Source organism: Zootoca vivipara, chromosome 13 (assembly GCF_965207765.1).
Source record: "Zootoca vivipara chromosome 13, rZooViv2.hap1.1, whole genome shotgun sequence".
Classification (NCBI taxonomy): Eukaryota; Metazoa; Chordata; class Lepidosauria; order Squamata; family Lacertidae; genus Zootoca; species Zootoca vivipara.
This window is the reverse complement of record NC_142596.1, coordinates 808,739-1,097,096: the sequence shown is the minus strand read 5'-3', so window position 1 is coordinate 1,097,096 and position 288,358 is coordinate 808,739. Positions and strand designations below refer to the sequence as shown.

The window sequence follows — 288,358 nt, the reverse complement described above, 5'->3', positions numbered from 1 at the left end:
CCTAGAATGTGTTCTGCTTCAATTTGACTCATTTTACAAAGGTGCTTATTCCTGGAGTGAACATGCAGTTCTACTCAAGAGTAAGCAACTAAGCGAAATAAAGCCATGGAACGCTTATTTGCCTTCTATCTATGCATTCTGAAACTCCAACAATGTTTTCTGCTTCAATTTGACTCATTTTACAAAGGTGCTTTTTACTGGAGTGAACATGCAGTTCTACTCAATAGTAAGCAACTAAGCGAAATAAAGCCATGGAACGCTTATTTTCCTTCTAACTATGCATTCTGACACTCCTAGAATGTGTTCTGCTTCAATTTGACTCATTTTACAAAGGTGCTTATTCCTGGAGTGAACATGCAGTTCTACTCAAGAGTAAGCAACTAAGCGAAATAAAGCCATGGAACGCTTATTTGCCTTCTATCTATGCATTCTGACACTCCTAGAATGTGTTCTGCTTCAATTTGACTCATTTTACAAAGGTGCTTTTTACTGGAGTGAACATGCAGTTCTACTCAAGAGTAAGCAACTAAGCGAAATAAAGCCATGGAACGCTTATTTGCCTTCTATCTATGCATTGTGACACTCCTAGAATGTGTTCTGCTTCAATTTGACTCATTTTACAAAGGTGCTTATTCCTGGAGTGAACATGAAGTTCTACTCAAGAGTAAGCAACTAAGCGAAATAAAGCCATGGAACGCTTATTTGCCTTCTATCTATGCATTCTGACACTCCTAGAATGTGTTCTGCTTCAATTTGACTCATTTTACAAAGGTGCTTTTTACTGGAGTGAACATGCAGTTCTACTCAAGAGTAAGCAACTAAGCGAAATAAAGCCATGGAACGCTTATTTGCCTTCTATCTATGCATTCTGACACTGCTAGAATGTGTTCTGCTTCAATTTGACTCATTTTACAAAGGTGCTTTTTACTGGAGTGAACATGCAGTTCTACTCAAGAGTAAGCAACTAAGCGAAATAAAGCCATGGAACGCTTATTTGCCTTCTATCTATGCATTCTGACACTGCTAGAATGTGTTCTGCTTCAATTTGACTCATTTTACAAAGGTGCTTTTTACTGGAGTGAACATGCAGTTCTACTCAAGAGTAAGCAACTAAGCGAAATAAAGCCATGGAAGGCTTATTTGCCTTCTATCTATGCATTCTGACACTCCTAGAATGTGTTCTGCTTCAATTTGACTCATTTTACAAAGGTGCTTATTCCTGGAGTGAACATGCGGTTCTACTCAAGAGTAAGCAACTAAGCGAAATAAAGCCATAGAACGCTTATTTGCCTTCTATCTATGCATTCTGACACTCCAACAATGTTTTCTGCTTCAATTTGACTCATTTTACAAAGGTGCTTTTTACTGGAGTGAACATGCAGTTCTACTCAAGAGTAAGCAACTAAGCGAAATAAAGCCATGGAACGCTTATTTTCCTTCTAACTATGCATTCTGACACTCCTAGAATGTGTTCTGCTTCAATTTGACTCATTTTACAAAGGTGCTTATTCCTGGAGTGAACATGCAGTTCTACTCAAGAGTAAGCAACTAAGCGAAATAAAGCCATGGAACGCTTATTTGCCTTCTATCTATGCATTCTGACACTCCTAGAATGTGTTCTGCTTCAATTTGACTCATTTTACAAAGGTGCTTTTTACTGGAGTGAACATGCAGTTCTACTCAAGAGTAAGCAACTAAGCGAAATAAAGCCATGGAACGCTTATTTGCCTTCTATCTATGCATTCTGACACTCCTAGAATGTGTTCTGCTTCAATTTGACTCATTTTACAAAGGTGCTTTTTACTGGAGTGAACATGCAGTTCTACTCAAGAGTAAGCAACTAAGCGAAATAAAGCCATGGAACGCTTATTTGCCTTCTATCTATGCATTCTGACACTCCAACAATGTTTTCTGCTTCAATTTGACTCATTTTACAAAGGTGCTTATTCCTGGAGTGAACATGCAGTTCTACTCAAGAGTAAGCAACTAAGCGAAATAAAGCCATGGAACGCTTATTTGCCTTCTATCTATGCATTCTGACACTCCTAGAATGTGTTCTGCTTCAATTTGACTCATTTTACAAAGGTGCTTTTTACTGGAGTGAACATGCAGTTCTACTCAAGAGTAAGCAACTAAGCGAAATAAAGCCATGGAACGCTTATTTGCCTTCTATCTATGCATTCTGACACTCCTAGAATGTGTTCTGCTTCAATTTGACTCATTTTACAAAGGTGCTTATTCCTGGAGTGAACATGCAGTTCTACTCAAGAGTAAGCAACTAAGCGAAATAAAGCCATGGAACGCTTATTTGCCTTCTATCTATGCATTATGAAACTCCAACAATGTTTTCTGCTTCAATTTGACTCATTTTACAAAGGTGCTTTTTACTGGAGTGAACATGCAGTTCTACTCAATAGTAAGCAACTAAGCGAAATAAAGCCATGGAACGCTTATTTTCCTTCTAACTATGCATTCTGACACTCCTAGAATGTGTTCTGCTTCAATTTGACTCATTTTACAAAGGTGCTTATTCCTGGAGTGAACATGCAGTTCTACTCAAGAGTAAGCAACTAAGCGAAATAAAGCCATGGAACGCTTATTTGCCTTCTATCTATGCATTCTGACACTCCTAGAATGTGTTCTGCTTCAATTTGACTCATTTTACAAAGGTGCTTTTTACTGGAGTGAACATGCAGTTCTACTCAAGAGTAAGCAACTAAGCGAAATAAAGCCATGGAACGCTTATTTGCCTTCTATCTATGCATTGTGACACTCCTAGAATGTGTTCTGCTTCAATTTGACTCATTTTACAAAGGTGCTTATTCCTGGAGTGAACATGAAGTTCTACTCAAGAGTAAGCAACTAAGCGAAATAAAGCCATGGAACGCTTATTTGCCTTCTATCTATGCATTCTGACACTCCTAGAATGTGTTCTGCTTCAATTTGACTCATTTTACAAAGGTGCTTTTTACTGGAGTGAACATGCAGTTCTACTCAAGAGTAAGCAACTAAGCGAAATAAAGCCATGGAACGCTTATTTGCCTTCTATCTATGCATTCTGACACTGCTAGAATGTGTTCTGCTTCAATTTGACTCATTTTACAAAGGTGCTTTTTACTGGAGTGAACATGCAGTTCTACTCAAGAGTAAGCAACTAAGCGAAATAAAGCCATGGAACGCTTATTTGCCTTCTATCTATGCATTCTGACACTGCTAGAATGTGTTCTGCTTCAATTTGACTCATTTTACAAAGGTGCTTTTTACTGGAGTGAACATGCAGTTCTACTCAAGAGTAAGCAACTAAGCGAAATAAAGCCATGGAAGGCTTATTTGCCTTCTATCTATGCATTCTGACACTCCTAGAATGTGTTCTGCTTCAATTTGACTCATTTTACAAAGGTGCTTATTCCTGGAGTGAACATGCGGTTCTACTCAAGAGTAAGCAACTAAGCGAAATAAAGCCATAGAACGCTTATTTGCCTTCTATCTATGCATTCTGACACTCCAACAATGTTTTCTGCTTCAATTTGACTCATTTTACAAAGGTGCTTTTTACTGGAGTGAACATGCAGTTCTACTCAAGAGTAAGCAACTAAGCGAAATAAAGCCATGGAACGCTTATTTGCCTTCTATCTATGCATTCTGACACTCCTAGAATGTGTTCTGCTTCAATTTGACTCATTTTACAAAGGTGCTTATTCCTGGAGTGAACATGAAGTTCTACTCAAGAGTAAGCAACTAAGCGAAATAAAGCCATGGAACGCTTATTTGCCTTCTATCTATGCATTCTGACACTCCAACAATGTTTTCTGCTTCAATTTGACTCATTTTACAAAGGTGCTTATTCCTGGAGTAAACATGCAGTTCTACTCAAGAGTAAGCAACTAAGCGAAATAAAGCCATGGAACGCTTATTTGCCTTCTACCTATGCATTCTGACACTCCTAGAATGTGTTCTGCATCAATTTGACTCATTTTACAAAGGTGCTTTTTACTGGAGTGAACATGCAGTTCTACTCAAGAGTAAGCAACTAAGCGAAATAAAGCCATGGAACGCTTATTTGCCTTCTATCTATGCATTCTGACACTGCTAGAATGTGTTCTGCTTCAATTTGACTCATTTTACAAAGGTGCTTTTTACTGGAGTGAACATGCAGTTCTACTCAAGAGTAAGCAACTAAGCGAAATAAAGCCATGGAACGCTTATTTGCCTTCTATCTATGCATTCTGACACTCCTAGAATGTGTTCTGCTTCAATTTGACTCATTTTACAAAGGTGCTTATTCCTGGAGTGAACATGCAGTTCTACTCAAGAGTAAGCAACTAAGCGAAATAAAGCCATGGAACGCTTATTTGCCTTCTATCTATGCATTCTGACACTCCAACAATGTTTTCTGCTTCAATTTGACTCATTTTACAAAGGTGCTTTTTACTGGAGTGAACATGCAGTTCTACTCAAGAGTAAGCAACTAAGCGAAATAAAGCCATGGAACGCTTATTTTCCTTCTAACTATGCATTCTGACACTCCTAGAATGTGTTCTGCTTCAATTTGACTCATTTTACAAAGGTGCTTATTCCTGGAGTGAACATGCAGTTCTACTCAAGAGTAAGCAACTAAGCGAAATAAAGCCATGGAACGCTTATTTGCCTTCTATCTATGCATTCTGACACTCCAACAATGTTTTCTGCTTCAATTTGACTCATTTTACAAAGGTGCTTTTTACTGGAGTGAACATGCAGTTCTACTCAAGAGTAAGCAACTAAGCGAAATAAAGCCATGGAACGCTTATTTGCCTTCTATCTATGCATTCTGACACTCCTAGAATGTGTTCTGCTTCAATTTGACTCATTTTACAAAGGTGCTTATTCCTGGAGTGAACATGAAGTTCTACTCAAGAGTAAGCAACTAAGCGAAATAAAGCCATGGAACGCTTATTTGCCTTCTACCTATGCATTATGACACTCCTAGAATGTGTTCTGCATCAATTTGACTCATTTTACAAAGGTGCTTTTTACTGGAGTGAACATGCAGTTCTACTCAAGAGTAAGCAACTAAGCGAAATAAAGCCATGGAACGCTTATTTGCCTTCTATCTATGCATTTTGACACTGCTAGAATGTGTTCTGCTTCAATTTGACTCATTTTACAAAGGTGCTTTTTACTGGAGTGAACATGCAGTTCTACTCAAGAGTAAGCAACTAAGCGAAATAAAGCCATGGAACGCTTATTTGCCTTCTATCTATGCATTCTGACACTGCTAGAATGTTTTCTGCTTCAATTTGACTCATTTTACAAAGGTGCTTTTTACTGGAGTGAACATGCAGTTCTACTCAAGAGTAAGCAACTAAGCGAAATAAAGCCATGGAACGCTTATTTGCCTTCTATCTATGCATTCTGACACTCCTAGAATGTGTTCTGCTTCAATTTGACTCATTTTACAAAGGTGCTTATTCCTGGAGTGAACATGAAGTTCTACTCAAGAGTAAGCAACTAAGCGAAATAAAGCCATGGAACGCTTATTTGCCTTCTACCTATGCATTATGACACTCCTAGAATGTGTTCTGCATCAATTTGACTCATTTTACAAAGGTGCTTTTTACTGGAGTGAACATGCAGTTCTACTCAAGAGTAAGCAACTAAGCGAAATAAAGCCATGGAACGCTTATTTGCCTTCTATCTATGCATTCTGACACTCCAACAATGTTTTCTGCTTCAATTTGACTCATTTTACAAAGGTGCTTATTCCTGGAGTAAACATGCAGTTCTACTCAAGAGTAAGCAACTAAGCGAAATAAAGCCATGGAACGCTTATTTGCCTTCTACCTATGCATTCTGACACTCCTAGAATGTGTTCTGCATCAATTTGACTCATTTTACAAAGGTGCTTTTTACTGGAGTGAACATGCAGTTCTACTCAAGAGTAAGCAACTAAGCGAAATAAAGCCATGGAACGCTTATTTGCCTTCTATCTATGCATTCTGACACTGCTAGAATGTGTTCTGCTTCAATTTGACTCATTTTACAAAGGTGCTTTTTACTGGAGTGAACATGCAGTTCTACTCAAGAGTAAGCAACTAAGCGAAATAAAGCCATGGAACGCTTATTTGCCTTCTATCTATGCATTCTGACACTCCTAGAATGTGTTCTGCTTCAATTTGACTCATTTTACAAAGGTGCTTATTCCTGGAGTGAACATGCAGTTCTACTCAAGAGTAAGCAACTAAGCGAAATAAAGCCATGGAACGCTTATTTGCCTTCTATCTATGCATTCTGACACTCCAACAATGTTTTCTGCTTCAATTTGACTCATTTTACAAAGGTGCTTTTTACTGGAGTGAACATGCAGTTCTACTCAAGAGTAAGCAACTAAGCGAAATAAAGCCATGGAACGCTTATTTTCCTTCTAACTATGCATTCTGACACTCCTAGAATGTGTTCTGCTTCAATTTGACTCATTTTACAAAGGTGCTTATTCCTGGAGTGAACATGCAGTTCTACTCAAGAGTAAGCAACTAAGCGAAATAAAGCCATGGAACGCTTATTTGCCTTCTATCTATGCATTCTGACACTCCAACAATGTTTTCTGCTTCAATTTGACTCATTTTACAAAGGTGCTTTTTACTGGAGTGAACATGCAGTTCTACTCAAGAGTAAGCAACTAAGCGAAATAAAGCCATGGAACGCTTATTTGCCTTCTATCTATGCATTCTGACACTCCTAGAATGTGTTCTGCTTCAATTTGACTCATTTTACAAAGGTGCTTATTCCTGGAGTGAACATGAAGTTCTACTCAAGAGTAAGCAACTAAGCGAAATAAAGCCATGGAACGCTTATTTGCCTTCTACCTATGCATTATGACACTCCTAGAATGTGTTCTGCATCAATTTGACTCATTTTACAAAGGTGCTTTTTACTGGAGTGAACATGCAGTTCTACTCAAGAGTAAGCAACTAAGCGAAATAAAGCCATGGAACGCTTATTTGCCTTCTATCTATGCATTTTGACACTGCTAGAATGTGTTCTGCTTCAATTTGACTCATTTTACAAAGGTGCTTTTTACTGGAGTGAACATGCAGTTCTACTCAAGAGTAAGCAACTAAGCGAAATAAAGCCATGGAACGCTTATTTGCCTTCTATCTATGCATTCTGACACTGCTAGAATGTGTTCTGCTTCAATTTGACTCATTTTACAAAGGTGCTTTTTACTGGAGTGAACATGCAGTTCTACTCAAGAGTAAGCAACTAAGCGAAATAAAGCCATGGAACGCTTATTTGCCTTCTATCTATGCATTCTGACACTCCTAGAATGTGTTCTGCTTCAATTTGATTCATTTTACAAAGGTGCTTATTCCTGGAGTGAACATGAAGTTCTACTCAAGAGTAAGCAACTAAGCGAAATAAAGCCATGGAACGCTTATTTGCCTTCTATCTATGCATTCTGACACTCCAACAATGTTTTCTGCTTCAATTTGACTCATTTTACAAAGGTGCTTATTCCTGGAGTAAACATGCAGTTCTACTCAAGAGTAAGCAACTAAGCGAAATAAAGCCATGGAAAGCTTATTTGCCTTCTAACTATGCATTCTGACACTCCTAGAATGTGTTCTGCATCAATTTGACTCATTTTACAAAGGTGCTTTTTACTGGAGTGAACATGCAGTTCTACTCAAGAGTAAGCAACTAAGCGAAATAAAGCCATGGAACGCTTATTTGCCTTCTATCTATGCATTCTGACACTGCTAGAATGTGTTCTGCTTCAATTTGACTCATTTTACAAAAGTGCTTTTTACTGGAGTGAACATGCAGTTCTACTCAAGAGTAAGCAACTAAGCGAAATAAAGCCATGGAACGCTTATTTGCCTTCTATCTATGCATTCTGACACTCCTAGAATGTGTTCTGCTTCAATTTGACTCATTTTACAAAGGTGCTTATTCCTGGAGTGAACATGAAGTTCTACTCAAGAGTAAGCAACTAAGCGAAATAAAGCCATGGAACGCTTATTTGCCTTCTACCTATGCATTCTGACACTCCTAGAATGTGTTCTGCATCAATTTGACTCATTTTACAAAGGTGCTTTTTACTGGAGTGAACATGCAGTTCTACTCAAGAGTAAGCAACTAAGCGAAATAAAGCCATGGAACGCTTATTTGCCTTCTATCTATGCATTCTGACACTGCTAGAATGTGTTCTGCTTCAATTTGACTCATTTTACAAAGGTGCTTTTTACTGGAGTGAACATGCAGTTCTACTCAAGAGTAAGCAACTAAGCGAAATAAAGCCATGGAACGCTTATTTGCCTTCTATCTATGCATTCTGACACTGCTAGAATGTGTTCTGCTTCAATTTGACTCATTTTACAAAGGTGCTTTTTACTGGAGTGAACATGCAGTTCTACTCAAGAGTAAGCAACTAAGCGAAATAAAGCCATGGAACGCTTATTTGCCTTCTATCTATGCATTCTGACACTCCTAGAATGTGTTCTGCTTCAATTTGACTCATTTTACAAAGGTGCTTTTTACTGGAGTGAACATGCAGTTCTACTCAAGAGTAAGCAACTAAGCGAAATAAAGCCATGGAACGCTTATTTGCCTTCTATCTATGCATTCTGACACTCCAACAATGTTTTCTGCTTCAATTTGACTCATTTTACAAAGGTGCTTTTTACTGGAGTGAACATGCAGTTCTACTCAATAGTAAGCAACTAAGCGAAATAAAGCCATGGAACGCTTATTTTCCTTCTAACTATGCATTCTGACACTCCTAGAATGTGTTCTGCTTCAATTTGACTCATTTTACAAAGGTGCTTATTCCTGGAGTGAACATGCAGTTCTACTCAAGAGTAAGCAACTAAGCGAAATAAAGCCATGGAACGCTTATTTGCCTTCTATCTATGCATTCTGACACTCCTAGAATGTGTTCTGCTTCAATTTGACTCATTTTACAAAGGTGCTTTTTACTGGAGTGAACATGCAGTTCTACTCAAGAGTAAGCAACTAAGCGAAATAAAGCCATGGAACGCTTATTTGCCTTCTATCTATGCATTCTGACACTCCTAGAATGTGTTCTGCTTCAATTTGACTCATTTTACAAAGGTGCTTTTTACTGGAGTGAACATGCAGTTCTACTCAAGAGTAAGCAACTAAGCGAAATAAAGCCATGGAACGCTTATTTGCCTTCTATCTATGCATTCTGACACTCCAACAATGTTTTCTGCTTCAATTTGACTCATTTTACAAAGGTGCTTATTCCTGGAGTGAACATGCAGTTCTACTCAAGAGTAAGCAACTAAGCGAAATAAAGCCATGGAACGCTTATTTGCCTTCTATCTATGCATTCTGACACTCCTAGAATGTGTTCTGCTTCAATTTGACTCAATTTACAAAGGTGCTTTTTACTGGAGTGAACATGCAGTTCTACTCAAGAGTAAGCAACTAAGCGAAATAAAGCCATGGAACGCTTATTTGCCTTCTATCTATGCATTCTGACACACCTAGAATGTGTTCTGCTTCAATTTGACTCATTTTACAAAGGTGCTTATTCCTGGAGTGAACATGAAGTTCTACTCAAGAGTAAGCAACTAAGCGAAATAAAGCCATGGAACGCTTATTTGCCTTCTATCTATGCATTCTGACACTCCAACAATGTTTTCTGCTTCAATTTGACTCATTTTACAAAGGTGCTTTTTACTGGAGTGAACATGCAGTTCTACTCAAGAGTAAGCAACTAAGCGAAATAAAGCCATGGAACGCTTATTTGCCTTCTATCTATGCATTTTGACACTGCTAGAATGTGTTCTGCTTCAATTTGACTCATTTTACAAAGGTGCTTTTTACTGGAGTGAACATGCAGTTCTACTCAAGAGTAAGCAACTAAGCGAAATAAAGCCATGGAACGCTTATTTGCCTTCTATCTATGCATTCTGACACTGCTAGAATGTGTTCTGCTTCAATTTGACTCATTTTACAAAGGTGCTTTTTACTGGAGTGAACATGCAGTTCTACTCAAGAGTAAGCAACTAAGCGAAATAAAGCCATGGAACGCTTATTTGCCTTCTATCTATGCATTCTGACACTCCTAGAATGTGTTCTGCTTCAATTTGATTCATTTTACAAAGGTGCTTATTCCTGGAGTGAACATGAAGTTCTACTCAAGAGTAAGCAACTAAGCGAAATAAAGCCATGGAACGCTTATTTGCCTTCTATCTATGCATTCTGACACTCCAACAATGTTTTCTGCTTCAATTTGACTCATTTTACAAAGGTGCTTATTCCTGGAGTAAACATGCAGTTCTACTCAAGAGTAAGCAACTAAGCGAAATAAAGCCATGGAAAGCTTATTTGCCTTCTAACTATGCATTCTGACACTCCTAGAATGTGTTCTGCATCAATTTGACTCATTTTACAAAGGTGCTTTTTACTGGAGTGAACATGCAGTTCTACTCAAGAGTAAGCAACTAAGCGAAATAAAGCCATGGAACGCTTATTTGCCTTCTATCTATGCATTCTGACACTGCTAGAATGTGTTCTGCTTCAATTTGACTCATTTTACAAAAGTGCTTTTTACTGGAGTGAACATGCAGTTCTACTCAAGAGTAAGCAACTAAGCGAAATAAAGCCATGGAACGCTTATTTGCCTTCTATCTATGCATTCTGACACTCCTAGAATGTGTTCTGCTTCAATTTGACTCATTTTACAAAGGTGCTTATTCCTGGAGTGAACATGAAGTTCTACTCAAGAGTAAGCAACTAAGCGAAATAAAGCCATGGAACGCTTATTTGCCTTCTACCTATGCATTCTGACACTCCTAGAATGTGTTCTGCATCAATTTGACTCATTTTACAAAGGTGCTTTTTACTGGAGTGAACATGCAGTTCTACTCAAGAGTAAGCAACTAAGCGAAATAAAGCCATGGAACGCTTATTTGCCTTCTATCTATGCATTCTGACACTGCTAGAATGTGTTCTGCTTCAATTTGACTCATTTTACAAAGGTGCTTTTTACTGGAGTGAACATGCAGTTCTACTCAAGAGTAAGCAACTAAGCGAAATAAAGCCATGGAACGCTTATTTGCCTTCTATCTATGCATTCTGACACTGCTAGAATGTGTTCTGCTTCAATTTGACTCATTTTACAAAGGTGCTTTTTACTGGAGTGAACATGCAGTTCTACTCAAGAGTAAGCAACTAAGCGAAATAAAGCCATGGAACGCTTATTTGCCTTCTATCTATGCATTCTGACACTCCTAGAATGTGTTCTGCTTCAATTTGACTCATTTTACAAAGGTGCTTTTTACTGGAGTGAACATGCAGTTCTACTCAAGAGTAAGCAACTAAGCGAAATAAAGCCATGGAACGCTTATTTGCCTTCTATCTATGCATTCTGACACTCCAACAATGTTTTCTGCTTCAATTTGACTCATTTTACAAAGGTGCTTTTTACTGGAGTGAACATGCAGTTCTACTCAATAGTAAGCAACTAAGCGAAATAAAGCCATGGAACGCTTATTTTCCTTCTAACTATGCATTCTGACACTCCTAGAATGTGTTCTGCTTCAATTTGACTCATTTTACAAAGGTGCTTATTCCTGGAGTGAACATGCAGTTCTACTCAAGAGTAAGCAACTAAGCGAAATAAAGCCATGGAACGCTTATTTGCCTTCTATCTATGCATTCTGACACTCCTAGAATGTGTTCTGCTTCAATTTGACTCATTTTACAAAGGTGCTTTTTACTGGAGTGAACATGCAGTTCTACTCAAGAGTAAGCAACTAAGCGAAATAAAGCCATGGAACGCTTATTTGCCTTCTATCTATGCATTCTGACACTCCTAGAATGTGTTCTGCTTCAATTTGACTCATTTTACAAAGGTGCTTTTTACTGGAGTGAACATGCAGTTCTACTCAAGAGTAAGCAACTAAGCGAAATAAAGCCATGGAACGCTTATTTGCCTTCTATCTATGCATTCTGACACTCCAACAATGTTTTCTGCTTCAATTTGACTCATTTTACAAAGGTGCTTATTCCTGGAGTGAACATGCAGTTCTACTCAAGAGTAAGCAACTAAGCGAAATAAAGCCATGGAACGCTTATTTGCCTTCTATCTATGCATTCTGACACTCCTAGAATGTGTTCTGCTTCAATTTGACTCAATTTACAAAGGTGCTTTTTACTGGAGTGAACATGCAGTTCTACTCAAGAGTAAGCAACTAAGCGAAATAAAGCCATGGAACGCTTATTTGCCTTCTATCTATGCATTCTGACACACCTAGAATGTGTTCTGCTTCAATTTGACTCATTTTACAAAGGTGCTTATTCCTGGAGTGAACATGAAGTTCTACTCAAGAGTAAGCAACTAAGCGAAATAAAGCCATGGAACGCTTATTTGCCTTCTATCTATGCATTCTGACACTCCAACAATGTTTTCTGCTTCAATTTGACTCATTTTACAAAGGTGCTTTTTACTGGAGTGAACATGCAGTTCTACTCAAGAGTAAGCAACTAAGCGAAATAAAGCCATGGAACGCTTATTTGCCTTCTATCTATGCATTCTGACACTCCTAGAATGTGTTCTGCTTCAATTTGACTCATTTTACAAAGGTGCTTATTCCTGGAGTGAACATGCAGTTCTACTCAAGAGTAAGCAACTAAGCGAAATAAAGCCATGGAACGCTTATTTGCCTTCTAACTATGCATTCTGACACTCCTAGAATGTGTTCTGCTTCAATTTGACTCATTTTACAAAGGTGCTTATTCCTGGAGTGAACATGAAGTTCTACTCAAGAGTAAGCAACTAAGCGAAATAAAGCCATGGAACGCTTATTTGCCTTCTATCTATGCATTCTGACACTCCTAGAATGTGTTCTGCTTCAATTTGACTCATTTTACAAAGGTGCTTTTTACTGGAGTGAACATGCAGTTCTACTCAAGAGTAAGTAACTAAGCGAAATAAAGCCATGGAACGCTTATTTGCCTTCTAACTATGCATTCTGACACTCCTAGAATGTGTTCTGCATCAATTTGACTCATTTTACAAAGGTGCTTTTTACTGGAGTGAACATGCAGTTCTACTCAAGAGTAAGCAACTAAGCGAAATAAAGCCATGGAACGCTTATTTGCCTTCTATCTATGCATTCTGACACTCCTAGAATGTGTTCTGCTTCAATTTGACTCATTTTACAAAGGTGCTTTTTACTGGAGTGAACATGCAGTTCTACTCAAGAGTAGGCAACTAAGCGAAATAAAGCCATGGAACGCTTATTTGCCTTCTATCTATGCATTCTGACACTCCTAGAATGTGTTCTGCTTCAATTTGACTCATTTTACAAAGGTGCTTATTCCTGGAGTGAACATGCAGTTCTACTCAAGAGTAAGCAACTAAGCGAAATAAAGCCATGGAACGCTTATTTGCCTTCTATCTATGCATTCTGAAACTCCAACAATGTTTTCTGCTTCAATTTGACTCATTTTACAAAGGTGCTTTTTACTGGAGTGAACATGCAGTTCTACTCAATAGTAAGCAACTAAGCGAAATAAAGCCATGGAACGCTTATTTTCCTTCTAACTATGCATTCTGACACTCCTAGAATGTGTTCTGCTTCAATTTGACTCATTTTACAAAGGTGCTTATTCCTGGAGTGAACATGCAGTTCTACTCAAGAGTAAGCAACTAAGCGAAGTAAAGCCATGGAACGCTTATTTGCCTTCTATCTATGCATTCTGACACTCCTAGAATGTGTTCTGCTTCAATTTGACTCATTTTACAAAGGTGCTTTTTACTGGAGTGAACATGCAGTTCTACTCAAGAGTAAGCAACTAAGCGAAATAAAGCCATGGAACGCTTATTTGCCTTCTATCTATGCATTGTGACACTCCTAGAATGTGTTCTGCTTCAATTTGACTCATTTTACAAAGGTGCTTATTCCTGGAGTGAACATGAAGTTCTACTCAAGAGTAAGCAACTAAGCGAAATAAAGCCATGGAACGCTTATTTGCCTTCTATCTATGCATTCTGACACTCCTAGAATGTGTTCTGCTTCAATTTGACTCATTTTACAAAGGTGCTTTTTACTGGAGTGAACATGCAGTTCTACTCAAGAGTAAGCAACTAAGCGAAATAAAGCCATGGAACGCTTATTTGCCTTCTATCTATGCATTCTGACACTCCTAGAATGTGTTCTGCTTCAATTTGACTCATTTTACAAAGGTGCTTATTCCTGGAGTGAACATGAAGTTCTACTCAAGAGTAAGCAACTAAGCGAAATAAAGCCATGGAACGCTTATTTGCCTTCTACCTATGCATTATGACACTCCTAGAATGTGTTCTGCATCAATTTGACTCATTTTACAAAGGTGCTTTTTACTGGAGTGAACATGCAGTTCTACTCAAGAGTAAGCAACTAAGCGAAATAAAGCCATGGAACGCTTATTTGCCTTCTATCTATGCATTTTGACACTGCTAGAATGTGTTCTGCTTCAATTTGACTCATTTTACAAAGGTGCTTTTTACTGGAGTGAACATGCAGTTCTACTCAAGAGTAAGCAACTAAGCGAAATAAAGCCATGGAACGCTTATTTGCCTTCTATCTATGCATTCTGACACTGCTAGAATGTGTTCTGCTTCAATTTGACTCATTTTACAAAGGTGCTTTTTACTGGAGTGAACATGCAGTTCTACTCAAGAGTAAGCAACTAAGCGAAATAAAGCCATGGAACGCTTATTTGCCTTCTATCTATGCATTCTGACACTCCTAGAATGTGTTCTGCTTCAATTTGACTCATTTTACAAAGGTGCTTATTCCTGGAGTGAACATGAAGTTCTACTCAAGAGTAAGCAACTAAGCGAAATAAAGCCATGGAACGCTTATTTGCCTTCTATCTATGCATTCTGACACTCCAACAATGTTTTCTGCTTCAATTTGACTCATTTTACAAAGGTGCTTATTCCTGGAGTGAACATGCAGTTCTACTCAAGAGTAAGCAACTAAGCGAAATAAAGCCATGGAACGCTTATTTGCCTTCTATCTATGCATTCTGACACTCCTAGAATGTGTTCTGCTTCAATTTGATTCATTTTACAAAGGTGCTTATTCCTGGAGTGAACATGAAGTTCTACTCAAGAGTAAGCAACTAAGCGAAATAAAGCCATGGAACGCTTATTTGCCTTCTATCTATGCATTCTGACACTCCAACAATGTTTTCTGCTTCAATTTGACTCATTTTACAAAGGTGCTTATTCCTGGAGTAAACATGCAGTTCTACTCAAGAGTAAGCAACTAAGCGAAATAAAGCCATGGAAAGCTTATTTGCCTTCTAACTATGCATTCTGACACTCCTAGAATGTGTTCTGCATCAATTTGACTCATTTTACAAAGGTGCTTTTTACTGGAGTGAACATGCAGTTCTACTCAAGAGTAAGCAACTAAGCGAAATAAAGCCATGGAACGCTTATTTGCCTTCTATCTATGCATTCTGACACTGCTAGAATGTGTTCTGCTTCAATTTGACTCATTTTACAAAAGTGCTTTTTACTGGAGTGAACATGCAGTTCTACTCAAGAGTAAGCAACTAAGCGAAATAAAGCCATGGAACGCTTATTTGCCTTCTATCTATGCATTCTGACACTCCTAGAATGTGTTCTGCTTCAATTTGACTCATTTTACAAAGGTGCTTATTCCTGGAGTGAACATGCAGTTCTACTCAATAGTAAGCAACTAAGCGAAATAAAGCCATGGAACGCTTATTTTCCTTCTAACTATGCATTCTGACACTCATAGAATGTGTTCTGCTTCAATTTGACTCATTTTACAAAGGTGCTTATTCCTGGAGTGAACATGCAGTTCTACTCAAGAGTAAGCAACTAAGCGAAATAAAGCCATGGAACGCTTATTTGCCTTCTATCTATGCATTCTGACACTCCTAGAATGTGTTCTGCTTCAATTTGACTCATTTTACAAAGGTGCTTATTCCTGGAGTGAACATGCAGTTCTACTCAAGAGTAAGCAACTAAGCGAAATAAAGCCATGGAACGCTTATTTGCCTTCTATCTATGCATTCTGACACTCCTAGAATGTGTTCTGCTTCAATTTGACTCATTTTACAAAGGTGCTTATTCCTGGAGTGAACATGAAGTTCTACTCAAGAGTAAGCAACTAAGCGAAATAAAGCCATGGAACGCTTATTTGCCTTCTACCTATGCATTCTGACACTCCTAGAATGTGTTCTGCATCAATTTGACTCATTTTACAAAGGTGCTTTTTACTGGAGTGAACATGCAGTTCTACTCAAGAGTAAGCAACTAAGCGAAATAAAGCCATGGAACGCTTATTTGCCTTCTATCTATGCATTCTGACACTGCTAGAATGTGTTCTGCTTCAATTTGACTCATTTTACAAAGGTGCTTTTTACTGGAGTGAACATGCAGTTCTACTCAAGAGTAAGCAACTAAGCGAAATAAAGCCATGGAACGCTTATTTGCCTTCTATCTATGCATTCTGACACTCCTAGAATGTGTTCTGCTTCAATTTGACTCATTTTACAAAGGTGCTTTTTACTGGAGTGAACATGCAGTTCTACTCAAGAGTAAGCAACTAAGCGAAATAAAGCCATGGAACGCTTATTTGCCTTCTATCTATGCATTCTGACACTCCAACAATGTTTTCTGCTTCAATTTGACTCATTTTACAAAGGTGCTTTTTACTGGAGTGAACATGCAGTTCTACTCAATAGTAAGCAACTAAGCGAAATAAAGCCATGGAACGCTTATTTTCCTTCTAACTATGCATTCTGACACTCCTAGAATGTGTTCTGCTTCAATTTGACTCATTTTACAAAGGTGCTTATTCCTGGAGTGAACATGCAGTTCTACTCAAGAGTAAGCAACTAAGCGAAATAAAGCCATGGAACGCTTATTTGCCTTCTATCTATGCATTCTGACACTCCTAGAATGTGTTCTGCTTCAATTTGACTCATTTTACAAAGGTGCTTTTTACTGGAGTGAACATGCAGTTCTACTCAAGAGTAAGCAACTAAGCGAAATAAAGCCATGGAACGCTTATTTGCCTTCTATCTATGCATTCTGACACTCCTAGAATGTGTTCTGCTTCAATTTGACTCATTTTACAAAGGTGCTTTTTACTGGAGTGAACATGCAGTTCTACTCAAGAGTAAGCAACTAAGCGAAATAAAGCCATGGAACGCTTATTTGCCTTCTATCTATGCATTCTGACACTCCAACAATGTTTTCTGCTTCAATTTGACTCATTTTACAAAGGTGCTTATTCCTGGAGTGAACATGCAGTTCTACTCAAGAGTAAGCAACTAAGCGAAATAAAGCCATGGAACGCTTATTTGCCTTCTATCTATGCATTCTGACACTCCTAGAATGTGTTCTGCTTCAATTTGACTCATTTTACAAAGGTGCTTTTTACTGGAGTGAACATGCAGTTCTACTCAAGAGTAAGCAACTAAGCGAAATAAAGCCATGGAACGCTTATTTGCCTTCTATCTATGCATTCTGACACACCTAGAATGTGTTCTGCTTCAATTTGACTCATTTTACAAAGGTGCTTATTCCTGGAGTGAACATGAAGTTCTACTCAAGAGTAAGCAACTAAGCGAAATAAAGCCATGGAACGCTTATTTGCCTTCTATCTATGCATTCTGACACTCCAACAATGTTTTCTGCTTCAATTTGACTCATTTTACAAAGGTGCTTTTTACTGGAGTGAACATGCAGTTCTACTCAAGAGTAAGCAACTAAGCGAAATAAAGCCATGGAACGCTTATTTGCCTTCTATCTATGCATTCTGACACTCCTAGAATGTGTTCTGCTTCAATTTGACTCATTTTACAAAGGTGCTTATTCCTGGAGTGAACATGCAGTTCTACTCAAGAGTAAGCAACTAAGCGAAATAAAGCCATGGAACGCTTATTTGCCTTCTAACTATGCATTCTGACACTCCTAGAATGTGTTCTGCTTCAATTTGACTCATTTTACAAAGGTGCTTATTCCTGGAGTGAACATGAAGTTCTACTCAAGAGTAAGCAACTAAGCGAAATAAAGCCATGGAACGCTTATTTGCCTTCTATCTATGCATTCTGACACTCCTAGAATGTGTTCTGCTTCAATTTGACTCATTTTACAAAGGTGCTTTTTACTGGAGTGAACATGCAGTTCTACTCAAGAGTAAGCAACTAAGCGAAATAAAGCCATGGAACGCTTATTTGCCTTCTAACTATGCATTCTGACACTCCTAGAATGTGTTCTGCATCAATTTGACTCATTTTACAAAGGTGCTTTTTACTGGAGTGAACATGCAGTTCTACTCAAGAGTAAGCAACTAAGCGAAATAAAGCCATGGAACGCTTATTTGCCTTCTATCTATGCATTGTGACACTCCTAGAATGTGTTCTGCTTCAATTTGACTCATTTTACAAAGGTGCTTTTTACTGGAGTGAACATGCAGTTCTACTCAAGAGTAAGCAACTAAGCGAAATAAAGCCATGGAACGCTTATTTGCCTTCTATCTATGCATTGTGACACTCCTAGAATGTGTTCTGCTTCAATTTGACTCATTTTACAAAGGTGCTTATTTCTGGAGTGAACATGAAGTTCTACTCAAGAGTAAGCAACTAAGCGAAATAAAGCCATGGAACGCTTATTTGCCTTCTATCTATGCATTCTGACACTCCTAGAATGTGTTCTGCTTCAATTTGACTCATTTTACTAAGGTGCTTTTTACTGGAGTGAACATGCAGTTCTACTCAAGAGTAAGCAACTAAGCGAAATAAAGCCATGGAACGCTTATTTGCCTTCTATCTATGCATTCTGACACTCCTAGAATGTGTTCTGCTTCAATTTGACTCATTTTACAAAGGTGCTTATTCCTGGAGTGAACATGAAGTTCTACTCAAGAGTAAGCAACTAAGCGAAATAAAGCCATGGAACGCTTATTTGCCTTCTATCTATGCATTCTGACACTCCTAGAATGTGTTCTGCTTCAATTTGACTCATTTTACAAAGGTGCTTATTCCTGGAGTGAACATGCAGTTCTACTCAATAGTAAGCAACTAAGCGAAATAAAGCCATGGAACGCTTATTTTCCTTCTAACTATGCATTCTGACACTCATAGAATGTGTTCTACTTCAATTTGACTCATTTTACAAAGGTGCTTTTTACTGGAGTGAACATGCAGTTCTACTCAAGAGTAAGCAACTAAGCGAAATAAAGCCATGGAACGCTTATTTGCCTTCTATCTATGCATTCTGACACTCCTAGAATGTGTTCTGCTTCAATTTGACTCATTTTACAAAGGTGCTTATTCCTGGAGTGAACATGAAGTTCTACTCAAGAGTAAGCAACTAAGCGAAATAAAGCCATGGAACGCTTATTTGCCTTCTATCTATGCATTCTGACACTCCAACAATGTTTTCTGCTTCAATTTGACTCATTTTACAAAGGTGCTTTTTACTGGAGTGAGCTTGCAGTTCTACTCAAGAGTAAGCAACTAAGCGAAATAAAGCCATGGAACGCTTATTTGCCTTCTATCTATGCATTCTGACACTCCTAGAATGTGTTCTGCTTCAATTTGACTCATTTTACAAAGGTGCTTTTTACTGGAGTGAACATGCAGTTCTACTCAAGAGTAAGCAACTAAGCGAAATAAAGCCATGGAACGCTTATTTGCCTTCTATCTATGCATTCTGACACTCCTAGAATGTGTTCTGCTTCAATTTGACTCATTTTACAAAGGTGCTTATTCCTGGAGTGAACATGCAGTTCTACTCAAGAGTAAGCAACTAAGCGAAATAAAGCCATGGAACGCTTATTTGCCTTCTATCTATGCATTCTGACACTCCTAGAATGTGTTCTGCTTCAATTTGACTCATTTTACAAAGGTGCTTTTTACTGGAGTGAACATGCAGTTCTACTCAAGAGTAAGCAACTAAGCGAAATAAAGCCATGGAACGCTTATTTTCCTTCTAACTATGCATTCTGACACTCCTAGAATGTGTTCTGCTTCAATTTGACTCATTTTACAAAGGTGCTTTTTACTGGAGTGAACATGCAGTTCTACTCAAGAGTAAGCAACTAAGCGAAATAAAGCCATGGAACGCTTATTTGCCTTCTATCTATGCATTCTGACACTCCAACAATGTTTTCTGCTTCAATTTGACTCATTTTACAAAGGTGCTTTTTACTATGCATTTTTACTGGAGTGAACATGCAGTTCTACTCAAGAGTAAGCAACTAAGCGAAATAAAGCCATGGAACGCTTATTTTCCTTCTAACTATGCATTCTGACACTCCTAGAATGTGTTCTGCTTCAATTTGACTCATTTTACAAAGGTGCTTATTCCTGGAGTGAACATGAAGTTCTACTCAAGAGTAAGCAACTAAATAAAGCCATGGAACGCTTATTTGCCTTCTATCTATGCATTCCGACACTCCAACAATGTGTTCTGCTTCAATTTGACTCATTTTACAAAGGTGCTTATTACTGAACATGTAGTTCTACTCAAGAGTAAGCAACTAAGCGAAATAAAGCCATGGAACGCTTATTTCCCTTCTATCTATGCATTCTGACACACCTAGAATGTGTTCTGCTTCAATTTGACTCATTTTACAAAGGTGCTTATTCCTGGAGTGAACATGCAGTTCTACTCAAGAGTAAGCAACTAAGCGAAATAAAGCCATGGAACGCTTATTTGCCTTCTATCTATGCATTCTGACACTCCTAGAATGTGTTCTGCTTCAATTTGACTCATTTTACAAAGGTGCTTATTCCTGGAGTGAATATGCTGTTCTACTCAAGAGTAAGCAACTAAGCGAAATAAAGCCATGGAACGCTTATTTGCCTTCTATCGATGCATTCTGACACTCCAACAATGTGTTCTGCTTCAATTTGACTCATTTTACAAAGGTGCTTATTCCTGGAGTGAACATGCAGTTCTACTCAAGAGTAAGCAACTAAGCGAAATAAAGCCATGGAACGCTTATTTGCCTTATATCTATGCATTCTGACACTCCTAGAATGTGTTCTGCTTCAATTTGACTCATTTTACAAAGGTGCTTATTCCTGGAGTGAATATGCAGTTCTACTCAAGAGTAAGCAACTAAGCGAAATAAAGCCATGGAACGCTTATTTGCCTTCTATCTATGCATTCTGACACTCCAACAATGTGTTCTGCTTCAATTTGACTCATTTTACAAAGGTGCTTATTCCTGGAGTGAACATGCAGTTCTACTCAAGAGTAAATAACTAAGCGAAATAAAGCCATGGAACGCTTATTTGCCTTCTATCTATGCATTCTGACACTCCAACAATGTTTTCTGCTTCAATTTGACTCATTTTACAAAGGTGCTTATTCCTGGAGTAAACATGCAGTTCTACTCAAGAGTAAGCAACTAAGCGAAATAAAGCCATGGAACGCTTATTTGCCTTCTATCAATGCATTCTGACACTCCAACAATGTGTTCTGCTTCAATTTGACTCATTTTACAAAGGTGCTTATTACTGAACATGCAGTTCTACTCAAGAGTAAGCAAGTAAGCGAAATAAAGCCATGGAACGCTTATTTGCCTTCTATCTATGCATTCTGACACTCCTAGAATGTGTTCTGCTTCAATTTGACTCATTTTACAAAGGTGCTTATTCCTGGAGTGAATATGCAGTTCTACTCAAGAGTAAGCAACTAAGCGAAATAAAGCCATGGAACGCTTATTTGCCTTCTATCTATGCATTCTGACACTCCAACAATGTGTTCTGCTTCAATTTGACTCATTTTACAAAGGTGCTTATTCCTGGAGTGAACATGCAGTTCTACTCAAGAGTAAGCAACTAAGCGAAATAAAGCCATGGAACGCTTATTTGCCTTCTATCTATGCATTCTGACACTCCAACAATGTGTTCTGCTTCAATTTGACTCATTTTACAAAGGTGCTTATTCCTGGAGGGAACATGAAGTTCTACTCAAGAGTAAGCAACTAAGCGAAATAAAGCCATGGAACGCTTATTTGCCTTCTATCTATGCATTCTGACACTCCAACAATGTTTTCTATTTCAATTTGACTCATTTTACAAAGGTGCTTTTTACTGGAGTGAACATGCAGTTCTACTCAAGAGTAAGCAACTAAGCGAAATAAAGCCATGGAACGCTTATTTGCCTTCTATCTATGCATTCTGACACTCCTAGAATGTGTTCTGCTTCAATTTGACTCATTTTACAAAGGTGCTTATTCCTGGAGTGAACATGAAGTTCTACTCAAGAGTAAGCAACTAAGCGAAATAAAGCCATGGAACGCTTATTTGCCTTCTATCTATGCATTCTGACACTCCAACAATGTTTTCTGCTTCAATTTGACTCATTTTACAAAGGTGCTTTTTACTGGAGTGAACATGCAGTTCTACTCAAGAGTAAGCAACTAAGCGAAATAAAGCCATGGAACGCTTATTTGCCTTCTATCTATGCATTCTGACACTCCTAGAATCTGTTCTGCTTCAATTTGACTCATTTTACAAAGGTGCTTTTTACTGGAGTGAACATGCAGTTCTACTCAAGAGTAAGCAACTAAGCGAAATAAAGCCATAGAACGCTTATTTGCCTTCTATCTATGCATTCTGACACTCCTAGAATGTGTTCTGCTTCAATTTGACTCATTTTATAAAGGTGCTTTTTACTGGAGTGAACATGCAGTTCTACTCAAGAGTAAGCAACTAAGCGAAATAAAGCCATGGAACGCTTATTTGCCTTCTAACTATGCATTCTGACACTCCTAGAATGTGTTCTGCTTCAATTTGACTCATTTTACAAAGGTGCTTATTCCTGGAGTGAACATGAAGTTCTACTCAAGAGTAAGCAACTAAGCGAAATAAAGCCATGGAACGCTTATTTGCCTTCTATCTATGCATTCTGACACTCCAACAATGTTTTCTGCTTCAATTTGACTCATTTTACAAAGGTGCTTATTCCTGGAGTGAACATGCAGTTCTACTCAAGAGTAAGCACCTAAGCGAAATAAAGCCATGGAACGCTTATTTTCCTTCTATCTATGCATTCTGACAATCCTAGAATGTGTTCTGCTTCAATTTGACTCATTTTACAAAGGTGCTTTTTACTGGAGTGAACATGCAGTTCTACTCAAGAGTAAGCAACTAAGCGAAATAAAGCCATGGAACGCTTATTTGCCTTCTATCTATGCATTCTGACACTCCTAGAATGTGTTCTGCTTCAATTTGACTCATTTTACAAAGGTGCTTATTCCTGGAGTGAACATGCAGTTCTACTCAAGAGTAAGCAACTAAGCGAAATAAAGCCATGGAAGGCTTATTTGCCTTCTATCTATGCATTCTGACACTCCAACAATGTGTTCTGCTTCAATTTGACTCATTTTACAAAGGTGCTTATTCCTGGAATGAACATGCAGTTCTACTCAAGAGTAAGCAACTAAGCGAAATAAAGTCATGGAAGGCTTATTTGCCTTCTATCTATGCATTCTGACACTCCAACAATGTTTTATGCTTCAATTTGACTCATTTTACAAAGGTGCTTATTCCTGGAGTGAACATGCAGTTCTACTCAAGAGTAAGCAACTAAGCGAAATAAAGCCATGGAACGCTTATTTGCCTTCTATCTATGCATTCTGACACTCCTAGAATGTGTTCTGCTTCAATTTGACTCATTTTACAAAGGTGCTTATTCCTGGAGTGAATATGCAGTTCTACTCAAGAGTAAGCAACTAAGCGAAATAAAGCCATGGAACGCTTATTTGCCTTCTATCTATGCATTCTGACACTCCAACAATGTTTTCTGCTTCAATTTGACTCATTTTACAAAGGTGCTTATTCCTGGAGTAAACATGCAGTTCTACTCAAGAGTAAGCAACTAAGCGAAATAAAGCCATGGAACGCTTATTTGCCTTCTATCTATGCATTCTGACACACCTAGAATGTGTTCTGCTTCAATTTGACTCATTTTACAAAGGTGCTTATTCCTGGAGTGAACATGCAGTTCTACTCAAGAGTAAGCAACTAAGCGAAATAAAGCCATGGAACGCTTATTTGCCTTCTATCTATGCATTCTGACACTCCTAGAATGTGTTCTGCTTCAATTTGACTCATTTTACAAAGGTGCTTATTCCTGGAGTGAATATGCAGTTCTACTCAAGAGTAAGCAACTAAGCGAAATAAAGCCATGGAACGCTTATTTGCCTTCTATCTATGCATTCTGACACTCCAACAATGTGTTCTGCTTCAATTTGACTCATTTTACAAAGGTGCTTATTCCTGGAGTGAACATGCAGTTCTACTCAAGAGTAAGCAACTAAGCGAAATAAAGCCATGGAACGCTTATTTGCCTTCTATCTATGCATTCTGACAATCCTAGAATGTGTTCTGCTTCAATTTGACTCATTTTACAAAGGTGCTTTTTACTGGAGTGAACATGCAGTTCTACTCAAGAGTAAGCAACTAAGCGAAATAAAGCCATGGAACGCTTATTTGCCTTCTATCTATGCATTCTGACACTCCTAGAATGTGTTCTGCTTCAATTTGACTCATTTTACAAAGGTGCTTATTCCTGGAGTGAACATGCAGTTCTACTCAAGAGTAAGCAACTAAGCGAAATAAAGCCATGGAAGGCTTATTTGCCTTCTATCTATGCATTCTGACACTCCAACAATGTGTTCTGCTTCAATTTGACTCATTTTACAAAGGTGCTTATTCCTGGAATGAACATGCAGTTCTACTCAAGAGTAAGCAACTAAGCGAAATAAAGTCATGGAAGGCTTATTTGCCTTCTATCTATGCATTCTGACACTCCAACAATGTTTTATGCTTCAATTTGACTCATTTTACAAAGGTGCTTATTCCTGGAGTGAACATGCAGTTCTACTCAAGAGTAAGCAACTAAGCGAAATAAAGCCATGGAACGCTTATTTGCCTTCTATCTATGCATTCTGACACTCCTAGAATGTGTTCTGCTTCAATTTGACTCATTTTACAAAGGTGCTTATTCCTGGAGTGAATATGCAGTTCTACTCAAGAGTAAGCAACTAAGCGAAATAAAGCCATGGAACGCTTATTTGCCTTCTATCTATGCATTCTGACACTCCAACAATGTTTTCTGCTTCAATTTGACTCATTTTACAAAGGTGCTTATTCCTGGAGTAAACATGCAGTTCTACTCAAGAGTAAGCAACTAAGCGAAATAAAGCCATGGAACGCTTATTTGCCTTCTATCTATGCATTCTGACACACCTAGAATGTGTTCTGCTTCAATTTGACTCATTTTACAAAGGTGCTTATTCCTGGAGTGAACATGCAGTTCTACTCAAGAGTAAGCAACTAAGCGAAATAAAGCCATGGAACGCTTATTTGCCTTCTATCTATGCATTCTGACACTCCTAGAATGTGTTCTGCTTCAATTTGACTCATTTTACAAAGGTGCTTTTTACTGGAGTGAACATGCAGTTCTACTCAAGAGTAAGCAACTAAGCGAAATAAAGCCATGGAACGCTTATTTGCCTTCTATCTATGCATTCTGACACTCCTAGAATGTGTTCTGCTTCAATTTGACTCATTTTACAAAGGTGCTTATTCCTGGAGTGAACATGCAGTTCTACTCAAGAGTAAGCAACTAAGCGAAATAAAGCCATGGAACGCTTATTTGCCTTCTATCTATGCATTCTGACACTCCTAGAATGTGTTCTACTTCAATTTGACTCATTTTACAAAGGTGCTTTTTACTGGAGTGAACATGCAGTTCTACTCAAGAGTAAGCAACTAAGCGAAATAAAGCCATGGAACGCTTATTTGCCTTCTATCTATGCATTCTGACACTGCTAGAATGTGTTCTGCTTCAATTTGACTCATTTTACAAAGGTGCTTTTTACTGGAGTGAACATGAAGTTCTACTCAAGAGTAAGCAACTAAGCGAAATAAAGCCATGGAACGCTTATTTGCCTTCTATCTATGCATTCTGACACTCCAACAATGTTTTCTGCTTCAATTTGACTCATTTTACAAAGGTGCTTTTTACTGGAGTGAGCTTGCAGTTCTACTCAAGAGTAAGCAACTAAGCGAAATAAAGCCATGGAACGCTTATTTGCCTTCTATCTATGCATTCTGACACTCCTAGAATGTGTTCTGCTTCAATTTGACTCATTTTACAAAGGTGCTTTTTACTGGAGTGAACATGCAGTTCTACTCAAGAGTAAGCAACTAAGCGAAATAAAGCCATGGAACGCTTATTTGCCTTCTATCTATGCATTCTGACACTCCTAGAATGTGTTCTGCTTCAATTTGACTCATTTTACAAAGGTGCTTATTCCTGGAGTGAACATGCAGTTCTACTCAAGAGTAAGCAACTAAGCGAAATAAAGCCATGGAACGCTTATTTGCCTTCTATCTATGCATTCTGACACTCCTAGAATGTGTTCTGCTTCAATTTGACTCATTTTACAAAGGTGCTTTTTACTGGAGTGAACATGCAGTTCTACTCAAGAGTAAGCAACTAAGCGAAATAAAGCCATGGAACGCTTATTTTCCTTCTAACTATGCATTCTGACACTCCTAGAATGTGTTCTGCTTCAATTTGACTCATTTTACAAAGGTGCTTTTTACTGGAGTGAACATGCAGTTCTACTCAAGAGTAAGCAACTAAGCGAAATAAAGCCATGGAACGCTTATTTGCCTTCTATCTATGCATTCTGACACTCCAACAATGTTTTCTGCTTCAATTTGACTCATTTTACAAAGGTGCTTTTTACTATGCATTTTTACTGGAGTGAACATGCAGTTCTACTCAAGAGTAAGCAACTAAGCGAAATAAAGCCATGGAACGCTTATTTTCCTTCTAACTATGCATTCTGACACTCCTAGAATGTGTTCTGCTTCAATTTGACTCATTTTACAAAGGTGCTTATTCCTGGAGTGAACATGAAGTTCTACTCAAGAGTAAGCAACTAAATAAAGCCATGGAACGCTTATTTGCCTTCTATCTATGCATTCCGACACTCCAACAATGTGTTCTGCTTCAATTTGACTCATTTTACAAAGGTGCTTATTACTGAACATGTAGTTCTACTCAAGAGTAAGCAACTAAGCGAAATAAAGCCATGGAACGCTTATTTCCCTTCTATCTATGCATTCTGACACACCTAGAATGTGTTCTGCTTCAATTTGACTCATTTTACAAAGGTGCTTATTCCTGGAGTGAACATGCAGTTCTACTCAAGAGTAAGCAACTAAGCGAAATAAAGCCATGGAACGCTTATTTGCCTTCTATCTATGCATTCTGACACTCCTAGAATGTGTTCTGCTTCAATTTGACTCATTTTACAAAGGTGCTTATTCCTGGAGTGAATATGCTGTTCTACTCAAGAGTAAGCAACTAAGCGAAATAAAGCCATGGAACGCTTATTTGCCTTCTATCGATGCATTCTGACACTCCAACAATGTGTTCTGCTTCAATTTGACTCATTTTACAAAGGTGCTTATTCCTGGAGTGAACATGCAGTTCTACTCAAGAGTAAGCAACTAAGCGAAATAAAGCCATGGAACGCTTATTTGCCTTATATCTATGCATTCTGACACTCCTAGAATGTGTTCTGCTTCAATTTGACTCATTTTACAAAGGTGCTTATTCCTGGAGTGAATATGCAGTTCTACTCAAGAGTAAGCAACTAAGCGAAATAAAGCCATGGAACGCTTATTTGCCTTCTATCTATGCATTCTGACACTCCTAGAATGTGTTCTGCTTCAATTTGACTCATTTTACAAAGTTGCTTATTCCTGGAGTGAATATGCAGTTCTACTCAAGAGTAAGCAACTAAGCGAAATAAAGCCATGGAAGGCTTATTTGCCTTCTATCTATGCATTCTGACACTCCAACAATGTGTTCTGCTTCAATTTGACTCATTTTACAAAGGTGCTTATTCCTGGAGTGAACATGCAGTTCTACTCAAGAGTAAATAACTAAGCGAAATAAAGCCATGGAACGCTTATTTGCCTTCTATCTATGCATTCTGACACTCCAACAATGTTTTCTGCTTCAATTTGACTCATTTTACAAAGGTGCTTATTCCTGGAGTAAACATGCAGTTCTACTCAAGAGTAAGCAACTAAGCGAAATAAAGCCATGGAACGCTTATTTGCCTTCTATCAATGCATTCTGACACTCCAACAATGTGTTCTGCTTCAATTTGACTCATTTTACAAAGGTGCTTATTACTGAACATGCAGTTCTACTCAAGAGTAAGCAAGTAAGCGAAATAAAGCCATGGAACGCTTATTTGCCTTCTATCTATGCATTCTGACACTCCTAGAATGTGTTCTGCTTCAATTTGACTCATTTTACAAAGGTGCTTATTCCTGGAGTGAATATGCAGTTCTACTCAAGAGTAAGCAACTAAGCGAAATAAAGCCATGGAACGCTTATTTGCCTTCTATCTATGCATTCTGACACTCCAACAATGTGTTCTGCTTCAATTTGACTCATTTTACAAAGGTGCTTATTCCTGGAGTGAACATGCAGTTCTACTCAAGAGTAAGCAACTAAGCGAAATAAAGCCATGGAACGCTTATTTGCCTTCTATCTATGCATTCTGACACTCCAACAATGTGTTCTGCTTCAATTTGACTCATTTTACAAAGGTGCTTATTCCTGGAGGGAACATGAAGTTCTACTCAAGAGTAAGCAACTAAGCGAAATAAAGCCATGGAACGCTTATTTGCCTTCTATCTATGCATTCTGACACTCCAACAATGTTTTCTATTTCAATTTGACTCATTTTACAAAGGTGCTTTTTACTGGAGTGAACATGCAGTTCTACTCAAGAGTAAGCAACTAAGCGAAATAAAGCCATGGAACGCTTATTTGCCTTCTATCTATGCATTCTGACACTCCTAGAATGTGTTCTGCTTCAATTTGACTCATTTTACAAAGGTGCTTATTCCTGGAGTGAACATGCAGTTCTACTCAAGAGTAAGCAACTAAGCGAAATAAAGCCATGGAACGCTTATTTTCCTTCTAACTATGCATTCTGACACTCCTAGAATGTGTTCTGCTTCAATTTGACTCATTTTACAAAGGTGCTTTTTACTGGAGTGAACATGCAGTTCTACTCAAGAGTAAGCAACTAAGCGAAATAAAGCCATGGAACGCTTATTTGCCTTCTATCTATGCATTCTGACACTCCAACAATGTTTTCTGCTTCAATTTGACTCATTTTACAAAGGTGCTTTTTACTATGCATTTTTACTGGAGTGAACATGCAGTTCTACTCAAGAGTAAGCAACTAAGCGAAATAAAGCCATGGAACGCTTATTTTCCTTCTAACTATGCATTCTGACACTCCTAGAATGTGTTCTGCTTCAATTTGACTCATTTTACAAAGGTGCTTATTCCTGGAGTGAACATGAAGTTCTACTCAAGAGTAAGCAACTAAGCGAAATAAAGCCATGGAACGCTTATTTGCCTTCTATCTATGCATTCTGACACTCCTAGAATGTGTTCTGCTTCAATTTGACTCATTTTACAAAGGTGCTTATTCCTGGAGTGAATATGCTGTTCTACTCAAGAGTAAGCAACTAAGCGAAATAAAGCCATGGAACGCTTATTTGCCTTCTATCTATGCATTCTGACACTCCTAGAATGTGTTCTGCTTCAATTTGACTCATTTTACAAAGGTGCTTATTCCTGGAGTGAACATGCAGTTCTACTTAAGAGTAAGCAACTAAGCGAAATAAAGCCATGGAACGCTTATTTGCCTTCTATCTATGCATTCTGACACTCCTAGAATGTGTTCTGCTTCAATTTGACTCATTTTACAAAGGTGCTTATTACTGAACATGTAGTTCTACTCAAGAGTAAGCAACTAAGCGAAATAAAGCCATGGAACGCTTATTTCCCTTCTATCTATGCATTCTGACACACCTAGAATGTGTTCTGCTTCAATTTGACTCATTTTACAAAGGTGCTTATTACTGAACATGTAGTTCTACTCAAGAGTAAGCAACTAAGCGAAATAAAGCCATGGAACGCTTATTTCCCTTCTATCTATGCATTCTGACACACCTAGAATGTGTTCTGCTTCAATTTGACTCATTTTACAAAGGTGCTTATTCCTGGAGTGAAAATGCAGTTCTACTCAAGAGTAAGCAACTAAGCGAAATAAAGCCATGGAACGCTTATTTGCCTTCTATCTATGCATTCTGACACTCCTAGAATGTGTTCTGCTTCAATTTGACTCATTTTACAAAGGTGCTTATTCCTGGAGTGAATATGCTGTTCTACTCAAGAGTAAGCAACTAAGCGAAATAAAGCCATGGAACGCTTATTTGCCTTCTATCGATGCATTCTGACACTCCAACAATGTGTTCTGCTTCAATTTGACTCATTTTACAAAGGTGCTTATTCCTGGAGTGAACATGCAGTTCTACTCAAGAGTAAGCAACTAAGCGAAATAAAGCCATGGAACGCTTATTTGCCTTATATCTATGCATTCTGACACTCCTAGAATGTGTTCTGCTTCAATTTGACTCATTTTACAAAGGTGCTTATTCCTGGAGTGAATATGCAGTTCTACTCAAGAGTAAGCAACTAAGCGAAATAAAGCCATGGAACGCTTATTTGCCTTCTATCTATGCATTCTGACACTCCTAGAATGTGTTCTGCTTCAATTTGACTCATTTTACAAAGTTGCTTATTCCTGGAGTGAATATGCAGTTCTACTCAAGAGTAAGCAACTAAGCGAAATAAAGCCATGGAAGGCTTATTTGCCTTCTATCTATGCATTCTGACACTCCAACAATGTGTTCTGCTTCAATTTGACTCATTTTACAAAGGTGCTTATTCCTGGAGTGAACATGCAGTTCTACTCAAGAGTAAATAACTAAGCGAAATAAAGCCATGGACCGCTTATTTGCCTTCTATCTATGCATTCTGACACTCCAACAATGTTTTCTGCTTCAATTTGACTCATTTTACAAAGGTGCTTATTCCTGGAGTAAACATGCAGTTCTACTCAAGAGTAAGCAACTAAGCGAAATAAAGCCATGGAACGCTTATTTGCCTTCTATCAATGCATTCTGACACTCCAACAATGTGTTCTGCTTCAATTTGACTCATTTTACAAAGGTGCTTATTACTGAACATGCAGTTCTACTCAAGAGTAAGCAAGTAAGCGAAATAAAGCCATGGAACGCTTATTTGCCTTCTATCTATGCATTCTGACACTCCTAGAATGTGTTCTGCTTCAATTTGACTCATTTTACAAAGGTGCTTATTCCTGGAGTGAATATGCAGTTCTACTCAAGAGTAAGCAACTAAGCGAAATAAAGCCATGGAACGCTTATTTGCCTTCTATCTATGCATTCTGACACTCCAACAATGTGTTCTGCTTCAATTTGACTCATTTTACAAAGGTGCTTATTCCTGGAGTGAACATGCAGTTCTACTCAAGAGTAAGCAACTAAGCGAAATAAAGCCATGGAACGCTTATTTGCCTTCTATCTATGCATTCTGACACTCCAACAATGTGTTCTGCTTCAATTTGACTCATTTTACAAAGGTGCTTATTCCTGGAGGGAACATGAAGTTCTACTCAAGAGTAAGCAACTAAGCGAAATAAAGCCATGGAACGCTTATTTGCCTTCTATCTATGCATTCTGACACTCCAACAATGTTTTCTATTTCAATTTGACTCATTTTACAAAGGTGCTTTTTACTGGAGTGAACATGCAGTTCTACTCAAGAGTAAGCAACTAAGCGAAATAAAGCCATGGAACGCTTATTTGCCTTCTATCTATGCATTCTGACACTCCTAGAATGTGTTCTGCTTCAATTTGACTCATTTTACAAAGGTGCTTATTCCTGGAGTGAACATGAAGTTCTACTCAAGAGTAAGCAACTAAGCGAAATAAAGCCATGGAACGCTTATTTGCCTTCTATCTATGCATTCTGACACTCCAACAATGTTTTCTGCTTCAATTTGACTCATTTTACAAAGGTGCTTTTTACTGGAGTGAACATGCAGTTCTACTCAAGAGTAAGCAACTAAGCGAAATAAAGCCATGGAACGCTTATTTGCCTTCTATCTATGCATTCTGACACTCCTAGAATCTGTTCTGCTTCAATTTGACTCATTTTACAAAGGTGCTTTTTACTGGAGTGAACATGCAGTTCTACTCAAGAGTAAGCAACTAAGCGAAATAAAGCCATAGAACGCTTATTTGCCTTCTATCTATGCATTCTGACACTCCTAGAATGTGTTCTGCTTCAATTTGACTCATTTTATAAAGGTGCTTTTTACTGGAGTGAACATGCAGTTCTACTCAAGAGTAAGCAACTAAGCGAAATAAAGCCATGGAACGCTTATTTGCCTTCTAACTATGCATTCTGACACTCCTAGAATGTGTTCTGCTTCAATTTGACTCATTTTACAAAGGTGCTTATTCCTGGAGTGAACATGAAGTTCTACTCAAGAGTAAGCAACTAAGCGAAATAAAGCCATGGAACGCTTATTTGCCTTCTATCTATGCATTCTGACACTCCAACAATGTTTTCTGCTTCAATTTGACTCATTTTACAAAGGTGCTTATTCCTGGAGTGAACATGCAGTTCTACTCAAGAGTAAGCACCTAAGCGAAATAAAGCCATGGAACGCTTATTTTCCTTCTATCTATGCATTCTGACAATCCTAGAATGTGTTCTGCTTCAATTTGACTCATTTTACAAAGGTGCTTTTTACTGGAGTGAACATGCAGTTCTACTCAAGAGTAAGCAACTAAGCGAAATAAAGCCATGGAACGCTTATTTGCCTTCTATCTATGCATTCTGACACTCCTAGAATGTGTTCTGCTTCAATTTGACTCATTTTACAAAGGTGCTTATTCCTGGAGTGAACATGCAGTTCTACTCAAGAGTAAGCAACTAAGCGAAATAAAGCCATGGAAGGCTTATTTGCCTTCTATCTATGCATTCTGACACTCCAACAATGTGTTCTGCTTCAATTTGACTCATTTTACAAAGGTGCTTATTCCTGGAATGAACATGCAGTTCTACTCAAGAGTAAGCAACTAAGCGAAATAAAGTCATGGAAGGCTTATTTGCCTTCTATCTATGCATTCTGACACTCCAACAATGTTTTATGCTTCAATTTGACTCATTTTACAAAGGTGCTTATTCCTGGAGTGAACATGCAGTTCTACTCAAGAGTAAGCAACTAAGCGAAATAAAGCCATGGAACGCTTATTTGCCTTCTATCTATGCATTCTGACACTCCTAGAATGTGTTCTGCTTCAATTTGACTCATTTTACAAAGGTGCTTATTCCTGGAGTGAATATGCAGTTCTACTCAAGAGTAAGCAACTAAGCGAAATAAAGCCATGGAACGCTTATTTGCCTTCTATCTATGCATTCTGACACTCCAACAATGTTTTCTGCTTCAATTTGACTCATTTTACAAAGGTGCTTATTCCTGGAGTAAACATGCAGTTCTACTCAAGAGTAAGCAACTAAGCGAAATAAAGCCATGGAACGCTTATTTCCCTTCTATCTATGCATTCTGACACACCTAGAATGTGTTCTGCTTCAATTTGACTCATTTTACAAAGGTGCTTATTCCTGGAGTGAACATGCAGTTCTACTCAAGAGTAAGCAACTAAGCGAAATAAAGCCATGGAACGCTTATTTGCCTTCTATCTATGCATTCTGACACTCCTAGAATGTGTTCTGCTTCAATTTGACTCATTTTACAAAGGTGCTTATTCCTGGAGTGAATATGCAGTTCTACTCAAGAGTAAGCAACTAAGCGAAATAAAGCCATGGAACGCTTATTTGCCTTCTATCTATGCATTCTGACACTCCAACAATGTGTTCTGCTTCAATTTGACTCATTTTACAAAGGTGCTTATTCCTGGAGTGAACATGCAGTTCTACTCAAGAGTAAGCAACTAAGCGAAATAAAGCCATGGAACGCTTATTTCCCTTCTATCTATGCATTCTGACAATCCTAGAATGTGTTCTGCTTCAATTTGACTCATTTTACAAAGGTGCTTTTTACTGGAGTGAACATGCAGTTCTACTCAAGAGTAAGCAACTAAGCGAAATAAAGCCATGGAACGCTTATTTGCCTTCTATCTATGCATTCTGACACTCCTAGAATGTGTTCTGCTTCAATTTGACTCATTTTACAAAGGTGCTTATTCCTGGAGTGAACATGCAGTTCTACTCAAGAGTAAGCAACTAAGCGAAATAAAGCCATGGAAGGCTTATTTGCCTTCTATCTATGCATTCTGACACTCCAACAATGTGTTCTGCTTCAATTTGACTCATTTTACAAAGGTGCTTATTCCTGGAATGAACATGCAGTTCTACTCAAGAGTAAGCAACTAAGCGAAATAAAGTCATGGAAGGCTTATTTGCCTTCTATCTATGCATTCTGACACTCCAACAATGTTTTATGCTTCAATTTGACTCATTTTACAAAGGTGCTTATTCCTGGAGTGAACATGCAGTTCTACTCAAGAGTAAGCAACTAAGCGAAATAAAGCCATGGAACGCTTATTTGCCTTCTATCTATGCATTCTGACACTCCTAGAATGTGTTCTGCTTCAATTTGACTCATTTTACAAAGGTGCTTATTCCTGGAGTGAATATGCAGTTCTACTCAAGAGTAAGCAACTAAGCGAAATAAAGCCATGGAACGCTTATTTGCCTTCTATCTATGCATTCTGACACTCCAACAATGTTTTCTGCTTCAATTTGACTCATTTTACAAAGGTGCTTATTCCTGGAGTAAACATGCAGTTCTACTCAAGAGTAAGCAACTAAGCGAAATAAAGCCATGGAACGCTTATTTGCCTTCTATCTATGCATTCTGACACACCTAGAATGTGTTCTGCTTCAATTTGACTCATTTTACAAAGGTGCTTATTCCTGGAGTGAACATGCAGTTCTACTCAAGAGTAAGCAACTAAGCGAAATAAAGCCATGGAACGCTTATTTGCCTTCTATCTATGCATTCTGACACTCCTAGAATGTGTTCTGCTTCAATTTGACTCATTTTACAAAGGTGCTTTTTACTGGAGTGAACATGCAGTTCTACTCAAGAGTAAGCAACTAAGCGAAATAAAGCCATGGAACGCTTATTTGCCTTCTATCTATGCATTCTGACACTCCTAGAATGTGTTCTGCTTCAATTTGACTCATTTTACAAAGGTGCTTATTCCTGGAGTGAACATGCAGTTCTACTCAAGAGTAAGCAACTAAGCGAAATAAAGCCATGGAACGCTTATTTGCCTTCTATCTATGCATTCTGACACTCCTAGAATGTGTTCTGCTTCAATTTGACTCATTTTACAAAGGTGCTTATTCCTGGAGGGAACATGAAGTTCTACTCAAGAGTAAGCAACTAAGCGAAATAAAGCCATGGAACGCTTATTTGCCTTCTATCTATGCATTCTGACACTCCAACAATGTTTTCTACTTCAATTTGACTCATTTTACAAAGGTGCTTTTTACTGGAGTGAACATGCAGTTCTACTCAAGAGTAAGCAACTAAGCGAAATAAAGCCATGGAACGCTTATTTGCCTTCTATCTATGCATTCTGACACTCCTAGAATGTGTTCTGCTTCAATTTGACTCATTTTACAAAGGTGCTTTTTACTGGAGTGAACATGCAGTTCTACTCAAGAGTAAGCAACTAAGCGAAATAAAGCCATGGAACGCTTATTTGCCTTCTATCTATGCATTGTGACACTCCTAGAATGTGTTCTGCTTCAATTTGACTCATTTTACAAAGGTGCTTATTCCTGGAGTGAACATGAAGTTCTACTCAAGAGTAAGCAACTAAGCGAAATAAAGCCATGGAACGCTTATTTGCCTTCTATCTATGCATTCTGACACTCCTAGAATGTGTTCTGCTTCAATTTGACTCATTTTACAAAGGTGCTTATTCCTGGAGTGAACATGCAGTTCTACTCAAGAGTAAGCAACTAAGCGAAATAAAGCCATGGAACGCTTATTTGCCTTCTATCTATGCATTCTGACACTCCTAGAATGTGTTCTGCTTCAATTTGACTCATTTTACAAAGGTGCTTATTCCTGGAGGGAACATGAAGTTCTACTCAAGAGTAAGCAACTAAGCGAAATAAAGCCATGGAACGCTTATTTGCCTTCTATCTATGCATTCTGACACTCCAACAATGTTTTCTACTTCAATTTGACTCATTTTACAAAGGTGCTTTTTACTGGAGTGAACATGCAGTTCTACTCAAGAGTAAGCAACTAAGCGAAATAAAGCCATGGAACGCTTATTTGCCTTCTAACTATGCATTCTGACACTCCTAGAATGTGTTCTGCTTCAATTTGACTCATTTTACAAAGGTGCTTATTCCTGGAGTGAACATGAAGTTCTACTCAAGAGTAAGCAACTAAGCGAAATAAAGCCATGGAACGCTTATTTGCCTTCTATCTATGCATTCTGACACTCCAACAATGTTTTCTGCTTCAATTTGACTCATTTTACAAAGGTGCTTTTTACTGGAGTGAGCTTGCAGTTCTACTCAAGAGTAAGCAACTAAGCGAAATAAAGCCATGGAACGCTTATTTGCCTTCTATCTATGCATTCTGACACTCCTAGAATGTGTTCTGCTTCAATTTGACTCATTTTACAAAGGTGCTTTTTACTGGAGTGAACATGCAGTTCTACTCAAGAGTAAGCAACTAAGCGAAATAAAGCCATGGAACGCTTATTTGCCTTCTATCTATGCATTCTGACACTCCTAGAATGTGTTCTGCTTCAATTTGACTCATTTTACAAAGGTGCTTATTCCTGGAGTGAACATGAAGTTCTACTCAAGAGTAAGCAACTAAGCGAAATAAAGCCATGGAACGCTTATTTGCCTTCTATCTATGCATTCTGACACTCCTAGAATGTGTTCTGCTTCAATTTGACTCATTTTACAAAGGTGCTTATTCCTGGAGTGAACATGCAGTTCTACTCAATAGTAAGCAACTAAGCGAAATAAAGCCATGGAACGCTTATTTTCCTTCTAACTATGCATTCTGACACTCCTAGAATGTGTTCTGCTTCAATTTGACTCATTTTACAAAGGTGCTTATTCCTGGAGTGAACATGCAGTTCTACTCAAGAGTAAGCAACTAAGCGAAATAAAGCCATGGAACGCTTATTTGCCTTCTATCTATGCATTCTGACACTCCTAGAATGTGTTCTGCTTCAATTTGACTCATTTTACAAAGGTGCTTTTTACTGGAGTGAACATGCAGTTCTACTCAAGAGTAAGCAACTAAGCGAAATAAAGCCATGGAACGCTTATTTTCCTTCTAACTATGCATTCTGACACTCCTAGAATGTGTTCTGCTTCAATTTGACTCATTTTACAAAGGTGCTTTTTACTGGAGTGAACATGCAGTTCTACTCAAGAGTAAGCAACTAAGCGAAATAAAGCCATGGAACGCTTATTTGCCTTCTATCTATGCATTCTGACACTCCAACAATGTTTTCTGCTTCAATTTGACTCATTTTACAAAGGTGCTTTTTACTATGCATTTTTACTGGAGTGAACATGCAGTTCTACTCAAGAGTAAGCAACTAAGCGAAATAAAGCCATGGAACGCTTATTTTCCTTCTAACTATGCATTCTGACACTCCTAGAATGTGTTCTGCTTCAATTTGACTCATTTTACAAAGGTGCTTATTCCTGGAGTGAACATGAAGTTCTACTCAAGAGTAAGCAACTAAGCGAAATAAAGCCATGGAACGCTTATTTGCCTTCTATCTATGCATTCCGACACTCCAACAATGTGTTCTGCTTCAATTTGACTCATTTTACAAAGGTGCTTATTACTGAACATGTAGTTCTACTCAAGAGTAAGCAACTAAGCGAAATAAAGCCATGGAACGCTTATTTCCCTTCTATCTATGCATTCTGACACACCTAGAATGTGTTCTGCTTCAATTTGACTCATTTTACAAAGGTGCTTATTCCTGGAGTGAACATGCAGTTCTACTCAAGAGTAAGCAACTAAGCGAAATAAAGCCATGGAACGCTTATTTGCCTTCTATCTATGCATTCTGACACTCCTAGAATGTGTTCTGCTTCAATTTGACTCATTTTACAAAGGTGCTTATTCCTGGAGTGAATATGCAGTTCTACTCAAGAGTAAGCAACTAAGCGAAATAAAGCCATGGAACGCTTATTTGCCTTCTATCGATGCATTCTGACACTCCAACAATGTGTTCTGCTTCAATTTGACTCATTTTACAAAGGTGCTTATTCCTGGAGTGAACATGCAGTTCTACTCAAGAGTAAGCAACTAAGCGAAATAAAGCCATGGAACGCTTATTTGCCTTATATCTATGCATTCTGACACTCCTAGAATGTGTTCTGCTTCAATTTGACTCATTTTACAAAGGTGCTTATTCCTGGAGTGAATATGCAGTTCTACTCAAGAGTAAGCAACTAAGCGAAATAAAGCCATGGAAGGCTTATTTGCCTTCTATCTATGCATTCTGACACTCCAACAATGTGTTCTGCTTCAATTTGACTCATTTTACAAAGGTGCTTATTCCTGGAGTGAACATGCAGTTCTACTCAAGAGTAAGCAACTAAGCGAAATAAAGCCATGGAACGCTTATTTGCCTTCTATCTATGCATTCTGACACTCCAACAATGTTTTCTGCTTCAATTTGACTCATTTTACAAAGGTGCTTATTCCTGGAGTAAACATGCAGTTCTACTCAAGAGTAAGCAACTAAGCGAAATAAAGCCATGGAACGCTTATTTGCCTTCTATCAATGCATTCTGACACTCCAACAATGTGTTCTGCTTCAATTTGACTCATTTTACAAAGGTGCTTATTACTGAACATGCAGTTCTACTCAAGAGTAAGCAAGTAAGCGAAATAAAGCCATGGAACGCTTATTTGCCTTCTATCTATGCATTCTGACACACCTAGAATGTGTTCTGCTTCAATTTGACTCATTTTACAAAGGTGCTTATTCCTGGAGTGAACATGCAGTTCTACTCAAGAGTAAGCAACTAAGCGAAATAAAGCCATGGAACGCTTATTTGCCTTCTATCTATGCATTCTGACACTCCTAGAATGTGTTCTGCTTCAATTTGACTCATTTTACAAAGGTGCTTATTCCTGGAGTGAATATGCAGTTCTACTCAAGAGTAAGCAACTAAGCGAAATAAAGCCGTGGAACGCTTATTTGCCTTCTATCTATGCATTCTGACACTCCAACAATGTGTTCTGCTTCAATTTGACTCATTTTACAAAGGTGCTTATTCCTGGAGTGAACATGCAGTTCTACTCAAGAGTAAGCAACTAAGCGAAATAAAGCCATGGAACGCTTATTTGCCTTCTATCTATGCATTCTGACACTCCTAGAATGTGTTCTGCTTCAATTTGACTCATTTTACAAAGGTGCTTATTCCTGGAGTGAACATGCAGTTCTACTCAAGAGTAAGCAACTAAGCGAAATAAAGCCATGGAACGCTTATTTGCCTTCTATCTATGCATTCTGACACTCCTAGAATGTGTTCTGCTTCAATTTGACTCATTTTACAAAGTTGCTTATTCCTGGAGTGAATATGCAGTTCTACTCAAGAGTAAGCAACTAAGCGAAATAAAGCCATGGAAGGCTTATTTGCCTTCTATCTATGCATTCTGACACTCCAACAATGTGTTCTGCTTCAATTTGACTCATTTTACAAAGGTGCTTATTCCTGGAGTGAACATGCAGTTCTACTCAAGAGTAAGCAACTAAGCGAAATAAAGCCATGGAACGCTTATTTGCCTTCTATCTATGCATTCTGACACTCCAACAATGTTTTCTGCTTCAATTTGACTCATTTTACAAAGGTGCTTATTCCTGGAGTAAACATGCAGTTCTACTCAAGAGTAAGCAACTAAGCGAAATAAAGCCATGGAACGCTTATTTGCCTTCTATCAATGCATTCTGACACTCCAACAATGTGTTCTGCTTCAATTTGACTCATTTTACAAAGGTGCTTATTACTGAACATGCAGTTCTACTCAAGAGTAAGCAAGTAAGCGAAATAAAGCCATGGAACGCTTATTTGCCTTCTATCTATGCATTCTGACACACCTAGAATGTGTTCTGCTTCAATTTGACTCATTTTACAAAGGTGCTTATTCCTGGAGTGAACATGCAGTTCTACTCAAGAGTAAGCAACTAAGCGAAATAAAGCCATGGAACGCTTATTTGCCTTCTATCTATGCATTCTGACACTCCTAGAATGTGTTCTGCTTCAATTTGACTCATTTTACAAAGGTGCTTATTCCTGGAGTGAATATGCAGTTCTACTCAAGAGTAAGCAACTAAGCGAAATAAAGCCGTGGAACGCTTATTTGCCTTCTATCTATGCATTCTGACACTCCAACAATGTGTTCTGCTTCAATTTGACTCATTTTACAAAGGTGCTTATTCCTGGAGTGAACATGCAGTTCTACTCAAGAGTAAGCAGCTAAGTGAAATAAAGCCATAGAACGCTTATTTGCCTTCTTCCTATGCATTCTGACACTCCAACAATGTGTTCTGCTTCAATTTGACTCATTTTACAAAGGTGCTTATTCCTGGAGTGAATATGCAGTTCTACTCAAGAGTAAGCAACTAAGCGAAATAAAGCCATGGAACGCTTATTTGCCTTCTATCTATGCATTCTGACACTCCAACAATGTGTTCTGCTTCAATTTGACTCATTTTACAAAGGTGATTATTCCTGGAGTAAACATGCAGTTCTCCTCAAGAGTAAGCAACTAAGCGAAATAAAGCCATGGAACGCTTATTTGCCTTCTATCTATGCATTCTGACACTCCTAGAATGTGTTCTGCTTCAATTTGACTCATTTTACAAAGTTGCTTATTCCTGGAGTGAATATGCAGTTCTACTCAAGAGTAAGCAACTAAGCGAAATAAAGCCATGGAAGGCTTATTTGCCTTCTATCTATGCATTCTGACACTCCAACAATGTGTTCTGCTTCAATTTGACTCATTTTACAAAGGTGCTTATTCCTGGAGTGAACATGCAGTTCTACTCAAGAGTAAGCAACTAAGCGAAATAAAGCCATGGAACGCTTATTTGCCTTCTATCTATGCATTCTGACACTCCAACAATGTTTTCTGCTTCAATTTGACTCATTTTACAAAGGTGCTTATTCCTGGAGTAAACATGCAGTTCTACTCAAGAGTAAGCAACTAAGCGAAATAAAGCCATGGAACGCTTATTTGCCTTCTATCAATGCATTCTGACACTCCAACAATGTGTTCTGCTTCAATTTGACTCATTTTACAAAGGTGCTTATTACTGAACATGCAGTTCTACTCAAGAGTAAGCAAGTAAGCGAAATAAAGCCATGGAACGCTTATTTGCCTTCTATCTATGCATTCTGACACACCTAGAATGTGTTCTGCTTCAATTTGACTCATTTTACAAAGGTGCTTATTCCTGGAGTGAACATGCAGTTCTACTCAAGAGTAAGCAACTAAGCGAAATAAAGCCATGGAACGCTTATTTGCCTTCTATCTATGCATTCTGACACTCCAAGAATGTGTTCTGCTTCAATTTGACTCATTTTACAAAGGTGCTTATTCCTGGAGTGAATATGCAGTTCTACTCAAGAGTAAGCAACTAAGCGAAATAAAGCCGTGGAACGCTTATTTGCCTTCTATCTATGCATTCTGACACTCCAACAATGTGTTCTGCTTCAATTTGACTCATTTTACAAAGGTGCTTATTCCTGGAGTGAACATGCAGTTCTACTCAAGAGTAAGCAACTAAGCGAAATAAAGCCATGGAACGCTTATTTGCCTTCTATCTATGCATTCTGACTCTCCAACAATGTTTTCTGCTTCAATTTGACTCATTTTACAAAGGTGCTGATTCCTGGAGTGAACATGCAGTTCTACTCAAGAGTAAGCAGCTAAGTGAAATAAAGCCATAGAACGCTTATTTGCCTTCTTCCTATGCATTCTGACACTCCAACAATGTGTTCTGCTTCAATTTGACTCATTTTACAAAGGTGCTTATTCCTGGAGTGAATATGCAGTTCTACTCAAGAGTAAGCAACTAAGCGAAATAAAGCCATGGAACGCTTATTTGCCTTCTATCTATGCATTCTGACACTCCAACAATGTGTTCTGCTTCAATTTGACTCATTTTACAAAGGTGATTATTCCTGGAGTAAACATGCAGTTCTCCTCAAGAGTAAGCAACTAAGCGAAATAAAGCCATGGAACGCTTATTTGCCTTCTATCTATGCATTCTGACACTCCAACAATGTGTTCTGCTTCAATTTGACTCATTTTACAAAGGTGCTTATTCCTGGAGTGAACATGCAGTTCTACTCAAGAGTAAGCAACTAAGCGAAATAAAGCCATGGAACGCTTATTTGCCTTCTATCTATGCATTCTGACACTCCAACAATGTTTTCTGCTTCAATTTGACTCATTTTACAAAGGTGCTTATTCCTGGAGTAAACATGCAGTTCTACTCAAGAGTAAGCAACTAAGCGAAATAAAGCCATGGAACGCTTATTTGCCTTCTATCAATGCATTCTGACACTCCAACAATGTGTTCTGCTTCAATTTGACTCATTTTACAAAGGTGCTTATTCCTGGAGTGAACATGCAGTTCTACTCAAGAGTAAGCACCTAAGCGAAATAAAGCCATGGAACGCTTATCTGCCTTCTATCTATGCATTCTGACACTCCAACAATGTGTTCTGCTTCAATTTGACTCATTTTACAAAGGTGCTTATTCCTGGAGGGAACATGAAGTTCTACTCAAGAGTAAGCAACTAAGCGAAATAAAGCCATGGAACGCTTATTTGCCTTCTATCTATGCATTCTGACACTCCTAGAATGTGTTCTGCTTCAATTTGACTCATTTTACAAAGGTGCTTATTCCTGGAGTGAACATGCAGTTCTACTCAAGAGTAAGCAACTAAGCGAAATAAAGCCATGGAACGCTTATTTGCCTTCTATCTATGCATTCTGACACTCCAACAATGTTTTCTGCTTCAATTTGACTCATTTTACAAAGGTGCTTATTCCTGGAGTAAACATGCAGTTCTACTCAAGAGTAAGCAACTAAGCGAAATAAAGCCATGGAACGCTTATTTGCCTTCTATCAATGCATTCTGACACTCCAACAATGTGTTCTGCTTCAATTTGACTCATTTTACAAAGGTGCTTATTCCTGGAGTGAACATGCAGTTCTACTCAAGAGTAAGCACCTAAGCGAAATAAAGCCATGGAACGCTTATTTGCCTTCTATCTATGCATTCTGACACTCCAACAATGTGTTCTGCTTCAATTTGACTCATTTTACAAAGGTGCTTATTCCTGGAGTGAACATGCAGTTCTACTCAAGAGTAAGCAACTAAGCGAAATAAAGCCATGGAACGCTTATTTGCCTTCTATCTATGCATTCTGACACTCCAACAATGTTTTCTGCTTCAATTTGACTCATTTTACAAAGGTGCTGATTCCTGGAGTGAACATGCAGTTCTACTCAACAGTAAGCAACTAAGCGAAATAAAGCCATGGAACGCTTATTTGCCTTCTATCTATGCATTCTGACACTCCAACAATGTGTTCTGCTTCAATTTGACTCATTTTACAAAGGTGCTTATTCCTGGAGTGAACATGCAGTTCTACTCAAGAGTAAGCAACTAAGCGAAATAAAGCCATGGAACGCTTATTTGCCTTCTATCTATGCATTCTGACACTCCAACAATGTTTTCTGCTTCAATTTGACTCATTTTACAAAGGTGCTGATTCCTGGAGTGAACATGCAGTTCTACTCAAGAGTAAGCAACTAAGCGAAATAAAGCCATGGAACGCTTATTTGCCTTCTATCTATGCATTCTGACACTCCAACAATGTGTTCTGCTTCAATTTGACTCATTTTACAAAGGTGCTTATTACTGGAGTGAACATGCAGTTCTACTCAAGAGTAAGCAACTAAGCGAAATAAAGCCATGGAACGCTTATTTGCCTTCTATCTATGCATTCTGACACTCCTAGAATGTGTTCTGCTTCAATTTGACTCATTTTACAAAGGTGCTTATTCCTGGAGTGAATATGCAGTTCTACTCAAGAGTAAGCAACTAAGCGAAATAAAGCCATGGAACGCTTGCCTTCTATCTATGCATTCTGACACTCCTAGAATGTGTTCTGCTTCAATTTGACTCATTTTACAAAGGTGCTTATTCCTGGAGTGAATATGCAGTTCTACTCAAGAGTAAGCAACTAAGCGAAATAAAGCCATGGAACGCTTGCCTTCTATCTATGCATTCTGACACTCCTAGAATGTGTTCTGCTTCAATTTGACTCATTTTACAAAGGTGCTTATTCCTGGAGTGAATATGCAGTTCTACTCAAGAGTAAGCAACTAAGCGAAATAAAGCCATGGAACGCTTATTTGCCTTCTATCTATGCATTCTGACACTCCAACAATGTGTTCTGCTTCAATTTGACTCATTTTACAAAGGTGCTTATTCCTGGAGTAAACATGCAGTTCTACTCAAGAGTAAGCAACTAAGCGAAATAAAGCCATGGAACGCTTATTTGCCTTCTATCAATGCATTCTGACACTCCAACAATGTGTTCTGCTTCAATTTGACTCATTTTACAAAGGTGCTTATTACTGAACATGCAGTTCTACTCAAGAGTAAGCAAGTAAGCGAAATAAAGCCATGGAACGCTTATTTGCCTTCTATCTATGCATTCTGACACACCTAGAATGTGTTCTGCTTCAATTTGACTCATTTTACAAAGGTGCTTATTCCTGGAGTGAACATGCAGTTCTACTCAAGAGTAAGCAACTAAGCGAAATAAAGCCATGGAACGCTTATTTGCCTTCTATCTATGCATTCTGACACTCCAACAATGTGTTCTGCTTCAATTTGACTCATTTTACAAAGGTGCTTATTCCTGGAGTGAATATGCAGTTCTACTCAAGAGTAAGCAACTAAGCGAAATAAAGCCATGGAACGCTTATTTGCCTTCTATCTATGCATTCTGACACTCCAACAATGTGTTCTGCTTCAATTTGACTCATTTTACAAAGGTGCTTATTCCTGGAGTGAACATGCAGTTCTACTCAAGAGTAAGCAACTAAGCGAAATAAAGCCATGGAACGCTTATTTGCCTTCTATCTATGCATTCTGACACTCCTAGAATGTTTTCTGCTTCAATTTGACTCATTTTACAAAGGTGCTTATTCCTGGAGTGAATATGCAGTTCTACTCAAGAGTAAGCAACTAAGCGAAATAAAGCCATGGAACGCTTATTTGCCTTCTATCTATGCATTCTGACACTCCTAGAATGTGTTCTGCTTCAATTTGACTCATTTTACAAAGGTGCTTATTCCTGGAGTGAATATGCAGTTCTACTCAAGAGTAAGCAACTAAGCGAAATAAAGCCATGGAACGCTTATTTGCCTTCTATCTATGCATTCTGACACTCCTAGAATGTGTTCTGCTTCAATTTGACTCATTTTACAAAGGTGCTTATTCCTGGAGTGAACATGCAGTTCTACTCAAGAGTAAGCAACTAAGCGAAATAAAGCCATGGAACGCTTATTTGCCTTCTATCTATGCATTCTGACACACCTAGAATGTGTTCTGCTTCAATTTGACTCATTTTACAAAGGTGCTTATTCCTGGAGGGAACATGAAGTTCTACTCAAGAGTAAGCAACTAAGCGAAATAAAGCCATGGAACGCTTATTTGCCTTCTATCTATGCATTCTGACACTCCAACAATGTTTTCTACTTCAATTTGACTCATTTTACAAAGGTGCTTTTTACTGGAGTGAACATGCAGTTCTACTCAAGAGTAAGCAACTAAGCGAAATAAAGCCATGGAACGCTTATTTGCCTTCTATCTATGCATTCTGACACTCCAACAATGTGTTCTGCTTCAATTTGACTCATTTTACAAAGGTGCTTTTTACTGGAGTGAACATGCAGTTCTACTCAAGAGTAAGCAAGTAAGCGAAATAAAGCCATGGAACGCTTATTTGCCTTCTATCTATGCATTCTGACACTCCTAGAATGTGTTCTGCTTCAATTTGACTCATTTTACAAAGGTGCTTATTCCTGGAGTGAACATGAAGTTCTACTCAAGAGTAAGCAACTAAGCGAAATAAAGCCATGGAACGCTTATTTGCCTTCTATCTATGCATTCTGACACTCCTAGAATGTGTTCTGCTTCAATTTGACTCATTTTACAAAGGTGCTTATTCCTGGAGTGAACATGCAGTTCTACTCAAGAGTAAGCAACTAAGCGAAATAAAGCCATGGAACGCTTATTTGCCTTCTATCTATGCATTCTGAAACTCCAACAATGTTTTCTGCTTCAATTTGACTCATTTTATAAAGGTGCTTTTTACTGGAGTGAACATGCAGTTCTACTCAAGAGTAAGCAACTAAGCGAAATAAAGCCATGGAACGCTTATTTCCCTTCTATCTATGCATTCTGACACACCTAGAATGTGTTCTGCTTCAATTTGACTCATTTTACAAAGGTGCTTATTCCTGGAGTGAACATGCAGTTCTACTCAAGAGTAAGCAACTAAGCGAAATAAAGCCATGGAACGCTTATTTGCCTTCTATCTATGCATTCTGACACTCCAACAATGTTTTCTGCTTCAATTTGACTCATTTTACAAAGGTGCTTATTCCTGGAGTGAACATGCAGTTCTACTCAAGAGTAAGCAACTAAGCGAAATAAAGCCATGGAACGCTTATTTGCCTTCTATCTATGCATTCTGACACTCCAACAATGTTTTCTGCTTCAATTTGACTCATTTTACAAAGGTGCTTTTTACTGGAGTGAACATGCAGTTCTACTCAAGAGTAAGCAACTAAGCGAAATAAAGCCATGGGCCGCTTATTTTCCTTCTATCTATGCATTCTGACAATCCTAGAATGTGTTCTGCTTCAATTTGACTCATTTTACAAAGGTGCTTTTTACTGGAGTGAACATGCAGTTCTACTCAAGAGTAAGCAACTAAGCGAAATAAAGCCATGGAACGCTTATTTGCCTTCTATCTATGCATTCTGACACTCCTAGAATGTGTTCTGCTTCAATTTGACTCATTTTACAAAGGTGCTTATTCCTGGAGTGAACATGCAGTTCTACTCAAGAGTAAGCAACTAAGCGAAATAAAGCCATGGAAGGCTTATTTGCCTTCTATCTATGCATTCTGACACTCCAACAATGTGTTCTGCTTCAATTTGACTCATTTTACAAAGGTGCTTATTCCTGGAATGAACATGCAGTTCTACTCAAGAGTAAGCAACTAAGCGAAATAAAGTCATGGAAGGCTTATTTGCCTTCTATCTATGCATTCTGACACTCCAACAATGTTTTCTGCTTCAATTTGACTCATTTTACAAAGGTGCTTATTCCTGGAGTAAACATGCAGTTCTACTCAAGAGTAAGCAACTAAGCGAAATAAAGCCATGGAACGCTTATTTGCCTTCTATCAATGCATTCTGACACTCCAACAATGTGTTCTGCTTCAATTTGACTCATTTTACAAAGGTGCTTATTACTGAACATGTAGTTCTACTCAAGAGTAAGCAACTAAGCGAAATAAAGCCATGGAACGCTTATTTCCCTTCTATCTATGCATTCTGACACACCTAGAATGTGTTCTGCTTCAATTTGACTCATTTTACAAAGGTGCTTATTCCTGGAGTGAACATGCAGTTCTACTCAAGAGTAAGCAACTAAGCGAAATAAAGCCATGGAACGCTTATTTGCCTTCTATCTATGCATTCTGACACTCCAACAATGTTTTCTGCTTCAATTTGACTCATTTTACAAAGGTGCTTATTCCTGGAGTGAACATGCAGTTCTACTCAAGAGTAAGCAACTAAGCGAAATAAAGCCATGGAACGCTTATTTGCCTTCTATCTATGCATTCTGACACTCCAACAATGTTTTCTGCTTCAATTTGACTCATTTTACAAAGGTGCTTTTTACTGGAGTGAACATGCAGTTCTACTCAAGAGTAAGCAACTAAGCGAAATAAAGCCATGGGCCGCTTATTTTCCTTCTATCTATGCATTCTGACAATCCTAGAATGTGTTCTGCTTCAATTTGACTCATTTTACAAAGGTGCTTTTTACTGGAGTGAACATGCAGTTCTACTCAAGAGTAAGCAACTAAGCGAAATAAAGCCATGGAACGCTTATTTGCCTTCTATCTATGCATTCTGACACTCCTAGAATGTGTTCTGCTTCAATTTGACTCATTTTACAAAGGTGCTTATTCCTGGAGTGAACATGCAGTTCTACTCAAGAGTAAGCAACTAAGCGAAATAAAGCCATGGAAGGCTTATTTGCCTTCTATCTATGCATTCTGACACTCCAACAATGTGTTCTGCTTCAATTTGACTCATTTTACAAAGGTGCTTATTCCTGGAATGAACATGCAGTTCTACTCAAGAGTAAGCAACTAAGCGAAATAAAGTCATGGAAGGCTTATTTGCCTTCTATCTATGCATTCTGACACTCCAACAATGTTTTCTGCTTCAATTTGACTCATTTTACAAAGGTGCTTATTCCTGGAGTAAACATGCAGTTCTACTCAAGAGTAAGCAACTAAGCGAAATAAAGCCATGGAACGCTTATTTGCCTTCTATCAATGCATTCTGACACTCCAACAATGTGTTCTGCTTCAATTTGACTCATTTTACAAAGGTGCTTATTACTGAACATGTAGTTCTACTCAAGAGTAAGCAACTAAGCGAAATAAAGCCATGGAACGCTTATTTCCCTTCTATCTATGCATTCTGACACACCTAGAATGTGTTCTGCTTCAATTTGACTCATTTTACAAAGGTGCTTATTCCTGGAGTGAACATGCAGTTCTACTCAAGAGTAAGCAACTAAGCGAAATAAAGCCATGGAACGCTTATTTGCCTTCTATCTATGCATTCTGACACTCCTAGAATGTGTTCTGCTTCAATTTGACTCATTTTACAAAGGTGCTTATTCCTGGAGTGAATATGCAGTTCTACTCAAGAGTAAGCAACTAAGCGAAATAAAGCCATGGAACGCTTATTTGCCTTCTATCTATGCATTCTGACACTCCAACAATGTGTTCTGCTTCAATTTGACTCATTTTACAAAGGTGCTTATTCCTGGAGTGAACATGCAGTTCTACTCAAGAGTAAGCAACTAAGCGAAATAAAGCCATGGAACGCTTATTTGCCTTATATCTATGCATTCTGACACTCCTAGAATGTGTTCTGCTTCAATTTGACTCATTTTACAAAGGTGCTTATTCCTGGAGTGAATATGCAGTTCTACTCAAGAGTAAGCAACTAAGCGAAATAAAGCCATGGAACGCTTATTTGCCTTCTATCTATGCATTCTGACACTCCTAGAATGTGTTCTGCTTCAATTTGACTCATTTTACAAAGGTGCTTATTCCTGGAGTGAATATGCAGTTCTACTCAAGAGTAAGCAACTAAGCGAAATAAAGCCATGGAAGGCTTATTTGCCTTCTATCTATGCATTCTGACACTCCAACAATGTGTTCTGCTTCAATTTGACTCATTTTACAAAGGTGCTTATTCCTGGAGTGAACATGCAGTTCTACTCAAGAGTAAGCAACTAAGCGAAATAAAGCCATGGAACGCTTATTTGCCTTCTATCTATGCATTCTGACACTCCAACAATGTTTTCTGCTTCAATTTGACTCATTTTACAAAGGTGCTTATTCCTGGAGTAAACATGCAGTTCTACTCAAGAGTAAGCAACTAAGCGAAATAAAGCCATGGAACGCTTATTTGCCTTCTATCAATGCATTCTGACACTCCAACAATGTGTTCTGCTTCAATTTGACTCATTTTACAAAGGTGCTTATTACTGAACATGCAGTTCTACTCAAGAGTAAGCAAGTAAGCGAAATAAAGCCATGGAACGCTTATTTGCCTTCTATCTATGCATTCTGACACACCTAGAATGTGTTCTGCTTCAATTTGACTCATTTTACAAAGGTGCTTATTCCTGGAGTGAACATGCATTTCTACTCAAGAGTAAGCAACTAAGCGAAATAAAGCCATGGAACGCTTATTTGCCTTCTATCTATGCATTCTGACACTCCTAGAATGTGTTCTGCTTCAATTTGACTCATTTTACAAAGGTGCTTATTCCTGGAGTGAATATGCAGTTCTACTCAAGAGTAAGCAACTAAGCGAAATAAAGCCATGGAACGCTTATTTGCCTTCTATCTATGCATTCTGACACTCCAACAATGTGTTCTGCTTCAATTTGACTCATTTTACAAAGGTGCTTATTACTGAACATGCAGTTCTACTCAAGAGTAAGCAACTAAGCGAAATAAAGCCATGGAACGCTTATTTGCCTTCTATCTATGCATTCTGACACTCCAACAATGTGTTCTGCTTCAATTTGACTCATTTTACAAAGGTGCTTATTCCTGGAGTGAACATGCAGTTCTACTCAAGAGTAAGCAACTAAGCGAAATAAAGCCATGGAACGCTTATTTGCCTTCTATCTATGCATTCTGACACTCCAACAATGTTTTCTGCTTCAATTTGACTCATTTTACAAAGGTGATTATTCCTGGAGTAAACATGCAGTTCTCCTCAAGAGTAAGCAACTAAGCGAAATAAAGCCATGGAACGCTTATTTGCCTTCTATCTATGCATTCTGACACTCCAACAATGTGTTCTGCTTCAATTTGACTCATTTTACAAAGGTGCTTATTCCTGGAGTGAACATGCAGTTCTACTCAAGAGTAAGCAACTAAGCGAAATAAAGCCATGGAACGCTTATTTGCCTTCTATCTATGCATTCTGACACTCCAACAATGTTTTCTGCTTCAATTTGACTCATTTTACAAAGGTGCTTATTCCTGGAGTAAACATGCAGTTCTACTCAAGAGTAAGCAACTAAGCGAAATAAAGCCATGGAACGCTTATTTGCCTTCTATCAATGCATTCTGACACTCCAACAATGTGTTCTGCTTCAATTTGACTCATTTTACAAAGGTGCTTATTCCTGGAGTGAACATGCAGTTCTACTCAAGAGTAAGCACCTAAGCGAAATAAAGCCATGGAACGCTTATTTGCCTTCTATCTATGCATTCTGACACTCCTAGAATGTGTTCTGCTTCAATTTGACTCATTTTACAAAGGTGCTTATTCCTGGAGTGAACATGCAGTTCTACTCAAGAGTAAGCAACTAAGCGAAATAAAGCCATGGAACGCTTATTTGCCTTCTATCTATGCATTCTGACACTCCAACAATGTTTTCTGCTTCAATTTGACTCATTTTACAAAGGTGCTGATTCCTGGAGTGAACATGCAGTTCTACTCAACAGTAAGCAACTAAGCGAAATAAAGCCATGGAACGCTTATTTGCCTTCTATCTATGCATTCTGACACTCCAACAATGTGTTCTGCTTCAATTTGACTCATTTTACAAAGGTGCTTATTCCTGGAGTGAACATGCAGTTCTACTCAAGAGTAAGCAACTAAGCGAAATAAAGCCATGGAACGCTTATTTGCCTTCTATCTATGCATTCTGACACTCCAACAATGTTTTCTGCTTCAATTTGACTCATTTTACAAAGGTGCTGATTCCTGGAGTGAACATGCAGTTCTACTCAAGAGTAAGCAACTAAGCGAAATAAAGCCATGGAACGCTTATTTGCCTTCTATCTATGCATTCTGACACTCCAACAATGTGTTCTGCTTCAATTTGACTCATTTTACAAAGGTGCTTATTACTGGAGTGAACATGCAGTTCTACTCAAGAGTAAGCAACTAAGCGAAATAAAGCCATGGAACGCTTATTTGCCTTCTATCTATGCATTCTGACACTCCTAGAATGTGTTCTGCTTCAATTTGACTCATTTTACAAAGGTGCTTATTCCTGGAGTGAATATGCAGTTCTACTCAAGAGTAAGCAACTAAGCGAAATAAAGCCATGGAACGCTTGCCTTCTATCTATGCATTCTGACACTCCTAGAATGTGTTCTGCTTCAATTTGACTCATTTTACAAAGGTGCTTATTCCTGGAGTGAATATGCAGTTCTACTCAAGAGTAAGCAACTAAGCGAAATAAAGCCATGGAACGCTTGCCTTCTATCTATGCATTCTGACACTCCTAGAATGTGTTCTGCTTCAATTTGACTCATTTTACAAAGGTGCTTATTCCTGGAGTGAATATGCAGTTCTACTCAAGACTAAGCAACTAAGCGAAATAAAGCCATGGAACGCTTATTTGCCTTCTATCTATGCATTCTGACACTCCAACAATGTGTTCTGCTTCAATTTGACTCATTTTACAAAGGTGCTTATTCCTGGAGTAAACATGCAGTTCTACTCAAGAGTAAGCAACTAAGCGAAATAAAGCCATGGAACGCTTATTTGCCTTCTATCAATGCATTCTGACACTCCAACAATGTGTTCTGCTTCAATTTGACTCATTTTACAAAGGTGCTTATTACTGAACATGCAGTTCTACTCAAGAGTAAGCAAGTAAGCGAAATAAAGCCATGGAACGCTTATTTGCCTTCTATCTATGCATTCTGACACACCTAGAATGTGTTCTGCTTCAATTTGACTCATTTTACAAAGGTGCTTATTCCTGGAGTGAACATGCAGTTCTACTCAAGAGTAAGCAACTAAGCGAAATAAAGCCATGGAACGCTTATTTGCCTTCTATCTATGCATTCTGACACTCCAACAATGTGTTCTGCTTCAATTTGACTCATTTTACAAAGGTGCTTATTCCTGGAGTGAATATGCAGTTCTACTCAAGAGTAAGCAACTAAGCGAAATAAAGCCATGGAACGCTTATTTGCCTTCTATCTATGCATTCTGACACTCCAACAATGTGTTCTGCTTCAATTTGACTCATTTTACAAAGGTGCTTATTCCTGGAGTAAACATGCAGTTCTACTCAAGAGTAAGCAACTAAGCGAAATAAAGCCATGGAACGCTTATTTGCCTTCTATCAATGCATTCTGACACTCCAACAATGTGTTCTGCTTCAATTTGACTCATTTTACAAAGGTGCTTATTACTGAACATGCAGTTCTACTCAAGAGTAAGCAACTAAGCGAAATAAAGCCATGGAACGCTTATTTGCCTTCTATCTATGCATTCTGACACTCCTAGAATGTGTTCTGCTTCAATTTGACTCATTTTACAAAGGTGCTTATTCCTGGAGTGAATATGCAGTTCTACTCAAGAGTAAGCAACTAAGCGAAATAAAGCCATGGAACGCTTATTTGCCTTCTATCTATGCATTCTGACACTCCAACAATGTGTTCTGCTTCAATTTGACTCATTTTACAAAGGTGCTTATTCCTGGAGTGAACATGCAGTTCTACTCAAGAGTAAGCAACTAAGCGAAATAAAGCCATGGAACGCTTATTTGCCTTCTATCTATGCATTCTGACACTCCAACAATGTTTTCTGCTTCAATTTGACTCATTTTACAAAGGTGCTTATTCCTGGAGTAAACATGCAGTTCTACTCAAGAGTAAGCAACTAAGCGACATAAAGCCATGGAACGCTTATTTGCCTTCTATCAATGCATTCTGACACTCCAACAATGTGTTCTGCTTCAATTTGACTCATTTTACAAAGGTGCTTATTACTGAACATGCAGTTCTACTCAAGAGTAAGCAAGTAAGCGAAATAAAGCCATGGAACGCTTATTTGCCTTCTATCTATGCATTCTGACACACCTAGAATGTGTTCTGCTTCAATTTGACTCATTTTACAAAGGTGCTTATTCCTGGAGTGAACATGCAGTTCTACTCAAGAGTAAGCAACTAAGCGAAATAAAGCCATGGAACGCTTATTTGCCTTCTATCTATGCATTCTGACACTCCTAGAATGTGTTCTGCTTCAATTTGACTCATTTTACAAAGGTGCTTATTCCTGGAGTGAATATGCAGTTCTACTCAAGAGTAAGCAAGTAAGCGAAATAAAGCCATGGAACGCTTATTTGCCTTCTATCTATGCATTCTGACACACCTAGAATGTGTTCTGCTTCAATTTGACTCATTTTACAAAGGTGCTTATTCCTGGAGTGAACATGCAGTTCTACTCAAGAGTAAGCAACTAAGCGAAATAAAGCCATGGAACGCTTATTTGCCTTCTATCTATGCATTCTGACACTCCTAGAATGTGTTCTGCTTCAATTTGACTCATTTTACAAAGGTGCTTATTCCTGGAGTGAATATGCAGTTCTACTCAAGAGTAAGCAACTAAGCGAAATAAAGCCATGGAACGCTTATTTGCCTTCTATCTATGCATTCTGACACTCCAACAATGTGTTCTGCTTCAATTTGACTCATTTTACAAAGGTGCTTATTCCTGGAGTGAACATGCAGTTCTACTCAAGAGTAAGCAACTAAGCGAAATAAAGCCATGGAACGCTTATTTGCCTTCTATCTATGCATTCTGACACTACAACAATGTGTTCTGCTTCAATTTGACTCATTTTACAAAGGTGCTTATTCCTGGAGTAAACATGCAGTTCTACTCAAGAGTAAGCAACTAAGCGAAATAAAGCCATGGAACGCTTATTTGCCTTCTATCTATGCATTCTGACACTCCAACAATGTGTTCTGCTTCAATTTGACTCATTTTACAAAGGTGCTTATTCCTGGAGTGAACATGCAGTTCTACTCAACAGTAAGCAACTAAGCGAAATAAAGCCATGGAAGGCTTATTTGCCTTCTATCTATGCATTCTGACACTCCAACAATGTGTTCTGCTTCAATTTGACTCATTTTACAAAGGTGCTTATTCCTGGAGTGAACATGCAGTTCTACTCAAGAGTAAGCAACTAAGCGAAATAAAGCCATGGAAGGCTTATTTGCCTTCTATCTATGCATTCTGACACTCCAACAATGTTTTCTGCTTCAATTTGACTCATTTTACAAAGGTGCTTATTCCTGGAGTAAACATGCAGTTCTACTCAAGAGTAAGCAACTAAGCGAAATAAAGCCATGGAACGCTTATTTGCCTTCTATCAATGCATTCTGACACTCCAACAATGTGTTCTGCTTCAATTTGACTCATTTTACAAAGGTGCTTATTACTGAACATGCAGTTCTACTCAAGAGTAAGCAACTAAGCGAAATAAAGCCATGGAACGCTTATTTGCCTTCTATCTATGCATTCTGACACTCCAACAATGTGTTCTGCTTCAATTTGACTTATTTTACAAAGGTGCTTATTCCTGGAGTGAACATGCAGTTCTACTCAAGAGTAAGCAACTAAGCGAAATAAAGCCATGGAACGCTTATTTGCCTTATATCTATGCATTCTGACACTCCTAGAATGTGTTCTGCTTCAATTTGACTCATTTTACAAAGGTGCTTATTCCTGGAGTGAATATGCAGTTCTACTCAAGAGTAAGCAACTAAGCGAAATAAAGCCATGGAACGCTTATTTGCCTTCTATCTATGCATTCTGACACTCCTAGAATGTGTTCTGCTTCAATTTGACTCATTTTACAAAGGTGCTTATTCCTGGAGTGAATATGCAGTTCTACTCAAGAGTAAGCAACTAAGCGAAATAAAGCCATGGAAGGCTTATTTGCCTTCTATCTATGCATTCTGACACTCCAACAATGTGTTCTGCTTCAATTTGACTCATTTTACAAAGGTGCTTATTCCTGGAGTGAACATGCAGTTCTACTCAACAGTAAGCAACTAAGCGAAATAAAGCCATGGAAGGCTTATTTGCCTTCTATCTATGCATTCTGACACTCCAACAATGTGTTCTGCTTCAATTTGACTCATTTTACAAAGGTGCTTATTCCTGGAGTGAACATGCAGTTCTACTCAAGAGTAAGCAACTAAGCGAAATAAAGCCATGGAACGCTTATTTGCCTTCTATCTATGCATTCTGACACTCCAACAATGTTTAATGCTTCAATTTGACTCATTTTACAAAGGTGCTTATTCCTGGAGTAAACATGCAGTTCTACTCAAGAGTAAGCAACTAAGCGACATAAAGCCATGGAACGCTTATTTGCCTTCTATCAATGCATTCTGACACTCCAACAATGTGTTCTGCTTCAATTTGACTCATTTTACAAAGGTGCTTATTCCTGGAGTGAATATGCAGTTCTACTCAAGAGTAAGCAACTAAGCGAAATAAAGCCATGGAACGCTTATTTGCCTTCTATCTATGCATTCTGACACTCCTAGAATGTGTTCTGCTTCAATTTGACTCATTTTACAAAGGTGCTTATTCCTGGAGTGAATATGCAGTTCTACTCAAGAGTAAGCAACTAAGGGAAATAAAGCCATGGAACGCTTATTTGCCTTCTATCTATGCATTCTGACACTCCTAGAATGTGTTCTGCTTCAATTTGACTCATTTTACAAAGGTGCTTATTCCTGGAGTGAATATGCAGTTCTACTCAAGAGTAAGCAACTAAGCGAAATAAAGCCATGGAAGGCTTATTTGCCTTCTATCTATGCATTCTGACACTCCAACAATGTGTTCTGCTTCAATTTGACTCATTTTACAAAGGTGCTTATTCCTGGAGTGAACATGCAGTTCTACTCAAGAGTAAGCAACTAAGCGAAATAAAGCCATGGAACGCTTATTTGCCTTCTATCTATGCATTCTGACACTCCAACAATGTTTTCTGCTTCAATTTGACTCATTTTACAAAGGTGCTTATTCCTGGAGTGAACATGCAGTTCTACTCAAGAGTAAGCAACTAAGCGAAATAAAGCCATGGAACGCTTATTTGCCTTCTATCTATGCATTCTGACACTCCAACAATGTTTTCTGCTTCAATTTGACTCATTTTACAAAGGTGATTATTCCTGGAGTAAACATGCAGTTCTCCTCAAGAGTAAGCAACTAAGCGAAATAAAGCCATGGAACGCTTATTTGCCTTCTATCTATGCATTCTGACACTCCAACAATGTGTTCTGCTTCAATTTGACTCATTTTACAAAGGTGCTTATTCCTGGAGTGAACATGCAGTTCTACTCAAGAGTAAGCAACTAAGCGAAATAAAGCCATGGAACGCTTATTTGCCTTCTATCTATGCATTCTGACACTCCAACAATGTTTTCTGCTTCAATTTGACTCATTTTACAAAGGTGCTTATTCCTGGAGTAAACATGCAGTTCTACTCAAGAGTAAGCAACTAAGCGAAATAAAGCCATGGAACGCTTATTTGCCTTCTATCAATGCATTCTGACACTCCAACAATGTGTTCTGCTTCAATTTGACTCATTTTACAAAGGTGCTTATTCCTGGAGTGAACATGCAGTTCTACTCAAGAGTAAGCACCTAAGCGAAATAAAGCCATGGAACGCTTATTTGCCTTCTATCTATGCATTCTGACACTCCTAGAATGTGTTCTGCTTCAATTTGACTCATTTTACAAAGGTGCTTATTCCTGGAGTGAACATGCAGTTCTACTCAAGAGTAAGCAACTAAGCGAAATAAAGCCATGGAACGCTTATTTGCCTTCTATCTATGCATTCTGACACTCCAACAATGTTTTCTGCTTCAATTTGACTCATTTTACAAAGGTGCTGATTCCTGGAGTGAACATGCAGTTCTACTCAACAGTAAGCAACTAAGCGAAATAAAGCCATGGAACGCTTATTTGCCTTCTATCTATGCATTCTGACACTCCAACAATGTGTTCTGCTTCAATTTGACTCATTTTACAAAGGTGCTTATTCCTGGAGTGAACATGCAGTTCTACTCAAGAGTAAGCAACTAAGCGAAATAAAGCCATGGAACGCTTATTTGCCTTCTATCTATGCATTCTGACACTCCAACAATGTTTTCTGCTTCAATTTGACTCATTTTACAAAGGTGCTGATTCCTGGAGTGAACATGCAGTTCTACTCAAGAGTAAGCAACTAAGCGAAATAAAGCCATGGAACGCTTATTTGCCTTCTATCTATGCATTCTGACACTCCAACAATGTGTTCTGCTTCAATTTGACTCATTTTACAAAGGTGCTTATTACTGGAGTGAACATGCAGTTCTACTCAAGAGTAAGCAACTAAGCGAAATAAAGCCATGGAACGCTTATTTGCCTTCTATCTATGCATTCTGACACTCCAACAATGTGTTCTGCTTCAATTTGACTCATTTTACAAAGGTGCTTATTCCTGGAGTGAATATGCAGTTCTACTCAAGAGTAAGCAACTAAGCGAAATAAAGCCATGGAACGCTTGCCTTCTATCTATGCATTCTGACACTCCTAGAATGTGTTCTGCTTCAATTTGACTCATTTTACAAAGGTGCTTATTCCTGGAGTGAATATGCAGTTCTACTCAAGAGTAAGCAACTAAGCGAAATAAAGCCATGGAACGCTTGCCTTCTATCTATGCATTCTGACACTCTTAGAATGTGTTCTACTTCAATTTGACTCATTTTACAAAGGTGCTTATTCCTGGAGTGAATATGCAGTTCTACTCAAGACTAAGCAACTAAGCGAAATAAAGCCATGGAACGCTTATTTGCCTTCTATCTATGCATTCTGACACTCCAACAATGTGTTCTGCTTCAATTTGACTCATTTTACAAAGGTGCTTATTCCTGGAGTAAACATGCAGTTCTACTCAAGAGTAAGCAACTAAGCGAAATAAAGCCATGGAACGCTTATTTGCCTTCTATCAATGCATTCTGACACTCCAACAATGTGTTCTGCTTCAATTTGACTCATTTTACAAAGGTGCTTATTACTGAACATGCAGTTCTACTCAAGAGTAAGCAAGTAAGCGAAATAAAGCCATGGAACGCTTATTTGCCTTCTATCTATGCATTCTGACACACCTAGAATGTGTTCTGCTTCAATTTGACTCATTTTACAAAGGTGCTTATTCCTGGAGTGAACATGCAGTTCTACTCAAGAGTAAGCAACTAAGCGAAATAAAGCCATGGAACGCTTATTTGCCTTCTATCTATGCATTCTGACACTCCAACAATGTGTTCTGCTTCAATTTGACTCATTTTACAAAGGTGCTTATTCCTGGAGTGAATATGCAGTTCTACTCAAGAGTAAGCAACTAAGCGAAATAAAGCCATGGAACGCTTATTTGCCTTCTATCTATGCATTCTGACACTCCAACAATGTGTTCTGCTTCAATTTGACTCATTTTACAAAGGTGCTTATTCCTGGAGTAAACATGCAGTTCTACTCAAGAGTAAGCAACTAAGCGAAATAAAGCCATGGAACGCTTATTTGCCTTCTATCAATGCATTCTGACACTCCAACAATGTGTTCTGCTTCAATTTGACTCATTTTACAAAGGTGCTTATTACTGAACATGCAGTTCTACTCAAGAGTAAGCAACTAAGCGAAATAAAGCCATGGAACGCTTATTTGCCTTCTATCTATGCATTCTGACACTCCTAGAATGTGTTCTGCTTCAATTTGACTCATTTTACAAAGGTGCTTATTCCTGGAGTGAATATGCAGTTCTACTCAAGAGTAAGCAACTAAGCGAAATAAAGCCATGGAACGCTTATTTGCCTTCTATCTATGCATTCTGACACTCCAACAATGTGTTCTGCTTCAATTTGACTCATTTTACAAAGGTGCTTATTCCTGGAGTGAACATGCAGTTCTACTCAAGAGTAAGCAACTAAGCGAAATAAAGCCATGGAACGCTTATTTGCCTTCTATCTATGCATTCTGACACTCCAACAATGTTTTCTGCTTCAATTTGACTCATTTTACAAAGGTGCTTATTCCTGGAGTAAACATGCAGTTCTACTCAAGAGTAAGCAACTAAGCGACATAAAGCCATGGAACGCTTATTTGCCTTCTATCAATGCATTCTGACACTCCAACAATGTGTTCTGCTTCAATTTGACTCATTTTACAAAGGTGCTTATTACTGAACATGCAGTTCTACTCAAGAGTAAGCAAGTAAGCGAAATAAAGCCATGGAACGCTTATTTGCCTTCTATCTATGCATTCTGACACACCTAGAATGTGTTCTGCTTCAATTTGACTCATTTTACAAAGGTGCTTATTCCTGGAGTGAACATGCAGTTCTACTCAAGAGTAAGCAACTAAGCGAAATAAAGCCATGGAACGCTTATTTGCCTTCTATCTATGCATTCTGACACTCCTAGAATGTGTTCTGCTTCAATTTGACTCATTTTACAAAGGTGCTTATTCCTGGAGTGAATATGCAGTTCTACTCAAGAGTAAGCAAGTAAGCGAAATAAAGCCATGGAACGCTTATTTGCCTTCTATCTATGCATTCTGACACACCTAGAATGTGTTCTGCTTCAATTTGACTCATTTTACAAAGGTGCTTATTCCTGGAGTGAACATGCAGTTCTACTCAAGAGTAAGCAACTAAGCGAAATAAAGCCATGGAACGCTTATTTGCCTTCTATCTATGCATTCTGACACTCCTAGAATGTGTTCTGCTTCAATTTGACTCATTTTACAAAGGTGCTTATTCCTGGAGTGAATATGCAGTTCTACTCAAGAGTAAGCAACTAAGCGAAATAAAGCCATGGAACGCTTATTTGCCTTCTATCTATGCATTCTGACACTCCAACAATGTGTTCTGCTTCAATTTGACTCATTTTACAAAGGTGCTTATTCCTGGAGTGAACATGCAGTTCTACTCAAGAGTAAGCAACTAAGCGAAATAAAGCCATGGAACGCTTATTTGCCTTCTATCTATGCATTCTGACACTACAACAATGTGTTCTGCTTCAATTTGACTCATTTTACAAAGGTGCTTATTCCTGGAGTAAACATGCAGTTCTACTCAAGAGTAAGCAACTAAGCGAAATAAAGCCATGGAACGCTTATTTGCCTTCTATCTATGCATTCTGACACTCCAACAATGTGTTCTGCTTCAATTTGACTCATTTTACAAAGGTGCTTATTCCTGGAGTGAACATGCAGTTCTACTCAACAGTAAGCAACTAAGCGAAATAAAGCCATGGAAGGCTTATTTGCCTTCTATCTATGCATTCTGACACTCCAACAATGTGTTCTGCTTCAATTTGACTCATTTTACAAAGGTGCTTATTCCTGGAGTGAACATGCAGTTCTACTCAAGAGTAAGCAACTAAGCGAAATAAAGCCATGGAAGGCTTATTTGCCTTCTATCTATGCATTCTGACACTCCAACAATGTTTTCTGCTTCAATTTGACTCATTTTACAAAGGTGCTTATTCCTGGAGTAAACATGCAGTTCTACTCAAGAGTAAGCAACTAAGCGAAATAAAGCCATGGAACGCTTATTTGCCTTCTATCAATGCATTCTGACACTCCAACAATGTGTTCTGCTTCAATTTGACTCATTTTACAAAGGTGCTTATTACTGAACATGCAGTTCTACTCAAGAGTAAGCAACTAAGCGAAATAAAGCCATGGAACGCTTATTTGCCTTCTATCTATGCATTCTGACACTCCAACAATGTGTTCTGCTTCAATTTGACTTATTTTACAAAGGTGCTTATTCCTGGAGTGAACATGCAGTTCTACTCAAGAGTAAGCAACTAAGCGAAATAAAGCCATGGAACGCTTATTTGCCTTATATCTATGCATTCTGACACTCCTAGAATGTGTTCTGCTTCAATTTGACTCATTTTACAAAGGTGCTTATTCCTGGAGTGAATATGCAGTTCTACTCAAGAGTAAGCAACTAAGCGAAATAAAGCCATGGAACGCTTATTTGCCTTCTATCTATGCATTCTGACACTCCTAGAATGTGTTCTGCTTCAATTTGACTCATTTTACAAAGGTGCTTATTCCTGGAGTGAATATGCAGTTCTACTCAAGAGTAAGCAACTAAGCGAAATAAAGCCATGGAAGGCTTATTTGCCTTCTATCTATGCATTCTGACACTCCAACAATGTGTTCTGCTTCAATTTGACTCATTTTACAAAGGTGCTTATTCCTGGAGTGAACATGCAGTTCTACTCAACAGTAAGCAACTAAGCGAAATAAAGCCATGGAAGGCTTATTTGCCTTCTATCTATGCATTCTGACACTCCAACAATGTGTTCTGCTTCAATTTGACTCATTTTACAAAGGTGCTTATTCCTGGAGTGAACATGCAGTTCTACTCAAGAGTAAGCAACTAAGCGAAATAAAGCCATGGAACGCTTATTTGCCTTCTATCTATGCATTCTGACACTCCAACAATGTTTAATGCTTCAATTTGACTCATTTTACAAAGGTGCTTATTCCTGGAGTAAACATGCAGTTCTACTCAAGAGTAAGCAACTAAGCGACATAAAGCCATGGAACGCTTATTTGCCTTCTATCAATGCATTCTGACACTCCAACAATGTGTTCTGCTTCAATTTGACTCATTTTACAAAGGTGCTTATTACTGAACATGCAGTTCTACTCAAGAGTAAGCAAGTAAGCGAAATAAAGCCATGGAACGCTTATTTGCCTTCTATCTATGCATTCTGACACACCTAGAATGTGTTCTGCTTCAATTTGACTCATTTTACAAAGGTGCTTATTCCTGGAGTGAACATGCAGTTCTACTCAAGAGTAAGCAACTAAGGGAAATAAAGCCATGGAACGCTTATTTGCCTTCTATCTATGCATTCTGACACTCCTAGAATGTGTTCTGCTTCAATTTGACTCATTTTACAAAGGTGCTTATTCCTGGAGTGAATATGCAGTTCTACTCAAGAGTAAGCAACTAAGCGAAATAAAGCCATGGAACGCTTATTTGCCTTCTATCTATGCATTCTGACACTCCAACAATGTGTTCTGCTTCAATTTGACTCATTTTACAAAGGTGCTTATTCCTGGAGTGAACATGCAGTTCTACTCAAGAGTAAGCAACTAAGCGAAATAAAGCCATGGAACGCTTATTTGCCTTCTATCTATGCATTCTGACACTCCTAGAATGTGTTCTGCTTCAATTTGACTCATTTTACAAAGGTGCTTATTCCTGGAGTGAATATGCAGTTCTACTCAAGAGTAAGCAACTAAGCGAAATAAAGCCATGGAACGCTTATTTGCCTTCTATCTATGCATTCTGACACTCCAACAATGTGTTCTGCTTCAATTTGACTCATTTTACAAAGGTGCTTATTCCTGGAGTGAACATGCAGTTCTACTCAAGAGTAAGCAACTAAGCGAAATAAAGCCATGGAACGCTTATTTGCCTTCTATCTATGCATTCTGACACTCCAACAATGTGTTCTGCTTCAATTTGACTCATTTTACAAAGGTGCTTATTCCTGGAGTAAACATGCAGTTCTACTCAAGAGTAAGCAACTAAGCGAAATAAAGCCATGGAACGCTTATTTGCCTTCTATCTATGCATTCTGACACTCCAACAATGTGTTCTGCTTCAATTTGACTCATTTTACAAAGGTGCTTATTCCTGGAGTGAACATGCAGTTCTACTCAACAGTAAGCAACTAAGCGAAATAAAGCCATGGAAGGCTTATTTGCCTTCTATCTATGCATTCTGACACTCCAACAATGTGTTCTGCTTCAATTTGACTCATTTTACAAAGGTGCTTATTCCTGGAGTGAACATGCAGTTCTACTCAAGAGTAAGCAACTAAGCGAAATAAAGCCATGGAAGGCTTATTTGCCTTCTATCTATGCATTCTGACACTCCAACAATGTTTTCTGCTTCAATTTGACTCATTTTACAAAGGTGCTTATTCCTGGAGTAAACATGCAGTTCTACTCAAGAGTAAGCAACTAAGCGAAATAAAGCCATGGAACGCTTATTTGCCTTCTATCAATGCATTCTGACACTCCAACAATGTGTTCTGCTTCAATTTGACTCATTTTACAAAGGTGCTTATTACTGAACATGCAGTTCTACTCAAGAGTAAGCAACTAAGCGAAATAAAGCCATGGAACGCTTATTTGCCTTCTATCTATGCATTCTGACACTCCAACAATGTGTTCTGCTTCAATTTGACTTATTTTACAAAGGTGCTTATTCCTGGAGTGAACATGCAGTTCTACTCAAGAGTAAGCAACTAAGCGAAATAAAGCCATGGAACGCTTATTTGCCTTATATCTATGCATTCTGACACTCCTAGAATGTGTTCTGCTTCAATTTGACTCATTTTACAAAGGTGCTTATTCCTGGAGTGAATATGCAGTTCTACTCAAGAGTAAGCAACTAAGCGAAATAAAGCCATGGAACGCTTATTTGCCTTCTATCTATGCATTCTGACACTCCTAGAATGTGTTCTGCTTCAATTTGACTCATTTTACAAAGGTGCTTATTCCTGGAGTGAATATGCAGTTCTACTCAAGAGTAAGCAACTAAGCGAAATAAAGCCATGGAAGGCTTATTTGCCTTCTATCTATGCATTCTGACACTCCAACAATGTGTTCTGCTTCAATTTGACTCATTTTACAAAGGTGCTTATTCCTGGAGTGAACATGCAGTTCTACTCAACAGTAAGCAACTAAGCGAAATAAAGCCATGGAAGGCTTATTTGCCTTCTATCTATGCATTCTGACACTCCTAGAATGTGTTCTGCTTCAATTTGACTCATTTTACAAAGGTGCTTATTCCTGGAGTGAACATGCAGTTCTACTCAAGAGTAAGCAACTAAGCAAAATAAAGCCATGGAACGCTTATTTGCCTTCTATCTATGCATTCTGACACTCCAACAATGTTTTCTGCTTCAAGTTGACTCATTTTACAAAGGTGCTTATTCCTGGAGTAAACATGCAGTTCTACTCAAGAGTAAGCAACTAAGCGAAATAAAGCCATGGAACGCTTATTTGCCTTCTACCTATGCATTCTGACACTCCTAGAATGTGTTCTGCATCAATTTGACTCATTTTACAAAGGTGCTTTTTACTGGAGTGAACATGCAGTTCTACTCAAGAGTAAGCAACTAAGCGAAATAAAGCCATGGAACGCTTATTTGCCTTCTATCTATGCATTCTGACACTCCTAGAATGTGTTCTGCTTCAATTTGACTCATTTTACAAAGGTGCTTATTCCTGGAGTAAACATGCAGTTCTACTCAAGAGTAAGCAACTAAGCGAAATAAAGCCATGGAACGCTTATTTGCCTTCTATCAATGCATTCTGACACTCCAACAATGTGTTCTGCTTCAATTTGACTCATTTTACAAAGGTGCTTATTACTGAACATGCAGTTCTACTCAAGAGTAAGCAACTAAGCGAAATAAAGCCATGGAACGCTTATTTCCCTTCTATCTATGCATTCTGACACACCTAGAATGTGTTCTGCTTCAATTTGACTCATTTTACAAAGGTGCTTATTCCTGGAGTGAACATGCAGTTCTACTCAAGAGTAAGCAACTAAGCGAAATAAAGCCATGGAACGCTTATTTGCCTTCTATCTATGCATTCTGACACTCCTAGAATGTGTTCTGCTTCAATTTGACTCATTTTACAAAGGTGCTTATTCCTGGAGTGAATATGCAGTTCTACTCAAGAGTAAGCAACTAAGCGAAATAAAGCCATGGAACGCTTATTTGCCTTCTATCTATGCATTCTGACACTCCAACAATGTGTTCTGCTTCAATTTGACTTATTTTACAAAGGTGCTTATTCCTGGAGTGAACATGCAGTTCTACTCAAGAGTAAGCAACTAAGCGAAATAAAGCCATGGAACGCTTATTTGCCTTATATCTATGCATTCTGACACTCCTAGAATGTGTTCTGCTTCAATTTGACTCATTTTACAAAGGTGCTTATTCCTGGAGTGAATATGCAGTTCTACTCAAGAGTAAGCAACTAAGCGAAATAAAGCCATGGAACGCTTATTTGCCTTCTATCTATGCATTCTGACACTCCTAGAATGTGTTCTGCTTCAATTTGACTCATTTTACAAAGGTGCTTATTCCTGGAGTGAATATGCAGTTCTACTCAAGAGTAAGCAACTAAGCGAAATAAAGCCATGGAAGGCTTATTTGCCTTCTATCTATGCATTCTGACACTCCAACAATGTGTTCTGCTTCAATTTGACTCATTTTACAAAGGTGCTTATTCCTGGAGTGAACATGCAGTTCTACTCAAGAGTAAGCAACTAAGCGAAATAAAGCCATGGAACGCTTATTTGCCTTCTATCTATGCATTCTGACACTCCAACAATGTTTTCTGCTTCAATTTGACTCATTTTACAAAGGTGCTTATTCCTGGAGTAAACATGCAGTTCTACTCAAGAGTAAGCAACTAAGCGAAATAAAGCCATGGAACGCTTATTTGCCTTCTATCTATGCATTCTGACACTGCTAGAATGTGTTCTGCTTCAATTTGACTCATTTTACAAAGGTGCTTTTTACTGGAGTGAACATGCAGTTCTACTCAAGAGTAAGCAACTAAGCGAAATAAAGCCATGGAACGCTTATTTGCCTTCTATCTATGCATTCTGACACTCCTAGAATGTGTTCTGCTTCAATTTGACTCATTTTACAAAGGTGCTTTTTACTGGAGTGAACATGCAGTTCTACTCAAGAGTAAGCAACTAAGCGAAATAAAGCCATGGAACGCTTATTTGCCTTCTATCTATGCATTCTGACACTCCTAGAATGTGTTCTGCTTCAATTTGACTCATTTTACAAAGGTGCTTATTCCTGGAGTGAACATGAAGTTCTACTCAAGAGTAAGCAACTAAGCGAAATAAAGCCATGGAACGCTTATTTGCCTTCTATCTATGCATTCTGACACTCCTAGAATGTGTTCTGCTTCAATTTGACTCATTTTACAAAGGTGCTTATTCCTGGAGTGAACATGCAGTTCTACTCAATAGTAAGCAACTAAGCGAAATAAAGCCATGGAACGCTTATTTTCCTTCTAACTATGCATTCTGACACTCCTAGAATGTGTTCTGCTTCAATTTGACTCATTTTACAAAGGTGCTTATTCCTGGAGTGAACATGCAGTTCTACTCAAGAGTAAGCAACTAAGCGAAATAAAGCCATGGAACGCTTATTTGCCTTCTATCTATGCATTCTGACACTCCTAGAATGTGTTCTGCTTCAATTTGACTCATTTTACAAAGGTGCTTTTTACTGGAGTGAACATGCAGTTCTACTCAAGAGTAAGCAACTAAGCGAAATAAAGCCATGGAACGCTTATTTTCCTTCTAACTATGCATTCTGACACTCCTAGAATGTGTTCTGCTTCAATTTGACTCATTTTACAAAGGTGCTTTTTACTGGAGTGAACATGCAGTTCTACTCAAGAGTAAGCAACTAAGCGAAATAAAGCCATGGAACGCTTATTTGCCTTCTATCTATGCATTCTGACACTCCAACAATGTTTTCTGCTTCAATTTGACTCATTTTACAAAGGTGCTTTTTACTATGCATTTTTACTGGAGTGAACATGCAGTTCTACTCAAGAGTAAGCAACTAAGCGAAATAAAGCCATGGAACGCTTATTTTCCTTCTAACTATGCATTCTGACACTCCTAGAATGTGTTCTGCTTCAATTTGACTCATTTTACAAAGGTGCTTATTCCTGGAGTGAACATGAAGTTCTACTCAAGAGTAAGCAACTAAGCGAAATAAAGCCATGGAACGCTTATTTGCCTTCTATCTATGCATTCCGACACTCCAACAATGTGTTCTGCTTCAATTTGACTCATTTTACAAAGGTGCTTATTACTGAACATGTAGTTCTACTCAAGAGTAAGCAACTAAGCGAAATAAAGCCATGGAACGCTTATTTGCCTTCTATCTATGCATTCTGACACACCTAGAATGTGTTCTGCTTCAATTTGACTCATTTTACAAAGGTGCTTATTCCTGGAGTGAACATGCAGTTCTACTCAAGAGTAAGCAACTAAGCGAAATAAAGCCATGGAACGCTTATTTGCCTTCTATCTATGCATTCTGACACTCCTAGAATGTGTTCTGCTTCAATTTGACTCATTTTACAAAGGTGCTTATTCCTGGAGTGAATATGCAGTTCTACTCAAGAGTAAGCAACTAAGCGAAATAAAGCCATGGAACGCTTATTTGCCTTCTATCTATGCATTCTGACACTCCTAGAATGTGTTCTGCTTCAATTTGACTCATTTTACAAAGGTGCTTATTCCTGGAGTGAATATGCAGTTCTACTCAAGAGTAAGCAACTAAGCGAAATAAAGCCATGGAACGCTTATTTGCCTTCTATCTATGCATTCTGACACTCCAACAATGTGTTCTGCTTCAATTTGACTCATTTTACAAAGGTGCTTATTCCTGGAGTGAACATGCAGTTCTACTCAAGAGTAAGCAACTAAGCGAAATAAAGCCATGGAACGCTTATTTGCCTTCTATCTATGCATTCTGACACTCCAACAATGTGTTCTGCTTCAATTTGACTCATTTTACAAAGGTGCTTATTCCTGGAGTAAACATGCAGTTCTACTCAAGAGTAAGCAACTAAGCGAAATAAAGCCATGGAACGCTTATTTGCCTTCTATCTATGCATTCTGACACTCCAACAATGTGTTCTGCTTCAATTTGACTCATTTTACAAAGGTGCTTATTCCTGGAGTGAACATGCAGTTCTACTCAACAGTAAGCAACTAAGCGAAATAAAGCCATGGAAGGCTTATTTGCCTTCTATCTATGCATTCTGACACTCCAACAATGTGTTCTGCTTCAATTTGACTCATTTTACAAAGGTGCTTATTCCTGGAGTGAACATGCAGTTCTACTCAAGAGTAAGCAACTAAGCGAAATAAAGCCATGGAAGGCTTATTTGCCTTCTATCTATGCATTCTGACACTCCAACAATGTTTTCTGCTTCAATTTGACTCATTTTACAAAGGTGCTTATTCCTGGAGTAAACATGCAGTTCTACTCAAGAGTAAGCAACTAAGCGAAATAAAGCCATGGAACGCTTATTTGCCTTCTATCAATGCATTCTGACACTCCAACAATGTGTTCTGCTTCAATTTGACTCATTTTACAAAGGTGCTTATTACTGAACATGCAGTTCTACTCAAGAGTAAGCAACTAAGCGAAATAAAGCCATGGAACGCTTATTTGCCTTCTATCTATGCATTCTGACACTCCAACAATGTGTTCTGCTTCAATTTGACTTATTTTACAAAGGTGCTTATTCCTGGAGTGAACATGCAGTTCTACTCAAGAGTAAGCAACTAAGCGAAATAAAGCCATGGAACGCTTATTTGCCTTATATCTATGCATTCTGACACTCCTAGAATGTGTTCTGCTTCAATTTGACTCATTTTACAAAGGTGCTTATTCCTGGAGTGAATATGCAGTTCTACTCAAGAGTAAGCAACTAAGCGAAATAAAGCCATGGAACGCTTATTTGCCTTCTATCTATGCATTCTGACACTCCTAGAATGTGTTCTGCTTCAATTTGACTCATTTTACAAAGGTGCTTATTCCTGGAGTGAATATGCAGTTCTACTCAAGAGTAAGCAACTAAGCGAAATAAAGCCATGGAAGGCTTATTTGCCTTCTATCTATGCATTCTGACACTCCAACAATGTGTTCTGCTTCAATTTGACTCATTTTACAAAGGTGCTTATTCCTGGAGTGAACATGCAGTTCTACTCAACAGTAAGCAACTAAGCGAAATAAAGCCATGGAAGGCTTATTTGCCTTCTATCTATGCATTCTGACACTCCAACAATGTGTTCTGCTTCAATTTGACTCATTTTACAAAGGTGCTTATTCCTGGAGTGAACATGCAGTTCTACTCAAGAGTAAGCAACTAAGCGAAATAAAGCCATGGAACGCTTATTTGCCTTCTATCTATGCATTCTGACACTCCAACAATGTTTTCTGCTTCAATTTGACTCATTTTACAAAGGTGCTTATTCCTGGAGTAAACATGCAGTTCTACTCAAGAGTAAGCAACTAAGCGAAATAAAGCCATGGAACGCTTATTTGCCTTCTACCTATGCATTCTGACACTCCTAGAATGTGTTCTGCATCAATTTGACTCATTTTACAAAGGTGCTTTTTACTGGAGTGAACATGCAGTTCTACTCAAGAGTAAGCAACTAAGCGAAATAAAGCCATGGAACGCTTATTTGCCTTCTATCTATGCATTCTGACACTCCTAGAATGTGTTCTGCTTCAATTTGACTCATTTTACAAAGGTGCTTATTCCTGGAGTAAACATGCAGTTCTACTCAAGAGTAAGCAACTAAGCGAAATAAAGCCATGGAACGCTTATTTGCCTTCTATCAATGCATTCTGACACTCCAACAATGTGTTCTGCTTCAATTTGACTCATTTTACAAAGGTGCTTATTACTGAACATGCAGTTCTACTCAAGAGTAAGCAACTAAGCGAAATAAAGCCATGGAACGCTTATTTCCCTTCTATCTATGCATTCTGACACACCTAGAATGTGTTCTGCTTCAATTTGACTCATTTTACAAAGGTGCTTATTCCTGGAGTGAACATGCAGTTCTACTCAAGAGTAAGCAACTAAGCGAAATAAAGCCATGGAACGCTTATTTGCCTTCTATCTATGCATTCTGACACTCCTAGAATGTGTTCTGCTTCAATTTGACTCATTTTACAAAGGTGCTTATTCCTGGAGTGAATATGCAGTTCTACTCAAGAGTAAGCAACTAAGCGAAATAAAGCCATGGAACGCTTATTTGCCTTCTATCTATGCATTCTGACACTCCAACAATGTGTTCTGCTTCAATTTGACTTATTTTACAAAGGTGCTTATTCCTGGAGTGAACATGCAGTTCTACTCAAGAGTAAGCAACTAAGCGAAATAAAGCCATGGAACGCTTATTTGCCTTATATCTATGCATTCTGACACTCCTAGAATGTGTTCTGCTTCAATTTGACTCATTTTACAAAGGTGCTTATTCCTGGAGTGAATATGCAGTTCTACTCAAGAGTAAGCAACTAAGCGAAATAAAGCCATGGAACGCTTATTTGCCTTCTATCTATGCATTCTGACACTCCTAGAATGTGTTCTGCTTCAATTTGACTCATTTTACAAAGGTGCTTATTCCTGGAGTGAATATGCAGTTCTACTCAAGAGTAAGCAACTAAGCGAAATAAAGCCATGGAAGGCTTATTTGCCTTCTATCTATGCATTCTGACACTCCAACAATGTGTTCTGCTTCAATTTGACTCATTTTACAAAGGTGCTTATTCCTGGAGTGAACATGCAGTTCTACTCAAGAGTAAGCAACTAAGCGAAATAAAGCCATGGAACGCTTATTTGCCTTCTATCTATGCATTCTGACACTCCAACAATGTTTTCTGCTTCAATTTGACTCATTTTACAAAGGTGCTTATTCCTGGAGTAAACATGCAGTTCTACTCAAGAGTAAGCAACTAAGCGAAATAAAGCCATGGAACGCTTATTTGCCTTCTATCTATGCATTCTGACACTGCTAGAATGTGTTCTGCTTCAATTTGACTCATTTTACAAAGGTGCTTTTTACTGGAGTGAACATGCAGTTCTACTCAAGAGTAAGCAACTAAGCGAAATAAAGCCATGGAACGCTTATTTGCCTTCTATCTATGCATTCTGACACTCCTAGAATGTGTTCTGCTTCAATTTGACTCATTTTACAAAGGTGCTTTTTACTGGAGTGAACATGCAGTTCTACTCAAGAGTAAGCAACTAAGCGAAATAAAGCCATGGAACGCTTATTTGCCTTCTATCTATGCATTCTGACACTCCTAGAATGTGTTCTGCTTCAATTTGACTCATTTTACAAAGGTGCTTATTCCTGGAGTGAACATGCAGTTCTACTCAAGAGTAAGCAACTAAGCGAAATAAAGCCATGGAACGCTTATTTGCCTTCTATCTATGCATTCTGACACTCCAACAATGTTTTCTGCTTCAATCTGACTCATTTTACAAAGGTGCTTATTCCTGGAGTAAACATGCAGTTCTACTCAAGAGTAAGCAACTAAGCGAAATAAAGCCATGGATCGCTTATTTGCCTTCTATCAATGCATTCTGACACTCCAACAATGTGTTCTGCTTCAATTTGACTCATTTTACAAAGGTGCTTATTACTGAACATGCAGTTCTACTCAAGAGTAAGCAACTAAGCGAAATAAAGCCATGGAACGCTTATTTCCCTTCTATCTATGCATTCTGACACACCTAGAATGTGTTCTGCTTCAATTTGACTCATTTTACAAAGGTGCTTATTCCTGGAGTGAACATGCAGTTCTACTCAAGAGTAAGCAACTAAGCGAAATAAAGCCATGGAACGCTTATTTGCCTTCTATCTATGCATTCTGACACTCCTAGAATGTGTTCTGCTTCAATTTGACTCATTTTACAAAGGTGCTTATTCCTGGAGTGAATATGCAGTTCTACTCAAGAGTAAGCAACTAAGCGAAATAAAGCCATGGAACGCTTATTTGCCTTCTATCTATGCATTCTGACACTCCAACAATGTGTTCTGCTTCAATTTGACTCATTTTACAAAGGTGCTTATTCCTGGAGTGAACATGCAGTTCTACTCAAGAGTAAGCAACTAAGCGAAATAAAGCCATGGAACGCTTATTTGCCTTATATCTATGCATTCTGACACTCCTAGAATGTGTTCTGCTTCAATTTGACTCATTTTACAAAGGTGCTTATTCCTGGAGTGAATATGCAGTTCTACTCAAGAGTAAGCAACTAAGCGAAATAAAGCCATGGAACGCTTATTTGCCTTCTATCTATGCATTCTGACACTCCTAGAATGTGTTCTGCATCAATTTGACTCATTTTACAAAGGTGCTTTTTACTGGAGTGAACATGCAGTTCTACTCAAGAGTAAGCAACTAAGCGAAATAAAGCCATGGAACGCTTATTTGCCTTCTATCTATGCATTCTGACACTGCTAGAATGTGTTCTGCTTCAATTTGACTCATTTTACAAAGGTGCTTTTTACTGGAGTGAACATGCAGTTCTACTCAAGAGTAAGCAACTAAGCGAAATAAAGCCATGGAACGCTTATTTGCCTTCTATCTATGCATTCTGACATCCTAGAATGTGTTCTGCTTCAATTTGACTCATTTTACAAAGGTGCTTTTTACTGGAGTGAACATGCAGTTCTACTCAAGAGTAAGCAACTAAGCGAAATAAAGCCATGGAACGCTTATTTGCCTTCTATCTATGCATTCTGACACTCCTAGAATGTGTTCTGCTTCAATTTGACTCATTTTACAAAGGTGCTTATTCCTGGAGTGAACATGCAGTTCTACTCAAGAGTAAGCAACTAAGCGAAATAAAGCCATGGAACGCTTATTTGCCTTCTATCTATGCATTCTGACACTCCAACAATGTTTTCTGCTTCAATCTGACTCATTTTACAAAGGTGCTTATTCCTGGAGTAAACATGCAGTTCTACTCAAGAGTAAGCAACTAAGCGAAATAAAGCCATGGAACGCTTATTTGCCTTCTATCAATGCATTCTGACACTCCAACAATGTGTTCTGCTTCAATTTGACTCATTTTACAAAGGTGCTTATTACTGAACATGCAGTTCTACTCAAGAGTAAGCAACTAAGCGAAATAAAGCCATGGAACGCTTATTTCCCTTCTATCTATGCATTCTGACACACCTAGAATGTGTTCTGCTTCAATTTGACTCATTTTACAAAGGTGCTTATTCCTGGAGTGAACATGCAGTTCTACTCAAGAGTAAGCAACTAAGCGAAATAAAGCCATGGAACGCTTATTTGCCTTCTATCTATGCATTCTGACACTCCTAGAATGTGTTCTGCTTCAATTTGACTCATTTTACAAAGGTGCTTATTCCTGGAGTGAACATGCAGTTCTACTCAAGAGTAAGCAACTAAGCGAAATAAAGCCATGGAACGCTTATTTGCCTTCTATCTATGCATTCTGACACACCTAGAATGTGTTCTGCTTCAATTTGACTCATTTTACAAAGGTGCTTATTCCTGGAGGGAACATGAAGTTCTACTCAAGAGTAAGCAACTAAGCGAAATAAAGCCATGGAACGCTTATTTGCCTTCTATCTATGCATTCTGACACTCCAACAATGTTTTCTACTTCAATTTGACTCATTTTACAAAGGTGCTTTTTACTGGAGTGAACATGCAGTTCTACTCAAGAGTAAGCAACTAAGCGAAATAAAGCCATGGAACGCTTATTTGCCTTCTATCTATGCATTCTGACACTCCAACAATGTGTTCTGCTTCAATTTGACTCATTTTACAAAGGTGCTTTTTACTGGAGTGAACATGCAGTTCTACTCAAGAGTAAGCAAGTAAGCGAAATAAAGCCATGGAACGCTTATTTGCCTTCTATCTATGCATTCTGATACTCCTAGAATGTGTTCTGCTTCAATTTGACTCATTTTACAAAGGTGCTTATTCCTGGAGTGAACATGAAGTTCTACTCAAGAGTAAGCAACTAAGCGAAATAAAGCCATGGAACGCTTATTTGCCTTCTATCTATGCATTCTGACACTCCTAGAATGTGTTCTGCTTCAATTTGACTCATTTTACAAAGGTGCTTATTCCTGGAGTGAACATGCAGTTCTACTCAAGAGTAAGCAACTAAGCGAAATAAAGCCATGGAACGCTTATTTGCCTTCTATCTATGCATTCTGAAACTCCAACAATGTTTTCTGCTTCAATTTGACTCATTTTATAAAGGTGCTTTTTACTGGAGTGAACATGCAGTTCTACTCAAGAGTAAGCAACTAAGCGAAATAAAGCCATGGAACGCTTATTTGCCTTCTAACTATGCATTCTGACACTCCTAGAATGTGTTCTGCTTCAATTTGACTCATTTTACAAAGGTGCTTATTCCTGGAGTGAACATGAAGTTCTACTCAAGAGTAAGCAACTAAGCGAAATAAAGCCATGGAACGCTTATTTGCCTTCTATCTATGCATTCCGACACTCCAACAATGTTTTCTGCTTCAATTTGACTCATTTTACAAAGGTGCTTATTCCTGGAGTGAACATGCAGTTCTACTCAAGAGTAAGCAACTAAGCGAAATAAAGCCATGGAACGCTTATTTGCCTTCTATCTATGCATTCTGACACTCCAACAATGTTTTCTGCTTCAATTTGACTCATTTTACAAAGGTGCTTTTTACTGGAGTGAACATGCAGTTCTACTCAAGAGTAAGCAACTAAGCGAAATAAAGCCATGGGCCGCTTATTTTCCTTCTATCTATGCATTCTGACAATCCTAGAATGTGTTCTGCTTCAATTTGACTCATTTTACAAAGGTGCTTTTTACTGGAGTGAACATGCAGTTCTACTCAAGAGTAAGCAACTAAGCGAAATAAAGCCATGGAACGCTTATTTGCCTTCTATCTATGCATTCTGACACTCCTAGAATGTGTTCTGCTTCAATTTGACTCATTTTACAAAGGTGCTTATTCCTGGAGTGAACATGCAGTTCTACTCAAGAGTAAGCAACTAAGCGAAATAAAGCCATGGAAGGCTTATTTGCCTTCTATCTATGCATTCTGACACTCCAACAATGTGTTCTGCTTCAATTTGACTCATTTTACAAAGGTGCTTATTCCTGGAATGAACATGCAGTTCTACTCAAGAGTAAGCAACTAAGCGAAATAAAGTCATGGAAGGCTTATTTGCCTTCTATCTATGCATTCTGACACTCCAACAATGTTTTCTGCTTCAATTTGACTCATTTTACAAAGGTGCTTATTCCTGGAGTAAACATGCAGTTCTACTCAAGAGTAAGCAACTAAGCGAAATAAAGCCATGGAACGCTTATTTGCCTTCTATCAATGCATTCTGACACTCCAACAATGTGTTCTGCTTCAATTTGACTCATTTTACAAAGGTGCTTATTACTGAACATGTAGTTCTACTCAAGAGTAAGCAACTAAGCGAAATAAAGCCATGGAACGCTTATTTCCCTTCTATCTATGCATTCTGACACACCTAGAATGTGTTCTGCTTCAATTTGACTCATTTTACAAAGGTGCTTATTCCTGGAGTGAACATGCAGTTCTACTCAAGAGTAAGCAACTAAGCGAAATAAAGCCATGGAACGCTTATTTGCCTTCTATCTATGCATTCTGACACTCCAACAATGTTTTCTGCTTCAATTTGACTCATTTTACAAACGTGCTTATTCCTGGAGTGAACATGCAGTTCTACTCAAGAGTAAGCAACTAAGCGAAATAAAGCCATGGAACGCTTATTTGCCTTCTATCTATGCATTCTGACACTCCAACAATGTTTTCTGCTTCAATTTGACTCATTTTACAAAGGTGCTTTTTACTGGAGTGAACATGCAGTTCTACTCAAGAGTAAGCAACTAAGCGAAATAAAGCCATGGGCCGCTTATTTTCCTTCTATCTATGCATTCTGACAATCCTAGAATGTGTTCTGCTTCAATTTGACTCATTTTACAAAGGTGCTTTTTACTGGAGTGAACATGCAGTTCTACTCAAGAGTAAGCAACTAAGCGAAATAAAGCCATGGAACGCTTATTTGCCTTCTATCTATGCATTCTGACACTCCTAGAATGTGTTCTGCTTCAATTTGACTCATTTTACAAAGGTGCTTATTCCTGGAGTGAACATGCAGTTCTACTCAAGAGTAAGCAACTAAGCGAAATAAAGCCATGGAAGGCTTATTTGCCTTCTATCTATGCATTCTGACACTCCAACAATGTGTTCTGCTTCAATTTGACTCATTTTACAAAGGTGCTTATTCCTGGAATGAACATGCAGTTCTACTCAAGAGTAAGCAACTAAGCGAAATAAAGTCATGGAAGGCTTATTTGCCTTCTATCTATGCATTCTGACACTCCAACAATGTTTTCTGCTTCAATTTGACTCATTTTACAAAGGTGCTTATTCCTGGAGTAAACATGCAGTTCTACTCAAGAGTAAGCAACTAAGCGAAATAAAGCCATGGAACGCTTATTTGCCTTCTATCAATGCATTCTGACACTCCAACAATGTGTTCTGCTTCAATTTGACTCATTTTACAAAGGTGCTTATTACTGAACATGTAGTTCTACTCAAGAGTAAGCAACTAAGCGAAATAAAGCCATGGAACGCTTATTTCCCTTCTATCTATGCATTCTGACACACCTAGAATGTGTTCTGCTTCAATTTGACTCATTTTACAAAGGTGCTTATTCCTGGAGTGAACATGCAGTTCTACTCAAGAGTAAGCAACTAAGCGAAATAAAGCCATGGAACGCTTATTTGCCTTCTATCTATGCATTCTGACACTCCTAGAATGTGTTCTGCTTCAATTTGACTCATTTTATAAAGGTGCTTTTTACTGGAGTGAACATGCAGTTCTACTCAAGAGTAAGCAACTAAGCGAAATAAAGCCATGGAACGCTTATTTGCCTTCTAACTATGCATTCTGACACTCCTAGAATGTGTTCTGCTTCAATTTGACTCATTTTACAAAGGTGCTTATTCCTGGAGTGAACATGAAGTTCTACTCAAGAGTAAGCAACTAAGCGAAATAAAGCCATGGAACGCTTATTTGCCTTCTATCTATGCATTCCGACACTCCAACAATGTTTTCTGCTTCAATTTGACTCATTTTACAAAGGTGCTTATTCCTGGAGTGAACATGCAGTTCTACTCAAGAGTAAGCAACTAAGCGAAATAAAGCCATGGAACGCTTATTTGCCTTCTATCTATGCATTCTGACACTCCAACAATGTTTTCTGCTTCAATTTGACTCATTTTACAAAGGTGCTTTTTACTGGAGTGAACATGCAGTTCTACTCAAGAGTAAGCAACTAAGCGAAATAAAGCCATGGGCCGCTTATTTTCCTTCTATCTATGCATTCTGACAATCCTAGAATGTGTTCTGCTTCAATTTGACTCATTTTACAAAGGTGCTTTTTACTGGAGTGAACATGCAGTTCTACTCAAGAGTAAGCAACTAAGCGAAATAAAGCCATGGAACGCTTATTTGCCTTCTATCTATGCATTCTGACACTCCTAGAATGTGTTCTGCTTCAATTTGACTCATTTTACAAAGGTGCTTATTCCTGGAGTGAACATGCAGTTCTACTCAAGAGTAAGCAACTAAGCGAAATAAAGCCATGGAAGGCTTATTTGCCTTCTATCTATGCATTCTGACACTCCAACAATGTGTTCTGCTTCAATTTGACTCATTTTACAAAGGTGCTTATTCCTGGAATGAACATGCAGTTCTACTCAAGAGTAAGCAACTAAGCGAAATAAAGTCATGGAAGGCTTATTTGCCTTCTATCTATGCATTCTGACACTCCAACAATGTTTTCTGCTTCAATTTGACTCATTTTACAAAGGTGCTTATTCCTGGAGTAAACATGCAGTTCTACTCAAGAGTAAGCAACTAAGCGAAATAAAGCCATGGAACGCTTATTTGCCTTCTATCAATGCATTCTGACACTCCAACAATGTGTTCTGCTTCAATTTGACTCATTTTACAAAGGTGCTTATTACTGAACATGTAGTTCTACTCAAGAGTAAGCAACTAAGCGAAATAAAGCCATGGAACGCTTATTTCCCTTCTATCTATGCATTCTGACACACCTAGAATGTGTTCTGCTTCAATTTGACTCATTTTACAAAGGTGCTTATTCCTGGAGTGAACATGCAGTTCTACTCAAGAGTAAGCAACTAAGCGAAATAAAGCCATGGAACGCTTATTTGCCTTCTATCTATGCATTCTGACACTCCAACAATGTTTTCTGCTTCAATTTGACTCATTTTACAAACGTGCTTATTCCTGGAGTGAACATGCAGTTCTACTCAAGAGTAAGCAACTAAGCGAAATAAAGCCATGGAACGCTTATTTGCCTTCTATCTATGCATTCTGACACTCCAACAATGTTTTCTGCTTCAATTTGACTCATTTTACAAAGGTGCTTTTTACTGGAGTGAACATGCAGTTCTACTCAAGAGTAAGCAACTAAGCGAAATAAAGCCATGGGCCGCTTATTTTCCTTCTATCTATGCATTCTGACAATCCTAGAATGTGTTCTGCTTCAATTTGACTCATTTTACAAAGGTGCTTTTTACTGGAGTGAACATGCAGTTCTACTCAAGAGTAAGCAACTAAGCGAAATAAAGCCATGGAACGCTTATTTGCCTTCTATCTATGCATTCTGACACTCCTAGAATGTGTTCTGCTTCAATTTGACTCATTTTACAAAGGTGCTTATTCCTGGAGTGAACATGCAGTTCTACTCAAGAGTAAGCAACTAAGCGAAATAAAGCCATGGAAGGCTTATTTGCCTTCTATCTATGCATTCTGACACTCCAACAATGTGTTCTGCTTCAATTTGACTCATTTTACAAAGGTGCTTATTCCTGGAATGAACATGCAGTTCTACTCAAGAGTAAGCAACTAAGCGAAATAAAGTCATGGAAGGCTTATTTGCCTTCTATCTATGCATTCTGACACTCCAACAATGTTTTCTGCTTCAATTTGACTCATTTTACAAAGGTGCTTATTCCTGGAGTAAACATGCAGTTCTACTCAAGAGTAAGCAACTAAGCGAAATAAAGCCATGGAACGCTTATTTGCCTTCTATCAATGCATTCTGACACTCCAACAATGTGTTCTGCTTCAATTTGACTCATTTTACAAAGGTGCTTATTACTGAACATGTAGTTCTACTCAAGAGTAAGCAACTAAGCGAAATAAAGCCATGGAACGCTTATTTCCCTTCTATCTATGCATTCTGACACACCTAGAATGTGTTCTGCTTCAATTTGACTCATTTTACAAAGGTGCTTATTCCTGGAGTGAACATGCAGTTCTACTCAAGAGTAAGCAACTAAGCGAAATAAAGCCATGGAACGCTTATTTGCCTTCTATCTATGCATTCTGACACTCCTAGAATGTGTTCTGCTTCAATTTGACTCATTTTACAAAGGTGCTTATTCCTGGAGTGAATATGCAGTTCTACTCAAGAGTAAGCAACTAAGCGAAATAAAGCCATGGAACGCTTATTTGCCTTCTATCTATGCATTCTGACACTCCAACAATGTGTTCTGCTTCAATTTGACTCATTTTACAAAGGTGCTTATTCCTGGAGTGAACATGCAGTTCTACTCAAGAGTAAGCAACTAAGCGAAATAAAGCCATGGAACGCTTATTTGCCTTATATCTATGCATTCTGACACTCCTAGAATGTGTTCTGCTTCAATTTGACTCATTTTACAAAGGTGCTTATTCCTGGAGTGAATATGCAGTTCTACTCAAGAGTAAGCAACTAAGCGAAATAAAGCCATGGAACGCTTATTTGCCTTCTATCTATGCATTCTGACACTCCTAGAATGTGTTCTGCTTCAATTTGACTCATTTTACAAAGGTGCTTATTCCTGGAGTGAATATGCAGTTCTACTCAAGAGTAAGCAACTAAGCGAAATAAAGCCATGGAAGGCTTATTTGCCTTCTATCTATGCATTCTGACACTCCAACAATGTGTTCTGCTTCAATTTGACTCATTTTACAAAGGTGCTTATTCCTGGAGTGAACATGCAGTTCTACTCAAGAGTAAGCAACTAAGCGAAATAAAGCCATGGAACGCTTATTTGCCTTCTATCTATGCATTCTGACACTCCAACAATGTGTTCTGCTTCAATTTGACTCATTTTACAAAGGTGCTTATTCCTGGAGTAAACATGCAGTTCTACTCAAGAGTAAGCAACTAAGCGAAATAAAGCCATGGAACGCTTATTTGCCTTCTATCAATGCATTCTGACACTCCAACAATGTGTTCTGCTTCAATTTGACTCATTTTACAAAGGTGCTTATTACTGAACATGCAGTTCTACTCAAGAGTAAGCAAGTAAGCGAAATAAAGCCATGGAACGCTTATTTGCCTTCTATCTATGCATTCTGACACACCTAGAATGTGTTCTGCTTCAATTTGACTCATTTTACAAAGGTGCTTATTCCTGGAGTGAACATGCAGTTCTACTCAAGAGTAAGCAACTAAGCGAAATAAAGCCATGGAACGCTTATTTGCCTTCTATCTATGCATTCTGACACTCCTAGAATGTGTTCTGCTTCAATTTGACTCATTTTACAAAGGTGCTTATTCCTGGAGTGAATATGCAGTTCTACTCAAGAGTAAGCAACTAAGCGAAATAAAGCCATGGAACGCTTATTTGCCTTCTATCTATGCATTCTGACACTCCAACAATGTGTTCTGCTTCAATTTGACTCATTTTACAAAGGTGCTTATTACTGAACATGCAGTTCTACTCAAGAGTAAGCAACTAAGCGAAATAAAGCCATGGAACGCTTATTTGCCTTCTATCTATGCATTCTGACACTCCAACAATGTGTTCTGCTTCAATTTGACTCATTTTACAAAGGTGCTTATTCCTGGAGTGAACATGCAGTTCTACTCAAGAGTAAGCAACTAAGCGAAATAAAGCAATGGAACGCTTATTTGCCTTCTATCTATGCATTCTGACACTCCAACAATGTTTTCTGCTTCAATTTGACTCATTTTACAAAGGTGATTATTCCTGGAGTAAACATGCAGTTCTCCTCAAGAGTAAGCAACTAAGCGAAATAAAGCCATGGAACGCTTATTTGCCTTCTATCTATGCATTCTGACACTCCAACAATGTGTTCTGCTTCAATTTGACTCATTTTACAAAGGTGCTTATTCCTGGAGTGAACATGCAGTTCTACTCAAGAGTAAGCAACTAAGCGAAATAAAGCCATGGGCCGCTTATTTTCCTTCTATCTATGCATTCTGACAATCCTAGAATGTGTTCTGCTTCAATTTGACTCATTTTACAAAGGTGCTTTTTACTGGAGTGAACATGCAGTTCTACTCAAGAGTAAGCAACTAAGCGAAATAAAGCCATGGAACGCTTATTTGCCTTCTATCTATGCATTCTGACACTCCTAGAATGTGTTCTGCTTCAATTTGACTCATTTTACAAAGGTGCTTATTCCTGGAGTGAACATGCAGTTCTACTCAAGAGTAAGCAACTAAGCGAAATAAAGCCATGGAAGGCTTATTTGCCTTCTATCTATGCATTCTGACACTCCAACAATGTGTTCTGCTTCAATTTGACTCATTTTACAAAGGTGCTTATTCCTGGAATGAACATGCAGTTCTACTCAAGAGTAAGCAACTAAGCGAAATAAAGTCATGGAAGGCTTATTTGCCTTCTATCTATGCATTCTGACACTCCAACAATGTTTTCTGCTTCAATTTGACTCATTTTACAAAGGTGCTTATTCCTGGAGTAAACATGCAGTTCTACTCAAGAGTAAGCAACTAAGCGAAATAAAGCCATGGAACGCTTATTTGCCTTCTATCAATGCATTCTGACACTCCAACAATGTGTTCTGCTTCAATTTGACTCATTTTACAAAGGTGCTTATTACTGAACATGTAGTTCTACTCAAGAGTAAGCAACTAAGCGAAATAAAGCCATGGAACGCTTATTTCCCTTCTATCTATGCATTCTGACACACCTAGAATGTGTTCTGCTTCAATTTGACTCATTTTACAAAGGTGCTTATTCCTGGAGTGAACATGCAGTTCTACTCAAGAGTAAGCAACTAAGCGAAATAAAGCCATGGAACGCTTATTTGCCTTCTATCTATGCATTCTGACACTCCTAGAATGTGTTCTGCTTCAATTTGACTCATTTTACAAAGGTGCTTATTCCTGGAGTGAATATGCAGTTCTACTCAAGAGTAAGCAACTAAGCGAAATAAAGCCATGGAACGCTTATTTGCCTTCTATCTATGCATTCTGACACTCCAACAATGTGTTCTGCTTCAATTTGACTCATTTTACAAAGGTGCTTATTCCTGGAGTGAACATGCAGTTCTACTCAAGAGTAAGCAACTAAGCGAAATAAAGCCATGGTACGCTTATTTGCCTTATATCTATGCATTCTGACACTCCTAGAATGTGTTCTGCTTCAATTTGACTCATTTTACAAAGGTGCTTATTCCTGGAGTGAATATGCAGTTCTACTCAAGAGTAAGCAACTAAGCGAAATAAAGCCATGGAACGCTTATTTGCCTTCTATCTATGCATTCTGACACTCCTAGAATGTGTTCTGCTTCAATTTGACTCATTTTACAAAGGTGCTTATTCCTGGAGTGAATATGCAGTTCTACTCAAGAGTAAGCAACTAAGCGAAATAAAGCCATGGAAGGCTTATTTGCCTTCTATCTATGCATTCTGACACTCCAACAATGTGTTCTGCTTCAATTTGACTCATTTTACAAAGGTGCTTATTCCTGGAGTGAACATGCAGTTCTACTCAAGAGTAAGCAACTAAGCGAAATAAAGCCATGGAACGCTTATTTGCCTTCTATCTATGCATTCTGACACTCCAACAATGTTTTCTGCTTCAATTTGACTCATTTTACAAAGGTGCTTATTCCTGGAGTAAACATGCAGTTCTACTCAAGAGTAAGCAACTAAGCGAAATAAAGCCATGGAACGCTTATTTGCCTTCTATCAATGCATTCTGACACTCCAACAATGTTTTCTGCTTCAATTTGACTCATTTTACAAAGGTGCTTATTACTGAACATGCAGTTCTACTCAAGAGTAAGCAAGTAAGCGAAATAAAGCCATGGAACGCTTATTTGCCTTCTATCTATGCATTCTGACACACCTAGAATGTGTTCTGCTTCAATTTGACTCATTTTACAAAGGTGCTTATTCCTGGAGTGAACATGCAGTTCTACTCAAGAGTAAGCAACTAAGCGAAATAAAGCCATGGAACGCTTATTTGCCTTCTATCTATGCATTCTGACACTCCTAGAATGTGTTCTGCTTCAATTTGACTCATTTTACAAAGGTGCTTATTCCTGGAGTGAATATGCAGTTCTACTCAAGAGTAAGCAACTAAGCGAAATAAAGCCATGGAACGCTTATTTGCCTTCTATCTATGCATTCTGACACTCCAACAATGTGTTCTGCTTCAATTTGACTCATTTTACAAAGGTGCTTATTACTGAACATGCAGTTCTACTCAAGAGTAAGCAACTAAGCGAAATAAAGCCATGGAACGCTTATTTGCCTTCTATCTATGCATTCTGACACTCCAACAATGTGTTCTGCTTCAATTTGACTCATTTTACAAAGGTGCTTATTCCTGGAGTGAACATGCAGTTCTACTCAAGAGTAAGCAACTAAGCGAAATAAAGCCATGGAACGCTTATTTGCCTTCTATCTATGCATTCTGACACTCCAACAATGTTTTCTGCTTCAATTTGACTCATTTTACAAAGGTGATTATTCCTGGAGTAAACATGCAGTTCTCCTCAAGAGTAAGCAACTAAGCGAAATAAAGCCATGGAACGCTTATTTGCCTTCTATCTATGCATTCTGACACTCCAACAATGTGTTCTGCTTCAATTTGACTCATTTTACAAAGGTGCTTATTCCTGGAGTGAACATGCAGTTCTACTCAAGAGTAAGCAACTAAGCGAAATAAAGCCATGGAACGCTTATTTGCCTTCTATCTATGCATTCTGACACTCCAACAATGTTTTCTGCTTCAATTTGACTCATTTTACAAAGGTGCTTATTCCTGGAGTAAACATGCAGTTCTACTCAAGAGTAAGCAACTAAGCGAAATAAAGCCATGGAACGCTTATTTGCCTTCTATCAATGCATTCTGACACTCCAACAATGTGTTCTGCTTCAATTTGACTCATTTTACAAAGGTGCTTATTCCTGGAGTGAACATGCAGTTCTACTCAAGAGTAAGCACCTAAGCGAAATAAAGCCATGGAACGCTTATTTGCCTTCTATCTATGCATTCTGACACTCCAACAATGTGTTCTGCTTCAATTTGACTCATTTTACAAAGGTGCTTATTCCTGGAGTGAACATGCAGTTCTACTCAAGAGTAAGCAACTAAGCGAAATAAAGCCATGGAACGCTTATTTGCCTTCTATCTATGCATTCTGACACTCCAACAATGTTTTCTGCTTCAATTTGACTCATTTTACAAAGGTGCTGATTCCTGGAGTGAACATGCAGTTCTACTCAACAGTAAGCAACTAAGCGAAATAAAGCCATGGAACGCTTATTTGCCTTCTATCTATGCATTCTGACACTCCAACAATGTGTTCTGCTTCAATTTGACTCATTTTACAAAGGTGCTTATTCCTGGAGTGAACATGCAGTTCTACTCAAGAGTAAGCAACTAAGCGAAATAAAGCCATGGAACGCTTATTTGCCTTCTATCTATGCATTCTGACACTCCAACAATGTTTTCTGCTTCAATTTGACTCATTTTACAAAGGTGCTGATTCCTGGAGTGAACATGCAGTTCTACTCAAGAGTAAGCAACTAAGCGAAATAAAGCCATGGAACGCTTATTTGCCTTCTATCTATGCATTCTGACACTCCAACAATGTGTTCTGCTTCAATTTGACTCATTTTACAAAGGTGCTTATTACTGGAGTGAACATGCAGTTCTACTCAAGAGTAAGCAACTAAGCGAAATAAAGCCATGGAACGCTTATTTGCCTTCTATCTATGCATTCTGACACTCCTAGAATGTGTTCTGCTTCAATTTGACTCATTTTACAAAGGTGCTTATTCCTGGAGTGAATATGCAGTTCTACTCAAGAGTAAGCAACTAAGCGAAATAAAGCCATGGAACGCTTGCCTTCTATCTATGCATTCTGACACTCCTAGAATGTGTTCTGCTTCAATTTGACTCATTTTACAAAGGTGCTTATTCCTGGAGTGAATATGCAGTTCTACTCAAGAGTAAGCAACTAAGCGAAATAAAGCCATGGAACGCTTGCCTTCTATCTATGCATTCTGACACTCCTAGAATGTGTTCTGCTTCAATTTGACTCATTTTACAAAGGTGCTTATTCCTGGAGTGAATATGCAGTTCTACTCAAGAGTAAGCAACTAAGCGAAATAAAGCCATGGAACGCTTATTTGCCTTCTATCTATGCATTCTGACACTCCAACAATGTGTTCTGCTTCAATTTGACTCATTTTACAAACGTGCTTATTCCTGGAGTAAACATGCAGTTCTACTCAAGAGTAAGCAACTAAGCGAAATAAAGCCATGGAACGCTTATTTGCCTTCTATCAATGCATTCTGACACTCCAACAATGTGTTCTGCTTCAATTTGACTCATTTTACAAAGGTGCTTATTACTGAACATGCAGTTCTACTCAAGAGTAAGCAAGTAAGCGAAATAAAGCCATGGAACGCTTATTTGCCTTCTATCTATGCATTCTGACACACCTAGAATGTGTTCTGCTTCAATTTGACTCATTTTACAAAGGTGCTTATTCCTGGAGTGAACATGCAGTTCTACTCAAGAGTAAGCAACTAAGCGAAATAAAGCCATGGAACGCTTATTTGCCTTCTATCTATGCATTCTGACACTCCAACAATGTGTTCTGCTTCAATTTGACTCATTTTACAAAGGTGCTTATTCCTGGAGTGAATATGCAGTTCTACTCAAGAGTAAGCAACTAAGCGAAATAAAGCCATGGAACGCTTATTTGCCTTCTATCTATGCATTCTGACACTCCAACAATGTGTTCTGCTTCAATTTGACTCATTTTACAAAGGTGCTTATTCCTGGAGTGAACATGCAGTTCTACTCAAGAGTAAGCAACTAAGCGAAATAAAGCCATGGAACGCTTATTTGCCTTCTATCTATGCATTCTGACACTCCTAGAATGTTTTCTGCTTCAATTTGACTCATTTTACAAAGGTGCTTATTCCTGGAGTGAATATGCAGTTCTACTCAAGAGTAAGCAACTAAGCGAAATAAAGCCATGGAACGCTTATTTGCCTTCTATCTATGCATTCTGACACTCCTAGAATGTGTTCTGCTTCAATTTGACTCATTTTACAAAGGTGCTTATTCCTGGAGTGAATATGCAGTTCTACTCAAGAGTAAGCAACTAAGCGAAATAAAGCCATGGAACGCTTATTTGCCTTCTATCTATGCATTCTGACACTCCAACAATGTGTTCTGCTTCAATTTGACTCATTTTACAAAGGTGCTTATTCCTGGAGTGAACATGCAGTTCTACTCAAGAGTAAGCAACTAAGCGAAATAAAGCCATGGAACGCTTATTTGCCTTCTATCTATGCATTCTGACACTCCAACAATGTTTTCTGCTTCAATTTGACTCATTTTACAAAGGTGCTTATTCCTGGAGTAAACATGCAGTTCTACTCAAGAGTAAGCAACTAAGCGACATAAAGCCATGGAACGCTTATTTGCCTTCTATCAATGCATTCTGACACTCCAACAATGTGTTCTGCTTCAATTTGACTCATTTTACAAAGGTGCTTATTACTGAACATGCAGTTCTACTCAAGAGTAAGCAAGTAAGCGAAATAAAGCCATGGAACGCTTATTTGCCTTCTATCTATGCATTCTGACACACCTAGAATGTGTTCTGCTTCAATTTGACTCATTTTACAAAGGTGCTTATTCCTGGAGTGAACATGCAGTTCTACTCAAGAGTAAGCAACTAAGCGAAATAAAGCCATGGAACGCTTATTTGCCTTCTATCTATGCATTCTGACACTCCTAGAATGTGTTCTGCTTCAATTTGACTCATTTTACAAAGGTGCTTATTCCTGGAGTGAATATGCAGTTCTACTCAAGAGTAAGCAAGTAAGCGAAATAAAGCCATGGAACGCTTATTTGCCTTCTATCTATGCATTCTGACACACCTAGAATGTGTTCTGCTTCAATTTGACTCATTTTACAAAGGTGCTTATTCCTGGAGTGAACATGCAGTTCTACTCAAGAGTAAGCAACTAAGCGAAATAAAGCCATGGAACGCTTATTTGCCTTCTATCTATGCATTCTGACACTCCTAGAATGTGTTCTGCTTCAATTTGACTCATTTTACAAAGGTGCTTATTCCTGGAGTGAATATGCAGTTCTACTCAAGAGTAAGCAACTAAGCGAAATAAAGCCATGGAACGCTTATTTGCCTTCTATCTATGCATTCTGACACTCCAACAATGTGTTCTGCTTCAATTTGACTCATTTTACAAAGGTGCTTATTCCTGGAGTGAACATGCAGTTCTACTCAAGAGTAAGCAACTAAGCGAAATAAAGCCATGGAACGCTTATTTGCCTTCTATCTATGCATTCTGACACTACAACAATGTGTTCTGCTTCAATTTGACTCATTTTACAAAGGTGCTTATTCCTGGAGTAAACATGCAGTTCTACTCAAGAGTAAGCAACTAAGCGAAATAAAGCCATGGAACGCTTATTTGCCTTCTATCTATGCATTCTGACACTCCAACAATGTGTTCTGCTTCAATTTGACTCATTTTACAAAGGTGCTTATTCCTGGAGTGAACATGCAGTTCTACTCAACAGTAAGCAACTAAGCGAAATAAAGCCATGGAAGGCTTATTTGCCTTCTATCTATGCATTCTGACACTCCAACAATGTTTTCTGCTTCAATTTGACTCATTTTACAAAGGTGCTTATTCCTGGAGTAAACATGCAGTTCTACTCAAGAGTAAGCAACTAAGCGAAATAAAGCCATGGAACGCTTATTTGCCTTCTATCAATGCATTCTGACACTCCAACAATGTGTTCTGCTTCAATTTGACTCATTTTACAAAGGTGCTTATTACTGAACATGCAGTTCTACTCAAGAGTAAGCAACTAAGCGAAATAAAGCCATGGAACGCTTATTTGCCTTCTATCTATGCATTCTGACACTCCAACAATGTGTTCTGCTTCAATTTGACTTATTTTACAAAGGTGCTTATTCCTGGAGTGAACATGCAGTTCTACTCAAGAGTAAGCAACTAAGCGAAATAAAGCCATGGAACGCTTATTTGCCTTATATCTATGCATTCTGACACTCCTAGAATGTGTTCTGCTTCAATTTGACTCATTTTACAAAGGTGCTTATTCCTGGAGTGAATATGCAGTTCTACTCAAGAGTAAGCAACTAAGCGAAATAAAGCCATGGAACGCTTATTTGCCTTCTATCTATGCATTCTGACACTCCTAGAATGTGTTCTGCTTCAATTTGACTCATTTTACAAAGGTGCTTATTCCTGGAGTGAATATGCAGTTCTACTCAAGAGTAAGCAACTAAGCGAAATAAAGCCATGGAAGGCTTATTTGCCTTCTATCTATGCATTCTGACACTCCAACAATGTGTTCTGCTTCAATTTGACTCATTTTACAAAGGTGCTTATTCCTGGAGTGAACATGCAGTTCTACTCAACAGTAAGCAACTAAGCGAAATAAAGCCATGGAAGGCTTATTTGCCTTCTATCTATGCATTCTGACACTCCAACAATGTGTTCTGCTTCAATTTGACTCATTTTACAAAGGTGCTTATTCCTGGAGTGAACATGCAGTTCTACTCAAGAGTAAGCAACTAAGCGAAATAAAGCCATGGAACGCTTATTTGCCTTCTATCTATGCATTCTGACACTCCAACAATGTTTAATGCTTCAATTTGACTCATTTTACAAAGGTGCTTATTCCTGGAGTAAACATGCAGTTCTACTCAAGAGTAAGCAACTAAGCGACATAAAGCCATGGAACGCTTATTTGCCTTCTATCAATGCATTCTGACACTCCAACAATGTGTTCTGCTTCAATTTGACTCATTTTACAAAGGTGCTTATTACTGAACATGCAGTTCTACTCAAGAGTAAGCAAGTAAGCGAAATAAAGCCATGGAACGCTTATTTGCCTTCTATCTATGCATTCTGACACACCTAGAATGTGTTCTGCTTCAATTTGACTCATTTTACAAAGGTGCTTATTCCTGGAGTGAACATGCAGTTCTACTCAAGAGTAAGCAACTAAGCGAAATAAAGCCATGGAACGCTTATTTGCCTTCTATCTATGCATTCTGACACTCCTAGAATGTGTTCTGCTTCAATTTGACTCATTTTACAAAGGTGCTTATTCCTGGAGTGAATATGCAGTTCTACTCAAGAGTAAGCAACTAAGCGAAATAAAGCCATGGAACGCTTATTTGCCTTCTATCTATGCATTCTGACACTCCAACAATGTGTTCTGCTTCAATTTGACTCATTTTACAAAGGTGCTTATTCCTGGAGTGAACATGCAGTTCTACTCAAGAGTAAGCAACTAAGCGAAATAAAGCCATGGAACGCTTATTTGCCTTCTATCTATGCATTCTGACACTCCTAGAATGTGTTCTGCTTCAATTTGACTCATTTTACAAAGGTGCTTATTCCTGGAGTGAATATGCAGTTCTACTCAAGAGTAAGCAACTAAGCGAAATAAAGCCATGGAACGCTTATTTGCCTTCTATCTATGCATTCTGACACTCCAACAATGTGTTCTGCTTCAATTTGACTCATTTTACAAAGGTGCTTATTCCTGGAGTGAACATGCAGTTCTACTCAAGAGTAAGCAACTAAGCGAAATAAAGCCATGGAACGCTTATTTGCCTTCTATCTATGCATTCTGACACTCCAACAATGTGTTCTGCTTCAATTTGACTCATTTTACAAAGGTGCTTATTCCTGGAGTAAACATGCAGTTCTACTCAAGAGTAAGCAACTAAGCGAAATAAAGCCATGGAACGCTTATTTGCCTTCTATCTATGCATTCTGACACTCCAACAATGTGTTCTGCTTCAATTTGACTCATTTTACAAAGGTGCTTATTCCTGGAGTGAACATGCAGTTCTACTCAACAGTAAGCAACTAAGCGAAATAAAGCCATGGAAGGCTTATTTGCCTTCTATCTATGCATTCTGACACTCCAACAATGTGTTCTGCTTCAATTTGACTCATTTTACAAAGGTGCTTATTCCTGGAGTGAACATGCAGTTCTACTCAAGAGTAAGCAACTAAGCGAAATAAAGCCATGGAAGGCTTATTTGCCTTCTATCTATGCATTCTGACACTCCAACAATGTTTTCTGCTTCAATTTGACTCATTTTACAAAGGTGCTTATTCCTGGAGTAAACATGCAGTTCTACTCAAGAGTAAGCAACTAAGCGAAATAAAGCCATGGAACGCTTATTTGCCTTCTATCAATGCATTCTGACACTCCAACAATGTGTTCTGCTTCAATTTGACTCATTTTACAAAGGTGCTTATTACTGAACATGCAGTTCTACTCAAGAGTAAGCAACTAAGCGAAATAAAGCCATGGAACGCTTATTTGCCTTCTATCTATGCATTCTGACACTCCAACAATGTGTTCTGCTTCAATTTGACTTATTTTACAAAGGTGCTTATTCCTGGAGTGAACATGCAGTTCTACTCAAGAGTAAGCAACTAAGCGAAATAAAGCCATGGAACGCTTATTTGCCTTATATCTATGCATTCTGACACTCCTAGAATGTGTTCTGCTTCAATTTGACTCATTTTACAAAGGTGCTTATTCCTGGAGTGAATATGCAGTTCTACTCAAGAGTAAGCAACTAAGCGAAATAAAGCCATGGAACGCTTATTTGCCTTCTATCTATGCATTCTGACACTCCTAGAATGTGTTCTGCTTCAATTTGACTCATTTTACAAAGGTGCTTATTCCTGGAGTGAATATGCAGTTCTACTCAAGAGTAAGCAACTAAGCGAAATAAAGCCATGGAAGGCTTATTTGCCTTCTATCTATGCATTCTGACACTCCAACAATGTGTTCTGCTTCAATTTGACTCATTTTACAAAGGTGCTTATTCCTGGAGTGAACATGCAGTTCTACTCAACAGTAAGCAACTAAGCGAAATAAAGCCATGGAAGGCTTATTTGCCTTCTATCTATGCATTCTGACACTCCAACAATGTGTTCTGCTTCAATTTGACTCATTTTACAAAGGTGCTTATTCCTGGAGTGAACATGCAGTTCTACTCAAGAGTAAGCAACTAAGCGAAATAAAGCCATGGAACGCTTATTTGCCTTCTATCTATGCATTCTGACACTCCAACAATGTTTTCTGCTTCAATTTGACTCATTTTACAAAGGTGCTTATTCCTGGAGTAAACATGCAGTTCTACTCAAGAGTAAGCAACTAAGCGAAATAAAGCCATGGAACGCTTATTTGCCTTCTACCTATGCATTCTGACACTCCTAGAATGTGTTCTGCATCAATTTGACTCATTTTACAAAGGTGCTTTTTACTGGAGTGAACATGCAGTTCTACTCAAGAGTAAGCAACTAAGCGAAATAAAGCCATGGAACGCTTATTTGCCTTCTATCTATGCATTCTGACACTCCTAGAATGTGTTCTGCTTCAATTTGACTCATTTTACAAAGGTGCTTATTCCTGGAGTAAACATGCAGTTCTACTCAAGAGTAAGCAACTAAGCGAAATAAAGCCATGGAACGCTTATTTGCCTTCTATCAATGCATTCTGACACTCCAACAATGTGTTCTGCTTCAATTTGACTCATTTTACAAAGGTGCTTATTACTGAACATGCAGTTCTACTCAAGAGTAAGCAACTAAGCGAAATAAAGCCATGGAACGCTTATTTCCCTTCTATCTATGCATTCTGACACACCTAGAATGTGTTCTGCTTCAATTTGACTCATTTTACAAAGGTGCTTATTCCTGGAGTGAACATGCAGTTCTACTCAAGAGTAAGCAACTAAGCGAAATAAAGCCATGGAACGCTTATTTGCCTTCTATCTATGCATTCTGACACTCCTAGAATGTGTTCTGCTTCAATTTGACTCATTTTACAAAGGTGCTTATTCCTGGAGTGAATATGCAGTTCTACTCAAGAGTAAGCAACTAAGCGAAATAAAGCCATGGAACGCTTATTTGCCTTCTATCTATGCATTCTGACACTCCAACAATGTGTTCTGCTTCAATTTGACTTATTTTACAAAGGTGCTTATTCCTGGAGTGAACATGCAGTTCTACTCAAGAGTAAGCAACTAAGCGAAATAAAGCCATGGAACGCTTATTTGCCTTATATCTATGCATTCTGACACTCCTAGAATGTGTTCTGCTTCAATTTGACTCATTTTACAAAGGTGCTTATTCCTGGAGTGAATATGCAGTTCTACTCAAGAGTAAGCAACTAAGCGAAATAAAGCCATGGAACGCTTATTTGCCTTCTATCTATGCATTCTGACACTCCTAGAATGTGTTCTGCTTCAATTTGACTCATTTTACAAAGGTGCTTATTCCTGGAGTGAATATGCAGTTCTACTCAAGAGTAAGCAACTAAGCGAAATAAAGCCATGGAAGTCTTATTTGCCTTCTATCTATGCATTCTGACACTCCAACAATGTGTTCTGCTTCAATTTGACTCATTTTACAAAGGTGCTTATTCCTGGAGTGAACATGCAGTTCTACTCAAGAGTAAGCAACTAAGCGAAATAAAGCCATGGAACGCTTATTTGCCTTCTATCTATGCATTCTGACACTCCAACAATGTTTTCTGCTTCAATTTGACTCATTTTACAAAGGTGCTTATTCCTGGAGTAAACATGCAGTTCTACTCAAGAGTAAGCAACTAAGCGAAATAAAGCCATGGAACGCTTATTTGCCTTCTATCTATGCATTCTGACACTGCTAGAATGTGTTCTGCTTCAATTTGACTCATTTTACAAAGGTGCTTTTTACTGGAGTGAACATGCAGTTCTACTCAAGAGTAAGCAACTAAGCGAAATAAAGCCATGGAACGCTTATTTGCCTTCTATCTATGCATTCTGACACTCCTAGAATGTGTTCTGCTTCAATTTGACTCATTTTACAAAGGTGCTTTTTACTGGAGTGAACATGCAGTTCTACTCAAGAGTAAGCAACTAAGCGAAATAAAGCCATGGAACGCTTATTTGCCTTCTATCTATGCATTCTGACACTCCTAGAATGTGTTCTGCTTCAATTTGACTCATTTTACAAAGGTGCTTATTCCTGGAGTGAACATGAAGTTCTACTCAAGAGTAAGCAACTAAGCGAAATAAAGCCATGGAACGCTTATTTGCCTTCTATCTATGCATTCTGACACTCCTAGAATGTGTTCTGCTTCAATTTGACTCATTTTACAAAGGTGCTTATTCCTGGAGTGAACATGCAGTTCTACTCAATAGTAAGCAACTAAGCGAAATAAAGCCATGGAACGCTTATTTTCCTTCTAACTATGCATTCTGACACTCCTAGAATGTGTTCTGCTTCAATTTGACTCATTTTACAAAGGTGCTTATTCCTGGAGTGAACATGCAGTTCTACTCAAGAGTAAGCAACTAAGCGAAATAAAGCCATGGAACGCTTATTTGCCTTCTATCTATGCATTCTGACACTCCTAGAATGTGTTCTGCTTCAATTTGACTCATTTTACAAAGGTGCTTTTTACTGGAGTGAACATGCAGTTCTACTCAAGAGTAAGCAACTAAGCGAAATAAAGCCATGGAACGCTTATTTGCCTTCTATCTATGCATTCTGACACTCCTAGAATGTGTTCTGCTTCAATTTGACTCATTTTACAAAGGTGCTTATTCCTGGAGTGAACATGCAGTTCTACTCAAGAGTAAGCAACTAAGCGAAATAAAGCCATGGAACGCTTATTTTCCTTCTAACTATGCATTCTGACACTCCTAGAATGTGTTCTGCTTCAATTTGACTCATTTTACAAAGGTGCTTATTCCTGGAGTGAACATGCAGTTCTACTCAAGAGTAAGCAACTAAGCGAAATAAAGCCATGGAACGCTTATTTGCCTTCTATCTATGCATTCTGACACTCCTAGAATGTGTTCTGCTTCAATTTGACTCATTTTACAAAGGTGCTTTTTACTGGAGTGAACATGCAGTTCTACTCAAGAGTAAGCAACTAAGCGAAATAAAGCCATGGAACGCTTATTTTCCTTCTAACTATGCATTCTGACAGTCCTAGAATGTGTTCTGCTTCAATTTGACTCATTTTACAAAGGTGCTTTTTACTGGAGTGAACATGCAGTTCTACTCAAGAGTAAGCAACTAAGCGAAATAAAGCCATGGAACGCTTATTTGCCTTCTATCTATGCATTCTGACACTCCAACAATGTTTTCTGCTTCAATTTGACTCATTTTACAAAGGTGCTTTTTACTATGCATTTTTACTGGAGTGAACATGCAGTTCTACTCAAGAGTAAGCAACTAAGCGAAATAAAGCCATGGAACGCTTATTTTCCTTCTAACTATGCATTCTGACACTCCTAGAATGTGTTCTGCTTCAATTTGACTCATTTTACAAAGGTGCTTATTCCTGGAGTGAACATGAAGTTCTACTCAAGAGTAAGCAACTAAGCGAAATAAAGCCATGGAACGCTTATTTGCCTTCTATCTATGCATTCCGACACTCCAACAATGTGTTCTGCTTCAATTTGACTCATTTTACAAAGGTGCTTATTACTGAACATGTAGTTCTACTCAAGAGTAAGCAACTAAGCGAAATAAAGCCATGGAACGCTTATTTGCCTTCTATCTATGCATTCTGACACACCTAGAATGTGTTCTGCTTCAATTTGACTCATTTTACAAAGGTGCTTATTCCTGGAGTGAACATGCAGTTCTACTCAAGAGTAAGCAACTAAGCGAAATAAAGCCATGGAACGCTTATTTGCCTTCTATCTATGCATTCTGACACTCCTAGAATGTGTTCTGCTTCAATTTGACTCATTTTACAAAGGTGCTTATTCCTGGAGTGAATATGCAGTTCTACTCAAGAGTAAGCAACTAAGCGAAATAAAGCCATGGAACGCTTATTTGCCTTCTATCTATGCATTCTGACACTCCTAGAATGTGTTCTGCTTCAATTTGACTCATTTTACAAAGGTGCTTATTCCTGGAGTGAATATGCAGTTCTACTCAAGAGTAAGCAACTAAGCGAAATAAAGCCATGGAACGCTTATTTGCCTTCTATCTATGCATTCTGACACTCCTAGAATGTGTTCTGCTTCAATTTGACTCATTTTACAAAGGTGCTTATTCCTGGAGTGAACATGCAGTTCTACTCAAGAGTAAGCAACTAAGCGAAATAAAGCCATGGAACGCTTATTTGCCTTCTATCTATGCATTCTGACACTCCAACAATGTGTTCTGCTTCAATTTGACTCATTTTACAAAGGTGCTTATTCCTGGAGTAAACATGCAGTTCTACTCAAGAGTAAGCAACTAAGCGAAATAAAGCCATGGAACGCTTATTTGCCTTCTATCTATGCATTCTGACACTCCAACAATGTGTTCTGCTTCAATTTGACTCATTTTACAAAGGTGCTTATTCCTGGAGTGAACATGCAGTTCTACTCAACAGTAAGCAACTAAGCGAAATAAAGCCATGGAAGGCTTATTTGCCTTCTATCTATGCATTCTGACACTCCAACAATGTGTTCTGCTTCAATTTGACTCATTTTACAAAGGTGCTTATTCCTGGAGTGAACATGCAGTTCTACTCAAGAGTAAGCAACTAAGCGAAATAAAGCCATGGAAGGCTTATTTGCCTTCTATCTATGCATTCTGACACTCCTAGAATGTGTTCTGCTTCAATTTGACTCATTTTACAAAGGTGCTTATTCCTGGAGTAAACATGCAGTTCTACTCAAGAGTAAGCAACTAAGCGAAATAAAGCCATGGAACGCTTATTTGCCTTCTATCAATGCATTCTGACACTCCAACAATGTGTTCTGCTTCAATTTGACTCATTTTACAAAGGTGCTTATTACTGAACATGCAGTTCTACTCAAGAGTAAGCAACTAAGCGAAATAAAGCCATGGAACGCTTATTTGCCTTCTATCTATGCATTCTGACACTCCAACAATGTGTTCTGCTTCAATTTGACTTATTTTACAAAGGTGCTTATTCCTGGAGTGAACATGCAGTTCTACTCAAGAGTAAGCAACTAAGCGAAATAAAGCCATGGAACGCTTATTTGCCTTATATCTATGCATTCTGACACTCCTAGAATGTGTTCTGCTTCAATTTGACTCATTTTACAAAGGTGCTTATTCCTGGAGTGAATATGCAGTTCTACTCAAGAGTAAGCAACTAAGCGAAATAAAGCCATGGAACGCTTATTTGCCTTCTATCTATGCATTCTGACACTGCTAGAATGTGTTCTGCTTCAATTTGACTCATTTTACAAAGGTGCTTATTCCTGGAGTGAATATGCAGTTCTACTCAAGAGTAAGCAACTAAGCGAAATAAAGCCATGGAACGCTTATTTGCCTTCTATCTATGCATTCTGACACTCCAACAATGTGTTCTGCTTCAATTTGACTCATTTTACAAAGGTGCTTATTACTGGAGTGAACATGCAGTTCTACTCAACAGTAAGCAACTAAGCGAAATAAAGCCATGGAAGGCTTATTTGCCTTCTATCTATGCATTCTGACACTCCAACAATGTGTTCTGCTTCAATTTGACTCATTTTACAAAGGTGCTTATTCCTGGAGTGAACATGCAGTTCTACTCAAGAGTAAGCAACTAAGCGAAATAAAGCCATGGAACGCTTATTTGCCTTCTATCTATGCATTCTGACACTCCAACAATGTTTTCTGCTTCAATTTGACTCATTTTACAAAGGTGCTTATTCCTGGAGTAAACATGCAGTTCTACTCAAGAGTAAGCAACTAAGCGAAATAAAGCCATGGAACGCTTATTTGCCTTCTACCTATGCATTCTGACACTCCTAGAATGTGTTCTGCATCAATTTGACTCATTTTACAAAGGTGCTTTTTACTGGAGTGAACATGCAGTTCTACTCAAGAGTAAGCAACTAAGCGAAATAAAGCCATGGAACGCTTATTTGCCTTCTATCTATGCATTCTGACACTCCTAGAATGTGTTCTGCTTCAATTTGACTCATTTTACAAAGGTGCTTATTCCTGGAGTAAACATGCAGTTCTACTCAAGAGTAAGCAACTAAGCGAAATAAAGCCATGGAACGCTTATTTGCCTTCTATCAATGCATTCTGACACTCCAACAATGTGTTCTGCTTCAATTTGACTCATTTTACAAAGGTGCTTATTACTGAACATGCAGTTCTACTCAAGAGTAAGCAACTAAGCGAAATAAAGCCATGGAACGCTTATTTCCCTTCTATCTATGCATTCTGACACACCTAGAATGTGTTCTGCTTCAATTTGACTCATTTTACAAAGGTGCTTATTCCTGGAGTGAACATGCAGTTCTACTCAAGAGTAAGCAACTAAGCGAAATAAAGCCATGGAACGCTTATTTGCCTTCTATCTATGCATTCTGACACTCCTAGAATGTGTTCTGCTTCAATTTGACTCATTTTACAAAGGTGCTTATTCCTGGAGTGAATATGCAGTTCTACTCAAGAGTAAGCAACTAAGCGAAATAAAGCCATGGAACGCTTATTTGCCTTCTATCTATGCATTCTGACACTCCAACAATGTGTTCTGCTTCAATTTGACTTATTTTACAAAGGTGCTTATTCCTGGAGTGAACATGCAGTTCTACTCAAGAGTAAGCAACTAAGCGAAATAAAGCCATGGAACGCTTATTTGCCTTATATCTATGCATTCTGACACTCCTAGAATGTGTTCTGCTTCAATTTGACTCATTTTACAAAGGTGCTTATTCCTGGAGTGAATATGCAGTTCTACTCAAGAGTAAGCAACTAAGCGAAATAAAGCCATGGAACGCTTATTTGCCTTCTATCTATGCATTCTGACACTCCTAGAATGTGTTCTGCTTCAATTTGACTCATTTTACAAAGGTGCTTATTCCTGGAGTGAATATGCAGTTCTACTCAAGAGTAAGCAACTAAGCGAAATAAAGCCATGGAAGGCTTATTTGCCTTCTATCTATGCATTCTGACACTCCAACAATGTGTTCTGCTTCAATTTGACTCATTTTACAAAGGTGCTTATTCCTGGAGTGAACATGCAGTTCTACTCAAGAGTAAGCAACTAAGCGAAATAAAGCCATGGAACGCTTATTTGCCTTCTATCTATGCATTCTGACACTCCAACAATGTTTTCTGCTTCAATTTGACTCAGTTTACAAAGGTGCTTATTCCTGGAGTAAACATGCAGTTCTACTCAAGAGTAAGCAACTAAGCGAAATAAAGCCATGGAACGCTTATTTGCCTTCTATCTATGCATTCTGACACTGCTAGAATGTGTTCTGCTTCAATTTGACTCATTTTACAAAGGTGCTTTTTACTGGAGTGAACATGCAGTTCTACTCAAGAGTAAGCAACTAAGCGAAATAAAGCCATGGAACGCTTATTTGCCTTCTATCTATGCATTCTGACACTCCAACAATGTGTTCTGCTTCAATTTGACTCATTTTACAAAGGTGCTTATTCCTGGAGTGAACATGCAGTTCTACTCAACAGTAAGCAACTAAGCGAAATAAAGCCATGGAAGGCTTATTTGCCTTCTATCTATGCATTCTGACACTGCTAGAATGTGTTCTGCTTCAATTTGACTCATTTTACAAAGGTGCTTTTTACTGGAGTGAACATGCAGTTCTACTCAAGAGTAAGCAACTAAGCGAAATAAAGCCATGGAACGCTTATTTGCCTTCTATCTATGCATTCTGACACTCCTAGAATGTGTTCTGCTTCAATTTGACTCATTTTACAAAGGTGCTTTTTACTGGAGTGAACATGCAGTTCTACTCAAGAGTAAGCAACTAAGCGAAATAAAGCCATGGAACGCTTATTTGCCTTCTATCTATGCATTCTGACACTCCTAGAATGTGTTCTGCTTCAATTTGACTCATTTTACAAAGGTGCTTATTCCTAGAGTGAACATGCAGTTCTACTCAAGAGTAAGCAACTAAGCGAAATAAAGCCATGGAACGCTTATTTGCCTTCTATCTATGCATTCTGACACTCCAACAATGTTTTCTGCTTCAATCTGACTCATTTTACAAAGGTGCTTATTCCTGGAGTAAACATGCAGTTCTACTCAAGAGTAAGCAACTAAGCGAAATAAAGCCATGGAACGCTTATTTGCCTTCTATCAATGCATTCTGACACTCCAACAATGTGTTCTGCTTCAATTTGACTCATTTTACAAAGGTGCTTATTACTGAACATGCAGTTCTACTCAAGAGTAAGCAACTAAGCGAAATAAAGCCATGGAACGCTTATTTCCCTTCTATCTATGCATTCTGACACACCTAGAATGTGTTCTGCTTCAATTTGACTCATTTTACAAAGGTGCTTATTCCTGGAGTGAACATGCAGTTCTACTCAAGAGTAAGCAACTAAGCGAAATAAAGCCATGGAACGCTTATTTGCCTTCTATCTATGCATTCTGACACTCCTAGAATGTGTTCTGCTTCAATTTGACTCATTTTACAAAGGTGCTTATTCCTGGAGTGAATATGCAGTTCTACTCAAGAGTAAGCAACTAAGCGAAATAAAGCCATGGAACGCTTATTTGCCTTCTATCTATGCATTCTGACACTCCAACAATGTGTTCTGCTTCAATTTGACTCATTTTACAAAGGTGCTTATTCCTGGAGTGAACATGCAGTTCTACTCAAGAGTAAGCAACTAAGCGAAATAAAGCCATGGAACGCTTATTTGCCTTATATCTATGCATTCTGACACTCCTAGAATGTGTTCTGCTTCAATTTGACTCATTTTACAAAGGTGCTTATTCCTGGAGTGAATATGCAGTTCTACTCAAGAGTAAGCAACTAAGCGAAATAAAGCCATGGAACGCTTATTTGCCTTCTATCTATGCATTCTGACACTCCTAGAATGTGTTCTGCTTCAATTTGACTCATTTTACAAAGGTGCTTATTCCTGGAGTGAATATGCAGTTCTACTCAAGAGTAAGCAACTAAGCGAAATAAAGCCATGGAAGGCTTATTTGCCTTCTATCTATGCATTCTGACACTCCAACAATGTGTTCTGCTTCAATTTGACTCATTTTACAAAGGTGCTTATTCCTGGAGTGAACATGCAGTTCTACTCAAGAGTAAGCAACTAAGCGAAATAAAGCCATGGAACGCTTATTTGCCTTCTATCTATGCATTCTGACACTCCAACAATGTTTTCTGCTTCAATTTGACTCATTTTACAAAGGTGCTTATTCCTGGAGTAAACATGCAGTTCTACTCAAGAGTAAGCAACTAAGCGAAATAAAGCCATGGAACGCTTATTTGCCTTCTATCAATGCATTCTGACACTCCAACAATGTGTTCTGCTTCAATTTGACTCATTTTACAAAGGTGCTTATTACTGAACATGCAGTTCTACTCAAGAGTAAGCAAGTAAGCGAAATAAAGCCATGGAACGCTTATTTGCCTTCTATCTATGCATTCTGACACACCTAGAATGTGTTCTGCTTCAATTTGACTCATTTTACAAAGGTGCTTATTCCTGGAGTGAACATGCAGTTCTACTCAAGAGTAAGCAACTAAGCGAAATAAAGCCATGGAACGCTTATTTGCCTTCTATCTATGCATTCTGACACTCCTAGAATGTGTTCTGCTTCAATTTGACTCATTTTACAAAGGTGCTTATTCCTGGAGTGAACATGCAGTTCTACTCAAGAGTAAGCAACTAAGCGAAATAAAGCCATGGAACGCTTATTTGCCTTCTATCTATGCATTCTGACACTCCAACAATGTTTTCTGCTTCAATTTGACTCATTTTACAAAGGTGCTGATTCCTGGAGTGAACATGCAGTTCTACTCAAGAGTAAGCAACTAAGCAAAATAAAGCCATGGAACGCTTATTTGCCTTCTATCTATGCATTCTGACACTCCAACAATGTTTTCTGCTTCAATTTGACTCATTTTACAAAGGTGCTTATTCCTGGAGTAAACATGCAGTTCTACTCAAGAGTAAGCAACTAAGCGAAATAAAGCCATGGAACGCTTATTTGCCTTCTATCTATGCATTCTGACACTCCAACAATGTGTTCTGCTTCAATTTGACTCATTTTACAAAGGTGCTTATTCCTGGAGTGAATATGCAGTTCTACTCAAGAGTAAGCAACTAAGCGAAATAAAGCCATGGAACGCTTATTTGCCTTCTATCTATGCATTCTGACACTCCAACAATGTTTTCTGCTTCAATTTGACTCATTTTACAAAGGTGCTGATTCCTGGAGTGAACATGCAGTTCTACTCAAGAGTAAGCAACTAAGCGAAATAAAGCCATGGAACGCTTATTTGCCTTCTATCTATGCATTCTGACACTCCAACAATGTTTTCTGCTTCAATTTGACTCATTTTACAAAGGTGCTTATTCCTGGAGTAAACATGCAGTTCTACTCAAGAGTAAGCAACTAAGCGAAATAAAGCCATGGAACGCTTATTTGCCTTCTATCTATGCATTCTGACACTCCAACAATGTGTTCTGCTTCAATTTGACTCATTTTACAAAGGTGCTTATTCCTGGAGTGAATATGCAGTTCTACTCAAGAGTAAGCAACTAAGCGAAATAAAGCCATGGAAGGCTTATTTGCCTTCTATCTATGCATTCTGACACTCCAACAATGTGTTCTGCTTCAATTTGACTCATTTTACAAAGGTGCTTATTCCTGGAGTGAACATGCAGTTCTACTCAAGAGTAAGCAACTAAGCGAAATAAAGCCATGGAACGCTTATTTGCCTTCTATCTATGCATTCTGACACTCCAACAATGTTTTCTGCTTCAATTTGACTCATTTTACAAAGGTGCTTATTCCTGGAGTAAACATGCAGTTCTACTCAAGAGTAAGCAACTAAGCGAAATAAAGCCATGGAACGCTTATTTGCCTTCTATCAATGCATTCTGACACTCCAACAATGTGTTCTGCTTCAATTTGACTCATTTTACAAAGGTGCTTATTACTGAACATGCAGTTCTACTCAAGAGTAAGCAAGTAAGCGAAATAAAGCCATGGAACGCTTATTTGCCTTCTATCTATGCATTCTGACACACCTAGAATGTGTTCTGCTTCAATTTGACTCATTTTACAAAGGTGCTTATTCCTGGAGTGAACATGCAGTTCTACTCAAGAGTAAGCAACTAAGCGAAATAAAGCCATGGAACGCTTATTTGCCTTCTATCTATGCATTCTGACACTCCTAGAATGTGTTCTGCTTCAATTTGACTCATTTTACAAAGGTGCTTATTCCTGGAGTGAATATGCAGTTCTACTCAAGAGTAAGCAACTAAGCGAAATAAAGCCATGGAACGCTTATTTGCCTTCTATCTATGCATTCTGACACTCCAACAATGTGTTCTGCTTCAATTTGACTCATTTTACAAAGGTGCTTTTTACTGGAGTGAACATGCAGTTCTACTCAAGAGTAAGCAACTAAGCGAAATAAAGCCATGGAACGCTTATTTGCCTTCTATCTATGCATTCTGACACTCCTAGAATGTGTTCTGCTTCAATTTGACTCATTTTACAAAGGTGCTTTTTACTGGAGTGAACATGCAGTTCTACTCAAGAGTAAGCAACTAAGCGAAATAAAGCCATGGAACGCTTATTTGCCTTCTATCTATGCATTCTGACACTCCAACAATGTTTTCTGCTTCAATTTGACTCATTTTACAAAGGTGCTGATTCCTGGAGTGAACATGCAGTTCTACTCAAGAGTAAGCAGCTAAGCGAAATAAAGCCATAGAACGCTTATTTGCCTTCTTCCTATGCATTCTGACACTCCAACAATGTGTTCTGCTTCAATTTGACTCATTTTACAAAGGTGCTTATTCCTGGAGTGAATATGCAGTTCTACTCAAGAGTAAGCAACTAAGCGAAATAAAGCCATGGAACGCTTATTTGCCTTCTATCTATGCATTCTGACACTCCAACAATGTTTTCTGCTTCAATTTGACTCATTTTACAAAGGTGCTTATTCCTGGAGTGAACATGCAGTTCTACTCAAGAGTAAGCAACTAAGCGAAATAAAGCCATGGAACGCTTATTTGCCTTCTATCTATGCATTCTGACACTCCAACAATGTTTTCTGCTTCAATTTGACTCATTTTACAAAGGTGCTTATTCCTGGAGTGAACATGCAGTTCTACTCAAGAGTAAGCAACTAAGCGAAATAAAGCCATGGAACGCTTATTTGCCTTCTATCTATGCATTCTGACACTCCAACAATGTTTTCTGCTTCAATTTGACTCATTTTACAAAGGTGCTGATTCCTGGAGTGAACATGCAGTTCTACTCAAGAGTAAGCAACTAAGCGAAATAAAGCCATGGAACGCTTATTTGCCTTCTATCTATGCATTCTGACACTCCAACAATGTTTTCTGCTTCAATTTGACTCATTTTACAAAGGTGCTTATTCCTGGAGTAAACATGCAGTTCTACTCAAGAGTAAGCAACTAAGCGAAATAAAGCCATGGAACGCTTATTTGCCTTCTATCTATGCATTCTGACACTCCAACAATGTGTTCTGCTTCAATTTGACTCATTTTACAAAGGTGCTTATTCCTGGAGTGAACATGCAGTTCTACTCAAGAGTAAGCAACTAAGCGAAATAAAGCCATGGAACGCTTATTTGCCTTCTATCTATGCATTCTGACACTCCAACAATGTGTTCTGCTTCAATTTGACTCATTTTACAAAGGTGCTTATTCCTGGAGTGAACATGCAGTTGTACTCAAGAGTAAGCAACTAAGCGAAATAAAGCCATGGAACGCTTATTTGCCTTCTATCTATGCATTCTGACACTCCAACAATGTTTTCTGCTTCAATTTGACTCATTTTACAAAGGTGCTTATTCCTGGAGTGAACATGCAGTTCTACTCAAGAGTAAGCACCTAAGCGAAATAAAGCCATGGAACGCTTATTTGCCTTCTATCTATGCATTCTGACACTCCAACAATGTGTTCTGCTTCAATTTGACTCATTTTACAAAGGTGCTTATTCCTGGAGTGAATATGCAGTTCTACTCAAGAGTAGAAAAGTACTTTTAAAAAAGAAAATATGTAAACCTTCAATGCTACTCCCAGTGCATTGTCTGAAATTTGGATATGCTGGTGGCTAGAGTATCCAATAGTCAGTCAACATATTGAAAACAGTACTGGCGGTTTGCATATTTTCCAGCTGGCTATATTCCTTCTGGGAATGGGTGGCGCTGTGAGTTAAACCACAGAGCCTAGGGCTTGCTGATCAGAAGGTCAGCGGTTCGAATCCCCGCAACAGGGTGAGCTTCTGTTGCTCGGTCCCAGCTCCTGCCCACCTAGCAGTTTGAAAGCACGTCAAAGTGCAAGTAGATAAATAGGTACCACTCCAGAGGGAAGGTAAACGGCGTTTCCGTGTGCTGCTCTGGTATGCCAGAACCGGCTTTGTCATGGTGGCCACATGACCTGAAGCTGCATGCCGGCTCCCTCGGCCAATAACGCGAGATGAGCGCCGCAACCCCAGAGTCGGTCATGACTGGACCTAATGGTCAGGGGTTCCTTTACCTTATATTCCTTCTAAAGGTAAAGGTAAAGGGGCCCCTGACCATCAGGTCTAGTCGTGTCCGACTGGGGTTGCGGCGCTCATCTCGCTCTATAGGCCGAGGGAGCCAGCGTTTGTCCGCAGACAGCTTCTGGGTCATGTGGCCAGCATGACAAAGCCGCTTCTGGCAAACCAGAGCAGCGCACGGAAATGCCATTTACCTTCCTGCCGGAGCGGTACCTATTTATCTACTTGCACTTTGATGTGTTTCAAACTGCTAGGTGGGCAGGAGCTGGGACCAAGCAACAGGAACTCACCCTGTTGCAGGGATTTGAACCGCCGACCTTCTGATCAGCAAGCCCTAGACCCCACAAATAACCCAGAGATGCATTTTAAATAACAGGACACATTCTCCTCATGCAAAAAATGTTGATGCCTGGACCGTCCGCAGGCCAGATTTAGAGGCGATTGGGCCGCATCCGGCCCCCAGGCCTTAGTTTGGAGACCCCTGCCCTAGACTCTGTGGTTTAACCCACAGAGCCACCTGGGTCCCATATTCCTTCTAGCAGAGACCTATTTGCATTTTCACATCTCTTCTGCCCTTAAGGATTTTAATGCCAAAGTTAGAGCTCAACTGCTCTATGGAATTCCAATCTGGATGTCAGAGTTTACCCAGTCAGTGGAGCAAGTGCAGACAGCCTTTCTATTCAAGATTTTTGCTGTCCCACACTGTGTACCTTGTGCAGCCTTATGTCTTGAGGGAGGCTAACATAAGGTAGAGACAGTTGCCTGGACGAGTTTTCTCTTATGCTGGCTAAACATTTGCTTTTCAGCAGTCGAAGACACTTTACTTAGCGAAGTTCTGTCAGACTCCTTCCCTTCCCCAGGACTACAACTGTTTCGTACAAAGATACGGCAACTTGGGCTTCCAGAGGATCTCCTAGGTGCCGTGGCTTTCCCAATCGGCAAAGCCATGTTAAAAACTAGGTTATGGGACATAGAGTGTCAGGAACTAATTTCAGCTGCAGAAAAAACATGTTCCCCTTTCCCTTTTCGACTCTTTTGGGCACAGGAATTTAACCCCAATTATTTACAATTTTTGTTTAACCCACAAGGAAGAAGGGCTTTTTCGCTGGCTAGGTTCAATTCTAATCCCTCTAACCTCCCCTGGGGTAGGTTCATGGGGATGGCAGAAGGAGATAGGATCTGCCCATGTGATGCCCACCTGGTGGAAACTCTAGCTCACATGGTCCTCAAATGTAAAATGTATGATGATCTCCACCAACAATTCCTAGACCAACTACAGTATGTATCCCAATATGGAAACCGTAGACAGAGGTTATACGCTTCCTATTACAGGGGAGAGATCAGGAGCTCACCAAGACAGTAGCGAAATTCCTCTATTTGATCTTTTGCTGCCAAAGTACATTACAGGACTGTGCCCTTGCTGGAGACCCACAGAGGTGAAATAGATTGTTGCCCCCTCTTCCCTTTGGCAAGTGACTGTACTGATGAAATGGCGATGAGATCGTACTGGCCTATTTACTTTGGTGATGCCAATAAAGGTTTTGATGCTGATACTGAATTTGCATTTTTCCTTTAGCAACTTACGCAGGGCCAAAGGAATTATTTGCATAGTGTTCCACTGTGATGCCTAACCTTGTAATGTCATAATTCAACCAAAAGCAACAGGTCTAAATATATCAAAATTTGAGCTGGCAGCACAGAGGATCTGGACTTCCTTCCTGGCTGCCCCTCTTCATGCTTGTTTGCTTCTACATCCTGTTTCCAAGCATAGCTCTGAATTCATGAGGGACAGGTGTTTCTTCTTCTTCTTTTAAAACCTACCACCCATAGCTGCCAAGTTTTCCCTTTTCTCGCGAGGAAGCCTATTCAGCAGAAGGGAAAATCCCTTAAAAAAAGGGATAACTTGGCAGCTATGCTACCACCACATGACAACCAAAAGCTGGGTTTCACAATATTTTAATGAGAGCTCATGGGCTGTACAATGAGCATTACCTTTTTCTGAACTATTAGGTTGGACTACTTAACTTCTTTCTAAATCTTGTGCATTTCAGGAAGCAGTCAAGACAGAAGCTGCACCTGTCTGTGCATTTCGTTGAGGTTCAGTTCCACAAAGAAAAGGCTGTCAAAGCCAAGTTGAATGTGACAGTTGTGTTATGGCCCTGAGCACTACTTACTGTAATTTTCACTCCATAAGACGCACCTGACCATAAGACACACCTAGTTTTTAGAGGAGGAAAACAAGGAAAAAAATATTTTGCTTTCTTGAATTGTCCTAGGCATAGCAGCCTTTACCCCCCCATTAAATATTTGAGGAAGTCGCACCCCCCCCATGTTGATGGGCATTGTCATTCATATAGTGTGCATGCACTATGTCTTGAGATCAATTGCAGCGGTTCTCAACCTGTGGGTCCCCAGATGTTGTTGGACTACAACTCCCATCATCCCTCAACTCCCATCATCCCTGAGCTCTGGCCTTGCTAGCTAGGGGCGATGGGAGTTGTAGTTCAACAACATCTGGGGACCCACAGGTTGAGAAAGTCTGATACAGTATGTGAGGTGGGGCTTACCTGCCCCCCCAATATTTTATTCAAGTTGGAAGAGGGAGGGAGGGAGGGAGGGAGGGAGGGAAGGGGTGAGAGAAAGAAAGAAAGAGAGACAAGGAAGTAAGGGGTGAAAGAGAGAAAGAGAGAGGGAAAGAAGGAGGGAGGGAGGGAAGGAGGGAAGGAAGGGGTGAAAGAGAGAGGGGGGGAAGAGGGAGGGAGGGAGGGAGGGAGGGAGGGGAAAGAGAGGGAGGGAGGGAAGCTGGGAGGTGGGGCGGAAGGGGCTCCCTTCTGTCTCTCCTCTCATCTCACTGTCAAGCAAGTGGAGCGAGAGCCACTTCTGGTCCCACCGCCATTGCCTCTCGCTGGGGCAGGCACATGAGCAGCACAGCGCCTTCCCCAACCGCGGCTCCTCTGCCGGCTCTTGCCAGCGCCAGAGGCGGCAGAGGGACGAGTGCCCTGAAAGGAGCCCTTTTCGGGCTGCTGGTCCTGCCGCCGCCTCTTGCTGGGCTTGCGGAGGAAGAACGAGTACTACTCGTTCCTCTGCTGCCGCCGCCAGGAGCCATGGCTCCGGCAGCAGAGGCATCCCTCACTTCCCATGAGGCACCCCAAAGCAATTTGCAAAACACTAAAACACATATAGAACGATGGCATATATAAAAACAGTTGAAAAAATTGCATATATAAAACCAGTGTTTTTTGCTGGGGGGGATGCAGGGGTACGCTTACCCCTAAACATTTTGTGAAGTTTGACCTCATGGAGGGGCAGTATTTCAATATGAGTAGGAAAATGAGAGTACCCCTAAACTTTTTTTTATTAAAAGAAAAGCACTGTCTAAAACAACACCTATGTATAAGGTCAACTCCAATCCTGTACAGGTAGCAACTGAGATAAAACCCTTGCTGAAAGAGGAAGGTTTTTGGTGCACTCTATAGAGAAGGTGTCTGTCCGGTGTGTGGTGGGAGGGAACTGCAAAGGGTGGGGGCCACCACACTCAGTTGCAGCATCATGTAGAACAGATTTCCTGGTACTATAGGATCTGCAAGATGCTTTCTCCAGCGGAGTGCAGAGATCGGTTGGGTATGCAGGGGATGAGGCACTCTCAATCCAGATGTCGCACCTGGTTTGGCCCTTTGCAGAAATGACAGCTAATGGGGGAAGGGAGGGGGAAGTAGATTGAGGGGAAATGTGCTGAAGGGAGGGTCAAGGCCCCCATTTCCTCATCATCGCTCACCTAATCAGATTAGTAGCCCCATGTTTCAAGGAGAGGGAAAGAAAAGTTGCAGGTGATCCCCTTTTGCCCCAGTCCACCTTTCACTTTTAAGAGGCTTCATGGCACTGTGGCATTTGCTTATTTAGATTATTTCTATCACTCTCTTCATCCAACTAAGGAGGTTACAAGCAATCAGTTAAAATACGGCAGTCCCAGCCAACAGGCTTACAATCTAGAAGGCAAAACACAAAAGGAAAAAGGACCCAGGAGGGAAGAAGAAAACCAATCCCCAAAGTCAAATAAGTATAATTCTTATAATAACTGGCTGAAATGGAAACAGTTCAGAGGTAGAAGCTGCCTGTCAGAGCTGGCCTTTCAGCAGAGCTGATGGCATGAGCCCTGCTTCCCATCTCTCCCACTGAAGCAGTTTGGGGCCCTTGCCTCTGGGGGGCCGGGCACAGACAGGGTCAGTCTGCAGTGCTGGGCCCACACTGCCTCATCTCATGAGAAAAGGAGCCAATAAGGAAAGAGTTGATGTTTTCCCTATTTTTAGCAGACTTGCAAATGAAGGAACACCATGCAAAAGTGTAATGGACTTTATTCAAATCCAGATGCATTGCCTGTTTCCATTTGGAAGGGGGTAGTAGGATGATCAGGAGAACAGAAAAGCTAATATATGGTACCTTTTCAAGCTATCTGGGTGTTTTGGCTACAATGGAGACAGAACTGAGCAGTGGTTGGGCTTTATATTTCCAGAGATGGGGAAATCAACCCCTGTATGCTCCATCACGCCAGCAGGCCTTGGGGTAACTTGAAACCTGCACAGCACTAAACTGAGCCTCATTGGAGCATCTGCTACAGCCTCCAACATTCCCATCATGAGCCTGGCCAAATACGAACACTTTGCTTAGTGGCCTGCCAGTTCCACGTGCCCTGCGGAAAACCTCCCTGTCTTTGCCATCCAGCCTGAGAAGGAGTTCTGGAGAACACAGAAGGATGCATGCTATTTTGTGCACACTTTTAACAGCTGTGCAGAACGAGGGGAAGTCAGCAAACTAAGTTTTTTCCTCCTGTGCCTGCTGAAAATGAGTTGAAATGCTTTCTCACACAGGAACGTTTTGCCAGTTTTCTAGACGTAGGAGGTGCATTTCAGGGGTGGGTACAAAAAAAATGGCCCCTGGCAGTATGATGTTCCTCTTAGTGGCCACTAGTTGGCAGTGTCTAAACACCTCTCCAAGTGTTACTATATCAGGGTTGGCAAAACAACAGGCTGTGAGCCATGCCTGCACACTCGTGCACACTGGCGGAGGAAGAGGAGTGGGGGGGGGAAGCGCACCGCCCCCGGCAGCACAATCCTGGCAGTGTGCCAGCCCCGCCCCTGCCTGCTCTCCAGCCCCAGCCCCAGCCCGGTACCGGAGCATGAAGCTCTGCCACTGTTCGTACACACACACACACACACACACACACCAAATAAACCCACAACATTATATTTAAAAAAACAAAATGTTGACTCTTCCTGCTTTGACTCTATGATGTCAAAGGGTTTTTGTGACAACCCTGCAGAACCCCATCTAGTGTACTTTTTAAAAAATAGAATGAAAAATTGGTCTTGCCCATGTTGGCATGTGGCCCCTAGAGGGTTGACCATGGCACAATGTGGCCCTTGGCCTGAAAAATGTTATCCACCCTAATATTGCTTGTTTGTTCTTTGTTTGCTTATTAAATTTACATCCCAGCCTTCTGCCCAATGGAGCCCTGGGCTGGCAATGATGAGTAACATCTTAGAAACAATTCCAGTATGGATCTGGACTAGGAAAGGCTTGCTGGAAGAGAAAGATCTTCGGTAGATGCTTAAAGGCAACAGAGATGGCCAACAGAGATGGCACCTGCCTAATATTCACAGGGAGGAGATTCCCAAGGGGAGGAGCCACCACACAAAAGGCCCAATTCTGACATTGCATAGATGGACCTCCTGAGCAGACGGCATCTGCAGGAGACGCTCACTTGCAGTGCTCCTTGATCAATTGGATATGCAATATAAGGGATGAGAAGCTACTTCCAGTTCCAAGTGGAACTAGGTTAGCAAGATGAGCTGCTGGACCTCTGCTAACAGTGAAGTGCAATGGTTAGAGTGTTGGACTGTGACCTGGGAGACCAGAGTTTGATTCCCCACTCAGCAGTGAAGCTCACTAGGTGACTCAGGCCTACCTCACAGGGTTGTTGTGGAAATTAAATAAGGAGTAGGAGAGCTGTATGTGTCACCTGGAGCTCCTTGGATAAAAAGGTGGGATAAAAATGCAACTAAATACAATAGCTAGAGGTTCAGGCTCTGTCAGACAATTTGAAAGTCACATGAGTTGCGCCCAAGAAAAGTTGCATGTCATCCCTGCTATTGAGGAAACATGATCCTCTGTTTATATTTTAACTCTTTGGAAGAGAAAGCTGTAAGCAAATAAGATCTCTAGAAGGCTATAATACAGACCACACAACTCTTCCTTTCCTTCCTTTCCTCCCCTCCCTCTTTCAGCTATTTCCATCTCTGGGTAAATAATAGGCACCAGCAATTTGCTTGAGGGATGGAACCCAGCCTGGAAATTGAGAACCAGCCCTCCGAGATGCTCAAGGACCTGGTACTGAGATGGTTTCTGCAGACGCAAGTTCCTCTTATGTTACAGGACGGCAGCTTGCCAGAATGGTTCCATGGATTCATTACAAGGAAGTAAGGAGAAAAGCATTGAAATGAATGTTTTAGTTAATTGCCACTGCCTTCTGAACGAGATGATTTGGGATTGATGGGAGGCTACTGGTTTTGTACCTTTCTCCTTTTATTAAGAAAAGAAAATGTGCTTAACAGTAGAGTCCGTGATGGGGTTGCTGTGGGTTAGTGAATAGATCCTCGGAATAGGATTTATGAGACCACTTTCCTTGAGGACTTTTAAAAAATGCAGACTGATGTGAAAATGTTGAGAACTGAATTTACAATTGGAAAAATGAGAAATGGTGAATCTTTCATGTCTACCCTCTACTTCTGTACCAAATCAGGCTGTGGCATTATAAAAGAAGCCGTCTCTTTGTACAGGCAAACTGAAGAGCAGCTGAAAGAAAAAAGCTTTGGCAGTTTTCTCATCCGACTAAATGAGAGATCGTTTGGATACATCCTCTCCTACAGGTAAGCTTTTGGGTTTCAGGCATCCCCAAACTTCGGCCCTCCAGATGTTTTGTACTACAATTCCCGTCATGCCTGACCACTGGTCCTGTTAGCTAGGGATCATGGGAGTTGTAGGCCAAAACATCTGGAGGGCCGCAGTTTGGGGATGCCTGGTTAGATTGTCTCTTTAGGCTGGAAAATGCCACCATTTTCAAATTGTCTTATACTGGGTTTTTGTTTGTTTGTTTCCAGCAGAACATCTTGTAGTGGACAGAAAGAATCGCTGCTCTCGCTCTCTGCCATTCTCCTCCAATAGGCAGTCCACTTTCTGTGGCCACCCAGTCCCCATGGGGTGGTTTGAGTGGATGTCCACCCCAAGGGTGCTGCCTCTGTACAAATTTGGTGTTCTTCTGAAAGCCCTGGGACCCTTCAAGGCTCCTGAAAGCTTTCTCTCTTGTGTGTAGATGGTCCTAGGTAGACCACTTAGAGAGCAGCGTGTGTCACCTGAGCACTGGAAAGAGAAGGCAACCGGGAACGAATTCCAGAGATGCATGTAATTTGAGGCCACTGACTGTAATCAGGAGGAAATGCAATACATCTCTCTCAGTTGTCCCTCCTAAGACTCAATTGAATCAAGTTCTACGCAGAATAGACCTGCTGAAATGAGTAGAACGAAGTTAGGAATGTCCATTAACTTCAGTGGATTTACTGTGAGTTGATTTTGGATCAAATTCTGCAGGTTTTTATCTATGGGTGGTGAGATCCATTGGTGATATTGTTTGGCTCTGATGACACTGAAATGATTAGTTTGGCCATAGGTTCTTAACTGGGGTGGGGATGGATCCTGGTCTACCATCCTTAAGAGATTGTTTGGTAAGTATATGGGATATGGCAGCTTCCCTCCAGCAACTTGCCCTGTGGAACTCCATGCCAGTAGACATTTAGCAGGAACTATTTCTGCCTTCTTTCAGCCACCTTCTGAAAAACTGTATGCTGACTGGTGTGGCTAGCAGCCATTGACAGCCTTATTCTCCATGGATTTGCCTAATCTTTTTACAGCCTTCTGAGTTGGTAGACATTACTTTGTGGGAAAGTGCCTTCTCCTCTCAGGGTGCCATTTGTTATTTCCGCAGCATGGCCAAGACATGGCCAAGACCCTTGAAGCTTTGGTGCTGCCAATTTTGTTACAGAGCAGGGATGGCCTCCAGGTGATGTTGGACTCCAGCTCCCAGCAGCCTTAGCCACCGGGGGGGCGTCTTTCCCATTTGGGTGAGGGGCGCCCTGCGCCCCAGCGCCCGTCCAGCAGGGGGAATCCGCAAACAGCTGCTCCCTCCGCCTGCTGCTCCTGTTCGGGGAGGCGAACAAGGTGGCTACAGGCGCCCAGCCTGGCCTTGCTCTGCTGCCACCTCTCCTCCATCCTGCTCTGCTTGCGGGGGAGGCAGGGAGTCTCCTCGGAGGCAGGAGTGGAGCAAGGGGGGCACTGGGGGGCACTGGGCAGCAGGGTCAGAAGGCCAGGGCTGGGCCAGTGGCAGAGAAAGGGGAGAAGCGCTCCTCTCGCAGGCAACCACCTTGTCAGCTCAGTTGCGTCCCTCCTGCCCGCCTGCCTCTCTCTCTCTCTCTCTCTCTCTCTCTCTCTCTCTCTCTCTCTCTCTCTCTCTCTCTCTCTCTCTCTCTCTCTCTCTCTCTCTCTCCCCATCTCCAGCCGCCTCTTACTGTCCTGACTCAATTCATCAAATGATGTGACATAAAAGTTCCCCCCTGCCTCCAATGAAGGAATGAGGCAGGCCCACCTCTCTTTCCCCTACTGGTGCTTTAAATCACAGCTGACTTCGGCTCAGCATCTCCAAGCCCTTTCTTTCTCCTACTGTTGCTTTTAAAGCCTTTCCCTCAAACTCATGGAGTGCTAAGGGGTTTTTCCCCCATGTCTGTTGTTCTTTGCTTTCCCCATGAGCTCTAACTCCCAGTAGGCAAGCTGGCTTCAGAAGGAGGAAGGAGGAGGAGGAGACCTCAGGATCCACATATTGGACATGCCTGCCCTAGAATTATAGTATTGTAGGGTTGGAAGGGACCCTGAGGATCATCTAGTCCAACCCTCTGCATTGCAGGAATATGCAGCTGTCCCGTCCTTTTTAGATTTGCTCTCAGCCCTCGTTTGCCCTCCTACACACACACGGTTGCCTCGGGTGCTAGTCCTACTCAGAGGAGACTCACTGAAATGAATTAAAAATCCAAACTTTAATTTCAAAGGGTCTGCTCTAAGTAGGATTTAGTTGGATGTAGCCTGTTGTTATGACCAAAGTATCTTACCCAAAAATATCTGCACAAACCAGTTTACCTGAGTGCATTATACTTGCTTGATCATATGGGACTAAATTGCTTCATGTTGTAAGGACCTTTTATTAAATCTTAGTATTTAAGGGTCATCTAGTCCAACCCACTGCAATGCCTGGAACCTGGCATTGGGCTGCAAGAATGTACTGTAAACTATCACATTCTCAAAATGGCTGATAGCCAAGTTCCACTACTTTTCACAGGCTGGAAGTAGTGGCTCCCTCAGATTGGAGCCATTATGGAATTAGGCTTGAAAATAGCACAGTTTGTGTTGTGGATATGCTACTTCCATAGTTTACTTGACATGGTTCAGACTGACCAATGCATTGTTTTCAGTGACAGTCTGTGGCAGCTGAAGCTGTGAAATGTGCTAGGGGCAAGCATTTTTGTTGTTGTGAATTCTACTGATGTTAACAACGTTATCTGACCAATAGCATGCAAAATCTCTTAACTGGTATTTGAAGCATACAGTATGTGTTAATTTTTTAAGAGCTGGCTTGAAGTAGTGGATTTCAAATTTTAATCATTTTAAAATACATTTGCACGTTGTTTTAAGGTCTCCCTTATTAAAGCAAAGGATTAAGGTGTTAGGAGAACCTTAGAATTTGAGGGAAAACTATAGCATACAATGTACTGTATCAAACTATTTTACATGAATAACGCAGGTATTCTGAACAGGGCAAGGCTGGATGGCGCAGGGCACCGGGCCGCCAGGGGGCCGCCGCACTGCTGTGCCTGTGGCAGCCGCGCTGCGCGCAGTGCCCGCCAAACAGCTGTGCTGCGAAACTGGGCGGGGGGGGCGCCGGAGGGATCTTTGCACCACGGCGCCAGGGCACCAGATATGCTTAAGACGGCCCTGATTCTGAATTTAAAAAGAAATCAACATTGTTAAAAACAAGATGTTACATAATAGGATAATTTGTCTTAAGGTAAAGGTAAAGGGACCCCTGACCATTAGGTCCAGTTGTGACCAACTCTGGGGTTGCGGCGCTCATCTCACATTATTGGCTGAGGGAACCGGCGTACAGCTTCCAGGTCATGTGGCCAGCATGATAAAGCCGCTTCTGGCAAACCAGAGCAGCACACGGAAATGCCGTTTACCTTCCCACTTGGAGCGGTACCTATTTATCTACTTGCACTTTGACGTGCTTTCAAACTGCTAGGTTAGCAGGAGCTGGGACCGAGCAACGGGAGCTCACCCCGTCACCAGGATTCAAACCACTGACCTTCTGATCGGCAAGCCCTAGGCACCACCCGCTTAAATCTGCCCAAATCAATGTGGTGATGTCGTATATATAAGTGCATTGTTAATAAACGAGCAACTAAAAAAGTTTGCTTATGTTTCCTGTTCCCAGGCAGAGATAATGTGTAAGCGTGGTGTCAACTCTGGGAAAGGTCAACAACTCTGGGAAGGGGGGGGGGGGGGCGTGCCGGATATGCTTAAGACGGCCCTGCTTAGCCAGCAGGACCATGGGCCAAGAATGATGGATTCCCCATTCCTATTGTGGAGCCTGGCTCCCCTTCAAAGCATCACTTTCTGTGGCAAAAGAGCAACCCCAATCCTTAGAGATTCTCATGCCAATTCAGATGTGTCAATGTGTCGAAGGCCCTTGCTGAGTCTCTGCCCGGTGGCTTCTGTCACGGTGGCTCATTTGTTGTCAGATGAAAAGCATTTATTGCACACCCAAAGCCTTATGACAGGATCTGTCCATGAAGAGGTAGTATTCAGAAGGTCAGTATTCAGGCTTCTGGTACTGCTCTGCTTAAAAGAATTAAATATATGATGAGAAGCAGAGAGCATAGGCAACAAGATAACGTCTGCCATGAGAAATGGAGTCTTTTTCTAATGTGGGACTGGAACAATAAGGTAAACCCTCATCTTCTACTCAGAAGCTTGTGATGTTAATTTATTATGTTTGATTTTGGTATGGAAATTTGTTCCTATATGTTTATCGCTAGATATCCTTTCTACTTTTACTTTATTTGGCATCTGTTATTATACTTGTAAACAAATAAAAGAAATGACAGAATGAAATTTATCTTATGGGAGCTAGTGGCTCTTAGGAACATTTTCTAGGATGCTTTGGAGTTTTTAACAGGCCAAATGAAGCCTATGGGTCATGGGGTTCCCTATTCTGTACCTTTCTGTTTTCCGTGCCCCACTGACTACTGCAGTGCTGCACATGTGGAATGCCTTGACCATTGTTCAGAAGCAGCAACTGGCCTGATTTGCAAATGTGTGCAGTTCTGGTGGGTGTGTCATGTGTTAGCAGAGGGACAGTACCTTTGGTCGGGAACATGCCCTGCTCCTTCTGAGGTACTTTGTCCACCTTTGGTCCTCACCCTGCACTCAGCTCTCACCTATGGCTCCTAGAAACTGTCAGCATGCAACAGTGGCCACAATCCCAGGAATGGCTTTGACTGGCCAGTTAAACCAGGTGTGGGTAGCTGATGGGACTCAAACCCTCGGGGAGTTGTGTCTTCCCCTGCATGTGAAGACAGGCTTTGGCAGATGGAGTGGGTGAGTCCAAGGGTGTGCCCAACGTTCAAGAAGGCAGTTTCTGCCCATGCTATAAAGGGATGTGAGGGGCAGGTGGGGCTTGTCCACCTAGGGAGCCCATCTAGGAGAAGGAAAATTCTGATCCTAAACCTCTGCTGCCGTGTGGAATATCTTCAGGAGAAGAAAAGGCTAAGGAGTAAACCCTACACAAATTCGGAGTGGAGTCCCTAAGGCGGTTTGGATGGCACTTTGTGTGCCTCCTTCCGGCAACTCCTGCAGTCCAGCTGGTGCCAAACGTCTTGCTCTGCTTTCCTTTGGGCCACATCAGTGAGGCCGAGAGACTCCCTGCACACAGCCCAGGTTTGCATCCTGGAGAGGTCCCTTGGGTGCTGCTAGTGTGGTTGGGCTTTGCCCCCAAATGCCAACAGTTCTGGTGGCAGTAACTAAAAAAGACTATTGGAGAGATGTGGGCAATGCAAAGCAGAGCAACCAAAATGATGGGGGTCTAGAGCAACTCCCGTATGAGGAAAGGTCACAATCATTTGTGGCTTTTTAGTTTAGGAAGAAAAAGTAAAGCAGGTTGGGGACACGATAGTGGTTTATAAAAGCATGTATGTTGTGGAGAAATGGATGGGAGAGACGTTTTTCACTCTTTCTCATTAATACTAGAACCTGGGATCGTCCACCAAAGCTAAATGGTGAGAGATTCTGGACAGATGGAAGTAAGCACTTCTGAACAGAGAAAATAGTTAAACTCTGGAATTCACTGCCAAAAGACATAGTGATGGCTGCCAACTTGGCTGCACAGTAATCCAGACAAAGTTAGGAAACCCGAACAACGAAGGATCAACTGGGGCTGCCTCCAAATCATATGCTTAAAGCACCTTTAGAGGCATGGAGCATCCTGGGAACTGTAGTTTGTTATCGGTGCTGGAAACTGCAGCTCTGTGAGATCAGCACCCTTAATAAACTATAAACTATAGTTCCCAGGCTTCTCCAAGTGGTATAATAATGCTTTACATGTATGGTGTATTGAGTTGTGGACCATACGATGTCAAACAGGAAAGGTAACATTTCTGAATCTCTCAAACATTTCTATTGTTTTGGGGCAAACCAGTCAGATGCGCAGGATATAAATAATAAAATGATTATTATTATTATTAAAATAAAATAATATATATATATATATATTAATGTATGGTGTGTGACTGAGGTTAAGTGCTTTGCTAATTCAGGTTGAAATTTAAACGAGGACCTTGGAAGCATCCCTGGTCAAGCCCTGTTTGCAGGCTGGGCATGAAGCTGAGCCCCCCCCCCCCAGTCACAGCCGAGGACATGAATCATGTTCTCTGAAGCGGACTTAGTAGCTGTCTGAGGGTACAGGACCTGTCACTAATGATGCGCCCAGATCTTCTGCTCCCCTTGCCCGCACTCCTAGACCAGTGGAAATTCTTCTCTGCCTAGTCCTAAAAGGGGCACTTCTTTTGACTGCAGGGGAAAAGATCGATGCCGCCATTTTGTCATCAGTTGTCAACAGAATGGATGTTATGTCATATCAGGGGACACCCAGACCCACCCAAGCCTTGCGGAGCTCATAAGCTACTATCAGACTTCCAAGATAGAGCCTTTCGGAGAAAATCTGACTACAGCCTGTTCAAATGTGAGTCAAGCATTAGAGACTTTGTTTCTAAAATATAAAGAAGAACCAGTATGGAATAATGTTCTCCCAGTGAGAGAGGGAGGGCAGGATCCATGCTGGCGCCTAAGCTTAACTGGGGGAAAAATTGTGATAGGGCTGGAAAGTGGAAACATAGCTGGATGGTACTGTGCTACAGTTAGAAAATTGGAGGGTCAGCAGGGGACAAAGAAAGGAGAGTGGTGGACAGGTGGCGAAAGAGTGGGAATAGGGTGAGGAGTAACAATGGGTTGTTTTCTGATTGATTAAGATGGTCCGAAACTGGAACGTTTTATGGAGCTGCTTGATACATCTGGGAGATCCGGAGTCCAGGGGAAAGGGGGTAGAATTAGACAAATGTGGTTAAAGATATGGTAGAATATCTTTATTTGAATATATGGATAATTTGGGGGGTATAAAATGTGAGGCTAAAGGAAGAATAAGAGATGGATGGAAAATAGTTAGATTTGGATTAATTAATTAATGATAGGTTGGGGGTATTCGATGTTTTGTTTGTTTGTTTGTTTGTTTGTTTTGAGTAGATTAGAATTGGTTGGTAAATAATGGAAAAATTGTGCCAGAATTATTTAAGATGATAAAAGAAAATTGCTTAATTTAGATTTAATAAATGGACCCAGTGGGGGGGGGGGGGAATCGAGGAAGTCCATAATGTTAATGTAATGAATTGATATGTTTTTTTCTTTCTTTTCTTTTTTCTTTTTTGATTATGTTTTATTTTTGCTTTTTTGTTCTTTCTGTGTTAAAATGTCTGAAACCTAATAAATATTATTTGAAAACAAATCCTCTTGCAAGATTTGCAAAACTACTGTTATCCCCCTTTTTATTTCTTTTCCACACCCTGATAGCAAGAGGAAAGAAGCATCTATGATGAAATCTCTGTGCATCAGCCAAGAGCTTCCCAGCAAAGCTCTGCAAGCACCACTTCGGAGCTGACCAGAGAAGTGTCTGGCAGCTCACCAGCCACCGGGCCAGCAAAAGAAGGCAGCAGCCCCCAGCCAGTGACACCCAGGAGAAAGCTTCAGGAGCAGCAGAAGTCTTTGTCAAGGGAGAACTGGAATCTGAGCCCAGAGGTAGATTTTTCTTGAGGAAAAAGCTCTGAGTGGCTACTGTTAGAAAGATGCTGCTAGGGTTTTGTGGCAGTGGTTTTCAGTAGTTTAAATGGCTTTAAATAGACCAATTACTAAAAAGAGGCAAACCCTCTCTCCACTTAGAAGTTGGAAGAGGAAGGTATTCGGTAGGTACCGAAAAGGTAAGGGAGACAGTGCCTAATATTCAAGGGGAGGGAATTCCAAAGAGGTGCGACCACACAAATGGCCTGGTTCCTATGTTGTGCAGAATGGACCTTCTGGTAAGATGGTATCTGAAGGTCACCATCACCTGAAGAGCCCGGTGAGCAACTAGGTATAGAAGGGGTGAGACCATCTTTCAGGTATCCTGATCCCAAGCATAGCTGCCAAGTACCCCGTTTTCCCCGGGAAACCCCCGTTTTTACTTACCTTTTCCCAGTGGTCCCCCGTATCACTTCGTCTCCCGTTTTTCTCCGTTATTTTCTCCTGCCAGCGGCCATTTTTTTTCCTTTCCGATTTGCCCTTCTATGGGCACCAAAAATGGCCGCCGCTGGCTTCAGCAACTTCCGGTGTCGGCGGCGGCCATTTTTTGTGCCCATAGTTGGCCAGAACAACACCGGAAGTTGCGTCAACGCACTTCCTGACATGCGTAGAAGTGACTTTCGAAGCCGGCGGCAGCCATTTTTGGTGCCCATAGAAGGGCAAAGCGACACCGGAAGTTACATCGACGCAACTTCCGGTGTCACACGGCTGCCGGTCCCGGATTCTGCAGTCCGGGACTTGGAAGGTAAGATCCCAAGCTTCACACACCAAAACCAGGAACCTAGCCAGCAGCCAGTGGAATTCTTTATGTAGGTTCACCTTTAAATGTGAACTGAATCCAACTTCTTCCTCCACCCCTAATGCCTACGAAGCAGGATGGCTGTGTTCTCCCTCTACTGTGGGGGTGGAGATGCCTCCAAATGCTAGTTGCTGGAAATCAGAAGTGGAGAGCAGTGCTCAGGTCCTGCCTGGGGGCTTCCCATAGGCATTCAGTTGGCCACTGTGGGAACAAGATGCTGGAATGGATGAGCCAATGGCCTGACCCAATCGAGCTCTTTTTGATGTTCTTTGAAAGATCACTAGTGTCCTCTCTCATCTTGAAATCCTTGTTTAAGAACTAGATATTAATCTCAGCCATTTCTTCTTGCTTTCCTGCCCCTTTCCATCTCACCAGGACCCCGAAGCAGCCCCACCGGTGCCAGACAAGAGCTACTTGCTAACAACAGATTCCTTTGAGGAAGACTTTGGAACCGAAGGAAGCCTTGCTTATTCAGCAGTGAAGAAACACCTGTTAGACAACAGGAGCCTGGAGGTGCCAAAAGACATGTGCAAAGTGTTGGTGGACAATTTGCCAAAGCCTGAAGAACCCGGCCAAGTTAGTACCTCTCCCTACAAGAAAAAAACAAGTACCGTGTTTGCATTGACTAAGCAATCTGATAGACTATATGGCAAAAAAGCCACAGAAAACTCCCATCCAGAAACTACTTACTCCATAATTAGCCGAGACCAAGAGAAGAGCTGTTTGGCATTCCCTGCCCCCACCAGTGGTCCACCCAAGAAAGCAATACTAAACCCTCCTGCTTCAGCTCCTCCCAAGCTGTCTCCTAAGTTACCTAATAAGGGGGGATCGCAGTCTCCATTTGCAGCCTATGCCAGCTCTCTTGTGTTTGAGAAAGAGCCTCAAGAGCCAAACCACCCCAAGAGTTTGCCAGATTTGCCAAGGGGAAACATGTATGGGCAGATCATTAAGATGAAACACCCTCAATCCACAGCGCCCCTCCATGGTGATGATCTTGAGGCAAGCAATACTTATGAGCAGATTCCTTTTAGATGGTCAAAGGACCCCGATTCAGAAAAGCTTCCCCAGTCTTCACTGATACAGCCCAAAGAGACTTGCAATCAAATCTCTACAAAGACTGGGCGATCCTCTAAGGCACAGGTCTATACTGTGAATCCATGCAAAAAGAGCCCCGATCCCTTCTCCAAAGCCTTTTCCTCAAAAAGGAATGTCTCCACTGCAGAGAACACCTACGAACAGATTCACTTCAGTCCTGGAAAAGAAGCAGAAGCCAAGGCAAGTCAAAAGGTAAACTCTGCTCAGCTTGCGTGAAATAGCTCAGCTCATCCAAACCCAGCCCCAGTCCACATCAGACCCGGTTGCACTTGGACCCCTTTGATGTCACCCGGGATGGAGCAGGGCCCAATCCTTCCCCCAGATCCCCACTCCAGCAATAAGACTCCAGATCTCTCCCACCTGCCCAGCTTTTGGATTTGCCATTTTGGGGTGAGGGATAAATCAAGATGTGCCCTCTTCCCTTATCTGTTTTTGGTGCTCCAGTGGTGGCAGCAGAGTGTTGGAATGGAAGTTTTTCCTGCTCTCCACCCCCACCCCGTGACCTCCTGGCTTAGCTGTCAAGTTCTCCCTTTTTTAAAGGGAAATTCCCTTATGCTGAATAGGCTTCCTCGCAAGAAAAGGGAAAACTTGACAGCTATGCTTTCTGGTGCCCAGCACACAGCTTAAGCTGCAAATTAGGCACCTGGCTGGGAAACGCAGTTAGCAAGGTCAGAAACGCTGGGAAATTCATACATCCCAGTGCTCCTGGTGTCTGGGTCACAGCATAGCACAGGGGTCAGCAACCTTTTTCAGCCATGGGCCAGTCCACTGTCCCTCAGACCATGTGGTGGGCTGGACTATATTTTTTGGTGGCGGAGGGGGGGGATGAACGAATTCCTATGCCCCACAAAAAAACCAGACGTGCATTTTTAATAAAAACACACATTCTACTCATGTAAAAACACCAGGCAGGCCCCACAAATAACCCATAGATGCATTTTAAACAAAAGCACACATTGTACTCACGTAAAAACACGCTGATTCCCGGACCGTCCGCGGGCCGGATTGAGAAGGCGATTGGGCTGGATCTGGCCCACGGGCCTTAGGTTGCCTACCCCTGGCATAGCATCGTGCAAGGCAAAAGGGAGTGGGGAAAAAGATTTTGTTAGCTCAGTTGGTTATTTTGCGGTGCTGATATCACCAAAATTGCTGGTTTGATCTCCTTATGAGTCAGCTGCATATTTTTGCAATGCAGGGACTTTGACTACATGATCCTTGGGGTCCCTTCCAACTCCACAATTCCATGATTACTGTATAGGATTCCGTCCCTCCCATGATGCCCCTGCTGGAACAGCAGTGAATGTGCTGAAGTGGAGGTGGGAAGTGAGGAAATAGCACCTGATTTCTTCCCCAGCTCAGATTAAAATCCAAGCAGAAGATGAACTTTCCGGAGTGCAAAGCTTGCCTTTTCAGATACCCTCATGCAGAACTGCTCGGTAGATTATCTAAAAATCTTTCTCTGCCTTTCTTTTGAAATAAACCTTCATGTAATTCATTTCCCTACCAGAGTGATAAGCCCAGAAGATTCCTGTTTGCAGAAAAGAAGACTAAATTCTGAACACTGTGCTTGAACTGTTGCTCTGAGCCACAACCTGTACTAAAGATCATTAAATGAGAACCAGAAGCAGCTTGGCTTCCTAACAGTCTTCTTCCACTGTGTTACGAAATGTCTTGAGAGGTGTGACACCAAATTGGGAGGGGTGGCTAATACTCCAGAGGACAGGATAACACTTCAAAATGACCTTAACAGATTAGACAACTGGGCCAAAGCAAACAAGATGAATTCTAACAAGGAGAAATGTAAAGTATTACACTTGGGCAAAAAAAATGAAAGGCACAAATACAGGATGGGTGACACCTGGCTTGAGAGCAGTACATGTGAAAAGGATATAGGAGTCTTGGTAGACCACAAACTTGAAATGAGTCAACAGTGTGATGCAGCAGCTAAAAAAGGCCAATGCAATTCTGGGCTGCATCAATAGGAGTATAGCATCTAGATCAAGGGAAGTAATAGTATCACTGTATTCCGCTCTGGTCAGACCTCACCTGGAGTACTGCGTCCAGTTCTTGGGCCCCACAGTTCAAGAAGGATACTGACAAGCTGGAACGTGTCCAGAAGAGGGCAACCAAAATGGTCAAAGGCGTGGAAACGATGCCTTATGAGGAACGGCTTAGGGAGCTGGGTATGTTTAGCCTGGAGAAGAGAAGGTTAAGGGGTGATATGATAGTCATGTTCAAATATATAAAAGGATGTCATATAGAGGAGGGAGAAAGGTTGTTTTCTGCTGCTCCAGAGAAGCAGACACGGAGCGATGGATTAAAACTTCAAGAAAGAAGATTCCACCTAAACATTAGGAAGAACTTCCTGACAGTAAGAGTTGTTCGACAGTGGAATTTGCTGTCAAGGAGTGTGGTGGAGTCTCCTTCTTTGGAGGTCTTTAAGCGGAGGCTTGACAGCCATATGTCAGGAATGCTTTGATGGTGTTTCCTGCTTGGCAGGGGGTTGGACTGGATGGCCCTTGTGGTCTCTTCCAACTCTATGATTCTATGATTCTATGAAACGTTTCAAAATCACCATTGTAAAGCCCATCACAAGCCCCCCTTTCTCTTCCTTTCAGTGTCCCTCATTTGCTTAGTTTCACCCTAGAGAGGTTTTTATGCCAAGGGCCAAGTTCCCTCGTGCGCAACCTTCCAGGGGCCACACAGACATGCTAAATGAGTAAAAGCATAAATTCTAAAACTAAAGAAGAACGGTTGGGGGTGATTTAACACAGTCCTATTTTGGGTGGTGTATTTTGCTTATGAAAGAACATGTATATAGAAAAGTAACAGGGTAGGAATCATTGTTGGAAGAGTCTTACCAGGAGACAACTCCTATAATGACTTTTTAAGTGATGAAAAGAGCTCTGAAATTGATGGTCTCGCCAACAACGAAGGTCCTCCAAGGGGCCAGAATAAATCTGGAGATGGCAGCCTGCAGTGTGTCCTTGACTGTCTTCTGTCTTGCCCCACTCACCCTGAGACCTCCTCCCATCTGACATTAAATGGAGATTAATTATCAGCAGAAAAAAGGGGAAAAAACTCCACTCAGGAAGTCACTTATGTTTTTCATAATGTCCTGATTCATTTCCGTAGCTGCTAGATGAGCCAGGAGGACTTTGGAGAGTCTGTGCCTTGTTTCACTGTGAAAATCCCCAGCATCTTCATATAAGGCTGCAATGGTGGTGCTTCTCAAGCAGCTTTTCTACCTAGATGGACTCAAAGCAGCTCACCAGACAAATGTGTGTAAAAGAGTTCTTATAGAAAAGGCTTTAGGACAGCCTTTGTCAACTTGGTGCCCAGTTAGTGCTTTTGGACTACAACTCCCATCAGCCTCAGCCAGCACTGTGACACAGCACCCAACTGCCCCGCTTTGATCAGGAGACCTCACATTCACAGACTGGGGATATCACAGGACTATGGGGATTTTAGGAGGGACGTGGGTGGCGCTGTGGTGTAAACCACTGAGCCTCTTGGGCTTGCTGATCAGAAGGTTGGCGGTTCAAATCCCCGCGACGGGGTGAGCTCCTGTTGTTCAGTCCCAGCTCCTGTCAACCTAGCAGTTCGAAAGCACGCCCAAAAGTGCAAGTAGATAAATAGGGGAAGGTAAACGGCATTTCCATGTGCTGCTCTGGTTTCGCCAGAAGCGTCTTGGTCATGCTGGCCACATGACCCAGAAAAACTGTCTGCGGACAAATGCCGGCTCCCTCGACCTGTAAAGCGAGATGAGCACACAACCCCCAAGTCATCCGCGACTGGACTTAACTGTCAGGGGTCCTTTACCTTTTTTATGGGGATTTTCAGTACACCTTTTGGTCCATATAGCTGTCTCCCCTAGGAATGGGGAATCAGTGTTTCTCCCTTTGCAATTGGACCACAACTCCCATCATCCCTTCCTGTTGGCCATGTTGGCTGGGGCTGATGGGACTGAAGTCAATCAGCATCGGGAGGGCATCCTGCTGGGAATGGCTGCTGTAGTAGCACTAGGAGACAGACAGACAGACAGACAGACAGACAGACAGACAGACAGACAGACAGACAGACAGAAAGTGAAATCTCTCTAGCCACTTTCATCACTGGGATGCAATGGGAGTGATGGGATTTGGAGTCCAACGGCATCTAGAATCACCCTAAGCACCCACGGTAATTGGGGGGGGGTGTCCCAATACTCAAACACATTACTTTGCTGCTACTTTTTGTTTTGGGGTTGACACACTACCCTCTAACTGAATCTATATTAAAATCCTGGATAACTGAACAAAACATTTCCTTTTGGGTGCTTCTGTTCTGTGTTCCAGTCACCCAATTCCGCCTTCCCGTGTTCCTCCTCCCCAGTTTCTCATCCTGGCCCTCTGACCAGAGAGGCTTCCAGAATTGTCTTTATTTCTCCCCTGGTTTGGGAGTTCTGAATTACCTGGTCTTCTTTCCAAAGCAGAATGGATGCATTGATCCTCCTCCATCCCTTTTGGACAAGTTAAGTTTCTCTTCTGAATTCAGAGTGAGCTTCAGTCCTTTTTAAAAATCCTACCCCGTCCACATCACCAATGCACATGCAGACAATGATTTTTTAAAAACCCACAGAAGCATATCTATATAGACACACAAGCAATTGTAGTGAGATTTGTACACCTGATTTGGTGTGGTGATTTGTATAATCCACAGCAGCTAGTATTCAGATGCATATGACTTTGACGGTGGAGGCCGAGCAGAACCATTGTGGAGAGCTTTTTGTGCAGTGTTTTAGAAAGACATGCATCAGTAACACAAAGGGTGGGAACAATGCAAAGGAACCTAATAAAATGCTGCTTAACACACATGGCAATGTGGTGCAGTGGTTAGAGTGTTGGACTAAGACCAGGGTTCAAATCTCCACTCAGCCACAAAACTCATTGGGTGACCTTGGGCCAGTCACTACCTCTCTGCCTAACCTACCTCACAAGGTTGTTGTGGGGAATACTGTAAATGAGGAGGAAAAGAACCATGTACACTACCTTGAGCTCCTTGGATAAAAAATGTGGGATATAAATGCAAGGAATGAATATTAAAGCTCCTATTCCAGAACTCATTTCAGAAATTATTCTAGTTATATCAGGCCAAAAATGCACCAAGAAGAATAAAATCAGGAGTGGTTTAATCATGGACGACTTGGATACAGAAGCCACAAATATGTATTAGAGCCCTTCTATAAGACTGTTAGAGAACAGTTATTGTACATGTGTGATTGTCATCAAGCCCCAGTTTTCAGCCAAGACTGGGCATGAAAAGAAAAGGAAAGAAGCTGGTTTTGTAGAGAGGGTATGGGAGCCAAGAGTCAGGGGTTGCTGTCATGCATTTGAGGAGGAAGATTGCATAGCTGGCTTCCTTTAAAAAGCAGGAGATGTCCTTATTCTTGGTGATGTACTTCCTCTTTACTTTTTCATGAGTATATTCTTGGCTTCATCTTGTGTGTGTGGTTGTTGCTGTTTTGCAATATGTCAGAATTATTGAATGGAATATGAAACTAAATAAGACCTTCCTTGGATGCCAGCAACACGATTCAAAAAGAGTCCATTTGAAGAAGAAATGTTTGCTAATGTATGACACTTTTTTTTAAAAAAAAGATAAATGTTTCAAGTTTCATTCAGAATGTGAGCATCCATACAATACTGGTTGCTTAAGCACCTCAAGCCAGGCCAGTGGCTCCCTGGGCATGGACACCCATCTTCCATGATCACGGATCCATCTGTGTCAGGTAACAGCCACGCAACAGTGGAGACATCTCCTGTAAGGCCTGTTCTTATGTTTATCCATTACCTTCTGGGAGTCTCTGCTCTTTGCTCGGAGGGACAACAATATCAAATCTTTACAAATATAAAAATCACAGGGAGACACACTGAGCAGCATCTGGTCTGGTCAAAACAATGTGGCCATCCCACAACTTTTCATCTGCCTGCCACATCACTGGCCAACGGTGAAGGTGGGGGGAGCCAAATGTCTCCACAGGTTCATTCCAGAGAAACAGCTTCTTCTCTTCGTTACTGTGATACTTGTGATTTGTTCACTCCTCTGTTACAGAATTCAGAGGAGGAGGCGGACATGTAGGCCTGCAAACACACACAGTGCTTGAGATTTGGAGAGGCAGGATAGGCGTCAAATTATTCCCAGCAGCTCAGCCCAACATTTTCAGATTCGTATATGGAAGGTGCTGCAGAGACATAAACGAGATTCAGGGTAACAGCAGAGCAGAAGCATCGCTTTGGAAGAGCTGACAAAGGTGAGATACATATGCAGTAAATAAATGAAGTCCAGACAAAACTCAGGTGTGTGTGTAGTGGATTAAATATTTTGTCACAAATATCTGAAGGGGGGCTCACATCTCGGAGCCCCCCTTCAAATACTCGCAACACCCCTGGGCAAACAGCGCCTTGAATTGTACATGAAAGCAAACCGGAGACTGGTAAAGATCATAGAACCATAGAATTCTGTTGTTGTTGTTTGAATTTATATACCACCCTCTACCCGGAGGTCTCAGGGTGGTTCACAGAATTCTAGAGTTGGAAGGGATCCCGAGGATCACCTTGCCCAATCCCAGCTGTGCCAGGTGGGAATTGAACCTGCAACCTTGGCGTTATCAGAGGAGCTGGTGTCAGTCAGTAACTTGGCTGCCACTTTCTGCACTGGCTAAAATAGCTTCCAAGGGCAACCACATAGCCATGCAATGCAGTAATCAAGCCAGGTTGACACCAGGGGCCCAGATAACCCCGGGCAAGGCACTGTCGGTCTCTGTTGAAGTTATTGCTGCACCACCTGTACCAATCCATACAGATCTGTTTTTTAAAAAAATAAAAAGAGTTTTAGCTTCCACAATGATTTATAAAACAATTTCCTGTGGAAAATGTAACCAGTCTTGTAGAACAGAACACTTAAGCCATGGCCAGCTCTGAGTGCTAATGGGTCCATTAAAATACAAGCAGCCTCAAAATGATAACATTTTTTTAAACCTACAGGGATCAAATTTTCTGAACCAGCCACTGCCTCAGTCATTTACAACTTATTCCTACTTCTGGACTCTGTCCAGCACAGACCATTTCCTCTGTCCTGGCTAGCTATTAGAGCAGAGGGATGGGTTGTCGTTGGAGTTTTTTAAAAATTTCCTCTTCCGCACTTAGAGGGAAGGGCTGCAGCTCCATGGGTAGAGCATCTGCTTTGCATGCAGAAGGTCCCAGGTTCAATCCCTGGAATCTCCAGGTAAGACTTTAAACGTCTCCCATCTGAAACCTTGGAGAACTGCTGCCTGTCTGGGTAGGTCATATGGAGCTACTGGTAGATGGACCAATTTTTTCATTGGTGCTTTATATTTCCTGTGGCCTGTTCTCCACTGTGGGTAGGGCCAAAATCTGAATTTCCTGCATTGAGGTGGGTTGGGAGTGAACTACATGACTTACCAGATCCCTCCAGCACTTCTATGCATATCTGCTTTTGCAAAACAAAACAAAGACAAAAAAGATTTCAAAGAGTGAAATCCTTTCTAAAATATGCACATAAGAGCTTGGAAGAGAGAGGCAATCATGATCTGGTAAGTTCCCTGTGCAGTATAAACAAAGGCAGCCCAGATGTACTGAGATGAAGCTGACTAATATTACAAGGAGTAATGAAAGTAACAATATACAGAAGCAGCAGGACAGTAACTCAAAGATACTGGGTTCCTCTGGCGCCAACTCTTCCTCTTTTATGGAGTAATTTAAAACCCTCTGGGATTGCCGTCATTCTCAGAGATAGCGTGCACTTAGTGGGGAGGGATTATAAAGGCCAGTCCAATATTTTGGATGCAAAAGACCAAGATATCCACAAAATACAGTTAAAGCACATTTAACACGGCTCCCCCACCACGGAGAGAGATTCTTGGGAAGTGTAGTTCACCCCTCACTGGGTTACAATTCCCAGCATCCTTAACAAGCTACAGTTCCCAGGATTCTTTGGGAGAGAGCATGTGCTTTAAAAGCATGTTTAGAACGATTTGATCAACTCTGCCTAGTCAAGCTATCTGTCCAGATTGCGACCCAGAGCCCCTGTGCTGGCTCAACAATAAATCCACGGCACCAGAAGGCCTACATTTCACAAGCAGCTGGGGGGGGGGTGAGTTGGTCAGCAGGTGCTTGGACAGCGCCTCTTTAAAGTACAGAAGGAGGGGTTAGCAGGAGGCTCACATGACTGAATCCATGTACCCCAAATGTCCCTGCACACAGAAATCTAGCATGTTGGAGAGGAGGCCAATCTAGAACTCTTCACCCTGACATTTAGAGGAATTATCTGCTGTTTCCAAAGTTCAATGGTGAGTGTGGATCCTTATGTCGTCAAACCAACATTCTTGCATGCAATGCAATGGTTTCATCTGTTTTTATAATTGTACACTATACTATTGTAACCCATCCGAGGACCTCTAGATAGATAATGACAGGTAGACAAGAGAGAAGGCAACAATGAATTTAACACAACTAAGTTAAGAGGGCTTTCTCCTCCACCCCAATCCTCATCCCATCTCCTTCCATGATTATTTGTTTAATTTGCATTTAAATAGTGTCTTCTGGACTATTAAACAATGAAGTTCATTGTTTAAAATAAAGGCCAGCCATTTAATTTAATTTAATAGACATGAATGATGCAAAGCAGGCGAAAGGGGAAGAATGAGATGGTCAAGTTTGGTGATCAGGGTCACTGCATGAGACAGTTCTGGAAAAGGGCGATTATTCCCAACTAGATGGGTGAAGGAATCCTCACAGGCTCAAATTGGGGTCAATAATCCTAAGGCTGATCAGCCAATAGTTTGATTCAACATAAGGTGCCTTCCTATAATTGGTAGGCCTGTATTTCAATCCCAAAGCACCCTGGAACTGTAGCTTAGTGGAAAGTTGAGTAAATTCCAGAAAGAATCCTTGCAGCCCCCAGAAAGAAAGAAAAATAAATAAATAAATAAAGTTGTGGTTCTTTGGGTGAATTTAGTAAAAATTTATCATGTAGATGTGATACAACTTTCTTGATTAGTAATGAGCCTAGTTGTTACCACTTAAAAGCAAGTCAAATCAAATATACAAGGGAGCTTTCTTCTTTAAAAAAAACACTTATGAAGAAAAGAGTGTCATAATTCAATTGGTGGTTCTGTTTAATCATACAGTTAGAATATTTTACATGAACATATTTCTGTTTTTAGTGTATATTCAATGTATGTTACGTAACTCCTAAAATAAGTACCTATTCTGGTCATGCTGACTATTTCAGTTCCAAAAAGGGAGAGAAGGTGGCATTTGAGCCACAGCATTTGATTTATCAATTCTAATTTAATTAATGTTTTTCAACCCAATACACCACTTAAGCAGCAAGAACTCTTTGGGAAAAGGCTGTGCTGAAACTCTGAATCTTGTTATACCTGTAATGACATTTCCCCATTAAGCAATTCCCAGATAAGAAATAGACATGAATGATGCAAAGCAGGCGAAAGGGGAAGAATGAGATGGTCAAGTTTGGTGATCAGGGTCACTGCATGAGACAGTTCTGGAAAAGGGCGATTATTCCCAACTAGATGGGTGAAGGAATCCTCACAGGCTCAAATTGGGGTCAATAATCCTAAGGCTGATCAGCCAATAGTTTGATTCAACATAAGGTGCCTTCCTATAATTGGTAGGCCTGTATTTCAATCCCAAAGCACCCTGGAACTGTAGCTTAGTGGAAAGTTGAGTAAATTCCAGAAAGAATCCTTGCAGCCCCCAGAAAGAAAGAAAAATAAATAAATAAATAAAGTTGTGGTTCTTTGGGTGAATTTAGTAAAAATTTATCATGTAGATGTGATACAACTTTCTTGATTAGTAATGAGCCTAGTTGTTACCACTTAAAAGCAAGTCAAATCAAATACACAAGGGAGCTTTCTTCTTTAAAAAAAACACTTATGAAGAAAAGAGTGTCATAATTCAATTGGTGGTTCTGTTTAATCATACAGTTAGAATATTTTACATGAACATATTTCTGTTTTTAGTGTATATTCAATGTATGTTACGTAACTCCTAAAATAAGTACCTATTCTGGTCATGCTGACTATTTCAGTTCCAAAAAGGGAGAGAAGGTGGCATTTGAGCCACAGCATTTGATTTATCAATTCTAATTTAATTAATGTTTTTCAACCCAATACACCACTTAAGCAGCAAGAACTCTTTGGGAAAAGGCTGTGCTGAAACTCTGAATCTTGTTATACCTGTAATGACATTTCCCCATTAAGCAATTCCCAGATAAGAAAGAACCCAAACTCCGGTCTTTTGCTACCACCGTACCTCTTGGGCAGTCCTGTCTAGTGGCAAGTGCATGTGCTGCTGCCCCATTGCAGTGATGCTAAATTCCTGGGGTTCTTACCTTCCCCTCACAGGAGTAAAACCCTATCTTCAAAAGGAACTTGCAAGTTCCAACTGGAGACACCTGAGCATCCTTTTCCTATCTCTAGGGTGTTGTGGGGCAGAATGCAGCCAGTGGTCTGTAGCCACCATTCCGTGTCCACTCATGCAAGAACACTAGCAGATGGGTGAGTGTTAATATTGTGCAAAGAGGAATTCAGTCCAGCCGTTGCATTAGGTTAAACCCATTGAACAACCCTTTTTGTGATCTATGGCACCACAAAATTGCCAGCAGCTTGCTTACGGTCGGTGTTCTCTTGCTCAGCTACATTCCACTGGTGCAAAGCATTTCACCGACGCAGTAAAACTGCTAAGTGACTTTAACTTGGCCCTACATTGGCTACAACCCAGTATCTTCAGGATCCTTACTGCACCTTCCTTTATGCTCTGCTCATCCTCTCCACACATCTGCAGACAACGCTACAGAAGCAATGCCCTCATCCCACCCTGAAAGGAAAGGCTGCTCCCAGTTGAATCATGGGGAAAGCTGTGGAAAGAAAATTTAAAATTCACAGCATGTAGTTCACTAAAAGAAAACTGTATGAAAATTATGTATAGATGGTATTTAACACCTGTAAAACTTGCCAAGATGTATAAAAACTCATCTAACTTATACTGGAAATGTAAAGAAAAAGAAGGTAGGTTTTTTCATATGTGGTGGACATGCAAAAAGGTAAAGGGCTTCTGGGAAATGATATACAATGAAATGAAAAAAAATGATTAAAATACATTTGTTTAAAAAAAGAGAGACCTTTTTACTAGGAATACTAGGAGATGGAGTGCCAAAGAAGCAAGAGAGACTATTTCTGTATGCGACCACAGATGCCAGAATGCTACTTGTCCAGAAGTGGAAAGAAGAGGACATCCGACGAAAGAAGAATGGAAGACTAAGATGATAGACTATGCCGAAATGGCAAAATTAACCGTGAAGATCAGGCACCGAGATGAAGGAAAATTTAATCAAGAATGGGGGGAAATTATAGAGTCTTTTAAAGAACACTGTAAAAATGTTGAAACATTAGCAGGACTGTTGTAGCATTCATGAACTAAAGGTAAAATTAGGATGTGAAAAAGAATTTGAAATTAAGTGAAGAAAAATAGTTATATGCAAACAGAATAAAAGGGGGGAAATTGAAACTAGGGGGTTGAGGGAAAGTCAATCAATGTAAATATGATATGTTAAGAAAAATTGTGGTTATCAGAAAAATTGAAAATAATAGATATATATTTTTAAAAGGAAATCCTGTTCAATTTTGGGAACATTGCAAATGCTCATACATCTACCTGAGGAAATCAGGTGCTTTGGAAATCATGTTTTCAAAATCAGAAAATCCGAGCTTGCCATCACCGTCCATATCAGCTTCGTCGATTACTTTTTCACAGACCAGGCTCACCTCTTCCTCTGTGAGCTCTTCTTTCGTTAAATTGTTGAGGGTTTGTTCCAGATCAGATTTACAAATGAAGTTGTCTGTGTTAAAATCTGGGGAAGCAAAGATGGAAGAAAACAGGTGGTCAATATGCCTCTTCTCCAGGGACACGGTAAGCCCAAAAGCAACCCCTGGATGGCAGGTGGCTAAAAGATATGTGAACATTATCTCAGTTAAGAATATCAGCTGAACTGGACCATTCATCCAGAATCCTGCAAACCAGATGCCTCTGAAAAGCCCACCAATTGGGACTGTTTGTCCCCCAGCAACTGGAATTGAGAATTAGGCATGGAGGTCCCATTCTTAGCCATCATGATTCATGGGTCACATCCAGATCATAATTCAAATCAAATTTAAAGCACGTGGCTTTGGGAACCATCGTTTGCCCCCTCACAGCTCCAGTTCCCAGGATGCCTGGGGGAAGCCATGGGCACTCCATGTATGTTGTGGGTGTGGCCACAGTTCAGAGCTGTGGAGAGACCATGACTTGACCTGCTTCCTGCCCCTGCTCACGGCTCCTCATCCTCCCCACGACCAAGGGAAGGCTCAGGTCTGTGGCCCTGAAGGCTTTTCAGCACAGGGAGTGGTTTTTCCACAGAGTTTAGAGCTACAGGGGAGACTTTTCCATGTAGCCATTAAGTGACCATTACAGTCCTTCCCAGTTCCACTTTACAAAACAGCAGGCCAAGGGGTCGAATTCGGCAGGGGTTGGCCGCTCTACACCAGGTGCTTGCCGATTAATCTTGCAAATGCATAAGAGAATGGCAATTAAAGGGCCATTGTGTGGATTTGTTTTATTGTCTTTGGCCCAAGAAGCAGGATTAGCATCAGCCCTATTTAATTATAGAGCTGCAGAAAGACATTTAGCATGTTGGGTAATTGCCAGTAAAACAGTCGGCGTAGATTTATTTGCAAAACCTGGCTTCTGGTGGGTCATTCTGCAATAAAGAAAATAAATCAGAAAGCGTTTTTTAAAAATATCGGGCCCCCACCCCACCCAAGAAAATGCTTTGGTGACATTTAAAAGCAGCTGTTATACGAAATCAATTATATGCTTCTGAGAATGTTGCTTCTCAGAAGCCCAAGGTTTAAAAAACGAAAAAAAAGATTTGCATTTGTTCCATAAGGCGAGAGTGAATGCACAATTTCCAACTACATGGCACTCCCAGGAAGCTGAGGGAATCATAGAGTTGGAAGGGTCCCAGAGGGTCATCTAGTCCAACCCCCTGACATGCAGTTTACCTATGAGATCACCTTACTTCGTATATGCCCATTCAGCTGCTTCAATCTGTAGAACTGCCAGAGGTGTCACATAATATTCATTCCACATTGTAAAAAAATCTGTATTTTAGTGTGGCAGAACTCCCTGCCTATTGGAACTCCCTGCCTATTGACCCTCAGCCTTCACTGAACTCTTTCTGCGCCTGCTAAAATCTTTTTGTGTAGACAAGCCTACCCAGATATGTAGAACTTTGTTGTGTGTTTTAATCTGTTTTTAATTTATCACTATTTATTTATTTATTTATTTATTCATTTATTTATTACATTTTTATTAAATTTTATTAAACATAAATCTGAAATGGACCAAAACAAAATTCCCATCCCTTCTGGTCGATGTTCTAACCCTATGCCAATTCCTCTCCTTACCATAGACCTTGAAGGCGTAGATTGCTTTTAGCTCTCGAGGGGCCGTTTCGCTGAGTACAGAGAACATGTCAACAAAGTCATTGAAGCTGAGGCTCCCCTCATCATCGTCAGAAAAGGAGTGGACAATCCTCTCCCGGAAGGGGTTCTCCTGCAGGAAGACAGAATGCACAAGCAACTTGCAGATTTGCTTCTCTTTTAAAAAGAAACACAAAAAAGGCAGCACTTTAGCTGAAACACTCATTTAAAAGTCTCTCTGTAACACCCAAAACAAGTGTCCAAGCAGGGCTTTTTTCCCAGGGGGGACTCAAGGGTCTGCAGTACCAGCACCTCTTTTTTGTTGTTAAAAAGTGTGGCACTTACGGTAACAACTTCATGCTGAGTACCGGCACCTATTTTTCCAGGGGGGAAACATTGCGTACAACCAAATACAAAACCCCAATTATAAGTAAGAACTCTGAATCCCCACAAGAGATCACTGGTCAAAAGTCCATTTCAACACTGAGTTTTTCTCAAGCTCCTGCAAATAATTGGTGGTTTTCAACTCCTGAGGAGTGACTAGTTGCACAGGTACAGGTGCAAATGTCAGACAGCTGGAGCCTCTAAGTCAGGCATCCCCAAACTTCGGCCCTCCAGATGTTTTGGACTACAATTCCCATCATCCCCAACCACTGGTCCTGTTAGCTAGGGATCATGGTAGTTGTAGGCCAAAACATCTGGAGGGCCGAAGTTTGGGGATGCCTACTCTAAGTTAACCGGTGGAAAAGAAGTGTGAAGGTGGAGCTGCAAGAATAGGAAAGCTTTTCCAGGCTGGGGGCCTGAGGCTCCTACCCATGTCCCAGGGCTTCCCCTTCAAGACTTCCCAAGTGGCAGGAGCAGCCTGCTAGTGGCACAGGTGCTCCAGGTGAAAGCCCAGTGCTTCATGGGAGATGTAGTTTTCAGCACAGCAGGGTAGGGACAGACTTCATTCTCCCCAGGCACCCCCATCCCTACTCTTAACTATCAGCCAGGATGTCAGGGAGGGAAACAGTGTTTTGGCAAGTAGAGGGGCTGGGAAGGAGTTTGTTCAGAGGGCTAGAGAAAGCAGGCAGGGAGGGCCACGGGGAGCAGGGATTTTAGGACTTGTTGTGAAGCCTGTCTCTCCAAAGCTTACATCCGAGCCCAAGTTGGAAAAGCAGTGAATCACGGGAAGCTGCCTTCGGCTGACTCAGATAGTTTGCACATCACTCTCCGTCCCGTCTGCACTGACGGCCAGTATTCCAAGGTTTCAGGAAGAAATCTTCTCCTAGTCCTACCTGCAGAAGTTAGGAATTCAACTGGAGACCTTTGGCCTGCAGAGTCTTCTCCTAGATTGACTCCCTTCCCAGGTGGATGAGCGCCATCTGCCCCTCACGTCCCTCCACGGCACGGGCAGAAACTGCCTTCTTGACCGTTGGACCCACTCTTGGTCTCATCCACTCAGTCCACCAGTTCCAGCAACATAGGAAGCTCCCTTATACAAAGTTAGGCCGTTGGTCCATCTCCTTCAACACTGTATACACGGACCGGGAGCAGTTCTTTTGGGATTTAGGAAGGATATTTCCCAACCCCTACCTGGAGACACCTTGCACATGCCGAGAATTTTCCATACTGCTTCCTCTAAAGTGATGCCAACGTGGCCACACAAGGCACATTTCTTTTCTTGCAGTCCCTGTACACAAGTCCCCTGCCAGTCCATTGGGAGGTTGGGCCAGGCTGGGATGAAACAGTAAGACATGCCTTTCCATCGCAAGAAGCAGAGCCATTTTCCTTCTCCCCCCCCCCCCATGCCCAGGTTGGAACATGAGCAGCAGCCGTCTGAAGAGTTATTATCTGCACCCAGATACAACATCCCGGGCAAACCAGGACTTCAGCAGCCTCTCTCTTCTTTCCACGCCCCTGCATTACCGCCAGCTGGTTTCTCTTAAAATGGAGTGTATTACCACAGGATCCAGTTACGGCGAACTGATGAATTAAGGACACTCAGAAGCAGGTAATGAACCAAAACCATACTGTAGGGCTGCACTCTTATACCAGTGGGCCCCCTGCAGTCTGCCAACAAATGTTATCTGGCCCCCAAATGACCCTACCTAATTTTCATTGAAGTGCAAAGAAAAAAATGCCCACAATTTCATTCATTTGGGAGGATTTCCCCCCCCCCCCCAAAGTTGAAAGAGTTGGGGGATATTGGGGTGCTCCAATGCATGCAGTGGCTACTCAGAGGTCTAGATCATACAGTCAGGAACACCTGCATCCTGCTCTCCTGGGCCAAATTCCTCCCCTTCAGAGGGTGATGCCATGGACTCTGAAGAGCTGATGGAGTGGGATGGGTTCAACACTCATGTCTGCTTGTGTGAGTTGCCAACCTGAGCTCCACTTCAAGGTGCGACCCTGAACTTGAGCTCCTGCTGAAAACCCTCAACTGGCTGCAACCTCCACCTGGAGCCCAACAGTGTGTGGCCACTGGCTGAGTCCTGAGCCAGGAAGACTCATCTAGACATACTGAGACATACTGAGCAATGCAAGTATGAACAACACTGTCTTCCAAATGGGGATGGACACTTGGCAGGCACCATGCCATTCATCATGGGCACTCTTCTTCAGCCTGCCATGAATCATGGAAGCCCTGAGTCTACCTTCCCTGTGAAGGCACAAGTTCATACAAGCAGCACCTACAAGCAGCCAGTGTGGTGTAGTGGTTAAGAGTGTTAGACTCGTAATCTGGGGAACCGGGTTTGCGTCTCCGCTCCTCCACATGAAGCTGCTGGGTGACCTTGGGCTAGTCACACTTCTCTGAAGTCTCTCAGCCCCACCCACCTCACAGAGTGTTTGTTGTGGGGGAGGAAGGGAAAGGAGAATATTAGCCACTTTGAGACTCCTTCAGGTAGTGATAAAGCGGAATATCAAATCCAAACTCTTCTTCTTCTTCTTCTTCTCCTTCTCCATGACATGCTGGCTTAAGCAGGTGACCACCACCTTGCTTAATAATAATAATAATAATAATAATAATAATAATAATAATAATAATAATAATTTGTAGCCCATCCATCTGACTGGGTTGCCCTTCCACAGGAGGCCGTTCCACAGGGCGGGTGCCACTACCGAGAAGGCCCTCTGCCTGCTTCCCTGCAATCTCACTTCTCGCAGTGAGAACCGCCAGAAGACCCTTGGAGGTGGACCTCAATGTCTAGGCTCTATATTGTATGTTGTGATCTCCCATTTTGCAATCTGATGAATTGGTACCTCTTTCTCCCCTCTACCTTCCTTTGTTCCATACTGAGCATACGAATATATCATACGGCAACTGATCATCCCAGAGCTTCCTTAAAAATGTGTAGTGTTAAAATTAACTCGCCTGTTGACTCAATCCAAGAATTTAGACTCCTGTATATAATGTCTTGAGTGGCCGATCACCCTGTGCATATATGAAGTTACAAGGCCATTGATATGATGTAAAGTAATCCTCAAGGTTGCGAGCCAGTCAAAGCAACCAAGCTGCAATGGTTTGAGAATAGACTCTGGATGAAGTCAGGGATTGCCCTGGGAATCTATGGAAGAAGGGAGGCAGGGGGAGGTGGTATACCCATATAGCCAAATATGAAAACATTTTTAAAAGAAAGAAAGAAGCTGAATTTGCATGGAAGTGAGGAACCGAGCTAAGCAAAGAAACGAAGCTCACAAGAAGTGCCTGGCTCTTGGGTCAGGCCAAAGGGCCGCTAGTCCCTCATGCAGTTTTCACAGTGGTCGACCAGATGGCCTTGAGAAGCCTACAAACAGGACCTGAGAACAACAATCCTCTCCCCACTGGTGACTCTCAAAAAGAATGGAAGAATGGAGATAGTGAGGTGAGGAGGAGGCACAGCACATTTCCCCCCTCAAAAAGTTGGGCACCAGTTTGTTAAGGTTTGCTGGGGGTTGTAATTCTGTGAAACTACAGTGCCGGGAATTTTTTGAGAGAACGAATCTGTTTCAAATCTGCTTTAAATGTATGGTGTGTAGACAACCTTACAGCCAAAGTCAGACCCCCCCCAGTCAAAGATTTTGTGGGGCTGGGCTGCAGAAGAATGGCAGAATGTAGACATGAAAAGTAATACCTTTAGCTCTGGCATGTTCACTATAAGCTGCATAGGCAGTTTAACATCTGGATTCTTCGTATAGTCCATAGGTACCATGTTTGGTGCCAGTTCATGGTAGCGGCCGTGCAACCTGTAAACAAGCACACAGACACACACAGAAGAGGCTGTAAGGAACTGTTTCCATTCCTCAGTGCAGACAGACTCAGGCAGACATGCTGCTCTAAAAGCCCTCTTTTGTTGCAAACAAAACAGGCTGTGGATTGAGCTGCTAAGTCTTCCTCTCAAAGCAATTTCAGCTTAGCCCAAGACCAGGCATGAATATTATACTGATCATCTCTGCTGAAGATCTGATTGTTGAACTAAAGCAACCCCAAAGAAAGTTTACCAAAAGTGATTGAGGTGATAAAAGAATTTGGACAGGTGGCCAGTTTTAAAATTAACTGTAAAAAACCAAATTTGTTAGTTAAAAATATGGGGCCCGAGGGGAAAAAAGAAATTCAGAAGATTACTGGATTAGAGGTGAAGAAGAAAGTCAAGAATTTAGGGATTTGGCTAACGGCAAAGAATATCAACCTATATCAGGATAATTAAGTAAAAACTTGAAATGAGATAAAAAGAAATTTGGAAATTTGGGGTGGACTACATCTTTCTTTTTTGGAAAGAATCTCCACAATTAAGATGAATGTCCTTCTGAAAATGATTTTTTTTTGTTTCAGACTATTCCAGTGTTAGGGGGAATGCACTGCTTTAAGTACTGGCAATGAGACATTTCGAAATTCATATGGCAAGGGAAAAGACCTAGGATTAAGCATAAGCTATTAATTGATGTTGAGAGAGGTGCTTTTTCCTTGTCTGATCTCAATTTGTATCACAATGCAACATGCCTAGCTTGGATCCATGGATGGGTAGTACTGCAAAACACAGACCTGTTGGACATAGAGGGGTTTGACAACCGTTATGGTTGGCATGCATACTTGGCTTATGACAAGGTAAAAATCCACAAGGGTTTCTTGAATCATATGATAATAAAACCCTTTTACAAAGTATGGGCTAAATATAAAGATTTACTCGAACTGAAAACCCCTTGGTGGCTTTCCCCTTAGAAGCTTTCGCGGTTAGGAAAAAAAAAATTAAAGAGAACTGGGCAACTTATAAAACCTTGCTGGAAGAAATTAATAATAAATTAAGCCTAAAGAAATTTGAGGCGATCCGAACACAACTGATTGGCTCCAATATTCTCAACTTAATGAAATACCTGTATTTAGAAAAGACAAACAAAAGGGTTTCGCAGCAGAGTTATCAAGATTAGAGAAAGATTTAATCCAATTGAAATAAAAACTTTTATCCAAGATGTATAAACTCCTCCTTGATTGGAGAGTCAAGGAGGAAGAGGTAAAATCAGTTTTGGTTCGATGGGCCCAGGACTTCGGCTATAATATCCAAATGGATGTGTGGGAAAGACTCTGGAAAGTAGACATAAAATTCACTGCATGTTATAATCTGAAAGAAAATCTGATTAAAATGTTTTACCGATGGTACCTGACTCCAGTCAAATTAGCTGAAATGTATTAAAAAAGATTGAACATTTGCTGGAGGTTTAAGAAGTCAGAAGGTACAATGCTACATATGTGGTGGAACTGTGAAAGTTAAGAGAATTCTGGGACAATATATATAATGAACTTTTAAAAATCTTTAAATGTTCATTCATTCATTCAAAAAAAAAAAAAACCCAGAAACCTTCCTGTTGGGAATCATGTATAATGAGATCCCGAAAAATTTTAAAAGAATTTTCATGTATGCAACAATGGCGGCTAGAATTTTGATAGCAAAAAATTGGAAAGAAGAAGTGATACCCACCAAATTAGACTGGCAGGTGAAGATGATAGAACATATAGAACTAGTTTAAGAGATGGTTCAAAGCAAAGATTAAATAAAGAATGGAATGTCTTTAAAGAATATTTACAGATACATTGTAAAAACTTAAACACTTTGATGAGTCTAGACTGAACCTTGCAGGGCAATATGGAACATTAGTAAATTAAGTGATAATTAAAATTAAGAAGTGATAATACAAAGTGTGAAATCAAAAATGAAGCCTAGAAAACATAGTGGGATGAATGGAAGTCAAAGGAATATGTCATGTTTTTTCTTGTTTGTTTGTTCTTTGGTGTTGTTACTGCATTGTTTTGTTTTGTTTTTATTGTTTGTTTTTAAAGTATTGTTTCAATAAAGTATTTTAAAAAGAGAGAGAAGAAAGAGCAGATGATCCCTCTGCTCAGAGACCCCATCTGCCTACCCAGACAGGAAGTCCCTATCCGACTGTCAGTAGCTAACTTAAGTTCCATTCTGCCTCTTGATTGGTTGCTAGTCCTTCCAGCTCTCACTGGTTGCTGGGGAAGCAGGAAGTGGACCCAGGGCCTGCTCGTCTCAGCTGGTGCCTATTGGGACTGGTAGGGCGAAAGGCAGGGAGACCAACAGCAGGTGGCGCCAGAGCCAATGCAGGTGGAGCCAGCACCTGACAGGTTGGAATAACAAGTCAGGAGGGTGGGGGATGGCTGCAGTTGGCAGGGCAGTGCCCTCTTTGCCCTCCTCCATCAGCCTCTGCAGCCTCGGTCCCTGCCAGGCTATAAGGCCAACACTAGCTGGCCGTGCATACCTCTGCCACCTTTGTGACAAGAACTTCCCACGAGGCAAACTGCTGGGAATGGAAGATAAAAGCTGGTAATAGCTCATTGATTAGGAAGGCTTGAGTGGCCATTAGGCCATGAGAGATTCTGGGCATCTCATTATATTTCCTCCACAACAATGCCAGTCGATTCTGGCTGCGGAGAAGAGATTGCAAACCATTTGCCCAGGAGCGGGGGGTACATATCTCGCCATTTCCAGAGCCTTGGATTTGAGGAAGATCCTTTCCTTCCCCCTCATGCACCCCCACCAAAAAAGGAAACACCAAACCCCTGAGAGGTGAGCCAAACATTGCGTATGAGATTTAGTTGAAAAATGCTCCAGCATACATTTTGTGGTGCTTAATGCATTTTCTGCAACTGTTTTCCTCACTAGTGATGAGATTTTCTCATTTTCAATTTGAACATATATTCTTACATTCCTAAAACAGGCCTGAGGCCCTCTTTCTCCCACCCAATACTGCTGAACAGCCACACTGTGCCAAGAAACAGAGGGGACATTTATCATATGTGGTGGTCATGCAGAGCAGCTAAAGAATTTGGGGAGATTATTTATAATGTTATTTTAAAAGCTGTTTAAAAGTTCATTCCCCAAAAGACCAGAGGCGTTTCTCTTAGGAATAATTGAGTCAGATTTTCCTAAGAACTATAATAATTTATTTCACTATGCAACAACTGCAGCTCGAATTTTATATGCTCAAAAGTGGAGGGAGGGAGCAGACCCAATGAGAGAGGAATGGCAGCTGAAAACGATGAGTTGGTGGGTCTAACCAGCAGAATAAGAGAGCAAGATAAAAGAGTATTTAAAGAGGATTGGAAAATGTTTGTAGAATATGTGAAGAGCTACTGTAAACAGGTAAAAACATTAGCAGGTTTAGAATAAATCCAGCAGTACAAAATATGCAGAAATGAAACGTGAAACTGCAATATGCAGTGTTAAAAGATATTAGAAGGAAGCAATGGAAAGGAGGAAGGGAAGTCAATGTTCATTTTTTAAAAAGATTGCAAAGTTGTATTCAAATTGTAATGATGTAACAATATAAATAAAAAATAAAAAAACAAGAAGAACACCACCACTGTGGGAAGTATCCTGATAATGTGAGCTTATTACTGTTTGTTTGTTTTTTAATTTTACTTGTAAGCTGCTTCAGAAGAATTTATCTTCTAAAAGTGGGATAATGGTGCTGATAAGAAATTATATTTACACATTTTTTCAAACTTAGAAGTGATAGATTTCAATTTTCCCTGCATATTAGTTTCTAAGATTTTTCTCTTCCCACCCCACAAATTTAGGACACATGAGCAGAATCCTTCTGACATTCTGAAATCCCAAAGTCCTTCTGGAATTCAACTGGAGCAGAAGCAAAGGGATGCCAGGACCTTGGAGCAATGATGAGGTGGAGCTGAGGGATTCCACTCAGACCTATCCAATCCCTGCTCTGTCCACTTTGTCAAAGTGATGAATGTTACTGTAGAGTTGCTGGAGCTTTTTAGCCATGGTTTAAAGTTTCTTATTCTTTATCTCTATTGATAGAGTCCGTTCCTTTGAAGAAGCTGGAGTCCAACCAGTGAAACGGGAAGACTTCTAGCTAGCAACCCGTTGGACAGACGAGGACAACTGAGGAACTTTGCTTTAAACATCATAACGTCACCACTTTAAGAGTTGGTTATACTTGGAATGTATGCCATAGGCTATAGCCATTTAAGTGATTTTTGTTAGCTAATGTTATTTTGGGTTGGATTTTGGTTCTAATATAATTCATGTTTTTCATAGTTCTTCATTGTTGTTGTGCATTTTGTATCTGTCCAGACAAGCAGCTTTGACTGTGAGGGGAGAAGGGGCCAGGTGAGGTGGTGACACAGAAACCGGGCAGCTATCCAGGATAAATATCACATTCAGCCAATGGATGGGTGGGCATGTTCAGTCAGCAATTTGCCAGCCGACTGAACATTCTCTTTTCATTTGTGGTGCTTCTGCAGGAGAGCAAAAGGCATTCCTGGGCACCTGGATTTGCTGAATTAGGTTTTTTGTCCTGAAGCCTAAAGGGAGACATTTAAAAAAACAGATGGGCTTGCAAATGAGTAGGCATTATTGTGGGGAGGAGAATGACGTGTGATGGAGAGAAATTATGGTTTGTGGGTTTTCTTTTTTTAAAAAATTGTGTGCTGAAGCTTTGGACACCACAGCAACTCAAGTTAACGCTGCCGCCCACTTTGCATACAGAAGGGTCTCAAGCTGAATATCTGGCATCTCCAGTTAAAGGACTGGGTCTCAGGACTGGGAAGGGAGGTTTGCCAGAGACTGGATGCCAGCTGGGGGGCAAAGGCCATGGCTCAGTGGTAGAGCACCTGCCTTGCAAACAGAAGGTCCCAGGTTCAATCCTCCACCCATCCACGCAAGGTGGAGAGAGACTCCTACTGGAATCCTTGGAGAGCTGCTGCCAGTCAGTGTAGACAAATACGGTACTAAACTAGATGGATGAAGGGGCAGGGAGGGGGCTTCCCTAATCTGTTCAGCTGAGCTGCCTTTGCCTCAGCTGAGCAGCCCCAACAAGCCTCTGGCTGGTGAGGAGACATCTCTCCCCCCCCCACCTGAAGAGGTCCTTTCAGAGCTTCCTCAGAAAACTCCTGGGATGGACAGCAGTCAAGCTTGGCTCTTCTCAATATATCCCTGGGACACCACAATCCAAAAACCTTAAATAACACAGAAATGGGGGAAAGGCTATGGCCAGACAATAGCTGATGTCAGGGGCGTAAGAAGGGGGCCGGGGAGGTGGTGCTTATAGCTTATAGCAGTTGTCTCCTAGAGAAAGGGCCTTCCCAGTGGTGTCTCCTGAAGGGATGGTGGGCAGCCAGAGGCAGGGGCATAGGAAGGGGGCCGGGGAGGTGGTGCCATCATGGAGGGGCTGGCAAATTATCAAGGAACAATTACTGCCCTACCAGGGCTGTTCATAAAAAACTCTCTTTTTTGAAAATGCCTGCTCCAAAGGTCTTATCTCACTACACTAGGGATTATTTAGCTATATCTGAAATTTCATGCATATCAGTTAATCTCTTGACCCTGCTCCACTGAATTGAAATTACAGCCCTCACAACATAGGAAAACAGCCAAGTAAAGAGCTATTTTCATGGAGGAGGGTCAAGATATTAACTGATATGCATGAAATTTCAGATGTAGCTACCGGTATATAATCCCTAGTGTGGAGCAGGCATTTTCAAAAAAGTTTTTTATGAACCCCCCTACTGCCCTCCCCTCCGCTGGGCTTCCTGGGTCCTATGTGAAGAAAATGAGACTGGGCCCACAGCTGATTGGCCAGGCCAGGCTGAATCTACTTGGCTGAGTCTCATTTTCTTCACATAGGCTGACTTTCCGGGCTGCCTGCGCACCCCCTTTGGGCCCCGATCCCCCTCTGAAAAGCCTCTGCTGCCCCTGAAAGCGGAGCGCACGGGACAATGGCAGCGCTGCCGCTCGTTTTGCCCATGCGTGGCGCCGGGAGGAGCAGCTCAGCGCCACCCTGGGCACTCAGCAGGCTGCCCTCCCCTTTGGCCCCAGTTTTCCCTGCATGAAGCTAGGACCCCCAAAAAAAGAAGATGAGGGAAATTCTGTGGATAATTGACCGATTCCTTTAAATAGGGTCTATTAATGAAGTTCACACTTTTGACAACCAGTCTGATGTTTTTGCAGAAAAATATTCCTAGACACAAGACTTTTATTTTTTGTTTTTTAAGCCCTTTCAGTCTCCCATCTTGAGGCTAAATACAGCAAACTGTACATTCCCACCCCTCTCCCCAAGGCTGGATTATTTACTTCTGTGTGCTTGTGTATCCTGTGTCTCCCTTGTATCTATTAGGGACTATTCTCTCGCCTTTCCTTTGGTATCTATGCTACTGATTATTTCTGCCGTTTTAATGTTAGAGAAAGCGTTTAATTTAAAAAGGATCTGTACTATAGAATAGCAGTGGTAACAATACATTGAAGACAAGTAGATATTTTGGGGAGGGTGGTCCCAGAGCCCTAGCTCCACCATCCCAAAGAGGATAAAATGGGCAGACTTGGTACTCTTTGGTCCTCCCTTCCCCCAATGTCTTTCTCTCCATCTGAGCTGGCACCCTGCCTGTTACGTTACATGCGGGGAAACCCGTGTGGGGTTTCTCTCTGTGTAAAGTCTTCAAAATTGATCTTTCCCCCCACCTCCAGTCTCTGTTGTTATGTGTCCTGGCTGAGGGAAAAAACAGAAGACGGATGGCCATTGGTCAGGGATGGTCTACAGTAGTTGAGATTCCTGCATTGCCCCAGGGGTTGGGCTAGATGACCCTCAGGGGTCCCTTCCAACTCTACAATTCTCTGGTGCAGGCAGGCTTGTGCAGAGTTTTAGGTACAAATTGGATGCAAGGGGATTGCATAGGATGGCAGCCCATCTTATGCACCATCCACTGATCATGATGAGACTAGATTGTTGCTGTTTTTTAAATAAATGTTTTCCTTTTCAGAAAATACAGAGCATGGTGAAATTACAATAAATAAAACCTCCCCTTCAGTAGTTTCAAGCACTTCTACAGGTTCCACATAACCTGCACTTTGGAACTCCCCGCCTATTCAACAAAGCATGTGCCTTTGCTAGACTCTTTTTGGGCACCTGCTAAAAGCATTCTTCTTTAGGCAAGCATACCTAGATGCTTAGGAAGTTGAAGTAATTTTAATCTTAATATTTTAGCTTTTGTATGTTCTAAAGTAGGATTGTTAATTTTTCTTGATTTTACTGCTGTGGTGTTTTTTGTTTTTTGTTTTGGTAAACCACTTTGCAGGTATTTTAAAATAAATTTTATTAAATAAATAATAAATAAAAATAAGCCTATCAGAGGCCCAGAATCCACATTCCTTTGTTAGAAAATCTAAATTACTGTAACGTAAAACCATTTTTGCAGGCAAAAACAACAACAACCCACCAATGGGGGGGGGGGACACAAGAAAGTATCTGCACCGGGTACCACCTGACCTTCCTATGCCTCTGCCTGTGGCCTTCCAAAAAATCCCAAGCTGAAGCAATTCTCCTCGGGAGTAATTTCATGTTGTGACAGACAGACCCAGAACCAATTAGCTGGCTCAGTGGAAAGCAACCCGGCCCCCTCCGTGAATCCATAGGCAGGAGCCTGTTGCGTCTCTCAGAGGCCAAGTCCCGAGGTGTTATGTGCTCCCATGGATGTTGTGCCACATACACTTTCAGAGATCCATGCGCCAACTGAGATGCCTGCTGAGCTACCCTGAAAAGCCTGCTTTTTATCTTCATCCATTGCCAGTTGCTAATGGGATCTTGGAGCACAATTCTTTCTTTCTTTCTTTCTTTCTTTCTTTCTTTCTTTCTTTCTGTGGACAAGCATCAATCATATTCCCTCATTAAAGGTTTTCTTCAAATTAGCATTGAAAGGAGGAGGAAACAGGGAGAAATCCATTAGCCAGGAGAGGCTCCCAGATTTAATTCTTCCACGCTCTTGAACATTTTTACAGGGAGGATAAGGTGGGACTGGGCACAGGGCCTGACCGTTGGGAAAGGGCAAGGTGGGGAGTTGTCATCTTGGAGTGAAAGTCCACCCCTGGTTACTCATCAAGGCTGCAGTTAACCTCAAGATTTTGAATACCAATAGATGATGAGCAGCCACGAAAGAGAGAAGTTGTTCAGGGTGCAGAACGCCCTTCAGTCCTAGGGCCACATTTCCACATGGAAAAGTTTTCAGGGGCCAGATGCAAAAGCAGACAAAGCAATGGGTGCAACTCTCACCTTTGTACAGCAGGCTACCGTGTTTCCCCCTTTTTAAGGCGTAGTCATAAAATAAGCCATAGCAGCATTTCTAAGCATTTGAGAAATATAAACCGTACCCCGAAAATAAGCCATAGTGATAGGCGCTGTGCGGAAGAGAGCACTGAGCTCCCCGAGTCAGCAGCAGCAACGTCGGCCGCAGCAGTGTTTGCTGAGTCCTTTCTTGCTTTTGGGACTTGGTTACTGTGCTGGCTTGGGATGGTGTGTGTGCAATTGCTGTTGCTGCTTCATGTTTTTCAGCTGGGTTCTCTGGATTCTAAGCACTTTCCCCCGTTTGTTTGCGAAGCAGCACTCGGCTGCAGCCCCTGCCTCTCCCGGCTGCAGTTGATCGCTATCTCCTTTTCCATTTCTTTTGTCTTTGAGCACCCGGCCCCGCCCCCTCTCCCCTTCGTGGAATGAAGAACGGAGTTTTAGCAGCATTTCCTCATTATAAAAAAAGGTCAGGAACTTTTACTTTAACCTCAAAAATGGGATATTTCCTCTCTCTAAAAACAACTCTGACCTGAACACCAATAAAACGGGGGTAGATCACCTCCAGTTTATAAATCCGCAAGTAGATCGCAGTCTCCTGGAAGTTGGGCTCTATACTTTGGCTGATTGCAAGCCTTTGCATCTTTAAAAAACAAAAACCATGCGCCTCTCAGTCTTAATTTTCCTTTAATTCATCCCCCTATACCCTCCTCCAACCATTGCCTCCTTCCATTCCTTACCCCCCTCCCTCTCTCCCCACTTCCCTCACTCCTGTGCGATCTCATTTAGTCATATACTTGCTTTTTCTGTTGTGTTGTCTATTTTATATTTAATATTATTACCCTTTATGATGTTATTTTTTCCCTTGCGATAATTATTTATTTTTTATCTTTAACTAACTTTCCTTTCCATATTTTTCCATATATAACTCAACACTTTCCCATTCCTTCTTAACTCTTTGGATAGAGTGCCCCCCCATTATTGTTGTTAATTTTACAATTCCTGGATTTTTTATGGAACCGAACAGCTCGGGTGCTTCAGAATGTGCCCTCTGTTGCTACAGGGCTATGGGGCTTCACTATTTGACCCCCCCCCCAGGTTGGGATTTTTAAAGTAGTTCTGTGGGTCCCAGGGCGCAGAATCACCCCCGATCCTTTCCTTTGTCTAAACAGACCTCTTCCCCCCTGACTTTGGAAGGCTGTGCTTCAAGGGTGATACCAGGGGTTTTTTAAAGACCTGCGCCTCTTAAGGATTGTTACAGTCCATAACTTCCATTGCTTTCTAAAGGGTTGGGGGTTTAAAGCACTGCCACCCCCACCCCACCCTGCAGGCGCTCGGAACTGGCAGCGCCAACAACGCGCCCAGCAGCGCGCAGAAGAGAGCACTGAGCGTCCTGAGCCAGTGGGTCCCAGTTGTACCAGCACTTTTTTTAAAAAAAGACACCCCCTGAAAATAAGCCACTGTGTGTTTTTTTGAGGGAAAAAAGTTATAAGACGGTGTCTTAAAAAAGGGGAAACACGGTACATGCCAGCCACACAAAAGCCAGAGGTTCAGAAGAGCATTAAGAGCTCTGCTGGATCAGGCCAACGACCCATCTGCTCCAGCCTCCTGTTCTCAAAGTGACTACCCAGATGCCTGTAGGAAACTCACAAGCGGGATCCCATCCCAGCGTAAGAATACTCTCCCCTCCTGTGGTTTCCAGCAACTGGTATTCAGAAGCAGGGCAGAGAAATAAAAGCACACACACACCACACACAGCCTCTTTAAAATGATGGATTGGGTTAATCTCATGCCTGCCAAACAAAGAAAGAAATTCTAGCACTCTTCCAAAGAGACTGGGCAGGGGAATGGAAGCATCTTTGGGAGGTAAAGAAAACTTTGGAGAAACAAGAGGTCCAGCTTCAGCAGAACACCAGTTTGGGAAGGATGGGAGGTTTGGCTGAGCCCAAAGATACAACATACCTAGCAGACAGAAAATGTTGCCTCTTCCTAAGGGGAAATATTTGTGAGGAAGGGTGAGCCAGGCAGGGCATCAATAAACCAACGGAAACTGTACCCATTAGCACAGTTCCCTTATTCCACCCTCCAGTGCCTGCCTGACACATTCTCTTCTCCTCAGACTATTATGTTCTTTGTGGGAACTGAAAGTCCTGCAGCCTTGGCTGGACAGAGAATTACCATTCATTTTTATTTTACCTTTTAGGTACACTGAACACAGAAGTGACACCTGTTTTTGCTGAAATGAATACATATATTTCCTAGGCAGGGTCTACACTAGCTGGCACTGCTGTAAGTGCCACATAAAACCCGTTCTGCACTTGCAAGAAATGGATCTCTGGGTGTGGCAGCATCTACTCTGTGGAACTCCCTGCCCACTGACATCAGGCAGTGCCTTCACTGTGCAGAACTCTTTTCAGTGTCTGCTGAAAACATTTGTGATGAGACCAGCCTGAAAGGTTGATGAGTCGCATGAAGACATGACATGTCTTCTGGTATGGAAAACATCCGTAAAAGGGAGCAGAGACTCCTTGTCCAGGTCATCATCATCTGAGCATGTTCATTGATCGGCATCTCAGGAGGCTCTCAGCTAGGAGGGCAGGAGCAATCCTGGCCTGAGTTCTTGGACAGCAGCTGACAGCCAGAGTAGACAACATTGGGCTAAATGGTAGTAAGGTCAGACAGTGACTGGAAGCAGGACAATCACTCCATTGTAGAAAGTGTGGTTTGTATGGTCCCTGCTTCAAAATCCCTGGAATCTCCACAATAGATAAGGCAGAAGTGATAGGAAAGACCTCTGCCAGACCCCTGGAAAGGGCACAGCTAGTTTGGTCTAATCCACACTTTAGCTTTGCTCCATGTTTCTAGGCACAGGCACAGGCTTTCCAGGTCCAGGTCCAAGCAGGGTGTTTGCTTGTCCCAGCACTTCCCCCAGGAAAACCTACATTTTACTGCTGAATCGGAGCAACCAGTTATCAGTTTCGGAGGATTGCTGTTTGCTCCAATTCAGCGGCAAAACACAGGTTTTCCAGGGGAAAGCACCAGGACAAAACAAAGCGCTCGGAGTTGGGCCTGGGAAGCCTAGATGGACTTGTGCTTGGAGGGCCCCCAACAAAGGCCTGTGCGGATGAGTCCTCAGCAGATATAACAATGGTCCAGATCAGGCAGACCAAGGCGGTGGCCGCCAGATGGTGCCAGGCAGCAGCTTGCCCTCAATGGGATCATCTTCTACCTCTTAAACCAAATTGATAAGAACATACAAACAGCCTGCTGGATCAGGCCTAGGACCCATCTAACCCAGCATCCCATTCTCACAGTGGCAGATGCCTGTGGGAAACTGGCAAGCAGGTTTCCAGCATAAAAGCCCTCTCCCCTCCTGCAGTTTCTCGCAGCTATTCAAAGGCATCACTGCAGAGGTAGAACATGGCCATCCTGGCTAGCAGACATCAATAGCACCTCTCCTCCATCATTAATTTGTACAATCCTCTTTTAAAGCCATCCAGGTTGGTGGCCATCAATGCCTCCTGTGGCAGGGAGTTCCATAGTTTAACTGGACTGTATGAAGAAGTCCTCTTTTTTTATCTTGCTTCACAAGCCCTTTCTTCTAAAAAGGAATCTGGGAATGATGTGAGCACCACCCCCAACCCCAGCACAAATCAGCAGAGCAGAAGGAAGTGTGATCTGCTTACCGAAGGATTTCCTTTCGTGTGAAGAAAGTGCAATCCTGCAAAGGAGACAAAAAGAGAAAGGAAACGTGGTGTTTTCATTGGGAAGGTGGTAAGAAAAGTATTGATTGATTTGAGAGGATGGTGGTGATCATTTCATTTATGAATCGCTTCCTGTGTGGCATCCCAAAAGGACTGGCATATAGAAAACATTTAAAACAATGGCATCTGTAAGAACAATTAGAAAACAATTACATATAGAAAAACAGCTTAAAACAACAACAGCAAAATTACGTTCTGTGTTTAAGAAAATGCATTATTCTCTTGCTAACTCTGCTGTTTTACCTTTAGTAATGTCTTATTTTGAAAACTTTAAGAAACTTTTTTTAAAAAATTGCTGCGTAAAATGTCTTGTTTTGAAATCTTTAAGATAAAAAAGATGATGGAGCAAGCTTTTCCCAGCTCTGAAGGGTAGGACTCAAACAAGAGAGGAGATTTTCTTTGGAGGTCTTCTTTGGAGGTCTTTAAGCAGAGGCTTGACAGGCATATGTCAAGAATGCTTTGGTGGTGTTTCCTGCTTGGCAGGGGGTTGGACTGGATGGCCCTTGTGGTCTCTTCCAACTCTATGATTCTATGATTTCGACTAAACATCAGGAAGAACTTTCTGATAGTAAGAGCTGTTCAACAATGGAACGGTCTCCCTGAGGAGGTGGTAGACTCTCCTTCCTTGGAGGTTTTTAAGCAGAGGTCGGGTGGCCATCTGTCATGGATGCTTTCTAGCTAAGATGACCCTTGGGGGTCTCTTCAAACTCTACAATTCTATGATTCTATGATTTTACAATATTTTACTTTTTTGTTAATTATGTTGCTTTGAGTTTATATTTCATGATTGATCTTCTGTAATGTTTAATTCTAAATATTAGATGTTTTAATGTTGATTGCAAACTACTTTGAGGTACTAATGTTAAAAATATCAAGTGGTATAGAAATAAAATGAATAAGAGTAAGAAACAATAATTAAATAAAATCAGCAGGTATAAAGCTCTCTATTTAGAAGAATAACTTATTCAGTGGTTGCCAAAGAGACAAGACACTACGAACATGAGCAGAGCATCTGCTGGATCCAGCCAGGGGCCCATCCGGTTCTGCATCCTCTTCTCACAGTGGCCAACCAGATGCCCCCATGGGAAACCCACAAGCAGGATCCAAGCCTGTCAGAGGGTCGCCGTGGCTACTCTAGAGTAACTCCGCTTGAGTCCAGTTTGTCTTTAAAGACTTTTATTGTGCAAAGCATTTACAGTGCAGAGACAGCTTAAAACATGACCTCTCAGTCCGAACCAGAATCCGGCAATGGCGCACGTCTGTTCTTACACCAGCAAAGTAGTCAGGGCACCCCAAAACGCCTCCCCCTTGACCTGCGTCGCAGTGCTCTCCTTAACTCTTGCGCCCTCTTAGTCTCCTCCCTGTCAAGGTGGTGGCAGGGCTCTCCAGCATCCTTGAGCCCTTGCCTGCATCTCTCCTCCCCTGAGCCTTCCCATCATTCCGCACGCTGGCTTCTCTCTCCCTCCAAGTCTTTCCCCTCCCCCCTGGCTTCTTCAGACCCACTGCTGCTCCCTGCGCTTGGCGAGGTGGACGTTAGGATGATGGGGGCTGGCTCCCTGTAGGGAATCACCCTTACAAAGCCCAAGAGACCCCGCCCGTCCTGCGGCTCCCAGCAAGTGGTACTCAGACGCAGAGGAACCGGGGTTGGTGGGCGCCAACAGCCTCTTCCGCCATGAATGTGTCCAATCCTCTTTTAAAGCCATCCAAGTTGGGGGCCACCACTGCCTCCTGGAGGAGCAAGTTGCATAATTTGTCTATTTGTTGGTGGGGAAAGTACTGCTCTTTATCTGTCCTGAATCTTCCAACGTTCAACCTCATTGTGTGTCCATGAGTCTGAGTAGTATGAGAGATGGAGAAAACCTTTTATCCACCTACTTTCTCCATTTATAGACTTCTTTCATGTTGCCTCTCTTACTTGTCAAAAGAGACGGTGCCTGTCTGAGGGTTTTACCTTTATACCTGGCAAAGTAGCTGGGGGGGGGGGTTGCTTGCTTCTTTGCTGCAAACATTTCTCCATCTCTCTTCAGTGTGGTACGTTGGCTTGACAGCCACAGACAGAAAGTCTTTACAGAGGGTGGTGAACACAGCACACAGCGCCGACGCTAGGGCTTTTTGCGCCCTAGGCAAAATCACCTTCTGGCGCCACCCCCAGGCGTGTGTCGCGCGTCATGACGCGTGCACAATGCCGCTGACGCCCCTGCATCCCCTCCATAGGCGGGAGGGCGCTGAGCTCTCATTTTTGCTCGCGCACCTCCCGCCTATGGAGGGGACGCTGTGAGCTCTTCAGCAGTGGCGGCAGCGAGTGAGTGGCGGCTGCGGCAGCGGCAGCGGCAGCAACAGCAATCATAGCTGAAGGCTTCAGCTACGGGCGCTGCCACCGCCACCGCTCGCTCGTTGCTCCTCCATAGGCGGGAGGAGCGCAAGCCGTGGGAGGGTGGCGGCGGCGCGGGGGTTTTGCGCCCCCTCCATTTACGCACTCTAGGCAAGTGCCTAGTTCGCCTAAATGGACACACCGGCCCTGACAGCACATGATATCATGGGCTGTCCCCTGAGCCCGCATGACATCGCAAGGGATCGTTGCCTTAGGAGAGTGAGAAAAATTCTCAGGGATGGTTCACACCCCGGCCAGCACCTCTTTAATCTTCTACCCTCAGGCAGGAGATATAGAAGTATAATCAGGCTAAAAACAGTTTCTGTCCGTGGGCTGTTAGGCTGCTGAATGGAAAATAATATAGTGCAACTGACTTTCGGGGTTGGTGTGTTTTCCAACAAGCACACAGAGTGCAATGAGATTGAGTGTTGGGGGGGGGGGGCTCGGTTAATTTCACTGTACACAGGTTGTACATTGACAATAAAGGTATTAGTAACCTCCCTGGCTGCCGGCACTTCCTGGTCTGAAAAGGCCCCATGAGAGGAGTCTTGAACTGAAGCGCAGGAAGCCAGGAAGGCTGCAATAGTCGGCACGCCAGTGAGATGCTTTACAGAATGAAAGCAAGAACAATCACAAATACTGCTTTGAGGGGTTTTTTTTTACAATCAAGTTGTATATAAATTTTAAGAACTAAATAAAGAAGGAAAAAAAAAACCATAATCACCACCCCCAGTCAGCTTAAAAGTTAGGTAAGCCAGACCAAAAAGAGCCCCTGCACTTCACTCATGAGAGTGAATTTTTTATTTTATTTTATTTTATTTTCCTCATTGATAGATGAAAGGTCCACCATCTGAAATCCTGGAGAGCCACTGCTGCCAGTCAGTGTGGTCAGTACTGAGCTCTGTGGACCACTGGTCTGACTCAGTATGAGACAGGCGCCTGTGTTCCTCTCCGGTGCCAAGGGTGCAAGAGGTGTTCTTAAGGACCCCCCCCCCCCGGTCAGGATGACATGGGAGCAAAAATTCCCAATAGGCCGGTTAAATTCTGACCAGCTAAACATGTTCTAATTTGCCAGCCCTAACTAAACATAAGAAAGGAAAGAAGCTGAACCAGCAGACCTGGGCTGGGACAAACTGGTTTGGGTTTCAAGGCCCTCTCTGAGCTTACTGGAGCATCAATTATTAAGCCCCCCCCCAAGTGATCCAAGAGTGAGGCTCTTTCCTGGGCTTGTATTACGTGGCACAGGGGGAGGGGGGAGCAGGCACCTGGTCAGGGAGGTCACCTGGTCTGAATCGGCACAAAGGGAAATCGAACTGCCAGGACCACGTCTGCCTTCATCCCGGAATGTGCAAAACACCTCACTTTTTCGGAGCTATCACTTCAGGGGGCTCCATTTCCCAGCAAAAGGCTGGTGCAAGGTAACAAAGAGAAGGGGGTTAACTCTCGCGAAAGCAACCCGCTGTGTAACTATATCGGCCTGGAGAAGCAGCCAAGGCCAGTACTTAACAAGAAAGGAAGAAGACGAGCGTCACTGAGCTCAATCAGGAATAATAATAATACTGTACTACTGCTGAGGAGGAGTTCCATGATCACTGCAGATGGTGACTGCAGTCACGAAATTAGAAGACGCCTGCTTCTTGGGAGAAAAGCAATGGCAAACCTAGACAGCATCTTAAAAAGCAGAGACATCACCTTGCCGACAAAGGTCCGTATAGTTCAAGCTATGGTTTTCCCAGTAGTGATGTATGGAAGTGAGAGCTGGACCATAAAGAAGGCTGATCGCCGAAGAATTGATGCTGGAGGAGACTCTTGAGAGTCCCATGGACTGCAAGAAGATCAAACCTATCCATTCTGAAGGAAATCAGCCCTGAGTGCTCATTGGAAGGACAGATCCTGAAGCTGAGGCTCCAATACTTCGGCCACCTCATGAGAAGAGAAGACTCCCTGGAAAAGACCCTGATGTTGGGAAAGATGGAGGGCACAAGGAGAAGGGGACGACAGAGGACGAGAAGGTTGGACAGTGTTCTCGAAGCTACGAACATGAGTCTGACCAAACTGCGGGAGGCAGTGGAAGACAGGAGTGCCTGGCGTGCTCTGGTCCATAGGGTCACGAGGAGTCGGACACAACTAAACGACTAAACAACAACAACTGTATTGTGATGCTCCATATAGGCCAATTCAACACTCCCATCTGCGGAACTGGCCCTGGTGCAGGTGCCACTTATCATCATCTCTTCCACAATCCCTGATTGTGGCAGCACCTACACTTTGGAACTCCCTGCCCACTGACGTCAGGCAGGTCCCTTCCCTGCACTCTTTTCGGTGTCTGCTGAAAAAAATTGTTTAGCCTAGCCTACCCACGTTTAGCAACTTAGAAAATTCTTAGCCTACTTTCCCCCCAAAAGTCTTAAATTATTATTAATTCTTTATATTGATAATTTTATTGCTATATATTTTTGGAAAACCACTTCGAGGTTTTTTTGGGAAGGTTACAGTCAAGCGGTGAATTTAAAACATATGTTCTTCCAATATCCTACATTGGTAAAATTTTGGCAGAAGAGAATAGAAACGACTGACTGTACAGAAAACTCTTAAATTTGCAGAGGAAAAATATACTTTTGAATTATATATCCAATACAAAGGGACAATATGAATGGACTCTCTGTTCCCTTACTATGGCAAAAATACAGGTATTGATGAACTGGAAGAATAAAAATGAGGTTCCCTTCAACGAATGGAAAAAAGATATGTAGAAATTTGCAACACATGGACATAGACTTGCCATGGACAAATTTTGCGATGTTTGGAAAGCATTTTTATAAACACTGTATTAGGTTAGGTTTAGGATAAGTACAATAACAATCTTGTAATGTTTATAGTCTTTTTTTAACATGGGTGCTATTTTATTATATTTCTATTCATGTCTTATTTTACCTTGCACAGTTGTAATTTTATACTTATTTTTCAATAAAGAAAATCTAACTAACAATCAAACCATGGATTAATTCTATAAAATACTAGCTGTACCCAGCCATGCGTTGCTGTGGCCCAGTCAGGGTCCCCGTTTCCTAGGCCAGGCGTATGACGTAACGACACCCCTCTCTCTGTTTCCCCCGGCGCATAAGGTCATCTTCCCCCCTTGTTGATGAACGTTCCTCCCGAGTTTGATTTGTAATTACTCGTTGCGTCGCTTGCGGTCTGCAAGTACAACGAACTAAGTTTCTTTTGCGAGGCATTATTTTGATGTACTAAAGGAGTTTGATTAAACTGAGAAATAAGGAAGAAATTTAAAAATAAATAAAATAAAATGGGGAAACATAATAAAATGGGAAAATATTGTACGGATCTGTGCAATATAAGTAGGGGTGTCTTAGGTATAGAGGCTAGTGGGGAAGTTGGCCTGCTTCGAAGTTCTTAAGGGTGGGTGGTGTTGGAGAGTCAGTGTAACATGGAGACAGTCAGGGGTCCCGAGGTGGGAGTTGGGTGGGGTGGGGGGCTAGTGGGGCAAGGCGGTATGGTGGGAAGTTCTTGAGGGTAGGTGGTGTTACAGACTCAGTGTAACATGGAGGTGGTCAGGGGTTCCAAGGTGGGATTTATGTGGGGGGGGGGTTAGTGGGGGAAGTCACCACGGTGTAAAGTTATGGAGGCTGGGTCTGATATGTTGTGTCTTACCTGGACAGTCCTCCGTGGAATGGAAGGGACATCGGGGCCCAAGCCAGGCCTGGGCCTGCGGTGTCGGACTGGTTCTTGGGGTGTGGGCTCCATCAAGAACGGGGCTTGTGGGACCCGGCCTGGTTCCCGGGGGGGTCGGGGCTGTGGCCTCCAGAGCGGTTTGACTCCCGGGGCGGCCTGGTTCCTGGGGTGGTCTGGCTCCTGGTAGGCAGTGCGGCCTCCAGGGCGGTCTGGCTCCCGGGGTGGTCTGGGTGTAGGTTGGCGGTGCAGCCTCTGGGGTGGCCTGGTTCCTGGGGCGGGCTGGGTCTTGGGGCAGTCGGCTGCAATTCTGGAGAGGCCTTGATGGGGAGTTAGGAGGAAGAGGAGGGGGCGGGATTATGGCCCTTTTGCTACACAATGGCGTCTGTTCCTTTGATGTCCACTGGAGGGTGCTATGTTTTTTTAAAGACAAATTCAGGTTTTTACCTGTCACAGGTATGACATATGTCCAATCTAAGTGCATGCAAACACTTGCGTATTTGCATGTGACATTGTGGCCAAATTTGAATGCAATCAAAGCGGTTTCGGAGAAAAGTGGAATTTAACAAACATAATAATAATAATAATAATAATAATAATAATAATAATAATAATAATAATAATAATTTATTATTTATACCCTGCCCATCTGGCTGGGTTTCCCCAGCCACTCTGGGCGGCTTCCAACAGAAAACATGGACCTTTTACATATATATATGTACAGTATATAAATCATCACAGGCTGGCTAGCCCAACATTCTGACAGTGGTCTGCTGAATACCCATTATGAGTGCTCATAAGCAAAACAGGAACCGCCTTGACTTTTCTGTGAACCACCCTGAGACCTCCAGGTATAGGGCAGTATATCAACAACAACAACGCCTTTCCCCAACACTGTAAAAGGGTAGGAAAGCACAAGAGTCCTGGAAATGCTTCTTCTTCTTCTTCTTCTTCTTCTTCTTCTTCTTCTTCTTCTTCTTCTTCTTCTTCTTCTTCTTCTTCTTCTTCTTCTTCTTCTTCTTCCCAGAGCTGCTTCTTAGGGCGGGTATGGCAGAAGGCAGGGAGACAGACAGAAAGGGAAATTCTACCCTTGTCCCTGCTATTAGGATGGCAGGAGAGAATAAGAAGGGAGTAGACAGCCTGGAGGTCGTCTGGAGGAAGGAAGAGGGAGCTTGGTGGGGCCGTGCCCCATTTGTCCATACATAGCAGCCTCCACTGATTCTTCCGAATGACCCTCAGTCCCACAGGTCCACGTTCCCATCACAAGCCACCCTCCAGGGGCCAGGGGGTCTCTTCCAAGGGGACCTGGTCAGGGGCAAGAGGAGCCAGGAGGCTACATCTCAGCCATGCAAAAGTCAGAGATTTCTGCACCTGCAACTGCCTCTGCAGCTCTTTCCTCTCCACAGGCAGGCCAGGATACATTCCAGCCCATCAAGGAGGCAAATGAAGGGCAGCTGGGGGGGCAGGGGGGGCGGAGGCTCCCCAAGGGCCTGAGATTCTGACCCCAGCGCTCACATCTGGCCCCCTCTGTTTTGCTGAGGCGTTTTGCCTTGAAAAGTGGTGAATCATCAAATCTCTAAATAAATACGTAAGCTGCCATGGACTAGCAGCTTTAAACCGAAATCTGTTTTCTCTGAATTTGTCCAGACAGCTTACCACAAACAGCTCAGGTTTTTATGTAAAGTCATCCTGTATACAAACAGAGAACTTGTTTTCTGAGTGCCAGTCCTTTCCTAGGAATAAAGTCACCATCCACACTCAAAAAGGGGGGCTTTAAAAGACACCAAGTTATGCAGTAGTACATTTAAAAAATGGGAGGTGGGTGAGACCCCTTAGCTAGGGCATGAAAACAAAAATAGCCCAGTGAGAACTGGACACTGTTAAGCAGGCATGGAAAACCAAGGAAAAATGGAATGGAATAAAGTATCACAGAGTATCCAGCATGGCTGACTGGACCCCTAAACTGGAGCACTCCACACTACAACATTTTGCTGCAGGCCTCACTTGTTACAGATTGCTAAAAGCCACTAGAAATGTGTTTACAACCATTGGACATTCCAGACAATAAAGCCTTCACCTGCTTCCTAAAAGTCACCAGACACTTGACACAGGTAGTGAAAGGGGGGAGCTTCACAACTGCAGTGCCACCACAAATAAGGCCCTATCTTCATTAAAAAAGGTAAAGGGACCCCTGACCATTAGGTCCAGTCGTGACCGACTCTGGGGTTGTGCGCTCATATTGGCCAAGGGAGCCAGCGTATAGCTTAAAGGTCATGTGGCCACCATGACAAAGCCGCTTCTGGCAAACCAGAGCAGCACATAGAAACGCCGTTTGCCTTCCTATTTATCTACTTGCATTTTGACGTGCTTTCAAACTGCTAGGTTGGCAGGAGCTGGGACCAAGCAACGGGAGCTCACCCCGTCACAGGGATTCGAACCGCCGACCTTCTGATCAGCAAGCCCTAGGCTCAGTGGTTTAGCCCACAGCGCCACCTGGGTCCATTATCTTCATTAGCCACCCCCAATTTCAGAGGCATACAAGGTGCCATTGGTGTGCATGGTTTTTTTTTTTACAGTGTAAGAACAATAATAAGGTCCCCAGCCCGAGGAATTTGCAATACAGTATAAAAATTGGCACAGGGGAAGCAGTAGAGCGTTGGCCAAGCTGGCTGGGAATGATGAGATCTGGTATTCAACAACTTCTGGAAGTCACAAGTTCTCCATCCTTGCAGGACAGAGATAGGAGGGAGAGAGGGGCGAATAAACAAGGAGAGGGATGCACTGTGTTCAGGTACAGATTCATGCCTTTGTTTTAAAAGGGAACAAGGGATATTTAGCAGTGATTGCTCACACTATGCCTCCAGACTCTTTCATGGGCAGCCCAAACCATCTGCCTGTTTCCTTGCTTCCTTGCTTTAATCTACATGATGTTTTAACCACCCTTCATCAAGAAAAGTCCCAGGGTGGTTTGCACATCTGTCCAGTTAAAGCAACACACAATAAAACAGTTTGTAGCCTGAAATTATTTTATGTTATTTATTATAATCTAGGTCATCGTGTTTTACAAGCCAGCTCAATATATATTAAATAACAGGTTTAAGATGTCGTTGTAGCCAACATAGACCTATACACCCATTGAAATTAATGACATACATGAGCCATGCTTGTTAACTTCAGTGGGTCTACTCTGAGTAAGACTAGCATTGGATCCAAGCCATAGAAAATATCCTGCTCTTTTAAACAAATGTTTGGCCAATTCTACCAGGCAAACACAAAAACCAACTTCACCTTCCAATTTATTTTTTATTTTGGCAGCAGCTGGAGCTCTGGCAATTGAATTCCAATTCAATTAAAATGTTTTGGGCTGCCTGGAGAAAGATGGAGATGAATCATCCACATCTGATCAGGCAGCTTCCCTAGGCTAGAAAATTGCAGCAGCGTTGAGAATGACTTAATGAACACATTAGACTTTCTTCCTCTGTCAGGGAAGAAGTGGATGGAGTTAATTCAAAACACAACACATGGTTTTACAATCTGTCCAGAGGACTGATTGATGGATGGATGGATTGCATTTATATCCCATCTCCCCTCCAAGGAGCTTAAGGTGGCATAGAGTTCTCTTCCTCCCCATTATACCTCCCCAAAACCCTTTGAGGTACGTTAGGCTTGTGGCTGGCCCCCAAGGTCACCCAGTCAGGGGTCTAAGGAGGGGGTGCGGGGGGCTGCGGCCCACCCCAGGTGCCACCCTGACGGGGGTGACAAAATGGCTGGTGGCACTCACTGCAGGGGCTGCAATGCGCACAAGCCACGCATCTTGGCGCCCGCGGGCTTCACACTGTCCGCCGGCTACCCCTCCAGCTGTAGGGCAGCTGAGGCCCCACTGTGTGCTCTGTCCCTCCCTGTGCCGTCCCTGCAGGGACAGGATGGGGCGTGCGGTGCCCATAGGGATGCCCCAGGTGCCCGAGAGGCTTCCTCCGCCGCTGCACCCAGTGAGCTTCATGGCCAAGTGGGAATTCAAACCCTTGTCTCTCCCAGGTCATAGTCTGAGTCTCTAACCACTACACTAGGTAAAGGTAAAGGTACCCCTGACCGTTAGGTCTAGTCGCTCATATCACTCTATAGGCCGAGGAAGCTGGCGTGACTAAGCCACTTCTGGCGAACCAGAGCAGCACACGGAAACACTGTTTATCTTCCCGCTGGAGCGATACCTATTTATCTACTTGCACTTTGACGTGCTTTCAAACTGCTAGGTTGGCAGGAGCAGGGACCGAGCAACGGGAGCTCATCTCGTCGCAGGCATTCGAACCACCGACCTTCTGATTGACAAGCCCTAGGCTCTGTGGTTTAGAGCACAGCACCACCCACGTCTAGACTACTTTGGCTCTATTGACAGGGCCGGATCTAAGGCAAGCCCAGGTGGCACAGGGCTCCAGGGCACCACCGTGTGGTTGCGCCCGCCTGCCCACCGCGGTGAGAAATGGGGCGGGGGGCGCCGGAGCGATCATCACACCACGGCGCCCAACATGCTTAAGACGGCCCTGTCTATTGATATGATATAATTTAATTAATATATTTGATTTAATATATTAGTTATATTAAATTCTGGGAAGGGAGAATCCTATTCCATATTGAAACAGGATGTTTGCAAACACAGTTAGCTCTCTTTGGTCCTTAACACATTTTGTCTCCAAATAAGGCCCTCACATAAACCTGACCGAGTGCCCTTTATAACAGAGTTAACTCATGGTCAGCTGATGGGTCATTGATGTCCTTGTAGATTAAGTGCCATGTACAGGGGCGTAGGAAGATAGGGGCGGTGGGGGCGGGCCGCCTCGAGCGGCGGGCTCCAAGGGGCGCCATTGCAGGCGTCCGCCCCGCCCCCAGAACGCGCACCATGCCCCTCCCGGAGGCGCCCCCCACCCCGGAATGCACGTCACGCCCCTCCGGGAGGTGTGCCCCTCCCCTCTGGGAGGCGCACCCCGCCCCTGGTGCCGGAGCATGAAGCTCCACCACTGGTCATGTATCCAAAGGAATGAGCAGTCTTTGTTTAATCTCCCTCCATCTTATTGGGTCAGGGAAGACAACCAGCTCTGCTCAAATGTAATGCACTCAAAATACTGTATAGTGAAGGTCTCTGCTCCCTGTTTAAAACCACATTGCAACAAGTACAACCTGAAATCAGAAACTATACAGTGGTACCTCTGGTTATGAAGTTAATTCATTCCGGAGGTCCGTTCTTAAGCTGAAACCGTTCTTATCCTGAGGCGCACTTTCGCTAATGGGGCATCCCGCTGTGCATGCTCCTCCAGTGCGCGATTTCTGTTCGCATCTTGGAACAAAGTTCGCAACCAAGAGCAGCTACTTCCAGGTTAACGGAGTTCGTAACTCGAAGTTTTCATAACCAGAAGTGTTTGTAACCAGGGGTACCGCTGTATTCTTTGGGGGTGAGAAACTGGCAGCCAAGGAGGCTTAATCCCTTTCACACCTGCCCCAACCATGGTCACACACCCATTCTTTACCTGCTCAGCTTAAAATAATAATAATAATAATAATAATAATAATAATAATAATAATAATAAATAATGGAGCAAGCTTCTAGCCCTCATGTTTAACGGGGAAGACAAGGCCTGCTGAGAACATTCACATGGGACTGGCTAACTCACCAAATTTGTCTGGCGTTCCTGGAAGCAGAGAGGGCCCTGGGTGCACATTCATTTCATGTTTCATGTTTCCATTCACTGCATTTCTGCTGTAAAGTCTGATAAGGATCTCATGCAAGGTAGAGGTGCAAGATTTGCACGCACTCAACTGAATCTGCTGAAATGCTAAGCGCACCCTCAGAAGCTCTCCTCTCAAATCCCCCCTCATTTGAAAGCAGGTGAGCGCACTGGAGGCTGAGGAAGCGCAGGGAGACAAGCTGCCAATTGTACTGGCGAACTGTAATGAAATAACTGGGGCAAGGTACTCTTAGGCAGCACCTGCTAAAAATATCTAGAACACTGGGGAGGATTGCCGCCTTGGGGAGATGCTCCCTGGATTTTCTGTCTCTGGCAAGAGACTATATAGAGACCATCAGGGCGACTCACCTGGTAGGCATCCAGCTGTTCATCTGTAAATATCGTCTGCTTATTCCCCATCTTAAAGGAGGCCTCCTCTCCGCACGCACAGGGATCCCATGGCAAGATTCAGGAGTTTTCTGTCCTGCAGGCATTTAGAGCAGACACGCAACTGGAGGACCGAGGGGAAGACCATCCCCGCCGCGCCTGCATCGGGGAGGCTCCGGGCTGCTCTTCGGGCAGCAGCAGCAACAAGCAAAGGCGGTTAAAATCCTACGCGAATATCACCCACGAAGGCTGTCTCCTGAATTGCCCGACGTTTTCCTCGGGTGCAACGGAAGGGTTTCTCCGAAGGGCGAAAATCTGCTGGGGAGCTTCCAGGGTCTGGAGAAACCATCTCGGCTGCTGCCTCTGATCTCAAGAGCCCCGGTGAAAGAACCCTCCCTCCTCTCGGCAGCTTCGTGGTGCGGGAAGGTTCCCAGCCACTAGGTGGCAGCCAAGAACCCCTTTTGAAAACAGACTCGCCTCCGGCCGAGTAAGGATCGCGAAGCGGGGAGCGGGCTAACTTCGGAGTCTCACAGAGCTCTTCTTCAGGCGCACTCGCAAAAGGGGCGGGACAAAAGAACCCGCTGCTTGTAGAGGACGTGGTAGAAGACCCACCTGAAATATGTTGTAGGGCAAGGGTGACCGGGGGGTGCTCTTCATGTGATGATGGACTACAACTCCCCACCCATCATCCTGGATAACGGGCTTTGGTGGCTGGGGCTGGTGGGAATTGCAGTCCAACAGCACCTGGGGCGGGGGCACCACCTTGGCTACCCCTACTGCAGAGATTCAGGAAGCAAGGCTTTTTGAGACTAGCTTGTACTTCCTGCAAAAAAGAGGGTGGGCTGTGATGTGCCTTCACCATGCTATGTCCCCCTCCACTCACAGCTAATAACAGTGCCAGCCAGGCAAGGCCTCTTCCCTGCTTCCTCCTATTACCAAAAAAGAAAATGACTTAGGATGCACCAGACATTGGCTGTGTAGGCACCCTAGATTTCATGCACACAACCTCCACCAAAGAATCCTGGGAACTGTAGTTTGCCAGGGGTGCTTGGGATTGTAGCTCTGTGAGGTGTAAACTACAGTTGCCAGGATTCTTTGGGGGAAGCCCTGTAATTTAAATGTACAGCATGTGTGCAGACATGTAGCATGTAGTTTGCTCAGAGCACATCAAATTTTTCAAGCTCCCTGCCTGTGTTCAATGAGTTCAGACATATGAAAGAAAGAAAAGGAAAACACAATGTTATGGAAAAAATCGAGGTGTGAGGCTGTTCAGCCACCCAGCTCGTCGGGCAGAGCCCGTGGGTCCCTGCGGAATAAAGAAGGAGTCCAGCCGCCAACTGGAGCAAATAGCTGTAGACCAAAGGTTCAAAGAGCAATTTGAACCCAAGGATGGGGTGACAAGGACTTTTAAAACTTCCCACCACATCCCAGGATACAATTCGCACAGCATTATTGAAACATCATCTTTACATCACTGACGTGTCACAAAAGGGGAGGGGTAGACAGGGGTTACACTAGTAGTTCAACCTTGGCAAACATGTCCAGACAAGTCCCTGGTTCAAGATTAGCATAAGCAGATATGTCAGGGCAAGACCCAGGTACAGTGGTCCCTCTACTTACGAATAACTCTACTTATGAATGCTTCTACTTACGAATGGAGCTCCGTCCGCCATCTTGGATGCGGTTTAGATAGGATTTTTCTACTTACGAATTTTTAGATAGGGTTGCTTCTACTTACGAATTTTTTCTCCCAATGCATTCCTATGGGACTTACAATTTTTTTCGAGTTACAAATGTGTGTTCGGAATGCATTAAATTCGTAAGTAGAGGTACCACATCTGGACCCCTTGGCAAGTCTGGTAATGGGATTAAGCTTTCCTTGGCCAGCAATCAGCTCAGCAATTGTCACCTCTGGGCACTTCCTAGAGTTCCTTTTTCAAGGGCAAAATAGCGTTGGAATGGAGGAAACTGGCAAAGGAGTTGATTTTATATGTTTTTTAAAGCTAGGTAACTTCCCTGAGCTGTCAAGTCAAAATGATACATTTATGCATAATATTTGTAACATTTAACAACTTTAAAGATGTGCAGAAAGTAAATCTGTTCCCACTGTAAAATCCGAGTACAGTAGTTAATCAATAGAATTACACAGTCAAACATTTAGATCCTTTTAATCGTGAGATTACCTCAACAGCAAGAAGCTTGTAGCTTTGAAAATAGTGTGTCCTTGTTTGCTCCTGTCTTTAGGGTGGAGAAAGGACAGGCAAGATCCAGCCAGGGACTCTGGATCCTTTCAAGAAATTGATGGGAAGGAGAAGCAGCTGAATATGACATTGTGATTGCCCAACGTACTTAAAAACAGAACTTGGGTCTTATAGCATCTTAATAAACTAACCAAGTTATTGCAGCATACACCAAGGGTCTTTTTCTGCTTGAAGGCCACATGCTGGCTGGCAGTGGGCGGGGTCAGAGGCAAATGTGGGCGGAGCACTGGATGTGGCTCTTCCCTTGCCACACTGCGAGGGGTCAACTACAGCGGTTCCAATTGCCATCACCCTCAACAAACTACATTTCCCAGGATTCTTTGGGGGAAGCCATGTGCTTTCAGGGTGCTTTCTCTGCCTGCTCATCCCCAAGGCATGTTTATGCAGAAGTGAAGTCCCTCTGAGGTCACACTTACTCCCAAGTTGGTAGACCTGAGACTTCAGCCTGACAACCCCAAAGGATGTTTGACCATTGCTCCCATTGGCTGTTGAAAGGACTGGAACTAAGCACCTTTCTGCATGTGGTTCCTTTGTTTGCATCAGGGAGGGGAACCTGCTGCCCTGCAGATGCTGCTGATTTACAGTTCCCCTCCTTGGCCATTCTGGATGTTGCTGGCTGATGGGATTGGGGAGTCAAACATCTGGAGGGCAACAGGTGGGGGGAAATCTGCATTACACAGTTTCTCTCCCATCAGCAAGCCTCCTGACTACAGCAGCCATGCCTTGTCTGGATCTGTGTTGAGTGTGCTCACTGACACACACACACACACACACACACACACACACACTCCATTCCTAAACTGATGCCCAACACTGACTGGTCTTCCCTAGCTGGAGGCCCTCCACATGCTGCTGGACAACAAGTCCCATCATCTCTGACCATTAAGACTGGACTGATGGAAGCAGGAATCCTGCAGCATGTAAAGGGCCACAGGTTCTTCATCTCTGGATCGCAGACACTCCACTTTCCCCCCCTGAACAGAGACCATCTTTTTTTTCTGGGGAAAAGAACATTACTTTGACTCTTTTTGCAGAGGGCGTGTTCTATTTTCATTTGCATAATCTTGCAGTATTGTCATAAATCTTCAGCTCCTTCCTCAGGACCTCTAAAACACAATAATTTGTGGACATCCAATTAAGCAGAAGGTTGGGATGTTTGCGCAGTGCAAAGTTAAAACTATGGAACTCATTCCCGTGGAGGAAAGTGCTATAGATGGCTATAGGAGAGGGATGGATGGATGGATGGATGGATGGATGGATGGATTGACTGGGTTAAAACACGATAAAACATCAAACATTAAAAGCTTCCCTAAACAGGGCTGCCTTCAGATGTCTTCTAAAAGTCAGATTGTTGTTTATTTCCTTGACATCTGATGGGAGGGTGTTCCACAGGGCAGGTGCCACTACCAAGAAGGCCCTCTGCCTGGTTCCCTATAGCTTCACTTCTCACAGTGAGGGAACTGCCAGAAGACCCTCGGAGGAGGACCTCAGTGTCCCGGCAGAATGATGGGGGTAGAGATGCTCCTTTAGATCTACAGGGCCAAGGCCATTTAAGGTCACCACCAACACGTTGAATTGTGCTCGGAATCACACTGGGAGTCAATGAAGATCCTTTAGGACTGGTCTTGGCGGCCGCTCCCAGTCACCAGTTACTCAGAGGGTGTCAGTCCTCAGAGGCTTATCTATTTAACATGCTCAAAAAGACGCTGGCTTGCTAAGCCGATCTGCTGTGTTCTTTGCCATCTGTCTGAGGACAGAAACAGCCATGTATTGCATGCGGCTGGCCCCAGCTGCTTGGCTGCTTGCGGTGAAGGTCAAGTGGGTGCCGCTGCCACCCAATGCGACCAGGCTGGCAACTGCGTCTTACTTTGCCATGCACAACCGTGTCCCCCACCACACCTAAGAGCAGGAGAACACAGGAGAACAGATCAGACACATGGTACACACAGCTCTGTGCTTCAACATCTCACACGGTTTTAACTGTGGAGAAGCAGCACACAAATAAAATGATACATGTGTGGCCTGAAGCCAATGTTAGGGCTGGCCCCAGTACAGCATGTTGCAAACCTGAAGTGCAGCCACCTCCACTCACTTGAAGGGGGCTTCAGTTTCAAGTGGGCATTAGATTGCAGCCATGGATCTGAAGTGTGATTATGCAGAACAAGTCCTGTGGCTTTCAATGGAGCTCACTCTCGTAAGCATGCATAGAACGTAAGCATAGAGCCCAGTGGGGTGAGATTAGAGGCCTGTCCAGTCTGGCATACGGTTCTCACAGCCACCAACCAGACATCTGGCCCATGGGTTCAGATCCGGCCCACGAGGCCATTATCCCCAAACCACAGCCACCTATCCCACACCAGGCATTGCACATGGCACAAGGTTGCGGCAGGTGGAGACATCAGGGGTGGGGAGGTAAAGTGCTCTCTCAATTGGCATTGGCAAAGGAAAGTAGGATTTGGCTCCACACATCTGCTGGTGGGTAGCCTCAGGCACCTTAAAGCACCACGCAGGGCTCTTTGCAAGCCACTCTGGGCGCTTTGAAGCTCTGACTTTGGGACTTCAGTGCACTCAGTCATCTGATATTATTGTCACATCAGGTGTTTGACAGGTGGTAGGTCCCTCTCACCTGTCCAATTCTGCCCATGGCACCTCCCCCAATTGTGGGAAATATGCACCAAGGCATATTGCCTCCAACCATGGAAGTATAACACATAGCCATTGTGCCTGGTCACAGGATTTAGTGACCCTGCAACCAGATACCATGTTTATTCAGCAATAACTGTTACCCAATTCAATGGACCTTATTCCCAAATAAGCGAGCACACAATGTGGCAGTCAGGCATCTTTCCTAAAAAAGTAAGTTTGCTCGATGCACATCAGGATATAGCAACTCTGTGGAACAGGCCAGTTGGAAGTAAGCACCATTCAGGGAGACTTTATGCATTTAATCGAGTAGCAACCATATTACAAATGTTGATTAATCATATGAATTTTAGATATATAATTGATCTGTCAATTACATTTGCATGTGAGTAAAACAACATTTTGGAGGCCTTTGTTTTTTAGATGATTCACACATGCACACTGCAAGCATTCTGAGATTAGAAGAGACATTCCCTCCTTAGCAAGAGAAACCAGAGCTGGGTGCCTCCTCCACTGTGCTGCGGGCCCAGGAAGTTTTTCAACAAATAGTATTTTAAAAATTCTATAGAAATAGAATTCAGGCATGTTCAAAGAAGCTGAACAACTGTGGCTCCCCTAAAAAAAGCTCAACATTTTATCTCCTCCCTGAAGAAACTCAACAACTTTGACCTGAACCCCCCCAAAAGGGGGTAGATCACTGCCACCTTTTAAACTCTGTGAGTAGATCGCAGACTCTTGGGAGTTGGCCACCCCTGGAATGAATCAAGGCAAGCCCATTGGCTACTCCAGCAAGGATCTTCTTGGCTCCGATAAGGTCACAGCAGCCAGCCCTCCCTTGACCCGCACCCGCTGGAGCGACCACCCACCTCGCCACCCGCCTTTCTCCACGCAGCGCCCCCTAGCGGGCCGAGGCGTGTGGGCGGAGTCCGTCTCCCGATGACCCCGCCCCTCATGCCCCGCGCCGGCCTGTGAGGAAGCGCGGAGGCGTTGCAGGCGGTGCCCGCCAGAAGTCCCGCCTTTCCCGGCGACTTCCGACCAACCCGCTACCTCATCCGGGGCAGGCGGCGGCTCCGATTGGCCGCGCAGCGCCGGCGAGCGCGAGGTTGAGCAGGGAGAGGCAGTCGAGGAGGCCGCGGCTTCTTCTGCTGTCGCGGAGCGAAAGAGGCGCCTCGAAGGGGAAGAGCAGAAAGAGGAGAAGGAGCCGCCGCCGCCGCCATGGCTTGGTGGGCGCCGAAGGTGAGGCGAGGCGGAGGCGACCTCGTCCGGGAAGGCGAGAGGGACTGGGGCGAGGCCGAGGCGGCGGCTTTTCTCTCTCCTTAGGCCGCCCTTGCTCGGCGCCCCTCGCGCGGCTTCTCCCTTCCTCTCGGGTGACCTTACGTGACCTTGCCCTCCCCTTGCCCTGGTGCCTCTCGGGGGAGGCGAGGCTGAAGGGCAGCGGCGACGCGAGGCCGACCGGGAGCCTCGTGCCTTTCCTGGTCCTCCGTCCGCCTGGGGTCGCTGCTGGGCCTGTGGGCGGCCTCTCCGCGCCCCCCCTCGAAGGAGCCCCTCCCTCGTGGACCCGGGGCGGCTCTTCTGCCCCCTCGGGGGAGGCCGGGCCGACAGAGGTCGCGGCGCCCAGGGGGAACCCGAAGCGCAGCCTCGGCCTTGTTTGCCCTCCAGATCTTCCCCTCGCTCCGCTCACTGGTCCTGCTGGCTAGGAAGGACCGGAGGAGCTGCAGGTGAGGGAGGCTGCCTGACACCGGGGCACCAGCGCTGGGTCGCATCTTTGCTTGACCCAGGCAGCTTCCCACCCCGAATTGCCCCCAAAGGACATTTGTTTATTGCTATTAATTAGTCATTAGTTATTGTTGGGTGCTAATAACCACATTTGTTTATTGCATTTTGTTCGTGGCAGTTTAATCGCGACAGGAAAGTGAAGGAAGGAATGGGCAAATAACTGAGGAAGGGGACAAAGGAGGAAGCACTCTTGAAGCAGAAGAGAGGCCATGGGATGCTTCTCGGGGCATCTGGTTGGTTACTGTGAGCTGGGCCAGTGGTGAAGGGTTGGACTCTGACCCTGGAGGGACCAGAGTTCAAATCCTTAGCTATGAAGCTCACTGGGTGACCTTGTCTCTTGGGCCAACCTCCCTCACAGGGTTGTGAAGATAAAATTTGGAAGGGAGAACCATGTACTGCACCTTGAGCTCCTTGGAGGAAAAGGTGATATATGAATGTGATAAATATGTTTGACACAGTGCCCAACCAGGTACCTCGGGGATGCTCAGAAGCAGGGTTGGAAGGCAACTAAGTAGTGTTATTGTTCTATTTTGTCAGTGTGGGAGGAGAGTCACGGATAAAACTTCTAAGTAAATTTCTCTCACCTCTCATTCACATGTGGATAAATGACTGGAAAGGGGAGGGATGGCAGTCATCTTTCTTGGTATATTTTGTTTTTTAAAGTGAATGATAATATTTTTTTCTTAAGTCACACAACTCCATTCTTTTATTAAATTTTGATTTGTTTGACCTCTGATAGCTCCCGTCATTTTGGCCAATTTGGCGTGAATGAATATATGAAAAAACACTGCTCCAGTACAGAAATATTGATATGTAAAAAACAAAGTTTGTAAGGGGAAAAGGTTACAAATGCAAGTAAAATCAGAATATTTGTCAAATACAATATAACAACACAACTGTAAAGATAAGTTATAGAATTAAGGTCAAGCAATGATGGAAGGAAGTAAGATTTTAACTCAGATTTCGAGTTATGTCAAACCAATTATAATAATAATAATAAAAGTTTTTTTCTCAAGTCTAAGCTCCAACCCGTTTTCATCTCATCCTCTATGGCAGTATTATTCTATTGGATTTCCTCACACACTTAGTTGGCTTGCTTTCTTCTAATTAAAATGCCTTTGTTACTCTTTCCCAAGGGCTTGAAGTGTGTTAGCAGTAGCATTCAATTTTTTAACTCATTGCAGCAACTCTGTGAAAGAGTGAGTTGGGTAGACTGGCAATGCACTTGGAAGTGTTTGGTTACTTTGTGGCGTGTTCCCTGTCAAGCTCAGAAGCACTTTTGTGAAGGGGATATTCTGTTTATCGTCACAAGTTTGCATCCTTTATCTGCAGAAGATTGCTTTGCTGATTATGTCACAGGAGCTGTGTTACTAAAGAACGATGCTTCATCACCCCTGTTTTTTCTGTATGATGCTCACTATCATGCAAAGAGAAGAAAAGCCCAAAGTGCTGGTGCAAAAATGCCCTTGAGAGATGGTCAGAGTTTGTTAATAAGCTTTGCAGCTGAGTGCGTTGCAGCAGTGTGAATCCTAAAATCTGAAGAAGGGGTGAGAACACTTTGCTCCATGAGGGAAAACACTGCCAGTTGTAGTCTATAGGTCATACTGGTTCCTGTCAGATGGGGAGGAAAAAAGGAGAGAGGGCAGTTTGGGCTGTGGGAATGGAATATTTCCAAATCAGGTTTGAGCAAATGTGATAGTTACTGTGATCTGTGTATGCACCCAGCCAGGTGTGGCAGCAAACGTGTCGTATTCCAGACCACTATGGAACATTATGTTGGCTGTCCTTTCCTCAAATGGCTGAAGAGGTTTTTCCTGCGCTGCTCTTGTCCCTTAGAGAGAATGGCTGAGCGCTTGGATTATGCAGGGTCAGTGGAGCATGTTGCTACTTGTGCCTGTCAAGATTAAATGTGACATGGCCTCTTGTCCTCAAGTAATCTTCACAATTTTCTGGCTTGCTGAAGTGATACAAAAAGAATGGGCTTGGTAAAAAATGATATTATTCTACTCTGACTTCTCTTTTGGAGCTGGTGAACTTGGCTGGTCATACTGCAGCATCTTTCAATCTCAGAGTGTGTAGTGATGGCATTCTTTCACATATGTAAGAGGTGACATTGTAGATCTGTTGCTGCAAATGGTGCAATTCATGTCCTCCCATAGTCTCTAGTTAAATATGTTTTGCAGATGTTCATTCTACTTCATATTGCAGCTCTCTGTAGCACATCACTGCAACAGACTTTGTATTTGATGTGATTATTGCAAATGCAATAATAAGCTTTCCTCATCAATTTCAAGAGTACTTGTGGAATTGTATTTGCAATTATGGTTGTGTTGAGAAAAGAGAGGTGTACAGTGGTGCCTCACAAGACGGATTTAATTCGTCCCGCGAGTCGCTTCGTATAGCGAAAAATTCGTTTTGCGAAGCGGCTCCCATAGGAACGCATTGAAGTGTGGTTTCCCATACCCTATGGGACGAAAAAAATTGTCTTGTGAAGCGCGCCATAGGAAACTTCGTCTTGCGAGTCTCCATTGAAATCGCAAAATGCATTCGTCTGGCGAAAAAATCGTCTTGTGAGGCATTCATCTAGCGAGGTACCATTGTATACGTAGATGAGTAGCCACTTGACTCTTTGGGCTTCAGGAGTGGAAAACTCCCTAGACAGCAATCCTCCTGCAGTTTGCTCCAGTCAATTTCTCATCTTCTTTGAAACCTATGAGATCGGGAGGGGGGGGATCACAGTTAGGAATTTTAAAAAATGGAAAATGAACACATGAGCCCTTACTATTGTAAGATAATAAGTTCTTTTCTTGTAAAGGTAAAGGGACCCCTGACCATTAGGTCCAGTCGCGACCGACTCTGGGGTTGCGGCACTCGTCTCGCGTTATTGGCCGAGGGAGCCGGCGTATAGCTTCCAGGTCATTCTTTTCTTGTAGGTCATCTTATAATAAGTGCATTGCGATCATACACACAAACCATTTAGTGGAGTACAGTATAAGCCTCTTCACTGCTTACTTAGAATACAGACATACTGAATTTATTTTTTTTATTGCCCGGATTGTGTAACATATTGGCATTTCTGGTTTTGTTACATTTCTACAGGTCTTTCGTCTACTAGGGGCTTTCAAAGGCCAAAAACAGGTGACCAGAAGTTTTGGTAGTTCTGTGAGTATAATAGTATAACTTTTTCTTTTCTTTTTGAGAAGCTTCTCAATAAAAGTGCTAAATACCAAGATAAAACCAAGCTTGTGGAATTTCTCTGTCGGGGTAGCCTAATTCTGTTCCAGTACACTTCAATACAGTACCACATTTCAGTCTTACTTGATTGGTCACACATTTGGAGAAAACCCTGTTGAATTGTGGCAAAAAAAACCCAAACCCCAAATCAGTCCTTGGTTTTTATCATGAGTCTAAGTCTACAAAAGAAAATTATAGTTTGTATTTAATGCCTTACATTAGTGCTTCTTGGTTGGAAAATTTCAAAGCGATGGGGGACAGGGACAATTGAGAATCTTCTTATCTTTGGCACCATTGTTTTGAATACAGTCATACCTCGGTTTAAGTACGCTTCGGTTTGAGTACTTCCAGTTTAAGTACTCTGCGGACCCGTCTGGAACGAATTAATCCACTTTCCTTTACTTTCAATGGGAAAATTCGCTTCAGGTTAAGTACAGACCTCCAGAACCAATTACACTCATACCTCGGGTTAAGTATGCTTCAGGTTGAGTATTCCGCGGACCATCTGGAACAGATTAATCTACTTTCCATTACTTTCAATGGGAAAGTTTGCTTCAGGTTAAGTTCGCTTCAGGTTAAGTACAGACTTCCGGAACCAATTGTGTACTTAAACTGAGGTACCACTGTATTTTTCCCTGTAGGCAGTAGACTGCTATCTAGAGGAGATTTCTTTTCAGCTTAAATCCTTAATTATTTTAGAATGATTCCTCAGCAGTGATGATATGCAGGACTGTTTCATTGATTTATTTCAACGATTTGTATAGTGCTTAACTACAGTTGTCACATATGTTGCTATTAGCATAGTTTGAGTTGCCTTTTGCAAATCTTCCATATTTCTGCAAGCTTGTCCATTACTTTATTTTGAGCTTGTTTATTTTGTTTTTAACCTTGCTGCAAATATATATATATACATAAATATATATTTTACATCTAGGTTCAGACAGTAACTTTGATCCCAGGAGATGGCATTGGACCAGAAATATCTGCTGCTGTTGTGGAGATTTTTGCAGCTGCTAAAGTAAGTTACTCTTTGACTGCATGTCTTAGATTCAGTTGAACACCATTGGGATTTGTTCATTTTTGGTATAAGTTAATGAAAGGTCAGTTGAAGGAGAGGTTCTAAAGAGTAAGGTTCTCCTGCTTTGAGAAGCGATCTGCTTGTTTGGGAACCGTTGTTTTTCTTACTAGGGTAGAGCACAGTAGCTTTCAGAGCAGCAGATGCCTTGGCACATAACAGCAGGAGACTTTGATGTGATAGGCTATCCTTATAATCAAATGAGAGCTCCAAGCCAAGTCACATAAGTTGCTTGCAAAAAAGGATATTCCCCAGGTGACCGTCAGCTAAGAAAGCTGAGAGAGACCCCACCAACTGGAACACTTAAATTTAGATTAGTCTACTGCTGTATCAGAAGTCTTGGATTGATTCCAAGCCCTTGTGAACATTGTCTAACAACCTCTCAGAACCAGTGATGTTCTTTAGTTCCAGTGTGTTTTGGGAAACATTTCTTTTGCCGCTGCCCCCCCCCCCATGGACCGCCTGACTACAACTCCCAACAGTCATTCCTAACCAATGGCCATGCTGATGTGAGTAGGGATCCTGCAACATTGTTGTTGTTTAGTCGTTTAGTCGTGTCCGACTCTTCGTGACCCCATGGACCATAGCACGCCAGGCACTCCTGTCTTGCACTGCCTCCCGCAGTTTGGTCAAACTCATGTTCGTAGCTTTGAGAACACTGTCCAACCATCTCGTCCTCTGCCGTCCCCTTCTCCTAGTGCCCTCCATCTTTCCCAACATCAGGGTCTTTTCCAGGGAGTCTTCTCTTCTCATGAGGTGGCCAAAGTATTGGAGCCTTAGCTTCATGATCTGTCCTTCCAGGGAGCACTCAGGGCTGATTTCCTTCAGAATGGATAGGTTTGATCTTCTTGCAGTACATGGGACTCTCAAGAGTCTCCTCCAGCACCATAATTCAAAAGCATCAATTCTTCAGCGATCAGCCTTCTTTATGGTCCAGCTCTCACTTCCATACATCACTACTGGGAAAACCATAGCTTTAACTATACGGACCTTTGTCGGCAAGGTGATGTCTCTGCTTTTTAAGATGCTGTCTAGGTTTGTCATTGCTTTTCTCCCAAGAAGCAGGCGTCTTTTAATTTCGTGACTGCTGTCACCATCTGCAGTGATCAAGGAGCCCAAGAAAGTAAAATCTCTCACTGCCTCCATTTCTTCCCCTTCTATTTGCCAGGAGGTGATGGGACCAGTGGCCATGATCTTGGTTTTTTTGATGTTGAGCCTCAGACCATATTTTGCGCTCTCCTCTTTCACCCTCATTAAAAGGTTCTTTAATTCCTCCTCGCTTTCTGCCATCAAGGTTGTGTCATCTGCATATCTGAGGTTGTTGATATTTCTTCCGGCAATCTTAATTCCGGCTTGGGATTCATCTAGTCCAGCCTTTCGCATGATGAATTCTGCATATAAGTTAAATAAGCAGGGAGACAATATACAACCTTGTCGTACTCCTTTCCCAATTTTGAACCAATCAGTTGTTCCATATCCAGTTCTGACTGTAGCTTCTTGTCCCACATAGAGATTTCTCAGGAGACAGATGAGGTGATCAGGCACTCCCATTTCTTTAAGAACTTGCCATAGTTTGCTGTGGTCGACACAGTCAAAGGCTTTTGCATAGTCAATGAAGCAGAAGTAGACGTTTTTCTGGAACTCTCTAGCTTTCTCCATAATCCAGCGCATGTTTGCTATTTGGTCTCTGGTTCCTCTGCCCTTTCGAAATCCAGCTTGCACTTCTGGGAGTTCTCGGTTCACATACTGCCTAAGCCTGCCTTGTAGAATTTTAAGCATAACCTTGCTAGCGTGTGAAATGAGCGCAATTGTGCGGTAGTTGGAGCATTCTTTGGCACTGCCCTTCTTTGGAATTGGGATGTAGACTGATCTTCTCCAATCCTCTGGCCATTGCTGAGTTTTCCAAACTTGCTGGCATATTGGGTGTAGCACCTTAACAGCATCATCTTTTAAAATTTTAAATAGTTCAGCTGGAATATCATCACTTCCACTGGCCTTGTTATTAGCAGTGCTTTCTAAGGCCCATTTGACTTCACTCTCCAAGATGTCTGGCTCAAGGTCAGCAACCACACTACCTGGGGTGTACGAGACCTCCATATTTTTCTGGTATAATTCCTCTGTGTATTCTTGCCACCTCTTCTTGATGTCTTCTGCCTCTGTTAGGTCCTTACCACTTTTGTCCTTGATTATGGTAATCTTTGTACAAAATGTTCCTTTCATATCTCCAATTTTCTTGAACAGATCTCTGGTTTTCCCCATTCTATTGTTTTCCTCTATTTCTCTGCATTGCTCATTTAAGAAGACCCTCTTGTCTCTCCTTGCTGTTTTTTGGAAATCTGCATTCAGCTTCCTGTATCTTTCCCTATCTCCCTTGCATTTTGCTTGCCTCCTCTCCTCCGCTATTTGTAAGGCCTCGTTGGATAGCCATTTTGCTTTCTTGCATTTCCTTTTCCTTGGGATGGTTTTCGTTGCTGCCTCCTGTATAATGTTACAAGCCTCCATCCATAGTTCTTCAGGCACTCTGTCCACCAAATCTAAATCCTTAAACCTGTTCCTCACTTCCACTGTGTATTCATAAGGGATTTGATTTAGATTGTATCTTACTGGCCCAGTGGTTTTCCCTACTTTCTTCAGTTTAAGCTGGAATTTTGCTATAAGAAGCTGATGATCTGAGTTACAGTCAGCTCCAGGTCTTGTTTTTGCTGACTGTATAGAGCTTCTCCATCTTTGGCTGCAGAGAATATAATCAATCTGATTTCGATGCTGCCCATTTGGTGATATCCATGTGTAGAGTCGTCTCTTGTGTTGTTGGAAGAGAGTGTTTGTGATGACCAGCTTGTTCTCTTGACAGAACTCTATTAGCCTTTGCCCTGCTTCATTTTGAACTCCAAGGCCAAACTTGCCAGTTGTTCCTTTTATCTCTCAGAACCAGTGATGTTCTTTAGTTCCAGTGTGTTTTGGGAAACATTTCTTTTGCCGCCGCCCCCCCCCAATGGACCGCCTGACTACAACTCCCAACAGTCATTCCTAACCAATGGCCATGCTGATGTGAGTAGGGATCCTGCAACATAGGGAGAGCCAAAGGTTTCCTATCCCTACCCTAAGACATTGGAGACCTGATTTGATTCGCTTATTTGACTTGCCTTTAGTTTTAGTAAAGACCTGAGAAGTCCACACTCCACCCTGTAGCCAAAAGTAGTGGAAGTAGGTGGATAGTGGGGCATGGGATTAGGAATCAATAAAGTGTATTTGGTGAAAATACTTTGTAAATTAGAATCCAATCACTTAGACTTTAAGGGGTAGGGAATGAAGGCAATGAAAACTGATGTGCTAACTTAAAAATGCCTTTCAATATTTTCACACAGTGCATAGTTCAACCATGGCACTCATACTGACTCACAGGAGGCTGTGATGGGCACCAACTTTGATGGGTTTAAAATATGATTGGACAAATTCATGGAGGAGAAGGCTTTTAATGGCTACTAGCCAGGATGGCTCTGCTTTGCCTCCACAGCTGGAGCCAGCCATGCTTCTGAATGCCACTTGCTGGAAACCACTGGAGGGGAGGGGACTCTTGCGCTTGAATCCTGCTTGCTGGTTTCCCTCAAGACAATTGCTTGCCCACTGTGAGAGCAGGATGCTGGAGTATATGGGCTATTGGCCTGATCCAGCAGGATCTTCTTACACCTGAAGACCTGTGTGCATACATTTGTGTTTCCTTAAGAATAATCATCTGGGGGAAAATGTTTTTAGTTTTGGCCAACATTTTGTGCATTCCTGTTCCCTAATTCAACTTGTATTGTATTGTATTGTAACCAATTTTCTAAAAAACAATGCATTTCTAAAAATGGGTAAAAAATCCACCAGAAAATTGAGAATTTTCAACTTTGCTGACATGAACCCACTCACGTTCAAATTCTTAAACATTAATTGGCATATATACAAGATTCCAGTAGGGTTCAGTACAATAAAATTGCTCATTAAAACCTGCAAATAACACTTATGATAATGTTGTACAGTGGTGCCTCGCAAGACGAATTTAATTCATTCCACGAGTCAATTCGTTTTGCAAAAAATTCGTCTTGTGAATTGCGGTTTCCTATAGGAATGCATTGAAATTTCTTTTTTTGCCCATAGGAACGCATTAATTAAATTTCAGTGCATTCCTATGGGAAACCGCGATTTGCAAGACAAATTTTTCGCAAAACGAAGCCGTCTTGCGAGTCACCATCGCATTCGTCTTGCGAAAAATTCGTCTTGCAGGGCAATCGTCTTATGAGGTACCACTGTATAACATTCACAAATCCTCATAGCATGTTGCAGAAACCTGGCTACTATCTGCATCTTATCCCCATCCTTAGTAAGCATAAGGAAGCTACCTTACTTTGTCTGAATGCCACTCTCTACCAACAACCAACTGAATAATAAACTTAGATTGTCTGATACCAGGGACAGTGCAAAAGAACATGTGCGATGGTTTCTATTTGCCTCTGTCCACAGGGGCATAGTCTCTCTGCGAATGGCATTTTCTAGAGTCTCCCCTGTAGTATTGCCAAAGGTTGCAGTCTGACTAGAATGTATGCCCTGCATCAGGGTGGATTTGATTTAAATCAAATCGATTTAAATCACTAGTCAATAAGACTTGATTTGACTTGATTTAAATCTTTTTTTCTGTCATTCTGTCATTCTGATGACAGAATGATCTCGATACGAATCCAAGGCAGACCTTTTAACATCACAGTAATCCAAGTTTATGCACCAACTACCGGTGCTGAAGAAAGTGAAATTGACCAATTCTATGAAGACCTACAACACCTTCTAGAAATGACACCAAAGAAGGATGTTCTTCTCATTACAGGGGATTGGAATGCTAAAGTAGGGAATCAAGAGATAAAAGGAATAACTGGCAAGTTTGGCCTTGGAGTTCAAAATGAAGCAGGGCAAAGGCTAATAGAGTTCTGTCAAGAGAACAAGCTGGTCATCACAAACACTCTCTTCCAACAACACAAGTGACGACTCTACACATGGATATCACCAAATGGGCAGCATCGAAATCAGATTGATTATATTCTCTGCAGCCAAAGATGGAGAAGCTCTATACAGTCAGCAAAAACAAGACCTGGAGCTGACTGTAACTCAGATCACCAGCTTCTTATAGCAAAATTCCAGCTTAAACTGAAGAAAGTAGGAAAAACCACTGGGCCAGTAAGATACAATCTGAATCAAATCCCTTATGAATACACAGTGGAAGTGCGGAACAGGTTTAAGGATTTAGATTTGGTGGACAGAGTGCCTGAAGAACTATGGATGGAGGCTCGTAACATTATACAGGAGGCAGCAACGAAAACCATCCCAAGGAAAAGGAAATGCAAGAAAGCAAAATGGCTGTCCAACGAGGCCTTACAAATAGCGGAGGAGAGGAGGCAAGCAAAATGCAAGGGAGATAGGGAAAGATACAGGAAACTGAATGCAGATTTCCAAAAAGCAGCAAGGAGAGACAAGAGGGTCTTCTTAAATGAGCAATGCAAAGAAATAGAGGAAAACAATAGAATGGGGAAAATCAGAGATCTGTTCAAGAAAATTGGAGATATGAAAGGAACATTTCGTACAAAGATTACCATAATCAAGGACAAAAGTGGTAAGGACCTAACAGAAGCAGAAGACATCAAGAAGAGGTGGCAAGAATACACAGAGGAATTATACCAGAAAGATATGGAGGTCTCGTACACCCCAGGTAGTGTGGTTGCTGACCTTGAGCCAGACATCTTGGAGAGTGAAGTCAAATGGGCCTTAGAAAGCACTGCTAATAACAAGGCCAGTGGAAGTGATGATATTCCAGCTGAACTATTTAAAATTTTAAAAGATGATGCTGTTAAGGTGCTACACCCAATATGCCAGCAAGTTTGGAAAACTCAGCAATGGCCAGAGGATTGGAGAAGATCAGTCTACATCCCAATTCCAAAGAAGGGCAGTGCCAAAGAATGCTCCAACTACCGCACAATTGCGCTCATTTCACACGCTAGCAAGGTTATGCTTAAAATTCTACAAGGCAGGCTTAGGCAGTATGTGGACCGAGAACTCCCAGAAGTGCAAGCTGGATTTCGAAAGGGCAGAGGAACCAGAGACCAAATAGCAAACATGCGCTGGATTATGGAGAAAGCTAGAGAGTTCCAGAAAAACGTCTACTTCTGCTTCATTGACTATGCAAAAGCCTTTGACTGTGTCGACCACAGCAAACTATGGCAAGTTCTTAAAGAAATGGGAGTGCCTGATCACCTCATCTGTCTCCTGAGAAATCTCTATGTGGGTCAAGAAGCTACAGTTAGAACTGGATATGGAACAACTGATTGGTTCAAAATTGGGAAAGGAGTACGACAAGGTTGTATATTGTCTCCCTGCTTATTTAACTTATATGCAGAATTCATCATGCGAAAGGCTGGACTAGATGAATCCCAAGCCGGAATTAAGATTGCCGGAAGAAATATCAACAACCTCAGATATGCAGATGACACAACCTTGATGGCAGAAAGCGAGGAGGAATTAAAGAACCTTTTAATGAGGGTGAAAGAGGAGAGCGCAAAATATGGTCTGAAGCTCAACATCAAAAAAACCAAGATCATGGCCACTGGTCCCATCACCTCCTGGCAAATAGAAGGGGAAGAAATGGAGGCAGTGAGAGATTTTACTTTCTTGGGCTCCTTGATCACTGCAGATGGTGACAGCAGTCACGAAATTAAAAGACGCCTGCTTCTTGGGAGAAAAGCAATGACAAACCTAGACAGCATCTTAAAAAGCAGAGACATCACCTTGCCGACAAAGGTCCGTATAGTTAAAGCTATGGTTTTCCCAGTAGTGATGTATGGAAGTGAGAGCTGGACCATAAAGAAGGCTGATCGCCGAAGAATTGATGCTTTTGAATTATGGTGCTGGAGGAGACTCTTGAGAGTCCCATGGACTGCTAGAAGATCAAACCTATCCATTCTGAAGGAAATCAGCCCTGAGTGCTCCCTGGAAGGACAGATCGTGAAGCTGAGGCTCCAATACTTTGGCCACCTCATGAGAAGAGAAGAATCCTTGGAAAAGACCCTGATGTTGGGAAAGATTGAGGGCACTAGGAGAAGGGGACGACAGAGGACGAGATGGTTGGACAGTGTTCTCGAAGCTACGAACATGAGTTTGACCAAACTGCGGGAGGCAGTGCAAGACAGGAGTGCCTGGCGTGCTATGGTCCATGGGGTCACGAAGAGTCGGACACGACTAAACGACTAAACAACAACAACAAATCTTTTTTTACAGAAAGACTCATTCTTGCTTGTTTAATCTTAATATTTACAACCAGATGAAGGTTTCAGTTTTGGAATAATAAATTTTCAGAGTAGTTTTTACAGTTATATCAAAAATTACTGATTTGGTTATACCAGGGGTTGTCAACCTGGTCCCTACCGCCCACAGGTGGGCATTTCAGGATTCTAGGTGGGCAGTAGGGGGTTCTATGGCACAAGCTCAATCCTCCTTCCATCGAGCACTGGTGGGCGGTATGGAAATTTTACCATCAGGAAAGATGCATTAGTGGGTGGTAGGTATAAAAAGGTTGTCTACCCCTGGTTTATACTATTAGAAATACATTGACAGATAATTATGAAATTATTGTGCGGTTTCAGAAGTTTACTGTTTATAATACTGTTTATAATACTGTTTATAATAACTGTTTAATAGCCCAGAGGACAGGATCATACTTCAAAATGACCTTAACAGATTAGACAACTGGGCCAAAACAAACAAGATGAATTTTAACAGGGAGAAATGTAAAGTACTTGGGCAAAAAAAGAAAAAAAAAGAAAGGCACAAATACAGGATGGGGGACACCTGGCTTGAGAGCAGTACATGTGAAAAGGATCTAGGAGTCTTGGTAGACCACAAACTTGACATGAGTCAACAGTGTGATGTAGCAGCTAAAAAGCCAATGATATGATTGCCATATGATATGATAGGGGTGATATGATAGCCATGTTCAAATATATTAAAGGGTGTTGTGAGGGACAGGGGATATCGCGAAGTCCCTCCCCTCCTGAGTTCAAGCCCGTCCCCGAGCAAAGGGGAAAGCAGGGAGAGTTCCGATTCCAGTGGGGAAGCAGGAAGTCGTGTCCGAGGCTCAGGCAAGGTAGAGGAGCCAGGGTCCCAGGTGGGACAGGAAGGGGCAAGTAAGGGGGGAAGACCCATCCCCCCAACTCCAGAATTACGCAGGAAGAGGAGGGGCAAGAGGATGGGTCTGCCAAAGCTTTTGTGTTGGAGAAAGACGCGCCAAAAGCCATTAGGAGGTTCTGAAACCGACTGACAACATCGCTCCGTGTAAATAGCAATGACTTGAGCACTGTAAATACGCAGCACCAATAAAAGAATAAAATGCAGAGCTGCGTAGCGTCGTTACTCTGAAGTAGTCCACTCCGGCCACTGTGACAGCAACCTCCTAATCATTTTTGGGCTACTTTGGAGTTGCCGGGATGAGCGTGTCAGAGGCGGAGAAGTGGCGGCAGATCGCTGAGCAAGCCCAGCTAGAACTGCAACAGCTGTCGCTGCAGGCGCAGGGAGAATTGAAGGCAGCTAAAGAGGAGACTAAGAAGCTCCAGGACGACCGGCTACAACTTGCGGAACAGGTGAGAGAGCTCCAGGAAAAAGAGCAGCATTTAAGGGCGGTGGCGGTAGACCTCCAAAACAAGCTGGATGCAGAGAAAAACAAGGCGGGAGGGGCACCCCAAGTCCAAGTGCTGCCAGGAAGGAGAGCCGGGACCCTAGTAAGCAAGTTCAATGGAGACCCGAAGGAGTTTCAGGGCTTTGAGACTGAGATTGTGTATGCTCTTGAGCTGCACCACGATGAGTTCCCTGATGATGAGCACAGAGTAGCGTTTATTGTGGAGCACCTTACAGGGGCGGCCAGGGAGTGGCTAAGACCGTTAATTGCAACAAGGAATCCTTGCATGAAGAATGTCAAACTATTTCTAGAAGGTTTGAAAACGATGTATTCGTCCGATAGTCATATGGACCAGACTAAGGAGGAACTTCATAATTTACGCCAAGGAAATATGACAGTTCGCGCGTATTGGGCGAAATTCACCATGCTGGTGCACAGATTGGGGTGGGATCTGGAGTCTGCCCCAATGCAAGCGGCGTTTTACTTGGGGTTGCATGAGGAGGTGAAGGATGAGCTCTCGAGAGGTCCAAAGCCCAGTAATATGGATCAACTGAGCAAAGCGGCTCTGGCGGTGGGGGTGAGGCAGGAATCCAGATGGAGCGACAAGCAAGCAACGCGCGCAAAGCGGGCTTGGTTCCCACGGTCGCAGGAGAAGCCACTCCCTCAACAACCCTTTCAAGCCACGCCTGGGGCCAGTCAGGACCAGGAACCCATGCAGATTGATAGCGCGCGCGCGCGGGCTTTTCAAACCCCAGCGGCGCCAAGACGCAAGGAGGGAAGGGGTGGGAATTGCTTTCTCTGCAACTCCCCCCAGCATCTCGTCAGAGACTGCCCACATCGCAGGGAGTGGCAAGGAAAGGCGGGAACGGTTGTGCCCTCCCCCACTGACGCAGCACCACAGCAGGGAAACGGGAAAGCCTGGCTGCAGGAGACAAGGGGCGGCAGCCAGGCACAGTCAGCAGACAACAGCCCCAGCCCACCCACCCGCACAGAGAGGAGCAGAGCCAGCCCACCCCTCCCAGAGCAGGAGTGGTTCTAGAAGTGACGCTCACGCTCCCAAATGGCTATCCATTGACGGTCCTCGCCCTAATTGACAGTGGTGCCTCAGCCAACTTCTTCTCGAGAAACTTTGCAGAAGAGCACCAGATCCAGCTTCTGCAGCTGGATTTTCCTCTGCACGTGGCAACCATTGACGGCAGAGAGCTGCTGGGAGGGGCCATCACTCATCAAACCCCCCCCATGAGAATGACGGTTGGAAGGCACTCAGAGACACTGGCATTCAACGTCACCACCATCTCAGACCCCCCAATCGTTTTGGGCATGAGCTGGCTGGCGCGCCACGACCCCTCCATAAGTTGGCATCAGAGATGCATCACTTTTGGATCGGACTTTTGCCTGGAACATTGCATGCAGCACCAACCAGGGGAGGGGCCTCCGATAGCCACGGTGGCCACCATGCACGTCAAAGGGGGTGAGGCGATACCCAAACCATACTGGGACCTGCAGGAGGTCTTCAGTGAAGCGGAGTCCGACCACCTGCCCCCACACAGGCCTTTTGACTGCCAGATCAACCTGGTGCCTGGGGCAACTATACCCCCAGCCAAGCTGTACGCCATGTCAGACCAGGAACTGGAGGATCTGCGCGCTTTTATCGACAAGAACCTCAAGCGGGGGTTCATCAGAGAAAGCAAGGCAGCAGGGGGCAGCCCGGTCTTCTGGGTGGACAAGAAAGACACGCAACAGCGCCGTCTTGTGGTGGATTTTAGACGGCTGAATTCGGTGACAGAGCCAGTGGCTTTCCCCATGCCCAGAGTGGATGATCTCCTGACAGCGGCACGCAGAGGCAAGATTTTCACCAAGCTAGACCTGAGGGGGGCGTACAACTTGATCAGGATCCGGGAAGGCGATGAGTGGAAAACCACGATGTTCACGCCTCTGGGCTCTTTTGAATATCTGGTGATGCCCTTCGGGTTGCAAGGGGGCTCAGCATGCTTCCAGGCCTTCATGCACCACGTCCTGGGGTCCCTACTCTTCAGGAAATGCTTGGTCTTTCTGGATGACATCCTTATTTACTCCAACGACCCAGTGCAGCACGTGCAGGACGTCAGGGAGGTGTTACAGCGCCTGAAGGAGAACCACCTGTATGTGAAGCTGGAGAAGTGCAAGTTTCACACCAAGGAGGTGGACTTCCTGGGCTACAAGCTGTCAGACAAGGGGCTGGCAATGGACAAGGACAAGGTGCAGACCATCCTGGACTGGCACAGCCCCAGGACGCGCAAAGATGCCCAACGCCTACTAGGCTTTGCCAACTTCTACAGGAAGTTCATCAAGAACTTCTATCGAGTTACGGCTCCCATCACTGACTGCCTGAGAGGCAAGCAGAAGTTCAGGTGGACACCAGAGGCGCAAGCAGCGTTCGAAAGCCTCAAGAGGGTGTTCGCCTCAGACCAGAACCTGTTCCACGTGGTTCAGGACGCGCCCCTACGCATTGAAACAGATGCTTCTGATAAGGCTGTGGGCGCCATTTTGTTGCAACTGGACGCCAACAGAGAGTGGAGACCCTGTGCCTTCTTCTCCAGGAAGTTGACCCAGCCCGAGCGAAACTACACAGTTTTTGATCGGGAACTTCTTGCGATCCACGCGGCGTTCCAGCACTGGAGACACTTCCTGGTGGGCGCCAAGCACCCCATCCAGGTGTGCACAGACCACAAGAACCTGGAGTTCTGGAGAACTGCCAGGGTGCTCAACCAGCGGCAGATACGGTGGGCGGAGTTCTTCTCGAACTTCAACTTCTCCATACACTACATCCCAGGAGAGCAGAATGTCAGGGCGGATGCCCTCTCCCGCAAGCCAGAGTACATGGAGGAGGAGGCGCCACCAGCCCCAAGGCACATTTTCCCCCCGTCGGCATGGTCCTGCGGAGCAGCAGTGGTGAGCGAGGCAGAACTCACAGCACTGACGGCAGCGGATGAATTTGCCAACCGCATCTTCAGAGAACTGAGAGGGGGGAGGGAGCAGGCAAAAGACTTTGCAGAACGCAGAGGGCTGCTTTTCTACAAGGGTGCGCTGTACCTACCCACCACCCAGCTTCGACGTACGGTCCTCAAGCAGATGCACGACAACCCTACAGCGGGGCATTTTGGAAGGGACAAGACCACTCACCTAGTCATGAGACACTTCTGGTGGCCAGGGGTGAGGGAAGATGTTCGAGACTATGTAAGGGGCTGTACCACCTGCCAGCGGGCGAAGGTGGTCAGAGCAGCGCCACCAGGGTTGCTGGAGCCCTTAGCCACACCACACAGGCCGTGGGAAGTGGTGTCCATGGACTTCATCACAGATCTGCCTTCGTCCAGGGGTAAGACTGCAGTGTTGGTGGTGGTGGACCTCATGTCCAAAATGTGTCACTTTATACCGTGTGCCAGGGCAGTCTCGGCAGAAGAGACAGCCAAACTGTTTGTTGATCACATTTTCAGACTGCATGGATTACCTTTAAGGGTTATTTCGGATCGTGGCCGCCAATTTGTTTCCAGGTTCTGGCGGCGGCTCATGAACCTCCTGCAGGTGGAGGTCAGCTTGTCGACGGCTAGACACCCGCAGACCAACGGACAAGCGGAGAGGGTCAACGCCATTCTGCAGCAGTACCTGAGATGCTACGTCAGCCAGCGGCAAACGGACTGGGTGGATCGCTTGCCACTAGCAGAATTTGCCTACAACAATGCAGTGCACGTCTCCACAGGGGTGTCGCCCTTTAAGGCCAATTACGGGCGCGACCTCAGATCTTTCCCAGAGAGGGAGAGGGAGGAGGAGGAGGAGGGCCCACAGGCTGAGGATTGGGCAGAGGAACTGGAGACGGTGCACCAGCAGCTCAGAGAACACTTGGAGAGGGCCAAGGAAGCGTACAAAAAGGGGGCAGATCGCCACAGGCGACAAGGGGAGGTCATCAGGGTGGGGGACAAGGTGTGGTTGTCCTCGGAGGGCCTTCCCACCAGAGGGAGGTGCAAAAAGCTGGCACCCAAATGGCTGGGCCCCTTCACGGTCACGCAACAGGTCAACCCGGTGGCCTACAGGCTGGCACTGCCAGAGGACATGAGGGTGCATCCAGTGTTTCATAGATCGCTGCTGTCGCCGTACAGGGAAAGCAGCAGGCTCAGAGACAGCGAACAAACCCCCGAGGGAGGGGGGGAGAGGGAAAGCAGGGAGCAACTCAATGAGGCCACGGCCATCCTGGATTCAAGGTGGGGGGTGGGGGGCCTGGAGTACCTCATGGCATGGGAGGATGCTCCACCGTCCCAGAATGAATGGGTTCCCGCCACTCAGATACAGGAGGAATTCTTGGTGGAAGAATTTCACGCCCTCTTTCCCCACAGACCCAAGCCCTGGCACATGGAAAGGGAGGGGGAGGAGGAGGAGGCACGGGAGAACAGCTCACCATGGCGCTGGGAAGCGGAGTTTGAGGAACCAGAGGATGAGGTATGGGTGTCGCCAAGATCCACCCAGTCAGAGGAAGGAGCAGATTGGCAAAACATTTTTACCCCCACCAGCTCTGACGCCACGGACTTTTTGGGATTCCCGTCCTCCCAGGCGGAAGGGGGGGGCTCGCAGGACTGGGGGGAGGTGTTCACACCAACGGGCTCGGAGAGCACCGAGTTTTTAGGCTTCCAGTCGTCACCGACACATGGGGGGGGCCTGGGGAGGGGTGAAGGAGAGCTTGGGAGGGGGGTGGATGTGAGGGACAGGGGATATCGCGAAGTCCCTCCCCTCCTGAGTTCAAGCCCGTCCCCGAGCAAAGGGGAAAGCAGGGAGAGTTCCGATTCCAGTGGGGAAGCAGGAAGTCGTGTCCGAGGCTCAGGCAAGGTAGAGGAGCCAGGGTCCCAGGTGGGACAGGAAGGGGCAAGTAAGGGGGGAAGACCCATCCCCCCAACTCCAGAATTACGCAGGAAGAGGAGGGGCAAGAGGATGGGTCTGCCAAAGCTTTTGTGTTGGAGAAAGACGCGCCAAAAGCCATTAGGAGGTTCTGAAACCGACTGACAACATCGCTCCGTGTAAATAGCAATGACTTGAGCACTGTAAATACGCAGCACCAATAAAAGAATAAAATGCAGAGCTGCGTAGCGTCGTTACTCTGAAGTAGTCCACTCCGGCCACTGTGACAGGTGTCATATAGAGGACGGAGAAAGATTGTTTTCTGCTGCTCCAGAGAAGCGGACACGGAGCAATGGATTCAAACTACAAGAAAGAAGATTCCACCTAAACATTAGGAAGAACTTCCTGACAGTAAGAGCTGTTTGACAGTGGAATTTGCTGCCAAGGAGTGTGGTGGAGTCTCCTTCTTTGGAGGTCTTTAAGCGGAGGCTTGACAGTCATCTGTCAGGAATGCTTTGATGGTGTTTCCTGCTTGGCAGGGGGTTGGACTGGATGGCCCTTGTGGTCTCTTCCAATTCTATGATTCTATTTGGACAACTTTTCTGCTGTACTTTATTGGAAGGAGAAAAGTAATTATTTCCTTAATAACAATTTAAACAATTTATTTAAGAGGACTTCCGCCCGATCGCGAGACAATGGCAAGCGCTGTTCTCCTCAGCTGAGGAAGCCGTGTGCCTTCGAGGCAAGGGGGGTTTGCTACAGCACAGCGACCCCCCAGAAAAAAACCCTAATCAAGCGTTTAGGGGGCATGGATCCGGCAGACGCCAGGAGTGTGCTCCCCCTCCATCAGTAATAATAATAATAAAGCAGGCGTTTTAACTCTCTCAAGTTCGTATTGTATTTTTTTTAATCATGGAGGGGGGAACAACGTTTTGGTTACAGGTGCTATAGGGAAGAGTGATAAGCTTATTGATATGCATAAACTGCTACTTTCCAAACCGTGATCGATAAGTGTTTAAATCACGGTTATTTCCCCAAAAGCAGCATTGTTAGAAATGTACTTTGTGTACAGCCCAAAGACTTTAAAATAGAAAACTGGGAACCAGAAGCCTTGAGCTATTTTGTTGGCTTGGGGGAGGGGAGAGTCCTGGCTCTATTAAAACCTGTTGCAAAATTCCCATTTGACCTGCTTGGGGGGCAGAATTTCATCTGTTTCAGTTTGGCCTTGGGAGAAAAAGCAGAGTAGAATTTTCCATTCCCTTGTGGTGAGAGAGGGACTTGTGGGGCTCCAGACCAGGGGTCAGCAACCTTTTTCAGCTGTGGGCCGGTCTACCATTCCTCAGACTTTGTGGGGGGCCGGACTATATTTTGGAAAAAAATATGAACAAATTTCTATGCCCCACAAATAACCCAGAAATGCATTTTAAATAAAAGCACACATTCTACTCATGTAAAAACACCAGGCAGGCCCCACAAATAACTCAGAGATGCATTTTAAATAAAAGGACACATTCTACTCATGTAAAAACACGCTGATTCCTGGACCGTCCGTGGGCCGGATTGAGAAGGCGATTGGGCCGCATCCGGCCCACGGGCCTTAGGTTGCCTACCCCTGCTCCAGACATTGGGAAGCTTTAACGATTTGCAGTTAATGGATGCCGTGTGCTGTAGTTGAATGCTGAGTATTTATTTCGTGAGTGTAAATGCAATGCATTGTAATATTTATACAGAAGCAATACAACATGTGATAGTATGTGTATACTGATTTTCCCTTTCAGAAAAGCTGAAAATGCTAGGTGATGGCAAAGTTCGTAAATGTTGCAAGTTACCTGTACAAAAGCAGAGAGTATGTCATTGGGAGAACTAAGGCAGACAAATCAATTTACTTGGCTTGTATATCCGGGGAGGGGGAGGGGGGGAGATGTGGAACTACAGTTCTCAAGCTCAATCTGTGGGCGGTCCAGTGAATACCTTTACTTGTATTTGTTTCCAGGCGTAGGGGGACACAATTTGGTACAGCAATTTTTTTTCAAAGGAAACCTGATTGAAGTCTTTCAGTAGCCTGATTGAAGGCATTTATCCCATATGGTAGTTGTGCGCTTAGTCTAGCATTGAACACCCTCGGGGCTGCTGGAACATCCTGGTTCCCTTCGGAATAATAGAAACGAGTGATCACTGGCACTGCTTTTAGCAGCATTAATGGCAGATTCTCTGAACTACCCAGCCAGCCTTATAATGAAAATAAACGCCTAGATATTTAAACCACTTAACTTGCTCGATGGTGTTTCCTCTTATCACCCACTTATACTCCCATGAGCCCACAATATCCAGAAACAGCAGCTGATAATAATACTTTCATCCTTCCTGCTAGCTTGTATTCCTGTGTAAATATTTCCCGTTATCCAGCCTGAAGACACTGGCTTCCAGGGTGGTGTGTCTCTCTTGCAGGGTGTGTTTTGACAAAGTCCCTTTGGCAATTGATCGTTTTCCCCCAAAACAGATCAGAAGATAACGTGAAACAATTGTGTTTAGGCACCTGTTCAGTTTGAAGAGAGAAATGTGACAGCAATCCAAGGGCCAGGAGGCAAATGGATGATACCTCAAGATGCCAAAGAATCCATGGACAAGAACAAAATAGGACTGAAAGGTATGTTGGAGGTTCCTGTTGACGGGGGGGGGGGGGAGGGAGAGAGAGAATGAAAAAAAAGGCACTCGGGTTTTGTTGCATCTTTACTGAACAAACCTGTGTTTGTACAGAGTTTTGCTTTATACAAATAAATTTCTTAGTAATGTTCTGAACTTCCTTATTCTATAAGCCCACAAAGCCGCTAACAGTTTGTGACTAAGGACAGAAGCGCCATTATTGGAGAAATAGTGTCGTTGCAGCATGTCATGTTCACCAGCTCTGTAAAGTGCACAGAGCACCCTAGTGTGTGTTTACTCAGAAGTAAGTGGGACTTACTCCCAGGTTGTGTGAGTAGGATTGCAGCCTCGCAAGGACAACTTGTATATAATCTTCAAACATTGCATTTGAACTCCATGTAAGTTTTATTGTAAGACACCAGAATTAAATGACCCCTTCACTGTGAAAAGAACAACCTGAAAAGTGTTTCCTGCTACTGCTGCCTAAATGACTGAGCTCTCTTCCATATGGGGCAGCCAGTAGTAGATAGTTGACTTCAGCTGGAGAAGCCTGTGTCTAAATCCCTATTCAGCCATGAAGCTCACTAGCCAGAGCCCATCATCATCTCTTAACCTAACCTCCTCCAAAGAGTTGTTGATAAATGGGAAAACACCATGAACTCTGATGTCCTGGAGCAAACAAGAGCCACAAATCTAACATACAATTTGTTCTATTCATGTCAAGCTCCCCTTCTTTCCCCCAGTATGTATTGAAAATGTCATGAGAAACATTCCCTAAGCCTAATTTTTGATGGGTGTGAAGGTCCAGAGTAGAGATGTAAAATTTCAGAAAATTATGATGCCATGAGGAAAAAAACCGTGTTCCCCCCCCCTGTTTTTTTCCAGAAAAAAATGAAAATTTTGGGGAAATCGGGAAAAGTTCAGGGTTACAAATTGCGTGAAACACAGTGTAGACAAAAGTATTATGCTTGCAATAAAACAGTTAACCACCCCCTTTCCCTCAAAAGCAACGACAAAATAATAATCAAGAAACCACCAACATAAAAAACCATCAGATTTGCCCCTTAGCACCAACAGCAAATGAAGTTAAGATCTACCTCAATATTTAAGCTCCATAGAAGGCCTACCCTTTGAGTAGTGCTTTAAAAAAGAAAAGAAAACAGAAGACACAACATATACAGTACATGCAGTTTATTCTATCTCGTTTTCTGAACTGCCATCATCCATTTCTTCTTGCTCTTCCTCTTTGTCATTTTTCTCATGAACTTCTAAAAAAAACGGCTTTGGAAAAAAATGGGGGGAGGGCCTGTTTCCCCTCCCATTTTTTTCAGTTTTTCCCCAGGCCTTTCCATCTCTACTTGAGGACAGCCGGGGCAAAGCATGAGGCAATTTATTTTTTTGCATGCCAGGCCCAAAAGTAACCAACATCCAGTTACTGAATAGTATGTTGCACTAAGGCTCAAACTGTTTGAAAGAAAAAGGTGTGTGTGTGTGTGTGGTTTTTTAATAGAATTTGTTATTATATATTATAAACTGCAGGATGGTAAGAGAGCTTTCTAAACAGCTTACAAAAATATACAACAGAATATTAAAATGATTGATAAAACACAGTTAAAAGCAGGTATTTAAGAGTATTCAAAAGATGATTAAAGTCAGCAGTGGTTAAAAGGAAGTAAATCGCATGCAGCTTCTGTGTTCAGATGGGCTGGACCTAATGAAAATGTTTTGAGCAGTTGCCGGAAAGAGGACAGTGAGAGCACCTGCCTGGTGTCAGTCGGCAGGGAGCTCCAAAGTGTGGGTGCTGGAAGGCCTGGGGGAAAATTGAAAAATTTGGGAGAGGGAACAGGTTTTTAAAGTTTTTTTTCCAAAGCCATTTTTTCAGGAAAAATGGGGGGGAATAGTGTGTAGAATTTTCAGACTATATCAAACAATTTTTTTCTAATTGTCCAGGGGAAAGTGGCTTTGGGAAAAAAGCCATTTTTCCCAGGCCTTCCCATCTCTAGTCCAGAGTGATGGTGGAGTAACCCTGCACTGGGGAAGGGAACCTGTAGCCCTTCACATATGGCTGAGGAACCACTTCCATCAGGTCCAGCCAAGTATGGCCAACAGCCAGGGACGAGAGAGCTTGTAGTCTAGCAACACCCAACCCCAGCCTCTGCCCACCCCAACCCCATTCCATCTTGCTTGAATATTCTTATTTTTAACCCAGAAAAAGAGGGGAGTCCTAAATAAATATTCTACCTACTTCTACTTGCTTACATTCTCATGCATACTTCTCCCCAAAATTGCCTCCACCCAACATTTTCTCAATTCTGATGCTGAATTTTGTTATGCTAACTGTAGTCTAGGAAAGGTAACATAGCTCAGTGGTGGAGTGCATCCTGTATGTGCTGAAGGTCCAAAGTTCAATTCTTTTCAGCTCTATTTAAAAGAAACACACAGCATGAATATAGGTGAACATGAAAAGGCATAAGTTAAGGTGAAACAACATTGTAGAAGAAAGGTTAAATTAGTTTGGATTTATATGATGGATTATTTGTGTATTTATTTCGTTCTATTTTAGTTAGATGTTTTGTTTTTATTTCTATTTTTAAATCAATAAAGGTTATTTTAAAATTAAAAGAAAAGAAAAGAAACACACAGCAGGTGACAGAGAAGAGCTCATTCTGAAATCCTGCAGGTCTGCTCTTTGCTATCGTATACAATGCTAGACTCAATAGACAAAGTGTGGCCTTCTTTAAAGCAGGTTCCTGTGTAGTTTCCCCAAGGAAAGGGAGATCTGGGAATGCAGGACCTTTCCGTTGCCTCTCCTGAAGAACCAACAACTTGTGACTTCTCTCCAAAATTTTCTGTTCCTGCTGCAAGATCTCCATTACTAAGAATTAGGGTCTGCTTTCCCCCCTTTTCTAATTTTCTGAGTTTCACCTGTACATTTCCATTGTGTAAAATTCTGCTTAGTGCTGAGCAGTATGCCGTGGCAAGTTGTAACAAGAGCCTGGCAACAAGGACAGGTGTTCATTATAAGGGAGAAAGTCTCCTCAAGGCCACCTCAAACCAGAGGGTTTAACGCTGGAGTGGCGGGGAGGAATGCTGTTGCTAAGGAGCAGGCCATGGTCTGACATTATGTTCTAAAACAATTGCACCTTGTGTGTTTCAGGCCCTTTGAAAACACCCATAGCTGCTGGCCACCCATCAATGAACCTGCTGCTTCGTAAAACATTTGACCTTTATGCAAATGTCCGTCCTTGTGTATCGATTGAAGGCTACAAAACCCCTTACACAGATGTCGACATAGTCACAATACGAGAGAACACAGAAGGGGAATACAGCGGAATCGAGCACCTGGTATGAGTGCAGAATGCAGCCGGACCACACGCGGCCCCTCCCCTCTCCAAATAATATCTAATAATTAGCTTCCCTAACTGCTGTAGAATTGTCAGATGCAGTATTCTGTGGGCTGGATGATTCACCAGCCCAGCCCTGCTGAACCTATACAGAATTACGTTCTTAGGAGTCTGCTTTTGACTACCCACGTAACTGTTGTGTGTCTTTCAGATTGTTGATGGTGTTGTACAGAGTATCAAGCTCATCACGGAAGATGCCAGCAAACGCATTGCTGATTTTGCCTTTGAATATGCCAGAAATAATCAAAGAAGCAAAGTTACAGCTGTGCATAAAGCAAACATTATGTACGTGACCATGATGGTAACCCAGTTCTAATGTGCAAAAGTCATGCTGCTTTTTTTAATGGACACGTGTGTGTCGGTTTGCTGCCTCCTGTCGCTGCCAGAAGAAGGTGCCATACATTTGATGGAGCCTTCTTTTGGCAGTCAGGCCTTGGTCAATGTTTAAACTCCATTCCCTTGCTCTACTTAAAAAAACACACAGTTTAGATGTTAATTCACTAAAAAATAGTTCTTCACATGTTTATGAAATTATTAACCACCCTCCATCAAATCCATGTAGGAGAGGGAGGATAACCTGCTGCTCCCGGCCTCCCCATGTCCAGAAACTGAGTACGGAGCGTGTGCAGGAGTGGGAATGGTGTTGGACAGAGTCTGGTGGCTTTAAAAGAGGATTGGACAATTTCATGGAGGCAAAGGCTGTGACTGGCTATTAGCCACAACGGCTATGTTCTCCCTCCATTATCTGAGACATTAATACGGTTGAATCGTGGTTGCTGGAAACCCCAGGAGGGGAAGGGGCTCATGTTCCTCTGATCCCATTTGCTGGTTTCCCATGGGGGCGTCTGGCTGGCCCCTGTGAAAACAGGAGGCTGGACTAGATGAGCCCCCTTTGCCCTGATCTCTCAGGCACTTATCAAGTTCTTAATTTTTGATCACATTGAAGAGCCTTTCTCAGCTGAAGAGCAGGGGCATAGCAAAGGGGGTGGTGACACTTGGCGTGCCCCTCCCCTCCGCCTGCAAATGCGCAGTCCGTACAGAATCACGGTGAGGCTCTGGTGAGGCTCTGGTTTCTGGCGCCAGAGCCTCACCGTGACACGGTTGTGCCCATGCCGGGGAAAGGAGTGGGGTGGTCCCTTGGCTTCCGCTCAGCTCGTCCTGGGGCAGAAGGGAAGCGGGAGGCTCCCAGCCCCCTTCCCCCCCTTTCCTTCTCAGAGCGGCAGCAGCGCCTCAATGAGGAAGCGGAGGAGGCAAGAGTCTCGCTGATTCTGCTTCTCAACTTCCCAGTGAAATGTACATCATCCCCTTTACCTGCCTGCCTTCCCTCCTCTTGAACCCTCAAAAGGTTGTTTTAACTATCCTATGCTGGTAAGACAAGTAGTGGTTTTATGTGTCTTGGGATTATCTGAGGGGCATTTGTTTGGGAGGGGGGATGAATTTACTGCCACAAGGTACTGTGGTGTCCACTAGCTTATATAAGGTGTGTGTGTGTGTGTGCTTTAAGGATTTGATAAGTCCATTAAAGAGTGATCTAGCCTGCCAGCCATGATAACTAAATTGAACGTCCATATTAGTCAACATAGCTCCCAATAACCATATGCCAGGGTGACTGACAGCCAAGGGTTGTTGGCAGAAAGAGAATGCTAGATGAGACAGACCTTTGCTCCGATCCAGCAGATTAGTTCTTAAGAGGTGGTCGTGATAGCAGTGTGGAGGCTTCCAGAAACATGGTTTATGCTACAGTTGCTCCACAGTGTGGTTGGATCTCATAGAGTGCCATATCACACATTTGTTGACATGTAAGTATGAGCAGAGGCGTAGGAAGGGGAGGCGGACCACCCCAGGTGTTATTGCTGTGGGGGGTTGCATTTGGTGCCCGCCCACGACTCCCAAGCCCACCATGAGATGTCGATGGGGCTGTAGAAAAGTGGCATGGGGGGGTGACAAAAAAAATTCCACCCCGGCTACCACCTGGGCTTGCTGTGCCTCTGCTGAAGAGAGGGATAAAAATGCTCTAAATAAATAACAGCCAGGTTCTCATCTTCCGCTGGGGCCATCAGAAGGGCTCCTGTTTCTCTCTCTGCCCCAGTTCAGTCTGCTCTAGATTAGAATGTAAGAATAACACTCTTGTTTAGAGACACCCCCCCCCCATTCCATTCAGTTAGAAAACCTTTTTCCCCATAGCCCAGTATGTTTTATTAGATGAAAATAATTCACCTCTTTTTCCTGTTTTTGGCAGATGGTGCATACTAGAGGTAATTATGAAAGTAACTCTTAACAAAAAAAAAGGTTTTGCATAGAAAAAAAGCTAATTTTGTATTAATAAGGATGTTTCAGTAATCCAGGATAGCACAATTAAATTTTTCAACATTTGTCTAAAACTGTAACTGAGATTAACCTCAACCTGCTGCTGCTGCTGCTGCTGCTGCTGCATGAAGACTGTAATCGAATTTGTATTCAAATCTGCACCTAGAAAAAAAAATTCTTGCCAAATGTTTGGTACAATACAGTGTTGCTGTGTTAATTACAGCTGAGTGTGCCCACTTCCCTTGTCTCCACTCCATAACTTGGAATCACGATGCTCCTGAACAAGAAAGACTTTTTAGTTTTACCACAGACTTCTTTTTTTAATTGCCTATGATTAAATACCTTGCTTTGAAAATTTTATGGTGGGTGAGGATATAGAGAGTTTGTATTTATCTATCATAAACACAGTTTTGAAGGCCACTTGATACCATGGCTAGAGAAGGAATGGCTCACCTGTGTCTGTCTTGGGGATCTTGGAGTAGCGTTTTCCTCGCCCTTGGCCATTCGCCTTGCTGGCTAGTGCTGATGGGAGTTGGGGTCCAGCATTATCTGGAGAGCCACAGGTTAGCCATCCTTGCTTTGAAGCGTTTTACATCATGTTACGGGCAGTGAACAAGCTGACTCCAATAGTACCACAGCACTGTCCCTGTGGCATGAAAGAGACCTTCCCTTGTATATCTGGAGGGCCCTTGCCAGCCACCTGAGCGGATCAGCTACATTGGTAAGCGAAAAATCTCTCTTGGTTGGTCAGATACGTGTTGACCTTTCGTTCTCTTCGGTGGACTTGTCTACTATAATATATATACTGAGCACAGCTAAATAGAAGAGAAACATTTTGACCTCGCTGGCTTCCAAGAGGGGTGTGTATGTATGTGTGTGTGTGCGTGCATGCATGCATGCGCACATCATTATGTGACCGTTCAAGAGAACAGTTTCAAATATAACAATAGCTTGTAAGGCCTCTGTGTGATGTAGTGGTTGAGAGTGTTCCAATCCCCATTCATCCATGAAGCTACAGGGGGACCTTGTGCCAGTCACTTTGTCTCAGCCTCACCTGCTCTACAGGTTTATTGGGAGAACAAAACACACGTTTGCTCCCTTGAGCATCTAGGAAGAGAGGCAGGTTATCAATTTTCCCTAAGAAATACATTCTCTCTTAAAATTTGTGAATTGCTTAAGATTAGAAAGGAATATTACCTTTGAAACATGGATATTTGCTTATGAACACAAACTGAAATCCCGGCATGTTACACTATAGTTGCCGTCGACAGGTGCTTTCCCTCTCCACTACTATCCCCCCCCCAAATGTCTGAATGCAACATTACTCTCGTATGCACATCTAGGTCCCTAAAATGCGGCTTTTTTCCCCTTGATGCACAGGCGAATGTCTGATGGGTTGTTCCTGAAAAAATGCAGGGAAGCAGCAGAAAACTGTAAAGATATTAAGTTTAATGAAATGTATCTCGACACTGTGTGTCTGAATGTGAGTATATAGCAAACTCATTATTAAGGTGCTTCATAGTTGCTATTTTCCTCCTTAAAACAGCAGCTTATTTCTTGTCCTTTAGATGGTGCAGGATCCATCTCAGTTTGATGTCCTTGTAATGCCAAACTTGTATGGTGACATCCTTAGGTAAGGAGACTTGAGCTAGTGTCAAGGATTTTATGTAGGTATTTATTTATAAGATGATTATAAACTGCTCTTCAACACAAGCTCTCAAAGTGGTGTGCAAATAATGAACAAATCTCTGAAAGCAGCCATAAAACTAGGCCTTATTTCTTGTAGAAGCCAATTTTGGCTGCTGCATAAAATGGAGCTTGAAGCATGTTAACTCAGAAAGTGCCAACTGGAGATGCCCAAGGGGCACTTGCTGTATTTTTCGCTCCATAGGATGCAATTTTCCCCTCCTAAAACAAAAGGGAAAATCTCTGTGCGTCCTATAGAGCCGGTTTCCTGCGGCTACCAAGCCATCTACCAAAATGAAAGGAGAGAGAGAGAATTTCTGTCTGCGGCATGGCAAAGGGGGAGGAAGGGACAGCCCCAAAGTCGGGCTTTGGGGCTGCCCCTTCCTCCCCCTCCCCCCTGCGATTGCGGAGGAGGAGGGGAGCGGAACAGCCCGATTTCGGGCTTTTCCGCCCCCTCCTCCCCCATCGCGATTGGCAGGGGCGAGGGGGAGGCAGGATCAGCCCCAAATCGGGCTTTTCCGCCTCCCTCCTCCCCCTCCACGATCGGCAGGGGCGAGGGGGAAGCAGGATAAGCCTGAAATTGGGCTGTTCCACTCCCCTCCTCCTCCGCAATCGCAAGGGGGAGGGGGGAGGAAGGGGCAGTCCCAAGGCGTGGCTTTGGGACTGTCCCTTCCTCCCCCTTTGCCATGCCGCAGACAGAATCTCTCTCTCTCTCCCCTTCCATCTGTCCGTCCTTCCTTCTTTCTCCCTCTTTCTTTCACTCTCTCTCACCCCTTCCCTCCCTCCCTCCTTCCCTTTCCCTTGGGACCCAGTAACTTGGGTGTGTTTTCCCCAGTGCCAACTGACGCCTGCGTTACAATCTGCAGGAGATGCCTTGCTCATCCCATCTCGTGGAGTTGTCAGGACAATGTCTAAGTTTGTTTGGCCTCCTCAAGCCATGCTTTGCACTGGCCTGCTCCTATTTGCACCCAGTAAACAGGCTGTGCATGACTGCACTCTGCTACCAAACACTCCTTTTGTGTTTTAGGTCCTTGTGAAGATCATCATCTGTTTTCCACTAGCTCTGCTTTTTAGCTCCCTTTTTTCCAAAACTTCCCACTGCAAGTATATAATACTTTAAAGAGCCTAAATCAGGCATCCCCAAACTCTGGCCCTCCAGATGTTTTGGCCTACAACTCCTATGATCCCTAGCTAAGAGGACCAGTGGTCAGGGATGATGGGAATGTTAGTCCAAAACATCTGGAGGGCCGAGGTTTGGGGATGCCTGGCCTAAATATACCAACTCGAATATTTATTGTGTGTTTGCATTTTCCTTCCAGTGATTTGTGTGCGGGATTGATTGGCGGTCTTGGAGTAACACCAAGTGGAAACATTGGTGCCAATGGAGTTGCAATCTTTGAATCAGTAAGATTCCTATTCTGAAACTTTGACTCTGCCAGAGCCTTGTGGCTCTCTGATTTTTGACATAATTGCTTTCTGGAAAAGCAAATGCCTCTCTCTGCGGGGTTTCAATAAGTTCATTACAGGGCTGTTCAAGTACATGTAACAAAGAAGCTTGACTTCAGGACTGGATTTCTGCAATGCACTCTGAGGGGGCTTCCCTTGCACTCGATCCAGAAGCTGCAGTTAGTGCAGAACGCTGCAGCATGCTTGCTCACTGAAGGGAGGACCCGTCAGCAGGGGACACCTCTGCTCAGGGATCTGCACTAGCTGCCCATTTGCTGCCAGGCCAGGTTCAAAGGGCTACTAATGCTATACAGTTGTACCTTGTTTTGCGTCCGGGATCCACTCCGAAGCCCCGGCCACTAGCTGAAAGCGCAATTTAGCGCTTCTGCGCATGCGCGAGTGGCAAACCCAGAAGTAACCTGTTCCGGTACTTCCAGGTTTGCCGTGGATGTTTGCCTGAATGGACGCTAGACAAGATGGACGTTCATGGAGGTATTACTGTATAACAGGGTAGGAAATGCTGTTTGCAGGATTGCCCTATCCCAGATATGCCCACTCAACAGCTTCAGCGTATTACAGGTGCTGCATCATGCTTCCAATCAAAAGATTATTGCATTAGCCATACAGCCATAGCACCTGTAAAAGATCAAACAGGCAACTGTTGCACAACAACATAGAATACAACAAATACAATTATAACATTAAATATAAAATCCAGCTGAATGCGACTGGTAAGGTAAAAGGGAAAGCAAGGTGTGTCGACTGTGAGAATAACAGGAATTTACATAGGACTAGGGCTGGGCGAGTTAGCCATAAAGGTGGCCCTGAGTTTCAGAGCCTGTAAAATGTAGATGGCCACATCGCGTGAAACCAAGGGGTTGGCATCCACCAATAAGTACTAACAAAGTGGGGACTTAACAACATGATGAGAGGACTCATGAAATTTTGCAAAGAAAACTTCCTAACAATTAATTTTTCCAAAACAAAAATAATCCCTTTTGGCAAGACAAAACCAAACCCATTGTGGTACCTCGAGGGTCACACCATTGACCAATGCTCAGTTTTTAAATACTTGGGCATCACTTTTCATCATAGATTATCTTGGGCAGTCCATTTAAACACGATTATTTTGGCTGCTCACCAGACCATTGGTGCTTTGGTGAAATTTTTCTTCGGAAATGGTGGACAACTGGTGGTGCTGACCAGAAAGATCTACATCAGTAAAGTACCCCTGATGCTGCTACACGAGGTGGGAATATGGGGATGGAACATGAATGTACTCCCAACGTCTGGAGTCTCTGCAAAATCTCCTGGCAAGAAAAATCTTGGGCCTCCCTAATGGGTCCGTGGCCACCCAATTGAGACTAGAATTGGGATTACCATCTATAGTAGCTAAAGCATCATGCTTGTTCCTCACTTGTAAGAAATAGATCTGCAAGTCTGGCAACCTGTACACTTTGGAACTCCCTGCCTGTTGATATCAAGCAGGCGCCGTCACTGAACTCTCTTTAATGCCAGATGAAAACATTTTTGTTTAGACAAGCCTACCCAGATATGTAGAAGTTGCAACTATTTTGGTTCTTTCTAGCAATTGTTTGTTAGAATATTTCTAAATACTTTTCTAAAACTAATTTAATGTTTTAGTTTATATTTGTGTAAAACACTAAGAGGTTTATTATTATTATTATTATTATTATTATTATTATTACAATCAAATGGTATACAATTTTTTGTCAAATAAGAATTACTGAATGCATTTAAGCTGCCTTGGAAGAATTAGGTAGAATTAGGAGTTCAAATTCACTTCTCATACAGAAATATTCAATGTATGACTGTGTTGTTCTTCCAAACAAGGATGTAATGTTTTGTTTTGTTTTTATGTTGACTAGCGTTCACTCTTGGGAAATTGCTTAGAATCTTGGTCACACGCTGGTGTAGCACAGAAGCCAGCTGCATCTGCCACTACCAGCACCACCACTTAGGAGACATGTGATAATAGACAGGTGTTGTAAAAAGCACCAACTTTTCGCTGCTGGTGCAAGATAATCCACTGAATCAATGCTTTAGGTCAGGTCAGCCTTCTTTATTTCCATAGGTTCATGGAACAGCTCCAGATATTGCTGGAAAGGACTTGGCAAACCCAACAGCCCTTCTCTTGAGTGCAGTGATGATGCTGCGACACATGGGGATGCAAGAATACGCCACGAAAATAGAAGATGCCTGTTTTGATACCATCAAAGATGGAAAGGTCTGTCTTGTCAGGGTTCACCAATCACTGGCGATCTTGCCATCCAGTTTCTACAGAATGTGATTCAGATAGGACTAGAGCACATGCTATGCCAGTTTGATAATCGGTTGGACGAATTTTCTGTTGTCCAGTTCCACTGACACTGAACAAGTCTCCCACTCCCTTCTACCAGGTCTAGACGTGCTCTAAAACACTACTAGGTCTATAGCACCACCAGCTCCAATTTGTGTCTCAGTATTTGCTGTAGTTTCTAGCTTATAAACAGTGCTGCTAGCATTATCTGTTAACTGGAGGTTGGCATTTAGTTGGGAGACAATTTTTAGCTATTTGTATCCAGCAACAAGCACCTACAATTCTGCATGTGTGCTCTGCAAAGAGGAGAAAGGAGTGCTTATCTCTGCCTGCAGGGTAGGTAGATTCTCTTCTGCGTGAACTAGATTGGTTTATTATGATTTAATAGAGCAGCGGTGAAAAAGAGCTTTCTTATCATCCCAGCACTATGTGTTAAGTGAGCATATAGGTGCTGAATAAGATTTTGAGTTCAGAGTGCTTTTGGCACTCAAATTCATACAGGTGGTACATGGGGGAATACTATAGCACCTGCTATACATGCAGAAGATCCCAGGTTCAATCCATTGCCTCTCTCGGCTCAACCCAGACATTTCACTATAATTATGGAGAGGACACAGTCAGATGGAGCAAGTGGCACTTGGCCCTGCTGAGCACAAAACACTTGATGCCCATCCAGTTGATTTGGGTACCACTTTGCAAAATGTCCGGCCTTTGAGATGATGGTTTGGAAACCCTTCCCTTAACTAAGAACTTGCACAAGTCTTCTAACTTTGGGCACAGAAGAACAACACCATACTATGTGTCCTGAACCTGGAAAAGACTATGTGGCTGTGGTTAGCTACGTACATTTCATTAAACTGAAGCGTTTAAAGTATCTGTTCTTCTTCACCATCTTTTTCCATCTTTCTTTTCAGGTCTTGACCAAAGATTTGGGAGGTAACTCAAAGTGTTCAGAGTTCACAGCAGAGATCATTCGCAGAGTAAGGGCGATGGAATAGAGCATCTTCATAGCTTGTTGGTTCCAGTTGCCCTGATGGAAGCTGCTACTAAAACATGTTAGCTGTCTGCAATCCATATCCATTTTGTTTGCCTTTCTCTTGAGGAAAGCAAACTGTTAGACGGGGAGCCTCTCTGTTAAATAAATTCAGCCCAAATGGATGTGATTCTTCTTGTGCCTGCTTCTGGTGGACTTTTTCCAAGTGCTTATTTTTATTTATTACATGTCAGACACATTTTTTGTAAAGTCAAATTCCTTTATTTTAGCTCATATTGCATGCAATTGGCAACCTTCCATTTTGAGTCCTCCTACTTTTTAAGAAACACTTGATGTATTTAAGTGTGCAGATATGCAAAAGTCTGATTTTATCACTACAACTTTGAAGGAGGCTTGGTCTGTTATCCATTAGGAAACACAGGAGGTGGCACAGGAGGTGGCACAGCCTTAAAATAGCACAATATATTTTTCTAAAGCAAAAAACAAGAAAACTTGCTCTACAGAGGTACTCCTGGAACCTGTCCTTCAGAAGCATAAATAAAGACTTGTAACTGTGGAAACATTAAATGGGTTTGAGCTGTTATATATAAAATGCAAGGTATCTCTAACCTCCTGGGACTGAAGGGATACTGTTAAAAGCAAAAATGACTATTCCTTTTTAGTCTTCTCTGCACATTACTTGCTCTAGCATTCCTCAATGAAGATTAGTTACAGCTACAGATTGTGAAGGGAATGTTTAATGCTTTCCTGTCTAGATGGGATACCAAATGTATAATTTACAGTTACTACTGTATGTATATAATGGCTTTTGTATTGTGCTCAATGATTGATATATGTATGTATATGTATATCTTCAGGTTACCTTTAAATAGGCTGCTTGGTCATTAAGTTTTTTGAGCCAATCAGATGGAAAGATTTTATAGTTAATCCAGGCCAGGAGATAATGGTGCGTGGCTCATAGCTGCTGCTGGAAACAGCAGCCCTGCACCTCTCCTGGTGACATTTGGTAATACTTAATTGCATGATACTGTACCCCTGAGCTGTGCCTTCCCAAAGCAACAACAGATGAAGTGGGGAAATGGATGGGCTATCTCACAGCATCATTGTGCACGGATTGTGTTGAGCAGATGTTATCTGGGGGCAAAGGAAGAGAACTTTTCAGGGATGCTGTATTTTGCAACAACTCTTGCTTTCCATCAGGTTTCTGTTTCCCTCATAGTAAAAGAAAATGCACACATGGGAGTGGCTGGACTTTGTCTGACAGGTGCTGCAAGTCCATAACATGCCCCTTGCACGTTATGTTATGGGCATGAATGTTACAAACCTTTTGAACACCTTGAAATCCCATGCCAGATTCTCTCCATTGTGTCTCTTTCCAAGGGGGATAGCAGAACTGTGCTGGGCCTGCAGCTGGCTGGTGCCACCTACCTGGCTATTTGTTCTCCCACACATTAAAGCCGTCATGCAGGATTGCTTTGCCTTGCCAGTTTTCCATGTAGTATCTGCACAACCAGAAGCAGGGATGAGAGTGAGGATTTGGGAACTTGTCTTTTTTGTGTTTTGCTTCTGCACTGAGAGGTAATTTTCAGTATTGTGTATTTACGGGCTTCTCAAAGAACTTGGGAAACAGCTCTTGCTTGATCTGTATGTGTTATATTTTTGCTGCTTCTGTCTGTCTCTTGGGTTGTACTGAAGTTACCATTCGCTCACAAAGCAAGGATAAAATAAAGTCCCCCCCAAAGATACGCTGCCTTTGTTTTGGTTCTTAATTAGAACACTAGTTTTAAGTGCTTTGAATAATCCAGCCTGCAGAAAGCTCATGTTCCTCTGTGTAGTCCACATTGGCTCTTCTGGAAAAGGCAGCTCTAAGTACATCTATGAACTGGAAAGCAAAAATTAGTCCCCTTAGTAGCTTTTGCTAGTAACATACAACTGGCTCATTAAAATATATAATGTGCTAAATAGTGTTGGTGTGAAGAAATGCATTTCAAGTGCCTGAGGTGTTGAGCAATAAATGTTGCAATGTCCTCAGTCCAGAATCTTCTGGTTTTCATTCATAGTGTAGCAAAGGATGGATTGGTTCATCAGTTTTAAAGTTTTTTGATGGGCAAATAAGTGTCCCAAATTAACATGGCCAATGGCCATGTTGCTCCTTTGAAGTGTGTAATTTATAATTCAAAAAAATGTACCACAGGCAACATCTCCACATCAATGTTGCCTGCTGCATAATCTAAAAAACAATTGTGCACCAGCCTTCATGAACCTAGAGCAAGACCCAGAATTATTGGACTACAACTTTAATAGTCCCCAAGAAGGACAACAGGTTGATGAAAGCTGACATATGCTTCCTGTCCCATCTCCCCAAAGTCTTGCTTCCAGGCATGGCCAGTGGTGGAGGTGAGGAAAGAGGTACAGTCAAACCTCAGTTGTTGAACGTAATCTGTTCTTGAAGCCCATTCGGTTTCCGAAATGTTAGGCAATGAACCAGCATAAATTCAAGAGGTGTTTTTAACCTTTGCATTCAGAAGGTGCTTGGTGCATATCTTCAGCTAGGAGTCCTGAATTCGCCAGGACCAGAAAAAGCCTTAACTGTAAGATTGGGTTAAAAGACCATTGATTTAACTCAGTTACATCTTGCGCCAATGCCTGTTTTTCATCTGTTCCAAAACTTGAGTTCTGTAGTCTGATCTGCATAATTTAATTTGTTATTCAGCTGACAAAAAGACAACCTGCACCCATTCCTTGAAAACAGTCCTGTGGCATTTAAGTAGTACAAATTATTATGTTCAACTTCATTTGCTAGAAAACATAACTTAAAAAAATATGGTTATGTTTTCAACAGAAATACAGTGTTTGAATCTCAACTGTTTCCAGAAGCTATAAATAAAGATGGAGAAATTTAGCTTAGTTCACATTTTAATGTGACCATACCAAATTAGCATGTCCCAAAACAATACAGGAAACAAAAACGCAGCTAACCTTTGAAATTACACTTCTCTGAATTTTGCAGTGCAGTTTTCCAACCTAAAGTAGGAAAGTGTGCATAAAACTACATGAATTTTGACATTAATTAATATATGTCAAAATTCATTATACTTGGGAAGACTGCATACAAAATATGTATATTAGGAGAATCATAGAATCATAGAGTTGGAAGAGACCACAAGGGCCACCCAGTCCAACCCCCTGCCAAACAGGAAACACAATCAAAGCATTCTTGACATATGTCTGTCAAGCCTCTGCTTAAAGACCTCCAAAGAAGGAGACTCTACCACACTTCTTGGCAGCAAATTCCACTGCCGAACAGCTCTTACTGTCAGGAAGTTCTTCCTAATGTTTAGGTGGAATCTTCTTTCTTGTAGTTTGAATCCATTGCTCCGTGTCCGCTTCTCTGGAGCAGCAGAAAACAACCTTTCACCCTCCTCTATATGGCATTCTTTTATATATTTGAACATGGCTATCATATCACCCCTTAACCTTCTCTTCTCCAGGCTAAACATACCCAGCTCCCTAAGCCGTTCCTCATAAGGCATCGTTTCCAGGCCTTTGACCATTTTGGTTGCCCTCTTCTGGACACATTCCAGCTTGTCAGTATCCTTCTTGAACTGTGGTAACTAGAACTGGACACAGTACTCCAGGTGGGGTCTGACCAGAGCAGAATACAGTGATACTATTACTACTCACTGATTGTGACAATAAAGAATCAAAATTGTAAGGTTGGAAGGAAACCCAAGAACTGTCTAGTCCAACCCCATACAATGCAGGAATCTAAACTAAAGCATCCCTGACAGATGGCCATTCAACATCTGCTTGAAAACTTCCAAGGAAGGAGAGGCCACCACTTCCCAAGGGAGTCTGTTCCACTGTCGGCTCTCATCAGAAAGTTCTTCCTGATGTTTAATCAGAATCTCCTTTTTTGTAACTTGAAGCCACTGGTTTGGGTCCTACCCTCTGGAGCAGGAATGTACAAGTTTGTTCCATCTTCCATGTGAAAGCCCTTGAGATATTTTAAGATGGCCATCGTATCTTCTCTTTGTCTCCTCTTTTCCAGCTCCCTCAACCGTTCCTCATAAGGCTTGTTTTCCAGACCCTTGATCATCTTGGTTGCCCTCCTCTGGACACGTTCCAGCTTGTCAGTAAATTGTGGTGCCCAGAACTGGACACAGTATTCCAGGTGTGGTCTGACCAAGGCAGAATAGAGATTTGTGTATTTGGAGAAATGTGCACTAAAATGATGATGAATTTTAGTGAATGCTTTCTGTAAAGAAACAAACTGATGTTGAAAAGTTGCAAATCCTATTTAAGATGGGACTGAAAATGAGAAATCACAACTGGCAGATTAGTCCATCCCTATCAATAAGCTGGATGAAAATCTATATTCACTGGAATGAATATTGGATTGGTTGGATTGCCATCTGTCATGGATGCTTTAGTTGAGATTGCTGCATTGCAGGGGGCTCAACTAAACGGCCCTCTGGATCCCTTCCAACTCTGATTCTGGGGTGTGTGGTGCTCTCTGGCTTCTGTAGCCTAATTAGCATTAGAAGTGGAACCCAAAACCTCTTGTTAGTATCCTCTTCAAAATGGTGGTGGTCTTCAAACAGCTTCCTTGGAAAGATGGTCTTGCATATTCTACAGAATGTGTGTTTCTGTTCTATTGGAGCTTGGAGAGCAATACTGGACGGCTGACTTTATTTTTTGTAAAATGAATCAATTTCATCTTTGTACTTCTCAACAACAGTTTGCCGCTTTAATTTCATGGTTGGACCTAAAATGGAAGTGAATTGATATTAGTAGGTTGCCATGAGGAAAGTGTGTGTGGAAAAGATGGATTCTAATCCATAGGCTTAATGATCCCAACTGAAGAACTGCATAGGACGGATGCATCACACCAGAGATCCTGCAGTTCCACTTTACTGGATACATTTACAAAGCCAAACCCCAAATTTAGCAGTCTTACTATCCCTCCAGAGAGAGAGATCTGGATTTTTTTTATAATATAACTGAATCCCAGTTTGTAACCCAGCCCTTGGAAAACTTACCAAATTCCCCACCAGAAATTGAAAAATCCTTTTCTAGGACTGCCCACTTCTGAATGCGCTGAACATTGGCTGCTGCCCGCCCATTGACTCTGTCTATGCCATCTTGGATGGCCCGATAAACAGCCAGATCTCTTGTCCGCACAATCTCAGACACTTGAGTGGCTTTGCTGCCAACTTTCTGGCAAAACTCCCTGGCTTCTTGGGTCAGGCTGTCTGTAGGCTCAGAAGTCTCAGGATCCACTGCACACTGGAAATGGGGAAGGAGAGCTTGGTGAAATAAACAGCATTTTATTATTTGTTAAATTTATATACCACCCTTCATCTGAAGATCACAGGGTGGTTTACAGCATAAAGTGTTCACACCTGTTACGTGGCAGTGATCCTGGTGGGGAAAGGGGACCTGCTAGTGCAAAAGAGGACACCCAGCCTGAACTTCCATACTGCCTCAGAAAGAGAACCCCTGCCGGATCTGGCCCAAACCCCATCTAGTCCAGAAGGGAGAAAGCATCTTGGGATTTAAAGGAATAAAAGCACATGCTTAAAAATCTTAAGAATCTGATAACATTGGGGCAGCCTCTGGCCAGAGACATAGGAAGGTCAGGTGGTACCTGGTGCGGAAATTTTCTTGTCGTTCCTCACACACACACACACACACACACACACAACACACACACACACAAACACATTGGTGGGTTGTTGTTGTCTTTTGCCTGCAAAAATGCTTTTACATTATTTTATATTTTCTAACAAAGGAATGTGGATTCTGGGCCTCTGATAACAAGTAGGCAACTATAGACAGATACTTAAATCTATAGGGTGGATTGTGTTTAGGCTTATTTATATTTATTGTTTATTTAATAAAATTTACTTTAAAAAAACCTGCAAAGTGGTTTACCAAAACAAACAAACAAACAAACACCACAGCAGTAAAATCAAGAAAAATTAACAATCCTACTTTAGAACATACAAAAGCTAAAATATTAAGATTGAAATTACTTCAACTTCCTAAGCATCTAGGTATGCTTGCCTAAAGAAGAATGCTTTTAGCAGGTGCCCAAAAAGAGTCTAGCAAAGGCACATGCTTTGTTGAATAGGCGGGGAGTTCCAAAGTGCAGGTTATGTGGAACCTGTAGAAGTGCTTGAAACTACTGAAGGGGAGGTTTTATTTATTGTAATTTCACCATGCTCTGTATTATCTGAAAAGGAAAACATTTATTTAAAAAACAGCAACAATCTAGTCTCATCATGATCAGTGGATGGTGCATAAGATGGGCTGCCATCCTATGCAATCCCCTTGCATCCAATTTGTACCTAAAACTCTGCACAAGCCTGCCTGCACCAGAGAATTGTAGAGTTGGAAGGGACCCCTGAGGGTCATCTAGCCCAACCCCTGGGGCAATGCAGGAATCTCAACTACTGTAGACCATCCCTGACCAATGGCCATCCGTCTTCTGTTTTTTCCCTCAGCCAGGACACACAACAACAGAGACTGGAGGTGGGGGGAAAGATCAATTTTGAAGACTTTACACAGAGAGAAACCCCACATGGGTTTCCCTGCATGTAACGTAACAGGCAGGGAGCCAGCTCAGATGGAGAGAAAGACATTGGGGGAAGGGAGGACCAAAGAGTACCAAGTCTGCCCATTTTATCCTCTTTGGGATGGTGGAGCTAGGGCTCTGGGACCACCCTCCCCAAAATATCTACTTGTCTTCAATGTATTGTTACCACTGTTATTCTATAGTACAGATCCTTTTTTAAATTAAACGCTTTCTCTAACATTAAAACGGCAGAAATAATCAGTAGCATAGATACCAAAGGAAAGGCGAGAGAATAGTCCCTAATACCGTGTTTCCCCTTTTTTAATACGTAGTCATAAAGTAAGCCAGGGCAGCAATTTTAAGCAGTTAAGACATACCCCCATGCCGAAAATAAGACATACCCCCATGCCTGCCAGCTTGGGGCCTGGAACTGACTGCTGCAGCGCGGAGCGCTCAGCAGCGGCGAGCGCTCAGAGCGCCCAGACGCTGGCTAAGCAAGGAAGCAGAGAGCAGAGCTGCAGATCAGCTGTAGCGCGCGCCTAGGAGGAACGCAGCTAAGTCAGCCCTGAGGAGGGAAAATGGCGTTTAAAAACGCCATTTGAAGTGATTTCAGCCTGCCGCCCCGCCCTCCGTGGCAGGTACGGTACAGAAAGAGCCCCTTTCTCCAAGTGCCTACCACGCGAGGGAAAAGCGCCCCGCGCCAGCCACCGTCCTGCCCAAACCTGGGCTCTCTCCCCTCAGTCACCCCCAGCCGCCCTGCCTCCTCTCTCCCTCCCTTAAAGGACAACTTTGCGAGCGAACCGCTGGGTGCCTTGGCCCCGGGGAGGCGCAAGGAGCCGCGGTGGAGGAACAGGCGGCTGGGGGGTGGGTTGCTTTCTCCGCATCCTCGGGGTTTGGGCTCCGTATCCAGGAAGGAGCGAGCCCGGAATTGCCCCCCATCTGGCAGCCCCTGCGGAGCCGCCGCCGCCCTCGAACTTCGCCTTCTTTTCCCTCAGGCGGCACCTTCCCGCGGAGCGCCCAGGCCAGGAGTGCTCAGCAGCGCCGCGTGGAACGCCCGAGCCAGCTCAGGGTCTGCTGCTGCAGCTGTGAGCGTGCAAAGCGCCTAGCAGCGCCGCACGGAGCGGAGTGCCTGAGCCAGGAGAAGGAGGCCTGCCGCCCTGCCACCCAGAACCGGCTGCTGCTGCGCGGAGCACACGGCAGCGCTGGGCGGAGCGCCCGAGGCAGCGGCCTCGCCTCTTCCTGGAATGCCGCCCCGCCGCCCGGAACCGGCTGCTGCAGCGCCGAGCACTCAGGAGCGCCCAGCAGCACCGGGCAGAGTATACTGTATACTGTTATTGTTGGCTGTTTTGAGGGCAATGGGAGACTGCAAAATGACAAGGCTTGGGGAATAAACATCGTAAACTCAAGGCCCTTCAACAGTCACCATCAATGCTTTGTTACCAGCAGATCCTGCTAGCCATCCACAATACATTTCCTGGAAATCATTCGTTAGGCAAATGTTTGCAAACAAACCCACAATTTCCATTGATGCCTTTGGGAATCGGTTATCTCTGTCCCCTCCTGCCATGGTTTCTGTCCAAAAATGGCTGCCACTGACCAGCCAAGCACAACAAGTAAAGAAGTGGACAATCTTCGGCTCTTTGGATATCTGAATCTGTGGAGTGTGTAGCCAGGTTTTCATGATTATTTCTGTTTGGATAAGTGAACAGGTAGATAGTGAGCAGGTGGACAGCAGGACCTGCATGTACTTTATGCTGCTTGTGTTTATGCTGGCTTTTAGGTTGCTTTTTTGTGCTGATTGATAAGTCCATTTTAATATTCTTTCGCTTTAATTTGTCATGTTAATAGCTTGATTAACCACCTGCAAAGAACTGAAACAAGCAAGCTTGGAAATTTTAAATATGTAAATAAAAGTGCTATATAAATAACAGGAAAGTGCGATCCTATAGGAATTCTTGCGTTACTTTTATGTAATTTCTCAAAATGCATGTTACATCAGGGGCAATCCTCCTTGCCAATGGGGCAATCCTCCTTTTGCCCATGCACAACTAGGAGCACACTTTAAGACTGCCATTTGTGCATTGGTACCAGTAGTTATGTCAGGTGTCGGGCCAGTGGACATGGGTTGGAGGAAGAAAGGATTTGTAGGCTAAATTGGGGGCAGTAGCCAGCCAAATATGGCCTGCAGATTGGAGGTTGCTTCACAACATAAAAGATCAAACTGAGACTTTTGATGATATTAAGATTGGCAGAGACCATTTTCAGCCCATGTGCCAGGGGTAGATACAGCCTTAGGCAAAAGCGAGCAGAGCAGGATATACTGTAATGTTTGTCTTCCTCCAGTAGGCTATCGGTAATAAAAAAATAAGACATCCCCTGAAAATAAGACACAGTGTGTTTTTTTTCAGAAAAAAAGTTATAAGACGGTGTCTTAAAAAAGGGGAAACACGTAGATGCAAGGGAGACACAGATACACAAGCACACAGAAGTAAATAATCCAGCCTTGGGGAGAGGGGTGGGAATGTACAGTTTGCTGTATTTAGCCTCGAGATGGGAGACTGAAAGGGCTTAAAAAACAAAAAATAAAAGTCTTGTGTCTAGGAATATTTTTCTGCAAAAGCACCAGACTGGTTGTCAAAAGTGTGAACTTCATTTATAGACCCTATTTAAAGGAATCGGTCAATTATCCACAGAATTTCCCTCATCTTCTTTTTGGGGGGTCCTAGCTTCATGCAGGGAAAACTGGGGCCAAAGGGGAGGGCATCCTGCTGAGTGCCCAGGGTGGCGCTGAGCTGCTCCTCCCGGCGCCACGCATGGGCAAAACGGGGCGGCAGCGCTGCCATTGTCCCATGCGCTCCGCTTTCAGGGGCAGCAGAGGCTTTTCAGAGGGGGATCGGGGCCCAAAGGGGGTGCGCAGGCAGCCCGGAAAGTCAGCCTATGTGAAGAAAATGAGACTCAGCCCAGTAGATTCAGCCTGACCTGGCCTTCGTCCTGCCCCAGCCCAGCTGGCCAATCAGCTGTGGGCCCAGTCTCATTTTCTTCACATAGGACCCAGGAAGCCCAGCGGAGGGGAGGGCAGTAGGGGGGTTCATAAAAAACTTTTTTGAAAATGCCTGCTCCAAACCACACTAGGGATTATATAGCTATATCTGAAATTTCATGCATATCAATTAATATCTTGACCCTCCTCCATGAAAATAGCTCTTTACTTGGCTGTTTTCCTATGTTGTGAGGGCTGTAATTTCAATTCAGTGGAGCAGGGTCAAGAGATTAACTGATATGCATGAAATTTCAGATATAGCTAAATAATCCCTAGTGTAGTGAGATAAGACCTTTGGAGCAGGCATTTTCAAAAAAGAGAGTTTTTTATGAACAGCCCTAGTAGGGCAGTAATTGATAATTTGCCATCCCCTCCATGATGGCACCCGGGGCACACCACCTCCCTGGCCCCCTTCCTATGCCCCTGCCTCTGGCTGCCCACCATCCCTTCAGGAGACACCACTGGGAAGGCCCTTTCTCTAGGAGGCAACTGCTATAAGCAGTTTTCAGTGGAGTCAGTGTTCCCCTCCTGCTCAACACCAAGTGAATGAGCTGCTAGATTACATGCCTCATTTGTACATCTGCCAGAAATGTTTAACTTTGCTGCATCTGTACCTTTAAAGTCAGTAACATGGACAAGAATTTCTTCTGATCTCCAATCAGCATGGTGTTGCTCACAAGAGGCAGCTCCCTCTTGACAGCATCTTCGAGGGGGACTGGAGGGATGTTTTCACCCCCAGCTGTAATCAGGATCTCTGAGAACAGAAAACACTGGTTTGCACTCTGGGGGAGAGAGAGAGAGACAGGCAGGCAGGAGGCATTCCTCATTGTGGAGTTTAGATCCCACTCTTTTACTTATGGGTGGCTTAGCTTGCTTTCTGATGAGTCAGAGAAGACACTGGGAGGCCCCAAAGAAAGGACATGCATGTGGCTTCTAGGATGGGGGAGAAATTTGCAAAATAAAAGCCTAGTCAGGCCTCCTTCAAAGTCCACACTTCTCTTGGTTTTGCAGTAGAGTTCTCCGTACAAAAAGTGTGACAAAAAATAGTTGCCCAGAATAGTGAAAATAGCAGGTTATACTGCATTGTATTTGGGAAATTACTTGGCAAAAATGTTTATAGTTGCCAAAATTGCATTTTTTAAAGGTGGGTGTCAGGAGAAATTTGTACTGAATACAACTGGATGGTAGTTGGGGTTGCTGTTGCGAGGACAGGGGAAAACTAACAGGTTATATGTCTGGCAATTTAATTATTATTATTTTTAAAAAGTAATTTTGAACAATCAGTGTGGGACTGTGTAGAACTGAACTTAAGACTGGGAAGACAAGAAACTGAAATTGTTTTATTTGCCCATCTGTAGTGCTAGCCCAATTTTCCATGGAAGAAGAAAAAAGAAAGTGGGGGAAATGTAAAGCCCTTGCTTTTGGCAGAGAACCTTCTGTATACGAGGGACTAAGGGGATGGTGGGAGCAGGGAGAGAATTTTGTTTCTGTCTGTATTTTAATGTATTTTAATGAGAAACTACTTAATTCACACTTCAACATGTGAACTGAAACACAATTATCCTTTGAAATTCAGAGGATAAAAAAAAAAGCAAAGTGATGTGGAAATATGAAAAACCAAGTTCATGGTCAGAATAATGAGAAACTGAGAGAAACTGGACAAATTTGTCAATACCAGGATTGCATCCAGTACACTGGAATGCTGAGGGGGTTATGTGGCTTCGAGAACCACAACTCAGTGTACATTGGAAGCAGACAAACCCTGAGCTGGCCTCCCTCCCACAAGGACCAGAGGAGAAAACCTCCAGCAGAGAAAGATTTTCCCCATCATCTTTAAACTGGAAATGCCAGGTGTTGAACCCAGAAACTTCTACGTACAAAGCAGCTCCTCTGTGTGACCCTGTGGAAATGCTAGACTGAAGTGCCACCTGCAAAACCACCAGAAGGGGGCAGGGCAGGACAATTCCCTGCAGATTTGGCATAGCAAGAGAGCTGATAGCAGGAAAGGAGAGAGCGAGATTGCCAGGGCCAGACCAAGACCTTTGGGCACCTGAGGCAGATCCCAAAATGGAGCCCCCTCTCCACCAAGGAAGAAAGGGCAGCCTGAGGTGGTTGCCTCCCCTTGCCTCAGGGGTGGGCTGGCCCTGTAGATGCTAACAAGGGGAGAAAACACAGGATGCTTGGTTGAGGAGGGTCCCCCTAAAAACACACTAAGAAGGTGTGACCCCCTCCACCCCTGTGTGACCTGTGTCATCTCTCCACTGAGCAACCCTGTGCTAAGCATGCTGGACTGCTGAGAATGACTAGGTCCCAGGAAGCGTTGCACAAGGGCACCTCACCTTTAATTCTTCCTGTGACGTAGAGGAACCCATCGCTGTCCATCTTCCCCAGATCTCCAGAATGCAGCCAGCCATCCTCATCAAGCGCTTCCCTGGTCTTGTCCTCCATGTTTAAGTAGCCCATGAAAACAGTTCGCCCCCAGAAACAAATCTCCCCATTGCCGTCGTCATCCTTGTTCATTAACTTCACTTTGCAGCCTGGGATAGCTTTGCCGCAGCTGCAAGGGAAAGAGACCATGAACAGCAGCAGCAGCAGCGATAACACCAACAGCCCAAAGAGCAGACAGTCGCATCATCATGGTCCTCCCACAGCAGGCCTGAGCTTGGGCAGATGACAGGGCCCAAGCGTCCTCCAAAGGCCTGCCTGGGTCCCTTTTCTGAGCTCCCATGTGGAAAAATAAATAATTGTGTATGTTTGTTGGGGGGAAACATGTGAGTGTTCTGACACACAGATGCTGTAAAACTCAGAGCCCCAGAACTGGAGTTGTTCTGTAGCCCTGGAGGTTTTGGGGAAGATGGCTCCAGCGTAAAATAAAAATAAAAATAGATGGCAGGCATCTGTTTTGATGCACAAGGCTTCGGAATTATTCGACTTCAACACTGGGGGACAAAGGCAAGATGGCAGCTGGGAAAAACTTTTTTAAAAAAGTTAAATGTGCAAACACCAGCAGTGGGAAGAAATACAGCTAACACCTTCTGGTTCCCCTCAGCCCTTCTTGTCCCAGAAGCTGCATTACTCAATACCAGCATTTCTGTACTTTATTTTCACTGATACATACATTCATATACATACTTTACCCCAATATATGTATTTTTGGACCACACTACTTGGGCTGGAGAATTGCATTGCAAAATTCAGAGAAATGCAAGTTTCAAAGGTGACTGTATTGTGGTGCAAGCACAAATTAGGTTGGTTCGCATTTCAATGTGAATGGAATCAAATTTCTTACCAATCCCTAATGAGGGCCATTGTCCTGACTGCAAGATTGTTTCTGACCAGGTTGCGAGAACGAAGATGGCACGGCTTTACCTGTAACGCCGGTAAACATATGGGCTGGACATGCAGTGTGGGCCAGTGGTCTCGCTCATCCCATAAGCTTCATACAAGGGGATGTTGAGGCCCAGGAAGAAGTGCAGCGCTTCTGTCGAGAGAGGAGCGGCCCCACAGAAGTGCTTCTCACACCGAGAAAAGCCCAGAGCCTGGCGGATTTTAGCAAGTACCAAAGAGTCTGCTAACCTCATTCGAAAGGGCTTTAAATCACTATGGAAAATAAAAGAGGAGGGAGGGAGGGAGGGAGGGAGGGAGGGATACCCCCCCAACACACACACACACACAAGAGAAATGGCAATAGCTTTGAGATGCAGAAAAAGAGGCCCAATTGAATTTATTTCTGACTGACATCAAGAACAGAACAAGATGCAAAGCGGCCACAGGGAAAAGCCCCCCCCCCGAATAATATCTCGTCCAGTCTACTGTGCATCTGCATCAGCACAACCAGACACCTTCTTCTGCCCCAGCTTCAACCAAACCTGTCTCTCCTGCATTGGTTTCTACAGCCACAGCAGGGGCTGCTACCTTCCAGCGGTTTGACTTCACTCCCTAAAACACACTCTTCCATTGTCTCCCGAGACAGACAGAGGCCAAAAACGCTCTGCTCCAGGGGTGGGCCACCTGTGGCTTTCCAGGTGTTGTTGGACTACACCAGGGGTGGGGAACTTCAAACTGAAGAGAGGAATGTAGCCCTCCAGTTTCCATTCTCTGGCCCTCAGGGTTATCCCTCCTGCGGGATGTGATCCATTGGTGCAGTCAAATGCAACATTCCTTATTTCCCTAGAGTGGGCACAGGAAGGGGGACATCCACTCAGGGTAACTTCCTGTTCCTCTGGTCTGGAGCTTCCTCCCCCTGCATGTGACCTGGGAGATGGGCATGGCTCTGGCTGACTCCACAAAAGAGCCAAGTCAGGCAGCCATTTTCTCAGTTCATCTAGTTTTGTCTTTCTATTGTCTTGCTACAATATGGAAGTCTACCCTGAGCTTGTCTTTAAGGACTAGGAGTCCCTGGTGCTAAGCTGTGCTGAATCTCCTGCTGGCCAGATCTGCATGACGTACCTATTAGAGGCACTCAGGTTTTGTTCCAAGCTGACCGACATGGCCCAAGACAGGATTTTCTTCTTCACAAAGCCAGATTGAGAAGAGGCATCTTTGATCTTTTCCATGATCTTCTCCCACACCCGGGGAACTCCCATATGTGAGGTGGGCAGCACCTCTTTCAGGGTACCCACCAAGCCCGCCTAAGAAGACCAAGAATGGAGGGCAAAATTGTGAAGCAGAGACCACAGACAACCAGAAATTGCATAGACAACACAATATAGCCAGACACTAGCTAGCTACTTCGATTTGGCTACATATTGTTGATATTTCTGAGGTCAAACAAAGCCACTTGAGAGTGAAGGCAATCATTCCTAGATAGGAATTGCCCTCACTCAGAATGGGTGAAGCTTCATTTCAGAGAAGACCCCATTGTTGAAAAGAGGGGAAGGCTTTTTGTGGCTACCAAAGACATTCTCAAAAAGTGCTCCCTTTTGGCTCAGCCTGAGTTCTGTACTTCTTTCAAAATCTACAGACTCTTTGGCCAGGAAGGGACAGTTAGAATAAAAACATATATCTGTAGTCAATGATACTTTAACCATCCCGATCACTAGTCATACTTTACACTTAAAGGGTGTTGAAAGGTTTAATCACCCCCAAAGGCAGTAAATTAACTGTTTGTTCCCCATGTAGTCTGGTTCTTAACGTTTTCCAGAGGGGTTTCCAAAGTTTTAAAGGGTCTCCTGCATCATCTCGCTGAAAAACACCAAAGTCAACTTGACAATTTTGAGGAGTGAAAAACAACTGGGGCGTTTTGTATTATTATTATTATTATTATTATTATTATTATTATTATTATTATTACATTTTATTTCTTTTTACACAGACCTTTAAGGCATCTGGCTCAGCAAAGTAGACCTGTTCTCCCCACTTGATTCCAGTCCAGAGGTCATAAATCTGGGCAGCAATGTGGCTGAGAGGAAGGTAGCTGACAATGGTCTCCTGCTGGATTTCAGCCGGCTGCATGTCCCCTGCCCGGCTGGCATGGGCCGAAGTCCAGGTTATCTGTGCAGATAAATACAGAGGAGTTAGATAATGGAGCAGATGTCCTTTGTCAATGAGGAGCCCTCCATCAGCAAAGGTCACATTCACACCATGCATGGAAAACATTCTGAGTCCACTTGAAGCAGTTCATGGCTTGCCCCCAAATAATTCTGGGAGTGGGAGTTGGTCCAGGGGGCTACCGTTTTCAGAGTGGTTTAGCAATCAATCCCTTTCCCCAGAGAACTCAGGGAACTGTCACTCCATGATCAGAGGGGATGGGAGGGGGGATTTTGGTCCATTTCGGATTTTGTATTCACCAGTTAGCACTTCTTGAAACGCTACATGGTCCGTTAGTCCATTTAGCCTAGTAATGTTGACTCTGAAGGGCAGCAGCTCTCCAGGGATTTGGAAGAATCCCAGGTTGGGATTCAAGGTGGCTTACTACATCTAAAAACATCATTATAAAATACCAAGTAAACCCTAGTTTAAAGCAATGGCTAAAGTACATAAAAGCACATTTAAAATCAGCATTCAAGTTCAGTTTGCAGTGGCAGCTGCCCAGTGCTCAGCATCATTTGCCTGAACAGGAAGCTCCTAACCTCCCAGCAGAAGGATAGACAGAGGGAGCCTGTCTGACCTCTCTTGGGAGGGAATTTCACAACCTGGGGGCCACCACAGAAAAGGCTTTCTCTTGTCTCACCACCAACTGAGCTTCTGATATTGTCAGGACCCACAGAAGGTGCTCCCCGAGGAGCTTAGCACCCAGGCAGATGTGTATAGAGAGATGAAGAAGATTAGACAAATTCATGGAGGAAAGGGCTCTCGAAAGTACTACTGTAGATGTGATGGCTCTGCTCTGCCTCCACAGTCGGAGGCACACGGGAGGGGGGGGGCTCTTGGGCTCAGGTGATGCTGGGGGCATCTGGTTCGCCACTGTGGGAACAAGAGGCTGGGCAGATGGCCGGATCCAGCAGTGAGCTTCTTCTTAGGTTCTTATGTTCTTGGGCCCAAACTTCAGAAACAGGCTGGTAGCCAGTGAAGTTGTTTCAGCAGGGGAGGACCTTGTTTCCTGTGAACAGCGCCAGTCGGCACTCTGACCCCAGCACTTTGACTAGCAAAGGAGTAAGACCGGGAAGCTTTGTGGCATGTGAGGAGGAGAAGGGCAATGGGCAAAGGCTGAGGTCAAGCAGGTGCAAGAGCTGGTGGCAGAGAAAGCTTTCTTCTGAGTCCAAGGCTTTGGTGTCTCCTGCACATCTAAATATGCTTTACTGCATCATCCTGTGAGATGCTGTGGCTCCGAATTTAATCACAGGCAGAGGGAAACATCCTTTCATAAAGAGGGCATCAGCCCACATATGTGGCCAAGGGATTTTTCCAGGCTGAGGGTGATATTATAAATACGCTCTCCGCTGACAGCTGTCAGGAGCAGGTCAACCAGCCAGAATAGAAATCACGTAGGGAAACAGGAGTCACCAACTTTGCATCCACTGTCAGGGAGACAGGAAGCAGCCTTTCACAGAGGTAGACTATTGTCTATCTAGCCCAGCATGGTAAACTCTGGCAGGCAGCAGCTCTCTAGGGTCTGGGGGTGGTGAGTCTTCTCCATCACCTGCTGTCTGATTATTCTTCCAGCTGGAGAAGCAAGCAACTGAACCCCGAGAGGTTCTGTGTGCAAATCATGTGGAACATAGGAAACTGCCTTATGCAGACTCAGACTACTGGCTCACTCTTCTGCACTGACTGTCAGCAGCTCTCCACCATTTCAAATGGGGTTCATTCCCAGCCCTACCTGAAGCTGCCATGGCCTGAACTGTTCTGGTTTGGGTGAAATTTTTGACATTCTGGAGGCAGGCTTTTGAGAGATATCCCAACAAACCCCATTGATTGTTCTGCTCTCTTGCTTATAGTTTAAGAAACATTTCTTTCTGTCCTGTTGTGTTCTTATGGCAAGTCACTTCCAAGCATTCCCACGACCAGGTCCTGCCTATTTGAAGCTGAAGATTCAAATGCACTCCCCCAGGGAGAGGTGGGTGCCTAGAATACACACATTGTCATGGTTAAGCATCACCCCTTTGGGTTTCCCCGTCGTTCCGGATGTGTAGATCAGAACGCAACATTGATTTGGCTTTTGGGACTCAATTAGAGCATCCAGCTCTCCATCCTGGATCTCATTGCCCAACTCCATAAATTCATCCATCTGCAAAAGAACAGGGAAGGAGAGACATTGTTTATTTAACAACATTTAAATAAAGCATTTTTACCCTGCCCTTCAGCCACATGACTTCCACAACAGCTCATATAATAATAAAAGCAAGACAGTCCCTCCCTGATGCCTTACAATCTAAAAAAAAAAAAGCAAAACCAAACACGACACAAAAGAAAAAGGGGAAGAGAAGGGAAAACAAGCAAATTAAATAGCTAATTTTTGGAGTTGTGTGGCAATTCTTATAAGCACCATCTGGAATTGAAACAATTCAGGAGCAGATGTCAAAAGCAGGTGGGCTCTCGTAAGCCTGAGGGTAGGGCCTGTCTTGTTCTGCTCTGGGAGCCTTTTTGGCTGAAGTGCAGGGCACAAGTGCGCTAAATAAATCAACGAATATCGCTAAACTTCTGTTTCCTGATAGCCTGTTTACCAGAGAGAAATAAAAAAACTCTGATCTTTGTTACTCTTGCTAAATTCCCCCAACGTACAAATACCTGTGAGTCAACTCAAGCAGGGGTCAGCAAGGTTTATCTTGCCTGGGCCGGATCGGTCCCGTGGAGATCCCTCCGTGGGCCAGAATGCGTGTGCGCGCCTGCAATTTTAGGCATCTGTGTCTGCGCAGATGCAATTGTCGGCATCTGCACGTGCGCAGACGCAATTTCCAGTGCCACGGAAGTGAGTCCCCGCACCATGCCGCTTTAGCACAGCGCGAGTGGGCAGCTCAGTTTGGGGGCGGCACGTGGGCCAGTCAAATGACCTCCGTTGGCCGCTTCTGGCCCATGGGCCTTAGGTTGGTGACCCCTGAACTAAAGACACTTGCTGCAAACATGCCTCACAGAGCTACAGTTCCCAGCACTCTTAACAAACTACAGTTCCCAGGATTCTGGGGGTGAGGTGTTTTAAATGTATAATATATAAGCAGACGCTTACTGGAGAGTTAATCTAACTGAAGTCAGTGATAGGAGCTCATCTGAAGCTGCCCTTATCTACACTGAATTGTTTGTCAAGTCTAAGGCATGGACGATGGAAGCTAAAGATTCCTGAATCCACGTTCATTGTTATGGCAATTTCACTCTCCGTGAGCCAATGTCCTTTTCTGCCCTCTGCACTCGCTGGGCAGGTGCCACCCCTCTTGTTATGGGTCAAGGATTAGTTCTCCTTCCCTGGTGACGCTTCATCATGCCCTCATCCTGGCCAAGTGACCCCTGTTCCTCCCACGAAGCGCTAATCCTTCTGCTCCCAAGCTGCCTGGCTGCGGATTTCTTGGCAAGCTCCTGCATCAGGGTAAAGTTTCTGCTTCCACAGACATTTGATGCCACCATTTGAAAAGGCTGGGCTGCATCTGAAGAGCAAAGGGGAAATGAGCCCCAGCGCTCTTCTGCAGACGCTCCAGGAAGACCTCTTACAAGAATTCATGAGGAATGCTGGGCACTGCCTTGTAGCAATCCAGACCACTGCAGCATCTGTCACTGTAGTCTTGAGAATATTTGAAGGGCCTGCTAGATCAGGCCATTGGTCCCTTATGGGAAACCTTCACACAGGATTCGAACACAAGAGCCCCCTTCCATCCTATGCTTCCCAGAAACTGACATTCAGAAGCATGGCTGGCTCGGGGCTTGCAGTCCTTGAGAGCCCTCTCCTCCACCAGTCAGTCCAGTTCTCTTTTAAAGCCATCTAGGTTGGTGGCCATCTGGGCCCCCCAAAATTTTCAAGGAGGGGACCAGGCCCTCCCAAAATTCCACTGTGTCTGTGTGTACGGCAGCCGCACATGCACACGACACGTGAGCAAGCTGGCACGCTTGCCATCAGTGCTTCCTGTGGAAGTGAGTTCCATGGTTTAACTATGTGTTGCCTGAATCTCCCCACACTCTGCTTCTTTGGAGGTCCATGACTCTTCTACCTTTTCAACCCAAATGTGCATTTGGGGATCCCTTTATTCATTTCCAGCCATATATTTCCAAACTTCCTTGGATCAGGCCACGTCCCAACAACCCACCAGCTGAAGACCAGTGATCTAGCTCAGTATTGTCTACACTGACTGGCAGAGACTCTCCACGGTTTCAGGCACGACTCTTTGTCAGCCTGACCTGGAGATGTTGGGAATTGAACCCGGGACCTTCCTTCTGCATGCCAAGCAGGTGCGGGGCTGGCGCGCATCCCAGGGGCGTGACAGGCGTCCTGGGGGCAGAGCATGCCACCTGCAGGGGCGGGGCAATGGCACTCTGCCAGGATTGCGCTGTCGGGGGGGCGGTGCGCTTTCCCCCCCCCCCCGCACTCCTCTTCCTCCGCCAGTGCTGCTGGGTTACAGCCCTTGGCTTGAGAGACTCATTGAAAACAGTCCTTGGAATATTCTGCTTGCAGGATAACAAGCTCACCAGCTACGCTATTTCATACGTGAGCTATATTCTGCATGCACAATGTATTCCGAAGAAAAGCTGTTCTCTACTATTTTGAACAACTTGCACTCTTGGAGGCATTTTTCATTGGTTTTCAGGCATTCCAGCAACAAGAAAGAAGAGACAAAATGAATCAGATCAGCAGAAAGAAGCAGAATTTCTTGTATGGTTTGTGGTTCCTTGCCCATCATACCGTGTACAAATTGGGATGCTTCTCAGCCAAGGGCCCCCTGTACATCACAATGGCCTTCAAGTGTGGTAAACAATTCTGGATCTGTGCAACATTTAGGGGGGGGGGGAGATGAAACATATGTGAATTTATTGCATTTTAAATCCTTGTTCCAAAAAAAGCCCCATAGCTAGTGAACCCGGAAGAGCTGGGGAAAAGGCTCTCAGCCATGGGGCCACCTGAGCTGCTGGTGACCAGGCTGATTCAGGAGCACAGCCCTGGGGCTTCTCCAAACCCCCTCTTGTTCCACTGCTCCCCACCCACCACCCATGGCCTCCCTCAGGGACAACCACTCTTTGGTGCTCAGTCAGAGCAAACGGCAATTTCCCTGGATTTCCCTTTGTTCCAATCTGTCACTGAAGAGCAGGTTTTCCCTTGGAAAGGAGCAGGGCAAGGGGGAAACCGCTCAGCCAGTGCTTTCTAGGGATGACACAACCAGAAGCAGGGGAGAGACCCTGCTCCTTCCAAGCAGCCATGTACATAGGATTCCCCGGGCCAAGGAATTGGGGCCCCTGCATCCCTCCTGCCCCCAGCAATCTATTGACAAGAGCCACTGCTTATGTACCCAACTCCCGCCCAGCAGGCTTGGCTTTTATCAGGGGTTAAACTCATCCCCAGTGTCCCTCCCCCTTACCCTATAATAAGCATTGTTCTGAATGCATGACCCAATCAGCAATTGCACATTTATTCCAAATCCATTTTAAAGTACAGGTGTGTCTCCCACCACTTATGTGGGGGGTGCATTCTGGGGCCCCCTGCACATAAAGGAAACCACATAAGGTGGGGAGAACCCTCTACAAAGCCTCCCAACACCCATTTTCACCCTGCTCTCCAGCTCTCTCCCCTGCTCTCTCTCTCTCCATACAACTCTCTCTGGAGGATGCACAGGAAAGGGGCCTCTGTGGCTGCTGCACTATCCTGCACATCAGCGGTTAGGCGGGGAGGCTGAGCCATGTAAATAAAGCCCCACTGTGCCTCTGGTCTCTCCGGGGCATCCTTTGCCCTCACTGCTGTCCCCTTCAGGCTCCAGGGAGGGTCTCCTTGGGAGTCATGAGGACTCTCCAGCTCTCTCCCACCATTACCTGGTTTGACTTCATTCATTCATTCATTCATTCATTCATTCATTCCCTGGTGCTGTGCATATACATAGTTGCACGCGAGTAAAATGTGTGTAAGTGTGGGGGGGGGGTGCCTGTATTTGGTTTAATTAATTCAACAAAATGGCTGAACTTGATCCAGTGAGCCCATCTTTTCAAGGTGAGCCCTTGCCTCCTAGCACCCTGCCAAGTGATCCCACCCCCAGGGGGCACGACCACCCACTTTGGGCACAGCTGGATTATGCCCCCCCTTCCCCAGCACCAGTGCAAGATCTGCTGATGTGGGGAGTGTCCTCCTCATCTGCAGCTGCTCAGTGAGGCCTGACTCTGCTCTTCAGTCCTTCCCAGAAAACAATGCCCTCCTGGAGACAGATCAGAGCTTTGCTCCACCTGGCCCAGGGCACTGGGCTGCCAGGGTGGGTGCCGCGCTGTGCGCCGCGCCCGCCTGCCAGCCATGCTGGGAAACGGGGCGGGGGGGGGGCGCCGGAGGGATCTTCACACCAGGGCACCAGATATGCTTAAGACGGCCCTGGGCCCAGTATTGTCTTCCCTGGCTGGCAGCAGCTCTTGGGCAGAAGGTTATTTCTTAGCACCTGCTATCTGATCCTTTTAACGGGATGACAGGGATCGAACCCGAGACTTTCTGCATGCAGAGCAGGTGCTTCACCCCAGAGCAAAGGTCCTTCTTCAGCTGCACCCAGCCTTTCCTTTCAGCCCCCAGTCGATTCCTCTGGGAATGGGTTAGCTTTCTAACACAAAATATCTTGTGCAGGTTCTGGGCGGCTTCCAACAGAAAAATAAAATAAAATATATTAAACATTAAAAGCCTCCCTAAACAGGGCTGCCTTCAGATGTCTTCTAAAAATCTGGTAGTTGTTTTTCTCTTTGACATCTGGTGGGAGGGCGTTCCACAGGGCGGGTGCCACTACCGAGAAGGCCCTCAGCACTGGACCTCAGTGTCCGGGCAGAACGATAGGGGTGCAGACGCTCCTTCAGGTATACTGGACCGAGGCCATTTAGGGCTTTAAAGGTCAGCACCAACACTTTGAACTGTGCTCGGAAATGTCCTGGGAGCCAATGTAGGTCTTTCAGGACCTGTGTTATGTGGTCTCGGCGGACGCTCCCAGTCACCAGTCTAGCTGCCGCATTCTGGATTAATTGTAGTTTCCAGGTCACCTTCAAAGTAAAGTGCATTGCAGTAGTCCAAGCGGGAGATAACCAGAGCATGCACCACTCTGGCAAGAAAGTCTGTGGGCAGGTAGGGTCTCAGCCTGCGTACCAGATGGAGCTGATAGACAGCTGCCCTGGACACAGAATTGACCTGCGCCTCCATGGACAGCTGTGAGTCCAGAATGACTCCCAGGCTGCGCACCTGGTCCTTCAGGGGCACAGTTACCCCATTCAGGACCAGGGAGTCCTCCACACCTGCCCGCCTCCTGTCCCCCACAAACAGTACTTCTGTCTTGTCAGGATTCAATCTCAATCTGTTAGCTGCCATCCATCCTCCAACCACCTCCAGACACTTCACTGCCTTTACTGGTTCTGATTTGAAAGAGAGGTAGAGCTGGGTATCGTCCGCATACTGATGAACACCCAGCCCAAACCCCCTGATGATCTCTCTCAGCGGCTGCATATAGATGTTAAAAAGCATGGGGGAGAGGACAGAACCCTGAGGCACCCCATAAGTGAGAGTGCAGGGGTCTGAACACTCATCCCCCACCACCACTTTCTGAACACGGCCCAGAAGGAAGGAGCGGAACCACTGTATGACAGTGCCCCCAGCTCCTAGCTCCTCTAGACGGTCCAGAAGGATGTTATGATTGATTGTATCAAAAGCCGCTGAGAGATCCAGCAGAACTAGGAAACAGCTCTCACCTTTGTCCCTAGCCCACCGGAGATCATCAACCAGTATGACCAAGGCAGTCTCAGTCCCATTATGAGGCCTGAATCCTGACTGGAAGGGATCCAAATGGTCCGCTTCTTCCAGGTGTGCCTGGAGTTGTTCAGCAACCACTTGCTCAATCACCTTGCCCAAGAATGGAAGATTTGAGACTGGGCGATAGTTGGCCATATTGGCCCCATCTATAGATGTTTTTTTTAAGAAGAAGAAGCTGAAGTCTCTTACTTGCATGATTTTGTCCAGTTGTTTCTGGTTTTCGACCACAATGATATTGGCTCGGCAGTCCTGAGCAATGTAGTGGCAGGCCTGAGGAGAACTGGTTGTGTAGATTCCTGTCACAATGCCGCTGGAAGGGGAGCGAAAGACACTTTTGAAAAAGGAAGGCTTTGCTTCCTGGCCCTGTTGTGTGCACCTCAAACTCCAAGAGGCTCCAGGGGTTCCTGCACTTTCCTTGCAACAAAGGTCAGAGGAGATGGTGGCATGTTTAGGAGCTATGGTTTTATTTACACCCATACACAACCTGAGCGTGGGATGGAGGCACTCACAGCATTAACCCTCCAGCAGATCTCACTTCCCCATTAGGTTGCCAGGGAAGCGCCCCCCCCCCCAGCCTTGGGTCGAGTGCTGAGCAGAGATGCCTGTCTCTCTAGCTTCCATGACCATCCTTGCAAGGGCTTAGCTCACACCATGGTACTCCAAGGCTCCTTCCTCACTTCCTCACCCTGCCAGAATTACTCTTAAGGCGGGGGAGCCTGTGACTCATGAGGTTGGAGGATGCCGATGGAAACTGGTGTGGAAATTGACAATGTTCTCTCATTCGTCCTGTGTCCAGAATGGAAATCAATCTGGTGCATATGGACTATATTTACTGTTATTGTTGCCTTCAGTCTACAAATCAACACATAATGGATGACATACACCCATTGTCATTGTGTTTCTTTCACACCGAAACTAATGGTATGGAATGTCACATGATGGTAACAAAGCAGCTAATCGGACAAAATTCCACCACAGCAAGCCCAATGATGTCGTTTCTGTTGGAAACTAAACAGCAGCGGAATGGAAACAGTGCAGGTAACACTGGAAATTGGAGTCTTCCATCTACCCCTTCCACTGGCGAGGCTGATGAGTGTTGGGTCCAACAACATCTGGAAGGCCACAGGCTCCACATCGCTGGCTTTATAGTATAGAATGTGTTCCCATAGCACCCCCAGGATATAGCAAATGTGGCCAGGGTTCCAAGATGGAAGAAAGGTGAGATATCAGCATAAGAAAAGAGTAAAACAAAATGAAATACTGGTGAGGTGGTGGCATAATGGAATAAATGGTGGCTCCTTTGTTTCTGATCTTGCAAAACAAGGTTGGCTGAACAGTGCCTGAAATAAGTCCCATATGCCTCCCAAAAGGCTTACCCAGCAAAAACAGCTCCCACGGCTGAAATGAACCATTCTGTGGAATTGAACCCAAGTATCGCTACACTGTGGAATCGCTCAAGGCCAAGCTGGAGAGAGAAAGAGAGAGAGAAGATAAAGCACATTTTTTGCAAAAGAAATAGGGGTCTGAATGCTGCCTGAGGTCCATACCGTAGGTGGGAAGTTCCAGCGTGCAGATGCTGCTGCACTAAAAGATCAATTTCCAGCAGATGTGGCACCTACAATAGTGCCAGTTCTGCAGACTGAAGCAGTCTTGCAAGGCCATCTTGTAGGTCAGCTGGTCCCAAGTTGCTGGGGCTTGAAACACCAATGGAAACACTGTGAGCTTGGCCCACTGGCACATCAGGAACCCACCTCCCCATCTCTCTGAGACACGGGCAGCTTCTGGACCAGACATCTCTCAGGCTTGCTCTTGACGTTGGGGCTGTTGGTCCTCCTGCCAGGGACCTGCCCACCCTCCTAGGATGCTCGTCTGTTCTTATTGGGTGGCCTTATTGTTCACACCTCTCCTTACACTTTAAAAATGACTCTGAAAAGCAACCACACAAGAGCCACACCCCAAAGGACAGCACTTTGGATCTCCTGCTTCAGGCCCCCCAAGTTTACCTTCAGGAAGCTTTTAGCTGCTTTGCGAGAATAGTTGTAATACTCAGCAAAGGTGATCTTTTCCCATTCCCCGTCCTTCTTGCTGGCCATTGCATTGAGAGACCCGTATTTCTCTAAGGATTCTTGAAACATCTGGTGAACAGTTATGGGAGCTTGCAGACACGTGGGGTCCATCCTCAGCTTAACCAGCCCATCAGCAGACGTGGTCCAGAGAGGCACTGGGGAACAGGCAAAGAAATAGGAGACTGCTGCAACACCCCTGCATCTCTGTGGCATGACAAAGCCGCTTCTGGCGAACCAGAGCAGCGCACGGAAACGCCGTTTACCTTCCCACTGTAGCGGTTCCTCTTTATCTACTTGCACTTTGACGTGCTTTCAAACTGCTAGGTTGGCAGGAGCAGGGACTGAGCAACGGGAGCTCACCCCGTTGCGGGGATTCAAACCACCAACCTTCTGATCGGCAAGCCCTAGGCTCAGTGGTTTAACCCACGTCCCTGTAGTGGGCCACTTAAGGGTCTTCATCAGCATATTAAAAAACCAAGCTCAGTTGTAAGAGCTAACTGCCCTGCAGGCTCCTTGGGAGGAGAGAGAGAGCTGAGCTGGAAGCAGGCAAAGGTGGATCTAGGCGAGCACAACTGGTTCAGTCGCACCGGGCAGGGAGCCTTGTGGGCCCTGCAGCAGGTGCCCCAACTATGGTGTCCAATGGAAGGTGAGAGGTGGGGGGCACCAGAGGTTGGCATCACACAGGCGGCCACTGAAATTTGAGGTGCCAAGGTCTGCCACTGAATCCGGAGACCCAGAGACCTGCTTGCTCTGTGCTCCTTCTCAAGCTGAGACTAATGGAGAAGCAACATCTGTTGGGGCGTTAATCTGTGAGCCCCTCCATCTTGGGCTCAGGTTCTATATGCATGCAACTAAAACCACACATCCTCAAGACACCACCATCTCCAAGGAAACTGAGCCCTGGAACCCCTGAAGTTTCTCCACGCTTAGCGATTAAGGCAGCACGTAACAATTTTCTCAATGCTTGCCACCCATTCTACAGGCAGCCTATTCTGCTATAGCGAAGGTAAAGGTAAAGGGGCCCCTGACCATCAGGTCCAGTCGTGTCCGACTCTGGGGTTGCGGCGCTCATCTCGCTCTATAGGCTGAGGGAGCCGGCGTTTGTCCGCAGACAGCTTCCGGGTCATGTGGCCAGCATGCCAATGCTGCTTCTGGCGAACCAGAGCAGCGCACGGAAACACCGTTTACCTTCCCGCCGGAGTGGTCCCTATTTATCTACTTGCACTTTGACGTGCTTTCGAACTGCTACGGTAGGTTGGCAGGAGCTGGGACCGAGCAATGGGAGCTCACCCCGTTGCAGGGATTCGAACTGCCGACCTTCTGATCAGCAAGCCCTAGACTCTGTGGTTTAACCCACAGCACCACCTGGGTCCCTCCATAGAAAAGGTAGGTGTGAGGGACAGGGGATATCGCGAAGTCCCTCCCCTCCTGAGTTCAAGCCCGTCCCCGAGCAAAGGGGAAAGCAGGGAGAGTTCCGATTCCAGTGGGGAAGCAGGAAGTCGTGTCCGAGGCTCAGGCAAGGTAGAGGAGCCAGGGTCCCAGGTGGGACAGGAAGGGGCAAGTAAGGGGGAAAGACCCATCCCCCCAACTCCAGAATTACGCAGGAAGAGGAGGGGCAAGAGGATGGGTCTGCCAAAGCTTTTGTGTTGGAGAAAGACGCGCCAAAAGCCATTAGGAGGTTCTGAAACCGACTGACAACATCGCTCCGTGTAAATAGCAATGACTTGAGCACTGTAAATACGCAGCACCAATAAAAGAATAAAATGCAGAGCTGCGTAGCGTCGTTACTCTGAAGTAGTCCACTCCGGCCACTGTGACAGCAACCTCCTAATCATTTTTGGGCTACTTTGGAGTTGCCGGGATGAGCGTGTCAGAGGCGGAGAAGTGGCGGCAGATCGCTGAGCAAGCCCAGCTAGAACTGCAACAGCTGTCGCTGCAGGCGCAGGGAGAATTGAAGGCAGCTAAAGAGGAGACTAAGAAGGTCCAGGACGACCGGCTACAACTTGCGGAACAGGTGAGAGAGCTCCAGGAAAAAGAGCAGCATTTAAGGGCGGTGGCGGTAGACCTCCAAAACAAGCTGGATGCAGAGAAAAACAAGGCGGGAGGGGCACCCCAAGTCCAAGTGCTGCCAGGAAGGAGAGCTGGGACCCTAGTAAGCAAGTTCAATGGAGACCCGAAGGAGTTTCAGGGCTTTGAGACTGAGATTGTGTATGCTCTTGAGCTGCACCACGATGAGTTCCCTGATGATGAGCACAGAGTAGCGTTTATTGTGGAGCACCTTACAGGGGCGGCCAGGGAGTGGCTAAGACCGTTAATTGCAACAAGGAATCCTTGCATGAAGAATGTCAAACTATTTCTAGAAGGTTTGAAAACGATGTATTCGTCCGATAGTCATATGGACCAGACTAAGGAGGAACTTCATAATTTACGCCAAGGAAATATGACAGTTCGCGCGTATTGGGCGAAATTCACCATGCTGGTGCACAGATTGGGGTGGGATCTGGAGTCTGCCCCAATGCAAGCGGCGTTTTACTTGGGGTTGCCTGGGGAGGGGTGAAGGAGAGCTTGGGAGGGGGGTGGATGTGAGGGACAGGGGATATCGCGAAGTCCCTCCCCTCCTGAGTTCAAGCCCGTCCCCGAGCAAAGGGGAAAGCAGGGAGAGTTCCGATTCCAGTGGGGAAGCAGGAAGTCGTGTCCGAGGCTCAGGCAAGGTAGAGGAGCCAGGGTCCCAGGTGGGACAGGAAGGGGCAAGTAAGGGGGGAAGACCCATCCCCCAACTCCAGAATTACGCAGGAAGAGGAGGGGCAAGAGGATGGGTCTGCCAAAGCTTTTGTGTTGGAGAAAGACGCGCCAAAAGCCATTAGGAGGTTCTGAAACCGACTGACAACATCGCTCCGTGTAAATAGCAATGACTTGAGCACTGTAAATACGCAGCACCAATAAAAGAATAAAATGCAGAGCTGCGTAGCGTCGTTACTCTGAAGTAGTCCACTCCGGCCACTGTGACAGTAGGATTTGGCATTTAGATGCAATTCCTCACTGTCAAGATTTTAAAAGGAATAAAAACAACAAAAGCCTGGAGCGCTAAGAAGGTACGAGCTCTGCTGAGTAAGTCTAAATATCCATTAGGGTCCAATGTCTCCCCCCCCCCCCCACACACACAGTAGCCAACCAGTTGCCAGCAGAAAGCCCAGGCTTGAAGGCAATAGTCCTCACTTCTTGTTAACATTTACCCCTGCTGCCTGATACAGTATACAGAGGTATACTGTATTTGTAACTAGAGATTCCATTCTTATCATAGCTAATAAGAGCCCAAGATTCAGAGCAAAGGTCCATCTAGTTTGGGGCCCTGTTTCGCACAGAGGCCAACCCAACACCAGGAGTGAGGTAGCAAATTCAGAAGTGCAGGGTCCTTCACGATAGTCACGGCCATGACCCTTCTAAGATTGGGCAACCTTCTAAGATGATACAATAATCTTATAACTATACAATAATAATCATAATTAGAAATTAGAATGTCCTTGCTGATCTCTATGTGTTGCCTTTCAGCAAGATCTGCTATTTGCTGTGCACATACTGGGCAAAGGATACAGGCTGCCTCAACATCACTTTCAGAGTGACCGAAGTCATATTTTCCTGGAAGTTCCACTGCATGTCACAGAACTTGCTGCATCCCATTGTCTGGAAATGGAAGCACTGAATGTTTTCAGAGTTCCTGAATGCTCAACTTTGGAGCATGCAGTGGCTAAACAGCTCCCCTCTCATGTTGGTGGGGTGACTCCAGGGCTCTGGAGACAAGGATCTTGCAGAAACCCTGCTTCAGAAAGAGCAAAAGGTCTTCAACCCCCCCCCCCCAACAACCTGTTGGAATTCATGATTTGCAGGCAGCTTAGCAAGTTTGAAATTAGAATCTCCACAGCCTGGGAAGACAGAACATGAAAGGAATCTGCCTAGAGATAAGGAGACCCAGCAACAACCAAGTGATTGGCTGAGTTCCACTGGTGTGTGTTGGAGAGTGTTGGTGTGGTTAGTGCTGAGGAGTTGCTGAGAGTGAAGAGGTCCTGTTGTAATGACCGCTCCCCACATCAAATGGGGGGGGGCGGTCGCGTACAGCCCCTGGATCCCAGAGCAGCCCCTGGAAGTTCGGACTGGCGCCATCCTCCCCAGGCTGGATACCTGGGGTCTCCGCCTACCTCAGCCAATCGGCCAATCCAGCCTGGGGAGATGTTGCCAGGGGATTGGCCAGGTAAGGGGAGGGATCATGCAGCACACACAATAGAGGTGAATCTTACCTGAGAACCAGCAGTCGGCTTCAGAGCTTCTCCCACCCTCCACACCCTCATTCAAGTCTTATTTTGCAGCTTAACCTCTCTTTTCCACGGGTACACAGGCGCTGCTACATCAGGGCCACTGTTGGAGGGCCGGAAATGAATTTCCCTGCATTGGCAGGTTTCGCCTTTCCTGTAGCAGTACGTCACAACTTTGGCAGTTTCAGGCATTGGGCGGAATCCTAGTCTATCTTCCTAGATGGGGGCAATACCAGGGTTCCCCCCCTGTTAAAGGGGTCTTGGGGGGAGGCATTGTCCATACAGCAAATGGTTGTCATTGCTCTCCCCTCCAGCGGCGGTGAACAGGGGGCAGGCTCTCTGCTTGAACATTTGTTCTCCAGAGCCAGCCCAACCCCCACACATTCTGGATAACCCTGAAGTCTCCCAGAACCCCGGCTGGGGGCTGGGAGGAAGAATGCCCAATGCCTGAGCCAAGGTCTCCCTACATCTGAATCTTAATAAAGTTGTGGCCAATTTCAATCCCATAGCAAGTTGTCATTAAGTCATTATTCTGCTCGGGGGTTGCCTGGGGTTTGGGGGACTCCGCCTGTCCGCACAAATAGTAACTTGTGAATAGTTTGTATGTTTGCTGCTGTAAATAAAACAACAAGAACCAAGTTACTAGTCAGCAGTTTTTGTTCCTGCTCGTCGTCCAGCTGGACAATCTCAAGAGTTGCTCAACAATCACTGCAGCACTCTGAGGCACAGTTTAATTCTGTATCCAGGACAGCTGTTTATCAGCTCCATCTGGTATGCAGGCTGAGACCTTTCCTGCCTGCAGCTCTCACTTGGACTACTGCAATGCGCTCTACGTGGGGCTCAAGGGCGTACCCACCATGCGGCAAGTTAGGGCAGCTGCCCTACTCTAGAAGCAGGGCTGGTGGGCAGAGGCGGAGCACAGCCCGGCGGAGCGCGAGTTCGCCATTCCCGCCGCACCGCGCCGCACCCTCCCTCCAGCTCCCCGGCGCGCCCTCAGGCAAGGCCAAGCGCGGCGGGGAACCAGGGAGCGCGGCGCGGTGGGCGGGAACGCTGAACTCGCGCTCCGCTGGGCTGGGCTCCGCCTCCGCCTACCAGCCCTGCTGCTAGGGAGGGGCACAGCCCGGCGGAGCGCGAGTTCGCCGTTCCCGCCCACTTTGTGGCCCCTCCCCTTCCGTGCCTTGGCCCCTCCCCTTGCCCCCCCTAGTTTTGATCCTGGGTACGCCCATGGTGGGGCTACCTTTGAAGGTGACCCGGAAACTACAACTAACCCAGAATGCGGCAGCTAGACCGGTGACTGGGTGATTGGGTGACTGGGAGCGGCCGCCAAGACCACATAACACCAGTCTTGAAAGACCTACATTGGCTCCCAGTACGTTTCCGAGCACAATTCATAATATTGGTGTTGACCTTTAAAGCCCTAAATGGCCTCGGTCCAGTATACCTGAAGGAGCGTCTCCACCCCCATCGTCCAGCCCAGACACTGAGGTCCAGCGCTGAGGGCCTTCTCAGTAGTGGCGCCCGCCCTGTGGAACACCCTCCCACCAGATGTCAAAGAGAAAAACAACTACCAGATTTTTAGAAGACATCTGAAGGCAGCCCTGTTCAGGGAAGCTTTTAATGTTTAATAGATTATTGTATTTGAAAACTTCTGTTGGAAGCTGCCCAGAGTGGCTGGGGAAACACAGCCAGATGGGCGGAGTATAAATAAAATATTATTATTATTATTATTATTATTATTATTATTATTATTATTATTACAGTGTATTATTATTATTATTTCATGGCTGTGCTAGAGTGTGACAAAGTGAGGGGATCCAGAAAGTGGCAGAGAGGGGGGGAGGGAGGGAGGGAGGGAGGACTTGGATCCATGGATGGGGAGACAGACACTTGGTCATCATGGAGGTAGAGGGTTTGACAGACAGAATAAGACAAGGCTTAGCCCAACAACAACTCACTTAATTCTCAAGCAGCCCCCAGAGCAACATTTGTTTCTAACCCATGAAGGGGGGGGGGGAGGTGAGAAGAAAAGAAAGCCTGAGAGGCCCTCCAGAAGGTGCTGCATCCTCAGCCGAGAGAAAAATGAAGGCGAAGGTCATTTTGCCACCAAGGCGTGTGAAATATACTCGGAGTCGAGAGTGAATTTCATGCTCAGTACATAACAGCGTGGAAAGGGAGAGGGAAGGAAAGTCAGGGGGAGGATTGGAAAGGGATTGGAAACTCTCTGGTGGAGCTACTCTGGATTTCCACCACCACACAACTAGGCTCATTCCAAACGGGGCCTCTGTATCCCTGAGCTAGACACTCTCAGGGTCCCTCTTGTTTGGAATTATTGAAGGTGCAAAACCCCGTTGGTTTGTTTTCCCACCAGGTGGGAGATACAATATTTGAATGCTCTTCCATATAAGAACTTCCTGAAGCCAGGAAATTAACACGTCAGGTACAAAGGATCTGGCCTTGTCCTCTCATTGCTGTGCTACGTTTCTACTTGCGCAAGTACTTGGGTATCTGAAGATGTGTGCATGCACACGAAAGCTCATACCAATGACAAACTTAGTTGGTCTCTAAGGTGCTGCTGGAAGGAATTTTTTTATTTTGTTTCGACTACATCAGACCAACATGGCTACCTACCTGTTAATTGCACAAAGTCATTCATGTGGGACAGCATTGAGGAACATGCAGCCCAGTGGCACACTATATCCTCAGTATATAGCTTTTTGTGTGCATTATATGGTGGGAGAACTGCATTGTGAAATTCAACAAAGTGCAAATGTCAAAGGATGGCTGGGTTTCTGTGAGAATACTATTTGGGGAAGTAGGAATAGTTTTGCCTTTCAATGCAAACTGACTCAAACTGCCCCACCCCACCCCCCGTTAGGGAACCCAATGCTGGACTAGACAGGATTTTGGTCTGATCCAAGAGGGCTCTTCTCCCCACTGAGGAAGTCGCCCTGCACAAAGGAGGAACAGACACAATGGTGAAGCCCTTCTGAGTCCCAGAAGCAAGGAAGCCCCCTTTGAAAGCCGACTCCGTTCAACAATGGCATAATGCCCCCACAGCAAGAAATGGCAGAGCGCCATCGAAACCCTGCACAAAGTTGTTGAGGAACAGAAAAGCCATTCTAGGTCCCCACAAAAGCTCCTTTATTCTGCAGACACCAAAAACTAGTTCATTTTTGTTGTTTTCCTGATTGTGCTTTGAGTGAGAGAGGTTGCAGACCACAAGAGGGGAAAGGAGTCGCTGCCCCATTGGAAACTCTGTGTGCACAGCAGGGAGAGGCATGAAACTCAGGTTAACAGTAGAAAAAGTTTCCACGGACAAATCCAAAAGGCTCCCATCCAACTTATGTGGGAGAAACTGCCAGTGCACTCAGGAGGATGGTTTGGGTTGTGCTGGAGGGGCAGGAATAGGTGGGCGTTTCCTGTGCTTTAACAGTTGCTCTCCTCCCACACTTACAGTACCTGAAAGCAAAAATGGAGGCTACACCTGGAGCAGGTTAACTGGCCTCTTGTGTGTCCTCCTCCACTCCCCCCTTTCACAGAAGGCCCAATTGGGCAGTTATGTACTGCATTTGGGGTGTCTCCTTTCCGGACATAGGTTTACCTGAGGAATCTTCTGGCCCTGTTCCAGAATCTTTCCAGTTGTTCTGTGCTTCTGACAAATTCCTGAAGAAGGGGGAAGAAAATCCTTTCATTAAAAAGTCTGTAGACAGAGTTTTGCATGGACTCAGAAGGAGCATATCACCAAAAGAAAAAAGGAGATAGATTTGCATAAAATGTGATTAAAAAGGAATGTTTTCACCTGGCGCCAGGCCATTCCACAATTGAGACACCACAAAAAGGCCCTTTCTCATCTTGCCACCCTCCAGATCTCTCAAGAAGGAGGCACACAAAGAAGGGCCTCAGAGGATGGTTGCAGGCTCCAGGTTGGTTCAGAGGGAGAGAGGCAGTCCTTGAGGTGCGGGGGTCCTGAGCCACATAATAATTTCAGTCTTGTTCCTAATTAGGAACAAAGCAGTGCAAATCGTCTCACTCCCATAACAGCAGTTTTTGCTGCTGTGTGTACATGTATGTGGTTTGCAGAATACCTTGCGATTCTACAAAACTTTCCCCTCCCCTGCCTGCCCCTTTTTGCATGCATTCTTATGACTTGGCTTCACTCCCAACTGAGCAGCACTTGTTTCCATGTCGGAATGCAAATTGCTTCATTCTCTCCGGTTCTATTTTCTCCATTTACTGGTTTCAGGTGTGTGTGGCTTTTTTAGGTGGGGAGGAGATAGAATCACATCTATGTACTAACATACATAGTATGCTAATGTTAGAAGGTTCAGCAACTTAAAATTATTGTTTGATTGTTGTTGTTTTTATTTAAAAAAGGTGCAAAGTAGCTATTTTTTGAAGGGCAAAAGTTCTCTTTCCCAAGTCAATGTCAGCAAATGAGAAACAGTGTGCAAACTTCCATGTCCTTCAATTGACAAAGAATTCTTTGTTTGGTTGTCCTTGTTACCCGCTTAAAATGAGCAACCCATAGCCTGCTGATTTACAAGGAGCTTTCACTGAAATACAACATTTACTTCACCTTCTTGTTGCCATGGAATGAGAGAGAACACTCATTTAATTTCTTACAAGAGCAGAATTTGGTCCGTGCTCTCAGAATGCACAGAAAATCAACCTTCCTCATGTTCACTCAAATGCAAGCCCCACTGTCTTCGGTAGGTCTTGCTCTCCCTGGTAAGTTTGCATTGGACGGCAGCCCCGTTTCTAAGGAAAGAAATATGGATATTTACAAAAATTACTTTACCTGATTCCATTGCTTTCAGTCATTCTCTCCGCTTATTGTTTTATCCTTGATGGGAGTTGGGGTAGGGGTGCCACTTCTTTGGCGGACCAATACTGGCTTCAAATATGCTAAGAGTTTTGTATGGCCAGGCAGAAATGAGCTGATACGACTTAGGAAACCAAGAGCAAATGGTCACTTTCTTAGTCAAAGACGTAATGCAATAGGAGGAGACTCAGAGTTCCTAGGAGCCATTTCTCACTAACCATGCTCAAACATGTATCAATGCTTGGATGGTGTTCAACAGCTACAACTTTCCTTTGCCTTTCTTTAATTATCCATGAGAAGAATGTCAATGAGAATGTTGCTTTTTAAGATGCAAATTCTCTCTCTCTCTCTCTCTCTCTCTCTCTCTCTCTCTCTCCCTCCTCAGTTCAAATTATTCCAGTTCCCTTATTTGAATATTATATTTTGTAGGATAGCGGCTCTCCTTCTTTCCTTCTATAGGACAGAACTGGATCTCAGTCACTGACTTGGGGGAAAAGGGTGTTGAAATTCTTAAGGCATTTCTGCAACAGACTGACAGAAAGATGGAATGTGGGGCACACATCATTCAAAACCCAGATTCATACTGCTTAATCTCAACATGGGAGAATCTGCAGCTATTGTGCAAAATTTGTGAAATGAAGTCCTCCAGCTCTTAAACAACAGCAACATATACGGTATGTTTGTTCAGATTAGGGGTGACTAACCTGTCAATTTCAGTTTCTCATTTTTCTAACACCAGGTTCAGTGAAAGGCCTTCCTGTTTTTCCTCAGTACTGTATTCTCTGTACTTAACCTGAAGCGTACTTAACCTGAAGCGAACTTGCCCATTGAAAGTAATGGAAAGTGGATTAATCCGTTCCAGATGGTCCGCGGAGTACTTAAACTGAAGCGTACTTAACCCGAGGTATGGGTGTAATTGGTTCTGGAAGTCCGTACTTAACCTGAAGCGTACTTAACCTGAAGAGAACTTTCCCATTGAAAGTAATGGAAAGTGGATTAATCCGTTCCAGACGGGTCTGCGGAGTACTTAAACTGAAAATACTCAAACCGAGGCGTACTTAAACTGACGTATGACTGTATCTAGGAATTTTATTCCAATACAATATGGGATGGAAATCACACATCCAGTATCTACTTAACAAGGCCATGCACTTCTTCGGTTCTTCTTTTGAGACTGAGCCTTACACGTCCCCTCGGCCTTGAAGGTGTTTAATGTCAAAGTAGTAACCCCCCCCCTTGCCTATGCTGCCCCGCTCTGGGCTGCACTGACGAACCTTGCACCCTTAGAGACGTTGCAAAATCAATTTCTACGTAGGCTTCTAAAGCTTCCCCTGTGTGTGAGTAATGCATCTATACGCCTAGAATTGAAGATCCCCTCATTAGAATCCCTCCTGTGGAAAAGAGTCTTTAATTATTGGATAACTCTTTGGCATAGACTACCAAGCCATTATCTCACCCAATGTCTATGGTGAGATGATTTTGCAAACCCCTGGACTAGCAAAATCCATGCTAAACTTCTGCTATATGGAATTTCTCCCATAGACATCCTAAATCTAGATCTTACTTCAGCAAAAAGACTTATTAAACAAAGAATGGATGATATTGAGCTACAACGTAACATTATGCTGGGTGAGGGGGTCTGTTCGCCTGTGAACATTGGCATTACTCCGATACATCATGCCCCAGCATATCTATCCTCCCTCACCACTGCTTCCCACAGATTTGCTTTCATTAAAGCAAGATTTAATGCCTTCCCCTCAAATGTACTGAGACATAGATTCGCCAAGGGCCAGGTGTCTGCTCTATGCGTTAAATCGTTATTTAATAGTGAAATTGGTCTATAATTTTTTATTGAGGTCAAGTCCATCTCTTGTTTTGGGATTACGGTTAGGTTATATAGGCCTCTCTCTTTCATTTAAAATGAATGAAAATTTCATTCATTGTAGCTTGTAATGGTGCTAATAATTGTTTATTTAATTTTTTAATAATATTTGGCTGGCGATTTCCCTGTTTTTGCCTGATTAATTACTTCTACTTACTTCCAATATCTCTGAAGCTGTTTGGGGGGCATTTAGAATTACTAATTTCTCATCTGTGATTTTTGGTAATTTGCTTGCTCTCAGATATTCCTCTATTTCAATCTTCTTTTCTGGTCCTGTCCTATATAGATCTGTGAAATATTTGAGAAATTCTTTCCTAATCTCCTTTGGGTTATCTATAAGTTTTTCCTTAACTTTAATTTTACTTATAATATTTTTCATCTCATTTTATTTAATTGCCATGCCAAGAACTTCCCTGGTTTGTTAGCATACTCAAAATATTTTTGTTTCATTTTTTAAATTTTCCACTATACTTCTTTATTAATGATCAATGAATATTGTGTTTGTAATAATTTAATAGCTTGATGCTCCTTACAATGTCTAGATGGTATGCAATAGTTGTTAATTAGTCCTCTCAACATCAATCCAGAATCGTCTGTTGAGTGTTGAAGGAAAAGGCTGCAAGGACAAAGAGAAGCTTTCCCCAAGTCCGATTAAATGTAGTCTATCTTCTTTTTGTGATCAGTTATTATTTCCTTCCAAAGTTCCAAATACTCTGGTCTTCACCAATCACTTTACTTGGCCTGATTAGTTGCCCAACCTCCAGCTATTTCCAGGCACTCACCTTTTCCATGGACTTTTTTGTCCAAAGTTAGATGAGAGTTCCCCTCCGTAGGTTTGGGTTTGATTGTGAAGTTCCAGGTAGTTCCAAATAATTCCAAATAGTTCAGTAAGGTATTTTCCAAATCAGAAACTGTACAAAGTTAAAGATCAAAATTATATCCAATATTCTATATCATGATTCAAGTTCAGTGTTCAAGTTCAAGTTCAAAGAGTATATCCCATATTCCAATAAGATAGATATTCTAATGAAGCTTTTTTTAAAAAAGGCTTTCTCACCAGAGGTTTGGCAATCTCCCACTTACAAATAGGGAAAAGCAGGATATTCCAGGATCAAATCAGAAACCAGACAGCTTTTGTAAGTTTGGGGCTGTCCTTGGAAAACAGAGACACTTGGAGGGCCTGAGATAGCCCATGTGGAATTGCCCAGATGTTGCAGAGTCCAGCATATGTCAGCTACAGCCAACAGTCAGCAGCCCTGTTCTGCCAGCCACGGCAGGGCTCAGGGGCGGGAGAGGCCAGCCAACCAGCCGAGTCTTAGGGGAGGAGTTGCCTGACGGCAGAGTCCGTATACAGTGGTACCTCGGTTTAAGAACAGCCCTGTTTACAAACTATTCGGTATACGAACTCCGCAAAACCGGAAGTAGTGTTCTGGTTAGCGAACTTTACCTCGGTCTATGAACGGAAGCTGAATGGTGGAAGGGCACCTGTGGCGGAGGCCTCCTTAGGGAAAGCGCGCCTCGCTTTAAGAACGGCTTTGGTTTAAGAATGGACTTCCGGAATGGATCAAGTTTGTAAACCGAGGTACCACTGTGCAAGGTCCAGTCCAGGAGTATCTCAGTTCACATAGTCAGACAATCTGGGGGTCAAGAAAGCCGAGGGTCCAAGGTCGCAAGGAGCAAGGAGCAGCAAGAGTCTAGTCGGGAATGATCAATGTTGTTTCCAGCAAGTCACTGAGCCTGGAAACCCTGCTTCAGAAAGCTGGAGCCAGCTGGTTCTCATCAGGAGCAAGAAGGCTGATAAGCAGCAGGTAGAGCCACTTTGTCTTCTGCTCCTTCAGCTTCTGGCCCATGACAGGTGGGAGTTGCCTTCCAACAGAATCTGAAGGGCTCCAGGATGGCTGTCCCTGCTCCAAGGCTTTAATTCTGTGCATGTCTTCTTGGAAGCAAGCCCCACAAGGCTCACTAGGATTCACTCCCAGGTAAGTGTGTTTAGGAGTCTAGTCCAAGTCTGCTTTGGAATGGTGCGTGCCCCCCTCAATCTGATTGGGGCCCAATCCAGCACATGAGTGTGGTGACCTGCAACGACCTGGAGCCAACCCAGCCAGGGCCTCAAACCAATGCAGTGGTCCTTGTCTGGTGTTTCATAGGGACTTCACACCCGGGCTGGCCCACCCATGAGGCAAGGTGAGGCAACCACCTCAGGTGGCAGGATCCACAGGGGCAGCAGTTCTGGCCTCCCACCACTGCTGCAATGCATTGGTTGGAGGTCAAATCCCCCCTCCCCTGGCTGCCTCTCCAGTGGCCTCTTGGAGAAGAGGAGGTGCTGCTGGGCTCTTCCCACCACTGATCCCGACATAGATTTTTATTCCCCACCCCACTCCCTCTTCCTCCTGCAGATCCTCACTCACCCCTTCTTCCCTGCTGGCGAGGGGGGGGGCATCATTTTGTGGTTTGCCTCAGGTGTCCAAGTCTTAGGGCAGCTCAAATTTCTGTGGTCCAAATTTGCATCTCTATCTCCCCCCGAATCACTCTCTCTCATCATTTGCACAGGCATTTTTACTATTGAAGTTGTTTTAATAAATTGTGGCTTTGCTACATAGATTTTTTGGGGGGGGCAGCTTTTGCTGTGGCAGAGCAATTTGCTCTGCATTAAGTCAGTAGACAAGGCAGTATGGAAATATTTTAAACACATAAAACAGACCTCACTCTTTTAAAAAGTCCATGTACACACGCGCAAACACACATATTTTTAGGATGACCTGAGAAGGAAAAGGAAGCAGAAAATCAGGAGCAACTGTGTTCCTAAGCGACCATAAAGGTCAAAGGGGAAAACATTCCATTCATTCCATTTGACAGTTGGCCAGAGGAAAGGCTGCTGGTGGTATTCTTCAGTGGTTTCTGAAAGGATGGGATGTTTCTAAACTCTCTGTTGTTTTTGTTTTTCTCCAGCAGATCTTCCGTTGTTTACACCTGCCACAGCTAAATCTGCCATGTGCCCATTTGGACAAGATGTCTTCAAACATCACATTTGTTAGATGAATTCTCACGTAAAGGCAGGTATGTCGTGTCCTGGGCACCTCTCCAACAAAAGATTCCAGCTCATGGTTGTTTAATAATAATAATAATTCAGTCCATAGGAGCCAACTCCTAGGCACTAAGATCCCTTTCATGGGCATTGCCATTCAAATGGTGTAGGTGTGCCACGTCATGTGATCGATTATGTGGGGTGGGGCTTACCTGCCCCCCAATATTTTATTCAAGTTGGCACTCCTGATTCAGTCCCTGGACATTTTAAAGGACATTTCAGATCACAACAGTCAATGTTCAAGCTGGAAGGTGTGCAAAGGAGGGTGACTAAGATGATAGAAGGGTCTGAAAGCCAAGCCTGATGAGAAGGAGTTGGGTAGGTTTAGCCTGGAGAAGAGGAGATGAAAGCCATCTTCAAATATCTGACGGGCTGTCACATGGAAGATGGAGCAAGCTTATTTTCTGCTACTCCAGAGGGTGGGATCCGAACTAATAGATTCAGGTTACAATAAAGGAGATTCCAACTACGGTAAACAGTCTGATTATAAGAGCTGTTCGACAGTGGAACAGACTCCCATGGAAGGTGGTGGACTCTCCTTCCCTGCAGGTTTTCAAGCAGAGGTTGGATGGCCACCTGTCATGGATGCTTGAGCTGAGATTCCTTCATTGCAGGGGGTTGGACTAGATGACTCTTGGCAAAATGATGGTAAATGATGCTCAGTGCAAGCACTAGTGATGGGCAACTCCCTTTCCCCTCAGTCTAGGTTGGAGTGGCTCAGAAATCCCTCTTGTCCCAAAAGAAGTTTGCCGTATTTTTTAGTCCAGTCTTCTTTTGGAAATACATCTTAGGAATGCTACATTACCCAGGTGCCCTTTTGTGCTATCAGTGCAGTATGATGAATGAAAGATGAATCAGCTGACAATTCTTCCTGGGCGCAAATTTGAATCCAAGCCAGAGAAGAATTTAGGAACACATGATAGGACTTGATTCAATATTGTCACAGTGGCCGGAGTGGACTACTTCAGAGTAACGACGCTACGCAGCTCTGCATTTTATTCTTTTATTGGTGCTGCGTATTTACAGTGCTAAAGTCATTGCTATTTACACGGAGTGATGTGATCAGTCGGTTTCAGAACCTCCTAATGGCTTTTGGCGCGTCTTTCTCCAACACAAAAGCTTTGGCAGACCCATCCTCTTTCCCCTCCTCTTTCTGCGTAGTTCTGGCGTTGGGGGGATGGGTCTCCCTCCCTTATTCGCCCCTTCCTGTCCCACCTGGGACCCTGGCTCCTCTACCTTGCCTGAGCCTCGGACACGACTTCCTGCTTCCCCACTGGAATCGGAACTCTCTCTGCTTTCCCCTGTGCTCGGTGATTGGCTTGAACTCAGGAGGGGAGGGACTTCGCGATATCCCCTGTCCCTCACATCCACCCCCCTCCCAAGCTCTCCTTCACCCCTCCCCAGGTCCCCCCCAGGTGTCGGTGACGACTGGAAGCCTAAGAACTCAGTGCTTTCCGAGCCCGTTGGTGTGAACACCTCCCCCCAGTCCTGCAAGCCCCCCCCTTCTGCCTGGGAGGATGGGAATCCCAAAAAGTCCGTCGCGTCAGAGCTGGTGGGGGTAAAAATGTTCTGCCAATCTGCTCCTTCCTCTGACTGGGTGGATCTCGGTGACACCCATACCTCATCCTCTGGTTCCTCAAACTCCGCTTCCCAGCGCCATGGTGAACTGCTCTCCCGTGCTTCCTCCCCCTCCCCCTCCCTTTCCATGTGCCAGGGCTTGGGTCTATGGGGAAAGAGGGCGTGAAATTCTTCTACCAGGAATTCCTCCTGTATCTGAGTGGCTGGGACCCATTCATTCTGGGACGGTGGAGCATCCTCCCATGCCATGAGGTACTCCAGTCCCCCCACCCCCCACCTTGAATCCAGGATGGCCGTGGCCTCATTGAGTTGCTCCCTGCCTTCCCTCTCCCCCCCTCCCTCAGGGGTTTGTTCGCTGTCTCGGAGCCTGCTGCTTTCCCTGTACGGCGACAGCAGCGATCTATGAAACACAGGGTGCACCCTCATGTCCTCTGGCAGTGCCAGCCTGTATGCCACCGGGTTGACCTGTTGCGTGACCGTGAAGGGGCCCAACCTTCTGGGCGCCAGCTTTTTGCATCGTCCTCTGATGGGAAGGCCCTCCGAGGACAACCAAACTTTGTCCCCCACCCTAATGACCTCCCCCGGTCGCCTGTGGCGATCTGCCCCCTTCTTGTACGCTTCCTTGGCTCTCTCCAAGTGTTCTCTGAGCTGCTGGTGCACCGTCTCCAGTTCCTCTGCCCAATCCTCAGCCTGTGGGCCCTCCTCCTCCTCCTCCCCCTCCCTCTCTGGGAAAGATCTGAGGTCACGCCCGTAATTGGCCTTAAAGGGCGACACCCCTGTGGAGACGTGCACCGCATTGTTGTAGGCAAATTCTGCCAGTGGCAGGCGATCCACCCAGTCCGTTTGCCGCTGGCTGACGTAGCATCTCAGGTACTGCTGCAGAATGGCGTTGACCCTCTCCGCCTGTCCATTGGTCTGCGGGTGTCTAGCCGTCGACAAGCTGACCTCCACCTGCAGGAGGTTCATGAGCCGCCGCCAGAACCTGGAAACAAATTGGCGGCCACGATCCGAAATAACCCTTAAAGGTAATCCATGCAGTCTGAATACGTGATCCACAAACAGTTTGGCTGTCTCTTCTGCAGAGACCGCCCTGGCACACGGTATAAAGTGGCACATTTTGGACATGAGGTCCACCACCACCAACACTGCGGTCTTGCCCCTGGACGACGGCAGGTCTGTGATGAAGTCCATGGACACTACTTCCCACGGCCTGTGCGGTGTGGCTAAGGGCTCCAGCAAACCTGCTGGTGGCGCTCTGACCACCTTTGCCCGCTGGCAGGTGTCACAGCCCCTTACATAATCCCTCACATCCTCCCGCACCCCTGGCCACCAGAAGTGTCTCATGACTAGGTGAGTGGTTTTATCCCTCCCAAAATGACCCGCCGTTGGGTTGTCGTGCATCTGCTTGAGGACCGTACGTCTAAGCTGGGTGGTGGGCAGGTACAGTGCACCCTTGTAGAAAAGCAGCCCCCTGCGTTCTGCAAAGTCGTTTGCCTGCTCCCCCCCCCTCTCAGTTCTCTGAAGATGCGGTTGGCAAATTCATCCGCTGCCGTCAGTGCTGTGAGTTCTGCCTCGCTCACCACTGCTGCTCCGCAGGACCAAGCTGACGGGGGGAAAATGTGCCTGGGTGCCGGTGGCGCCTCCTCCTCCATGTACTCTGGCTTGCGGGAGAGGGCATCCGCCCTGACATTCTGCTCTCCCGGGATGTAGTGTATGGAGAAGTTGAAGTTCGAGAAGAACTCTGCCCACCGTATCTGCCGCTGGTTGAGCACCCTGGCAGTTCTCCAGAACTCCAGGTTCTTGTGGTCTGTGCACACCTGGATGGGGTGCTTGGCGCCCACCAGGAAGTGTCTCCAGTGCTGGAACGCAGCGTGGATCGCAAGAAGTTCCCGATCAAACACCGTGTAGTTTCGCTCTGGCTGGGTCAACTTCCTGGAGAAGAAGGCACAGGGTCTCCACTCTCTGTTGGCGTCCAGTTGCAACAAAATGGCGCCCACAGCTTTATCAGAAGCATCTGTCTCCACGCGTAGGGGCGCGTCCTGAACCACGTGGAACAGGTTCTGGTCTGAGGCGAACACCCTCTTGAGGCTTTCAAACGCTGCTTGCGCCTCTGGTGTCCACCTGAACTTCTGCTTGCCTCTCAGGCAGTCAGTGATGGGAGCTGTAACGCGAGAGAAGTTCTTGATGAACTTCCTGTAGAAGTTGGCGAAGCCTAGTAGGCGTTGGGCATCTTTGCGCGTCCTGGGGCTGTGCCAGTCCAGGATGGCCTGCACCTTGTCCTTGTCCATCGCCAGCCCCTTGTCTGACAGCTTGTAGCCCAGGAAGTCCACCTCCTTGGTGTGAAACTTGCACTTCTCCAGCTTCACATACAGGTGGTTCTCCTTCAGGCGCTGCAACACCTCCCTGACATCTTTCACATGCTGCACTGGGTCATCGGAATAGATAAGGATGTCATCCAGGAAGACCAAGCATTTCCTGAAGAGGAGGGACCCCAGGACGTGGTGCATGAAGGCCTGGAAGCATGCTGAGCCCCCTTGCAACCCGAAGGGCATCACCAGATATTCAAAAGAGCCCAGAGGCGTGAACATCGTGGTTTTCCATTCATCGCCTTCCCGGATCCTGATCAAGTTGTACGCCCCCCTCAGGTCTAGCTTGGTGAAAATCTTGCCCCTGCGTGCCGCTGTCAGGAGATCATCCACTCTGGGCATGGGGAAAGCCACTGGCTCTGTCACTGAATTCAGCCGTCTAAAATCCACCACAAGACGGCGCTGTTGCGTGTCTTTCTTGTCCACCCAGAAGACCTGCCCCCTGCTGCCTTGCTTTCTCTGATGAACCCCCGCTTGAGGTTCTTGTCGATGAAAGCGCGTAGATCCTCCAGTTCCTGATCTGACATGGCGTACAGCTTGGCTGGGGGTATAGTTGCCCCTGGCACCAGGTTGATCTGGCAGTCAAAAGGCCTGTGCGGGGGTAGGTGGTCGGACTCCGCTTCGCTGAAGACCTCCTGCAGGTCCCAGTACGGCTTGGGTATCGCCTCACCCCCTTTGACGTGCATGGTGGCCACCGTGGCTATCGGAGGCCCCTCCCCTGGTTGGTGCTGCATGCAATGTTCCAGGCAAAAGTCCGATCCAAAAGTGATGCACCTCTGGTGCCAACTGATGGAGGGGTCGTGGCGCGCCAGCCAGCTCATGCCCAAGACGATGGGGGGGTCTGAGATGGTGGTGACGTTGAATGCCAGTGTCTCTGAGTGCCTTCCCACCGTCATTTTCATGGGGGGGGTTGATGAGTGATGGCCCCTCCCAGCAGCTCTCTGCCGTCAATGGTCGCCACGTGCAGAGGAAAATCCAGCTGCAGAAGCTGGATCTGGTGCTCTTCTGCAAAGGTTCTCGAGAAGAAGTTCGCTGACGCCCCACTGTCAATTAGGGCGAGGACCGTCAGGGGATAGCCATTTGGGAGCGTGAGCGTCACTTCTAGAACCACTCCTGCTCTGGGAGGGGTGGGCTGGCTCTGCTCCTCTCTGTGCGGGTGGGTGGGCTGGGGCTGTTGTCTGCTGACTGTGCCTGGCTGCTGCCCCTTGTCTCCTGCAGCCAGGCTTTCCCGTTTCCCTGCTGTGGTGCTGCGTCAGTGGGGGAGGGCATAACCGTTCCCGCCTTTCCTTGCCACTCCCTGCGATGTGGGCAGTCTCTGACGAGATGCTGGGGGGAGTTGCAGAGAAAGCAATTCCCACCCCTTCCCTCCTTGCGTCTTGGCGCCGCTGGGGTTTGAAAAGCCCGTGCGCGCGCGCTATCAATCTGCATGGGTTCCTGGTCCTGACTGGCCCCAGGCGTGGCTTGAAAGGGTTGTTGGGGGAGTGGCTTCTCCTGCGACCGTGGGAACCAAGCCCGCTTTGCGCGCGTTGCTTGCTTGTCGCTCCACCGGGATTCCTGTCTCACCCCCACCGCCAGAGCTGCTTTGCTCAGCTGATCCATATTACTGGGCTTTGGACCTCTCGAGAGCTCATCCTTCACCTCCTCATGCAACCCCAAGTAGAACGCTGCTTGCATTGGGGGTGACTCGAGTTCCCACCCCAATCTGTGCACCAGCATGGTGAATTTCGCCCAATACGCGCGAACTGTCATATTTCCTTGGCGTAAATTATGAAGTTCCTCCTTAGTCTGGTCCATATGACTATCGGACGAATACATCGTTTTCAAACCTTCTAGAAATAGTTTGACATTCTTCATGCAAGGATTCTTTGTTGCGATTAACGGTCTTAGCCACTCCCTGGCTGCCCCGGTAAGGTGCTCCACAATAAACGCTACCCTGTGCTCATCATCAGGGAACTCAGCGTGGTGCAGCTCAAGAGCATACACAATCTCAGTCTCAAAGCCCTGATATTCCCTCGGGTCTCCATTGAACTTGCTTACTAGCGTCCCGGCTCTCCTTCCTGGCAGCACTTGGACTTGGGGTGCCCCTCCCGCCTTGTTTTTCTCTGCATCCAGCTTGTTTTGGAGGTCTACCGCCACCGCCCTTAATTCCTGCTCTCTTTCCTGTAGCGCTCTCACCTGTTCCGCAAGTTGTAGCCGGTCGTCCTGGACCTTCTTAATCTCTTCTTTAGCTGCCTTCAATTCCCCCTGCGCCTGCAGCGACAGCTGCTGCAGTTCTTGCTGGGCTTGCTCCGCGATCTGCCGCCATTTCTCCGCCTCTGACACGCTCATCCCGGCAACTCCAAAGTAGCCCAAAAAGGATTAGGAGGTTGCTGTCACAGTGGCCGGAGTGGACTACTTCAGAGTAACGACGCTACGCAGCTCTGCATTTTATTCTTTTATTGGTGCTGCGTATTTACAGTGCTAAAGTCATTGCTATTTACACGGAGTGATGTGATCAGTCGGTTTCAGAACCTCCTAATGGCTTTTGGCGCGTCTTTCTCCAACACAAAAGCTTTGGCAGACCCATCCTCTTTCCCCTCCTCTTTCTGCGTAGTTCTGGCGTTGGGGGGATGGGTCTCCCTCCCTTATTCGCCCCTTCCTGTCCCACCTGGGACCCTGGCTCCTCTACCTTGCCTGAGCCTCGGACACGACTTCCTGCTTCCCCACTGGAATCGGAACTCTCTCTGCTTTCCCCTGTGCTCGGTGATTGGCTTGAACTCAGGAGGGGAGGGACTTCGCGATATCCCCTGTCCCTCACACATATAAGTGTATATATAACTATTATTTAACACTCCTAAAGCACCTTAAAAATCTTAAAAAGCAGAGACATCACCTTGCCAACAAAGGTCTGTATCATAGCTGTCAACTTCCGGATTGGAAAATAAAGGATCAGCGGCCTCACCCAGCAGCGCGGCACCGGATGTAACTTCTGCACATGTCCAGACATGCGCAGAAGCGATTTCCGGTGCCCAGACATGGACAGATCGGCACTGGAAATCGGTTCTGTGCATGCCCGGGCATGCATAGAGGTCTTTTCCGGCAATACTCAGCAAGTGAGTGAGCAGCCAGCGCCGACAAGCAAGGCATTTCACAGGGTGGCGGCAGCGGGAAACGGATTGAAATAATGGGCTTCCCGCAAAAAACGGGAGGGTTGACAGCTATGATCTGTATAGTTAAAGCTATGGTTTTCCCAGTAGTGATGTATAGAAGTGAGAGCTGGACCATAAAGAAGGCTGATCGCCGAAGAATTGATGCTTTTGAATTATGGTGCTGGAGGAGACTCTTGAGAGTCCCATGGACTGCAAGAAGATCAAACCTATCCATTCTGAAGGAAATCAGCCCTGAGTGCTCCCTGGAAGGACAGATCGTGAAGCTGAGGCTCCAATACTTTGGCCACCTCATGAGAAGACTCCCTGGAAAAGACCCTGATGTTAGGAAAGATTGAGGGTTGGACAGTGTTCTCGAAGCTACGAACATGAGTCTGACCAAACTGCGGGAGGCAGTGGAAGACAGGAGTGCCTTGCCATGCTCTGTCCATGGGATCACGAAGAATTGGGCACCACTAAACGACTAAACAAGGGACGTGGGTGGCGCTGTGGGTTAAACCACAGAGCCTAGGGCTTGCCGATCAGAATCATAGATGATTCTAAGTGTGATCCTGTCCTCTAGGGTATTAGCCACCCCTCCCAATTTGGTGTCATCTGCAGACTTGCTCAGAATGCCCTCAAGCCCATCATCCAAGTCATTGATAAAGATGGTGAATAAGACTGGGCCCAAGACAGAACCCTGTGGCACCCCACTAGTCACTACTCTCCAGGATGAGGAGGAGCCATTGATTAGCACCCTTTGGGTTCAGTCAGTAAGCCAGTTACAAATCCACTGAATGGTAGCATTGTCTAGCCCGCATTTTACCAGCTTCTTTACAAGAATATCATGGGGCACCTTGTCAAAGGCCTTGTTGAAATCAAGATAGGCTATATACACAGCATTCCCTTCATCTACCAGGCTTGTAATTCTGTCAAAAAATGTCATCAGATTAGTCTGAGATGACCTATTTTTCAGAAACCCATGCTGAAGGTCAGCGGTTTGAATCCCCGTGATGGGGTGAGCTCCCGTTGCTCGGTCCCAGCTCCTGCCAACCTAGCAGTTTGAAAGCACCTCAAAGTGCAAGTAGATAAATACCTCCAGCGGGAAGGTAAACGGCGTTTCCATGTGCTGCTCTGGTTCGCCAGAAGCGGCTTTCTCATGCTGGCCACATGACCGGGAAGCTGTACGCCGCTCCCTCGGCCAATAATGCGAGATGAGCGCTGCAACCCGAGAGTCGGTCACGACTGGACCTAATGGTCAGGGGTCCCTTTACCTTTAAACGACCCAAAAAAGCACCTTACAGTATTTTTTCTATGCACTCTACATATATTAAAAGAGAAAGAAAAAGGGATGTGGAGGGAAGAGTGCAACCCTGTGCATGCTTTTCTGGGAGTTAGTCCCATTGAATTGAGTGGGACTTACTTCTGAGGGAACAGGCTTGACTTTAGGCCTGAAATCCTACACCCACTGCCCCAAGGGTATGTACCACTGACCTCAATGGGAAACACAGAGGAAACAAGCATAATTTTGCTTTAAGATTGCAAAGAACTGTGCACTTATTTGACAGTGAAGATCCACGTATGTGTTAGCTATGAATCTGTGTCCTAAAGTGCAAGGTTGTTTTTTTGTTTCCACAGATTGTCAGCAGGGATAGTGGTGCTGATCCAGATTGGGATGTGGAGGGTGGGTTCTAAAAGTTTCTGTAAAAAAAAGGTTTATGTGTGCTGTGTTCCCAAAATGGATCATGGGCAGGGGGACACACTTGCAATTTGCATTTGGGGAAAAGGTACTTTCATATCTCATCCTTTCTGAATGTTTTCCCCAATCTTCTGCATCATATCTAAAGAAAGGAACCTGAAATGGAGCCTAAAGAGGACAAGAAACCCAATGGGCAGCCCTTGGAGGACAAGGCGGCTAATGGGCGTCCGCCAGAGGACAAGGCATCCAGTGCTAATTCTGCAGAGAAGCAGCAAGTGGATGGACAAGCAACCGAGGACAAACAAGCTGATGGAAATGCAGTAAGACAACCTCCTTATATTCCAGGCATATTCCTTCCTTTAAATCAAAGTTATCCCAGATACTATTTTATAACATGTCTGCACACTTTCAGAAAACTACTTCTAAACTGACAGGTAATTCCAGCACAAAGCTCTCTAGATGTTTGATATGAATTGCATTTCACTCCCTCGCGGAAGCCCTTCCTCAATTTCAGATCTGTGCATTCTTGCTCTCTGCTTACTGGGCCAGTTTGAACAGACCTCTCTGCCAAGACAGGCTGCCTGTCACCCGGGCACACGGATCCTATCTCCAAGCTCACCACTGGAGAGCCCTGTGCAGATGTCATGGTAGGAATGCAATGTGGCTCTGAGATGGCTTCATCCCTGCAAGCATTTCTTTGGACTCAACAGAACCATCTACCCTCTACTACTCCCTCCCATGCATTGTTTGGGGGGTTCTCCTGACCCTCCAGAGCAGGCCTGGGGAAGACACATGGGACACATGGGAAGGGGGCAGGAATCATAGAATCATAGAGTTGGAAGAGACCACAAGGGTCATCCAGTCCAACCCCCTGCCAAGAGGGGGGAGTACCCTGTTGCATCAGTAGCAATCCTTGTGCTGGCTTCCACTAGCAGAATAAACATAGCCCAGTAGGTTGTATCCAGCAAAGTGTTACTCAGAGTAGACCCATTGAAATCAATGTACCTGAATTATTTTTATTTAGTTTATATTCCTCCCAAAGGAGCCTACAGTGGCAATTTTGAAATTAGTCATGTTCATTGATTTCAAGGGGTCTGCTCAGAGTACGACTGACTTTGGAGACATCCCAATATTTCTGAAGGAGTTGCACACATAACATTCATTCAGTCAGCCTCCCTCCCTCAACACACCGCTAATGCCCTGCAGATATTTGGAGTACAACCCCCATTTATTTATTTTAATTATTAAATTCATATACTGCCATCCAAAGATCACAGGGTTACAACATAAAACAGAAATTAAAAACTGTTGTTGTTGTTGGCATCCGTCTGTGTATTCACGGCTAACTGGAGAGTTACAGCGCCTGCTGTGGATGTAGAGACCGATGTGGGAGAGACAGGTTTGTTGCAGCTGGGGAAGAGGAAGGCTGCTGCAGATGCACCTTGGCGCTTCTCCCAGCGCCTTGGCGCTTCTCCCACCTTGGCACTCCTCCCAGCGCTCATTCCTCCTCTAGTCCCTGCTGTGGATACGCAGCCAGACCGATTGTCTCCAGGCACTGCGATCAAATCATAACGAAAAAGCAATTCCCCTCCATGCAAAAACATCTTAAAGGCTGCCATCAGCTCCAGCTGTTGTCCCAAAACATCTGAAGGGCACCAAGTTGAGGAAGGCTGGTCCTAACAATGCAATTTGTTTCCGGATTGTGTGTGGGATATCAGCCATGAGCTTTGGATTTACATGCAATTGGTGCTGCATGCACAAAACCTTTCCATTGGTTTTCATCCACTGATCTGACCCCTTCTGGTCAGGGCAGTTACCTTATTGCCCCATTGCCTTCTTGAGGTAGCTCAGAAGTGACAATCCTCACTCAGCCCTGAAAACTGGGAAGGTGCCCAGCATAATGCTCAAAAAAGCCTTCTGTGTTCAAGGAGGTCCAGCTTTAAACTGCAGACCTATGCTCTCACTTCTCCATCAAACTTGACGGGAATTACTTCTTGAGTAGGCCTGGGTCCGATTGCATTGTAAGGCTGCAGTCCTTTCTCAATGGGGCTTGCTTCTGAGTAAACACATCTATAATTGCATTGCAAAAGGAGGAGGAGTGATGTCTATTGCTGATTTGTAGTTTTGGCCACTGCTGCTGTCAAGGAAACCTTTATTTTGTATCATGGGTATTTTTAGTTTTATGATTCTGAAGTGTATGTATTCCACTCGGGGACCTTCAGATAAAGGGCAGATCATTAATACATTTAATCAACCCTTTTCAAGCTTCCTCAATCTTTGGCCTTGCTTAACTTCACAATACTTACTCCTAAGTAACTCTGTGCATGGGATGGGGATGTGTTTGTTTGTTTTTTAACTGTTTTACCTATTTATTTTTAATGGTCAGCTTCCTTGGATATCTCTTGTTGAGGGTAGAGAACAAATGTTTTAGTACATTTTAAAATATGAATGTTTGCTTGGAATTGCATCTCCTAGAGCTCAATGGGGTTGACTCTCGTCTCGAATTTTGTTTTAATTTGCTTATTTATTATGTTTGTTATTGTATCTGACCCTTTCTCCAAGGAGCTCCAGGTGGCCTACATGGTCCTCCCTTCCTGATTTTACCTTCACAACCACAGGACCGGATTAAGCTGAGAGGCAGAGAGTGACCCAAGCTCTCCGAGCAAGTATCATAGCCGAGTGGGGATTTGAATTTGGTTATCCGTGCAATCCTATATCTGCCCTATGTTGGGTGGTGAGAGTGTCAGGTGAGGACCTGGGAGAAACCCCCCACTCAGCTATGAAGTTCACTGGGTGACCTTGGGCTGCTTCTCAGCCTAGCCTACCTCACAGGTTTGTGGGGATTAAATGAGGAGGGGAGGACCATGGACTCCACCTGGAGCTCCAGGGAGAAAAAAGGGGCAACATAAATGCATTAAAATGAATAAACCAACAATATTTTTGGCCTGGCTTTCCAGATCCTTATCGTAGGGAGTGGGGGTGGGGTGACAGCTTTAGCAAGCAAGTGGGACAATTCCACCTATCAATCTTCCGATGTAATTATGACACCAGGTGATTGACACCTGCCAGAGGTTGCAGGTCAGCCACATGAGCCTAGGGCCCAGGTTGCAAGTGGCTATGCCTTGGGCCAGAAAAGGAGACTAATACATTTAATAAATAAATGGTAAGAAATAAGCAGGGCTGGCGATTCCCAGCTGTAGAGGGCAGTCTCATGCATGGAGCCTCGTGGGACCCAGACGTGCCTTGCCCGCGGCTCGCCCTCCCGACCCCACCAGGGCAGGTTCCCTCTCAAGTAAGTCCTACGCACGCGGGAGGCCATGGGGCTTCAGCTCCTCCCAAGCGCCCCCAGGAATCATGGATTGGTGGAGTCGGAAGGGACCATGAGGGTCATCGCCCACCCCCTGCAAGAGAAGTGTCGCCATTGAAATGGAGAAAAGGGCTTTGCAAGACACAAACGAATTACAGGACAGCTTTGTAAAACGAATTAATTAGAGCATCGATCGGCTCGGCGCTGCAACCGTCCTCTTTGATGGAGGCTGTGCACTGGGGCGCCCAGAAGCTTCGCGCGAAGCAACGAGAAGGAGATAGGATCCATATAAGGCAAGAGGCGGGGCCTCATGCTCCGCCCCTCTCTCGCGACCGGCGCTGGGCCGATTGCGGCGGCCGTAGCTTAGCAACTCCGCGCGACCGAGACGCCCTTTTCGTCCTCGTCTCCCCTCTGAATGGGCGCGGAAAGGAGGGGGCGGAGCCTCCGCCCTCTCAGCGCTCGCCGATTGGTTCCGCTAAGTTTGTCGAGGCTTTTGTCGTGACGTTGCGGCGGCGTAGTTCCAGAAAGTTCGCGGCGGTGCCTATAAAAGGTCGGAGCGCGCGAGGGAGAAGCGAGAGAAGAAAGGGCAGGCGAGGTTCAGGTGCGGGCGCTGAATTTAAAATGCGGGAGAAGGACGGGCAGAGGCGGACCCGGCTCCTGAGAAACGCTTTCAGACCTGCAAGTGGAGAAATGGGGTTGGGCTGGATGATCCTGGGGACCCCTTCCGACTCTGCGGTGCCAGCAAAGACACACGCTTGGCCAGCGGCCGGGGGGTGGGGTGGGGAAACGGTGTCCTTGGGAGGAGGGCCACCCGTCCGTTCCTCCGGGGCTGCAGCGAAGGGCTTTGGGAGGGCTCCTCCTCAGAGGGACTTCGTTCTTTGCTGGAAACGGAGAAGGAAGTTCATGCTGGGAGAGAGGGAAATGTAAACGATTTAAGCAAGGCATTTATTTGGGTTGGGGTGCCAATAGGCATAAACACTCTGTTTTTCGTTGTGAATAGTATTATAAAAATACAGATGGGAATTAGACTAATGTAAGTAGTCATTGGTGAATTAGTTCTAATGAAGAAACATGAATTGCATCAATAAGAACTTGTTATTGGCACAATACGATAATTTCCAATATGCATTTTGGAAATGTTGAGAGAGCATAGTGTTTCCGTTACATTTTTGAGTGCTCAGAGGGTTTTCAATAAGTTGCCTTGTAGTTGTTAACGCAAACACTGTAAGGTAGGTTATGCTGTTAAACTTGTATGGGACTGGGGTTAAAAGAGGACACTTGGAGCAGTCTTAGTATTGCCTTGCATTTATATCAGATATATATATTTATGACAATCCAGTGGACATATCAAGAGGTATGACCGTATCTATTAAGGCTGTTGTTCTCCATCTCCTAGAGATGGAGATAAAAACTTAAAAGTCTCCAGTTTGACTATCCCTGTAGCCGCCAGTTCATTCTTCCTCCCTCAGTCACCATTTGTCACATTAATATTGACCTACCTCACTGGATTGTCATAAATATATATATCTGATATAAATGCAAGGCAATACTAAGACTGCTCCAAGTGTCCTCTTTTAACCCCAGTCCCATACCAGTCTAATGTTCAAGGGGGCTTCATTTTTGTTACTGTGTCATAATTTATTTTAGCTTACAGCCTTGCTATTCTCTGTGCAAGCTAGGCCAGCATTGTCATCCACATTTGTGGGTTGAGTGAAGTGGCTGAAGCCGAGTGTCTTGTCTAAGGCCTTCTAGAAAACTCCAGGCTGAGACATGATCTGAAGAAGCTGCCTTGCGTCAAGTCAGACCATGGATCCATCTAGTGCAGCACATGGACTGGCATCAGTTTTCCAGGGTTTCAGGTGGCAGTCTTTCCTTAACACCAGCTGGAGATGCCCAGGGTTGGAGAATTAAGGACTCCGCAGGCAAAAACAAGTGCTCTGCCATTGAGCTAAAGGCCTTTTGGTTTCATAGCTCAGTGTCTTAGATCAGGCATCCCCAAGCTGCGGCCCTCCAGATGTTTTGGCCTACAACTCCCATGATCCCTAGCTACCGGGACCAGTGGTCAGGGATGATGGGTACAGTATTGTAGTCCAAAACATCTGGAGGGCCGAAGTTTGGGGATGCCTGTCTTAGATACTAGGCTACTCTTTAGGTAGTTTCTGTGTTTAGTGATGTGGGCCTTCTGTTGGATTTTTTCTGCTCTCCTAAGTTGATGGAAATTTGTTTTTCCATAGTTATTTAACCTATATTTAATAAACAAAACTTTAAAAATCTATGCTGTGTTGCTATTATGTTCTGTTATCAATGCCTGAAAAAAAATTCCAGTCCCTTCAAGTAGGTGAAATGAAATATGAGCAGGTCAAAAATGCCATTCTCTTGCATTAGATGAAGATGCTGAAATATTTTTAACGTGACTGAAAACGACATGCAAAATACATACTGTAGTCGCATATCAACAGCCAATATCCCTGTCAGTGGACTTCCCCTTCTCTGTTCCCCCCACCACCCTCAAACCTGCTGCAGAGTTTCTCCCACCATCCTAAGCAGAGTTTGGGGGAGCTGCAGGGAGGAGGAGTGGAAGGGTGAATCTGGTTGGACCAGAGGATATCTGTTCTGATAATTGCAGAAAGTAAGGGTTGTCTGGGACAATTTTTGTACTTGTTTAATGTGTTTGTTCAATTGTGTTCAGATTAATTCATTAACACATACATTTACATAATACAGTAGTTCTGAAGAAAGCATGTTTTGTGTTTAGACAATGAAATGTATGCAGAAAATAATGAAGCATTTACTTTCTGTGTGTAAGGAAAGGGCATACATCTTCTAAAATGGTTCTTGCCATTTGTATTTTTACAAGTTCTTCTATCTTAAACCCCACCTTAAAAGGGGAACTTTTGATTAATTGGCAGTACCCACTTCTGGTTTTTACCATATACAAAGCTTTTTTAGTGCCTTCAAAACATTTGATGACAACCTGCATTCCAGGATGGGAAATTCTTTAGCAAAACGAGGGAAATTTGATGAAGAATTTGTGCTGTCTTCTGATTCCTTCTGTTTCTTTCATCCTCTCAGGCCGCTGCCATGGTGAAGGAAACTGGCTACTATGATACGCTGGGGGTGAAGCCAACTGCCACCTCGGATGAGATCAAGCGGGCCTACCGCAAGTTAGCCTTGAAGTTTCATCCGGACAAGAATCCCAGTGAGGGCGAGCGGGTATGGACTTCGGCTGGAGAGGGTGAAGTGGGGGTCTTAGGGAGGCAACTGCAGGTGGGCAACATTGGTCCAGTTGAGACACCAGCTAGGAGGCACATGTTTTATTCGTGAAAGCAAGTGGCTGGTCTTTTGCAGAAGGGAGTAAACCACTGCACTTAGTTATTGTAGTGGGGATGACCAATATTTGACAGTAGTCCTAAAACAGGTACTCTATGCACAGGAGTACAGTGGGTGTCTTATACAGAGTATCTACACACACACACACACACACACTGTATTCTGGAGAGCCTTGCAATATAGATTACATTTTATCCATCAAAATGATTGGCATTTTGCTAGTAATTTTTTGGGTTCCATCTGAACCCAGGGATGGGAAGTCTTTTCAGGCAGTAGAGCATTTTCCTCAGTGAGTAATGCTGTAGATCTGTTTAATTTTCTGTGGCATACTGTGAATGGTGCTTTTGCTAGTAACTGGTAATTTTCTTTACAGCATTTATTTTGGCCTGGCTTTTTCTTATATTAGCCACTGCAGGGAAAAAGACTCTAAAATAGGTAGACCACTGCTTTTGCTGGGCATATATTTACTGAATAGTCTCTTAATGGATGTTCAGTAGTTTTCTTAATCACTTGTATGAAACTTAAATATTGTTGTCTTCTAGCCAGCTGTTTAGAGGGTCTCTTTCTCTTCTTAGTTTAAACTCATATCCCAGGCTTATGAAGTTCTGTCAGACCCAAAGAAAAGAGACCTCTATGACCAGGGTGGGGAGCAAGCTATTAAAGAAGGAGGCCTAAGTGGCGGCAATTTCTCTTCACCCATGGACATCTTTGACATGTTCTTTGGTGGTGGAGGCAGAATGAATAGAGAAAGAAGAGGTATGCATGTGTGTTTTAAATACTGCATCAGTTAAATTCTAGTGTTTGAGACCAAAATGTAGAATGCTACTGTAGTATTGTGTTCAAAGCGTACGGTAAAATACTTAAATTGGTTCTCGAATGTACCATAATCTCTGGAAGTCTGTTCAACTTCCAAAACATTCAAAAACCAAGGCTCTGCTTCCGATTGGCACAGGCGCCCTGGAAACAATAGCCGACAGCTGCATCGGCTGTTCGGCTTCCGGAAAAAACATTCGGAAACCGGAACACTTACTTCTGGGCTTTTGGCATTTGGGAGCTGAAATGTTTGAGTACCTAGGCGTTGGAGAACCAAGGTTCCACTGTAGTTACCAATGGGAACTGCAACTGAAGGTTTCATTCATGAGGCAGCTCTCTCGGCCTTACTGTAAGGCAAAGCTACTATTATTAATGGTTGACTTTTGTTGGCCCTGTTGCACCTGTTCTTTCCATTCTGGGAATATCATGGCAACAATATCTTACTTAGCATTACTGCAGCAATGGCAGTGTGGTCTATCTGAAGCACTGTAACTTCAGGTTATTTTTGGTAATGCTTAGATTCAGGTGGTAGACCTCGGAACCAAATACCGTGGTACCTCGACAACCGAACAATTCGACTTCCGAAGGGTTCGACTTCTGAAGTCGACAACCCCAGAAGTCTTTTTGCCGTGCATGTGCAAAGCGGCGCGCGCGGTCGGCACATGTGCAGAATCACCGCTTCAGCAACCAAAGACCTCGACTTATGAAGACTGCAGCGGAACGGATTGTCTTCGTAAGTCGAGGTACCACTGTACAGTGATATCTCTGGTTAAGAACTTAATTCATTCTGGATGTCCGTTCTTAACCTGAAACCGTTCTTAACCTGGGACACCACTTTAGCAAATGGGGCCTCCTGCTGCCACCGCCACACAATTTCTGTTCTCATCCTGAAGCAAAGTGCTTAACCCGAGCTACTATTTCTGGATTAGCGGAGTCTGTAACCTGAAGCGCCTGTAACCCGAGGTACCACTGTAATTGGGATGGGGGGTTGAACAAAAAAAATGCAAAACCCAAACCACGGTAGTTTAGTCAGTTCTTTTGTTTCATATCCATGAAACATACTAATTTTGAGAGTTGGTGGGTTTCCCCTTGGGTTTTTTTGGAGGGGAGATTTCGTTCTGCACTTAGAATAGTGTTTGGAATTTCAGGGCTATAACTATTAATACAGTGCATTTGAAAACTGGTTGGTTTAGGGATATTTATTTCAGCACTGCCTGGTAGTGTCTAAACAAGGAAGTGGATAGAGGTAAGTTGACCAGAGGACCAACTACATTCTGGTCAATAGCCTAAGCTGGTAAAAGAGCTCCACACGCTCAAGGAAGCAGGGCTGGGCCACTGACCCCACCCTGACCCTCTGTGCATTGGGGTAGCCAGTTGGCTTCCCTGTCAGACATGTGCTCAAAAGTGCAGAGGGCAGGTGGTCTCCTGCTCCCTTTCACCATGTAGAGCCCCACTAAGGGGGCTACAGTTACGCTTCAAAATATGCATTCTGTGAGAAGTGCCATGCCACCCTCTGGCAAGTGTAAATGTGCAGGGCTTGTCAACAGTTCTAAGATGAAGTTTCCAAACAGCCTTGGTCACTGTTGTGTTCATTTTCATTAAGGAAAGAACGTTGTCCATCAGTTGAGTATATCCCTTGAAGACTTGTACAATGGAGCCACAAGAAAGCTGGCGCTTCAGAAGAATGTAATTTGTGATAAGTGCAAAGGTAATGACTCAGTGAACTTGAATATAGAAGTTGGGCTGTGCCCAAAAAGTGTTCTAAAGGCCACTCCTGTAACCTCTAGCGGAAATGCTGAACATTATATGCGGGGATATTTGAAGGCACCAGCTGTCTTGAATACATTAAAGTCAGACACAGAAGCATTTTGTGGGTGTGATTACTCAGGAAGTACTTGCAGTGCTCACCAAACCATTCTTAAATCTAAAATCAAGAATGTGCCGTTCACGTTCTTTCAAATTCACAAACCTTTATTGACATATACACAAGATTCCAGTATGGTTAAGTATGATAAAATCACTCATCAGAAACTTGCATCTAACACTTAAGTTAATGTTGTATAACCATTCATGAATCCTCATTGCATGGTGCAGAAACCTGGCTACTATCTCCATCTTATCCCCATCCTGAGTACACATAAAGAAGGCTACATTAAATGCATCTGAATACCACTCTACTAACAACCAACCGATTATGCACAGCGGATTCTATTTGTGTCTGTCCACAGAGGCATAGTCTTTCTACAAGTGGTATTTTCTGGAATTTCCCTTTTCTTGATCTTAAAGGAGCATTTGACTCTATCCCTAGAAATCACTTTTGGGACAAACTTCTGAGAACGGGAATGGATAAAAGTATACTTTACCTACCATAATTAGAAAACTCTTATTCTTCTACAAGCTGCCAAGTTAAATTCACTCCCCAAGGGAACGTAAGATTCAAAATCTCAATCCACAAAGGGGTGAAACCGGTAAACTTTTTGTTTCAGACTTATTTGCCTCTGAAACAGGCAACTGCTTGTTTTCTTAATAGCAGCCATTCTTTAATGACAAAACCATTATTGCTATATTAAAAAATGAGCCCTTAGTAAAAGTTGCCATGATCCTCTTTAAAAATTTGTTTATCTCTGATCCATGACACAGGTCAGTTGTGGATTGATGAGTGTACAGTGGTGCCTCGCTTAACGAATGCCCTGTAAGACGAATTTGTCGCTAGACGAATGGATTTTGCGATCGGAAGTTGCCTCGTAAGACGACGAGGTTTTCTATGGCTGCCGCTTCATCTTGCGAAGCGTGGCCATAGAAAAATGAACTTCCGACAGCAAAGTCTGACGTGTAGTGAGAAATTCCCAGCGCTTTTTGCCGCCTGCCTTCCCCTTGGCTTAGGGAAGGCAGGCGGCAAAACGCCCCCACACCGCCGCACTTTGGCCCCATCCCCCGGAGCCGAAGCGCGGCGGTGCAGTGGCTTTTCGCTTTCACACTGCGCCACTTCTGCTCCAGGGGACGGAGCCGAAGCGCGGCAGTGCGAAAGCCCCCACACAGCCGCGGGCTTTTTGCCGCCTGCCTACCCCTTGGCTTGGGGAAGGCAGGCGGCAAAAAGCCCCCGCACCGCCGTAGCTCAGCTCTGTCGGGCGGGGGGAGGGAGAAGCGAAGGACCAATCCGATCCTCCGCTTCTCCCTCCGCCCGCCCGACAGAGCCAAATGCCTCAAGCCCCGTACGATCCCCCGATGTGTCGGGCAGGATGGGGGGGAAGCGCAGGAAAGATTCTGCATTTCCCCCCCATCCCGCCTGTCACACAGCGGGGGATCGTACAGGGCCCCTTAGGATCCCCACTGTGTGACAGGCAGGATGGGGAAGCGCAGGATCTTTCTTGCACTTCCCCCCCCCCCATCCCGCCCGACACATCGGGGATTGGCGGGCGCTGCTTGGGGAAAGCAGGCAGGCCTGCTTCCCGAGCTGAAGCGCCCGGGGGGGCGGAGCCGAATTGCGGCGTGGGGGGGGTCACCGTTTGCCTTCCCCGAGCTAAGGGGGAGGGAAACGGCGAAAAGACCCCGCTGCGGACTGGCTTGGTGGTGGCGGGAAGAAGGGGAGGAATTCCTCCCCTTCTTCCCGCCACCGCCAAGCCAGTCCCGAGCCGAATTGCGGCGTGGCGGGGACTTTTCGCCGTTTGCCTCCCCCTTAGCTCAGGGAAGGCAAACGGCGAAAAGACCCCCCCCCCCCGCGCGCCACAATTCGGCTCTGTCCCCCGGGCGCTTAAGCTCGGGGTAGCAGGCAGGCAGATGGCAACAGCCCGGGAAGCTGCGGGCTGTTGCCGTCTCCCTGCCTGCTTCCCCGAGCTATAGCGCATCGGGGGACAGAGCCAAAGATCGGCGGGCGTTGTTTTCCGGGGTTGACAAGCCCCGCAAGCAGCGCCCACCGATCTTCGTGTGACAGGTGGGGGCGGGGGAAAGGTGGAGGAACGATCCTTCGCTTTCACCCCACTCCCGTCACACAACACAGATCCGAAGATTGGTGGGCGCTGTTTGCCGGGGTTGACAAGCCCCGCAAACAGCGCCCGCTGATCTTCGTGTGACAGGTGGTGGGGAAGGCAGGCAGGCAAGAGAGCAAGCGCCTGCCTGCCTGCCTTCCCCGCCCCCAGTCCCCCGGAGCCCATAGGAACGCATTGATTAAGTTTCAATGCATTCCTATGGGAAACCGGGACTCGCTAGATGAAGAATTCGTTACACGAATTGACCCGTGGAACGAATTAATTTCGTCTAGGGAGGCACAACTGTATATCCCATAAATTGTGAACTGATAGGATTCCAACTGATCTCCACTTCTCAAGGCTATTGTCAAATATTTGGCAGTCTTATGAAAAGTCATGAGAAGTGAACAGACACTCTTTGAACAAAGAGTGCACTGGAAACTATTGAGGAGTCTAGTAATGTTTGTGGACTTAATCAAATAGCTTCCTTGCTGAATTGTCCAAACTGTACATAAATATGCTTAGACCTGTTCATTATTTTGAATAATTATGCCAGACCCAGGGAGACGACGAGCTCACAGGGAGTAGTAATGTTTGGCACTGAATTGGTAGTTAAGATGTAGTCAAAGCCCTGTTCGCTTGGCGTGGTCTGGTGTGAGAGCTAGACATGCATGTTGAGATTGGTAACGGGACCTCGGTGAGCCGCTGTCTGCCATCAGAGAGTTACACTGTGTGTGCATATGTCTTTCCTTCCAAGGCCTCGGTGGAAAGAAAGGTGCTGTGGAAAAGTGTCCTACCTGCAAAGGGAGAGGAGTGCAGGTGCTTGTTCAGCAGATTGCGCCTGGAATGGTGCAGCAAATCCAGACTGTCTGTCCAGACTGTAAAGGCCAAGGGGAACGAATAAATCCCAAAGACAGATGCACCACCTGCAATGGCAACAAGGTGGTTAGAGAGAAAAAAATAATAGAAATACACATTGACAAAGGTAAGGATTTCATCACACCCAACCTTCCCAGGCAGCCAGCTACCCAAATTGGCAGCCCATGAGGGAATATCTCTCTGCTCATCCCCTGATGCCTGGCCCTCCTGCACATGCCCATTGCTTCCTTTTTAAAGCACAACATTCATGGCAAGGCTTCACTGCCACCAGGCACTAAGGTATCCTAGTCATCCTCGAGGACTAGAACTTCATTGCTCAAGTAACTACATAGTGGGGAAAGGAAGACTGAGACACATAGGCATGCAATAATTTTTATCTTTGCCCCATAGGGAACCCACAGCAAATTAAAATAACTCATAAAAAGTATCTCAAATATTAGAGATAGAATCATAGAGTTGGAAGAGACCACAAGGGCCATCCAGTCCAACCCCCTGCCAAGCAGGAAACACCATCAAAGCATTCCTGACAGATGGCTGTCAAGCCTCTGCTTAAAGACCTCCAAAGAAGGAGACTCCACCACACTCCTTGGCAGCAAATTCCACTGCCGAACAGCTCTTACTGTCAGGAAGTTCTTCCTAATGTTTAGGTGGAATTTTCTTTCTTGTAGTTTGAATCCGTTGCTCCGTGTCCGCTTCTCTGGAGCAGCAGAAAACAACCTTTCTCCCTCCTCTATATGACATCCTTTAATATATTTGAACATGGCTATCATATCACCCCTTAACCTTCTCTTCTCCAGGCTAAACATACCCAGCTCCCTAAGCCGTTCCTCATAAGGCATCGTTTCCAGGCCTTTGACCATTTTGGTTGCCCTCTTCTGGACACGTTCCAGCTTATCAGTATCCTTCTTGAACTGTGGTGCCCAGAACTGGACACAGTACTCCAGGTGAGGTCTGACCAGAGCAGAATACAGTGGTACTATTACTTCCCTTGATCTAGATGCTATACTCCTATTGATGCAGCCCAGAATTGCATTGGCTTTTTTAGCTGCTGCATCACACTGCTGACTCATGTCAAGTTTGTGGTCTACCAAGACTCCTAGATCCTTTTCACATGTACTGCTCTCAAGCCAGGTGTCTCCCATCCTGTATCTGTGCCTTTCATTTTTTTTGCCCAAGTGTAGTACTTTACATTTCTCCTTGTTAAAATTCATCTTGTTTGCTTTGGCCCAGTTGTCTAATCTGTTAAGGTCATTTTGAAGTGTGATCCTGTCCTCTGGGGTGTTAGCCACCCCTCCCAATTTGGTGTCATCTGCAAACTTGCTCAGGATGCCCTCAAGCCCATCATCCAAGTCATTGATAAAGATGTTGAACAAGACTGGGCCCAAGACAGAACCCTGTGGCACCCCACTAGTCACTACTCTCCAGGATGAGGAGGAGCCATTGATGAGCACCCTTTGGGTTCGGTCAGTAAGCCAGTTACAAATCCACTGAATGGTAGCATTGTCTAGCCCACATTTTACCAGCTTCTTTACAAGAATATCATGGGGCACCTTGTCAAAGGCCTTGCTGAAATCAAGATAGGCTACATCCACAGCGTTCCCTTCATCTACCAGGCTTGTAATTCTGTCAAAAAATGAGATCAGATTAGTCTGACATGACTTATTTTTCAGGAACCCATGCTGACTTTTAGTGATCACAGAGTTTCTTTCTAGGTGCTCACAGACTGTTTGCTTAATGATCTGCTCTAGAATCTTTCCTGGTATTGATGTCAGGCTGACTGGGCGGTAATTGTTTGGGTCCTCTCTTTCCCCCTTTTTGAAAATAGGGACAACATTTGCCCTCCTCCAGTCTGCTGGAACTTCGCCTGTTCTCCAGGAATTTTCAAAGATTATTGCCAGTGGTTCTGAAATCACCTCTGCCAGTTCTTTTAATACTCTTGGATGTAGTTCATCTGGCCCTGGAGACTTGAATACATCTAAACTAGCCAAGTATTCTTGTACTACCTCCTTACTTATTCTGGGCTGTGTTTCCCCTGCTGAATCATCTGCTCCATATTCTTCAGGTCGGGCGTTGTTTTCTTTCTTGGAGAAGACTGAGGCAAAGAAGGCATTGAGGAGTTCTGCCCTTTCTCTGTCCCCTGTTTTGATTCCTTTCAGTTGTTTCAAAAGGCAGCAGTAGCATGGCACTAAGAGATGGATGGATTTCCCCTATTCCTCCCACGTTTTGAAGCTTTGCTGTGCTTTGTTGCTTAAGTTGCAACTTAACTAGGATAATTTATCCCAGTTCAAAAGCATATCAAAGTGCAAGTAGATAAATAGGTATTGCTCCGGCGGGAAGGTAAATGGCGTTTCTGTGCGCTGCTCTGGTTTGCCAGAAGTGGCTTTGTCATGCTGGCCACATAGAATCATAGAGTTGGAAGAGACCACAAGGGCCATCCAGTCCAACCCCCTGCCAAGCAGGAAACACCATCAAAGCATTCCTGACATATGCCTGTCAAGCCTCTGCTTAAAGACCTCCAAAGAAAGAGACTCCACCACACTTCTTGGCAGCAAATTCCACTGTCGAACAGCTCTTACTGTCAGGAAGTTCTTCCTAATGCTTAGGTGGAATCTTCTTTCTTGTAGTTTGAATCCATTGCTCCGTGTCCGCTTCTCTGGAGCAGCAGAAAACAACCTTTCACCCTCCTCTATATGACATCCTTTTATATATTTGAACATGGCTATCATATCACCCCTTAACATGACCTGGAAGCTGTACGCTGGCTCCCTCGGCCAATAAAGCGAGATGAGTGCCGCAACCCCAGTTGGTCACGACTGGGCACACACATTTATAAAGACACTGCAGAGTAAGCAGTCTTCGTGCAATCATACTTAACATTGCTTTGTGATTGCTAGGATTGTAGTGGTTTTTATCAATATGTATGATTTGTTATAAGGGAAAAGAAGCAAAAGGACAAGGCTGTTGAAACTCTTGGTCATAAATTTAGAAAGAAGCATTCCTAATCAGTTTTACTTAGGAAATAAGGCCACATAATTTGCAACTCTTGGAAGTATTCCTAACTTCCCATAGGCTAAAAGTTACAGGACGTCCATTAATCAGGTTGCTGGCACTGTTTTGGCAAATCTTCTGAATCTGATCTCTTTGATAGTATGTGTTGCTTCATAGGTATGAAAGATGGTCAGAAGATAGTATTTCACGGAGAAGGTGACCAGGAACCTGATTTGGAGCCTGGAGATGTCATCATTGTGCTAGATCAGAAAGACCACCCAGTGTTTCAGAGAAGAGGCAATGACTTAATTATGAAAATGAAAATTCAGCTCACGGAAGCCTTGTGTGGCTTCAAAAAGACAATTGATACCTTGGATGACAGAGTCCTTGTAATAACTTCCAAAGCAGGTAAGGGTTGCATCTACCTTGTTAAAGAAAAAAAATGCTTAGGAAATGGTATTTAATTAGCAGCTTGCATGTTTCCATTAAGATACTGATTTTAATGAGTTTCTGCTGCAAACCAGTTTAGATCACCCACTGGAGCTGATTGGAGACAGAGGATGGACAAAAAGATGAGCTGGTTTCCCTGGGAGATGTGAGGCCCACAAACAGAGATGGCTTTAAAAGGGAACCCATTGCAGGGAACAACAGTGGAAAGGGGCTATAGCTCCTCACGTTTGAGCTTTCCAGATATCCGATTGGCTATGTGGAAGTGGAATGCTGAACTATGCAGACCCTTTAGCCCAAAGGGGCAAATTATCTCCCCCACCCACCTTGAGCAAAGTTGGACAGGAGAGCAATCACTCACCTGTCAGTTATCTGATGTCACAACGACATCATGCACTTTTTTGTCCAGATTGTCAGAAGCCCTTTTCAAAATGTTATTCTGTGCAGAGCTTTGAAAGTCTTTGCAGGCTGCCAACACCCTTTGAGCTGAGCCAGAACCTACCTAATTAGGCCAGTGGACCTCCGGTTCCTCACCACTGAGACAGAGATCCTTGGTGTGATCCAGTAGGGTTTCATGTATCATTTTGCTGTCGGGAACCTCTCTGCAAGGAAAAGTGGGTTTCGGAAAGCTAACAAACTGCCCTCCTACTTAAGTGTGTGTAATCACTATTGAAACAGGTGAAGTGATAAAGCATGGAGATGTCAAATGCATCATAAATGAGGGAATGCCAATTTACAAGTCACCATTGGAAAAAGGTTCCCTAATAATTCAGTTCTTGGTAAGTAAGCTGGTTGCTTTTCAACAATTGTTTGAATCTATCTACCTACAAGCTGGATGAACTGCATTCCAACCGAACGGGCAGTTGTAAAGTCAGCAACATGGGCTGCGCCCTGTAGGTGCCACATAAGCAGCAAAGCGTTCTTGAAACATTAGGCACCTCAACTGTCCCTTCCTGCTTCCGGGTTTGTGCACACGAAGCAGAGATTTGTAAAAATGGGAGGGATGTGCCAAAATGTGTTCTTCAGAGGTGGCGTAGGGAGGTGCACAAAGGAATTCCCTCCCCAGCCATGTTCATGGTTCAGTGTCAGATGAGCATCACCCTGTTTTCTTGTTTTAATGGCATCTGGGATCCTTTGAATAGCTTTTTAGCAAAGTTTTCACCTACTAGCTCTGCGATTTAATCTGCTCTTATTTTGGAATTGCTGGCTTGTTTTATATTGTATGCTATCTTGAGAAAGCCAAGCTGTGTGTCAGCTTGGTAGAAAGCAACTGAGGGATAAAAGGAGGGAGGGGGTGCTAGATTTTGCCTGACCCCCCCACACAGCAGATTGCCTACCCTGCTATCTATGCAAGACAGTGGCAAGAATTCCCGGTGGCAGTTAACAAAATCAGCCTCAAGGTATTTGCTTGTGTTCAAGGAGCTGCTGTTCAAAATGCTGGATGTGAGCATAGCTCCACACTAGTTACATTAATGCTGCCTTTTTATCATAGGTTGCATTCCCAGAGCATCAGTGGATTTCCAAGGAACGGCTACCCTTGTTAGAAGCTCTGCTTCCTCCACGAGAAGAAGTAATGATTTCAGAAGACATGGATCAAGTTGATCTTGTTGAATTTGATCCAAGAGAGCGAGCTTTCCGTAATCATGGGGAAGCCTATGAGGAGGATGATGAAGGTCCTAGAACTGGTGTGCAGTGTCAGACATCTTGAACTGGAGGTGTAAATTGACAGATTCAGAAATTGGCTTATGAAGCCACTTGTCATGTTCAGCACAGAGATGCTGAGTATCATTTTTGTAACTATATATTTAAGCGTTCATGCTAAAACAAAAACAAAAAAACAACCTCTGTAACAAAACTTGAGTATACTGCAACTTGGTTGAATAAGCACTTCCAGTTTCTCTAAAGATCCCTAATGTAGAAATAACTTTCAGAGCACTATTTACATAAAAGCTATAGTGTTTCAGCTTAATGGGCTGTTCTCTAAACCTATTGTGCTGTAAAACTGAAGTATTGCTTCAAATAAAACAGAACCATTCTCTATGGTGTGTGAGGACTCATAACCAAGAGGGCAACTCTCACCCCATCCCTCTGGAATGGGAACAACAGAAATTCAGCTGTTAAAGTTTAGGAACTTCCATGCAAGCAGCATCTTTTTCTGATTTTTATGCTTGGGTCCCCCTGCTGGAAAGAAATTCTTTGTATATTGCAAATGTTTGCAAATTGCTGGGCTCCCCTGAGCACATGCACAGTCTTTATTCTTGTTTGTAGTTACACCTGTGCCATCCATGACAAGCACTGCCACCCCAAAATAGGGGGGGGAAATGATACCCCAGTAGCCCAGTTGGCATATTAAGTAATTTAAAGTAACAAATACATTTTTAAACATAAATAGCAAAATTCATACAAACTTAGATATATATTGATTATTTTTGTCAAAATCTAAAGGTTTTCTTGATGCACACAAGACAGAATTATCTAGACACCCAAATTGATATAGGGACATTTAAATTGGACAGTCATAAATATGGATTTCTTGATCATCACCAACTGATACAATTTTAGAACCATTTCCGTTGTATTGCACTCCCCAGACCTGTGAACAAAACCAAAAATCTGTAAGATTGATTGCAGAGAGTTGGGCAATAGCTTATAACAGACATTTTAAAAATTATGATGATCACAAGTCCTTTTCTTTAAAGGTAATTCATATATGCTGTGTACCGCCCACTGCACAAAAGAAAATAACCCAATGGGCTCTCAGATGTTGGGCTACAATTCCACTGTGCCTGACTATGGCTGATAGGAGTCGAGCAGTGACAATTGTAAAACTGAAACACAAGAAGCTGCCTCGTATTGAGTAGCAGCAACGTGTAGTCTGAGGCAGAGCTTACCCATCACTTGCTCCCTGATGTGGCGATGCCAAGCATTGGACCTGCAGGCCAGGCATATACTGCTACCAAGCTATGGCCTCTCTGCCAGCAAAAGCACACTCATTCTGCTAAAAAGGCAGGCCAATGGGATTGCACTTTCAGTCTCACACCCTTGTTACCACTTTGCACAGAGGCAAGCTGAGTGGTTCAATCGTCTCAAATTAAAATGCCCGGTTTTATTTGGGGATGGGGTGGTGGTGGATGGAAATCTTCTGTTTCAGGTGTTAAGAGAACTGCTCAGTAGGCAGCACAGGGATAGACAATCTAATTGGACACACTTCACATTTATTTTATGGAACAAAATTTATATACTATTTCTGTAAAAAAAAAACTGCAATTATAGCAGGAAGTAACCCTTCAAATTTTGAAACTTCTCAAGACTAGTTCTATGCAGCCTGAACTAAAGGTTTTAATGTAAGGAAAGTTCCCTAGGCTGCCACAACTGACAGCCACAAAGTTCTGTATACCTGATCTTGATGATCAAAGAAAGTATGAACACAGGTCTTAGAAGGCACATCCCACACTTTCACAGTTTTGTCTGATGAACTGGAAAAGAAGAACAATCAACAATTTTGTGCCCTGTTAATACCAACCCACCAGCAATAGGAAATGGCATCTGCTTCCTGAAATCACTATTTCTGCAGTCTACTGGTGTGAGCCTCCAACCCTGAGCTCACCCTTCCCTCTTTGGGGAAATAAAAAATGGCAAGTCACATCTATCCTGAAGCCACAGTACTCACTATTTTGTCACATTAATTTAGGATATTTCATTTAAAGGTTCCAGGCTGGTGTACAAAAGTGTGAATAACACCCCCACCCCCACCCCAAGAAAAGCAGAATATAGCATGCAAAAAAACAACCCAAAACAACCATCTGACTTGTCTGGGCAAAAAGGATGGTCTTCCCCTGTTACTGAAAAAGGTGCCAGTGTTGGCACCAGACATGTGTCCCTGGAGCGGACCCAGAAAAGAATGCATCGTACTAAAGAAGATACTTGGAGCAGGGCCTCTACAGAAAATCTGAAGACTGGCATGAGAAGTGTGTATTTGCCATGCATCATGTTCAGGCCAGGTGTTATGCAAGACACAGCACAAAGCAGAAGCTGCCATGCTAATTAAAGGTAAAGGACCCCTCTCAATTAAGTCCAGTCACAAACGACTCTGGGGTTGCGGCGCTCATCTCGCTTTACTGGCCAAGGGAGCCGGCGTTTGTCCGCAGACAGTTTTTATGGGTCATGTGGCCAGCATGACTAAGCCGCTTCTGGCGAAACCAGAGCAGAACACAGAAACACTGTGTACCTTCCTGCCAGAGCAGTACCTATTTATCTACTTGCACTTTGACGTGCTTTCGAACTGCTAGGTTGGCAGGAGCTGGGACTGAGCAACGGGAGCTTGCCCCATCGCAGGGATTTGAACTGCCGACCTTCCAATCAGCAAGCCCAAGGCTCAGTGGTTTACACCCACAGCGCCACAAAAACTAAGCAGATGAGTAAAGAGTAACTAACTGCCCTTAGCAATACAAGACTGCAGTCCCCTTTAGTTTCCAATCGAGACCAGACTTACAGAACTTGCTGGCCTGACCCAACAAGGCACCTGAAAGTTCAAGCTTCCATGTTCCTTCACCGCAGCAAAATGCAGTTCACACATTCCACTCGCTGTACACTTGATGACCAGCAGCTATCCAGTTACCAAACAGCATGCAAGAAAGTGAGCCCACAGCATGCAACTGTGTCTAATGCAGAACCTTGCTCAGTGGTGCGGCATCTGACTTGTGTGCAGAAGGTTCAGTCCCCAGCATCTGCAGAAAGGGCTGGTAATGCCTTCCTGAAAACCTGGGCGGCCACTGCCAGTCAGTGTAGGGAACACCAAGCTATTCCATTGTCCTGCACAAACCCCCAAGACAAGTGTGGCTCAATGCAGCTCTCAGAAAAATTATGCACGGCTCATACCCCTACAATAGATGCCCCTCATTTTGCCATGCTTGAAGATGACACCAACAGTTATCTTCCGCTCACACATGTTTTGCAAACAAACCCAGGAGAACAAGGGCAAGAGCTTGGGGGTGCTGTTAAAGCCTTGCTGTTTATGGGGAAAACCACACACTGAAATGAGCAGGAAAGGAGACTGACAAAGTACATTGCAGCAGAGTAGAGCAAACCCAGGCTCTGTAGAGCAAGATCAGCAAGGTAAAGAAACGGAAGACCCCATTTGAGAACTTTCCCTTAGGAATTCTTTGTCATTTATTCTATTACACTCTTAATCAGACTTTCAACATCAACATACCATATTTTTCCATGTATAAGATGATTTTTAAGTGGGTCTTATACACGGATAGGGCAGAGGGGGATGGGTGACTGGTTGCAGGTGTGAGCAGGAGATTCTTAGTGGCAATTAGGGGGTGATTGGTGGCTGCTGGGGATTGGGAGTGTTGATCAGGCGGGTGAGAGATTGGTGGCAACCCCCACCCCACCCCCCAAAGCTGGAAAACTCTGGGCAACCCCCCCCCCAATACGGTATATTCATTTGTGAAAAAACCATCTTAAAAATAGGGGGAGCAGTTGCATAGGTTGTATTCAAGTAACTTTTACTCATACTGTAGTAGACCTCTTGATTGTAATTAACTGGCCATGACTTACGGTAGGTCCATAAATTTTAAGGAGTTTGAGTATAAGTTAGTTGAATTACAATCCTACAGTTTACTTGGCACCTTTTGAAAATAAGGCTGCTAATTCCTAGTTCTGCCCAATTAAGAAAATCAATTCACCAGTCATGGACCCAGTTTTCACAACTATGTGAATTTTACTCTATGAAGCTCCATTTATAAACAGGCCTTCCTCTCCACATCCCATCCACATAAATGATGTTGTAATGTCACAGGATCAGGGGGCAAGTTCAAATCCACACTGAGCCATGAAGTTCACCGGATGACGAGGGACCAGAGTCTATCTCAGCCTAGCCTACCTTATAAGGGTGCTCTACTTACCTCTGTGGCTTGGGGGGAGGCAGAAGAGAGTGAATCCAGCATAGGCCTGCAGCAGGAAACCATTCCCTCTGCTGGGGGCCACATACTAGCAACAGGCATGGAAAGGCCAAAGCCCATTGTGAGTCACCACTTCTCTCTCTCTCTCTCTGCACCACCTCCTTTCCCATCCACTTCCCCCTCTCCTTGCTACCCACATGAAATTAGGCTAACTGCTGCTCAACAAAGAACCCACCAGTGACATACTCCTTTGTAGAGTTCCATGAAGAAAGGGCAAGATGAAAATGTAACACATAACCCAACCAAATCCGGTCCTGTCAACATTCTACATACCTAGAAACGAAATGGGTGTCGTCAGGACAAAATGCTACATTTAGCACCCAAGATGCGTGGCCACTCAGGGTGCCTGCCAGGTTTGCATGCTGCCTGCAGAATTCAAAAACAGGCTCCAGTTTAGAAATACACCTTAATAGGGTTTTCAAAATAATATTCCAGGGAACCTCTGAGTTTCTTTGGATGTTTATCAGGATTCTCAATGAAAACCTGGAGCAATTGTGGACAAACTTCTGTGAAAAAATGGTTGCTTCTGATTATCAATCTTCCTTGCAATTCTCGGCTACCTGGGAGTGCTGGGTCCGTTTTACCGCATTCTTCATTCAAGGTCCAAGAGATCAGCATTCCAAAAGAATAAAACGTATGTGCTAGGCTGCACCCCGTACTTTCCTGCCATGTGAAAGGTTTCACACTTCATGAAAACGCAACCAACATCTTCACTTAGCAGGATATGACTTATCCCTTAATTCAACCTTCCCCAACCTGGTGCCTTCCAGGTGTCTGGCTCCAACCCCCATCATCTCTAACTAGTTGCCATTCAGTCTGGGCTTCAACAGCCGCTCTAGGGCATGAGGCTGGGGAAGGCTGCCTTTATCAGTCACATTGATTTCAACCTTTGTCTTCCAAAGGAAAAGGGCAAACAACGCCAAAAGATGCTTCTTTGCAGAAGCCAAATGGATGAAGGTGCAGGGGGGAAATGGGCTAGATGAACCAATGGTATAAAGGCAGCTTCCTAGGGGCTGATGGCCGGATGGGAACAAAACAAATCCAAGGGAAAAGGTTTTTCGTAGCTATTAGACATGTCAACCAAGTAGAACTTCCACATTCAGACCTAGAAGGCTGCTCTTGCAGGATGGATACCCACTGGTGGCCACCAGTGTTTGACACTAACTGGGCACCGGGCACCTCCTGCAACAGAGAATGGGCTGATTGTGAGCAATTATGTCTTGTTGCTGTGTATTGCAACTAATTGCAACTAGTTTGTAGTGTATTGCTGTGTAATTGCAACTACGTAGTTGTAGTTTCCGGGTCACCTTCAAAGGTAGCCCCACGTAGAGCGCATTGCAATAGTCCAAGCGGGAGATACCGTGTTTCTCATATTATAAGACACGTCTTATATTTATTTTTTCCTCAAAAAAACACACTATGGCTTATTTTCAAGGGATGTCTTATTTTTTTCCTCCTCCTGCTGCTGTGGTCGGCATTGCTGCTGCGCCTATCACTATGTCTTATTTTCGGGGTATGGCTTATATTCCTTGAATGCTTAAAAATCCTGCTATGGCTTATTTTATGGGGATGCCTTAAAATATGAGAAACAGGGTAACCAGAGCATGCACCACTCTGGCGAGACAGTCCGCGGTCAGGTAGGGTCTCAGCCTGCGTACCAGATGGAGCTGATAGACAGCTGCCCTGGACACAGAATTGACCTGTGCCTCCATGGACAGCTGTAAGTCCAGAATGACTCCCAGGCTGCGCACCTGGTCCTTCAGGGGCACAGTTACCCCATTCGGGACCATACCTGCCTGCCTTCTGCCCCCCACAACAGTACTGTACTTCTGTCTCGTCAGGATTCAACCTCAATCTGTTAGCCGCCATCCATCCTCCAACCGCCTCCAGGCACTCACACAGGACCTTCACTGCCTTCACTGGTTCTGATTTGAAAGAGAAGTAGAGCTGGGTATCATCCGCATACTGATGAACACCAAGCCCAAACCCCCTGATGATCTCTCCCAGCGGCTGCATGTAGATGTTGAAAAGCATGGGGGAGAGGACAGAACCCTGAGGCACCCCATAAGTGAGAGTGCAGGGGTCTGAACACCCATCCCCCACCACCACTTTCTGAACACAGCCTAGGAGGAAGGAGCGGAACCACTGTATGACAGTGCCCCCAGCTCCCAACCCCTCTAGACGGACTTGATTCTGGTCCAGGAGACTCACCAGAGGAAGAGGGGGGCTACAATGAGTACGTCTCCCCTCCCTTCCTCTGTGGGACAGTGGTTTGCCTCTCAGGGAACATCTAAGGCTCGTGGGGTAACAATATGGGTTGCAGATAAATCAGAATTTAAACCTGAACAAACCCTTTGATCCTGATGGACGTTACTTGTTTATCACTGCAAGACCAATGGCTGACTATAGGTAATCTTTATGCACCAAACAACCAACAAGAAGATTTTTTGGAAAAAAACATTGACGGAGCTGGAAATGTTTTTTTTTAAAAGGTCAAACATTCGGGGGGGAGATTTTAATTTAGTTCTAAATGAATATTTTGACAGAAATTGTTCAGGTCAGAAAAAAAAAATGCAATGGCCCCTTTCCCCCCCCCCCCCACCTCCCCAACACTTGTAGGATACTTCCCATTTTCTTTGAAATCTAGGCCACTAAACCTACCCTACCCTTTTATGGTGATGGCCTATTTCCTTTTTCTTTCTTTCTTTTGGACTTTTCTGTACCCTAAATCTGGACTGGCCAGCTTTGTAGGCAAAAACTTAACACAGCCTTTCTTTAGTGGAGGAAGCCATGGGAAGCATGCAGATTTCCTTGCCATTTCCATCTAACAAACTGAAGAATGGCCTGCTTCCATTTTGATTCTGTTGATACTTGTTTTATTTGGTAGTTTTTCTGATGATGTTCTGGTTCACTTATAATTGTTTGTCTCAATTGTAAACTAATTCATTGGATTAAAAAGCTAGATATAAATGCAAGCAAGCAATAAATGCACATGCACGCATTGGGCATCTCTGCCATCAGTTGCGTAGGCCTGTAATATGTGTCGTTGTTTAGTACAGAATCAGGAAATGGTAGTTACTCTGGATTTATTTGCCCAAAACACAAAGGTATGGTCTGGGGTGCTCATTTTATTTTTGATGCTTTCTTTTTAGAATGGTTAATTGCTTCAATTGTTCAAAATGCCACAAAAGACACCTGGAATAACCCAAAGGAATCAAAAGAGCAGCAAAAAGGTGGGGAACCACCACTGTTAAATTTTATTCTGCTGATGATATACACAATTCATTTCCAGCTTTGTAATCTGGGTGTGTGTGTCTAGACTTTCCATTGTTGTGACCATAACCCAGGCTCAAGGTGCCATGTGATGCCTAGTTTGTATAGCTGAGTTTCTAACTCTGTTGGCCACTGTAAGAAACTGATAACACTAGATTAGGCTTGGCAATATCTTCTGGGGCTGTTTGCTCTTTTCTATGAAAGCCAAAGGTTGTCCCTGACATAACTGATTTAGGCAGCCTTCCTCATCCTGCTGCCTTCCGGATGTTGTTGGATTACAACTCCCACCAGGCCTGACCATTGGCCTTGCAGGCTGGCGCTGACACAGGAATTGGAGTCCCAACAAGCTCTGCAGGACATGCTCTCAGGCAAGGAAGGAAGCAAAGTACCTCTTTCCTGTTGGTTTGGAAAACTGAGGAGCAGTTAAGAGGAGATACAAGGAAGTAGAAAGGGGAAATTGATTTTTTTTATCTCCAAAAGATAGATTTTACCATTACATTACCACTGGATCAGTTTTGAGAGACATTGCCTTCCTATGGACAAAGAGAGGATGAGCACTTACACGTCATAAATCTTGATGTAGCCATCATCTGAAGCTGTGACAAGTAACTGGGAGTCTGGGGAGAATGTCAAGGAACGGATTGGCATAGCGTGCCCTGAAATATAAAAGAATCCCACTTTCATCCATGAAGGCCTAAATATATCACATCTTGTACTGCCCCTTCCCCTGCAAGCCTGTTTGACTAGTTCCTTTCCTGAACTGCTTCTGGATGCATGGGCAGGAGCAGCTCTGCTGGGAACCTGAAAACGAAGCAGGAAAGCAAAGCACAGCCTCTGTATTTGGAGGCTTCGGACCACTTCCCAGAGATGGAGAGCAATCTGTTGCAAACATTCCAAGCCTTACCTTCCAACGTGTGAAGAAGTTTTCCAGTTGCAATATCAAAGATATTGATAATTCCATCTATAGCTCCACTGGCAAGATATTTTCCATCTGGGCTCTGCAAATAACAGAGAATTGTGCTATTTTTTTTAAAAAAATGCTATCTTCCTCCATCCCCAAGTGCATGCAGGCATAAAGGGAAAACATATTCTATTTAGAGAAATTTATAGAGCACCTAATCAAAACCACCACCACTAAGCTGAAATGAAAAGTTTTTGAAAGCATCTAGAACAGCCTAGAAAAGATGCCTGCCTGTGTTAATGTTAGGAAGGTTGCTCCAAAGCATAGATTGGATTGAGTCCAAACAGATGAGGAATGAACATTATGCAGCATTTTGTAAAAGTGCAAGTTCCACAGATCAAAGTGGTCAAGTACGCATGTACAGTATGGGGTAAGGTGATCTTTCATGTAAACTGGTCTGAAGTTCTCAACAGCTTTATGTAATAAGAGTAAACCTTGAACTTGTCTGAGTAACAAACTGGCACCCAGTGCAAATCTTGAGCCATAATATACTGCTCTCAACAACTGCAGTATCCAAACCAATGGCAAGGACCCCCCCCCCCCGTTATTTGCAGTAATCCAACCTTGAAGTCACTAATGCCTTGAATACTGTGGTCAAGTTATAAGACCATTATGTCAAAAGAGCACAGTTGCATCAGGCCACAGTCTTGCTCTGACAATGGCCCATCAGGTGCCTATGGGAAGCCCGAGAGCAGCAGCACTCTCCCCAGTAGCTGTTCACAGCAACAGGGATTCAGACCAGAGGTTATGGAAGCCAGAAAACGTCAACTATACCTAAGCCTCGCCAACATCAGCCAATTTCTTTCTGAGAAAGGCAGCCCTCTCTGCTCGAGTGCATTACTATGCTGTGAAGATTAAATATACCTGTGGGTATATCAAGCAGATCCAATGATGGGAAAGGCTTCAAGCTGCAGCTTGACATTGCAGGTCTCTTACAAATCATCCTGCCTGGGGCTAGCTTGGCAGCATTAGGCAAGTCTGCACAGCACCAGATACACTCCATCAGGGGGTATCAGTCTCACTTCAACAAGGCTCTGATTTTCCTGCAAGAAAACCCAGAGGTGGATCCCTAATAAAGGGCACCAATTGGTCTGGGTCATAAAATGTGGCAGCTGCTGATTTCAGGCTGTATCATAAGGGTGGTGAACCTTTTTGGTGGTATGGGCCAGATCCTTATCAAGATCAGCCTCACTGGGCTACCCATACGCCAATAACACGACATCAAAATGACATAATGTGCAAGGTGCTGTTAAAAGGAAGGTTCTCTCCCCCCCTTCTGTTTCAGTTGGGGTTCCATGCAAAGCCCTTGAATCAGGAATTGGGGGAAATGGCTTTGGCCAGCTTAAAGCCTTTGGTGGGCAATGTCTGGCCGGCAAGACAGAAGCTCCCCACCAGAACATATTCTAGGATCATCAGCTAGTGGGGACACACCTATAAATACCATGAAAAAACAAACACTGATCTTTGACAAGTACACAGTTATATTCTTGTCACGTTAAATTTATTTGGCTTGTGTTTTAATGTCTCTGGGCACCCATACAATTTCTTAATTACTGTGGGCCCCATATAATGTGAAGGCATAGCATTTTATCTGGTTTAGATTTGCACACACAGCCTTGTGAAGAAGAAAAACAGAGTAAGAGGTACTGGATTTGAAAATCTTCTGAAGCAGCTCTTGTTGATCAGCATTTTGAAACCATTAATGACCTAGCACAGTGGAGGTCTGAGGCCACCTCTCCCTTGGCACCACTTTTAAATGCTAGCAAAACACAGGGCATTCAGGACAAATTAGTAAGTGGTGGAGATAGTAAAAGAGATTGCACCAAACGTAACAGACAGGATTCTTACATATGCAATACTCAGGATGAATTTGCCTCTTGTATCCAAGGAATATTCTTTTTTCCCAGTCTCGACACCAAAAATGTTCACCTTCCCTATGTGGCTTCCTGTTGCAACATATTGGGAGTCAGGCGAAAAAGCGAGTGACCAGGCATCCACTGTGAGAGGAGAATGAGGGAAAGGTTAGTGCTCTAAACTCCAGATTAAATATCCAACACTGATTGAACTTTTCTTATAAGTGCATGGCGATGTTGATGTATGACTAGCTGTGCATGAAAGCACGTATTAGAAGGTGCATCCCACTGCGAGCCATTATGCTATTGTGGTTAATATCCTGGTGATGATGTTGAGAATGATATTTGTGTAATGGTTTGAATCATTCAAAATGATTTATATCAGGCACGTCCAACAGGTAGATCATGATCTACCGGTAGATCACTGGACATCTGTGGTAGATCACTGGAGCCCCCCAAGAAGCTCAACAAGTTTGGTTCCACCCAAAAAGCTCAACATTTTTGCCCTGGACTCCTAAAACACGTGGCTTTCCCCTCCCTAAAAAAAGTTCAACAATTTCAACCTGAACCCCCCAAAAATGGGCCTTCTTCCTAAAAGAAGGCAAAAAAGCTCATCAACTTTGACCTGAACCCCAAAAAGGGGGTAGATCACTGCTAGTTTTTAGCTCTGTGAGTAGATCTCTATCTCTTGGAAGTTGGCCACCCCTGATTTATATTGATTATTTAACAACAGCAACAACAACAATATATTATTTATACCCCGCCCATCTGGCTGGGTTTCCCCAGCCACTCTGGGCGGCTCCCAACGAAATATTAAAAACACAATACAGCATTAAACATTAAAAACTTCCCTAAACAGGGTTGCCTTCGGATGCCTTTTAAAAGTAAGATACAATGGTACCTCCAGTTGCAGACAGGATCCGTTCCGGAGCTCCAGTCGGATCCCGGGGTTTTCACAACCGAAGTGCCTGTTCTGCGCATGCGTGCAGCGCAGTAGAGCGCTTCTGTGCATGTGTGCGTGGCATAACCCTAAGATACGTATCCAGAGATGCACGCAACTAGAGGTACCACTGTAGCTTATTTTCTTGGCATCTGACGGGAGGGCGTTCCACAGGGCGGGCACCACTACCAAGACGGCCCTCTGCCTAGTTCCCTATAACCTCACTTCTCGCAGTGAGGGAACCACCAGAAGGCCCTCAGAGCTGGACCTCAGTGTCCGGGCAGAAGGAGACAGGGATACAGGACCGAGGCCATTTAGGGCTTTAAAGGTCAGCACCAACACTTTGAATTCTGCTCTGAAATGTACTGGGAACCAATGTTGGTCTTTCAGGACCGGTGTTATATGGTCTTGTTGGCCACTCCCAGTCACCAGTCTAGCTGCCACATTCTGGATTAATTGCAGTTTCCGAGTCACCTTCAAAGGTAGCCCCACGTAGAGCACATTGCAGTAGTCCAAGCGGGAGATAACTGAAGCATGCACCACTCTGGCTCAATAGTCCACAGGCAGGTAGGGTCTCAGCCTGCGTACCAGATGGAGCTTGTAATCCTTACAAACAATCCAATAAGGTGAGTCAGGATTAGTGATGCTAAATTCTCAAGAATAATCTTTTGGGGAATATTTACCAGGTCCAGCATCTATTGACTTGATCTGTTTGCCAGTGTCTAAGTCCCAAATACGAATGTGAGCGTCTAAAGAACTTGACGCAGCAATGGTACCCGTGTGACTAATATCCACCGAAACTACACCCAGCTGATGACCTTCTAATGTCCACTTGAGATCCAGCTTCTCTCCGTTCCTTTGCAAAATAAAAGGAAACTAAAATTTAAAAATAATACATGTTTCTTCATATGGCACACCTATCACCACATTCTGAAATTCTGTTCTGCATATTTTTCCATTTCCATATTAATTTTGGTTTTCACAATCCATTGTCCCCCCCCCCCCCAAATTTCAGTCTTCCGCATGAAAAGGAGATGAAATAATTATGCACATAGAAGTCCCAAGGAAATCAATGGGAAAGGCCTTAGCTCAGTGGCAAGGATCTGACATTCAATCCCTGGCATTTCCAGGAAAGAAACACCCTTGTCTGAAACCCACTGTCAACACTTTTGAAACCACAAGTTACTAACAGCACAGTGAAAACAAATTTTTGCAAGGCTTGCTTGGGTAAAACAAAGCACAGCTTAAAAATCAAATCTGAATTTGTGTTGAACTACAGTGTGTTTAGACAGGAAACCAAATTATATCAGAGCTAAAAGAAAAAGGATTAGACAAGTTCACAGAAGTTCTATCAGCAGCAACTAGCTATGATGCCAAACAGACCACACATGTTTACATCATGCTCCTGGCTTCTCTAGAATTCAGTTTAGCCAATTCTCTTTCTTTCTTTCTTTCTTTCTTTCTTTCTTTCTTTCTTTCTTTCTTTCTTTCTTTCTTTCTTTCTTTCTTGGAACTCACCATTTCCAGACTTTCACCATGTCATCCAAAGAGCCTGAGATGACTGTTTCTGAGCCATCGTTTCTATTCTTCCCCCAGGCCACTGACCAGATGGCGTCATCATGCGCTGGGAAAGAAAATAACTGATTGAAAGATGAATGCAAGATGATTCCAAAAAGGAATGAAGTTTAACAGCTGGGGTTATCTTAAGTTTCACTGGATAACAGCAAGGTGTCACAGATAGTATTGATTCTGCCTTAATATCAATTAGCCCGCTCTGGACTAAAAAAACACAATTTTAGAAGTAGTTTGTTTTACTCAGCCAGTCAGGTGGGTTGGGGTGGATGGAATAACATACTATCTGGCTCCATATCCAAAGTGATTGGGTCTGACACATTACCATTGCTCTAGGAAACTGATTCCATTGTCAAACTGCTCGTTCTCAAGATGCTTCTCCTACAGTACAACCAAAATCTACTCTCCTGCAATTTAAGCCCATTAGATCTAATCATGTCCTCTTGAACAGCAGAGTTTGCCCTCTTTTATTTAGGAAGTTGTCTCCAACCTAGAGACGATAAATCCCATCATCCTGACCAGCGACCATGATGACTAGGACTGAAGGGAATTGGAGCCCAACAACATGTGATGGGCCAAAGGTTCCCTATCCCTATGGTATCAGAAATTATGACAGCTGGATACAAATTGGATTCATTTTTCACACTTTTCCTATTTCTGATCCTTAATTTTGTGTCTTCATATTTCAAACATACCAGGAATCATGACAACTAGAACATTTCTTTCATAAATTCATTCTTACCGTACTTTCTTTGAACAGTTAAGATGGAATTCATGAATTATGTTAAAGGTCTATCCCTTTCGCATACATTCAAATTGCCAGCTTTTTGTTAATATTGAATATTGAAATACTTTATTGTCGCTTGTACAACTTGCATAGTGAGATTACACAAGCACCCCCACTCAGCTCTCTTAGTCTTAATTCCCCTCGTTTACTGATGTGCACACCCACCAAACCCGAAGTCAGTTGCCCTGTTGTTATCTTTTCATTCAGCAGCCTAACAAAGTAGGATCATTTCCTCACCTTGTTCTTGCTTGAAGAGAATACTGTACTAGGGGAGAAAAAGGAATATCCCTGTTATAAAGTAATAAAATTTAAATCGTAAAATTAAAAGTTGTGGCTCTGATACACTTACTTGCGTAGTCATTTCTTCATACAAACTGAGGACACACAGAAATGGTCTGAGGAAGGAAAGAGGGGTAGTCAAACCAAGGTAGAAACATTCCCAGTGAAGAAATAAATGTGCATAAGATCAAGTTACAAGGAAAGCAATAAAATAACAAACACTGTAGAGAGCAAAAAAACAAGCTAAATGTTCTAATTTCACCTCTGCCATAAATTCACAAGGTCACGATTTCCCAGTCCTCAAAGGTTGGTGCTGTGATGTTTTTTATATATTTTATATATTTATATATGTTTTCATATATCAGATAGATAGATAGATAGATAGATAGATAGATAGATAGATAGATAGATAGCTTCAATTTTATTAATTTTTAATGGCTCTTCCCACCACCCCTCTTTATTTTCAGCTGCTTCTATTTTATCTGTAAGCCGCCTGGAGTTCCAGTCATGGAAAAAAGGGGAGTCTAAAGAAATATAAAAATAACAGCAGCAGCAGCAGCAGCATCGGAGGTCGCCCTGTCCCCGAGGGGCGGAAGGAAGGGGAGGCCTTTCCCCTCGGCTTTGGATCCCAGCCAATGGCCAAAAGTTTGCACCACGGCGCACGAGGCAGCAGCCCAAGGAGTCGGCGCCGGTCAGGGGGACCGCAGCCAGCGCCAGCGCCTCCCCGGGCAAGAGGCCCACCCTCGGAAGCTCCCGAGGGAAGCGAAAGGGACGGTGCTATGGAAACGCGGCCTAGCAAACCCCGCCCCCCACGGCCGCCCCTCCCTCGCCTTCCCCGCGCGACCCCCACGCAGTACCTGCGTCCAATTTAGAGATATATTTGTCTCGATGGATATAGCGATAGTTCAATCCGTCTCCAAGGCTCCCCGCAGCACTTCCGGCGCCTCCTGGTGACACAGACGATGACGCGCCGCCAGGAGGCCGTGGAGGAGGGCGGGGAAGTCTCCTCTGCCGCCACCTGGTGAGCAGGAGGCCGCTTGCTGCTTGCCGGAGATGCCGTTGGGCTGCTGGCGGCCCCGGGGCGCGCGGGGGCTCCGTGCAGAAAGAGCTTTTGCAAGCAATCAAATCTCTGGAGCGTCGCCCCACTGGGTCCCCAAACAACCCCTCGTATTTCCAAATGCAACTCTTGACCCGGGTGGGGCAGCGCGCTTCTGCTGATGGACGAATCAACAAAACAAAAAAAGACTACAGTATTGGGGGGGGGTCACTTTCCATATCCTTTTGCACTGACTTTGCTAAGACCATCAAACGTGGTTCTCACCCTCCATCAAGGACAGACACTTTCATTTCATTGCCTTCCTGGGAACAGCCAAAACTGCAACCATCAGCCACTCTTTTCCTTTCTTTTCTGCGCAACCGCTAAGATTTGTGTTCCTTGTCTAAGTCTGTTCTGTTTCTTGATATTCAAAATAATTAAATAATAATAATACTGGCTCCTGAAAAGGTTTGGGAGACAGCCAGCGTCCTGCTTTATTTCCAAACACTGCATGTTTTGTAGCTTCACGCACTTCTAGTACATGCCCCGCCACCATAGCTGCCAAGTTTTCCCTTTTCTCATGAGGAAGCCTATTCAGCATAAGGGAATTTCCCTTTAAAAAAGGGATAACTTGGCAGCTATGCCCGCCACCCACTCCCAAAAATGAATCCTGGGAACTGTAGTTTGTCAAGGCAAGGGTGGTGTGTCTGCAGCCCTCGAGGTAAAAACCCCACAAAAAAGGAAATGCTGCCGAGGGAACCTATGGTTCCCAGGATTCTTTGGAGAAAGTCACATGTTTCCCTCGCAGAGCTACAAATCTCAGCACTCTTAACCAAGGACAGTTCTCGAGATTATTGGGGTGGGGATCATATGGTTTAACTGCCTGTTGGGTGTACAGTTGTGATCTGCCCTTAATGTCAGTTGCTGTGATTTCCTGAAGGCATAAGTATTGTCTTATTAACAAATCAATTCATATCTTATTTTTCTTAGGAGAAAGAAAGAGGGCAATCCCCACAAAATATATGAGTGGTAGCCAATTTAGTCGGGGGGGGGGAGGCAACCTGCTCTCCTCCCAATGCTGTCAGACCCCAACTCCTCTTGTCCCTAAGCAGTGGACATGCAGGCAGAGGCGGATGGACACTGGACTCCAACAACATCAAGAGGGCCAGAGTTTTCCTTCCCCTAAACGACGACATACTCCAAGTAAAACCATTTAAATCAAGGCACCGAAGAAGTGCATTTAATTTGGATACTGTATATGTTTCTGTGTGTACATTTGTGAACTTGCTAATCCTGGCACAGTTTAGCTCTTCCCTGGATGCTGCAAGTGGGAAGCCCAACAGGATGCAGACTGATACCCCACTTCAGTCGCTGAGGACATCTGCAGGAGCTTCTCGGGTCATTTCCCAAGTTGGTGAGGCTCCTTTGACAACATCAAGAAACTGAGCCTTTAGTGTCACTGGCCCAGTCCTGTGGAACTCTCTGCTACTAGAGATTCAGTAGGTGCTTTCTGTGCTAACTTTAAAATGCCTGCTGAAAACTTTTTTATTCTGCCATGCCCATGCAGAGAATTACAAATGCATCCTTCCACAATAGTTAATTGATGTTTGCTTTTAACTGTATGATTGTATTGTATTATTTTATGTTTATATTTGTTGTTGTTGTTTAGTCGTGTCCGACTCTTCGTGACCCCATGGACCAGAGCATGCCAGGCACTCCTGTCTTGCACTGCCTCCCGCAGTTTGGTCAAACTCATGTTCGTAGCTTCGAGAACACTGTCCAACCATTTCGTCCTCTGTCGTCCCCTTCTCCTTGTGCCCTCAATCTTTCTCAACATCAGGGTCTTTTCCAGGGAGTCTTCTCTTCTCATGAGGTGACCAAAGTATTGGAGCCTCAGCTTCACGATCTGTCCTTCCAGTGAGCACTCAGGGCTGATTTCCTTCAGAATGGAGAGGTTTGATCTTCTTGCAGTCCATGGGACTCTCAAGAGTCTCCTCCGGCACCATAATTCAAAAGCATCAATTTTTTGGTGATCAGCCTTCTTTATGGTCCAGCTCTCACTTCCATAGCTTTAACTATACGGACCATAGCTTTAACTATACAGATCTTTGTCAGCAAGGTGATGTCTCTGCTTTTTAAGATGCTGTCTAGGTGTGTCATTGCTTTTCTCCCAAGAAAGAGGTGTCTTTTAATTCATGACTGCTGTCACCACCTGCAGTGATCATGGAACCCAAGAATGTAAAATCTCTCACTGCCTCCATTTCTTCCCCTTCTATTTGCCAGGAGGTGATGGGACCAGTGGCCATGATCTTGGTTTTTTTGATGTTGAGCTTCAGACCATATTTTGCGCTCTCCTCTTTCACCCTCATTAAAAGGTTCTTTAATTCCTCCTCACTTTCTCCCATCAAGGTTGTGTCATCTGCATATCTGAGGTTGTTGATATTTCTTCCGGCAATCTTAATTCCAGTTTGGGATTCATCCTGCCCAGCCTTTCGCATGATGAATTCTGCATATAAGTTAAATAAGCAGGGAGACAATATACAGCCTTGTCGTACTCCTTTCCCAATTTTGAACCAATCCGTTGTTCCATATCCAGTTCTAACTGTAGCTTCTTGTCCCACATAGAGATTTCTCAGGAGACAGATGAGGTGATCAGGCACACCCATTTCTTTAAGAACTTGCCATAGTTTGCTGTGGTCGACACAGTCAAATGCTTTTGCATAGTCAATGAAGCAGAAGTTGATGTTTTTCTGGAACTCTCTAGCTTTCTCCATAATCCAGTGCATGTTTGCAATTTGGTCTCTGGTTCCTCTGCTCCTTCATGCCTTGTCATGGTGAAGGGGCTTGAATAACTCAGAGAAGCTATGAGCTATGCCATGCAGGGCCATCCAAGATGGACAGGTCATAGTGGAGAGTTTTGACTAAACGTGATCCACCTGGAGCAGGAACCGGCAACCCACTCCAGTATCCCTGCCAAGAAAACTCCATGGACAAAGACAACAGGCATATAAAAGTTATGACGCTGGAAGAGGAGCCCCTCAGCTCGGAAGGCGTCCAACATGCTACTGAGGAAGAGCGGAGGACAAGGACAAGTAGATTCAGAGCTGATGAAGCAGCTGGGCCAAAGCCAAAAGGTCGCTCAATTGCGGATATGCCTGGAAGCGAAAGGAAAATCCAATGCTATAAAGAAATTTTTTGCATAGGAGCCTGGAATGTAAGAACCATGAACCTCGGTAAGCTGGATGTGGTCAAAAATGAGATGGCAAGAATAAATGTTTATATTACAGTACTGCAAACCACTTTGAAATCTTTTTTAATGGTGTACAGGTTTGACTTCACCCTGTGTGCACCCTCTCACACACAAACACACTTGCTGTCATCTGTCTTTGTTTGGTGTTTGGTTTTCCCCTATGGAAACTTTAGCCTTCAAAGAAGTTCATCATTGTGTTTTGGGATGTGCTGAGTGAGAGCGGAGGCCAGTTCCTGCATCTTTTATGACTCAGTTCATCTTTCAGAGTTCCTGAGAAGCTGGGCTTAATTTCATCCCACCCAGAGGGCAGCGAGGTGCCAGGCAGGGGAAGGAAGGCAGCTTCTCAGGGGCCAAACATCTGCTTTGCACGCAGAAAGCGCAATCCTCCTCATCTCCCGTAAGGCTGGGGGTATCCTCTGTCTGAAACCTTCTGGGCTAAGAGCAATACCGGATCACTGGATTGAGGGCCTCACTCAGGATGGGTTGCTTCCTCCTTGTGCAGTGGATCAGACCTGGATGACATGAACCAGGAACAAGGAAGGGCGTTTTGCAGGGCTCAGCCCCTTGAGTCCAGCATCCGGCTCTCGCAGTAGCCGACCATATCCTCCCCAAAGAACCTGTGTGAGGCTTGATAGGCCAAGGCTGAGCCTCTGAAGCGGGGGGGGGGGAGTCCTGCGCTTGAGCAGGCCTGATGTGCCCCCAGGACAAAGCTGCTGTAGAAGGCAAAGCCCCAGGAGCATTTAGCTCCACTTTTCCAGGTCATTTCAACACATCCACAGAAGGCCCAGCTAGGAATCAGGAGGTTCTGAAAGCAGGGACACTGGTTGCATCCACACCAGGCACCAAAAGCACTATGATGCCACTTAAAAAGTCAGGTCTTCCACCAGAGAATTCTGGGAGCTGCAGTTCATTAAACATTCTGAAAGTTCTTAGGAAGCCCCTGTTCCCTCTCACAGAGTGGTTTAACCATCAATCTCTCTTCCTAGAGAATGGCAGCTCTGTGAGAGGGAATAGGGGCTTCCGAAGAATGCTCCGCACCCTTAAGAGCCTAACAGCTGATGTGCAGGGTAGCGCAGCAGCCACAGCAGCCCTCTTCCTGCGCATCCTCCAGCCGACTCCAGAGCTTCAACTACAGATGTGTGCAGAGAGAGCAGGGGAGAGAGCTGGAGAGCAGGGTTAAAAGGGGTGTTTGGAGGGTTAGTAGAGGGTGCTCCCCACTTACATGATTTTTGCTTCTGTGTGTGGGGCCCGGATTGTGACCCCTGTGTCATTGGGGGGGGTGTATCCCAAACAAATAAAATGTTTGGTGTCTGCAGTTTACAGCTCCTCTATTCCAAGTTATGAGGGCGCTCACAATCCCGGGTGGGTGGGTGGGTGTTCCTTGTGGTGTGCCTTAGACAAGCAGCAAAATCCTATGCATGTTTGCTCAGAAATTGGTCTCCCTGAGCAGAATGGAGTTTGCTTCCTAGTCAACGTGCTTAGGATCACAGCTAAAATTGTTTGCTGTGGCACTGCTGAGTTTTGAAGCTGAATGTTTGGAGATTCAGGACACATAAAAGGAAGCCCTTCTTCATGCAGCACTTAACTAAATGAGGGAACTTGCTCCCACAGGAAGCAGGGGGGCCACCAACCTGGATGGCTTTAAAAGAGAATAAGACCAATTCATGGATGACAAGAGGGCTATTGATGGCCACTAG

At 43.7% G+C, this 288,358-nt stretch overlaps 6 protein-coding genes across 19 annotated transcripts; 3 read left to right on the top strand and 3 right to left on the bottom strand.

Annotated features, from left to right (window-relative positions):
- The first annotated feature begins 117,083 nt into the window (after positions 1–117,083).
- On the top strand, positions 117,084–123,396 carry SH2D7 (SH2 domain containing 7). Its single transcript, XM_088657232.1, has 5 exons — positions 117,084–117,092; positions 118,510–118,731; positions 119,613–119,837; positions 121,051–121,962; positions 123,278–123,396. Exons 1-5 carry the CDS (start codon positions 117,084–117,086, stop codon positions 123,326–123,328), a joined length of 1,419 nt encoding a protein of 472 aa, XP_088513358.1. The 3' UTR covers positions 123,329–123,396.
- Positions 123,397–126,923: 3,527 nt separating this feature from the next.
- On the bottom strand, positions 126,924–164,208 carry CIB2 (calcium and integrin binding family member 2). The gene is made up of 6 exons (XM_035138231.3): positions 163,771–164,208; positions 151,546–151,580; positions 139,408–139,519; positions 135,299–135,446; positions 133,509–133,704; positions 126,924–127,993 (listed from the first exon to the last, which is right to left on the bottom strand). Exons 1-6 carry the CDS (start codon positions 163,819–163,821, stop codon positions 127,972–127,974), a joined length of 564 nt encoding a protein of 187 aa, XP_034994122.1. The 5' UTR covers positions 163,822–164,208; the 3' UTR covers positions 126,924–127,971.
- Positions 164,209–169,791: 5,583 nt separating this feature from the next.
- Positions 169,792–204,874, top strand: IDH3A (isocitrate dehydrogenase (NAD(+)) 3 catalytic subunit alpha). 8 transcript variants are annotated; one of them, XM_035137942.3, is made up of 11 exons: positions 169,792–169,928; positions 173,568–173,606; positions 174,637–174,720; positions 190,862–190,976; positions 194,130–194,317; positions 194,528–194,661; positions 198,064–198,166; positions 198,252–198,316; positions 199,689–199,773; positions 201,911–202,063; positions 203,050–204,874. In XM_035137942.3, the coding sequence occupies exons 1-11, from the start codon at positions 169,908–169,910 to the stop codon at positions 203,131–203,133; spliced, it is 1,071 nt and encodes a 356-aa protein (XP_034993833.1). In that variant the 5' UTR covers positions 169,792–169,907; the 3' UTR covers positions 203,134–204,874. The 8 variants fall into 8 exon arrangements, with proteins under 8 accessions (XP_034993833.1, XP_060138950.1, XP_034993832.1 ...); XM_060282967.2 differs by having other exon boundaries at positions 190,830–190,976; XM_035137941.3 differs by having other exon boundaries at positions 173,568–173,630.
- Positions 204,875–206,027: 1,153 nt separating this feature from the next.
- Positions 206,028–237,389, bottom strand: ACSBG1 (acyl-CoA synthetase bubblegum family member 1). Its single transcript, XM_035137911.3, has 14 exons — positions 237,254–237,389; positions 236,057–236,118; positions 228,086–228,303; positions 227,459–227,547; positions 226,272–226,392; positions 223,014–223,094; positions 220,269–220,418; positions 218,066–218,242; positions 217,199–217,380; positions 216,119–216,349; positions 215,089–215,306; positions 213,364–213,503; positions 208,172–208,418; positions 206,028–207,897 (listed from the first exon to the last, which is right to left on the bottom strand). Exons 1-14 carry the CDS (start codon positions 237,274–237,276, stop codon positions 207,821–207,823), a joined length of 2,016 nt encoding a protein of 671 aa, XP_034993802.1. The 5' UTR covers positions 237,277–237,389; the 3' UTR covers positions 206,028–207,820.
- A 13,784-nt stretch (positions 237,390–251,173) lies between these two features.
- On the top strand, positions 251,174–268,779 carry DNAJA4 (DnaJ heat shock protein family (Hsp40) member A4). 5 transcript variants are annotated; one of them, XM_088656888.1, is made up of 8 exons: positions 251,174–251,332; positions 257,392–257,532; positions 258,225–258,405; positions 260,066–260,170; positions 263,185–263,412; positions 266,472–266,702; positions 267,420–267,520; positions 268,234–268,779. In XM_088656888.1, exons 1-8 carry the CDS (start codon positions 251,174–251,176, stop codon positions 268,447–268,449), a joined length of 1,362 nt encoding a protein of 453 aa, XP_088513014.1. In that variant the 3' UTR covers positions 268,450–268,779. The 5 variants fall into 5 exon arrangements, with proteins under 5 accessions (XP_088513014.1, XP_088513013.1, XP_034993804.1 ...); XM_088656887.1 differs by lacking the exon at positions 251,174–251,332 and adding an exon at positions 254,644–254,869; XM_035137913.3 differs by lacking the exon at positions 251,174–251,332 and adding an exon at positions 254,893–254,920.
- Positions 268,780–269,082: 303 nt separating this feature from the next.
- On the bottom strand, positions 269,083–283,322 carry SKIC8 (SKI8 subunit of superkiller complex). 3 transcript variants are annotated; one of them, XM_035137915.3, is made up of 11 exons: positions 283,233–283,322; positions 282,446–282,491; positions 282,334–282,361; positions 281,256–281,361; positions 280,421–280,593; positions 278,793–278,941; positions 276,888–276,981; positions 276,546–276,639; positions 272,984–273,076; positions 270,139–270,217; positions 269,083–269,334 (listed from the first exon to the last, which is right to left on the bottom strand). In XM_035137915.3, the coding sequence occupies exons 2-11, from the start codon at positions 282,455–282,457 to the stop codon at positions 269,245–269,247; spliced, it is 918 nt and encodes a 305-aa protein (XP_034993806.1). In that variant the 5' UTR covers positions 282,458–282,491; positions 283,233–283,322; the 3' UTR covers positions 269,083–269,244. The 3 variants fall into 3 exon arrangements, with proteins under 3 accessions (XP_034993806.1, XP_034993807.1, XP_034993808.1); XM_035137916.3 differs by having other exon boundaries at positions 282,334–282,356; XM_035137917.3 differs by lacking the exon at positions 282,334–282,361.
- Positions 283,323–288,358: the final 5,036 nt, after the last annotated feature.

Excerpts from the sequence above, each read along its gene's own strand:
- SH2D7 (XM_088657232.1), top strand. Across the intron at positions 119,838-121,050 it reads ACTGGAATCTGAGCCCAGAG|GACCCCGAAGCAGCCCCACC; the intron begins GTAGATTTTTCT and ends CCATCTCACCAG. Across the intron at positions 121,963-123,277 it reads AAGCCAAGGCAAGTCAAAAG|AGTGATAAGCCCAGAAGATT; the intron begins GTAAACTCTGCT and ends TTTCCCTACCAG.
- CIB2 (XM_035138231.3), bottom strand. The coding sequence starts at position 163,821 with ATGGGGAATAAGCAGACGATATTTACAGATGAACAGCTGGATGCCTAC. Across the intron at positions 151,581-163,770 it reads AACAGCTGGATGCCTACCAG|GATTGCACTTTCTTCACACG; the intron begins GTGAGTCGCCCT and ends TCTCCTTTGCAG. Across the intron at positions 135,447-139,407 it reads TGAACATGCCAGAGCTAAAG|GAGAACCCCTTCCGGGAGAG; the intron begins GTATTACTTTTC and ends GTCTTCCTGCAG.
- IDH3A (XM_035137941.3), top strand. The coding sequence starts at position 169,908 with ATGGCTTGGTGGGCGCCGAAG. Across the intron at positions 194,318-194,527 it reads ACAGCGGAATCGAGCACCTG|ATTGTTGATGGTGTTGTACA; the intron begins GTATGAGTGCAG and ends TGTGTCTTTCAG. Across the intron at positions 198,167-198,251 it reads TCGACACTGTGTGTCTGAAT|ATGGTGCAGGATCCATCTCA; the intron begins GTGAGTATATAG and ends CTTGTCCTTTAG.
- ACSBG1 (XM_035137911.3), bottom strand. The coding sequence starts at position 237,276 with ATGACTGAAAGCAATGGAATCAG. Across the intron at positions 216,350-217,198 it reads AACCTGAGTGCCTCTAATAG|TGATTTAAAGCCCTTTCGAA; the intron begins GTACGTCATGCA and ends TATTTTCCATAG. Across the intron at positions 207,898-208,171 it reads AATTTCTGGTGGGGAATTTG|GTCCAACCATGAAATTAAAG; the intron begins GTAAGTTTTCCA and ends CTTCCATTTTAG.
- DNAJA4 (XM_088656888.1), top strand. The coding sequence starts at position 251,174 with ATGGAGCCTAAAGAGGACAAGAAACCCAATGGGCAGCCCTTGGAGGAC. Across the intron at positions 257,533-258,224 it reads ATCCCAGTGAGGGCGAGCGG|TTTAAACTCATATCCCAGGC; the intron begins GTATGGACTTCG and ends TTCTCTTCTTAG. Across the intron at positions 260,171-263,184 it reads AATTTGTGATAAGTGCAAAG|GCCTCGGTGGAAAGAAAGGT; the intron begins GTAATGACTCAG and ends TTTCCTTCCAAG.
- SKIC8 (XM_035137915.3), bottom strand. Across the intron at positions 280,594-281,255 it reads ATGGTGAAAGTCTGGAAATG|GAACGGAGAGAAGCTGGATC; the intron begins GTGAGTTCCAAG and ends TATTTTGCAAAG. Across the intron at positions 273,077-276,545 it reads TACATCAAGATTTATGACGT|GCAGCATGCAAACCTGGCAG; the intron begins GTAAGTGCTCAT and ends TGAATTCTGCAG.